The 288,358-nt window shown below is 38.7% G+C and overlaps 2 protein-coding genes, 2 non-coding genes and 1 pseudogene across 11 annotated transcripts; 2 read left to right on the top strand and 3 right to left on the bottom strand.

Annotated features, from left to right (window-relative positions):
• Window positions 1–4,021: 4,021 nt before the first annotated feature.
• Window positions 4,022–132,669, bottom strand: NFAT5 (nuclear factor of activated T cells 5). 8 transcript variants are annotated; one of them, XM_036273844.1, is made up of 17 exons: window positions 76,870–76,995; window positions 74,502–74,589; window positions 66,383–66,494; window positions 61,145–61,206; window positions 60,542–60,681; window positions 60,123–60,194; window positions 53,890–54,082; window positions 50,221–50,411; window positions 48,527–48,699; window positions 34,457–34,591; window positions 34,279–34,331; window positions 31,113–31,245; window positions 23,485–23,568; window positions 12,581–12,729; window positions 9,338–11,831; window positions 8,476–8,719; window positions 4,022–8,026 (listed from the first exon to the last, which is right to left on the bottom strand). In XM_036273844.1, exons 5-16 carry the CDS (start codon window positions 60,679–60,681, stop codon window positions 8,484–8,486), a joined length of 4,053 nt encoding a protein of 1,350 aa, XP_036129737.1. In that variant the 5' UTR covers window positions 61,145–61,206; window positions 66,383–66,494; window positions 74,502–74,589; window positions 76,870–76,995; the 3' UTR covers window positions 4,022–8,026; window positions 8,476–8,483. The 8 variants fall into 8 exon arrangements, with proteins under 8 accessions (XP_036129737.1, XP_036129741.1, XP_036129740.1 ...); XM_036273848.1 differs by lacking the exon at window positions 60,123–60,194 and having other exon boundaries at window positions 23,485–23,565; XM_036273847.1 differs by lacking the exon at window positions 60,123–60,194.
• A 42,196-nt stretch (window positions 132,670–174,865) lies between these two features.
• On the bottom strand, window positions 174,866–174,972 carry LOC118639719. The gene has a single exon (XR_004961271.1). It is a non-coding gene; the product is annotated as a U6 spliceosomal RNA (small nuclear RNA).
• A 51,707-nt stretch (window positions 174,973–226,679) lies between these two features.
• On the bottom strand, window positions 226,680–254,579 carry LOC118638693 (cytochrome b5 type B). Its single transcript, XM_036274799.1, has 5 exons — window positions 254,393–254,579; window positions 241,185–241,313; window positions 240,638–240,667; window positions 231,136–231,164; window positions 226,680–227,224 (listed from the first exon to the last, which is right to left on the bottom strand). The coding sequence occupies exons 1-5, from the start codon at window positions 254,552–254,554 to the stop codon at window positions 227,131–227,133; spliced, it is 444 nt and encodes a 147-aa protein (XP_036130692.1). The 5' UTR covers window positions 254,555–254,579; the 3' UTR covers window positions 226,680–227,130.
• Window positions 241,413–244,357, top strand: LOC118638757 (annotated as a pseudogene).
• A 10,681-nt stretch (window positions 254,580–265,260) lies between the features above and the next one.
• LOC118639716 lies at window positions 265,261–265,367 on the top strand. The gene has a single exon (XR_004961270.1). It is a non-coding gene; the product is annotated as a U6 spliceosomal RNA (small nuclear RNA).
• Window positions 265,368–288,358: the final 22,991 nt, after the last annotated feature.

Consider the following 288,358-nt stretch of genomic DNA (forward strand, 5'->3'; position numbering starts at 1 on the left):
TTGTCATATTTTATTAAAAAGACTAAGTAAAAGTTGTCAAAAAAATTAGCAACTACTTGGAGCTTATCAATTATAAGTAAGGGGAATAAAGTGAAAAGACACATTCATTAGATGAAAAAAAAATCAGCTGACTGTCATTGGAATCAATTTGTAGTCCCTAAAGTCATACACACTTCAGTGTAGGAAAGCTCTTTATTGGACACATTAGTCTGATTCCAAACCCACTCTCAAACATCAGATGGTGTGTGTGTGTGTGTGTGTGTGTGTGTGTGTGTTGTCCTGAGTTCATTAGCTAAAATAATAAGTGATCCCTATGAACTATTCAAACCAGGCAAATTACTTCTGGGGGAAAAAAAAAGAACAGGAGTGATATGAGGCTTAAACAAGGGGCTTTCAAAGGAGACATTACAAGTTAAAGTCAAACAGAATTGTGGTAGAATGCTTTGGGTACAGGAATATATTAAGCAATCAAGTGGGGAAGAGAGGAGAGGGAACAAGAAAGAAGGAATGTAGCTAGAGCATCTCCCAACAGTTTGCCTATGTATTTGCCAGCACCATAGTTTGTAGAGTAAGCCACTTACAGTTCCACTGCTAGTATTAAGCAGTGGTGATTTTTATAGAGTATATAATTATTTTTATTTTGAAATGTGCATTTTACTTTCATGAGTTAACTGGTGATTTGTAAACAGTGGGAAGAAAATTAGAACAACTACAGAGGTATTAAATTACACAGGAAGATTAAAATGAATGAATAAATTTACTTGAGGTTAGTTTATATTGACCATCATGCCAAATTATATAATGCATTACTGTCTTGTTTAATATTTATTTTAGTAACTCTTGTCTGAAGCATAAGTTCCAAGGATAGTTATATCTCTACTGCAGCAGTTCTTATACAAAGCAAGCTACTTTTAAAGAAGTTTCATGTATTAAAAAAATTAAATAAGGTGCTTTGTTGATATGACCAGCCATCTTTTTTTAATATCTCAGATACAAATATAAATATAGGAATGACAATTTTGTTCTGAGAGCTGGCCTAGCCAGACCAAATTTGTTGTCTGGTGGTAAAGAGGCAATGAAAAAAAAAAAAAAGCTTGTATTATCACTGCCCACAATGTACCCATTTAATGAATAACAGAAGAATTTAGCACCTCTCAATTATATTAGCTACTTAAATGTTATAACAATGAAAAGAAATATAGAATATTGCACCTATATCCTTAAATCAGTCACTTAATGTAAACTTTTTAGTAAGTGGTAGAAATATGCCAAACTAAGTCAACTGAATTATCAATAACTAGACTAATTGTATATATTTATATAAAATATACTATAGGCAGTATGAAGAATAAATTATCATGGCCAATAAAAGGTTATGAATAAGCAGCTTAAGCTGAATTTACATAGAGAACGATGTATAATATAGGGGAGAAAACACCTTCTAGATCTTACTGTAGTTTTCACACCAGTGGTTCTCAAACTTTATGTGTGCATCAGAATAACCTGGAGGGTGTTAAAACACAGACTGCTGAGCCTCACTCCAGAGTTTCTGATTCAGTGTGTCCAGGATAGGTCTCAAGAATTTGCATTTCTAACTAGTTCCCAGGTGATAGTGATGTTGGCTGGTAGGCTAAGGACCATATTTTGAGAACCACTGGTTTACACACACATACACACACACTATATACATATACGTGTGTGTGTGTGTGTGTATATATTACTATGTACTATAATGTTCTTATGTACATGACACAAAATATATAGGAAGAGGGCTGTAGATTAGCAACCTGATCATGTTAATGTTTCTAAAACGATTTCCTGAAGTGTAATCATACCCCCTTATAGTCAATTACTTTTCAAAGTCAAGTACTGTCTAAGTCCTACTACAGTCATTTTAGAAAATATTCACACAACACTTATACCAAGTTGCTATCCAAAATAAAATGGGACATAAATATTCTAAACAGTTAAGATGTATTTATTAAGAAGGAATCATCACTATACAGTATTCATGACTTCTTTGGAATGATTAAAGTGCATAATATCAATAGGGTATTTCGAATATTGCATAAATGTTTGCAGTTTCAGTGTCACTAACAACCACGGAAATACTCACATAGAAGAAAACTGCTCATCCCAAAGCTACTTCTATCCTGACCTGTTGTTGAGGGTCCTTTCTTCAAGCACCACTACCATGTTAAGGAGCTGGAACATAGGCAAAATTAATGAAAACCAGAGGGACACTCAATTCAACTGTATCTGGTTGAAAGGAATTATCTTAGTTCTGGAGGGACTCAAATATAACTTCATTTTCTTTTAATACTATTTTTCATAGGTAGATTACTGAGGTTCTGGTGAGCAAGAAGTGCACTATAATTAATTACTTGGCCCTGTCTAGTTAGAAAAACTGACATTACCAGGTTTTATTTAAACTATGTGTCTGTGCCCTGGCTGGTGTGGCTCAGTTGGTTGGGCATGTTACTGTGCACCAAAAAGGTTCCTGGTTCAATTCCCAGTTAGGGTACATGCCCTGGCTTTGGGCTCCATCCCCAGTAGGGGGTGTAGGAAGGCAGTTGATCAACTTTCACATCAATGTTTCTCTTTCTCTCTCCCTTTCCCTTCTTCTCTCTCTAAAAATCAATACAAATATTTAAAAAACAAATAAATTATGTGTTTGTGATTTATTTTAATTCATCTAATTAAGATTATAGAAGATGCTTTAAACACACTTATATAGATTTGTTGCATGGAGTCTCACAGGTAGTAAAATTTTCATTAGTATTCAGGTTGGTTGAGATAAAGACAAATTTAATTTATGTAACGCCTAAACAGTATTATTCTGTAATCTTTTACTTACCCTCACTCAAAGGAACAATTCTGATCATGTATCTTTTCTGTTACTTTTATGCCAAAGGGAGTTAGATACTTATGAAGTTGTTCCTATGATGATTAAGAAATAGAGCTAGAAAACCTTCCATTTTGCACAGCTCCTTGGAGTGCCTTCTAGTTGCTAGATGCGATGCTGCCTGATTCATGAATTGCTTAATAAAGCCAATTAGATCTTCAAAATGAAAAGAAAGAAATGGAGAAAAGAAATGACTAAATGGAAAAGTTGAATGTTGGGACCTAGTAAAATAATTTGTGTTTTTGGCAATAGAGAAAAAGGAAATTACAAAAAAGGGGCACTATCATGGTAAAGGCACTTTCCCATTTAATCTAAATACAAAATAGTAATTTAAAATTTTTTCCTGAAAGAGAAAGTAGAGTAAAAATACAATTTTATTACTAAGTGAGGCTAGACTGTCATGAAAATCAATGGAGAATTAAAAAATTAGAGCCCTAAGACAATTCACAAATGACACTGTAGGTATTATTTTGATATTTACTACATTATGAACATTATTCCACAATTTAGCTCTACTGATACAAATAAGCAGAGGAGAAAACCTCTTTTTATATGTTATTAGATTTTACTAAACAACTTACTAGGGAATATTCTCTGAACTATTATTCTAATAAAGCTGCTGAACTAGTTAGTCTCTCTCTTTCATTAAGTCCCTCCCTCTATCTAACCAAAGGCATGCAGCTACAACATGGTTGTCTTGGTTAGGGACAAAGCCTGGTGTCATGAAGCTGAGTCAAGCTCACAGGTCTTATATAATTTTCAATTGATTAAAAAAATAAACTAGGAAATAGATATTAGGAACAGAAAATTTCACCAGAAAGATGACAATTTCTCAAGTTACTGCTGGTGAATATTTTTAAACCATGTTAAATTTGAGACTTTGATTATTAAAACAATTAATTCTGTTCTTTAATTACTGATGCGACTAAACAGAGTTCACTTTTTCAAAACAAGCATCTGTAATGACTTAAATAGTCAAAAGTAATTATCATCTTAGTTCTAGAGCAGCAGTTCTCAACCTGTGGGTGGGGTCGCGACCCCTTTGGGGGTTGAACGACCCTTTCACAGGGGTTGCCTAAGACTTAACAGTAGCAAAATTACAGTTATGAAGTGGCAACAAAAATAATTTTATGGTTGGGGGTCACCACAACATGAAGAACTGTATTAAAGGGTCGCAGCATTAGGAAGGTTGAGAACCATTGCTCTAGAGGGACTCAGATATAACTACTTTCTCATTTCCTTGGACACTATTTACTATTTCCCCTAGAAAGATTCAATGAGGTTCTGACGGGCCAGAAATGCACTATAGTGAAATTCCCAACTATAGAATATACAGTATTACAATAAAGAAAAAAGAAAGACAGAAAGGAGGAAAAAAAGGAAGGAGGGTCTCTCATTAATACTGCTTCTATAGTAAACAAAGCCCTCTAAACTCCTATTCTAGGGAGACTGGTGAAAACAGATCTGCATTGGCCAAATAACAACATGATTCTAATTACAAAGGTAACATGATAAAGCTCAGAAGCAAAATATGACTTCTAATTATCTTATCCCATTTTGATGTGGATATATAATGGAATGACAGTAAGAAATAAAACACACACAAACACTCACACAGACACAGAGATAAGCTCCAAGAATTAATATGAGTTGCTAAAAAGCAAGAACAATTGAATGTAACAATACAAAGGAATAAAATGTGGTTTGTAACTTATTTAGGACCTTCTGCCATAAATAAATCTAATAAATTGTTGTTTCTGAGGCCTTTGCTGGCTCCCAGAGTTCTCTCCTATATGTAGCTATAACTTGTAACAGTAATCTGAAAACTGCATTATTAGCACAAGTATCAACCACTAATCTAACTCTTCAATAAGAAAATAAATACTTTTGTAACCAAATTGTATATTCAGAATGATGTACTTAACATTGACCTTTAGGGGTAAGAAATATTTAACAATGTTAAAAAAAAAATAACATCATCATTGAATAAGAATATGGTAGCATAGCACAACCCTTGTATAAATAACCACAAAATTTATGAAAATAAAAATTGGGTTTTCTGCCTCTGTTCAATCAAACCATTAGAGTTCAGGTGTATGTTCTGTTCTAAACTTAGACATTAAAAAACAGAAAATTGGTCCCTGGTGACAGCATTGGCAATCAGCATTTTACAATGATAAACCTCTTGCTAATTAACAGAACAGAAGTCAGCACACAGCCAGTCTTCTTGCCACCACTTCATCCGTTGAGCAATGTTAACATTCTAATTAGAACTTGGTGAACAAATAGACGTCCCAAGTCTCCTGTATAATCTCTTAGAACAAAATTAAAAAAACTCAGAAATAAACTTACAGTATTTTATTTCTACTTCTTAATTTTATACCTGCTGGGTAAGCTCTCTGACATTTGTCAACCCTCTGCAGTTGGAGCTTTACATTTTAAAACTGAAGCACTGGATTTGTGTGGCTGTTCTTTCTCATAACCTGAACTATATTGGGTATTTTTTCTCAATAGGGGTGGGGAGAGAAGAGATATATTGTGGAAAATGTTTTCAGTTCAGAGAATATATAAAGTAGCTCTGAATATTACAAGATGGGGAAAATGTTATTAAAATTACAAACATTTTTTTAGTGTCTTTATAAATAAAAAGCATAGAACACAGAAAGCCAATTAATAATAATAACAATAACAATAATAAAATATTAAATATATAGTGAGCAAAGGCTGAATGGCTCATTCTCGTGAAACACCATTTGACACAACTGCCTAGATGGGTTTCCATACTCGAACATTTTGCTGAGTGAAAGTTCCAGCAAACACACAGTAAGCTGCCTTTAGCCCACTAAGAACATCAAGGAATTGCCTGATGGAATGGCCACAGATGAACAGGTCATTTGTTTCATAAGATACTTAAATACTCAATAAAGACATAACAAATTCCCCCCGCCCCCCACTGTTATCAGACGCCACGTTGTGGTAGAACATCAGACAAACTCACAAATTTACCACAAAAATGTGTGGCAAAAAAAGAATAGTTTATATATATGTATATATATAAATTTCTATATTTATGCCAATGTACTCACTCAGTACAAATAGCAAAATAGTATACCATTTCCTAAATACAAAATATAGCTTTCCAAAAAAATGAAACACACATTAGATATAAACCATCCAAAACTTGAACGATTGAAAACTGTATTCAAAATTAAATGACCCGGAGTGGGTCTCTTTCTGAAAAGTTCCCTTCATATCGGCAAGAAGCCTGTACTACTGAAAACGTAATTCAATGCCTCTCAATCAGAGAGAGAAAGAAAGGTTGGGGGTAGAGGGAAGAATATATGAGAACAAGAGAAAAAACAAATCAGAAGAAGAGCACAAAGAACCAAGGAAGATCATTACAAAAAGGGGAGAAAAATCTGGCTGTATAAACAAAACCAAGACCACAATTCCACTAAGTTTAACTAAATGTATAGGATAGGGGAAAAAAAAAAACCAAGCAGAAAAAAGTAGCCTTCAACAAACAATTAACAGGCTATTTTTTGTGTACTTAAAAAAAAAACAAAACGAAACTGACAAGAATACCAAAACATCTTATCTACATATAGAAGCCACACACAATTTGGCCTTGAACTGTATTAACAGCTTTCTACATGCCAAAAGAAAAATTAGACATAAGCATGTGTCCAGACAACAGGTTGTAGTGAGAAGCAGGCATCTCATGGGTGGTGAGAACACCCAAAACTGTATAATTAATGCTATAACTGCATGTTCTGGAGTGTGTTATTTTGCTCTCTTTAAATGTAACACAAGTTAATTCTTCATTTTAAGTCAATTACATGACCCTGTAAAGCCTAAGGCTTGTGGGAACCATCAGATAAGTGACCACTTCAAACTGTAAAGCACTGAAGTGACAAGTGAATTATACTCACTGCAGCTCAGGGACAAGTGACGTTTCAAGAAATTTTACTCTGCCTTTTTAAAATTAAAAGTTACACTGTTTCCTATCAGAGGGAAATTTTTGAAGACTTCAGAACAGCACCGTTCATGGGGGAAAATGCATTGTTTCCTGTTTCTCAGGAATCAGCTCTCCTCATTCCTGAAAAGGTACTCCCCACCTGTGCTACAGGACTTGCTGGGTTACCCCAGATCAAAGTGGCCTTTTCCTTTAAGTTGCTACAGAGTCACAAAGCTAGAAATATATTACCAATTGTTTAAAATAAAGTGAAAAAGGGGGGAATGATATAGATGAATATAAAATGGGAACAACCAAACCAAGACTGGGTTAAGAAGAAAACAGACTTAAATTGCAATGTCAGTTTAAACTACTGCAGGAGGATATCAGAACATAATTTACCATAACATCATCCCCTTCATTTTTTATAGAGCAAGATAATTATTTTTTCTATGCAGTTATGGCTGAACCCTTTACCCCTTACCAGAAATAGAGATTTAACAACAATCTGAAAAATAAAATCAATAGCATTCCAGCTGTTCCCAGTTGTGTTGTCTGCCTTTGTGATAAAGAAGCCTCTTATCTGTGTAGAGCTCTTAATACAGCTTTCTTGTCAGAATGTTACCTCTCCAGTTTTTCCATAAAAACTGAAAAAGGATTCCTTCACTTTGGCCAACAGCTGTGCTTTTTATATTGAAAAATCACAGCCTTAGTTACTATTTGAATTTTCCTTTTTCAAAAGCTATTATTTGACTAAAACAATGCAGGAAAGAAAATAATGAAGAACAAAAGTAAACATGACAATATAAACTATTTTCTAATAGCAACAATAACTGAGCAGTCCAACTCTTAAATTTAAACTGTATTTTAAAAGAAATAATGCCTAGGAAAATAGCAACAATTAATTCTGTCAGCTGGAAACTCAAATATTGATTCTCAGTCATCATTGTTATTAGGAATATAAAATATGAACAGGTTAACAATGGTGGATAATCACTGCAACAGGCAGCATAGGTGTGCTCTTTTGCAGCCAGAGTAAAATCTATCCATTTACTCAATCACAGTTTTTCATATTTCATTTTGTTTTTAAAGTAACAGTTCAATAATCCTCATGGAATCATAATATCTCAGGACATCTTGGAATCAGGATTTTCTTCATGGAATTTCTAAAAAAAGAAGATATTTAAAATAATTCACTAGGGAGGGAAAGCATTTATAAAGTTCCTGTTACCCTGACTGATCCCAAAGTATATTACAGTACTAGAAATGAGACTTTACCATATTTATACCTCCACAGAGTTTTCTGACTCAATATTTATATTTCTTGAGGAAAGGAGAAACGAGACATTATTATATCTAATATGTAATACATATCAGATTTCTGTCATTCCAAGGCAAACAAGATTAGAGCCAGAGGAATGCCCAGTATTAACAATATGACCTTAAGCTATCACTTATCGAGTAACTTATTCAAAGTAAAAAAGTAACATCTTTTGAGAACAACACATTAAAAAAATTAGAATCTAACAATGTTATTTACTTAACCCAAATCTGCTGAGAAATAATAAAATTCATTGATCCTTTTCAATAAGGAAGAAGTCAAAATGCAACTTACATATCTAGTTAAAAGGAGCCAGTCAAGTTGTTCCCTTGGTTTTGCAATGAAACAAGCAAATCAATCTTTTCAATGTTTTGGTTGGTGTTTATAGAGGATGCCAGTGGAGAATTATCTGACATTTGCTGAGAAAGAAGTGTTGTCACAGGTTGCTGGCCCTCATTTTGTGGTTGGCCTGGCTGACTTATGGCCATCAACTGATCTGGCAATGCAGCTGGTCCAGAAGTTAAAAGCTGATTACAGTCTGCAAAGACATTTAAAATAGAGAAGCTACCTAATTAGTTACCTTCTGTTAAGACTCGTAAGAAGATATGTATCAGTTACTAGGGGTAAGTCATTATTGTGTTCACTCAACACAAAACTAAAAGGTTTCTAGTGAAAAGTACTGATATTCACCTTTGGTTTCCTCTAAGCAGTATACAAATACAACTTTGTCCAGTTATCATCTTAAATTCTATATAATTTCCTTGGTTCATAAACATTAAAGATGGGATTCTACCTCCTTGGCAACTACTCAATTTAATGGGCTGAGATTTTCTGTCATTCTTCATTTTCCTTTCAAGTTCATAGGTTAAAGTGGCAAACACATACAATTATATACATTACCACATTTAATCTTCCAAATACCCTTGTCAAGTATGTAATATTACCACCATTTTAGATGTGCAAACAAGTTCATGCCAGTCAATTAACTTGTCTAAGATCACACAGTCTATATATGTATTGCTGGGACTTGAACCCAGTTCTAACTACAGTGTTCTTAAAACCACACTGTGCTTTGCTTCCTTCTAATAATAATAATGCTCTGACCATTTAAACCAATAACATTTTAAGAAATGAGAAATTAGAAAGAGTTTCTTACTATTTTGAATGCCAAATAAGAACATTCCTGAAGTCTGCTGAGATGAGCCAGGAGAATTTTGTAGTTGGTTCATTGTGCCTCCCGTAGTGTTATGAAATAAAGTAGCCTGTGGCTGAGGTGAAGATGTGGCTCCCTGGATTCCAGGCATGTTGTTCTGAGGAGAATAAAGAGGAGACTGTTGCATGTCTTGTTGGTTTATACTGGTCTGCAATGCAGACATGGATGCTGGAGAGAGGAAGAGAGTTACTTGCTGCTCTTGAGAACTGGGTGACCCCTGGACCAACTGGATCTGAGGAGAGCTATGGAACAAGGAAGTCTGTGATGATTCAGACTGGGTAGGACCTGGATTCTGAAGTGAGGAAACTGTGGGCTGGTTCTGAAATTGCATGGGCTGCTGTTCTTGATTCATTGGGGCCAAATTACTTTGTTGGTGAAAAATTGACTGGTTCTGTTGTTCCTGATTAGTCATTGGATTTTGACTTGGGTTGAATATCATGTTTGGTGGTGGTTGTTTCTGAGATGTCATTGTAGCCATGGTATTCTGATTACTGAATAAAATGCTCTGTTGTTGCTGTTGCTGTTGCTGCTGCTGTTGCTGCTGTTGCTGCTGCTCCTGGGATGAAGAGTTACTCTGGATGGCAACTATTGAGTGCTGTGACTGGAAGATTGTCCCTTGTTGGTTTTGAGGCATTGGATTAGGAGGAAGGGAGCCCAGGGACACTTGAGGCTGGAAAAGACCTTGCTGGGAGGGTTGTGCCTGTTCTTGAGAAAGCATAGGGGTCTGAATGTGTGATATTGGAGACTGCTGTTGGAAAGCAGCTTGCTGCTCAGTGTTTGACGTTGACTGAAGAGGAGAAATTGAGTTCTGAGCTGCAAAAAATGAAATCTGTTCTTCTTGGGCTACTGTGTTAGTTTGAAGATTATTCATTGGACTCTGGGAAAGAAATATGTTGGCTGACTGCTGGTCTTGAGGAACATTAGAGCCCTGTAGCACAGCCATGGTACTTTGAGAGTGAAACATTGGAGGCTGCATCTGTTCAGTGGAGGTTGTAGAAGTCTGACTGTGGACAATAGGACTTGGACTGTGAAAAATAGAACCTTGAGTTTCCTGGGAAAGGTTCTGAGCATCAGCAATAGGATTCTGAGGATGAAAAAGTTGAGCCTGTGAATGAGAAGGCTGTTGCAAAAAATTCCCAGATTGGAGTGACATCATTTCATTACCTTGCTGGAATAAACCATTACCTTGTTGCTGGGTACCACTATTTTGAACACTCATCATACTTTTTGTAGATGAAAAAAGGTTAACTTGAGGTTGATTGTCCCCACTATGTTGCATTTGGACCATGGTCTGAAAGACACTGTTCTGAATCTGTTTTGCTTGTGTGCCTGCTTCTTCCCCATCTCCTGAACTTGATGTCTGAAACATGGTAGTGCCAGGTGTTGCAACTTGCTGTGTGGTGGTTGTAGTAGTTTCATTTCCAGAAACTGCAGGAGGAGAAGAAAACAATTCACACTGCATTTGTATGTCCTCATTGGTAGATAATGCACTCATCATATGAGGAGTCTGCTGGTAAACTGGAGATTGTTGAAGGTTTCCATTTGTTGAAGCAGTTGAAGGAAATAACTCTGACTGAATCTGGGCAGCTGCCTGGCAGATACTTTGTTGCATCTCCATCACCATTGCAGCTGATGATTCCATCACCTGCTGTTGCTGTTGCTGTTGCTGTTGATTAGATAAGGTGTTTTCAGTCTGTGGGTGAACACTTTCAGCTCTTCCAGCTATTAAACTATCTGGTCTGGTATGGACTGCTGGCTCTGTTGAGGAAAACATTCCAGGGCTGACACTATTCTGAATTTGATTGACTTGTTGAAAAATGTCTGCACTAAGCTGTTCTTGAACATTCTCATTACCATCTGGAGCAGAAAATAAAACTGAAGATAACTGTTGTTGTGCCTCTAAAACTTGTTGGACCAAGTCAACATTTCCACTGCTGCCACTAGCAGTACTGCCAGTAAAACTTCCTGCTTGCAACTGCTGAATCGTGTTCTGTAGCTGACTCACACTACTTGGTGACGGGAAAATACTTGATGAAATTTGCTGCTGTAGAGTCTGCGCTTGTTCTTGTAGTGGTGACTGCTGCTGTTGCTGTGATGCCTCAGTCAGGTGTGACAAATTAACCACTGTACCATCTGACTGTAACACCTCTCTAGACTGAGTTTCTCTTGTCTGAAACTGTGTAGCCTGCTGCAGTAGTGCATCACTGTTAGGCAGCTGACTAGAAGCAGAAACCGCTGGAAAGGTACCAGGCTGTGAAATGTCCTGTGTTTGGATAGTTGTCAGAGTCTCTGGGTTGTATGCCTTGGGCTGAATCTGTTGCTGCTTTTCATTTTCAGAGGATAAGTGGGAAGATGATGATGATGAAAAAGACCCATTTCCTGCTATGTTAGAGATATTTTCTAATGTTTGTTGAGTTGATCCAACTGTCTTTGTAGTCTAAAAAATAAAAATCCCCAAATAATATGTATATATATGTATGTATTAACATTAAATGAACTAATATGATACTTCAAAAATTAATATTATTCTCAAAACATATGCATATGCAGGACCAATTTTCCACTCTACATTATTATTTAAAAAACAGGTATAAGACTATGATTCTTGGTGGTAATATATCTGATTATCTAAAGAATATTTTAAAAACATGTATTATAAGCAAATATAGTTAAACAAGGAAGTAAAAGAATAATCAGTTATTGATATGCTTAGGACAGTAAGAACATTAATTCTATGGTTCATGAATTAATAGCAAATTAAAAATATGTCCATTTTTCAGTTTACTGGTAACATTATGATAGAAAAACAGTGAAAAAGAGAAAGGGAGTTACAGAAAAAGAGTGAGAAAGAAAAGGTAATTAAAATGTCTTTAATTTTGAAAATGCTAAACCAGTACTTTAATTAATACCTGCCATCCCACAGGTCTAGCTAACATATTAATTCCTCCCTTGTAAAAATGGATACTGGAAGTCACTATGCAGGCTATTTTATTGTAGTGTATATAAAAAAGCATTTACTCTGAAAAGCAAAATTCATTAAGTGCATCCAAAGACAAACATAAGAAACAAACAATAAAAGTAAAAAGCATAAACATGGGGAAAAGAAATCAAACCATTTAAAATATAAAAAGCAGTTTTTATATTTGAGGTTAAAATGTGGGGCACTAGTAAATGTAGTTGGCTTACCTTAAAAATAGGAGAAGATCTTTTTTCTGCTGTTACTTCCATCGGAGTAACATCTTCACTCTTAATCATACTGCTTGATATGAGTGGAGTGATCAGAGCATTAGGAAGAATATTTACCTTATCTAAGTTACATCCAGTAGTTTTCATTGCTGCACACACACACACACACACACACACACAAAAGAAAGAAAAGTTTAAAATTACTAAAGTCATCAACTATTTTATTCTATAGTGTGATAACTATTAGCCACGATTTAAATGTCTATTTTTTTTATGCTATGTAGTATGATATACAAAATTGGTATATCAAAATGTGCACCCCACCCCTTTTTTTGAAGTAGCATTAGCTTGAGGACTCCTGGTATGAGCCTAAGGCTGTAGTTTATATATTAACAAGCTTAAGCAGCCTTGAATTATACTTCTCAACACAATCAGGACATATTAAGGATACAACTTGGAAATCTCCATGAGGTTAAAGCTACTCAATTACAACTGTTACACTCTCCTTTTAGCACATAGCTGCCTGGCAGTATAAAGTTAAAAAAAAAAAAAACCACAAATTTTTTTCTTTATTGATTTTTTAGACAGAGAGGAAGGGAGAGGGAGAGGGAGAGAGAGATAGAAACATCAATGAAACAACATCAACTGTAAACCCCACATTGGGGATTGGACCCACACCTGAGCATGTGCCCTGACCAGGAATCAAACCAGCGACCTCTTGGTGTATGGGTCAATGCTCAACCACTGAGCCACACAGACCAGGCTAAAGTAAAAACTGTTTTAAGGCCACAGGGTTGTCTGAAAATTTCTCTCCTCAACAAAACAAGCTTCTCGAGATTTCCGGTCAAGATGGCAGCGTAGGTAAATGTGGTATCACCTCCTCCACCACCCACATCAAAATTACAACTAAACTACAGCACAACCAGCATTCATAACAGCCTCAAATAGAGCTGAATGGAAGTCTAACATCTACAAAATTAAACAAGCAGCCACATCGAGACTGGTAGGAGGGGCGGAGGTGAGGACAGACTGGCCCCACACCCACCTGTGACGGATAAAAATCAGGAGGACACCTCAGTTGGGAAGGTCCTCCCTGAGGAGTGAAGTACCCCGTCCCACACCAGGCACCCAGCTCAGGGTTCCAGTGCCAGAAAGAGAAGTCCCCATCACTTCTGGCTGAAAAAACCAGCAGGAACTGAGGCTGACAGAGGCTGAGGTTGAGGGAGCCTGAGGCTGCTGGAGCCCCAGGCAACTCCTCTTAAAGGGCCGGTGCACAAACTTACTCGGACTTGTTCCCTCTAAGCTCAGAGAGGAGGCAGCTTGAGGGGCGCCAGAGACATACAGGGAAGAACTGAACTGTTTGGCCTCGGAACGAAGGCTGGAGAGGCAGCTTTCTCCTGGACAGATGTGCTGTGGGAAGCTGATGTTCCTTTGGTGAGCCCTTCCCTGGGGCAGCAGATGGCCACCATATCTGGGACTCCAGCAACCTGGCTCACACCATTTGCTCCACCCTGGTGATTCCCTGAGGTGCCACCCTACACAACTTTTGGGCCCACCCAAGCTGTTTCCAAAGGCTTCACCATAGCATTGGCCTATCTTGGATCTTGCTTCAGAGTTTCCTAAAATCTCTCAAACAGCATCTGGTCTCAGTGAGCCCCATACTTCTCATTTAGTGGCCTCTGACCTGGCACTAGAAGCAGCCAGCCTTGGTTCACAACTTGGCTTTTCCTGGGCACCTCCAAGCCCAGCACAAGAAGCAGCCATTGGCAGATCATTTTGTAGCTTATGCCAGGTGGCCCTGGACAGAACATAGGCAGTGGCTGACCTTGCTCCAGAGCCAGGACACGTAGTGGACTACTTCAGACCACATCAAAACACCCCCACCCAACCACCTCTACAAGTGACACACTCAATGAGTGGACTCAGTGGGTACCAGAGCCCTGCTGAAGTAAGTCTTGCTCTGTGTGGCAGGCCTCTACACAGCTGATCCTGCAAGGTAGTGAGAGGGCAGTGGTCAGTGGGCACAGCCAGTCCTTGCAGCTGATCAGCCTGAGTTAATCCCTCCTATTGATGTGCCAACAACAATCAAGACTCAATTACAACAGAAGGGTGTACAGTCCACACTAGGGGTGCACCTTGAGGGCCCAGGTGGGGTGATCAGGGAGGCTGTGCCACTGAATCCTATAGGACACCTACAACAATAGGCCACCCTACAAAGCCTAGGAGACATAGCAACTCTACCTAATACATAGAAACAATCACAGGGAAGCAGCCAAAATGAGGAGACAAAGAAACACGTCCCAAATGAAAGAAAAGAACAAAACTCCAGGAAAAAAATTAAATCAAATGGAGATAAGCAATCAATCAGATGCGAGTTCAAAACACAGGTTATGCCCTGGCTGGTTTGGCTCAGTGGTTAGAGTGTCGGTCCGTGGACCAGAGAGTCTAGGGTTTGGTACCTCAGTTGCAGTTTGTCCCTGGCCCAAGTTGGAGTCGTGTGAGTGGCAACCACTCGATATGTCTCTCTCACATCGATATTTCTCTCCCTCTCTCTTTCCCTCCCTCTCTCCCTCCTGCTCTATCTGAAGAAAAATGCAAAAAATATGTCCTCGGGTGAGGATAGAAAACAAACAAATAAAAAAAACACCGGTTATTAAGGTTGCTCAAGGAACTTGGTGAGACATTCAAGGAACTTAGTGAGAACATCAACAACATAAAAAAGGACCAGTCAGAAAAATGAAGGATGTACTAACTGAAATAAAGAATGATTTACAGGGAATCAATAGTAGAGTAGGTAAAGCCAAGAAGCAAGCCATCAATTTGGAACATAAGAGAGCAAAAACACCCAATCAGAACAGCAAAAAAAAAAGAAAAAAAAAAAAAGAATCCAAAAAAATTAGGATAGTGTAAGGAGGCTCTGGGACAATTTCAAGTGTGCCAACAGCCCTGGCCGGTTTGGCTCAGCGGTTGGAGCATCGGCCTGCGGTCCAGAGAGACCCGGGTTCGGTTCCCGCTAAGGGCACGTACCTCGGTTGCAGTTTGTCCCTGGCCCTGGTTGGTCGTGAGGGTGGCAGCCACTCGATGTGTCCCTTCACATCGATGTTTCTCTCTCTCTCTCCCTCTCTCTCCCTCCCGCTCTGTCTGAACAAAAAATGGAAAAATGTCCTCGGGTGAGGATAAAAAAAAATAAAAAAAAAGCCAAAGGTTAAATACAAAGAGAGAATCTTAAAAGCAGCAAAAGAAAAGCGTTCATTACCTACAAAGGAGCTCCCATAGACTGTCAGCTGATTTCTCAAAAGAAACTTTGCAGGCCAGAAAGGAGTGGCAAGAGATATTCAAGGTGATGAAAATCAACAACCTACAACCAAAACTACTCTATCCTGCAAAGCTATCATTTAGAATTGATGGACATATCAAGAATTTCCCAGACAAGAAAAAGCTAAATTTGAAGGGTCTTCTTGAAGGAGAAGAACAAAAATATGAACAATAAAATGGCAATTAATACATATCTATCAACAATTGAATCTACAAACAAAATGAGCAAGCAGAACAGAAACAGACTCATAGATTTTTGTTGCTTGCCAGATGGGCGGGGGCTGGGTGAAATAGATGAAGGAATTAAGAAGTACAAATTGGTTGTTAAGACTGATGAACCTCAAAGGGAAGGGGGGAGGGAGGGTGGGATGAGATAAATCAAAGAACTGTTATGTATATATGCATAACAACAATGGACACTAACAATAGTGTGGGGAAGGCTGGAGGAGGGGAGATTGGGGAGTAGGGGGTCAATGGGGAAAAAAAGGGGGACATCTGTAATACATTCAACAATAAAGATGAGTTATAAAACAACAACAACAACAAACTCAAGCTTCTCATTAGAAAATGCCATTAAGTAACCAAATAAATTTTGCTTTTCTAAATTACGTAATGTCTTAGAAAACTTGAATTTGCCAAGTTGACACATGAATACATTTCTTTTAGATAAGACTTAAAATTTTGTCTTTTCAGAAATTTACGGACTATTTTAGCTTAACAATTAAATTTCCAAAACAAAACCAACAAGTGTTTTTCATTTCCTTCTCTCATTTTTAGTAGAGATTTAGATCAAAGAGAAGCAATATATAGCAGATGAGGTACATTTTATTATCTCATTATATTTACTTTTTCCCCTTGATTCTTTTTTTTTTTTTCCTACTTGAGTCCGCCGCTGGTGGACTTAGGGAAGCCGACTGATACCACTAATGACAGTCTTCTGAATTGAACACATACCCAAAATTCCGATCTAAAAATTTACCACTACTTGAAGACTCTGTGGAGAGAAATACAGATTCCCCACAGAATATACAGCTGTTAAATTTCTTAATTTGATATTAAGAAAAAAATCTTGGCTACAAAGAGGAATTTTAAATGGTATATGGTATATGAATAAGATTGCTACTTTTGTAAATATTCTGATTTAGAAATATCTGAAACTTTCTGGTCTTACTTCAACTTGTCTTATAGCCAATTGGCTAAAAAGAATTCCTGTGAAAACTGATTATATTGAGGAAGGGAAAAGTGCTAAATTTAACTTTGGATATTCTACGTTTTATTATTCTGAGAAACGTATCATTTATTCATGAGTTCTCTGGACCTATTTTCACCTAGATTCTACCAATACCAATACAATTCAACTCAAAATCTAATTTTTACTGAGCAAAAACATCAGGCATTTTAAAGTATTTGTGGCCCATCTCACAGGACAATTTGAATGATTAGTAGTATTGTCTTAAGTTGATCTGGTAATATTCAACTACTATTCTTGCTTTTGAATTATATTACAGCGTGAGCTCCACGAATGCAGAGATTTTGTTCTTGCTGCCTGCTGTGTAGTATGCAATTAATGAACATTTGTTGAATGAATGAAGAAATCAATCTTTCTTTATCTTTACCGTAGTCAGTTTAGTTTGCTGTGGATTGTTTGGTTAACTTTACAATGCAATGCTGTATAGTTTCATTAATAGTATTTCTGGTCTAAAAATTTCCAATATCGAAAGACAAATAAATGTATCACCTACAGTTACTGCTTAACAGGTCTATACATAATTTCCCCCAAAATTTACTTAGAGAAAAATCCTTATTATCATAGTTTCCCTTCTGAAAAGTGAGAATAGGTGGAATAAGTTGGGCAAGAGTCTTTTACTTATTCTAAGGAGACCACTGACAAACAGCTATGTCTACTTGTGCAGAAAAATAAGAAAAGGGCACTTTGTCTAATGCCCACACAAAGATACAAGTCTTTCTAAGGCCACTGACAATTTAGTTTTCTGAGTTCTATTCTGGTCTGCTTTCTGTTCTACCTCTATATGAACTCCAGCTGGAATCCTGCTGGTGCTGCCTGGTGTTAATAGATGGGGATGAGAAATGCTGGATCTGCAGGAGGAAAAGCATTTCTTCTGGTATATTCTCTAGTCTCTTGGTACTAATGGGCTTTCTGTTCTCTCTGCTGGTGCTGCTGGGGGTGGGGAAGGACCTGGATAGGCTGCCTTCTCTGACTGGGTAGAAGGTCAAGAATGCAGAATCTGGGTAGCCCCAGACTAGGTGGAGGTTTGGTCTGGTTTACCTTCTGCTACTCAATTGTCTTCTGTCACTGGGTGGAGGGTTGGGATACACTTGACCTAGATCTTCCTCTGCTCTTGGGTGGAGGGCCAGGGGCTACCAAGTCTGGGTCTCTATCTGCTCTTAGGGGAAGGACAGGGAGACACAGGGCCTGCTAGCACCACCAATGCAGGTGGAAGGGCATGTATGCAGCTGCCTGGTGTGGGGTTGGGTTGCTCTCCTGGGTTCTACCATTGCCATTACTGCAGTTAGCCTAGCCTGATATATGTGTGGCCCTCCTGGGTTCCACTGTTGGCAGATCTGGTCCACTGTTACTTGACAGGTATGGGGTATGGGGTGGGTTGAACCTCCCAAGTTCTGTTATTGCTACTGCAGGTATGGGTGGAGGGAGTGGGTCAGCTGCTGTCAATAGGTATGACTCAACCTAACAAGTCTCTGCTGGGCTTTCCCTTTCCTGACCTTCTGGCCAAAGAGCAGGCTTTTCATGCTTATTTATTGAATTTTTTTTTTTTTTTTGCTTATGCCAGTTCTGAGTTGCAGACCTCTCTGGTGCCCAGTTCAGATAAATGGGACATAAAAAGAAAACCCAGGAAACTTGGTGTCATTCTTCAAGATGTGAGGTCCCTAGTTAGTCTACTTTCTTCTCTTTGTATTTCAAAGTCCTTTTATGATTGTTAAATTATTTCCAAGGTATTTAGTAAATTTAGAAGGGAGGAACTAGGAAAAGTGAGTCTACACTTTCTTGTCCCAGAACCCACAACTGTATCTTAATAGACCTGTACATAATACTAAATGGCTTAATAGATGTCACCCTATCTTTTCTTCCTACATTTTCACTAGGTATTTATTGAGCCCTTTACAAAGTTCCAGGTACTGTTCTAGGTTCTGGGGATCCAGTGATGATAAAGAAGATGGATAAAACACTACTATGTAAACATCACATTTTTAGTGAAAGAAGAAAGAAAAACAAACATGTAAAATACAAACAACCTAGGGGTTGGGGAAAAAAATTTAAGCCAATTCAGAAAATGCAAAAGGTAAAGAAGATAGACATAGTCCGGCCAGTGTGGCTCAGTGATTAAACATCGACCCATGCACCAAGAGATCAATGGTTTGATTCCCAGTCGGGACACATGCCTGCCCAGGTTGTGGGCCTGATCCCCAGTGGGAGGCATGCAGGAGGCGGCCAATCGACATTCTCTCTCATCGACGTTTCTTTTTTTTTTAATCCTCACTCAAGGACATTTTCCCACTATTTGTTCAGATAGAGTGAGAAGGAGAGAGAGGAAAAGAGAGAGAAACATCGACGTGAAAGGGACACATCGAGTGGTTGCCACCCACATGACCCAACCAGGGCTATGAACCCGGGTCTCTCTGGACTGCAGGCTGACGCTCTAACCGCTGAGCCAAACCGGCCAGGGCTCATCGATGTTTCTATCGCTCCCTCTCACTTCCTCTCTCTCTAAAATCAATAAAGAAAAAAATATATATAAAAAAAGATAGACATATTTAAACAAGGAATACTGATATTGATATATTATGCTAAACAACTTTTTTTTTATTATTATTTTTTTTATCCTCACCCGAGGACATTTTCCCATTTTTTTGTTCAGGTAGAGTGGGAGGGAGAGAGAGGAACAGAGAGAGAGAAACATCGATGTGGCTGCCACCCGCACAACCGACCAGGGCCGGGGACAAACTGCAACCGAGGTACGCGCCCTTAGCGGGAACCGAACCCGGGTCTCTCAGGACCGCAGGTCAACGCTCTATCCGCTGAGCCAAATCGGCCAGGGCTATGCTAAACAACTTTTAAACAGTGTTCTCTTCCAACCATGTTAAACAATAACAACTTTTGAAACTTAGAAACATCTTTAGTAAAAGTTTTTTTTAAATCAGCAAGCAGCATTTAGGTCAAGTACAAATATGTATGGTTAAAATATGAATTAAGATTTATAGGGGAGCCCTGGCCGGTTTGGCTCAGCGGTTAAAGGGTCAGCCTGTGGTCCAGAGAGACCCAAGTTCGGTTCCCGCTAAGGGCATGTACCTTGGTTGCAGTTTGTCCCCGGCCCTGGATGGGGTACTGTATATTTTATTTTATCTTATCGGTTAATCTGTATTACTTTTGTATTAAAAATATAAACACAGTTAGGTAAAACTGAAAATGAATCAAAATGCTTTGGCACTAGACTTAATGTCTCACTGAGTAATTGTGCAGTTATCCTCCTTACTCCCCACTCTTCCAAACCTTCTCCACGAAACCAGAAACTTACTTCAGAGAGAAAGCTTTCACTATAAGACCATAACATCATATTTGGGTATCAAGTTCTAAATTTTATTGTAATTAGTGACTATTTATAAGAATGTTAACTGAAGGATTATATTGCTCAGTCTTCATCATTAAAGTATACCTCCCAGATGGTACCGTGACATTATACTAAAGCTGTGATTTCAAGGAATCATAAAAATAAGCCATTTGTCAAGGAAAATTCCTGGTTCTGAAAACTACTGTTTTTTTTTAAGTTGATCAGTAATCTCTAATTAATGATAATATCTTTATAAAAACAAAAATTTTAAACTGATAAGATAGCTGAGTATTCACAATTTAATTTTATATCTTCATAAAATTATTTTTATCTGCCCTGGTCAGTTTTGCTCAGTGGTTAGGGCGTCAGCCCACACCAGAGAGTCCCTGTTCGGTTCCCGCTAAGGGCATGTACCTCGGTTGCAGTTTGTCCCCCGCCCCGGTTAAGGCAGTGTGGGTGGCAGCCAGTCGATGTGTCTCTCTCACATCGATGTTTCTCTCTTTCTCTCTCTTGTCCTTCCTCTCTCCCTCCACCTCTACCTGAAGATAAATGTAACACTGTCCTCAGGTGAGGATAAAAAAAATATATTTTTATCATGATTTCAGTTGATAAAATTGTCAAAATAAGGAGGTCTGAATTTTGAAAAAGAATATGTGCATGTGTGTTTGTTTTATTTTTTTAGGCTTGTAAGATTTTGATCAAATGACTAAATAATTTTGTTACTAAAATTAAACGTAGCTGCCTGGCTCAGTTAGTTGAATGTTGTCAGTTTGATTCCCCGGCCAGGGCACATGCCTAGGTTTCAGGCTCAAGCTTTGGTGGGGGCAGCAAGATATTTCTCTCTTTTTGCCCCCCTCTCCCTTCCTTTCTCTTTCAAAATCAATAAAAATATATTTTAAAAAATTAAACATAGCATTTAAAGCCTTTCAACCTTTAATCCAATAATCTTGTATGAAAAATTTCACAATGGATTAGGTAAGTGTTCTATCAGCCTGATACTCTATGAAGAGAAGCATAAAGAAATTTTTGTAGAAAAGCACAAAGTTGGGAAAGGATAGACCACTAATGTTCCAGACTTACCTTAATGATGAATTAATTATGGTATTATTTATCTAATGAACATGGTTTGAATTATTTTTTCTTAGAGGTGTTACTATATATACTAAAGCTTAACCTATCTTTTTAAATCCTAGCTAAGTGACCTTGGGCACATTATTTAACCTCTCGGCATTTATTTATTTACTTATTTATTTATTTTTGCGGGAGGAGGAGAGTGTGAGACGTGGAGTGCGGGAGGAGGTGAGTGTGAGACGTGGAGTGCGGGAGGAGGAGAGTGTGAGACGTGGAGTGCGGGAGGAGGAGAGTGTGAGACGTGGAGTGCGGGAGGAGGAGAGTGTGAGACGTGGAGTGCGGGAGGAGGAGAGTGTGAGACGTGGAGTGCGGGAGGAGGAGAGTGTGAGACGTGGAGTGCGGGAGGAGGTGAGTGTGAGACGTGGAGTACGGGAGGAGGTGAGTGTGAGACGTGGAGTGCGGGAGGAGTTGAGTGTGAGATGTGGAGTGCAGGAGCAGTTGAGTGTGAGATGTGGAGTGTGGCAGGAGAGTGTGAGACATGGAGTGTGGGAGGAGGTGAGTGTGAGACGTGGAGTGTGGGAGGAAGAGAGTGTGAGACGTGGAGTGTGGGAGAGTGTCTATTTAATCTCTCTGGAACCTTGGTTTTCTCATCTATGAAACGAAAATAAATTAGCTACCTCAATAGAGTTTGGAAGATTAAATGAGATGCCAGTAAAGAGTGTAGCATATTGCCTAGAACTTAATATATGTCAAATGTATATGTTAGCTATAATTATATATAGCACAGATTTATACATTTTCTTGTAGTTGAATCAGATAATCTTGGCAGTTTACTCACCAGTGCATAATTTCTCACCAATCTACTATGAAAAATGTTCATGGTTAGAAATTATAGTAGCAAGCTACACTGAACACATATACAAGGATGCTAAATTTTACTACTGACAATAGGAAAAAAATCCACCATATTGATAAAATTAATTAAGCATATTGTTCCCTTTAAAAATGTAAGTATTTTTAATTTTATAATTTAATTTGATTTAATTCATGAATTTCACAGTAGAAAAATATAAGTAAAAGCTAGAATTATAGGAATAAATCAGTGGCTATTATGTAATTGATATCATTTATAATGGCACAAAAGTATCATAGTTGTATTAGAAATCTGCTAAGAAAAGATTCTACCCCATTATAATATCCTGAAGATATCTTCATTATCTCTTGGGACTGGCAGGGGAGTAAATAAAGATGACCGAAGAAAGAACTTAAAGCAACTTTTTCAAATGCCAATAGTTCATATTTCAGTCTCTTCAGTGTTAATGTCAAGTACTAATCTTATTAGTAGCAAAAAGGTTTATAAACTCTATTTTTTTTTTTTTTTATCCTCACCCGAGGATATTTTTCCATTTTTTGTAAAGATAGAGTGGGAGGGAGAGAGAGGAAGGGAGAGAGAGAGAGAAACATCGACGTGAAGGGACACATCAAGTGGCTGCCACCTGCATGACCAACCAGGGCCGTGCAACCGAAGTACGTGCCCTTAGCGGGAACCCAACCCGGGTCTCTCCGGACCGCAGGCCGACGCTCTAACCACTGAGCCAAACTGGCCAGGGCTATGAACTCTATTTCTGATATGTATTATTGTAGTTTAGATATACTTTCAAGTTTTTTAATATTGGGAAATGGAAAACAAAACAAAACAAATGACTCTTCCATTCCAACATGTTTAAAAAAAGTTGTTTATATGATGAATGAAGAGAAACACCACACTGGGAAAAAAGTCTCTGCATTCAGTCAAAAACAAATATTTATTCCACAGTATGGAAGATACCCTGCTAAGTGTTCCAAGTACACAAGAGAAAATAAAAGAGTAAAGTTTGCTAGAGAAAATATATAAGGTCACCTATTTGCAATTTTTGAGAATCAACTTAGTACCTTTCATGGCCTCTTCAAAAGAGCAAGGTCTTGCTGGACTAGATATTTCTTTCTTCACATTTACATTCAAAGCACCAGCTGCTGCTAGTAAAAAATGAATAAAAAAGATTAATATATTTATTTGAACATATTCATCTTAACAAAATGTGTATTTTAAAATTCTTTAATTGGACTATTTTCTCATAATGAATCATTAAATTACATGTTTATCAGGAATTCTAAGTTGAGATGAGTTTTTCTAACTACCAGTCTATGCTCTAAAATTCACCAATCTCCAACTGGGCAGAAGCATATCAAAACAACAGGAACTTAAAAAAAAAAATCCTTCATGCCCTGGCTGGTTTGGCTCAGCAGTTAGAGCGTCGGCCTGTGGTCCAGAGAGACCTGGGTTCGGTTCCCGCTAAGGGCACGTATCTCGGTTGCAGTTTGTCCCCGGCCCTGGTTGGGTGTGTGGGTGGCAGCCACTCAATGTGTCCCTTTAACATAGATGTTTCTCTCTCTCTCCCTCCCACTCTATCTGAACAAAAAAATGGAAAAAATATCCTCAGGTGAGGATTAAAAAAAAAAATCCTTCTTGCAACAGTACACACATTGATAATATCTGATGAGTAGAAGAATAATATAAGATTTTAAAAATTTATCAAATATGCTGTGTAACATTAGCATGAAAAGAATTCACCATGCACCTATATAAATTATTTATTTTTAATTTTTTTTCATTATTGATTTTAGAGAGAGAAGGAAGAGGGAGAGAGAGATAGAAACATCCATGAGAGAGAACAATGATTGGCCGCCTCCTGCACACTCACCACTAGGGATTTGGCCCACAGCCTGGGCATGTGCCCTGACTAGGAACCGAACTGGTGAGCTCTTGGTACATGGGTCGATGCTCAACCACTGAGCCACAGCGGCCAGGCAATATAAATGATTTATTAAAAAATGAATTCAGCCCTGGCCAGTGTGGCTCAGTTGACTGAGTGTCGTCCCATGCACCAAGAGGTTGCAGGTTCAATTCCCAGTAGACGACATGGGGGAACCAGCCAATCAATGTTTCTCATCCATGTTTCTCCCTCTCCCTTCCTCTTGCCTTAAAAACAGTAATGAAAAAAAAAAAAAAAAAAATATATATATATATATATATATGTATATATATGAATTCAGAAACAGTCGATTAATGTAGCTAAATTTTAAAAACCTGATAAACATACAGCATCGATAGCATTATGATTATTCTTTTTGTAAAGTGTTAAAAAAATGTTTGCTATTATTAGTGAAGAATTGCTGGGCTATTATATCTAGTCATACCAACTACATCTACTATGACAACTTTATTTATTTATATTTTTTAATCCTCACTTGAGGATATTTTTTTATTTATCTTTAGATAAGAGTGGAAGGAAAAGAGAGGGAGAGACAGGAGGGAGAAAAAAAACCACTGACATGAGAGGGGCACATCGATTGGTTGCCTCCCACACGACCCTGACGGACCCTGACCAGAGCTGGGGATGAACTCCAACCGAAGTATGTGCCCTTGGCCGGAATTGAACCCGCAACTCATTGGACTGAGGGCCGAAGCTCTACCACTGAGCCAAAGCAGCCAGGGCTACTATGACAACTTTAAATTTAATGGGCCTAAGAATAGAGATCAGTTCTGATAAAGTTAAATAAATTCCAAATAAATGGGTTCTTGCCTAAAATGACTATATAATACATTTAAATATTTAAATAGATTTTATTTTATTTTATTTTTATTCTCACCCGAGGACATTTTTCCATTTTTTGTTCAGATAGAGTGGGAGGGAGAGAGAGGAAGAGAGAGAAACATCGACGTGAAAGGGACACATTGAGTGGCTGCCACCCGCATGACCAACCAGGGCTGGGGACAAACCACAACCAAGGTACGCACCCCTAGCAGGAACCAAACCCGGGTCTCTCTGGACCGCAGGCCAATGCTCTAACCGCTGAGCCAAACTGGCCAGGGCAAAATATTTAAATAGATTTTAATTTTGAATTTTCAATGTTTTTATTACACAGTCCTTATTCAAAATGGGAATTAAATTCAGCTTATTTTCAATTTCTTATTCTTTTTTTTTTTTTAATCCTCACTTCAGGATATTTTCCCATTGGTTTTTAGACAGAGTGGAAGGGGGTGGGGGGAGAGAAAGAGGAATGGGGAAGGGGTGGGGGAGAAGAGAGAGAGAGAGAGAGAGAGAGAGAGAGAGAGAGAGAGAGAGAGATTGAGGTCAACTGGTTGCCTCCCGAATGACCCTGACCAGGGCTTGGGATAGAATCTGCAACCCAGATATGTACCCTTGACTGGAAATTCAACCCAAGACCCTTTGGTCCACAGGCTGATGCTCTAACCTGTGAGCCAAATGGGCTAGGGCTCAATTTCTTATTCTTGACATGACAGTGTGAAATGATAGTTATAAAGAGACTATAAAGTTAATGATGAATAAAGAGAAAAAATATATACATCTACTAAGAATGAAGTTAAATAATCTATCTTAGCATGCTACACAAGAGGTCCAACAAGTGATATACAGGGAATTGAATAAAAAAGAAATCTATAGACAATTTTTTTTTGGTACGTGCCCCTAGCGGGAACTAAACCCAGGACTCGCTGGTCCACAGGTCAATGCTCCAACTGCTAAGCCAAACCGGCCAGGGCCATAGACAATTTTTAAGCATGACATTAACTCTAATAATTACAGATTTAAAAATAAAAACTAATCTTTGGAAAAAATTTAAATTTCTACTTTTATATCAAGTTTTAGTTATTTTATTTTAAAGCAACAAAAATATGAGTATTATATCCCCCATTTCTTTTGTTTTTAATCCTCACCCAAGGACATTTTTCCATTTATCTTAAGACAGAATGGGAGGGAAGGGGGGGGGAGAGAAACATCAATGTGAGAGAGACACATCAACTGGTTGCCTCCCACACAACCCCGACCAGGGCTGGGAATGAACTGCAACTGAGGTACGTGCCCTTGACTGGAATCAAACCCATGACACTTTGGTCCGTGGGCCGACGCTCTAACCACTGAGCAAAACTGGCCAGGGTCATTTCTTTTTTTAAAAACATATGTTTTTATTGATTTTTTTAGAGAAAGAGGAAGGGGGGGGAGAGAGAGAGAGAGAGAGAGAGAGAGAGAGAAACATCAATGTGAGAGAGAAACATTGGATTGGCTGCCTCCTGCATGTCCTCTTCTGGGGATTGAATCCACAACCCAGGCATGTGCCCTGACTGGGAATTGAACTGGGACCTCTCAAGTCCATGGGACAATGCTCAATCCACTGAGCCATACCAGCCAGGCACCCCCCATTTCTTAAAAGTAATCACCACTGCAGAGCAACTGCAAAAAATACCTAATGTGATTTGTGTCTTAACAGACTGAAGTAAAAAAAATTAAATAAAGGTGCTTTAATGATTAAACAAAGCTGCAGTGACTAAGTGGCAATGAAACAAAGGTTTTATGACTCTGCAAAGTATCTAAATGCCTGAGAGCATGCACATGTAACTTATTTTTGGCATTATACACCCAGAGGGCTTTAGAAGGGCTTGTGAATGGCAAAGTGTACAGATCCAGTTTATGTTCACTTGAGCCCTTGCCCTGATTCTACTCTTATTTTACTTTATTTCAAAAAACATGTATTGGTTGATTTGAGAGAGAGAGAGAGAGAGAGGAAGAGGGAAGGGAGAGAGGGAGAGAGAGAAAGGGAGGAAGGGGGAGAGAATGAGGGAGAGGGGGAGAGAGAGAGGCAGGGGGGAGAGAGAGAGGCGGAGGGGAGAGAGAGAGAACAACACTCCAACCAACTGAGCCACCCAGCAGGCCCACTTCTACTTCTAGACCATGTCATGTACCCATGATCCCAAAATTTTCTTCACAACTACTCTATGTGTGTAGTCTTAAATTTACAAAATAGCCCTGGCCGGTTTGGCTCAGCGGTTAGAGTGTTAGCCTGCAGTCCTGAGAGACCCAGGTTCGGTTCCTGCTAAGGGCACATACCTCGGTTGCTGTTTGTCCCTGGCCCTGGGACAAACTGCAACCAAGTTATGTGCCCTTGGTTGGGTCGTGCGGGTGGCAACTACTCGATGTGTCCCATGTACATCGATGTTTCTCTCTCTCTCTCCCACTCTATCTGAACAAAAAATGGAAAAATGTCCTCGGGTGAAGATAAGTTAAAAAAGTTTATAGCATGGACAGAGCTTGGAAGCACTGGCTAGTGCATCAAGGCCCTCCAAGTATAGAACAGAGCCAGGAGTGGGAAAAGAAATGGGGCAGGATGAGGATCCTCTTTCCTCGTGCTGCCATATTCCAGGTTGGCATTCTAAGCAGTCTGAAAGTCTAAATTCACATCTGGTCTTCAAGATTTTTATGAAAGTAGGTTGGTCAAATTAAAGAACAAAATATATTTTACCCAATGATTTGTTAGTTTTATATATAACTAAATTATTTAGACAAATGATATAGAGGTTGCCATTTCTACTTTGCCTTGTGAATATTAGGGTGGCTGATATTAGTTTAAGCTGATATAATTGTACACTATTGAATATTTAAATGCTTAACCTTAGTCCCCAGATGAAGTACAATAGCAACTAGTTTGTCATAATGAGATAGTGAAACTTTTCTACAATCAAGTTTTTCTGAAATTATATTCTTTCTTACGTACAAGTGAAAATAAATAAATCACTTTGCAGGGCAGGGGGCTAATCCTCACCAAAGGATATATTTCTATTGAATTTTAGAGAGCATAGAAGTGAGGGAGGGAGGGAGGGAGGGACATCATTGTGAGATTGATTGGCTGCCTCCTGAATGATCCTGACCTGACTCTGAATGGGGCCAGGGATCAATCCTTCAACGCAGGTATGTGCTCTAGACCAGAATCGAACCCGAAATTTCAGTCTGCGGGCTGACACTCTAACTGCTGAGCCAAACCAGCCAGGGCAAGAAATCACATTTTATAAAATACAAAAAGTATGCTTGGCTGGTGTGGTTCAGTGGTTGAACATTGACCCATGCACCAAGAGGTCGCCAGTTTGATTCCTGGTCAGGACACATGCCCAGGTTGGTAAGGGACATGCAGGAGGTGGTCAATCTATCTTCTCCCTCATTGATGTTTCTATCTCTTTCTCTCTCCCTCTCCCTTCCTGTCTCTCTAAAAATCAATAAGGAAAAAAAAATACAAAAAGTGAAATTATGCAGATTCCTTAATTAGCTGTATCATAAAGGTAGAAACTGAACATCAGATCTCATGCAAAGGGTGCATGCTATGTATTTATTCAATTAAGAGTTTCTGAAAGTGCCCTGGCCAGTTTGGCTCAGCGGTTAGAGCGTCGGCCTGCGGTCCGGAGAGACCCGGGTTCGGTTCCCACTAAGGGCACGTACTTTGGTTGCAGTTTGTCCCCGGCCCTGGTTGGTCCTGCGGGTGGCAGCCACTCGATGTGTCCCTTCACGTCAATGTTTCTCTCTCTCTCTCTCCCTCCCACTCTATCTGTACAAAAAATGGAAAAATATCCTCGGGTGAGGATAAAAAAAAAAAAAAAGAGTTTCTGAAAGCAGTTGCTATCTATGATATATAAAATATGAGGGAGGAACATTTAAAAAGAATATATATTAATAAATGACTAAATGTGGTCAAATCTAGCCAATTAGTATAGGCTATATATATATATATATATATCTATCTCTTAATCCTCACCCGAGGACATGTTTAGAGAGAGGAAGGGGGAGGGAGGGAGGAAGAGAGGGAGAGAGAGAAACATCAATGTGAGAGGGAAACATTGATCCATTGCCTCCCATACATGCCCCACTGACGATTTGGCCCACAACCTGGGCATGTGCCCTGACCAGGAACCAAACCAGCGACCTCTTGGTGAATGGGTCGACACTCAACCACTGAGCCACACTGGCTGGGATCCCTGTGATCTTTTATTTTAAGACAAATACTAAGAGGATTTCATTAGTGCTATACTGTGTCATACTTTTGTAGCAAACTGGTGGGAAAAAATACACTGTTATGTAATTCAGGCATGATTTTAAAAAAGAAAACTGATACAGTAAGTGAAAGTAATTTATCAAGATTAGTTATAAGTATCCTAACTACTGTTTCCATCACTTTTTGTTGCCAGAGCTTTCTTTCCCTGTCACCCTATTCACTTGTACCTCACTGATTCCTGAACTGTTTGGGAATAACCTAGAGACACAGAATCAAAAAACTTACAGATACAGAAGAACCACTGATTCTGAATATATCTGAGCCTGGAATGAACTGAACCAATGGTAAGCATGGCAGAAATCATGCTTGGGACAATGGAACATGTGAAGAGCTTCTATTTCTAAAATGTTCTCCCTATTTCTGCCAGGAAAAGGTTTCTCTTCTTGCCCTGGCCGGTTTGGCTCAGCGGTTGGAGCGTTGGCCTGCGGACCAGAGAGTCCCGGGTTCAATTTCTGCTAGGGGCACGTACCAAAAAAAGGGGGGGGGGGCTTCTCTTCTTTATGGAACTAAACAAATGCAGGCAAACAACTCATAGTATACTAAAGATCCTTTAAACTTTTTATTTAATTAAAAATTATTGATTGATTGATTGATTTTATAGAGAGAGGGGAAGGAGGAGAGAGTAACATCTATTTGTTGTTCCACTTATTTTTGCATTCCTTGGCTGACTGTTGTATGTGCCCTGACTGGGGATTGAACCTGCAACCTTGACATATTGGGGCAATGCTCTAACCAACTGAGCTACCCAGCCAGGGCAGATCTTCTAAACTTTCAACATTTTGATTGCTCTTACTGCTTCAAATTACAGTTATTTATTTTTTAAATAATTTCTAACCTTTATTATTATTATTTATCCTCACCAGAGGACACTTTTCCATTTTTTTGTTCAGATAGAGTGGGGGGGGGGGGGGGGGGGGCGGGAGAGAGAGAAGAGAGAAACATTGATGTGAAAGAGACACATTGAGTGGCTGCCTCTGGCATGAACCCAACCAGGGCCCAGGACGAATCACAATCGAGGTACGTGCCCTTGACTGGAATCGAACCTGTGACTCATTGGTCCAAGGGCTGATGTTCTAACCACTGAACCAAACTGGCCAGGGCTTAAAATTATATTTAAAATATTTATTCACTGGCAGTATTATGTTTTATTACACAGATTAGAAAATGTCACAGGTATATAACTCTTTTTGTGCTTTTTTTTTATCACGTAACACTCCAAGCATATCTCTCACCTCTTCCAAAATGTATCCTACAAGCCAGTTAGACTAAACTATTAGCAGTTTCCCAAAGTTGTCACTCACTTTTCTGCACATTAGAGGTACTCAATAAATGCTAACTCTTACTAAAGAGGTAAGCTGTATGATAACACTAGAGAGTCTGACTTCAGAACATTCCTAGCTTTTCTTTTAGTAGAGCAGAAGGCAGAAATGATACCCTTAACCATAAGAGTAAAAGCAGTATTTGGTGGCCATCTTCTTAGGAAATAATGGTATCTCCAAAAAATAATAGTATCAATTCATTTTAGTATACAACCTTTTCTTTTTGGTTGGCTGGTCTTCATATCCTTACAAATTACTAGAAATTAATCATTCATTTTAGTTCAGAATTTTTTTATTTTGACATACCTGGGTCTGGAGTGTAAGTGAATGGCTGAACATCATGAGATCTTCCGGCATTGGTCACTACATATATTCCCACTGATACTGGCAAAGTTATATGTTGGTCATGATATGGGGGAACCTTCACAATAAGATGATTCTAATCAAAAGAAAATTACAATAGTCAGAAAAAAAGCAATATTTAAATAAAAATTTTGAAATAAAAAATTACAAGTAAGTACATTTCCTGTTAGCTATAAAATTCAAAAGTATAACTGGAAAAAAATGTATTTTAAAGCTCAGATTCACAGGCAGCAGGATATTAATCTTTAGACTGCCTTTAAGACAAACTCCAAATTTTTAACAATGACTTACAAGGTTCCTGCCCTGACAACTTTATCTCAATCCCATTCTCCCCAGATTGTTTATATTCTAGCCATCCTGACTTTCTCAGTCCATTCTTTTAACACACTAAATTCATTTTTACCGCAGAGCCTTTACAACTTTGCTGTTGTCTCCCACTGGAATATTCTTTCTTCACATATTCAAATGGCTAGCTCCTTACCCATTTTCAGGTGTTATTCAAATGTTACCTCCTTAAAGAAGCCTTCTCTGCCCTGGCCAGTTTGGCTCAGTGGTAGAGTGTTGGCCTGCGGTCCAGAGAGACCCGGGTTCAGTTCCCGCTAAGGGCATGTACCTCGGTTGCGGTTTGTCCCCGGCCGTGGTTGGGTCGTGCGGGTGGCAACCACTCGATGTGTCCCTTTCACGTTGATGTTTCTCTCTCTCTCTCTCCCTCCCCACTCTATCTGAACAAAGAATGAAAAAATGTCCTCAGGTGAGGATAAAAAAAAAAATTTTTTTTTAGAGAAGCCTTCTCTGACCATCCTTTGAAAAGTAGCACTTTCTCCGTCCTGAGCCCATAATTTCGTTTATTTCTAAAACCTCATGTATAACCACCTGACATTATGGTGATTATCTGCTGAATCTTTGCCTTTCTCTGACCTCAAGAATGTAAGTTTTATGAGAACATAGGATATTTTGTTCTTCATTCTATCTATCCTGTTAAGCACCTTACACAAAATACACACAAATATATTTGTTCAATAAAAGAATAAATTTTGAGGAAACAAATATGCCCACCAAGCACAGTATCAGTTACCACATGTTCTGTACAATCTTAAGTGAGATGTACTTCACAAGACAATTCTCTGTTTCCTAATCACTTAGCCAAATAGAGTCCAGTTTACTCAAACTCCAGAAATCAAAGTTATTATTTTTTGTCAGAACAGTGGCAAAAGCATCCTTATAAGAAAGGGAAAAAGTTCATAAGTGCTTCACCAGCACTTACTCAAGGGTACTACTACATCTACTACTTGGAAGATACTGTGAACCATATTAAACTTTTTCTCTTCCTCCCTGGTACAATCTAGTAATGGGAAGGAACATCAGTGAATGGTGATTATGTTTTTTTCTGAGGACATGATATACAGGAGGCAAATGATGACAGCTGAGGGTAAAGTGAATTTGATGACATATTTTACTTAGACTACCGTTGGTTGACTCAGGTGAAAAGAACATGTGACAAATAAGGCCAAGGTCAAGGTTTCAATTTCTGATCATTTAATTTGTATCTACGATTTTTCGTAAAACACAAAAGAATAAAAATAAAGACATGAAACACAAAGAAGCCCTGGCCAGTTTGGCTCAGTGGTTAGAGCGTCGACCTGTGGTCCATAGAAACCCAGGTTTGGTTCCCGCTAAGGGAATGTACCTCGGTTGCAGTTTGTCCCTGGCCCTGGTTGGGTTGTGCGGGAGGCAGCCACTAGATGTGTCCCTTTCACATCAATGTTTCTCTCTCTCTCTCTCTCTCTCCCTCCTACTCTATCTGAACAAAAAATGGAAAATGTCCTCGGGTAAGGATAAAACAAACAAACAAACAACAAAAAAACAAAAACACACACAAAGGAATTATAAACTTTTTGATAAATTGAATACAGATTCTCAATTTTTTGCTTCTTCTATCTCTCTGTTTGCTTTCATGCGCTCTATTCTATTTCCATCAGCATTTTATGCTAAATTTTAGGGTTTGAATATTTTACACATTAATATGTTCCTGCTTCTCTGTTTTCTATGGTCTACACCTAAATATACTACTGTTCTGTGTCTATCTAATCTGCATATAAATTTGTCCTTTAATTCTGCTAGTCTCAACATCTGAGTTGCTCCTATTTGCTCTACATATTAAGTTGTAAATCATTTCTTTTTTAATCCTCACCCGAGGTCATTTTTTTCCTTTTTTTGTGTGGTATGTGCCCCTAGTGGGAACCGAACCTGGGACTCTCTGGTCCACAGGCCGATGCTCAACTGCTGAGCCAAACTGGCCAGGGCTTTTTCCCCCCATGTTTTGTTCAGACAGAGTGGGAGGGAGAGAGAAGAAGAAGAAGAATAAAGAAGAAGAAAGAAGAAAGAAGAAAGAAGAAAGAAGAAAGAAGAAAGAAGAAAGAAGAAAGAAGAAAGAAGAAGAAGAAGAAGAAGAGAGAGAGAAACATCGATGTGAAAGGGACACATTGAGTGGCTGCCACCCGCATGACTAACCAGGGCTGGGGACAAAATGCAACCAAGATACATGCCCTTAGTGGAAACCGAACCTGGGTCTCTGGACCACAGACCAACGCTCTAACTGCTGAGCCAAATTGGCCAGGGTTGTAAGTCAGTTCTTTATTCTTGTTTTCAAACTCTTTTTTCTTTGTTATCTAAAAAAAAATACACAGTGAGTGCCTACAAATATACACTCTTTAATACAAGTGTAACAAATGTGCTTCTGAATGCAAAAAGGTAACTAACAAATAAAACACCAGGCACACAGTAGGTACTCAATAAATAAGTTTTCCTTTGATTTAACTAATAGTAGGTTAAGATGATCCAAATCCCCAGAGCAAATAAATACTAAGAAAGAAACGTTTCATTTATTAGCAATGGCAGTTTTCTAATGCTCTTAAAACTTTTTAAAATAGATAATTTTGGCATCAGTGGAATAGTTTTATTTCCGTTAAAGAAACTCAAGAAAGAAACTTTAAATGATTTACATCAATCCAATATAAAGAAAAATTTTAATCTGCTGATTCAGAAAATTTCAGAAGAAAACAGAATTTCTCAAAGAGTAAACAACCAAACTATAAAAAGTCAACTATACCTGATGAAATAATTCCATGTCGATTTCAGCTTCTGACTTCCATGAGTTTTCATCTGATTAAAATAAAAACAGTGACTTACTATAATTTTGAAATTTTTTTTACTTTGTGACTATGACTGTATCTTTACAACAAATTGAAACATGCAACAATCTTTAAACCAGTATTATGCCCACTTACCAGAAACATTTTCTTGGAAAATCACTTTAGTTCCTTTCAGAAAGTTCTTGCCGATTAAAAACACTTCTTCTTCTCCTTTCACTGAACAGCTATGCAAGCTTTTCTTTAAGATTTCTGGCACTCCTGCTGGCTGAGCTGTGGGTATACATAAGCATTCCATAAAAAGAACCACCAACACATTGCTCATCTAAAACCAGACCTCAATTATCCAGTTCTATAAGTTGTCTTTGTTGACCCCTAAGTTGACTTCTTTATTGTAAACTTAACCTTTACCCTAACAGAGAAAAGAAAAATTAAAAAATTCATATTAATTTTTAATAACTCTTGTAAGATTGTATAGGAATGGATTAATGTCTAAGATGAGGTGTTAATTTATTGTATGTCATCTTTGTTTTCTCATTACAGGAATAAAAAAAATGTTTTAAAATATAAACTTGGTCAAGTTTTTGTCTTTATAATATTTTTTATTTATTTCATTTTTTGTAATCTTCACCTGAGGATATTTTTCCATTTATCTTCAGATAGAGTGGGAGGGAGAGAGAGGGAGAGAGAGAGAGAAAAACATTGATATGAGAGGGACACATCCACTGGTTGCCTCCCACACGACCCTGACCAAGGCCGGGACAAACTGCAACCAAAGTACATGCTCTTGACAGGAATCGAACCTGCGACTCATTGTTCCACAGGCTGATTCTCTACCACTGGGCCTAACCAGGCAGAACTTAATAATATTGTTTAAAACTTCAAATTAAAAACGTTTGTCCCACAATCCTAACCTTAAAAATGTCAGCTATGCTATGCCATTATAAGACTTCTAAGGCAATGAGTGCCTCTGGATGGCCCTGGGGCTCCTTTAAGGATCCAGACCCAGGAATCAGAGGATCCACACCAAAATAGTACTTGAACAGAGACTGCATCCAATTCAGAATAATTCTACCAGGGAATTTCCTATGAACTGGGTGTTATACGCTGAGGTTAAAGAAGAAAATGGACTTGAATTTTCTTTTACAAAGACTGAAAAACCACTACTAAAATGAACAAAGAGGTTAACAAACACTGATGAGCCAGATCTAAAGAATAAATTATAATCAGCTTACCAACTTCCTCATGTCAGAATTTCCTTAAGAAAACTTATTAGGTATTGCTTAGCAAATCAGGTTCTGAAGTCAAGTAAATCAGAGAAATACTGGGTTAAAGAAAACTAAATAAACAAAAGGATTTCTCCAAACATTCATATCCTGATGTATATTAAATATCCAAGAAATGGGTATAGTATGACTCCAGAAACATTCTTATTGACACCTAAGGACTAGTTTTTTACCAGAATACTTTCTGGGATACTGGTGTAGGTAAGTAAACACCTTTTAAGTGCTCAAAAAAACTGTTCCCCTTAAGGGTAAGCACTTTGACAGTTACATTATTCTTTTTTATTTGTTTGTTTGTTTTTAAATCCTCACCTGAGGACACTTTTCCATTTATCTTCAGATAGAGTGGGAGGGAGAGGAGGGAAGGAGGTAGGGGGAGAGAGAGGAGAGAGAGAGAGAGAGAGAGAAACATCAAAGCGAGAGGGACACATTGACTGGTTGCCTACTGCATGACCCCGACCAGGGCCAAGAACCAAACTGCAGCCGAGGTCTGTGCCCTTGATAGGAATCAAACCTGAGACTGGTCCGTGGGCTGACGCTCTAACACCTGAGCCAAACAAGCCAGGGCTGCACTATTATTTTTTAAATTAAATTTACTGGGGTCACATTGGTTAATGAAATTATAGTTGGTTGTTTTAGTAAACCCTTATAACATATACTGCAAAAGTAAACTTACATATGGCTTGGATAAGTCATCAACTTCTAAATTAATGGGATATTCCACTAAACTTTAGGAAAAGTTTTTCTCCTTAGATACTTACATATTTAATAGTTCAGTTTAACTTTACAAGAATGTAATGTGGGAAACTATTATTGTGAAAACATTCACTCCTCCTCTTTCCCTAGTGGAAAGGTTGTAATTCTCACTCCACTCACATCAGGATTAACCAAGTGACTTGTGTGAATAACAAAATGTGAACTGAAGTAACATGCCAGTTCCAAGCAAAAGTTTTAACAGCCTAACATGGTTCGACCATCTTTTCCTCCACTACAAAAATGGCAATAGCCCTGGCCGGTCTGGCTCAGCACTTACAGGGTCGGCCATGAATCAATGAGTGGCGGATTTGATTCTGGTGAAGGGCACGTACTTCGGTTGCAGTTCATCCTGGCCCTGGTCGGGGTCCTAAGAGTCAACCAGTCGATGTGTCCCTCTCATGTTGATGATTCTCTCTCTCTCTCCTTTTCTCTCCCTCTCTCCCTCCCACTCTATCTGAAGATAAACAGAAAAACATCCTCAGGTGAGGATTAAAAAAAAAAAAGGATGGCAAAATGGCAATATTCCAGATAAGGGCAGCTTCTTCAGCCTGGATCCCAGAGTGGAACTGCTTCCAGAATGCAGCCAAAAACATCATCAAGTGAGGGAGAAGTAAAACTTAGTTGTTTTAAGCCACTGAGATTTTTTTTTGGTTGCTTGTTACTGCATCATCATTTACCTTTTTAGGTTGTATCACTTATTGATACAAACATGCAGGTATCCAATCCTTATTAAATATTTAAATGGCAAATGACATTTTCAGCAATGTCTGAGAGTTTAAAGAAATTGTGAATATATATACACACACACTGTCTAGAACTCACAGGATTAATGTATTAATAAAACGAAAACAGTTACTGGTCAGATACTGGTAATTGCATACCCTTTTAAATGAAAAATTAACTGAACTAATTTATAACTTTTTGGAGTAACTCGAATTAAATATTTGTTTTTAAGGAATATTCAAAATATGGTAAATATTTTTATCAGCAAACTATAAGAAGTGCAAAATTATATAAATATATTGTATTAACAAAATGAATGGAAAGTCTATAACCTTTCTCCCCATTTTCAAACACTATGTGGAAATTCCACTTTACTGATAATTATCAAAATTTTTTTCCTATCTCATTTTTCCTTTTATGTATTAAAGGCCTAAGATGGCAAAATTAGGCCCCTCTGAAGGTACAACATATATTTTTTGTCTCCTATATGTTTATATTTACATTACACAAGAATTAGTCTGCTACTGTTCAAGATAATTTAAACTTTTGACCTTAAAATGTTTTTTCTATTAAAGAGTTTAATGGTTACCTAACAGGACAGACTTCATACTAAACAGAATTAAAATCAGGATTATTTAAGCATTAACTATTTTAGTTTTATCTTTAAGTAATCAGTAAGCTGACTCTTGAAAGTGACTGCACTACTTAAAAAATTATAACACACAAAAAAGTAGCCACCCTTCCAGTATTATAAAAACAGTATGTTTTTAGATGTTTTCTAACTGTGGTCTAAAAAACAAAGTTGAAAAATTTAATGAATATCTAAATACTGAAAAATAATAAAGCAAATATTTCAACTTGTCACAAGAATTAGTAAGGCTTAATAATGTCTGTGAAGAGAAGTTAACTCAATGTATTTTTTTTCCCTTAAAATTGTAAGATAGACATAATGGAAGTAGAAACTTATTAAATTCAGTCAGATTTACTACAATAAGCATTATAAGATAAAATCTAACATACATAATTAAAGAAAGCTATGATTAATTTTGTTGTATTAAAAAATTACTACGATCGCTCGCGCTGTCTCCCCCCCCCCAAAAAAATAATAAAATAAAAATTAAAAAAAAAAATTTACTACAGCCCGGCTGGTGTGGCTCAGTGGTTGAGCATTGACCCATGCACCAAGGGGTTGCTGGTTCGATTCCCAGTCAGAGCACATGCCCAGGTTGTGGGCCAAATCCCCACTGGGGGGCATGCAGGAGGCGGCTAGTCAATGTTATCTCTCATAGATGTTTCTATCTCTCTCTCTAAAACCAATAAATAAATAAAAAATAGTTGAAAAAAAATTACTAGTCATTGGGCAAGGAAAACAAAAGAAAGAAAGAAACAAATGGGACTATATTAAACAAAAAAGTTTTTGCATAGCAATGAAAATCATCAACAAAATGATAAAACCTACTGGATAGAAGAAATCTGCCAATGACAAGTTTGATAAGAGATTAATATCCAAAGTTTATAAAGAATTCTTACAACTCAACATAAAAATTCAATTAAAAAGTGGGCAGAGCGCCCTGGCCGGTATGGCTCAGCAGTAAGAGTGTTGCCCACAGACCAAAGAGTCCCAGGTTCGATTCCGGCCAAGGGCACGTATCTTGGTTGCAGTTCGTCCCTGGCCCTGGTTAGAGTTGGCAACGATGTCTCTCTCTCACACTGATGTTTCTCTCTCTCGCTCTCTTCTTCCCTCTTTCCCTCCAGCTCTATCTGAAGATTAATGTAAAAAAAAAAAAAAAATCCTTGGGTGAAGATTAAAAAACAAAAAAGTGGGCAGAGGACCTGAATAAACACTTCTCTAAAGAGGACATACTGATGGTCAATACACATATGAAAGATGCTCAAAATCACTAATGATCAGAGAAATGCAAATTAAAACCACAATGAGATTATCACCTTACACCTGCCAGAATGGCTATCATTAATAAATCAACAAACAGCAAGTATTGGCGATGATATGGATTAACAGGGAACCCTCGCGCACTACTGGTGTAAATGCAGATTGGTGTAGCCACTCTGAAAAACAGTATGGAGATTCCTCAGAAAATTAAAAATGAAACTGCCTTATGACCCAGTGATTCCACTTCTGGGTATACATCTGAAAAAACCCAAAACACTAATTTATAAAAATATATGCACCGTTATGTTCAGTGCAGAGTTATTTACAATAGCCAAGATATGGAAGCAACCCAAGTGCTCATCAATAGATAAGTGGGTAAAAAAGTGGTGGTATATATATATATACACAATAAAAGGAATAAAAAGGAAATCTTTTTAAAAAAATTTTTTTAATTTTTTTATTTCTTGAGTGGGAGGGAGAGAGAGGGAAAGGGAGGGAGAGAGAAAGAGAAACATCGACGTGAAAGGGACACATCGAAGTGGCTGCCACCCACATGACCCAACCGGGGCCGGAGACAAACTGCAACCGAGGTACATGCCCTTAGCGGGAACCAAACCCGGGTCTCTCCGGACCACAGGCCAACGCTCTAACCGCTGAGCCAAACCGGTCAGGGCAAGAAAATCTTTTTTAAAAAATGTTTTTTATTGATTTTTTAGAGAGAAAAGAAGGGAGAGGGAGAGAGAGATAGAAACATCAATGAGTGAGAGAAGCATCAACAATGATCGGCTGCTTTCTGCCTTGACTGGGAATTGAACCGGTGACCTCAGTACATAGACTGATCGATGCTCAACCACTAAGCCACACCACCTGGGCAAAAGAAGAAAATCTTACCATTTGCAATGGCATGGATGGATCTAGAGGATATTATGCTAAGAGAAATAAGTCAGTCAGAGAAAAACAAATACCATATAATTTCACTTATATGTGAAATCTAAAGAATAAAATAAATGAACAAACAAAACTGAAACAGACTCATAGATACAGAGAACAGACTGATAGTTGCCAAAAGGTAGGGGGGTTAGGGGACTAAGTGAAAAAGGTGAAGGGATTAAGAAGTACAAATTGGTAATTACAAAATAGTCATGAAGGTGTAAAGTACAACACAGAGAATATAGCCAATAATATTGTAATAACTATGTATGGTGCCAGGTGGGTGCTGGAAATGTTGGAAGAAGCCTTTGTGAAATGTATGATTGTCTGACTACTGTGATGTATACCCGAAACTAATACAAAATAATACTGAATGTGAAGTGTAATAAAAAAATTACTACAGAAGGGTGAAGAACAAAAAAAGTATGCAGATTCATATTCTTAATTTGATAAAGTATAACTAAGTAATATCAACAACATATCAAAACAAAAAACATATATCTTTATTCTCTGGAGAAATCTAAAGATGTCAAGAATGTAAAAGGGGATGATTCTTCCATCCCCTTAAAAACAAACAAAAAAACAGACAACAGATCCAGTGACCACTGTAAAACCAACAAGTAGAAGCAGGTGGTCACAAGACACAAAATGAATTCTGGCATTAGGCTTTCTTTCCATTGAATATTTCTAGATGGAATATCAAGTATCTGTTTCCTCTCCTCCCTTCCACCTCTATCACCTTTTGGCCCCTCTTCCTTTTCTACCTCCCTCTCGTTTTCCTGTTTCCTTCTACCTCCCATTCCAACTGTAACCCTTCTTACTAACCTATTTCCTTTTCACCTCTCATTCTACTCCAATTACTCAAACTGGCCAAAATGATTATATTTATGGAAATAACACAAATCAGAAACCTTTAATGGAACAGACAAGAATAATTTTTTTGGGGGGGGGGTCCTTTGTTTTACATGTTTTATTTATATGTTTACTTTTCCTCTCCCCTCATACATTCCACTCCAAAGCCTAAGTTCAAGCCTCAGGCTCCCTAAAGTAGTCAGGATAAAATTAAAATTCTTTAGCTCAACATACATCTCTTTATGAAGTTCTACTGCCTAGCTCTACTAGCCTCAAATCTTACCACTTCTTCATAGGTATCTTTTTGTTCCAATCACATCAAACTCTTTAAATTCCCATAAAAGAAGTATACTCTTTCATTAAGCATATTTATATACTGTTCCTTCTATCTATTCTAAATCCCATTATATTGGGTTTACCTCTATTTGTCCTTGAAGACATGGGATAGATTTTTACCATTGCCAAGCAGTCTGGATTAGATGTTCTTCTTTTCTATGTTTCTACTGTATCTTATTCATGCCTTTATATAATTTTATAATAGGGAGTTTTCTTGTCTCTTTTCACCCTAACCTGTTAGACTTGTAAGCTCTTTAAGCTATCATGTCTTTACTTCCATAGTTGGGCACACTGTGACTATCCATTAACTATGAAATGTTCCCAAAATGTTCCTAAAACCTACTTTTGGAGATTAGGTGGTATCTCTCTCTCTCTCTCTTTTTTTAACGCAGTAAGAGGGACTTTAACAGAAAGCCAGGATTGAGAAGCACTGCATTTATACTGAATAAATGACTGGTTGAATGACAGTGAGGTACTATTTTGTTTGAACACTACTGTTTCTATTAACTGAACTGTATGTAGTTAATAAGCACAACTAATTTAAAAACAAACAAAAAAACCTTACTGGAACAATTTTACTGCCTGCCAAAATTTGCTGACTGATCCCACAAATATAAAAAATTTTAGTAATGTATCACATTTTTTGTTTTTTATTTTTTTTTCTGTGTTACTTTTTAAAGGGAGAGGGAGAGAGAGAGACAGAAACATCGATGAGAGAGAACATTGATTGGCCGCCTCCTGCATGCCCCACACTGGGAATCGCGCCCACAACTTGCCCTGACTGGGAATCGAACCAGCGACCTCTTGGTGCATGGGTTGATGCTCAACCAGTGAGCCACACCAGCTGGGCTGTATCACATTGTTTTTAAGAATAGGTCAAATAAAATGGCTGAGGAACAGAGACAAAATGTTCAAACTGAAACTGATCAAAAGAACTTCGTTCATTTCAATATTTGCAGAAAAATGATGTTAAGACAGGGAGTAAAATTACAGAAAAATGGTGATTAAAAAAACTGTTTTCTATGAGTCATAAAATGGATTTCAGAGAAATGTTGAATAAGAAATTAACTACCACACGATCCAGCAATTTTATTCCAAGGTATATACCCAAGAGAATTGAAAACAGGTCCACACAAAAATTTGTACACATATGTTCACAGCAGCATCACAACAGCCAAAAGGTAGAAAATATCCAAATGTCCATCAATCACTTAATGAATAAACAAAATGTGGTATATCCAAATTATGTAATATCAATCAGCTGTAAAAGAAATGAAGTACTGATATATGATAAATACTGATGGACCTTGAAAATACTATACTAAGCGAAAGAAGCCAGGCAAAAAGGCCACATATTATATGATTTCATTAATATGAAATGTCCAGAATAGGCAAATCTATACAGACAGAAAGTAGAATAGTGGTTGCCAAGGACTGGGGTGACAGGAGAATGGCGAGTGACTACTAATAGGTACAGGGTTTCTTTTAGAGATGGTGATAAAAAAGTTATACAATTAGATAATGGTGATAGTTGCACAAATTAGTAAATATAATAAAAACCACTTAAATTTTACACTTTAAAAGGCTGAATTATATGGCATGTAAATTATAACTCAGTAAACTATTATAAAAGAAAAAAGAAACTTCTATGGGACAGAAAGCATGAATCTGATTGTATATAAATTTAAAAAATCAATTAAATACCTATATGCCAATACCCTGCTAATAAATTATAAATAAGCTATGTAATCTAAGTAGTATATCCACTACTACGTTACAGTGGATCAAAATAAAATCTTTCCTACGTTCTGTAATAGATACTACCTCTAAACAATGAACAAATAAAATCAGATGTCTTTTTCATCAACCTTGAACAAACAAGATTTCTTCCTTTTATTGTTTCATAAAAAGTGAAACTAATCATTTCTCTTCTATTAGCATCACAATGCTTTTGTTAGGATCAAACAGGATAATGTGGAATAATTATTAGTGGGAAACTCCATTAGAGCAATGCCCACTAGAGAGGAGGAGAATGTAACTACTAAGGAATTAGAAGCTGGGCTTAGGCATGATTAGTTAGCCCACTCTTCTTTCCTCCTTCCTCTGCATCTGCCCACCTGCACAAAGGATACATTTTAGGCTACTTGCTGCCAACTGGTAAGAAGCCTGCAAATGTGGAGGGCTGCTCTGACTGGGAGATAGATTTATGAAGAAGCCAGTCTTTTTTCTGTCAGTTTTACTGGCAGTAAAGTTGGCATTTTCAGCTCAATTTCCCTATGTGTCTAATGCCAATTACATGGGGAACATTTATTAACTTCCTAAGACTTCAACACACATGAAAGTACTTTATAAAACACAGATACAATACAGAGGTAAGGTATTATTGTGAAAACATTAGTTAATACTTTTTCCTGTACATCTAGTCTAACATTTAAGCAATAATAATTTTAAAATAATAAAAATTTTAAAATATTTCATTTTGTTGCTAAATAATAAAGCAAGATTGTCTGACCAAACCACACACCTTTGGGAAACCTCTAATGATCAAATAAAATTATATTTTGAATACAGAATGATGACATTCATTAAATAGGATGATAGATCTTTAAAAAATCAAATCATTGCCCAGGCCAGTTTGGCTCAGCGGTTAGAGTGTCTGCCCACAGACCAAAGAGTCTGTGGATTCAATTCTGGTCAAGGGTACGTATCTCAATTGTAGTTCGTCCCCAGCCCTGGTCGGGGTCGTGCGGGAGGCAGTCAGTCGATGTGTCTCTCTCACATCGATGTCTGTCTGTCTCTCTCTCCCTCTCCCACTCTGTCTGAAGATAAATGGAAAGGTATCCTTGGGTGAGAAAAAAAAAAAAATCAAATCATTAGCCCATTAGGAGGATTGTGCAGATCAAGAGGCTTAGACTCTTGCCTAAATGATTAGATCCAATTGATGTTCATAGAAATTACCATTAGAAATATTTAAGCTAGTTTTACAATGCTTTAAGAAAAAAATCAGTCTGCATAACATTCTATGAAAATAGTAACATTAATAAAAAACATGAAAGCTCTTTATCATGTAAACTTATTTGTAAATTATTATTCTAACACATCCTTTTCTAAAAGATATGGGAGTATAATGCAAAAGATATCCCTTTCTTTAAAAGAAAGTACCGCCCATATTTATCTAATCCAGTTTCTCTAAGCAGATCGCAAGGGCCCAACAGTCAACTAAAGGAATAAAAATATATATCCTATATCTCCACAATAAATGACATCTACAAAATGAAATGGAAGAAATAATATAGGTATTCAAGTAAAATCCCCTAATAAAAACTTAGATCTACTTTCTAAAGTCATTAAAAAAAAATCTAAATTACACAACAAATCTCCTAAGTAGAGGAAACAGTTCTCTAACATAATTTCATACTGTAACCATAGTCCTAACCATCCAGAGGCTATATGGCGATAATGAGACGAATTGTTCAAAATTGGTTTTTCAGCACTATAATTTAAGTGATCATGGTGGCAATATCACCTAGTGGCTAAAAGCACAGGTTTAGAATTCTGCTCTTACTATTTATTTACTAGCTATGTGACCTGAGGAAGTAATTTAATCTGTCTAAGTCTCAGTTTTATCAACTGTAGATTGAAATCCATATATTATGTGATTATGAGGGTTAAGTGATATAATGCCTATAAAGTGGTTAAGAAAATTCCTGGCATACAGCCAGAGTTCAAAACATAGTAACTTTTATTATTAGCTACATATGCCTTCCTCTGTAAGATGTTGCTTCTTAGGGCTTTCATTTCTACCCCAGACACAATCTCCCAGGAACATACATTTTTTTGACAATGTGGACATATATTATCATTAATGATGACAATTAACAAATGATAATAATTATAGATGAAAAATCTTAGAAAATCATGCTTTCTGTTTCTTTCATGTTTTCTACCACACTTAGCTGAATATATTTATACTTTAATAACACCTTAATAGAAAAGGAAGAAATAAATGAACAAACAATTAAAGTTGGCAACCATCTCTTAGGCCCTGCTAAAGCAGTAGGGTCTGAATTACCTAGCATCTCCTGGCTCTGGCCTTCAGTGAATAGCTATGGTCATACTAAAGTATTAGATTATGTAAAAAAAGAACTGTATATGCCCTGCTAAAATTGGAACTCCATCCTAATAATATTCAAGTTGGGACATCTTGTGAATTACAGTAAATTCAGAATTGAAGTACCATAATTAGAAAAACTTTAGAACTCAATAAACCATCTACATATTATTAATTCTGTCCCTATCTGAATGTGAAAGAATGAACATGGAGCCTATGCTCTTTAAAAGCAGCCTATTGCCCTGGCTGGTTTGGCTCAGCAGCTAGAGCCTCAGCCTGCATACCGAAGGGTCGAGAGTTCGATTCTGGTCAAGGGCATGTACCTTGGTTGCAGGTTGTGCCAGAGGCAACGAATGTGTCTCTCTCACATTGATGTTTCTCTCTCTCTCTCCCTCCTTCCTTTCCACTCTCTTTAAAAAAATCAATGGAAAAATATCCTCAGGTAAGGATTAAAAAAAAAAGCAGCCTATTTATAACTGAACATTACCCAAAAATAGCCCAAGATAATACTAGTATCAAAACAAATTTTTCATAATAACGAAAAACAAAGAAATCCATTTGAGCTCTCTTAAGATCAGAAAGATATTTTAGTACTTTCTTTTTAAAATTAGGGTGTTTGCTAAGCTAAAGAATGGTTATAATAATTTAAGACTGAATTAAAAGGAAAGAAAAAACAAGATTCACAAAGGATAAATAATCTGAGAAAACTAAGTTACAATAAAATAACAAAGTCTCTGCAACTGTCCTAAGGGGTAGCAAGGTCAAAATACCCATAACTACCCAACAGAAAATTTAACTGAATGGAATGGGTCTCTTCTGTTCTTTTGAGTTCAGATATAAATTACATAGAAAAAATGTCAAAGAAAATTATAGTTGATAAAAATTTTCTTGAGTATTGCATAAAGAAAAAAAATTTTCTATTTATTACTTTTAATAATACTCATTAGAGGGAAACCTGAATAAATGGTGAGGTACATTCAAAAACATGATTGAATTTAAACACACACACCATTTACTTTCTATGCCAAGGTTAGCAAAATAAGAATTTCATTTCCCATTTCCTAACACTATAATACTCTTAATTTGTAATCAGAACTCCAACCATTGTATATTTACAAAGTTCTGCTTACCTTAACGTTTCTTTCTTTAAGTGTAGTTGACATAAATTATTACATTATTTTCTTTCTTTCTTTTTAATTTTTATCCTCACCTGAGGACATTTTTCTATTTTTTTTTTGTTCAGGTAGAGTGGGAGGGGGAGAGAGGAAGAGAGAGAGAAACATCGATGTGAAAGGGACACATCGAGTGGCTGCCACCCACATGACCAACCAGGGCCGGGGACAAACTGCAACCAAGGTACATGCCCTTAGTGGGAACTGAACCCGGGTCTCTCGGGACCGCAGGCCGACGCTCTAACCGCTGAGCCAAACCGGCCAGGGCTACTACATTATTTTCAAATATATAACATACTGATTTGACATTTAAATACCTTATGATATGATCACCACAGTAAGTCTGGTAACCATCTGTCACTGAACAAAGTTACGGTATTATTGTCTATATTCCCTGTGCTATATATCACATCCCTGTGACTTATTTATTTTATAATTGAAAGTTTGTATCTATTATTCCTTCACCTTTTCACCTACCCCCGCCTCTCTGGCAACCATCAATTTGTTCTCTGTATCTATGTATCTGTTTCTGTTTTGTCTGTATGTTTTAGATACCACATATAAGTAAAATCATGCAGAATTTATCTCTGTCTGACTTATTTCACTTAGCATAATACCCTCTAGGCTCATTCATGTTGCAAATGGCAAGATTTCTTTTTGTTGTTGTTGTTATGGCTGAGTAACAATATTCAACTGAGTGTATATATTAATCTTCTTTATCCATTCATCTGTTGATGGACATCCAGGTTGCTGCCATATCTTGGCTATTTAAAATAATGCTGCAATGAACATAGGAGGTGCATATATCTTTTACCTACTGTTTATTATGTTCATAACACAAAACACAGTTAGGATCATAGCAGTTTACCAACACATGATGAAGATGCTTAAAAAATCCTTTGGCTCCAACTTACTTTTGGTAAACTATTCAAACTACGTCTTTCTTTTTTATTTTTTTATTAATTAATTAATTTATTTTAGTTACAGATGTTTCTCCCCCCCCCACTGATTCCCCCTCCCCCTCACTCCCTGCCCTGTCCCCAGCTTTGTTATCCATGTCCACTGTTCATGCATACATGCATATAAGTTCTGTGGTTTATCTCTCCCCCACCACTCCCTCTTTTGGGGATTGTCAGTCTGTACCCCACTTCCACGTCTCTGGGACTACCCCATTCCTCAGACTGCTATGTTCATTATAGTCCACAAATAAGTGAGAGCATATGATACTTGTCTTTCTCTGTTTGGCTTGTTTGGCTTAGGATAATACTTTCTTTCCTTTTTTTTTTTTTTTTAAGGATAACTTTACTTATTTATTTATTTATTTTTGGTACGTGCCCCTAGCGGGAACCGAACCTGGGACTCTCTGGTCCACAGGCCGACGCTCGCTGAGCCAAACCGGCCAGGGCAGGATAATACTTTCCAGGTCCCTCCATGTAGTCTCAAAAAATAAGAGATCTTTCTTTCTTACAGCTGCGTAGTACTCCATTGTGTATATGTACCACAGCGTTTTTATCCATTCGTCTACTGATGGACACTTGGGCTGTTTCCAGATCTTAGCTATTGTAAATAGTGCTGCTACAAACATGGGGGTACATATATTCTTTCTGATTGGTGTTTCAGGCTTCTTAGGGTATATTCCTAGAAGTGGGATCACTGGGTCAAACTACTTCTTAAATCAGTGTAGGACTATACTAGAAAACTACTAAATGCTACACATCCTTCGAATTTTATTCAAAATTATCCACCTTTAGTCTAGAAAATCTGACAATAGCTTTTTTTTTTAAATCCTCACCCGAGGACATTTTTCCATTTTTTGTTCAGATAGAGTGGGAGGGAGAGAGAGAGAAACATTGACATGAAAGGGACACATCGATCAGCTGTCTCCCGCACGACCCAACCAAGGCCAGGGACAAACTGCAACCGAGGTACATGCCCTTAGCGGGAACCGAACCCAGGTCTCTCTGGACCGCAGGCCGATGCTCTAACCGCTGAGCCAAACCAGCCAGGGAGACTATAGCTTTTAATGTTTCAAATTTTGCACGATCAAAAGCTGAAGTATGTGAAACATCTGAACTTTAGAGAAGTCTGAAAGATTAATAAAAATTTTTTTGAAAAACCTTCCATATATTTAATATCTCCTATTGTTTTACTTACTACACAAAATCGGAGAAGAGGGTGTCTGCAGTGTCAAAGTGGAGCCATCTTTCCTTGTGATATTAACTCGAAAAACCAATCTGGCACGAGTGCTTTTTTTCTTGGAACCAGCAATTCCTATTCTGGCTTCAACATCAGCATTTCTCAATTTCAATATCCCTACACAGTCCACCCTAAACAAAGAAGAAAGTACATTAACTGATATTTTTTGTCATACATAGAATATAATATTTTTAATAAAACAAGTTTTTTTTTTAAAAGTTGCTTCCTTATTAATTTTTGAATATGAAATATAATTCTAAGGTTCCAATTTCAAAAGGTATAAAAGGGAAAATTCTGAATATTCCTAATTTCTGATATTTTCAGTTTTTCATTTATAATGAAAAAAAAAAAAAACCAGCAAAAGAGTAAAATCACTATTTCAAAATCTGAACATAAGTAATGATTTACAAAAGATACTTTTGCTATTGTTTTTTTTTTTTTTCATAAATAAATTTATTCTCTTTCTTTTGGCAGCTAATTCAGATATTAAAATAGAGGAAATGGGTTTTACTTTATAAAAAATATTAGTAACTGTCCCCAAAAGAATAGGACAGTACATATAAAAATGTAGTATATAGGATAATATTTAATGTTATGGGAAAGTGCTCATGGTAAGTAAAAAGCAAGTTATAAAACAGTGAGTATAATATTATCCCAACTTTATCAGAAAGAAGGATGGAAAGATACATATCAAAATAGTGATTACTGCTGGGAAGTTGGATTTTGAAGGGTATGGTTTCAGCCTTTTATGACTGTTATTTATTTATTTATTTATTTTTAATTATTCTGTATTTTCAACTTAAAATGATCAGGTACTATTTTTATAATACTATTATTCCCCTCCTTTCTTCTACTATATACTTTTAATTTTATAATTTTCCAAAAATTTAAAAATAAAATTTTACTGAGCATTTTTCAAAATATTTTTTTCCAACTAACTTCTAACCTATGTAAATGGCTTTCAAAACAAAACAAAACCAACTAGAGAAAATCTTTAGCTATCTCATACAAATAATTACAACAGAGATTTACTCCACAACAATATATTTGCTCTGGTATGGTTCAACTTCAGGATTAAAGTTCCTTAACAAAGGTTTAAAGAAAAAATTTAATTTAAATCATTAACACTTCTAATATTTTCTAGGCAATAAAAATGCTTAAAACAAAAAAATATATAGTACCAGGACATAATTATTTTGTAATATAGGAAAATAAGAACAGAAGTTGAATTTAGATTAGCAGTATGCTCTTTCACATCAACATCAGTCAAGGTACCATGAATGGTGTCTGTTAAACAGTTCCCAATAAAAATACTAAGAAAACAGAATTTAGGAAAGCAAATCAAATTGTTTGTAGCTTTTATTTTTAATGTTAATATTATTAATCCCAACAAATAAGTCTATATTATTTTCCAAAAAGCCAGCTTTCCACCTGGCTTTTATTTCCCTGCCTTCCACCACAGGAATTCTCTAGCAAAGAGTAAGAGTTAATTTTAACACATTACCATTCTTCAATAACCTATTTATAAATTTCTAATATTTAAAACATTTTAATAAAATATTGAAAATCATCTTTTATATATTAGAAACTAAAAAATTTTCCTGTCTACAATATATACATAGAAAATAAAAAAATTTTTACTAAGTACTTACGCTAGTGTCATGTTGTTGTTTGGATCAAGGCCAACTTCTATAACAGTTGTGCCTTCAATGTCCACTTCTTTGCAGGGAGTTGTATTTCGCCCAGTTACCCTGCATGCCTGATAAAATCCATGTGGCTTCACTCGACCAGAGTCGTTACCCACAAACACTTGCAACACTACTGGCTCATTATGGCCTTCCAGCTGGAGTTAGATAACATGGAGCATAAACATTAATTAGCTTTTCAAATAATCTAATTGTTAAGTCAAACATTTAATACCAAGTCTTATATTTATAACTGGATTACAATAGAGAAATAATTTAAATCCTCAAGAAAAAGAGTGGTAAAATATTTTCATAAGGGAGATCTGGTCAAGTTTCTGCAGAGAATGGTAAGTTTAAATTCTGCAATAATCACATTTGTTTTTAACCCTCATTCAAGGATATGTTTTCACTGACTTAAGAGAGGGGAAGGGAGAGAGAGATCAGTTGCTTCACGTACACACCCAAACGGGGGAATGAACCGGCAACCTAGGTGTGTGCCCTGACCAGGAATCCAACCTGCAACCTTTTGGTGTACAGGACAACGCTCCAACAGAGCCACTCAGCCAGGGCTGCAATAATCACATTTTATTTTTTATTATATGTTTTTATTGATTTTTTTTTTTTAGAGAGAGAGAAAGGAAGAAAGAGACAGAAATATTGATGTGAGCCCTGGCCAGTTTGGCTCAGCGGTTAGAGCGTCAACCTGCGGTCCAGAGAGACCCAGGTTTGGTTCCCGCTAAGGGCATGTACCTCGGTTGCAGTTTGTCCCCGGCCCTGGTTGGGTTGTGCGGGTGGCAACCACTCGATGTGTCCCTTTCACGTCGATGTTTCTCTCTCTCTCCCTCCCTCCCACTCTATCTGAACAAAAAAAAAAAAAGGAAAAATGTCCTTGGGGAGGATCAAAAAAAGAAAGAAGTATCGATGTGACGGAGAAACATCGATTGGCTGCCTCCTGCACGCCCCCCGCCCACTGGGTTATCAAGCCCACAACCAAGGCATGTGCCCTGACCGGGAATTGAACTGGGACTTCTCAGTCCATTGGGACAACACTCAATCCACTGAGCCACACTGGCAGGGCCAATAAGTATAGTTTCATTACAATTTTAGATGTTTAATGATAAAATTACCATTTATAATTAATATGTATAAGTAGATGAAAATGAATAAACAGTGTTTTAGGTATTTCTAAATTTATGGGCTGCCAAAAAATCATGTGGCTTACTCAGGATTTATCACCGCTAATGAAAAATTTACTAAACTGTGTTAGTGGTGATCATTATCATAGCGAGTACACACACTAAAATTTTTAATTGATTTTTAGAGAGAGAGAAAGGGAGAAGGCAAAAGAGAGAAACATCAATGTGAGAGAAAAACGTCAATTGGCTACCTCCTGCACACCCTCTACCAGGGATCGAGCCCAAAACTGAAGTACATGCCCTGATCGGGAACTGAACTCGTAAACTTTCAGTGCATGGGAGGACACCCAACCAACTGAGCCACACCGGCAAGGGCTAAATTTTTATTTTTATTTTTTAAATTTTTTTCCTTTATTGATTTTTTTTTAGGGAGAGAGGTAGAGGGAAAGAGATAGAAACATCAATGAGAGAGAACATGGACTGGCCGCTTTCTGCATGCCTCCCACTGGGATTTGGCCCACAACCTGGGCATGTGCCCTGACCAGGAATCAAACCAGTGACCTCTTGGTGCATGGGTCGATGCTCAACCACTGAGCCACACTGGCTGGGCTAAATTTTTATTCTTTTAAAGCTATTTGAGTAGAAAAGTGTTTGGCTCTGGCTGGTTTGGCTCAGCGGTTGGAGCGTCGCCCTGCAGACCAGAGAGTACTGGTTTCGTTCCCGCTAGGGGAATGCACCAAAAAAAAAAAAAAAAGTGTTTGAAGTATAGCTATGTAAATAATAGAAAACTGAAGCTCATTTTCATATACTAGATGCATACATACAACATCATGAAATCCTGGATCAAAACATTATGGTCTGAAAAACTGCTAGATCGAACCAGGGTCTATATGGATCATTACAGGCTTCTAGCAAACCTTCTTAAATTAAATAACTGGTATGAGGAAGAATAAATAAACATTTAAAAAGTATTTAGGAACAAATGTTTCCAATGCTGATTCTTGATAAGATTTACAGTTAAACATTGAAGATGTTAATGTAGAATGAAGAAAATCACAAAATAATTTGTATAATGTATACCAAAATGCTTGGGGAAAAAACTCACACATCTTTTCTAACCCAGTATGGCTGTATCTCTGTGAAATGATATCATAATGAGGCAAATAAGCAATCTACCCAAACTGTTAGAACCTGAAACAGTGTCTGGCACATGGGTGCAATATTTATCGAATGAATGAATCAACTTGAAGGTCAGTCAATTCACTCCTTATCACAGTTAGGCAACTATCTAACAATACTTCTGAGCAGATAAGTACTTAGATAAAGCAAAATTTAAAATCAGAGCAATTTGTTAAAAAATATTGACCAAACTATCAAAATGTCTGGTTAAATAAATATTTACAAAAAGCGTAACTTAAATTTCTCACTTGCCTAAACCTGAGTTTAGGGGACTGAGGATGGGTTGATGTGGTGACTAGTAGAGGGGTAGAAATGTTATTGTACACTTGACTATTAACCAACCTTATAAGTGGTCATGAGTAAGTTTTCTGATTCCAAGTTTCTACCATTATTTCATTCAACTATAAAACGAAAGGCAGTCCAACTAAGTATTGTTCAACTAACACATTTACACAAACTGTACTTATCAAGAATCTACCATGTGACTCATCAAAATTCCTCCCTGTTTGGTATTTTGCAAGTGGTTAGAACACTTGTTACACATCCCCCACCCACTTTTTTTAGTTTGTCTTCAAAGAGAGAGATTCTTTGTAACAAGGTATCCCAGGTGCCAAAATTTAAGCTCCCTTTTTTTCTTTAGTCTAAGTTCTGAAAAGATGAAGACTCAGTTGATACCCTAGTTCTGAAACTGAAGACTTGTTACTTATCAACCAATTATTTCCCAAATTGAATAATCCCATTTCAAAAACCTTATTCTCTAAGTCCATAATAATTTCTGAAATATTTTTTGAATTCACTTTAAAATTTCTTCTTAAATATAAAGTTTGGGAAGAATCTAATATGGATGCTACTAATGTCAAATATAAGGGGAAGATAATTCATGATTTCCATATATTTTTCTTTTCAGAACTCACTCTCACCTCTCCTTTCATTTAAACTAAAATTCACATGATATCAAAGTAGCAATATTTGGCTTATGGTTCAGTCAGACTTTTACTTTAATTTATATTCTATATAGCTAGCAAACCTATCCTTCTATTTCAGTATTTCAGACAGCATTTAAAAATATATATGTTTTTTGTTTTATTTTAGATCAATTGGCTGTCTCATGCACGTCCCCCACTGGGGATCGAGCCTGCAACCCAGGCATGTGCCCTGACCAGGAATCAAACCAGTGACCTCTTGGTGCATGGGACAACGCTCAATCCACTGAGCCACATCAGCCAGGCTATTTCAGGCAGCTTTGGCTGGTTAAAAACAAAATAACGAATAAGTAAAACTAGAGAAAATTCTTCATATATTGCTAAATTGAAAAAAGTACCTTTACTGTAGGAAAGCCTTGCTGTGTTCTATCCTTTACTGAGCCACGGCTACCCTCAGTCAGGTACCGAGCTCTATGCTGGGTCTCAGGTTGTATAAGTATCTTCAGTTCCTTTCCCTCACTTTTAACAGGATACTGTCCACACAACATAGGGCTTTTCTTTACTGTAGTTCCTTTTTGGTTTTCCAATGTTCTGAGAAGTCAAAGCACAACATGGAAAAAGCATCAAAAAGTGTTGTTGTTGTTTTTTTTACAAAAGTCATCTAAGATAAGGAAGAAACAGAATAGACAGTAACATTAAAAACAACTAATTATCTTACTGACAAAATAAAATACAGCCTAAGGGAAGATATATTCCATAACAAAGTATATTTTAAAATTCTGCAATAAAAATTTTACTAATGATGCAAAAATAAAAGAATGTTGGATAGGGAAGACAAAGAATGCATATATATGGTAGGAGGAAGGAAAACTGAATGAAATAAACTGGGAATAACAGAAAAGAATATAGCTAATGCCACTTATAACCTTTCACATTGTACTTCAGTCAAAATAAAGTTCTTAAATTACATATATATGTGTTATTTAAAGCTACAAGATTAACTACCAATATTTTCTAATCAGACTTGAAAAAAAAAAAAAGTGGTAGCAAAAAAGAAAAAAAGAAACAAAGGACCTTAAAACAAAACAAAACAAAAAACCTTTGATTTCAATCAGCTTTACTCTAAAAAAAACATCTTTCCCAGAAGTATAATTTTTCAGAGCATTTTTATTAGTGATTAGTTAAATAATTAAAACTCTTAGCACATAAACATTTTTATAATCTGGGTTTTACAGACAGGCAATCTAAGTTATTTTTTTAAATTGTGTTTTTAACATTTATTTTGTTTATCATTCATTTTCTATGTGGAATATAGATTCAAAGAAAAATATTTCAAATGCTGGTTAGGATTTCAGGTAAATGCATTTAATCTGAAGCACTGCAAATATGTGATAAAAATAACACAATATTGTTAGTTTTAAAGTAGGTTGAAATTATCCATACACATTTAAAAATAGAGTCAGGAATAAAAAAATAGAGTCAGGCCTTAAATGCTTTCTGTATGACCCTCCTCGTCCTAAGTTTACACTCACATTGATGACACAAAAGCCAAGAGATGATTGTGGACAAAACTTCCTCCAAAAACAAATAGGTCCCAGGAGGAATACTATGTCTTCAAACAGAGGAGCAATGGTGGCTAAGCAGCCTTAAAACTGGCTCTAATGTTTACCCTTCCAACTCTAACCTTAAGTCATTGCCTCAAATTATCAGTAACAAAACCACTCCTGGTTCCATTAGAAGAACAAACTATGGCTAAGAAAGGGATAGAATAATGGAGGAAAGAAGGGTTACAAAGGAATGTAGTAAGACTGACTGGATAAGAAGAAGAGTTTTGAGGGCAAGTAGTGTTCAATTATCTTTATATTCCCTGAACATTGTACAATTCCTTAAAGAGTAGGACCTGAAAAAAATTTGTTGATAAAAGTAAACAGGAAGAAGAAAGGGACAAAGAAAGGAAAGCAGAGGAAAAAAGTAGCTTCTATAGTAAGTGGCTAAGCATGCCAGTAAGTATGACATAAGTCAAAGATTACCTGAGTAAGTCACTTAGAAAGCCCTAAAAGAATAAATTATATGAACAAAAGTATCAAGTTGATGCTGGAACAATAGGTAATAAATCCTATTTTTCTTTTCATCATTCTAGGTAAAAATAGAAACATTTGCTCTGAATGCAATGTGCAGCCCCCTACTCATAAAATTCTATAATTATATTTTTTTTACTCATTTTAAAATTAAAGTAAAAATATTCACTTATTGAAACTAATGTAAAAACATCTCATATATGCACTGAAAGGGTCTAAAAGGAAACACAGCAAAATGCTAACAGCACTTGTATTGAGTGACTAGAATATGGGTTATTTTCTTCTATTTCTGCATTTTTCAAATGTCTGTAATTAATATCTATTAATTTTATAATAGAAAAGGGAACACTTTAGTTTGATATATAAGAAATATTTAGCATATCAATTAATTTGGCAAGATACAATTTTTTTTTAAATCCTCACCCGAGGACATTTTTGCATTTATCCTCAGACAGAGCAGGAGGGATGGAGGGAGGAAAAGAGAGAGAAACATCAACATGAGAGAGACACATCAACCGGCTGCCACCCACACAACCCCAACCGGGCCAGGGACAAACTGCAACCAAGGTACATGCCCCTAGTGGGAACCAAACCCAGACCACTCTGGTCCACGGGCTGACGCTCTAACCGCTGAGCCAAACCGGCCAAGGCAAGATACAGATTTTAATATATTGTTTTAATTGACTTTTTGTAGAAAGAAGGAGCAATAGAAACATCAATGTGAGAGAGATAGATTGATTGGCTGTCTCCTGCACTCACCCTACTGGGGATTAAGCCTGCAACCTAGGCATGTGTCCTGACTGGGAATTGAATGGGGACCTCTCAGTCCATGGGACAACGCTTGATCCACTGAGCCACACTGGCCGGGCAAGATACAGTTTTTTATATTCACTTATGCTAGCAAAGCTAATATTTATGAGAATACTTGATAACGAGTTTTACTATTTCATTAAAACAAAATATTTCATTTTGAACAAAGACAGTTGAGTGAGTTGAAAAACTATGCACATTAGGGCTTAAAGAGTAATCAAATGTAATCAAACAATTTATGAAATGATACTTTAAAAAGCCCTTAAAACTATCTTTATTCTCCAGGTTTAATATAAAAATAGAATATATATATGTGTGTGTATATATATATTTTCTAGACATGTATAACTATTGAAAACATCAACTAATTCTTAGTCATTCATATTACAAATATGTTTTGTTTTGTTAATCCTCACCCAAAGGTATTTTTTTCCACTGATTTTGAGAGAGAGTGGAAGGGAGGGAGGGTGAGAGAGAGAGAGAAACATCAATGTGAGAGAGACATATTGATTGGTGCCTCCTGCACACACCCTGAACCTGCAACCCAGGTATGGGCCCTTGACTGGGAATCGAACCTGCAACCCTTTGGTGCGTGGGCTGACACTATTCACTGAGCCACACTGGCCAGGACTCAAATTACTAATTTTTAATACATGATGGCTTAAGAAAAAACAACAAAGTAGCAAGTGGTTTAATTGTATGGATTTTACTTCTAAATGGCACTTAAAAAGAAAATCTACTCTCTTGGCATATTCTATTCGGAAATCTTAAATTGACATTCTAATTCCTTTGTACTGCATATCCTTCTGATTGTCTAAGCCACAAAAATAATTTTCACTATAAAATGCATATCCAGGTAACATTATATCTTAATTTCTAGGATTACCTAGAAGAAATATAGGTCTACCAAGTCTCAGGATATTTAGTTGAAGAATTTAAGAATGATATGGCTAGGAATGTTTAAATGCTGCATAGTTTTTTTGTTTTGTTTTGTTTTGAATCCTCACCCGAGGACATTTTTGCATTTATCTTCAGATCGAACGGGAGGGAGAGAGGGACAAAGACAGAGAAACATCGATGTGAGAGAGACACATGAAGTGGATGCCACCCACACAACCCCAACTTGGGGCTGGGGACAAATTGCAACCAAGGTACATGCCCTTAGTGGGAACCGAACCCGGGACTCTCTGGTCCACAATCCAACGCTCTAACCGTTGAACTAAACTGGCCAGGGCCTTTTTTTTTTTAAATAGTTTTGTTTTCTTAATAAACTCTAACTTTTATGTAACTTTTTAATCATACAAAAATGCTATTTCCATCTTAAAGATCAATAAACTGCTGTATACAACATATCTGAGAGTACATTTTCTGTAATTTAGCATTATAAAAATTGTAAGTTTATGGCGTATTAGATTTAAGGTTTTATACCTCTCTCAAAACATTTCTAAATATGTTTCTTGTTTCTAACATTTTTTCTTGTTGAAGAATTTAGGACTTTAGCTTGAGATCCTCTTAATACCTGTCTTCAAAGGCCTATTTTTCTATATATTTATATATGGTTTTATCCTTTCCTTGATATAGTTCTCAATAATTCAAAATTTAAATTTCTTCCATATGCTCAAATCAAATATTTCTCATTACCTAAAAAGCTGGACATTTCTTCTCCTGCTTGATGAGTTTCTGTTCCATGAATTAGTTCATGAGAGATTTTGTCTTGACAGATGTTATTATACTGTCCCTGAGTAACCTCAAATCATTTCTAAGATACATCTATCAATACAAAAGCAGAAGCAGAAAAGACATATATATAGATCAAAATATCTCTTTATTTTTATTTATTTATTTTTTTCATGATTAACTGGTTTTAATAAATGATTCATGAATAGGGCAGTATCCTTTCTAGCAACTAAAAGGATGCTTTAAGACATCTCTTTACTAGAAACTGCAAACCATGTGTGTTGACTAACTCTAAGTCAAATTTTTATTTGGTTTTTATTTGAAACGTAACATTTATTTCAATATAAAAATAAAAAACTCTCTTCTGAAACTTAAAAAAATATATATAACCTTTCTCCATTGAAGCCCAAATAAATACATACCTGTAATTTAATGATAGATGTACATGAGACTTTTAGTTCTGAGCTACTGTTTCAGAGCACTGTTGTATAGATAATAGTTCTACAAATATGTTCTAGAATTCTTGAATCTGCTAATGGCAATATTTAAAAAAAGGGTATACCTGTTTTCTTTTAGATAATTTCCTATTCTGGACTTTCTAAAAATAAAAAAGTTAAATGTGCACTTTCACTTAACTGTATCACCCCCAAAGGAGTTTTAGATAAGAGCAGAGAAGCAAGTAGCAAAGAATAACTATTGCTTAAATGGTAGGTATTACTTTCAAATGTACTGAGAGAATATTTAAGGACAAGTTTAATATACCTTTATACATTAAAAATACTCTCTGCACTACTCAATTAGATTTTTAACTTAAAAGATATCAATGATGTCATCAAGTAATAAACCAATCAAAAGCTTCTCCCTAACTTTTGTGACACCTTGAAATTGTAGATCCTGGGGCAACTAAAGGGCCATACCCTGCCTCTCCAAAAAATATCTCTCAAAATCCAGTGCATCAAATTTGATCAAACTATGTTGACTACACCATAAGAAACTCTAATTAAAAACTTTAGCAATGAAATATTACAATAAAAGTACTAAAGGAATTAAAAAGTTAAAAATAAGTCATAGTATTCTGTACTATATAGCAGTGAATATTCTGTAATATAGTTACAGAAATATATTTAGAGTGTTGTGAACTGGCAGAAATCAATGTAAACTCAAACACGTACCATGATCCTGTTCTATCATCTTTCAAATACATAACCCAAAAACACAGAAAAAAATTAATGATGTATTTTTTTTTTAAATCCCAAATCAGAGCTGTCTGCCTGCTCTATCTATGAGTCTATTTCTATTTTCCTTGGTAGTTCAGTTTGTTCATTAAATTCCAGACAGCCCTGATAGGGGGTTGAGGGGATTGAGCAAAAAAGGAAAAAAGCAGAGAGAGAGAACTCATGGACATGGACAACAGTGTGGTGATTGCAGGGAGTTGGGGGTGAAGGTGGAAGAGGGCATAGAGGGAATAAATGGTTTCAGAAAAAATTAAATTAAAATTAAAAATCCCAAATCAGCACAATGTATCAAAAAATTCTTAAAATACATAAATCTAAATGATAAAAATCAAGCCATCAATTTGGTTTTTTCTTATTTTTATGAAGTAAAGGAAAAATAAAGTCTAAAATCCTCACAAAAATGGAAATGGATTGAATCACTTGGAGAGACAATGTGAAAGAGATACAAACTAGCCCTTTGTAAATGTTTTGAGTTGTTTTGGCTAAAGTCATTACATGCTAGTTATTTTTATGAGTAAAAATATACTTAAGTCCTTTTAAAATATAAATCTATTTGAAATTTAAGTTATTTTGAAACGATTATTTTATTTTATACTACTTAATCATACCCATAATAAGACCTATTGCTAAAATCTTTTGATATTTTATTTTTTCTCTAGTGAAACTTGGTAATTTTAAGTTAAAATTTTTGGGTATTTCAATGATAAAATTAGATCTTTGCTTTATATGCAAACTTGAGTTGAGCAATTAATAAAAGTGGGGAATTATTTTTGTTTGTTTGTTTGTTTTGCATAATGATGATAGAACTTTAAAAAAAATGTGAATACCAACCCATTTCCTGCTTTTGAGTTGCCTTTGTTGTCCGTGGTTAGCTGAGAAAGCACATAATGAGGTGCTTTGGCACTGTCGGCATCAAATATATCCATATTAGATTCTTCACAATCTCGTCGTTTGACCCCCGGCCTCTGCTTTGGATTTCGTTTTCGTGATTTACGAGGTACCTCAGTGTTATCATTGTAGGAACTGGTGCTCATGTTACTGAAGTTGGAGGGGGAATCCTCCATCCACATACTGCAGCTCTGCTCAGATTCCAATCCACACCCCTCATCCTGGCAGGACATCCGACTGTTATCCAGCAAGTCCTCAGGTGGTGGTGAGATGTACAACACTGTGTGCCTCTTCGGTGTTGATGGATGCTGCTGAACTGTGTTACTGGTTAACTGCTTTTCACTTACCCCTCTGTTACTTACCCCCAAGGCTGAGGAGCAGCTCTCCACTTGCATAGCCTTGCTGTCGGTGACTGAGGTAGAATAAATGGTAGGGCTGGAAGAGGTGGTAAAGGAGCTGCAAGCACCGCCCATGGAGGAAGAGGAGGGAGCTGAAGAAGCATCTGCAGTGTACAATTTAAGAGTAAATACACTATACATGTTTTTACCTATGCTGGCTAGCAGTCCCATTGAAAATGCGATTTGTGAACTGATTGATTGTTTTTCCCCAAAATGAATAGTTGGAATTTGGTTAAGTTTTAGAATATAAATGCTTCAAGCATTACAAGGCCTAAGAAATGCATTTTTTAAAAATGCCCAAATAGCATTATTTTACTTGTGCTATAATTTATAATTGATAGATTTTTTTAAAAATCTAATTTAATGTTTTAAGCTGGAAAGCAAGAATAAAGCTTTTATTGCCTCAGCTGGATGTTCAGTTGAATTCTAATCACTTAAAATAATAAAGAAAACCCCAATATAAAATATATGCTTGTGGTCCACATTCAATGCCAATTAAATAATTTATTACAGAATTTGAAAAGTGGGACTGTGCTTAGCCACAAAATATTAAAATAAGTTTCTAACCTATGAAGCAGAGAACTACAGGTCATTTTTAATGCAGACACTCCCTGCTTCAGAGGCAAATCCTGGAATAAAAATATGAGAAAATAAATGAGAAAAGAGCTGCTGATTATTCCAGATATCAATTATAAAATGAGAAATAAAGAGAAAAAATATATAATCAACTGAATTGGAGGCAAAATGGAACTGGTACCGTCACTATGATTGTTGCCACTATGATCTAGAAGAATAAAAGTAAAAAAAGATTTGATTTGGAACACGCTCATTTATAGAAGATAAGCAAGTTAACCACTGAGGGTCTCCAGAAGTTGGAAGAGGTAGTTCAAAACCATGATCTCTAAAACAAATAAATCCATCCTAAAGGACAGAATGAAAAGCAGAGTGAGAACTAATTATTAGATGGATTTCTCGTACAAAGTACTTAATTACACAGTCAGCAACTGGTTACCACTGTTCATGTCCTTGCTAAATTAGGGCCTGCTTGATTTAAACTATTAAAAGAATTTCCTAAAATGAGTAAAAGTAAATTTTATTGGCTGGAATCTAACAACAAAGAATTAAGTAGGAAAAATTTCTGGAGATCACCAGAATTGGTTCCTATAAAAAAAGTTTTTTTAAAAAAAATAAATAAATAAAACCATTTATCTATTAGGCTTAGCAAAAAAGATTTAAGGAGATCTTTTCAAAATGTGTGGCAACTGGCAGTTGAAAAATAGTGCTACTTTAAGTCCTTAACAGCATAAACACAGAGGCACACTAATAATGTTAAGGTTGGACACTATCAGTCCTAAAATTTAACAAATACCATTTTATCTTGTTTAAGATATAGAAAGGTTTATTATTGTATACACAAAAAATAAAAATAGGTTACATGACAGACAACTAAAAAATATATTTATATCTAACATTAATTTCTACCTATAGCCAAGTATGCCACTGTTTTAAAGTGGTATAATGAAACTTAAAATTGTGATATGCAGTTACTGGAATTGTAACATTCCTATCAATTATAATATAAAGGGTAAAATGTAAGAATGCCAATGCTTAGATAACAAAAGCCAAGTGCCAAAAATCTATTTTTAAAATGAAACATGTACAAAAACACTTAAATCATTTGAAAGAACTAAATTCACTCATAAATTTTCATTACTTTCAAGACTAAAGAGCATAAAAATTAATATTAGCATAAATAATGTGATCTACATAATGCTGCAGGAGAGATTATTCCCAACTATCGTAAGTCAAAGAACTTAGAAAAATTAGATGATACCAGTTCCATTTTCCAGTTTGTATCCTTGTCAAATTCAGTAGCTGAAATTGGAAAATTCAGTCATTTTAAACTGCATTCCAATTTAAAGAAAAATTGATCAATTTTGTATCATGCATTAATGCAATCTTTTCTTAATAAATAAGTATTTTAAAAGATCTGTAAAAACTACAAAATCTAGATGCTAATGTCAGTGACAGTTTAGGAGCTGATTTGTAGCCACTTTGGGTTTAAATAACAAGTTTTTTCTTATTTTTGAAAAATAAAACAATTCATTTTAGAAAAAAATAGAAAAGTTATTATGTCTAACATTCCTCCATCTGTTCCAACTATTGGCAAAAATGAAACTCAATTTTTCTGTGTATAAAAGTCCATGTTTTACATTTTCAGCGAAATGCAAGTATGAAGCATGCAATATTTGCAGTGGAACACACAAAGCATGCAGCATGAATACTGTGAACTTGTATTTCTATAAACAGCTTTCCCCCACCCCCACTTTTTAAAAAATATGTTTTTATTAGACAGAGAGGAAGGGAGAGAGAGAAATATTGATGTGAGAGAGAAATATCGATCAGCTGCCTCCTGCATGCCCCCTACTGGGGATTAAGCCTGAAACCTGGGCATGCGCCCCAATGGGAATTGAACTAGGATCTCTCAGTCCAGGGGACGATGTCCCATCAGCCACACTGGCCGGGCACCCCCACCCACACTTTTTGAATCTAAGTACCACGCACATGAGAATGCAGAACATGAACAATGCAGGAATCCCTGTCCTTGACAGATGGAAAGTACAGGTGAAAAGCAATTATGAACTCCAAAGCAAGTTAAGTGGTGTTTATAAATTTAATCTGCAAGATATAACCCAGCATTGTTTTTTGGTATACTATATGAGTTTATCTCGCAAATCTTAACAAAACTAACACACTTATAAAACCCAACTGATATAATCATACATGAATGTCTTTTCCAGGACAGGTATGCCAAACTGTGATATCATACCCTACATAAAATAAAATATTCTACACATTTTCCTTGGACAACTAACACATAATTTTTATATTTCACCTGCAGTTTCCTGGATATAATTATTAAATTAAAAAGTTAACTAGCACAAAACTATGAAACTGAAAATATAAATTCTGTCAGAAGACAGTAGTGGTAAGCATCCTTTAATTTTAAAATAGTATTACTTTTTAAAGCCTAGATCAGTGTGACCCTAAATTACAAAATCCTACTCATTTTAAGACTATAACAAATAAAACTATAAAACTCTTTTTAAAAAACTTTTTTTCTTTTATTGATTTTAGAGAGAGGAAGTGAGAGGGAGAGATAGAAACATTGATGAGAGAAAACACTGACTGGTCGCCTCCTGCATGGCCCCCACTGGGGATTGGGCCCACAACCTGAGCATGTGTCCTGACAAGGAATCGAACCAGTGACTTCTTGATGCATGGGTCAATGTTCAACCACTGAGCCACACCAGCTGGACAGAACTATAAAACTCTTTATCACAGTATCATTGTTGCTCTAATGGTGATTATAATGGTGTATAAAATCTTTCACATAAAGATGTTACATTCTGGTTAGCAAGACATCACCAAAGTACATTAATAATGACAAGTGAGGTGGTAGAGGAAAAGAACTATAAGCCCCTTAAGAACATGGACAATATCTTTCTTAACTTAGACTCTCCCAATACCTAACATAGTACCTTGCATGTTATTTGTTATTAAATTAATTTATGGGAAGCCAATATTTGATATAGGTACTGAGTTACCATAAAATTAAACTGGCAAATAAATGTACCAATGTGTTTCTTTTAAAAAAGATTTATTACTCAAACTACTTAGACTATACGTTACTATAATAGCATTATCTGATAGCAGGGAAAGGTTCAGAACTTAAGAGTTTACAGGTAACTATTCGCTATTTCTACAAAGAGCACTCTAATAACTTTCTTTCTTGAAACTATATATAAGCTAAATTACCTATGTGTGTACTAACCTATACATTTACTAAGAAAAAATATCCTTAATATTATCTATCAAAATAAATGCATAAAAATATCAAGAACATATTAGATTTCTAAACACTAGTTTGTCATTTCTAAGCTTTCACAAAAAAACACTAAAAATCATGCCTGGAAATATTATAAATATAGCTTAAGGTCACTATATATCATTAAATGTCAAGAAACAACTGAATCAACATTCTATAGAATAAAAATGCTAATGCAATCCTGTTTCATCTATATATTCTTTTTCATTTATAAGTTCTATAAACAAAATATGCTAACTACCTTTCCCCACTTTTTTTTTTTGAGTCTCCATTTTTACCTATTAGGAATGGAGAGATTATGCTTAATTGTTGCATATTAAAATACAAAAACTCCAACATAAAAATGTTTTATTGACTGCTTTTATTTTCTCACTGAGCATAGTAGTTATAATGTAATTGTTTTATAACTTTATACTGTAATTTTATTTGTTCTTTAAATCTCTTACCAATCCTTCATAAAGATGGAAGTTTTTCTTAAATTTTTTTCTTATTCTTTCACCTAAGTAATGTGTGAATAAACTTTTATTGATTTTTTTCTTTTATGAAAAAGCTATCTTTGAACTTAGAAGAATTTTATTTTTCCATAGTATTATCTGTGACCACAGACAGAATAGCAAACAAACAAAAAAAAAACCAACACACCATTTCTATAATTTACCAATGTTAATTTATAATCTTGAAATAGATTAATTCTCAAATTTATAAATGAAGAAAAGTATCACATCTATAGTGTTCTAATAATTCCATTATTAAGGGTAGCCAATTACCAGATAAAATGCCAGTAATGATGGTGAACTTAAGTTGGACATATGGCTTCTTTTAAGAAGATGGAATCATTAAGGTTTACTATGAATACTCAAAGTAGTTGGGATAAAAAGAGTGGCGGATAATATCTATATGGATAACCCAGAAGATTTGCAAGTACTATTAATTTGATTACAAGGATGACAATAGATTTTTAAATGGTACCACATATAGAAACTCATGATTTTATATACTTCTTGTTTAAACTATATTTTAAATTTCAGAACTACTACTTCTAAATTTATAAACTAGAAATTATTTTAATTACTGTATCATTTTAATGCTTAAAATACCATAAAAATATACTTCATATGGAACTAATTAAAATTCTTATAGAAAGCTTTGAAATTAGTACATTCTTTAATGTCCTCAGGAGAAACAAATACCTTCTTTTACTGATTTAAAATATATGACAGAAATTAATTTAACTAAGCTTCCAAGATAAAAATGTGCTCCTTAGCATTTAAATAAGCACATACATTTTATAGCTTTTCAACATTAGTGCAAAAATCAGTCGAGTTTCCTAAGAAAGCCATAAAAATTTACAAGTGTGTTAAATGAACCAATAGTGGAACGGAGAAGGAGCAAACTACTGACTGCTCAGAAAATAATAATAAAAATCAACACAGGATGTTCAGAAATAATTTCTGGTCTAAAACATTTACTGTTCAACCTTAGTTATTGTTTTTAAGTATTTTTTTTTTATTGGTAATATCTTCAGATCTAAATATCTAGCTTGTCTGATAAAAATCACCAGATAAAAAGATATATTTTCACATCAAAGAACTTTAAAGATATTGAGAGGAAAAAAAGTTATAAGGCCAATATTTATGTTGTCAAGGGATTGAAAAATCTAGGACACACAAAGTGGCTGCAAACCTGCTATGTCAACACCTTACATGCCAAACTTCATTTTCTACTTTTCTTTTTTCTTACAGTATTACTGTAAAGCTTAAAATTTTACCAAAAATCTTAGTTTCAATCAGTATCAATCCACTATTTAGAAACAAAAAGAACCAAAAAAACAAAACAAAACAAAAACACAGGAAAAAAAAGTGAAAGGAAGGAAGAAAGAAAGAAAAAAAGACTTATGAAGAAGTCTGAAAACCGACCTATACCCTGGGTGAGATTGGATGGGTTAAGTGTCTCTGGCACTATTTGTCTTCACTATTGATAGACACTGTCACAAACCCACCACACGATGCCTGTCTCTGAATGGCGAAGCTAGAATGCAAGTTAAGTGTATTAATAGAAAAAACAGCTAGCATCCCAGCATATAAAATAAGCAATTCAGATTACTTTACAAAAACCACCCCCCTAAAAAACAAAAATTTTAGGGTCGATCATTTAATTTATATGTTTAAAACAGTTTCAATTTCCCATTTGTACTTTTCCCACCCAACATAAGCTTACATGCTACAATAAGCAATGTTTTAAAACAAACATTAAAAAATTAAATTATTCACATCCAAATAAATGAAAATGGGGAAATTTCTTACCCAGAATTCTTGTTAACTCATATTCACCAAATTGTTTAGTTTACTAATGCAATCTAATCCAGAAACCAGAATATTCTCTCACACAGGTGTTTTAGGTTGTGCCCTTACTCAAATTCACTTAAAGAGTGGAAGAGGATATACTCAAACCGTAAGAAATATTTACATTTTAGCAGCAAAAGAATATTTTCATTTCTCAGCCAACTTCCACCTACTTCTTCATCCCCCCTCAAAAATGTTACCAATTTACACTTTTAAATTAGATGTGCCACTGTGCATAACATGTCTGATTCTGGAGGTTCTATTTATTCATTTATTTTTACAATCCTTACCTGGGGACATTTTTCTATTTATCTTCAGATAGAGTGGGAGGGAGGGAGAGAGAAAGAGAGAGAAAGATCGATGTGAGATCTTTCAACCGGTTAGTTGCCTCCTGCATGACCCCAACCAGGGCTGGGAATAAACTGCAACCAAGGTACATGCCCTTGACCAGAATTGAACCCATGACTCATTGATCCGTGGTCCGATGCTCTACTGCTAAGCCAAACTGGTCAGGGCTGAAGGTTCTATTTTTAAAAAATATATATCACACTATTGCTGAAGGTGAAAAGTTTGTTACTGATTTACTGGAGACCATCTTTTTCTTCGCCAGTCAGGATTCTAATATTATACAATAATTACCTTCCCATTTTTAATCTGAATAATCCTAAAATAATTATTACTTTGTCAGTGTGCTATTAATATATTCACAGAATATTTATTTATTATTATTTTTTTTTTCTTTTTCTTTTCTTTTTTTTTTGTAGGACAAGCGAGGAGGTGGAGAAGGGAGAAGGTGGATGGTGGAAGGAGGGTGCAGGGTGGAGGGAGGAGTGTGGAGGGAGGAGCGTGGAGAGCGGAGGAAGATGGAGGGTGGCGGGTGGAGGATGGAAGGAGGGTGGAGAGTGGAAAAAGAGTGGAGGGTGGAAGGAGGGTGAAGGGAAGAGAGTGGAGGGAGAAAGGAAGGAGGGAGGAGGGGGAACCACGTAATATTTATTAAAGAGTGTTTCATGAAAAATGCTTACAAAATTTTTTAAGTGTCCTGACACTTAGAGCAATGTTTTAAATATATATTTTGTCCTATTCAACCCAAAGTATCTAAGTACAATGTAAAACATATATGAGGTGCATATTATATAATTTGGTTTTTAAATCCCTTCCAACTGGAAAAGAAAGATGCTTTCTATTATCTAGTGATTTAAATACTACAGGATAACATCACTGGTTAACACTGGGTGAAAAGACTAAGTCCCAGAAAGAATCCTCTACCTCAAATAATTCAAACACAAAAGAATGGTCAAGAATCTTTGAACAGTTTTAGACTGCTATTCTATCAAGGCAGGATTATATAAAAATGTGCTTATTCCATCAGAAACTGAGTAAATCACAATATTTATAAAAGTTAAATAAATAATTATACTAGCTGATAACTAAATTTATTATACTGTCAAAGAGTTTAGGAACTTCAAGTTTTAAAAAAAGGGACAACTTTTGTACCATTTGAAAGGTACTGTTACTTTAAGACAAAACAGATTATTACTATAGTAACTTAAAAACTGGAGAGAAAAAGTTATGAGGGATACTATTTGAAGATCACTTCAATGCTTTATCATATAATACATTTTTAAATAGTCTATAAATAATAAAGGTATTCCTGCCAATACTAGTTCCATGTTTTCACATTGCTTTTTTAAGAGGTGACCAAAAAAAAAGTATCTGTATTACTAAACCTTCTAATTTCATTAACCAATCAGGTTTTACAACTGTGTCTGGATTAGAGCGTATATTAGATCCAATTGTAGACAAAATAAATTGTCTAGGGGAAAAAAAAAAAATAGAAGTCATAAATTGCTTAGTCAACTTTACAGAATCTTCCTCTTGGGAACTGTCTGTTCTATGACTCATCTCTATCAATATTCCTTTTATATACAAGGGTTCCCACTGAGAGAGTGTCAATGTAAAAGAATAAGTCAGAAAATAAACCCCATGGTCCATGTGTACGACTATGTCTTGACTGATATGCAAAACTTCAAATTAAGATAAAAAACTGAGTGAGAATGGAAAGAAGCTAAGTAAGATTTTTAAAAATTTACATCTATAAAAATAAGATCTATTTTTAAAAACAATACTAATAAATACAATGAGAAACATATTGGAGGGAAGGTCAATGTTTATTGAATAAGCACTAATTATCAGGTAATGTTAAATATTTTATATATTTATGTTTGTAGTAACATTACAAAAAAGTTGGTATTATTGTCTAGTTTCAGGGGTAATAGTACTAGAAATTTATTTAACTTCCACAGATTGTCTATATTAAAGAAATGATATGACAACAATGAGATTCAAATTAGTTCTTTATGATTCCAAAGCTCATACTAATTTTATTTTATTTCATATGTTCAAAAAAATAAGTAGAGCCCTGGGCAGTTTGGCTCAGCGGCTGGAGTGTTGGCCGCAAACCAGAGAGTCACAGGTTGGATTCCGGCCAAGAGCACGCCTTGGTTGCGGTTCGGTCCCTGGCCCTGATTGGGGTAGTGCAGGAGACAACCAATCAATGAGTTTCTCTAACATTGATGTTTCTCTGTCTCTTTCTCTCCCCCTCCCTCCCACTCTATCTGAAGATAAATGGGAAAAAATACCCTCAGGTGAGGATTAAAAATAAAGAAAGAAATAGAAATAAAACTATAATATGTGTGTGTATGTGTTTGTTTTAATCTAGATCGTGGTCATATGGACCTTGCATGTTGTGATGTTTTCTCATTCATTTTCTGATTTAATTGACAATACCTTATTATGAAGGAATGATAGGGGAAGAATGAATTTTATGTCAGTGGACTAAAAAAACACTTTCAATGAACAAATATTTGTATTTATGTGAAAAAAATTCATTGAGTATCTAATATATGCCACACCTTTGTTACTTTTACAGGGCATAGTGCATTGGGCATTTTTACTATTTTAATCAGCTGCCAACTGGTGTTTTTTGTTTTTGATATTTTGTTCAGATAGAGTGGGAGAGAGAGAGAGAGAGAGAGAGAGAGAGAGAAACATCGACGTGAAAGGGACACATCGAGTGGCTGCCACCCTCACAACCCAACCAGGGCCGGGGACAAACTGCAACTGAGGCACATGCCCCCAGTGGGAACCGAATCCGGGTCTCTCTGGACTGCAGGCCGACGCTCCAACCACTGAGCCAAACCAGCCAGGGCCCAACCGGTATTTTTTAAGTTATGAAATATTTTCCCTTCACTCCTGTCCCAGCTGGGATGTTATTAATACAACTTTATTACTATTATTTATACAACTAATTCTTATAAAACAATTAGTTATGGTAGCAATTTTCAACTGGTATGCCACAAAAAATTTTAAAACATGCAATACCTGACAAGTCAGGGGCACTGACCTCTTTTTCCCTTAGATTGTAAAATAAAAAATGACAACAGCTAACACAATAGCTGTTGGGTATAAATGCCTTGTCTTGAACCATAAATACAGGTCATATAATAGAAATGCATATTCTTAGCCATGTCACATAATAAGGTTGTGTTTAATTGGTTAATTCTTGGTACCAGAAATCCTTACATACAAGTACAGGCACCTGATTTTTTAAAAAGTCACTTTGGAACAAAAAGGGGAAGACAATTACTATTATTATTATTAATATTTCTCTATAAATCAATCAAAATTATATCTTTTTTTGTTATATCAGCAAGAATATATTTTTTGGTGTGCTGCAGAATTTTAGTAATTATTTTATGTGTGCCATGAGATGAAAAAAAGGGTTAAAAATTGCTGAGTTATGGTAATACGTTTTTCTTCTGATATTATCAATCTTATTGGTGCTATAAAAAGTAATTACACTTCTGTGCATAATAATGCAAAATTGTACAAAACACTGAAAAATAGAAATTGTATCAACTTTATATGTATTTGGCCTATGAATGAGAATCTGTGAACAGTTTCAAAATGCTATTCTACAGACTCAGGTAATCTAAAAATGTGTTTATTCTATCAGAAACTGAGTATCTCTATCTATTTATCTACAAATACATTTTTTAATTCTCACCAAGGATATTTTTCCATTAATTTTTTTTAGATAGAGTAGGAAGCGGGGAGGTACAGAGAGAGAGGGATAGGGTGGGGAGAGAGAGAAACATCAATATGAGATACATTGATTGGTTGCCTCCCAAATGACCCCAACCAGGCCTGCAACTGAGGTACATGCCCTTGACTGGGAAATAAATCTGAGACCCTTTGGTCAGAAGGCTGATGCTTTCTTTGTTGAGCCAAGCTGGTCAGGGCTGTATTACAATATTTATAAAAGTTATTGCTAAAAATTGAGAACAATAAAAAGGGAAAATTTAAGGAATAAATCAATAATATACCATGGATACTTTCTGTCAATTAAAATTTATAATATGGATAGCCTCCTGAATTGGTAGTTATCTCTGAATTAACTGGTATAGCCTAAGTTTGCTTATGTTTTTCATTCTAATAAGGCAGATGTTAGCATAAATCTACACATATATACATACATATTTGTATATGTATAAATGTATTTAGTAATTTTAATAAGAAGACAGAATGAGGAGTAAACATAATTGCAACATATTTGTAAGTAGGATCTGACTTTCTTCTGGAAATAGTCGTTTTCTAGGAAAAGTAGAGATGGCCATATGGAATAACCAAGATCAGCTTACATTTTAGCCACAACATCAATACATAGGTTACATAGGTGGATTACCTTTCTTGTCAACAGGCTTTGGATGTAATCTTAGGAATAATATAGTACATAAATGGCCAAAATTCTGAAATACGTTAACCTAGTTAACCCAGGAAAGGAACCAAAGGCAAATTTATTCCTCAAATTTAGTCAGCTAATGAAAATCCAAATTATAAAACTGTAAGTAATTTCTAACACCAGTAAATTTGTTATAAATTCAATGGGCTATACAATTCTGTTGTTGTGAATCACTTCTATTCATAAGTAATATTCTTCTAGAAATCATATTCCCATTTTGAAGATCCTGAAACTTGCAGAGGAGAAGGGTTATAGCTTTTTCAACTCAATATCCTATGCAGTGCCTTCCAGGATCCTGTGTTTCCTTAACTGAGGTGAGAGCAGCACACAATCCTAAATTCCCTAAGATACAATGGCAAGGAGAAAAGCACTTAGACCCCAGTAAGAAAGAAGAGAAGTATATTGTGCTTGGAAGGATTGAGATATGATAATACGCAAATTGCCTGGTATAATTCCTATCACACAGTAAGAACTAAAAAATGACAACTTATATTTTTTTCAACTCAGTTTTTGTAGAGTTTTGTTGTTATGGATGGTTTAGGAATTTCTAAAATTTTAGTATAGGTGATTTATATGTCTGAAATGAATTAAAGCATAGTTGTTCTTTGATTATAGAATATTAATTTAGTTCTTTAGTGTGTTCTACAGTGTAAATAGAACTCAATTAAGTTATTTCAGTATAGAAAATACCTCTTAGGTATTTGAGATTCATTAATTTCTGGGTCATAGAATTCAAAGCACTATTTAATTAGTCTCTTCTAACAGAGAAGTTTATTATATGGATCACTTCATGTAAAGTTATTAATTTAAATTAAACCGTTAAAAATCTCCAGTGATCCAACTAGTGGAAATATTCAACAGAGATTTGTATTGCACATGCTTTATGAGTGTATATACCTATACATGTAAAAACTGCTACAAAGAATATACTACTCTGAAAAAGAGTACATATATGTAATTACTGAAATGAAAATAACAAACAAATTACTAATTAGTTATTCTTAAGATTATCTGAATTATAAAATGTATGGTTTGATTAATTCACTGTCTATTCAAAAACTAAAATAAAAAAATTTTAAAGAAACAGTCACCTTAGCAAAATCATATTTTGATATAAACTAATAAATAATAAACATCATGCCATATCTCAAATTGAAGACAAATAAAGTCTAGGATAGAATAAGAAAATAATTTAATTTATTAAAATGACCAAAGTTCCAAAGTTTAGTGCTGGCTGGTTTGGGTCAGTGGTTAGTGCACTGGCCTGCGGACCAAAGAGTCTTGGGTTTGATTCTGGTCAAGGGCATGTACCTCAGTTGTGGTTCAATCCCTGACCCTGGCTGGGGTTGTGCAGGATTCAATAGATGTGTCTCTCTTACACTGATGTTTCTCTTTCTCCCTCTACCTCCCTCTATCCCTCCTACTCTATCTGAAAACCAATGGAAAAGTATCCTTGGGTGAGGATTAAGAAAAAGAAAAAAAAAAAGATCAAAGTTTATTGTCAACTTCTGTCAAAGTCCTCCTATTTTACACAAATTCAGTAAATCTAATGATAAAATCTATAAACATGTAAGTAGATTTTAAATACACTTAATTAGTCCTGGCCGGTTTGGCTCAGCGGTTAGAGCGTCAGCCTGCAAACTAGAGTCCCGGTTCAGTTCCCGCTAAGGGCACGTATCTTGGTTGCAGTTTGTCCCCGCCCCAGTTGGGGTCATGTGGGTGGCAACCACTCGATGTGTCTCTCTCGCATCAATGTTTCTCTCTCTCTCTTCCCCCCTCTCTCCCTCCAGCTCTATCTGAAGATAAATGCAAAAATGTCCTTGGGTGAGGATAAAAAAATAAAAAAATAAAAAAATAAAAATAAAATACATTTAATTAGCTCAGCTGGTGTGGCTCAGTGGTTGAGGGTTGACCCATTCACTAAGAGGTCACCTGTTCAATTCCTGGTCAGGGCACATGCCCAGGTTGTGAGCCCAATCCCCATTGGGGGGGCATGCAGGAGGCGACCAATCGATGTCCTCTCTCATTGATGTTTCTATCTCTCTCTCCCTTCCTCTCATCCTAAAATCAATAAAGAAAAAATATTTTTAAAAAATACATTTAACTATATCTCAATCAAGCTGTTATTTTAAAAAAATATATATCTGCCATGTATCTTTTCAAAAACCCCAAATTCTGGTATAACTGCTTTATTTCTCCTAAATACATTTTAGTTCTTTAGAATCTATACTACAGGAATCACACACACAGCAAAAAGAATCCTTTCACAATTTATATTTCTTCTTGATCAACTCATTTTGCTAAAAAAACAGCACCAATTCATTTGGATAACTTTTTTGTGTTAGGAAAATGGCCTCTCTATTAACTATAATAATACTGTTCGGAAAGTCTGTATTTCTAAAACTTTTATTCATTCACATATTTAACTTCATACTCTTAACTACTCTTTCTTATGGGGCAAAAATAGAGGTCTTTAAAAAACGGAGAGGAATACAAATTTCAGACTGGTGATTCTCAACTACACCTCCCAGATTTTGACTGTTGACCCCATGGAGAGGAGAGGGGTGGTGTAGAAGTACTCTTTCCCCTACCTTCAACCCCTGGGACTTACTGGATAAAAAGATGTTATTGCTGGAAGTATGTAAAAGTAGAAATAGTATAGAGGCAGAAAAAGATTTGAGAGACACTCTTTTACCCAATATTCTGGATTGTGGATTAGGAGCAGCATGTTTATTCATTCCCTCAGTAATATGTAAAGGGAAAATATCTAGTTTGGTGAATTTGAGAAACACATTTTTAATAAGTAAGTAATAAAGAATGTACATGAACACCTACATGCCCAGCTTCTAAATTTTAAAATTTAAATTGATTTAGAAGTTGTGAAACACAAACCTTTACAGCAGAACTAGAAGTCTGTTCCCACCAGGCCCTCATAACTGATAGCAGCCAATCCGGCTCCTTCAAAACTCTGAAGAATTAACTACATCAAGAGTCATCATTTTTATGCATTTCATACTTAAACAGCAAATGCTATAGATTAAAAAAACTCACAGAAGTCTGAATTAATGTGCCTTTCCCAAGAAATCTAGTCTTTTTTCCAGAAAACACTAAGTAACTGATAATTTATTCTAAATCTCTCTCTTTGATAATTATGTCACTAAGGATATTAATAGGTCAAATAAAAAAGGCAACTATAATGACATCTACTAATTGATCTCCCTAAAATAATTATTTTCTAATTTAAACTCTCTTTACCTATAATGTTATGTGACAAAGACCTTATTCTACCAATAAGACATTAGAATCCTAGAATAAGACTATGTTGGTTACTAACACTAAATTTGTGTTTTAAAAATTATAAATGATTTGGTTTTAAATCACAGAAACTTTTTGTTCGTGAATATAAGAAAACTGTCAAGGTTACCTCCTTACTCCTCTTTACCATCATTACAAAGTCAATAACTTCTCAATCTAATAAGAATTTTTTTACTTCAGAATACTTCCTGGGTTAATTATCTTATTTTCAGGATTTTTCAACTGATAGCTTTCAATCTAATTTAACTGGAGAGGATTTTCTCAAATATATGGAGAAAGGGATAGAGGGAGGAAGAAAGGATCAATATTCCATTAGTGACCCAAGTTCAAGAACTTTCAATATTTATATATAAAAATTTCTGAAATTCAGTTTGGTATTATTTAAAAGGAAGTGTTGTTCTTTTCCCCAAACCTAGCTAACATTTTTTCAGCTTTTAAAAGGAACTGGATCTACTGTCAACAGATGTTAAAAAGCACAGAAGAAACAGACTTTTAGTTCTATACAGATTCAATATGTCTTTAAAAACAATCTCAAAAGAAATCAGTTAGTCAATTTCTATCTGTGGACTTAAAGTGAAATATTTCATTAAAAAATCTTTTTTCATCTTTCATTTTCTGGTATAAATTTTAAACTAGATTAAAACTTTAAATTCCAGAAAAAATATTTAGGAACATTTTAGAAACCCAGTGGATATAAAGTGAAACCAGGTCATCTTACCAATTTCACTACTAAAAAGTTCACAATTAAATCCACAGTATCTGTTAGAAAATGTCTGGCAACACATGAACAGTGAGCAGGGCTGATAATTTTCTTTGCCATGTTTCAAGTTTTCCTGCCCTCAACTAGCAAGGCAGCAAACGGTACTATACAGCTCAGGGAAAAGATTGCTACACAAGGTTAATGGTACATAGGTTAACACATACAAAAAAAATATATGAAGTTCTACTATAGTACCAATATCCTCATTTAAATAACAACCTTTCACTTCACTGTTCTTTTGAAACAAAAAGAATTTACTAAAAACAGTGTTCTGATGGACTTTAAATACTATTTGAAAAGGTGAGAGGTATCATATTAGACAAGAAACCTCTAATTAGTAGGACAGATAAAACTTCAGAGTATATATATATTTTTTTCCTTTTTTAAACTAAACACACTTAGTAGTCTATAAACCCAACTAAAAGAAAAACACAGTTGGGCAATCTAATTTTTTTAAAGCATTACTATTAATGTATCACTAATCAAGACTTTTTTCTGTTAGCTTGTATGTCAATCTTTTATTCTAATCCAATCAAAGTCTGAGCCAGTTTTATATAAAGTGTATGACTTGAGAGCTGAGTAAAAATAAGCTTGATAAATTTCAAAAATTAATTTCCATTTTTTAAATTGATATAAAAATGTCTTTATATAAATATTACATTCAAATCTTCCATTATTTTTCAACTGAATTTAAAATAACTATAAAGTCACATATGTTTTTAAATGTACGGAAAAGGTTATATAGTAAGATGCCACAAACAGAAAAAAGACTTGAGTGTTTGAGTCCTTTTTCAGATTATACAAAGTAAAAATTTTTTTGTTTTTCAAAGCAAATTAACTAAAATAATTTAAAAATATAATTTAACAAATATTTTCTATTCCCATGGCTTGGTATTTAACCTTCTTATATACAGTCAACCACAGAGATTTAAACTCATTCCCATGGTTGAAGGTAAGGTCCATTCTAGGAGATGGTACTAACAGATGTGCCAATGTGAAACTTTAAGACATAATAATTATATCAATAAAATTATATTGAAAAATTTTAATTTTAAGTATATATTTTAAAACCTCCTAAAACAAAGCCTCAAATCACACTCTTTTTGATATGAACTCTACCAGCACTGTTCATGTTGGCCAGATAACAGCCTAGTTTTCTTTAATAAAGTAAAATGAAATGCATACCAGCAGCAACTACAGCTGGAGGAGGCGAGCCTGCCTCACCACCACTTGTCTGACTCATTGATGCTACAGCTGTTTCTCTAGATGGAGGTAACTGTAACTCCTTTGGGAGAAGATCATAGACAGATTCTGTGGGAGGGGGTTGGGGGGAGAAAAAATTTGAAAACAGTGTAAGTCAATAACCTAATATATGAGCACAAATGTCTTTTTCATACATGAGGAGAACTATATTATTCATACACACATGCAAACTCCATAAAATTACTGTTGTAAAAAATTACTAGCAAATATTTTTCTTTTATTATATAATATTATTGAACAGAAGAATAAATTTTCCATTAATTCTGCCCCTGCTTTCTTCTTAGCATTATCCCTTATTCTTAAATTGGTTTCCAGAAAAAGTTATTAAATTATAAAACTGGATAAAACTAGACAGAATAGAAGAATGTCAAATAACCCAAGATGTTCTAATCTCTCTCTGTATAATAATGTGTAACTACCATCCTTCACATACTGAGATAGCTATATTAGATAGAATATCAGCTTTAAACTGCTTTCTCCAAGTAGACCATTAGTCTAGTCCTGCTCTTTCACACAGCACCTTTGAGCAAATACTTTAATTTGCTAACATAATGCATTTTTCCTTTCTAATGAAGCCAAAAAATGAATGTCATGGCTCAAGGAAATACTTCTTACTCTGAAAAATCTCCAAATCTATAAAGGTACAAGTATAGAATACTCTTAAATCAGAAAGTACTATTGCCTATATTAGATTATAATTACTTTTGTATTCAAGATTAAATAGTATTATTTCTTTCTTTAAAAGAAAGGTTTTTATTGCCCTGGCCAGTTTGGCTCAGCGGTTAGAGCATTGGCCTGCAGACCGGTGAGTCCCTGGTTTGGTTCCCGCTAAGGGCATGTACCTTGGTTGCGGTTTGTCCCCACCCTGGTTGGGGTCATGTGGGTGGCGGCCACTCGATGTGTCTCTCTCACATCGATGTTTCTCTCTCACTTCCTCCCTCTCCCTCTCTTGCTCTATCTAAAGATAAATGCAAAAAAAAAGTCCTCAGTTGAGGATAAAAAAACAAAGGTTTTTATTGATTTTAGAGAGAGAAAGGGAGAGGGAGAGAGAGAGAAACACTGATGAGAGAGAACCATCAATCAGTTGCCTCCTGCACGCCCCCTACTAGGGATCGAACCAGGAATCCGGGTATGTGCCCTGATGGGGAACTGAACTGGAGACCTCTGGGAGGAACTAAGCCACACTAGCCAGGGCAAGAATATTATTTCTTTAAAAATAAAAAAAAATGTTTTTATTGATTTCAGAGAGAGGAAGGGAGAGGTAGAGGGAGATAGAAACATCAATGAGAAACATCGATAGGCTGCCTCCTGCATGCACCCTACTGGGGATCTAACCTACTGCCTGGGCATGTGCTCTGACAGGGACTCCAACCGTGACCTAGTGTGTGGAATGATGCTCAACCTACTGAGCCACACCAGCAAGGCAAGAATATTATTATTTTTTTTTTTGTGGTACGTGCCCCTAGCGGGAACCAAACTCAGGACTCTCTGGTCTGCAGGCCGTTGCTCAACAGCTGAGACAAACTGGCCAGGGCAAGAATATTATTCTTTATAATGTATTTTATAATATTCTAATTTCCATAAAATTAAATTTATATCTACTGTTTAAAAATTATTATTTTTTCTTTTTTTTTATCCTCACCCGAGGACATTTTTCCATTTTTTGTTCAGATAGAGTGGGAGGGAGAGAGAGGAGGGGAGAGAGAGAGAGAGAAACATCGATGTGAAAGGAACACATGGAGTGGCTGCCACCCACACGACCAACCAGGGCCGGGGACAAACCGCAACCGAGGTACGTGCCCCTAGCGGGAACTGAACCCGGGTCTCTCTAGACCACAGGTCAACGCTCTAACCGCTGAGCCAAACCGGCCAGGGCTAAAAATTATTTTATAGTTATTATTATATGGGTTTTGGACAGAAAGAATTCTCAACATATCCTCTAAACATAGTAGAATCAGCATCTGGAAGAAACTCAAAACATCAATTCGAATCATACGCCCAGTTTCCAAAGTACCAAGGCAGAGTTTAAGGAACTTGCCTAATACGTAGTCCATGAAACCCAACATTCTAACAATTTAAGAAGATTATTTATTATTTATATGCGTGATTAAAATACCACAGGTATTTTTTTTTTTTTCTACATGCCCCTAGTGGCAACCGAACCCGGGACTCTCTGGTCCGCAGGTCGACGCTCCAACTGCTGAGCCAAACCAGCCAGGGCTACCACAAGTATTTTGCAAGAAAAAAATAAAATAAAATAAAATATCACAGGTAGCCATATAAGACATTTTAGCCTTGGTAACAAACAGTACTTTTGGTTAACTGATTACTGAATTGATAAATATTTCGATCCTCCCAGGTAACCATTAAAGTATGTATGTTAACTTTGATGTGGATAGGGGTAAGAATAAATGTGTGAAGGAAAGCTAAAATTAGAAGTTGTACTATATCATTTGCATTAAAGAATCAATTTAGCTCTGGCCGGGTGGCTCAATTGGTTCAAGTGTAGTCCCATACACCAGAAAGGTTGCGGGTTCCATTCTAAGTCAGGGCACATACTGAATATTCGAGTTCGATCCCTGGTCGAGGTGGTATGGGTAGCAACCAACGGACATGTCTCACATCAATGTTTCTGTCTCTCAAATTAATAAAAACATATCTTTGATGAAGATTTTTTAAAAAAAGTAATCAATTTAGAAGTTTCTTTTGAAGAACTATTACCTAACACTTGAAATTTACATCTCCAAAGCATTTAGCAAATTTGATGTGTCTGACTATATATAATATGCCGATTGAAAGGTTTCAGCTTGTTAAAATGTTGCTGAAAGCCTTAAATTACTTCTAGCTTTCAAATAATATAGGGAGAACTTAATTAAAACAGAAATGCCATCAGGTCATCAAATACTGATTTTAATACAATTATTTTTCTCAATCCATGTTAAAAACAAGAGTTCTTATACAAAAAAGAGAAACATATTCAAGTCTTTATTTTCTAAACAAAAAGGAAATTTGAAAATAAAAATCAGCTTAGATGAAAAGAGAATGCAATTATGTCAAGGGAAAAAAATTATCCTCATAATAGTCCCATCACTAATAGCACTTTACTGGTTGAGACTATTTCTCTACTTCTCTAATTACTAAAATAAATAAAATCAAAACAAACCCTTGTGGACTGAAACACTCTTACATTTCCCAAAGAAGGGTATAAAGTTGAGTCTACATTAGAGGTATAAAAGCAATGCTAATAAGAATACACTGGAAAGTAACTAAATACAGAACTTATATCGCAGCTCTTCCCATAGCCTGTCCCCTAAAACAAATCAAGTAACATGAAAGGTCAAATGGAAGGGGTACAAAGCATGGATGAATTCATTTATTCATCAAAGGTATTTTCTAATTAACTGACTCAAGTGTTTGGAAATTTTAAAAAGTCAGAAGTTTTATCCTATTCTATGCAAAGGAAAGCAGCAGTTAATATAGTCATTACCATCACAGGATCTGACTTCACAGTACTGGGTTGGGTCTGCTACTTTAAACAAACTAAGACATTAAATCCTCATTTAAACTCTTCTTTTACTCCAGTATCTCACATATATTCCCTCTAAGCTGTAACTGTATAACTTGACCATATATACTGAATGGCCTTACTCCTAAAATCTGCTTCTCATAAGACATAAGATTAAAGAAATATATATTATGCTGTTAATACTATTGTCATTTAGTCTTACATTCAATCCAAATTAAACACTTTCACAGTCTCCAATAGCCAATGAAAGAACTCCTGAACAAGTAGTCATAAATAAACATGGACATAGCTTCTATTTGTGAAAAGTGAAATTACGAAGAATGTCAAATTGCAAACAAATCTAATTTGCTTTTTCAGCCTCTTCTACTAGAGGATCAGAAAAAATCTATAGGCATAGTTATCCTAAATTAGTGAAATGTCTGATGAAAAGCTTTCAAAGTTCTTATGAAGAAATGTAGACTTAATAAAATAGATGACTCTAAGCACCAGCACCCAAAATGTATAGGTTCATCCTGGAGTGAGGTAGTTATTATATATTGACAATTTGAACAAAAGTATGGAATTTGTAAATGACACACGCTTCTGTATGTCATAATAATCACAGATCATAAAAGGTTAAAATATCTGCCCAAAAGAATAAAGTAGTATTTAGTAAGGATTAATGTAACAGATGGTAAAAATTGATCTTGTGCAAAGTAATTAAATGCACTTACTCTTTTTAAAATTTAGAAATGATTTTACTTTTGTTTTCTAAAAAATTCTGTCATTGGTCTGCCAGGATTGGGTAACTGCTGTCTTACATATTTTTCTATTAATGTTACTAATAATTTGTGCAATAATGTTTAATTAATTTAATGGTTCATTATGAGTTTTAGTTGACCAAAATCCCAATACAACTGCTTAAATATCCATGTAGTAGAATTAGGGCAAGTGTGCTATAATAAGTAACTGTTAACATAAATTATTAACATAAGTGTATGATAAAAGAAATTAGGCAAGAAGGGAGAACAAGTTCAGAAAAGAGAATTTGTCTAATGTTGGTACAATAGTGCAGAACCCAGGGCAATTAGGGGGAAGGAAGAAATGAAGGAATGAAGTAATTTTCAGATATTGAAAGCAAACGAATGCTTCTTAAAATTGGGTGGGAAAGTGAACAGTGTAAAAAGAGGCTGACTGGCTGGCTTGTTTGCTTAGTCATCAGTAAATTCTAATTGATCCATTTTTGTCACTGATTATTTCTGGGTCAATTTGGTCCTTTATTCTTTAACACTGGCTATGAGGGGTTGAGAGTCTCACTATACTGCATCAAACTCAAAGTTGACAGAAATTCTATCATGAAGTCACAAAGCAGTGCAAGAGAAGGAAAAAATTGGTCACTTAATAGTGCAGACTTTTCTCCCCCCTTCTCATTTGGGAAATCTGTTCCCTAACAGATGGTCGCCCAAATCCCATTCTCTACTGCTTCATTCTACATGTTGCTCAGTTCCAGGAAAAGGTGAAAAGACTTCAAACCCCCATATTCCCTCACTTTCCCCAACAAGAGTCCAGAGAGATAAAACAAAGAAAACAGCTAAGAAGAGCATGTTTTTCTGTTCTCTCTCAGCAAAGTAACAACATTAATAATATAATTACAGCCGCTGTTTATTAAGCATTTGTGGCAGGAGGCAAGTGCTATGCAAAGTTCATTACAATATATACATATTCTGACTTAATTTCAAAACATTTCTGTGATGTAGGTTTTACCAATAAAGAATCTGAGGTTGGCCCTGGCCGGTTTGGCTCAGCGGTTAGAGGGTCAGCCTGCAGTCCAGAGAGACCCGGGTTCGGTTCCTACTAAGGGCATGTACTTCAGTTGCAGTTTGTCCCCTGCCCCTGGTTGGGTCTTGCGGGTGGCAACCTTTCACGTAGGTTTCTCAATGTGTCCCTTTCACGTAGATGTTTCTCCCTCTCTCTCTCTCCCTCCCACTCTATCTGAACAAAATATCGAAAAATGTCCTCGGGTGAGGATTAAATAAACAAATAAAAAAAAAGAATCTGAGGTTGTAGTAAGTAGTAAAAAATGAAAAACACGTGATAAAACAAAAGAAGGGAATAATAAATATAAAGTTTAGGGCAATGGTTTCCTTTAATGAGGAGACAAGGAGGTAAGACAGAAGAAGCAGAAATAAATTGGCTGACAGTGGGTTCACAAATATTCTTTTTACTAAAATATCGAATCTAATCAACAAATACAATAAAATTAAAGTTATGTGTGGGTAGTATATAGCCTCACAGAGTTACTATAAGGCTTAAATAAAATAATCTGTTAAAAAGAACTCTGTAAATTATATATATTTTTGGAATTTTTATCCCCACTTCACCATTGTTGACCTGACAATATTCAATGTTCAATTGCTTTTAGGGTCAGAAAGTAAAGACCAAAATTTTGAGAGCCTACCTACTTTGTGACTTCTCAGACTATTTTATTTACTTTTAGGTAAAAAAAATCAATAAAAGTTGTACACAACTAATACAACAGACTTAACTCCATGCAGAGATGAACAATAAAAAGGGAGGATTCTATAAATAAGATGTTTCTGTTCAATTGTCAAGCAAGTAGTTACGTGGAAATATTGTGGTAAAAAGGATGATACTTTGTGTTAGGAATGCTTAAAAAATTTAACAATAAGTGAATTAATGTTCAGCACAGATGTTATTCAAATAATGAATGCTACCTATTATAAGGTGAAAACACTATAATATTGAAAAATCCATTTATAAATGTTTGCATCTTGTTTTTAAAATAGGATTTCACCTTTTTTTTTTTTTTAAACTTTAAATACAAAGCCACTTTGGCACACACAGAATTTTCAAAACAACTTTCAAAAAGTCCTTGCAAATGGTTTGGGAACTAACTGCCTTACTCTTGCATCTGTCTATTAACCCTATAAGCTGGTGAATCCGAAGGCTATGGTTTCACATTAGACATTCTAAAACAAAATGTCTGGCACCTCTACTGTGCCAACATAGTTCTGCATTGAAGAGAGACAGCATTCATTCTGTTAAAAACACTTCAGGCTTGACCGTCATCATACTTGGCATCTCCACTGGAAAAATGTACTGGCTGCAGGACTACTGGATATTTGGTTTCTAAAAGATTATGAAGTGCAAGAATAACTGGCAGGTGATGCTCTGTTTTAACACATTTTTCTAAGTTTAAGTCAATTTACTAGTTTGCTGTCACATATATACTTAGTCATATCACTTCTTCCTGGATGCATTTTGTTATTGTTTCCCTAAAACAATCTAGTGTTCTAAGGTAATTATAAATAATATACAGCAGCAAAAATTATATCAACTCGGAGAATAAGAAAACCAACTGGAACTCCACAATCATTTTAATATAGCACATCATATATTTTTTCTAGTGGGTATTACTTTTCACTTAAAAAAAAACCTCACAATTGCCCTAGCCGGTTTGGCTCAGCGGTTGGAGCGTTGGCCTACGGACCAGAGAGTCCTGGGTTTGGTTCCCGCTAGAGGCACGTACCAAAAAACAAAATAAAACAAAACAAAAAACAAACAAACAAAAACCTCACAATTATTTTCTAAGTAACTTACTAACACTTATAAAATGCAGAATTGAGTATACTGTTGAACTTATCATTCTGATTATCTACATTCTTTATTTATATTACTTTCTGAAGAAATTACTTAAGGCTGTTCAAGAAGGAAAGAGACTTTCAAAATCCTATCTATGACATAAAGTGCTGAGTAAAACATTTATGGTTTATTTATAATTTTCAAAGATCTTACAATAATGTTTTTACAATAGAGCTGTAAGAACTGTAGAGTTCAGACAGAGCCCAAGAGTATACATGATTATACTCTTGTCAAAGATGCACCATTTGAATGTAATCAAGAGGAAGCATACACTCCCACATTTAAAAACATTTCACAAAATTACTAACTCCTAATCTTTAAATGTATCAGAACCATGAAAATCCAGGAAAGAACAAGGAACTACCTGAAACTGAAGGAAACTAACATGGCATGACAATTACAAATACACATGTAATTCTAAATGGGACCCTTATACATTATTGGAACTGAAGAAAACTAAATGGGGTCTGAGGATTAGATGGACAAAATGTATTGATGTTATTTTTTTAAATTTTGGTGGTTATATTGTGATTATATTGGAGAATATCCTTGTTTGTTAGAAATATATACTAAAGTATTCAGGGGTAATGGGGCATCATGTCACCAACTTCATCTAAAATAATTTAGGAAATCTTTGCACTGTAGTTACAACTATTTTATAAGTTTGAGAATGTTCCAAAAGTACACAGAAGCACATGTACACATTTCATTAAAAAAGCAATGATTAATTACTACATAATCCAAAAATTCAGCTCTGTATCTAGTAGTTTCATATTTTTAAATTGCAATTTCCAAAGAAATGAACATATCAAGGGAAACAAGCTTATTTCATGTCTTCATATTTGGATATCTGGCATCAAAACATGATCTAGCCCTGGCCAGTTTGGCTCAGCGGTTAGTGGGTCGGCACACGAACCTAAGGGTCACGGATCCGATTTCTGGTCAAGGGCACATATATAGATTGCAGGTTCGATCCCCGACCCTGATAGGGTTCTTACAGGAAGGAACCAATTGATGTGTCTCTCTCACATTGATGTTTCTCTCTCTGTCTCTCTCCCTCCATCCCTTCTTTCCGCTCGATTTAAAATAAAAGTCAATGGAAAAATATCCTCACCAATGAACACAGACAACAGAGATGAGGATGGGGTGGCGGGGAAGGGGAGGAGGGTGTCAATGGGGGAAAAATGAGAAACAACTGTAACAAAAACAAATTAATAAAAAAAAAATCCTCAGGTGAGAATTAACCACAAACAAAAACTCTACATTGTCCTCTCTTTCACTTTTACTACTATTTCTGCCTAAAATCACTGAAACAAACAAAATCAGATACTTTGGTGGTACAGTGAGAATGGTAAATAGAATATGAATTGAAACATGTTTAGAAAACTGATGAGAGAAGTTTAGCAACTGATGATGCTAGACACACAGACTGCTTTATTTTTGTTTTATATACAAAATCTGTCTCAGCCCTGGCCGGTTTGGCTCAGCGGTTAGAGTGTCGGCCTGCAGTCCAGAGAGACCCGGGTTTGGTTCCCGCTAAGGGCGCGTACCTCAGTTATAGTTTGTCCCCGGCCCTGGTTGGTTATGTGGGTGGCGGCCACTCGATGTATCCCTTTCACGTCGATGTTTCTCTCTCTCTCTCCCTCCTACTCTATCTGAACAAAAAATGGAAAAAATGTCCTCGGGTGAGGATAAAAAAACAAAATCTGCCCCAGAACTGGAATAGAAAATTATTAAAGTACTGCTTGTTTGTTTGTTTGTTTTTTATTAATCCTCACCTGAGGATATTTTTCCATTGATTTTTAGATAGAGTGGAAGGGAGGAAGGAAGAGAAAGAGAAGAGAGAGAGAAACATTGCTGTGAGAGATACATTGACTGATTGCCTCCCGCATGAACCCTGACCAGGGCCAGGGATTGAATCTGCAACCCAGGTACATTCCTTGACAAGGAATCGAAACTGAGACCCTTTGGTTGGCAGTCTGTTGCTCTAACCGCTGAGCCTAATCAGCCAGGGCTATTGCTTGCTTTTAAAGATACAGATATGGCCCTGGTCGATTTGGCTCAGTGGTTAGAGCGTCGGCCTGTGGTCCAGAGACTGGGGTTCAGATCCCGCTAAGGGCACGTACCTCGGTTGCAGTTTGACCCTGGCCTTGATTGGGTCGTGCAGTGGCAACCACTTGATGTGTCTCTTTCACGTCAATGTTTCTCTCTCTCTCTTCCCACCCCCCATCTATCTGAACAAAAATGGAAAAATGTCCTCGGGTGAGGATAAAAAATAAATAAATAAAAATACAGATATGGATATGCATCCTGGCAGGTTTGGCTCAGGGTTAGAGCGTTGGCCCACGGACCAATAAGTGGGTTCGATTCCAACCAAGGGCATGTGCCTCGGTTTCAGTGGTTCATCCCTGGCCCTGGTCAGGGTCATGCAGGGAGGCAGCCAGTTGATGTGTCTCTCTCACCTCCCCATTCTATCTAAATATAAATGAAAAAATATCCTCCAGTAAGAACAAAAATAAAAAATAACTAAAAAATAAAACACTAGTACATTTGTTTCCTTTCCATATTTTCTATGCACATTTTTAAAAGTTTAATAATGCACATAACCTTAATATCAAACTTCATCGAACAAAATATTAATTTTTCTTAGGATGTATCTTTGACATCCTAATATTGCTATGTACCATCTTAATGTGCTGCTGCTGACTGATAATTTTGTCCAATAAACATTTATTGTATAGCTAATAAAATAAAATAAATAAAAACACACACATAAGAAGACTGAAAGGTAGAGAAAAAAAAGTAGTAAACCAGCTGGGGATGATGGGTCCGAAACAGTACAGTAGTGAGTTCCCTGAATTTTCTTTTTGCCCCATATATTCCAGACCAGGTATGAGAAAGGCCAAAACCTGAAAAATGCTGATGGACGCAGGAAAAAACCAAAAAACAAAAAAACCACAACTCATTTCTGGATTAGTTGTGATTTACTGATTTTTCTCATTTGTGTGTTGTAATTTTCTGCCTCTCTCCATGAGTGATTTTTTTTTTTATCCTCACCCGAGGACATTTTTTGTATTTATCTTCAGATAGAAGGAGGAAAAGAGAGAAACATCAACGTGAGAGAGACACATCAAGTGGTTGCCACCCACACAACCCAACCAGGGCCAGAGACAAACTGCAACCGAAGTATGTGCCCTTAACAGAAACCGAACCCAGGCCTCTCTGGTCCACAGGCCGACACTCTAACCGCTGAGCCAAACCGGCCAAGGCATGAGTGGTGATTTATGATTGGATGCCAGACACTAAGAATTTTACCTTACTGTGTGCTGGATATTTTCATGTTCCTATAAATATTCTTGAGCTTTGTTTTGGCATATTGTTAAGTTACTTGGAAATAGTTTGATCCTTTTGGTGTTGCTTTTTTTTTTTCTTTTATTTTTTTGTTAATCCTCATCCAAGGATATTTTTTCCATTAATTTTTAGAAAGAGTGGAAGGGAGGGAGAAAAGGGGGAAGACAGAAAGACACATTCTCCCAAAGAGTAGGTTCCTTTTCATTTTGATGCTGGTTTCTTTTGTTGTGCAGAAGCGTTTAAATTTTTTATTTTTTATTTTTATCCTCACCAGAGGACATTCCTGCATTTATCTTCAGATGGGAGGGGGGGGGGCGGGAAGCACACTGATGTGAGAGAGACAAACTGCAACCGAGGCACAAGCCCTTAGTGGGAACCAAACCCAGGACTCTCTTTCTGCATCACAGCCTGGAAATGTTCTCCAGGGAGTGAAACAGGACACGTAGGGTTCATCTCATTTGTTTTTTTCCTCAGGGATCTTTGTCCTTTCATTGCCTAATGTTAAATGTAAAGAGAACCATTATTTCATATATTTTATCTGGCTTTTTTAGATGTTTTAGACAGGAGGGTAAATCTGTCCTGTTACTCTATCTTTGCTCAGAAAGGACGAAGAACTAATATCACCATGTTCTACTTCACAACCTTCAATAGACTTGAAGATTTTTCAGGTTAATTAAATATTGATAAATATTATATGTGCCCTATGTAAAAGACACTGTATTAAGTCTTTTGAGGTTTAAAAAAATTAGTCAATCATGTAAAAGTACAAAAATAATCTGTATACAAAGACACACACAAAAGTGTACCCTTTGTACTATAGGCACAAAGGAAGATATAAACTAAAGACACAATAGTCTATATCCTCAAAAAACTGAAATATAGTTGGAATAAGGTAATATATATTAAATATTTAGAGAATAAGACTAGCTTATACACTATTGACAATGATTATAATTAAAGGCCAGAAACAGGAGGCTATGGTCTTGAATAATCAATAAAAGAGGCTTTGAATCTTTTGAGTCAGACCAGTATAAATTTATCAAACACTAGTCTAGAGCAATAAGCAATTATCATAGACTAAGATATCTTATGAAACCTAGTTTGTCCTTTGTTGCAGCCAATAGTGCAAACTAGGCTATTAAATTGTATAATTATGTGGCAGTAGAGCTATAAAATAACAACAGAGCACTAATTAAATATTTGCTGAATAGCCCTGGCTGGTTTGGCTCAGCGGTTAGAGTGTCGGCCTGCGGTCCAGAGAGACCCGGGTTCGGTTCCCGCTGGGGGCATGTACCTCGGTTGCAGTTTGTCCCCGGCCGACCCTGGTTGGGTTGTGCAGGAGGCAGCCACTCAATGTGTCCCTTTCACATGGATGTTTCTCTCTCTCTCTCTCTCTCTCTCTCTCTCTCTCTCTCTCTCTCCCCCCCCCCTCCCTTCCACTCTATCTGAACAAAAAATGGAAAAATATCCTCGGGTAAGGATTATATATATATGTATATATTTTTTTCTGAATATTTATGAGTGGCTATTTTATGACCCTGCAGCCTCATCCCTCTCCATTCTCCTCCTTGCTTCCACACTCTCAAGATACGATGACTTTCAACTCTTCAGCCATATATTTACTCCCTTACCTTTATTTCTTTGGAAATCTATGGTTTCTACTTGAAACACTGACCATCCCAACCCGCCCCCCCCACACTGCACTTTTGTCCCCAATTTACTTTTATTGTTTAAAGTATTACATATGTCCTTCCTTTTCCCCCCCAATGACACCCTCCTCCCCGGTCCTAGCCCTCTGCCTTCACCACACTGTTGTCTCTATACATTGGTTATGCATATATGTACATAAGTTCTTTGGTTTATCTCTCCACACTCCCCAGCCCCCTTCCCTCTGAGGTTTGTCACTCTGTTCCCTGCTTCCAAGTCTCTGGATCTATTTTGATCATCAGCTTATTTTGTTCTAATATTATATTCCATAAATGAGAACAGGTGGTACTTGTCTATTTCTGACTGGCTTATTTTGCTTAGCATAACACTCTCCAGGACCCTCCATGTTGCCACAAAGTGTACGAGATCTTTCTTTCTTACAGCTGTATAGTATTCCACTGTATAAATGTACCACAGCTTTTTTTGTCCACTCAACTACTGATGGGCACTTGGGCTGTTTCAAGATCTTAGATAAATAAACAGTGCTGCTATACATAGGGGTGGTGCTTATATTCTTTCTGATTTGTGTTTCAGGCTTCTTAGGGTATACTCCTAGAATTGGGATTACTGGGTCAAATGGCAGTTCCATTTTTAATTTTTTAAGTAAATACCATGTTGTTTTCCATAGTGGCTGCACAGTCTGCATTCCCACCAGCAGTGTACTAGAGTACCCTTTTCTCCACATCCTCGCCAGCACTTGCTGTTTGATGATTTGTTGATGGCAGCCATCTGGCGGATGTGATCTAATACCTCATAGTCGATTTAATTTGCATCTCTCTGATGATAAGTGACTTTGAGCATTTTTTCATGTCTCTTAGCCATTTGTATCTCCTGTTTGGAGAAGTGTTTACTGAGGTCCTCTGCCCATTTTTATTTGAATTTGTTTGTCTTCCTTTTGTTGAGCTGTATAAGTAATTAATAAATTATTTTTTTGTTAATCCTCACCTGAGGATATTTTTCCATTGATTTTTAGATAGAGATAGAGTAAAAGAGAGGGAGGGAGGGAAAGAGAGAGAGAGAGAGAGAGAGAGAGACAAAGAGAAACATCGATGTGAGAGAGACACATCAACTGGTTGCCTCCCTCACAACCCCAACTGGGGCCAGGGATCAAATCTGCAACCCAGGTATGTGCTCTTGACTGGGAATTGAACCTGTGACCCTTCAGTCTAGAGGCTGATACTCTAACCACTGAGCAAAACTGGCCAGGGCTATATGAGTACTTTATATATTTTGGATATTAACCCTTTATTCAATGTATACGTTCTCCCAAAGAGTAGGTTCCTTTTCATTTTGATGCTGGTTTCTTTTGTTGTGTAGAAGCGTTTAATTTTTTAATTTTTTATTTTTATCCTCACCAGAGGACATTCCTGCATTTATCTTCAGATAGAGTGGGGGGGGGGGGAGCACACTGATGTGAGAGAGACAAACTGCAACGGAGGCACAAGCCCTTAGTGGGAACCAAACCCAGGATTCTCTGGTCCGCAGGCCGACAGAAGCTTTTATTTTGATGTAATGCCATGTATTAAATTTTTCCTTTGTTTCCCTCACTCTTGCCGATGTATCAGTGAAAATTCTACTACGAATGATGTCTGAGATATTACTGCCTACATTTTCCTCCAGGATTTTTTTGGTTTCATGTCCTACATTTAAATTTTAAGTCTTTTATCCATTTTTACTTTATTCTTGTGTATGGTGTAAGTTGGTGGTCTAGTTTCATTCTTTTGCATGTACCTGTCCGATTTTCCTAACATCATTTATATTACTTATTTTAAAATCCTCACTTAAGGATATTATTTCCATTAGTTTTCAGAAAGCGTAGAAAGGAGAGAGAGACAGAGAGAGAGAGAGAAACATGATATAAGAGAGACACATTGGTTGGTAGCCCACTGCATGCACCTCGACCAGGGTGGGGAATCAAACCTGCAACCCAGGTATGTGCCCTTGACCAGGAATCAAACCTTGGGACCCTTTGGTCCACAGCCAATGCTTTAACCACTGAACCACGCCGGCCAGGGCCCCAACACAGTTTATTAAAGAGACACTTTACTCCAATGTATGCTCTTGCCTCCTTTGTCAAATATTAATTGAGCATGATGTATTTGGTTGATTTCTGGGTTCTCTGTTCCGTTCCACTGATCTATATATGCCTGTGTTTGTGCCATTATGAGAATGTTTAGATTCTAATGACTTGTAGTATAACCTGATATCTGTTATTGTGATCCCTTCAATTTTGTTCTTCTTTCAAGACTGCTGTGGCTATTTGAGGACTTTTTTGTTTTTTTAATCTTTCTTTTCTTTATTGATTTTAGAAAGAAAATGCTTTTAGTTTTTGCCCATTGAGTATAACACTGGCTGTAGGTTTTTTTTTGTTTTCTTTTTTCATATATGGCCTTTATTATGTTGAGGTATGATCCCTCTATGCCCATTTTGCTGAGAGTTTTTATCACAAATGTGTATGGGGTTTTCAAATGCTTTGTCAGCATCTACTGATATGATCATATGATTTTTATCTTTCATTTTGTTTATGTGATGTACCACATTTATTGATTTGCAAATATTGTACCATCCTTGCATCCCTGGAATAAATCTCACTTAGTCATGGTGAATAATTTTTTAAATATATTGCTGGGTTCGATTTGCTGCCATATATATATTTTTTAATCCTCACCTGAGGACATTTCTCCATTTTTTTGGTTCAGATACAGTGGGAGGGAGAGAGAGAGAGAGAAACATTAGACTACACACATCATGAAGACAGTGGCTGTATCAGCCTCATTCAATGTCTACTCAGAGATAGCACAGTGCCTAGCACAAACAGGCATTCGTTTGATGAAAGCATGAATGAGCAAGAAAACAGAACCGTGAAAATACAAAGATTGCTTAAAGACTATATAAAGAATGAAGAGGCAGAAGATCAGACAGAATGAGAAAAGAAGCCAGGAAAGAAGCTAGAGTAGAGTCAGAAGAGAGCCCAGTGGTACAGTGTCAAAAAAGAAGTCTTAGAAGTGGACTCCCAAAAGTGAAAATGCCTAATTTAGTTCAAATAAGGAAAAACTTGAAGGGATAAATTTATTTGATGTGGCAAAAGGTATCTCTTGAAACTTTTGCCACGGAAGTATCAAGGGAGTGATGGGGACAGAGCCAGAGGCACAAAGTTGAAGACCAAACGGAAGGGAGAAAGTAAGTGCAATGTAAGCAGAAATATAGTCTACTATTTCACAAAGTCCTTCCAAGGAGAAGAAACCAAATACCCAAGAAGACAGGGCCAAATAAAAAATTTATTTTATTTTATTCTGTGGAAGGAGAAATTGTGTGTACTTGACAGAATATGAAAATACTCAGTAATTAAGAAAAAAAAAAAAGCTTGAAGATCCAAGACAGAACCTAAGAATACATTTAATTAAGAAAACAATCAGCCCTGGAAAGTGTTGCTAAGTAGTTATAGCATTGGCCCGTGCACCAAAAGATCTTGGGTTCGGTTCCCAGTCAAGGGCGTGTATCTGTGTTACAGGTTCAATCCCAGGCCCTAGTCGGGGTGCATGCAGAAGGTAACCAATCAGTGTGTCTCTCACATTGATGTTCCTCTCTTCCTCTCACTCCCTCTCTCTTTCCTTCTCCTCCCACTCTCTCTAAACATCAATGGAAAAAATATCCTCAGGTGAGGATTAACAAGAAAGGAAGGAAGGAAGGAAGGAAGGAAGGAAGGAAGGAAGGAAGGAAGGAAGGAAGGAAGGAAGGAAGGAAGGAAGGAAGGAAGGAAAACATCATCAAATTGGGCAATTGTGAAATCACAACTGAACTTCCTAGAGAATACTTGCATGCTAACAAAGAGTTAAGGAACAACTGGATGGTGAAGAAATTGCAATTAGTACAGCAATAAATATAATATAATAGTTTTCTAGGGCACTGTTATAGGATTCTACTACATTATATTAATGATTCATTTTCTAACTTTCTTTTTAAAGTATGATATCTTTTGAAATGATATCATATGCAAAGGTATCTCCAAAGAAATTATAGCTAAACAGTTTGACAATTACTGCTATTTGGAAACAAAAACATGAAAGAAAATAATAAAAAAGGAGAATTAGAAAATATTTAGGCGAGGTAAGGTATGTAGTGGAATCAAGTCCAGGAGATTGAGGGTGCCTTAAAAAAGGATTGCACATTTCTTCCACTGATATGAAAGAAATAGAAAATAGAAAGTGAGAAGACACAAACACATTTTTGAGATGAAGAGGTAAAACACTGAAGGGCTTTAGTGAGATGGCTTCAAAATACTCTAGAAGAAAATTCAATTGTTTCTATTTGCCTGTGACTGTACTTTAGAAGCAGATAATTAAGAGGCAGGTAAGAAACTCTTCTATGCCGACTAATGTTTAAAGGGCCAATCATATCATACAGAAGAATTAAGGAATTAAAACTGGAATAAAAGTTCTAATACTAGAAGGTGTCAATATTACTATTATACAAAAGTACATGAATTCTCATTTGGCTTGATCAGATAGTCAAAATCAGGATGTATTATATATAGTAGATGATTCATAGGCATTTCAAATATTATTGTAATCTTTTTTTGTATGAAGGGAGATAAGGGAGGAAGGAGAGAGCCACAGTTTCCTTAGAAATGTCTCTAATGACTATACAAACAGTATGATCCTTGTGTCATGATATCAATATTGTTTACAATAAATAAGAAGTAGGTAGCATGTCAAAAAAACAAAAGTATTGAGAACTGGGAATTCATTTTAGTTCTATCACTTATTTTCTGTCTGACTTTGGGCAAGTTTCTTAACCACATTAAGCCTTCCTTGCCTGTCTCATAACATGGCAGTAATATCTGTCTACTTTGTAGACTTATGAGTACTAGCAATAAAATTTATAATACACCTAGAATGCACTGTACAGCAGAGTGTAGGCATATGCTATGATTATTATGCTGATGATTCATTCATTCACAAGTAATTTACTATGAGCCAAGGATACAAAATTAAGTAAGACAAAAACAGTCACTGTCCTTAATGAGTTTTTCTGTAATAATAGAAACAAAAAACAAGAAAATAATTTTTAAAAATTCAAAGTGGGAATGAATGCTATGAAAACAAATAGGAATTTGTAATAAAGAATAATGTGGAAACAACTTCAAGAGAAGATAGTTAGGGAAAGCCTCTCTGACAGATTCCTAAGGATAAGAAAGAACAGTAACTCAAAGAGTAGAGAAAGAAGCAAGACAATCTGAGGCAACAGTATGTGCAAAAGTTCATAGGCAGAAAAAAATATAGCATATTTCAGTAACTGAAAGGTGTGCAGTGTAGCTAAAACACAGTAATCAAGGGAGTCCCCTTGCTAGCACGAGATAAGGTTAGTAGAGAGAGCAGATCATTCAAGGCCTTGGTACCTGTGACAAGGTAAAATAATGTTTAATGAATAAATGGACAAATGAATGGATGCATGAAAGTTCATACAAAAGGATTCTGAAGAGGAATATCTAATGATGTGGCCAGCCTCTTTAAAATAACGAAAACAAGTTCTGGCCAGTTTTGCTCAGTGGTTAGAGTCTTGGGTTCGATTCTGGTCAAGGGTATGTGCCTCGGTTGCAGTTTGGTTCCCGGCCCTGGTGGGGGTCATGCAGGAGGCAGCCAGTCAATATGTCTTTCTCACATCAATGTTTCTCTCTCTTTCTCTCTCTCTCTCCTCCTCCCACTCTATCTGAAGATAAAAGGAAAAAATATCCTCGAGGGAGGATTAAAAACAATTAAGTTCTACTTATTCAAATCAGTTCACTTTTCAGGGAAAGGAAACAAAGGAAAAAATACCATAACTATTATTGTCCTAGGAAGACTAAAAATATAGATGTGAGGATAAACAAGAGCTAAGCACACATTAACAACACAGTACTGTAGCTGTTTCCCCAACCTAAAATGTGCCAAAAGTTTACATGTAAACTGGTCATAATCTGTGATTGTCTCTACCATAAACCTATAAACTCTGTTACAGATGGAGCCACATCTGCTTAAATTACAGGAATTACTGAGTTATAGAAATATTAACTGGAGTTCTTAATAAAAATAAGTCATAATTCATGCTCTCAAAAGGGTAGGTAATGAGGCGGTGTTACTGAAATATTCCATGAGCATCACTTCTTTTATTCCAAAGGCACTCAGGTGAATACCTCATGCTCATTTCAAAATGACTAACTTCAAAATACACAGCTTTTCTTTCTGTAAGTCTTGCACTTTCTACAGTACATTATTTGTACTGCAGAAGTGTTCTGTTTTAAAAAGAAACAGACTCAGACAACAGATTGACAGCCAGAGGAGAGGGGGGTTATGAGTCTGGGTGAAAAGGGTGAAGGGATTAAACAAACTAACACACACACACACACACACACACACACACCCCACAAACAAACAAACAAAACTCACAGAAATAGATAACAGTGTGGTGAATACCACAGGGAAAAAAGAGTTGGGGGAGGCAGAAAAGGGTATAGTGGTGATAAATGATGATGGAAGGAGACACACAATACAATATACAGATGATGCATTATACACCTGAAACCTATATAAGTTTATTAACCAATGCCAACCCAATAAATTCAATTTTTAAAGATGCAAATATTTGTTTTATCCTAACAGCTATTTTCAGGAAGCTTGCATCAAGTAGCAATCAAACCAATGACTTATTGTCCTAGGAATGAATATATGTTTAAGATAAATTTAAGGAAGCAAACAATATTCTTTTTATTTAGCTCTAATCAGTATAACAAAAAATGACTATGGTGTTGTAAACTGTAGACCCAAGATTTGCTAATTACAGAAAGATAAAAAATTTGTATAATAAAGACATCCAAATGAACAGGAAAAAATAAAAAAGAAGTGTTCTGCTTGGCCTGAACAGTGTTCTAAAATATTTTGAATTAGATGTCAACATTTAATAATGGGATTTTACATAAAAATCCAGATTTCTGCTTCTCTTGATGAATCACAAGATCTGGCAACATTAAGTATATATTCCCACAAGGAAAATTGAAGCTGCTTCTTTTAGTGTCCTTTCCAGTTACTACAAGTATTTCACTAATTTACATTACACTGAGTCCTTGTAGGCATCTGAGTTTCCAATTTCTACTGTAGGGGTTACAAGATTAAGGTCTTTTTTTGAAATGGGAGGTGGGGAAAACAAAATATGTATTTCATAAAAAACTCTGTAAGGGCTAAAAGACTAGAACAATGGTCTCAACTTTCTGGATCCCTCTCCAAAGGCAAATGTAGTGAGAAAGAAACTGTATACAACAATTAAAGGCTGGTAAGTACCTGATATTCCAGAGGGTAAAATAAAAGATGTAGTACCAAAACATTTTCTATTTTAAAAAAGGTATAGACATGCCCTGGCTGGTTTTGCTCAGTGGTTAGAACTTCGGCATGTGGACCAATGAGTCACAAGTTCAATTCCGGTCAAGGGCACGTACCTTGCTTGTGATTCATCCCAGCCCTGGTCGGGGTTGTGCAGGAGGCAATCTGTAGATATGTCCCTCTCAAGTCAATGTTTCTCTCTCCCTCCCTCCCACTCTATCTGAAGATAAACAGAAAAATATCCTCGTGTGAGGATTATTCAAAAAAAAAAAGTATAAACTTGCCCTGGCTGGTATGACACAATTGGTTGAGCATTGTCCCATGTACCAAAAGGTCAAAAGTTCAATTCTGGGTCAGAGCACATGCCAGGTTGCAGGCTAGATCTCCAGTAGGGGGCGGGCAGGAGGTAACAAATCTATGTTTTTCTCTCTCTCACTAAAATCGATAAAAACGTATCTCAAAAAAATAAAAAGTAAAAAGGTATAGACTTTCACAGAACTTAAAATCTGACTTTTTGGGGGGGTTTATCTAGTTTATTTCCTTATGTTATAGATATAGAAACTATATATTTCATAGATATAGGAACTATATCTATGTAGGACCAGAGATTAAAAATTGGCACAAAATCAGATACTTGACAGCAAAATCAGAATTGCAAAGCAGTTTCTCAAGAACCAATGGTTCAATTTACTATTTATTAAGTATCTAATATGTGTAAGGCTCCATGATATGGATACAAATATGTACTCTTTACAATACAGTGTTTTTTTATTTTTTTGTTAATATTTTTACAAATTTTAAAGAACCTAATAAAAGCCACTTAGAACAGAAAAACTCGCTCTGGCCGGTTTTACTCAGTGGTTAGAGCGTCAGCCAGCGGTCCAGAGAGACCTGGGTTCGGTTCCCGCTAAGGGCATGTACCTCAGTTGCAGTTTGTCCCCAGCCCTGGTTGGGTCGTGTGGGTGGCAACCACTTGATGTATCCCTTTCACGTCAATGTTTCTCTCCCTCTCTCTCTCTCTTCCTCTCGTTGTATCTGAACAAAAAATGAAAAAATGTCTTCAGGTGAGGGTAAAAAAGAAAAGAAAAACTCACTTCCTATACCCAAAAGAAATGAAAGCTGGTACTCAAATACATGTACATGCATGTTCATAGCATATGACTAGCAGCAGTATTCAGAATAGTCAAAAGGTAGAAACAACCCAAATGTCCATCAGAAAATGAATGGATAAGCAAATTGTGGTATCCACACAAAAGAACAGTATTCACCCATAAGAAGGAATAAAGTACTAACAGATGCCACAGGTGGATAAATCTTGAAAACATGCTAAGTGAAAAAAGCCAGACAAAAAAGGTCACATAATAAAAACTAAAAGTGTTTCCCTTAAAATTGGGAACACGACAGGGATGTCCCTTTCACCACTCTTATTCTATGTAGTACTAGAAATCCTAGCCACAGCAATCAGACAGGAAGAAAATATAAAAGCCATCCAAATTGGAAAGGAAGAAATAAAACCTATTTTTTGCAGATGACAAAATCACTGTATACAGAGAACACTAAAGATTCCACCAAAAAACTACTAGAACTGGTAAATGAATTCAGTAAAGTAGCAGGATACAAAATAAATATCCAGAAATCAGTTTCATTTTTTTTTTTGTTACAGATGTTTCTCCTTTTTTACCCCATTGACACCCTCCTCCCCAACCCCCCCTCCGCTCCATCCCCGGATTTGTTGTCCATGTCCATGGGTTATGCATACATGCATATAAGTTCTGTGGTTTATCTCTTCCTACCCCCCACCACCCTCTCTTCTGAGGGTTGTCAGTCTGCACCCTACTTCCGTGTTTCTGGGTCTACCCTATTCCTCAGTCTGTTATATTCATTATATTCCATATATAAGTGAGATCATGTGGTATTTGTCTTTTTTTCTGTTTGGCCTGTTTCACGTAGAATAATACTTTCCAGGTCCTACCATGTTGTCTCAAAGGATAAGAGATCTTTCATTCTTACAGCTGCATCATACTCCATTGTGTATATGTACCACAGCTTTGTTATCCACTCGTCTACTGATGGACACTTGGGCTGTTTCCAGATCTTAGCTATTGTAAATAGTGCTACTATGAACATGGGGGTACATATATTCTTTCTGATTGGTATTTCAGGCTTCTTAGGGTATATTCCTAGAAGCGGGATCACTGGGTCACATAGCAGTTCAATTTTTAATTTTTTGAGGTAACACCATATTGTTTTGCACAGTGGATGCACCAGTCTGCATTCCCACCAGCAGAGCACTAGAGTCCCCTTTTCTCCACACCCTCGTCAACACTTGTTTGAAGATTTGTTGATGGCGGCCATTCTGACAGGTGTGAGGTGATACCTCATTGTTGTTTTGATTTGCATCTCTCTGATGATTAGTGATGTTGAGCATTTCTTCATATGTCTCTTGGCCATTTGTATGTCCTGTTTGGAGAGGTGTCTATTCAGCTCCTCTGCCCATTTTTTAATTGGGATATTTGTCTTCCTTTTGTTGAGTTGTATGAGTACTCTATATATTTTTGGAAATTAACCACTTAACTGATGTATCATTGGCAATGACGTTCTCCCATACAGTGGGTTGCCTTTCCATTTTGATGGTTGTTTCTTTTGCTGTGCAGAAGCTTTTGAGTCTGATGTAGTCCCATATGTTCATTTCTTCCTTTGTTTCTGTTGCATTAGGTGATGTATCAGTGAAAATTCTGCTGCGTATGATGTCCACAATTTTGTTGCCTACATTTATTTCTGGAATTTTTATGGATTCACGGGTCACATTTAAGTCTTTCATCCATTTTGAGTTCATTTTTGTGTATGGTGTAAGTTGATGGTCTAGTTTTTATTTTTTTGCATGTAGCTGTCCAGTTTTCCCAACACCATTTATTAAAGAGGCTGTTTTTACTCCACTGTATGTTCTTGCCACCTTTGTCAAATATTAATTGAGTATATTGCCTTGGGTCCATTACTTGGTTCTCAGTTCTGTTCCACTGGTCTATATGCCTGTTCTTGTGCCAGTACCAGGCTGTTTTGATTACAGTCGCTTTGTAGTATAACCTGCTATCTAGTATTGTGATCCCACCAACTTTGTCCTTCTTTTTCAAAATTGCTGTGGCTGTTCGGGGTATTTTTTGGTTCCATGTGAACTTTTGAAGTATTTGTTCTAGTTCTGTGGAATATGTTGTTGGTATTTTGATGGGGATTGCATTGAATCTATAGATTGCTTTGGGTAGTATGGACATTTTAATGATGTTAATTCTTCCAATCCACGAACAAGGTATGTGCTTCCACTTTTTTATATCTTCCTCTATTTCTTTTCTCAATGTCCTCTAGTTTTCTGCAAATAGGTCCTTTACTTCTTTGGTTAAGTTTATTCCTAGGTATCTTAATTTTTTTGCCGTGATGGTAAATGGGATTGTTTTTTCAGTTTCTCTTTTCTGAGTTCATCATTGGTGTATAAGAATGCCGTCGATTTCTTGACGTTAATTTTGTATCCTGCTACTTTGCCAAATTCATTTATTAAGCCTAGTAGATTTTTGATGGAGTCTTTAGGGTTTTCTATGTATAATAACATGTCATCTGCAAATAATGACAGTTTCATTTCCTTCTTTCCAATTTGGATCCCTTTTATTTTTCTTCCTGTCTGATTGCTGTGGCTAAGACTTCCAGTACAATGTTAAATAAGAGTGGTGAAAGTGAACATCCCTGTCTTGTTCCTGTCCTTAAGGGAAATGTTTTTAGTTTCTGCCCATTGAGTATGATGTTGGCTGCAGGTCTTTCATATATGGCCTTTATTATGTCAAGATATGATCCCTCTATTCCCACATTGCTGAGCATTTTTATCAGAAGTGGATGCTGGATTTTGTCGAATGCTTTTTCAGCATCTATTGATATGATCATGTGGTTTTTATTCTTCATTTTGTTTATGTGGTGTATCACATTTATTGATTTGCGAATATTGTACCAGCCTTGCATCCCTGGGATAAATCCCACTTGGTCATGGTGAATAATTTTTTGATGTATTGCTGGATCCGATTTGCTAGTATTTTGTTCAGGATTTTGGCGTCTATGTTCATCAGGGATATTGGCCTGTAGTTTTCTTTCTTTGTAGTGTCTTTTTCTGGTTTTGGAATTAGATTTATGCTGGCCTCATAGAACGTGTTTGGAAGTCTTCCTTCTTCTTGAATTTTTGAAATAGTTTGAGGAGAATGGGTGTTAGTTCTTCTTTGAATGTTTGGTAAAACTCCCCCGTGAAGCCATCTGGACCTGGGCTTTTGTTTGCTGGGAGAGTCTTGATTACCTCTTCAATTTCCTTAGTTGCTATTGGTCTGTTCAAGTTTTCTATCTCTTCCTGGTCCAGTTTTGGGAGACTGTGTGTTTCTAGAAATTTGTCCATTTCGCTTAGATTGTCAAATTTGTTGCCATATAATTGTTCATAGTAGCTGTTAATGATCTTTTGTATTTCTGTGGTGTCAGTTGTTACTTCTCCTTTCATTTCTGATTTTGTGCATTTGGGTTTCTCTCTTTGTTTCTTGGTGAGTCTGGCTAAGGGTCCAACAATCTTGTTTATCTTTTCGAAAAACCAGCTCTCTGTTTCAATGATCCTTTGAATTGTTTTTTTGGTCTCTATGTCATTTACTTCTGCTCTGATCTTTACTATTTCCTTCCTTCTACTTGCTCTGGGGTTTTCTTTTTGTTTGCTTTCTAATTCTTTAAGTTCTGAAGTTAGACAGTCAATTAGAAATTTTTCTTGTTTCTTGAGGTAGGCCTGTAGTGCTATGAACTTCCCTCTCAGAACTGCTTTTGCTACATCCCATAGATTTTGTGTTGTTGTGTGTTCATTTTCATTGGTTTCCAGGAAGTTTTTAATTTCTTCTTTGATCTCCTTGGTAACCCTTTCATTGTTTAATAACATGCTATTTAGCCTCCATGTGTTCAAATGTCTTTGCATGTTTTTGTTGCAATTGATTTCTAGTTTCATGCCATTGTGTCAGTTTCATTTCTATACACCAATAATGAACTGTGAGAAAGGGAATCTAAGAAAATAATCTCATTTACAATTCCATCAAAAAAATAAAAAATAAACTGCCCTTGTCAGTTTGGCTCAGCAGTTAGAGCTTTGGCCTGCAGACCAAGAAGTCGTGGGGGTTGAATTCTGGTCAAGGGCATGTTTGATCCCTGGCTCTGGTTGGGGTTGTGCAGGAGGCAATCAATCAATGTGTCTCTCTCACATAGATGTCTATCTGTCTGTCTGTCCCCCCCCCCCCCTTCCCACTCTATCTGAAGATCAATGGAAAAATATCCTCGGTGAGGACTTAAAAACCAAATGAAAATACCTATAAATAAATTAACTAGGATGTAAAAGACCTATGCTCAGAAAAAGTGAAGAAGATACAAATAAGTGGAAGTATATTCTGTGTTCACTGATAAGAATTAACATCATTAAAATCTCCATACTACCCAAAGCAATCTGTAGATTCAATGCAATTCCTATCAAGATTCCGATGGCATGTTTTACAGAACTAGAACAAATATTCCAAAAATTTATACAGAACAAAAAAAGACCCCAAATAGCAATCTTAAGAAAGAAGAACAAAGTTGGCAGAATCACGCTACCTAATACCAAACTATACCACAAGGCCATAGCAATCAAACCGGCATGGTGCTGGCATAAAAACAGACATATAGATCAATGGGACATAACAGAGAGCCCAGAAATAAACTCAGGCCTTTACGGCCAATTAATATTTGACAAAGGAGGCAAGAACTAACAATGGTGTAAAGACGGTCTCTTCAATAAATGGTGCTGGGAAAGCTGGGCAGATACACGCAAAAAAAAAAAAAGAAAAGAAACTAGACCACCTTCTTACACCATACACAAGAATAAACTCAAAATGAATTAAAGACTTAAATGTAAGACTCAAAACCATAAAAATTCTAGAAGAAAACATAGGCAGTAAAATCTCAAGACATATCTAGTAGCAATATTTTTTTTGATGTCTCCTTGGGCAAGAGAAACAAAATTAAAAAATCAACAAATGGGATTATATGAAACTAAAAAGATTTTGTAAAGCAAAAGAAACCATCAACAGAATGAAAAGACAACTCACTAAATGGGAAAACATATTCGCCAATGATACATCTAATAAGAAGTTAATAACCAAAATTTATAAAGAACTTATACAACTAAACACACACAAAATACAATCCAATTAAAAAATGGACAAAGGATGTGAATTAGACACTTCTCCAAACAGGACATACAGATGGCCAACAGAGATATGAAAAGATACTCAACTTTACTAATCATTAGAGAGATGCAAATTTAAACCACAATGAGATATTACTTCATATCTGTCAGAATGGCTATTATTGATAAATCAACAAGTGAGTGTTGACCAGGAAGTGAAGAAAATAGAACCTTTGTGCACTATTGGTAGGAATGCAGACTGGTGCAGCCACTATGAAAAACAGTATGGATGTCCCTCAAAAAATTGAAAATGAAACTGCCTTATGACCCAGCAATTCCACTTCTAGGTATATATCCAAAGAAACCTAAAATACTAATTTAAAAGAATATTTACACACCTGTGTTCATTGCAGCAGCATTATTTACAACAGCCAAGGTATGGAAGCAATTCAAGTGTCCATTAATAGACAAGTGAATAAAAAAGTTGTGGTGTATATATATACAATGAAATATTGCCCATAAAAAAGAACAAAATCTTACCATTTACGACAGCATGCATAGACCTATATGGTATTATGCTAAGTGAAATAAGTCAATCAGAGAAAGACAAGTACCATAAGATTTCACTTATATGTGGAATCTAAAGAATAATATAAATGAATAAACAAAACAGAAACAGACTCATAAATACAGAGAACAGACTGATAGCTGCCAGAAGGGAGAGGGGGTTTGGGGAGTGGGTGAAAAAAGTAAAGGGACTGAGAAGATTGGTAGTTACTGAATAGTCACGGGGATGTCAAGTACAGCATAGAAAATAGAGTCAGTAATATTTTAATAACTATGGATGGTGCCAGGTGGGTAATGGAAATATCAGGGGGAGCACCTTGTAAAGTACATGACTGTCTAACCACTATGCTGTACAGCTGAAATTAATACAAATATTAAATGTAAACTGTAAGAGAAAAATATAAAAAATTAAATTAAAAAATGTATGTAGATGTGTATACATACATAGAAATTTGTGAAAGAATAATCACCAACATATTAACAATGGTCATATATAGATATAGCAGGCTTTCTCATGTAATTTGTTCTTGTTTTTTAATTTTCTCTATTTTTTAAATTCACGGTAGATACATATAGATATAGATATAGATATAGATACAGATTTCTTAAAAAAAATTTTTTTCCTTTATTGATTTGAGAGAGAGAGGAAGTGAGAGGGAGAGAAAGAAATATCATCAGTGAGAGAGAACATCAATTGGCCACCTCGTGCATGCTCCCCACTGGGGATCTGGCCCACAACCTGGGCATGTGTCCTGACCGGGAATTGAACCGGTGACCTCTTGGTGCATGGGTCAACACTCAACCACTGAGCCACACCAGCCGGACGATATATATATTTCTAATAAATTAAACATAAGGCAGCATTACAAGAGAAAAGTAATACAAAATGAAAAAGAAAAAGGTCAATGAAGGATAACTTCAAGGAAAAAAATAAGGTGGTGTCTTGAATTCAATTTCTTTACCCCACCCTGTTTTTCTATCATATTTACCCTGTTAATTGGGCCCAATCCTCAATGACTCTACCAGTCATCTTCCATGTTCCTGAATCATAGCTTCTAAATTTTCTTGTTTGTTTTTAATTACACTTTACATTCAATATTATTTGGTATTAGTTTCAGGTATACAACATAGTGGTTAGACAAACATATACTTTACAAAGTGTTCCCCCCAATATTTCCAGTACCTACCTGGCACCATACATAGCATTGATTCTAAGCTTTTTGTTTGTTTTATAGTTTATTAATTTTCAGAGAGAGAGGAAAGGAGAGAAAAACATCAATCGTCCCTGGCCGGTTTGGCTCAGCGGTTAAAGCGTTGACCTGCGGTCCTGCGAGACCCGGGTTCGGTTCCCGCTAAGGGCACGTACTTCGGTTGCAGTTTGTCCCCGGCCCTGGTTGGTCGTGCGGGTGGCAGCCACTCGATGTGTCCCTTCACATCGATGTTTCTCTCTCTCTCCCTTCCTCTCTCTCCCTCCCACTCTATCTGAACAAAAAATGGAAAAATATCCTCGGGTGAGGATAAAAAAAAAAAAGAAAAACATCAATCGGCTGCCCCCTGCACACTCCTTACCATGGATTGAGCCAGCAAGCCACGCATGTGCCCTTCCCTTAACTGGAATAAAACCGTCAACCTCCTGGTGCATGGGACAATGCCCAACCAAATGAGCCACATTGGCCAGGGCAGGATTCTAAGTTTTGATGGAGAAATCACACAGATGAGTACCACTGTGAATTCATGATCTTCCTCAAAGTAGCTTAGGGAAACTTTTTTTTTAAGTATTCTTCCTCAACTTCCCCCACCTCACTCCTCACAATGGTTCTCTTCAAATGACCACTATATATCTATCATTCTTGGCAAATGACTGTTTATTTCTCCAGAGAGAACATAGGCTATAGGGCATGAATTTCCCACATGTCCTTTCCCAGATACAAATTATCCTTACCTTTGACTCTTTAGGCTTAAGAAGCAACCTGTGTACTAGATAATGCAAAACTTTCTTTCCTGTCCTTTATCTTCAACTCCTCCACTCCACAAGCTTCCTATTCCCATTGTACCTTTCTAGCTTCCACCTTCCGTTCTCTTCACAACCACATTTAGTACAACAGAAGTTGTCTTTGCTAGATGCCTCCACTTTCTCTACTCACACTTATTACTCAATCAACTACTCCTTGGCTCCTATTCTACTACTCAATTAAAACCTCTCAGTTATCAATAAACTGCTAATTGACACCAGTAACTACTGCTTTCTGGAAACTCCTCTTTCTACTATCTTCTGTTTGTTTTTTTTCTTCCCTTATTGACTCCTCTGTAGTTTACTCCTTTTTGCATGCTCATTAAATATTTTGGTCTTTTCCCCCAGGAAAATTAATCCTCAATTACCCAGGCAGAAAATGGATGTGAATTTATTCTTACATCCATGCCTCTCTACCCAATTTTAAATTCCCAAGTATAAATATTACTATATTCCAAAAGTAAATTATTCCACTCAAAATTTTCAGAGGCTAACTTAAATAAACATTTTAAAGAAACCAACAACCGAATAGTGGTATTCTTAGATCAGCACAGTTACTTCAGCTTTAGCATTTACATTAATCACATACTACACTGAAATATGACACATGGTACTGCTGAGGAGATTATTAATATTTTACCACAAGTACCTCAGTCTATCTCTGAAATCGCAAATACCTAACACTGAGGCTAACAAAGAAGTGATATCACTATCACAATTACAAAATTATTGACAACTAAAAGAAAATTCACTCTTCCAATGATGTATACCCTAAAAACGCATAGAATTTCAGAAATTCCAAATAATTAAATTTTAATATCTCAATAGCTGAAGACTTTCAGATTTTATAATATCAATCAAATATATTATCTGCTTTAAAGGATATAATATCTACAGCCCTTAGTTATACAATAAACAAAGCATTAATATATTATTATTTAAAATTAACAATGTTACTAAAACAACTATGAGGTATCACCTCACACTTGTCAGAATGGCCACCATCAGCCCTGGCCAGTTTGGCTCAGCGGTTGGAGAGTCGGCCTGTGGTCCAGAGAGACCCGGGTTCGGTTTCTGCTAACGGCATGTACCTCGGTTGCAGTTTGTCCCTGGCCCTGGTTGGGTCGTGCGGGTGGCAACCACTCGGTGTGTCCCTTTCACATCGATGTTTCTCTCTGTCTCTCTTCCTCTCTCTCCCTTCCACTCTATCTAAATAAAAAAATAGAAAAATGTCCTCGGGTGAGGATAAAAAAAAAAAAAAAAGGCCACCATCAACAAATCAAATCATCAAACAACATGTGTTGGCGAGGGTGTGGAGAAAAGGGGACTCTAGTACACTGCTGGTGGGAATGCAGACTGGTGCAGCCACTGTAGAAAACACCATGGTGTTACCTCAAAAAAGTTAAAAATTGAACTGCCATTTGACAGTGATCCCACTTCTAGGAAGATACCCTAAGAAACCTGAAACATCAATAGAAAGAATATATGTACCTCTATGTTCATAGCAGCACTATTTACAATAGCTAAGATCTGGAAACAACCCAAGTGTCCACCAGTAGACGAATGGATAACAAAGCTGTGGTACATGTACACAATGAAATACTATGCAGCTCTAAGAAAAAAAGATCTCTTATCCTTTGAGATGTCATGGAAGGACCTGGAGAGTATTATGCTAAGCAAAACAAGCCAAGCAGAGAAAGACATGATCTCACTTATTTGTGGAATATAATGAACTAAACAAACTGATGAACAAAATTAACCCAGAGACATAGAAGTGGGGTACAGACTGACAAGCCTCAGAAGAGGGGGATTTGGGGGAGAAGAGATAAACCACAGAACTTACATGCATATATGCATGACCAATGAAAACAGATAACAAAGCTGGGGATAGGGCGGGGAGGGGGGAAGCGCGGGAGGGTGTCAATGGGGTAAAAATGAGAAACATTTCTAAAAAAACAAATTAATAAAAAATAAATAAAATAAAGTAAAATAAAATAAACAATGTTAAGCCCTGGCCAGGTTGGCTCAGCGGTTAGAGTGTCGGCCTGAGGACCAGTGAGTCACAGGTTCAATTCTAGTCAAGGGCATATACCTCGGCTGCAGTTCATCCCTGGCTCTGGTCGGGTTGTGCGGGAGGCAACCAGTCGATGTGGCTCTATCAGAGGGATGTATCTCTCCATCTCTCTCTCCCTCCTTCCCTCTCACTCTATCTGATGATAGATGGAAAAATATCCTCAGGTGAGAAACAAACAAACAAACAAAAAAGATATGTTTGGATAAACAATGTTATCTTTTTAACTAGAATGCATTTTTAAGAAGGATGAATTGGCCCTGGCCGGTTTGGCTCAGCGGTTGGAGCGTCCGCCTGCAGTCCGGAGAGGCCCGGGTTCGGTTCCCGCTAAGGGCATGTACCTCGGTTGCAGTTTGTCCCCGGCCCTGGTTGGTCGTGCGGGTGGCAGCCACTCGATGTTTCCCTCTCTCTCTCTTCCTCTCCCTCCCACTCTGTACAAAAAATGGAAAAATGTCCTCGGATGAGGATTAAAAAAAAAAAAAAGAAGGATGAATTGAGTAAAGTGATTAAGATCATAAAACTGTACATTTTGTAAGTATTAACATCCTTTAAACTTTAAGCTAGCCCAGCCAGTGTGGCTCAGTAGTTGAGCGTCAACCCATGCACCAAGAGGTTGCTTGCTTCATTCCTGGTCAAGAAACATGCCCAGGTTGTGGCCCAATCCCCAGTGCGGGGCATGCAGGAAGTGGCCCATCGATGTTCTCTCTCATTGATGGTTCTATCTCTCTCCCTTTCCCCCTTCCTCTTTCTCTAAAATCAATAAAAAAATATATATTTTTTTAAAAAAACAAAAAATTCATGCTAAGTAACATTATGAGAAACCAAAAGAACTCCAATTTACTTTTAATCTTGTAAAGTACATGAAAACTACTCAAGAACTGTGGATCTTTGGAGTTTACAAAATGATCAATAGTTTATGAATACTATAATAATTTTTTATAGAAAAACATCAATGACAACTAAGTAATACATATCATCCATAAGAATATAATTTTCCTTTTTAGGGAATTTTAGATAAAATAGGAGGAAAATGATTAGCAAAAGAACAGGCAATTCAAAAAGATATACAAATGACAACTCAACAAAAGGAAGACAAAGAACCCAATTAAAAAATGGGCAGAGGAGCTGAATAGACACCTCTCCAAACAGGATATACAAATGGCCAAGAGACATATGAAGATGCTCAACATCACTAATCATCAGAGATGCAAATTAAAACAACAATGAGGTATCACCTCACACCTGTCAGAATGGCCACCATCAACAAATCATCAAACAACAAGTGTTGGTGAGGGTGTGGAGAAAAGGGAACTCTAGTACACTGCTGGTGAGAATGCAGACTGGTGCATCCACTATGGAAAACAATATGGTGTTACCTCAAAAAGTTAAAAATTGAACTGCCATCTGATCCAGTGATCCCACGTCTAGGAATATACCCTAAGAAACCTGAAACACCAGTCAGAAAGAATATGTGTACCCCCATGTTCATAGCAGCACTATTTACAATAGCTAAGATATGGAAACAGCTCAAGTGTCCATTAGTAGACAAATGGATAACAAAGCTGTGGTACATATACACAATGGAATACTATGCAGCTGTAAGAAAGATCTCTTATCCTTTGAGATGACATGGAGGGACCTGGAGAATATTATGCTAAGTGAAATAAACCAATCAGAGAAAGACAAATACCACCTGATCTCACTTATTTGTGAAATATAATGAACATAACAGTCTGAGGAATGGGGTAGCCCCAGACATGTGGAAGTGAGGTACAGACTTACAATACCCAGAAGAGGAGGTGCGGGGGAGAGATAAACCACAGAACTTACGTGCATGTATGCATGAACAATGGACATGGACAACAAAGCTGGGGACAGGGTGGGGAGGAAAGGGGAGAGGGAAATCAGTGGGGGAAAAGGCGAAACATATGTAACAAACAAAAAAAAAGATATACAGCCCTGGCCAGTTTGGCTCAGCGGTCGAGTGCCAGCCTGCGGACCAGAGAGTCCCGGGTTCAGTTCCTGCTAGTGGCACGTACGTACCACAAAACAAACAAACAAACAAACAAACAAACAAACAAACAAAAAGATATACAAATGGCCAATAGATACATAAAAAAAATTCTATTATAATGATTAATTAAAAGAATAAGAGCCCTGACCCTGGTCCGTTTGGCTCAGCAGTTAGAGCGTCGGCCTGCGGTCCAGAGAGACCCGGGTTCAGTTCCCGCTAAGGACATGTACCTCTATTGCAGTTTGTCCCCAGCCCCAGTTGGGGTCGTGTGGGTGGTAACCAGTCAATGTGTCTCTCTCACATTGATATTTTTCTCTCTTCCTCCCTCTCCCCCTCCCGCTCCATCTGAAGATCAATGCAAATCCTAGGATGAGGATAAAAAAAAAAAAAGATAGCATAGAATATTAAATTGTAATAATTTTTAAAGATAATCCTTGGGTTCTGGCCGGTATGGCGCAGTGGTGGGAGTGTCAGCCCATGGACCAAAGAGTCGTGGATTCGATTCTGGTCAAGAGCACATACCTCGGTTGCAGTTCAGTCCCCGGCCCTGGTTGGGGTTGAGCAGAAGGCAACCAATCGGTGTGTCTCTCTCACATCAATGTCCCTCTCTCTCTCTCCCCCTCCCCCTCCCACTCTATCTGAAGATAAATGGAAAAATATCCTCGGGTAAAGATTAAAAATAAATAAATAAATAAAGGTAATCCTTGGTACTGATGAAAGTTTAGAAAAATTGACATTGCTAATGGATATAAACTGGTGAAAATTTTTGGAGGCAACGAAGCAATAGGTTATCAAAATTCTTTAAAATGTGTATTTGTTTTTTCCCAGCAATTATACCTTTATAACTTTAAATTATAAAACATAGTTAAGTATGCAGACACCACATATATATAAGAAGGCTGTCTACAGCATTGTTTATAAAAGCAAAACTAGAACATTCTGAATGTCATTAATAGAAAGCTGATTAAATAAATGATGGCAATGATGGCATATCCAAGTTATGAAATAAAATGTAGCCATTAAAAATAAAGACATGTGTGCCCTGGCCAGTTTGGCTCAGCGGTTAGAGCGTCAGCCTGCGGTCCTGAGAGACCCGGGTTCGGTTCCCGCTAAGGGCATGTACCTCGGTTGCAGTTTGTCCCCGGCCCTGGTTGGTTGTGCGGGTGGCAGCCACTCGATGTGTTCCTTTCACATCGATGTTTTTCTCTCTCTCTCTGTTCCTCTCTCTCCCTCCCACTCTACCTGAACAAAAAAAATGGAAAAATGTCCTCGGGTGAGGATAAAAAAATAAAAAAATAAATAAAGACATGTGTTATGGCTGGTTTGGCTCAGGGGTTAGAGTGTTGGCTGTGGACCAAAGAGTCTCGGGCTCAATTCTGGTCAAGGCACGTACCTCTGTTGCAGTTGGGTCCCTGGCCCTACTCAGGGTCATGTGGGAGGCAACCAATCAATGTGTCTCTCTCACATTGATGTTTCTTTTTCTCTCTCTCTCTCCCTCCTGCCCTCCCTCCCATTCTATCTGAAGATAAATGGAAAAATATCCTTGGGTGAGGATTATTAAAAATAAACAAATTAAGCCCTGGCCAGTTTGGCTCAGCAGTTAGAGTGTCAGCCTGTGGTCCAAAGAGACCCAGGTTTGGTTCCCGCTAAGGGCGCGTACCTCGGTTGCAGTTTGTCCCCGGCCCTGGTTGGTTGTGCGGGTGGCAGTCACTCGATGTGTCCCTTTCACGTTGATGTTTCTCTCTCTCTCAACCTCTCTCTCTCTCCCACTCTATCTGAACAAAAAATGGAAAAATGTCCTTGGGTGAGGATAAAATAAATAAATAAATAAACAAATAAATAAATAAATACAGAGACCTACTTGGATAATAGAAAGAGAATATATTGTTGAATGAAGGGAGAAGGCTATAAACAGTATAAAAATCATATAAAAATAATTCCATTTATGTAAAATATGTATGCGTAGAAATATCGTAATGGTTACCTTTGAAAGATGGGTGTTAAAATTTTACTTTATTCTTCATATTTTTAATATTTGATGTTTTCATAATAAAATAAAGCTAAGTTATTTATTAACCTAGAGTGGTGTTCAAAATACACTAAGAGAAAAAAGGTTACAAAATTCACAAGATGATCCTATTTTATTTTTTAATCCTCACCCAAGGATATTTTCTATTTATCTTCAGATAGAGTGGGAGGGAGGGAGAAAGAGGGAGAGAGAGGAACATCCATGTGAGAGGGACACATCTACTCGATGCCTTCTGCACAACCCTGACCAGGGCCAGGGACCAACTGTCCTTGATGAGAATCAGACCCAAGACTCACTGGTCCATGGGCTGACACTCTAACCACTAAGTCAAACTGGCCAGGGCAATATGATCCTATTTTAGAAAAACAAATAAATATGAAATGTCCATATATACACAGAAAAGACAAAGTACAGAATGACATACCGTATGTCAAAATGTGAACAGTGGCTATCTCTGAGTGGCAGGATTACATATTATTTTCCTTATATACTTTATACTTTTCATAATGGCCCAATTTTTTTGGTAATAAGCTTAAAAGTATAATTTTATTATATCTGAAAAAATCAAACTATCAAAATTTTTTTTAAATCCTGACCCAAAAATATTTTTCCATTTATCTTTAGATAAAGTAGGAGGGGGGGGGGGGAGAAAGAGAGAGAGAAACATCAATGTGAGAGAGACACATTGATTGGTTGCCTCCCACATGACCCTGACCAGGGCCAGACGAACTGAAACCAAGGTACGTGCCCTTGGCTGGAATTGAACTCACAACTCTTTGGTCCAAGGGCCGACACTCTAACCGCTGAGCCAATTGGAGAGGGCTAAGCTTTCAATTTTTGAATATTTTTTATTAAAAATATCTTAAACACCCCAAAAAATGACTTGTCCAGAAAAATTAACTTTCTTTCCTTCAAATATATATTTGACATTTTCTAAATTATCCAGAGCAAATTTTAAATGTACAAATGTTTAAAATAATGAAAAATATTATTTCATATAAACTTCATAATATCCATTACATAAAGAGGAAATGAGAATAAAAGGATGAAAATAGCCCTGGCCGGTTTGGCTCAGCGGTTAGAGCGTAGGCCTGCGGTCCCGAGAGACCCGGGTTCGGTTTCCACTAAGGGCATGTACCTTGGTTCAGTTTGTCCCTGGCCCTGGTTGGGTCGTGCGGTTGGCAGCCACTCGATGTATCCCTTTCACATAGATGTTTCCCTCTCTCTTCCACTCTTTCACTCCCACTCTATCTGAAGAAAAAAATGTCCTCAGGTGAGGCTAAAAATTTTTTTAAAAACGATGAAAATAAATACAACTAGTAAAATGTAAAACTGATACTTAAATGTTTTCTGACTACAACTTTCATATTTCTCCCCACCACACAGGTACCTCTAGATTAACTGAATTGCAAATAAAATACAACGGAGAGTAATCTTTCCATGTGGCCAGCCTGGAATCAACTATCTAGAGCTTTTCCCCTTCATCTTACCCATAAAAAGAAAACTGAGCCTTAATGACCTGACATCCATGCCTGTACAATCATTAGTAAAAAAGAGATGGCCACCCAGCCAGTGTGGCTCACTGGTTGAGCTTCAATCCATGTACCAAGAGGTCGCCAGTTCGATTCCCAGTCAGGGCACATGCAGGAGGCGGCCAATTGATGTTCTCGCTCTCATCAATGTTTCTATCTCTCTCCCTCTCCCTTCCTCTCTCTCTAAAATCAATAAAGAAAAAATATTTTTAAAAAAAGAGATAACCAACAGTAATAGTTGCTCTTGCACTAGCAGAAATTCTTGTTTTTAAACCCAGAAAAACTTTGGCACTGTTATTATTCCAACAATTAGACAAATAAAAAAAAAACACTCAAAGGAAAATGACCACAAAAACACAGAATGCCAAACAGACTAATCTTGATGTTTATTCTGCTTTATTTAAAATGTGATGTTTTCTACTTCTTCTTTGGCATGAATGATCTTAGAATAGAAGTATGTTTTTTTCAATCTTTAAAAAAAAAAGTGTAGAGACTATATTATAATAATAACAGCAACTAATGTCTCTTTTGCTAGGCACTATTGTAAGCACTTAACTTATATTAACTCATTTAATTCTTACAACCCTTTCATGTTAACTCTATTATCAACAGCATTTTACAGATGAGAAAACTGAGGCATGGAGAAGTCAATTAAATTCTTCAAGCTGTCACACAGCTAGTAAACAATAACCAGAACCTGAACCCAGGCAGTCTTGCTCTAAGGCCTCATGAAGTGAGATATTAAAATGTTCCTATATAGTTGGACATTAGACCTTAGAATTGGATCTGCTATAAAACAGAGAATAGGATCCCGCAACATAAAGTGATCATATTTCAACAGAGAAACTGACTGAGGCAAGAAAGAGTAATTTTATTTTACTTTTTTTTATTCCTCACTGGAGGACATTTTCCCATTTTTTGTTCACATAGAGTGGGAGGGAAAGAGAGGAAGAGACAGAAACATGAATGTGAAAGGGACACACCGAGTGGACGTCACCCGCACAACCCAACCAGGGCTGGGGATAAACTGCAACCGAGGTACGTGCCCCCAGTGGGAACCGAACCCGGGTCTCTCTGGACTGTAGGCCGATGCTCTAACCGCCGAGCCAAACCGGCCAGGGCAAGAGAAAGTAATTTTAGAAACAACTCACCTTTGAAGAGAGACTCAATGTCTTTTTATCCTTGGCCATAAGTTAGCCATTTAAAAAATGTTTAGCAAAACTGAAAAATAATTAGGTAAAATAAACTTTCCTATCCTGTCAGGTTGGGGCAGGAGAAAGGGGAGCACAGAAAAAGATAAGAACACAACCTGAAATTTATAGAATATTAAACTTAAAATATAATTTTGTGTAAACCATTTTAGAATTATTCTCCTTATAATCTTCTAACTTGAGACAAAGTAATTATCAATGACAATTTCTAAAATTTTCAAATTGAAGTTCAACTTAGTTTTATTTTCATGATACAAAGACATAGAAATAGTACTGTTCTGTATTGTACAACACCTCTCCCTGAAAAATCCTGAACTTCAACTATTAGTTATTTAAAATAAATGTTCATGTCCTGGCTGGTATGGCTCAGCAGTTAAGAGCATCGGCCCGTGGACCAGAGAGTCCCGGGTTTGGTTCCTGCTAAGGGCACTTACCCTTGGTTGCAGTTTGTCCCCGGCCCCGGTTGGGATCGTGTGGGTGGCAACCACACGATGTGACTCTCTCATATCAATGTTTCTCTTTCTCTCTTCCTCCCTCTCTCCCTCCCGCTCTATCTCAAGATAAATGCAAAATGTCCTCAGGTGAGGATAAAAAAAAATTTTTTTTTTTTTAATTTTCACCACTCTCTACTTCTGGAACAAAGATAGACCAGAGCACTGAAGAGTCCTTCTTAGTGTGTTAGACTTTCCTTTTCCTACTTCCTTTTTTTAGTAGGACTTTGTTCTCATCTACTTGTCCATTAATTGCATATTGCAGAGATCATGGATTGTAGTAAACGTAGCTCTTCATAAAGAGACTGGATGGTGGGTCCTGTAAGAAAAGGACCATGAGCCCTGGCCGGTTTGGCTCAGCAGTTAGAGCATCCGCCTGCGGTCCGGAGAGACCCGGGTTCGGTTCCCGCTAAGGGCATGTACATCGGTTGCAGTTTGTCGCCGGCCCTGGTTGGTCGTGCGGGTGGCAGCCACTCGATGTGTCCCTTCACGTCGATGTTTCCCTCTCTCTCTCTTCCTCTCTCTCCCTCCCACTCTGTCTGTACAAAAAATGGAAAAATGTCCTCGGATGAGGATAAAAAAAAAAGAAAAGGACCATGTTAGTAATCCATATGTGGATCAGCTATGCTAGGACAGATGAGCACTCCTCATTTGGATTGCTAAAATCCTTAAAAGTAAATAAAACTTCAACTCAGAAATTCAAAGGATAAAATTTGATAAAAATAAACGTAAAAAAAAAGTTTCATTGTTTGAAACAACTGGGAATAAAGTAAAAAGCAGTATCCCTAATTTTGGTATTTAACCAAGACTGAATAGAAACTTTAGATTGTAGAGTCTATACCTCAGCATAATCCAATTCACCTCTTTGAGTGTTCAGGGTCAGGCTTTTTTGAATTCCAAACATCGATGAGAGAGAGACACACCGAGTGGTTGCCACCCACATGACCCCAACCAAGGCCAGGGACAAACTGCAACCAAGGTATGTGCCCTTAGTGGGAACCAAAAACGGGACCCTCTGGACCACAGGCCAACGCTCTAACTGCTGGGCCAAACTGGCCAGGGCGAAAATTAAAATTTCTTAATGGAAGAAGTCCTAGACCTTTTCTCCACCAATTTGGCATTTCCAAATGGATGGAGTTCTCTTTTGTGGGCAATATTATAGGGTCCAACCTTAAATTATTTTTCCAAAAGAACTTCTCATAGTTGACTTTTCTGTTTCATTTTCTTTAAGGAATGCTAAATTTCATTTCTAAATCTGTTTAGTTTGGGAGATTCCAATTTACAGTTTTTTAATTTAATTTATTGGGGTGTCATTGGTTCACAAAATCATACAGGTTTCAAGTGAACAACTCAACAAAACATCATTTGCTCACTACATCACGCACCCATCACCCAAAGCAAAGTCTTTTTCCATCCTCATTGCCATACCCTTTGCCAACATCCGCCTACCCTCCACCCCCCTTTCCCTCTAACTATCAGCACACTGTTGTCTGTGTCTGTGTGTTTTATATATATATGTTTTCTTGCTTAATCTCAAAATACAATTTGCTTCTATGTTTGGTTGACAGTTGATGTTTCTGAAAAGGCCTAGCAAATTGAAGAAATACTTCCTAGTACTGGTGTATAAGAGAACAAAACACAGTTGAATATAAGAGAAAATGCACTTTTGGATTTACACACAAGTAAGCAAACAAATATGGTGAGAACACAATTACTCAATGGTTATCTTTCAGCTCTAGATTACCTTTCTATTTTTAGAATTAGCCACCATCTCCCGTCTGAAGCTTGCCACCTCAAACAGTTCATCATAATTTCACTAAATGAGTACAGGCAACCCTGATTACAGATCTAATCTTAAGTATTCTTAAGAGTAAGTTAGTTTCTATAATTAGGGGAAATATTAAGCTTATAGGCCAGTTAAGCTATCCATCAGGAAATTATTACTTGGTAAAAGCACTCGTTGTTTAACAAAAATTATTGTAAATTACTAGTGTGCCAATTTATACCTAAAACATTATTTATTCATAAAATTTACTTGTGTACAGATTAATATGCATTTTCCAATAAACAAGTACCAATTGAGATTAATCTAATTATACTAAATTGAATTATGTTCATATTCTCTCACTTAAAACTTGAGCTGTGGCAATAATCTAGGAAAACATCCTTTCATATAGAAAGTATTCTAATAGTTGAGGCCCATAATAAATCAAAGATAAATAAATTGAGTACTTTTACATTCACACAAAACAAATACTAAACTACCCAACAATGCCTTTTATATAGGCCTTTTGATTAATACAATTATACCTATATTTAGACTATCAGTTATCCAGGGTCCTCATTAACCTCTACTAATGTCTAATTAATAATACAAACACAAAGAGAATACCTTTTTGAGACTTAGTAGGGTTTATAGTTTCCATAGCTACAGAAGTCTGTCTCACTTCACTAATGCAGCTTTTCTTCTTCCTGGCTCACTGCCACAATTCTGTGACATTTATCAGAAAACTGCAATCCTCTTGCTACTATTAAATACTATAAACATTTGCTTTCCAGAAATCAACAAAATGAAGTCAACCATGAATATTAATACTAAAAAATTTTCCAATATAAACGAAGTTAATGTGTCTACTTCATGAATTTTTCACAGTCATCTGCAGTCTAGTCTGGCTCATCAAAAATTTGTTTTGATTATCCAAGATGTTGCACACTCAGTGGTATTTAAGTCATCACATATTTAAAGCTAAAGATCTTGTGTCCCTGTAGAAAGCAAGAGAAATTCACTTTATAAAAATGGAAGAAAACCATAAATGACTAAGCATAAAACTAAAATATACTGTTAAATGGAAAAATGAAAATAGTTTCCTTTCCATGTCCACCACACAATTATCTCTGTCTCATTAACTTTACAAAACACTTTGTATATCTCAGATTCTTAAAATTGTTTGTTTTTAACATATATTTTTATGGTAAAAATATACATGACATAAAATTTACCACTGTATCCACTTTTAAAGTGTACCATTAAATGGCATTAACTTCATTCACAATGTTGTATGCAACCATCACCACTATCCATTTCCAGAATTCAACATCTAAAATATAAATTCTGTACCATTAATCAATAACTCCCCAATGCCCTCTTCCCTATTTTCCTTGGTGTCCACTATTCTACTTTCTGTCTATGCTAGGTATCTAATGGAACCATGGAATCATCCAATATTTGCCCTTTTGGCCTTTTTTGGTCTGGCTTATTTCATTTAGCATATATTTTCAAGGTTCATCCATGTTGTAATATGCATCAGAATTTCATTCTTTTTTAAGGGGGAATACTTAAGTGTATACCACATTTTATTTATACATTAATCTGTTGACAGATACTTAGCTTTAGATATTCACAGAGCTGTACAACAATTACAATAATAAATTTTAGAACATCTGTATCGCCCCTCTCAAAAAAAATCCCCCAAACCCCTTAACTATTATCCCTCTACACCCCAACCCTCAACCTACCCCCAGGAACCCTAATCTAGTTTCTGCCTCTATAGATTAGCCTACATTTCATGTAAATAGAATCATACAATCAATATATGATCTTTTATGATTGGCTTCTTTCACTTAGCATGTTTTCAAGGACCATTCATCCATATTATAGCATTTATCAATAATTCATTCCTCACCCTGGCTGGTTTGGCTCAGAGGTTAGAGCATTGGCCTGTGGTCCAGAGAGACCCGGGTTCGGTTCCCACTAAGGGCATGTATCTCGGTTGCAGTTTGTCCCCGGCCCGGGTTGGGTCGTGAGGTTGGCAACCACTCGATGTGTTCTTTTCACGTCGATGTTTCTCCCCCCGCGCCCCCCCCCCCCCGTCTCCCTCCCACTCTATCTGAACAAAATATGGAAAAATGTCCTCGGGTGAGGATTAAAAAAAAAACATCATTCCTTTTTACCGCGAAATAATCTTCTATTAAATGGATATACCACATAAGGAAGTAAGTCAGGCAAAGACAAATGCTGTATGATCTCACTTCCAAAAACAAAGAACTGAACTCATGCTGGTGGTTGCCAGAAGCAGGGAGAATGGGGCAGAAGCAGGAGAGGGTGGGCAAAATGGATGAAGGTGGTCAATGGTACAAACTTCCAGTTACAACATAAGTAAGTGCTGGGAATGTATTGTACAGTATGGTGACTATACTTACCAATACTGTATTGTATATTTGAAAACTGCCAAGACAGTACATGTTAAAAGTTCTTATCACAAGAAAAATGTTGTAACTATGTGTGGTGATGGATCAATTAAAGTTATCGAAGTAATCATTCCCAATATATACATATATCAAATCATTGTTATATATCTAAAACCAATACAAGGTCAATATGTCAATTACATAACAAAAATGTTTTGATTAAAAAAAGAGCCCTAGTCGATTTGGCTCAGTGGATACAGCATCGGCCTGCAGTCCAGAGAGACCCCTGTTCAGTTCCCCCTAAGGGCATGTACCTTGGTTGCAGTTTGTCCCCCGCCCTGGATGGATCATGAGGATGGCAGCCACTCGATGTGTCCCTTTCAGGTCAATGTTTCTCTCTCTTCCTCTCTCCCCCTCCCGCTCTATCTAAATAAAAAAAAATAAAAAAATAAAGGAAAAAATGTCCTCAGGTGAGGATAAAAAAAAAAGAATACCAATCATAGAAGTAAAATAACCAAAAAACTCCAAACAAAAACCCACAACTCTTTTGGACTTAAAAATCTCCTAATTCAAGCCCCGGCCAGTTGGCTCAGTTGGTTAGAGCATCATCCCGTACACCAAAAGACTGGGTTTGATTCCCCTGCACATACCTAAGTTGCATCCTGCTCAGGCACATATGGGAGCAACTGATAGATGTCTCTCTCTCATGTTAATGTTTCTCTCTCTCTCCAAATCAAAAAACATACCTTCAGGTGAGGAATGAATGAATGAATGAATGAATAAATAAATAAATATTTTTAAATCTTACAATTCAAAGACTAATTCCCAGAAGGAAAAAAAAAACGTTTAAAATGTATTCTTAACTCTTAACATAATTATTCAAAAGTAGTGGAATAATACAAGCATGGTAGTCCCAAATCAGTGTTAAAGATGCTACACTCACTGCTCCTAGGACTCTGCAGAAATTAAAAGCTAAAAAATTTCCATGCAGTGTTTCTGCACATGAAATAGATAAAGATAATTAAAAATCTATCTATTTGTAATATTGCTAAGTCCTACTTTCCACTGACTTATGTTTTTAAAGTTTGTTCCTGGAATATGACAGTTAAAAATTACAAGATTAATTTAATAGTTGTTGTGGGTTGGGGTTTGACAGGAGTGATCCTCACATATACCCACACATACTCCACTTCACTCTGCTAAAGCCCCAGGGAAAGTATACCTCTAGTAAAAGACCTGAGATGATATTAAGCAAGTAAGTCTATTTCCAGTTTCACAATTACCTCATATTGATTATTCTGTTCTGTATGGCACAGACTTTTGAAAACCCTTTTTTAAATTAAGACCCGCCCCACCCCCACCCCCCATATCCTCCCATACATAAAGGGGAGAAAAGTCCTGTTGGGATAAATTATATTTTCTGATAAAGGCACCAGACATTATTTTTATGCTATAAAAGTAAGATCACATCTCTAACTAACTCAATTATCCATGGTGGTCCTATTATCTGTTAATTTAACTAACCATTCTAGATTTTTTTTTTTCAGTCTGTAACATGTATAAGTTCCCTTAAGAGAACTTTTGCTCTCTACATTACACTGTTTGCCCTGTTGCTTTCAGGATCCAAGAAAACTTTGAGTATCAGTGAACAAATCTACCTCTATTTTCATCTAAATTATCTAAGTCTTTGTGTTTACAGACTAAATAACTCCAATTCTTTAAAGACCTAAGTTTCCATCGATAGTCATTTTAATGCAGTTATTATTTCAATAGAAACTTTCTACATGTTGTATATAACTAGAGCACAATTCTCTCAGACCTCCAATATCATTTTTCTTCCTTCTTTTCTGGATGTGGTATTCATTCATTCAACAAATATCAAGCCCCTTTCAGATATAAAGCACTTGTGCCAGATGCTATGAAAAATCAAGGCATAGTCTCTGCCCTTGAGAAAATTACTACACATGATCTCATTTATGAAATATAATGAACAAAATAAGCTGACAATCAAAATAGATCCAGAGACATGGAAGTAGGGAACAGACTGACAAACCTCAGAGGGAAGGGGGATAGAGATGAGAGTTGGAAGAGATAAACCAAAGAACTTACATATACATATATGCATAACCAATGGACACAGACAATAGTGTGGGGAAGGCAGGATGAGAGTGGGAGTAGGGAGGAGGGGATCAATGGGGGAAAAGGGGGAGACACCTGTAATACTTAAAACAATAAAAAAAAATTACTATTCAGTATAACTTTTAAAACAAAACTGGACTTCACTAATGTTTTTTATGGTTTATTGCAGCTTTAATTCTGTGGCTGATTATAATATTTTACAGTTAGCCCTGGCCGGTTTGTCTCAGCGGTTAGAGCGTCGGCTTGCGGTCCTGAGAGACCCGGGTTCGGTTCCCGCTAAGGGCGCGTACCTCGGTTGCAGTTTGTCCCCGGCCCTGGTTGGTCGTGCGGGTGGCAGCCACTCGATGTGTCCCTTTCACATCGATGTTTCTCTCTCTCTCTCTGTTTCTCTCTCTCCCTCCCGCTCTACCTGAACAAAAAAAATGTCCTCGGGTGAGGATTAAAAAAAAAAAAAAAAAAAATTTTACAGTTAATTATCTTATCATGATTTGGGTGTCTTTTCCCAAATATATGCATAATCTAGGACTTGAATATTAAAGCTCTCCTAAATTTTGCCCTGGTTAGTTTGGTTCAGCAGGCTGAAGGGTTGTAGGATCGATTCCCGGTCAACGGCACATATGTGGGTTGCAGGTTTGATCCTTGGCCCTATTTGGAGCCGTGCAGGAGGCAACCAATCCATGAATCCATGTCTCTCTCTCATATCAATGTCTCTCTCTCTCTCTCTCTCCCTCTCTCTCTCCCCCTCCCTCTCTCCCTCCCTCCAATATCCTGGGGTGAAGGAAAAAAAAATTTTTAAGCTCTCCTAAATTTTGAGAGAACTTTCCTCAAATTATTTCCATAACTTTATTACCGCTTAAGACAATGATTAAAAAGAAAAAACTTATTTTTTTAATTAATTTATTTTTGTTACATATGTTTCTCCTTTTTCCCCCACTGACACTCTCCTCCTGATCCCTTTCCTGCCCCCCCATGGCATTGCTGTCTATGTCCATCGGTTGTGCATATAAGTTCTTTGGCTTATTTCTCCCTGTCGCCCTCTTCTGAGGTTTGTCAGTCTGTACCCTACTTCTATGTCTCTAGGTTTATTTTGTTCATCAGCTTATTTTGTTCACTGTATTCCACAAATAAGTGAGATCACGTGATATTTGCCTCTCTCTGATTGGTTTATTTAACTTAGCATAATATTCTCCAGGTCCCTCCATGTCATCTCAAAGGATAAAAGATCTTTCTTACAGCTACATAGTATTCCATTGTGTATATGTACCACAGCTTTTTCATCCACTCATCTATCGATGGTCACTTGGGCTGTTTCCAGATATTAGCAATTGTAAATAGTGCTGCTATGAACATAGAGGTACATATATTCTTTCTAATTGGCGTTTCAGGCTTCTTAGGATATATTCCAAGAAGTGGGATCACTGGGGCAAATGGCAGTTCAATTTTTAATTTTTTGAGGAAACACCGTATTGTTTTCTATAGTGGCTACACCAGTCTGCATTCCCACCAGCAGTGTACTAGAGTCCTCTTTTCTCCACACCCTCGCCAACACTTGTTGTTTGATGATTTGTTGATGGCAGCTATTCTGGTAGGTGTGAGGTGACACCTCATAGACATTTTGATACCTCATAGTCGTTTTAATTTTATACTTCTTTTTAAAATGAATATTTTAAAATAAATATATTTTTTTAAAAGTATAAAATGTATAGCCTGAAACTACAAAACACTGTTGAAAAAACTTAAAGACCTAGATAAAAGGAAGACATCTCATGATCATAGACAAGAATATTTAATACTATTAAAATGGCAATACTCCTCAAACTGACAAACCAAGTCACTATAATCCCTTTTAAAATTACAACTAATTTTTTCTTTGCAGAAATTGAGATTTTTGCAGAATTCAAATGGAAATTCAAAAGACTCTGAATAGCCAAAAAAATCTTGTAAGTGAAGAACAAAGTTGGAAGACTCTTCTTTCCCAATTTCAAAACTTATTTCAAAGCTACAATAATCAAGATAGTATGAATGAACATATAGATGAATGAAAAATAACCAAATCCAGAAATAAACCTGTATGTCTGTGGACAATTGATTTTCAACAAGGGTGCCAAATCTATTCAACAGGAAACAATAGTCTTTTCTTTCTTTCTTTTTTTAAAAAATATTTTTCTTTATTGATTTTAGAGAAAGGAAGGAAGAGGGAGAGAGAGATAGAAACATTAATGAGAAAGAACATCGTTTGGTGGACTCCTCCTACATGCCCCCTAGCTGAGGATTGGGTCCACAACCTGGGCATGTGCCCTGACTGTGAATGGAACCGGCGACCTCCTGGTGCATGGGTCGACACTCAACCACTGAGCCACACCGGCCAGGCCGAAAACAATAATCTTTTCAACAAATACTGTTAAGACAACTGAATATCCACATGGAAAATAATGAAGTTGGACCTCTACCTCACACCATATATAAAAATTAATTCAAAATGGATCAAAGACCTAAGGGTAAGAGCCAAGACTATAAAACTCTTAGAAGGAAACATACATGTAAATCTTCATGATCTTGGATTAGGCAACAGTTTTTTAAATATGATACAAAGCATGAACAACACAACAATAATAGAAAACAAAGACTTCAACAAAATTAAAAACATTTGTGCATCAAAAGACAATACCAAGAAAGTAAAAAGACAATTCACAGATTTGGAGAAAATTTCTGCAAATCATGTATCTGATAAGAGGCTTGTACATAGAATAATAAAGAACTCATACAACACAACAATAAAAAGACAAATAATTCCATTTAAAAATGGGCAAAAGCATTAAATAGACATTTGGTACAATATAGAATATAAAAATATATGAAAATAAAAAATGTTGTGTTACCTTTTGTCCTTTATAAAACAGCTTTCTTTTTTAGAAAGTTTTAGTATTTGAATAATGAAAATTGAAGAGAAGAGTGTATATACTGTATAAATCCATTTATAGGAAATTCTAAAAAAGGCAATACTAATCTATGGTAAGAGAAAACAGATCAGTAGTTGGCTGAGGGGCTGGAGTGGGCGAAATTAGCAACAAAAAAGCAAGAGGTAGCTTTACAGGGTGACTGAAATGTTCTGTATCTTGCCTGTGGTGATTATACAAATGAATATACTTGTTAAAAACTCATGGATCACTTAAAAGGAGTGTACCTCTATGAAGATGGTTTTTGTTGTTTTTTTAAAGAAGAGAAAGGGAAGATATAAGTAGTAACAGCAGAACCAACAAGCAAAATGTAGAATACGATTAGAAAATGAAGACATGGCCCTGGCCAGTTTGGCTCAGCGGTTAGAGCGTCGGCCTGCAGTCCAGAGAGACCCGGGTTCGGTTCCCGCTAAGGGCACGTATCTCGGTTGCAGTTTGTCCCCGGTCCTGGTTGGGTTGTGTGGGTGGCAGCCACTCGATGTGTACCTTTCACATTGATGTTTCTCTCTCTCTCTCTCTTCCTCTCTCTCCCTCCCACACTATGTGAACAAAAAGTAAAAAAAATGTCCTCGGATGAGGATAAAAAAAAAGAAAATGAAGACATGCAAAGAAGGGGAAGATTAAAAAAGGTGGGGGGGGCAGTGAAAAGTAAAACTAAAGCAAATTAATAAGGCCCTATGCAAAATATTGCTATTCATATAGTATTTCATAGTTTTCAAAGTCCTCTAACATTATTTTAGTTGTTCTTCCTCAAAACTCTTAAGTAAGCAAGACTGATAATGTCTTTGATGAAGAAAAGGAATGTTTACATGGTTTTCTACAAGATCTTAAGGCCAAACTAGAATTAAAATTCCTTTTTTAAAATACCTAACAAAATATTTTCAGGAAGTTCAGAAGCAAAATCCAACCATATCAAGAAATAAAACAGTAGTACTGTTTTTTAAGTTGCTCATTTCTTTTAAAACTTAGGCTCTGGAACATACCAGCAGAAATAGGGTAAAATGATTACTATGCTTCCATAAAACTACTGCCAATGAAATCAGAGCCCCATGGCATCCTCCATTTCTAAAGTAATTCTCCTTAGGTGGTGGCTTGCTTATCCTTGTCCTACTTTTCACTTCTGAGTACCATCCATCAGTCAAGACAGAGAGGGTTCAACCAGCAAAGTGCTTCAGCTAAGACATCCATCAAGCCAGGCAATGATTTGCTAATTTTAAGTGTTAAAATATTCCCCCAAACGGTCATCATCATATTCTTTACTGATTTTTATGTGTGTCTCATAGAATTTCTCTCATTATTTTACGGGAGCTATTTAGCTAAAGAATCCTATACAAAGTACTCTTTTTACACCATCTGAACAATGGTATAAACTTAATAGAGCCCAAAGTGCAAATGCCATTATAAGATGTTTGTACTATAAGAAAGTCAGGATAAGCTCAAAATTCTGGGGTAAAACTGCCAGATTTCAAATTACAGCCGCCTCCACTAGCTACATGACCTCGGGAAAACTAGTAAATCCCCTGTAGGGATACTGATACTATCTCATAAAATTTTTCTGAAAATTAAATGTGAAAAATATCTATAAAATGCTGATAAACATACCTGCTCAAAAATGTTTTCAATTATAGCAACACTGAATTTATTAGTCTTTCTTCTCTTTACCAACATTGTTTCTTTTTTTTTTTTTTTTATCCTCACCTGAGGACATTTTTGCATTTATCTTCAGATAGAGCATGAGGGAGAGAGGGATGAGGAGAGAGAGAGAGAGAGAAACATCGATGTGAGAGAGACACATCAAGTGGCTGCCACCCATACGACCCCAACCGGGGCTGGGAACAAACTGCAACCGAGGTACGTGCTCTTAGTGGAAATCGAACCTGGGACTCTCTGGTCCGCAGGCTGACGCTCTAACCGCTGAGCCAAACCGGCCAGGGCCCAACATTGTTTCTTTTAAAATGTCTACAAAGATTGCTTTAAGTAGATTTTTAAAACTAAAGCTCAATTTATAAAGAATAGTCAACAACTTAGCTCACTAATAGAAACTTTTCTGTTCTTGTCTTACCTTCAAAACCAAGTACCAAATGTGCTAAAAGACTAACCATAATGTTTCTAAACGAGAAAAGATGCAATCACATGCCCCTGTTGCTGGCTCAATGTCCAGTAGGGGGCATGCAGGAGGCAGCTGACAGACATTTCTCTGTCCCTTTCCCTCGCTCTAAAAAATAAAAACATAATTAAAAAAAATTCATGGCTGGCTATAATATAGCAGTAATAATCATCACCTATGTATCACATAAATACAGTATTCCTCCCTTATACAAGGAGGATATGTTCCAAGACCCCTAATGGATGGATGCCTGATACCTCAGATAATACCAATCCCTATATATACTGTTTTTTTTCCTAAGTTTAATTTATAAATTAGGCTCAGTAAGTAAAAAAAGTAGAACAATTATAACAATATATTGTAACAAAAGATATGTGGATGTAATCTCTCTCAAAATATCTTTTGAATTGTTTATTTTTGGAATTTTCCATTTAATTTTTCAGACTGTGGCTGACTATAGGTAACTAAACCCAGAAAGCAAAACCACAGATTAGTTGGGGCTATTGTATTAAAAAATAAAAGGGAGAAAAAAATTCTATTTTTCTACAGTTAATATAAATAAAGGTGACAGAAAAATCACATCTTCAGTTCAAATCGTCAAAAATATAGATCCTTGCCATGGCCAGTATGGTTCAATGGTTAGAGCGCCGACCCACAGACCAAAGAGTCTCGGGTTCAATTCCAATCAAGGGCACGTACCTTGGTTGCAGTTTGGTCCCCAGCCCTAGTCCAGGTCGTGCAGGAAGCAATCAATCGATGTGTCTCTCTCCCATTGATGTTTCTCTCTCTCTCCCTCCCTCCCACTCTGCCTGAAAACAAATAGAAAAATATCCTTGGGTGAGGATTAAAAAAAAAATTATTTATATAGATATATCTATCTATATAAGTAGGATATATATATATATATATATATATATCCTTCATCACATCAGGTTTTATTTATATTTGGAAGCTAAAGTCATTATCTGCAGTTAATCCATAAAGAAAATGCCTACCTTTTCATTCAAGTACTTGTTTATAATTAGTGTATTACACCTTTGTTACACCTTTTATTATACCTTTAATAACCTTGATTTTTATTAAAACAGCAAATAAAAGAAACATAAATGTCTTTTATCTAACCGGAAATAAAAATCTTAGCAACAAGAAAAGACAATAAGTTTAATAAGCAACATTTCTATTGAAGAATGCCTTTTACCTCTCTAAAGCTAACAAGACTATCTTCTGTCACTACATAATCACACATTGATAATCAAGCCCAATTGATATTTCACATTAATTTTATCTTTTATTTTTTTTCTAACCTGTTTTTATAGAAAACAATCTGATGAGTTAACTTTTTCTTTTCTTTTCTTTCTTTTTTTTAATCCTCGCCCAAGGACATTTTTCTTTGCATTTATCTTCAGACAGAGCAGGAAGGAGAGAGGAAGGAAGAGAGAGAGAAACATCGATGTGAGAGAAACACATTGAGTGGCTGCCACCCACACGACCCCAACCAGGGCTGGGGACAAACTGCAACCAAGGTATGTGACCTTAGCGGGAAGCAAACCTGGGACTCTCTGGTCCACGGGCCAATACTCTAACCACTGAGCAAAAACCGGTGTGGGTGGCAAGCACTCAATGTGTCTCTCTCACATCAGTGTTTCTCTCTCTCTCCCTCCCTCTCTCTCTCTCTTTCTCCCTTTCGCTCTGTCTGAAGATAGATGCAAAAATGTTCTTGGGTGAGGATTTAAAAAAAAAATGGCCCTGGCCAGTTTTGCTCAGGGGTTGGAGCGTCAGCCTGCGGTCCAGAGAGACTCGGGTTCAGTTTCCACTAGGGGCACATACCTCGGTTGCAGTTTGACCCCGGCCCTGGTTGGTCGTGCGGGTGGCAGCTACTCGATGTGTCCCTTTCACGTCGATGTTTCTCTCACTCTCTCTCCCTCCCACTCTATCTGAACAAAAAATAGAAAAATGTCCTCGGGTGAGGATAAAAAAAAAAAAAAGTTTTTCTGTACTACCACTTTGAAGTTTTAGGGGACTTGTTACAGTATAGTAAAGAGTTAATTAAGAGCAGGCCAAGAACCATCTGATTAAATGAATCTCTATCCTCTTACTGTAATAAACAATAGAATTCTAGTATTGAAGAAAAATCATGAAAGTGTTAAGGAATAGACACAAAAACAAATGGCAGAAAATCAGAAAGACGGATCATAGAAACAAGATGTTGGGATGAAGTTGGTATGACTTTTGTCATGTGTTTGAACTTCATTTCAATAATTATTTCCATAATGACATTTTTAGTTTACTAGGTATGGATCAATAGAGACTAATAGATACTAAACAGCCCTGGTAGATTTGGCTCAGCGGTGAAAGCGTCGGCCTGCAGGCCAATGAGTCTCGGGTTTGATTTCAGTCAAGAGCACGTACCTCGGCTGCAGTTCGTCCCGGCCCTGGTCAGGGTCCTGCGGGAGGCAACCTGTTGATGTTTCTCTCTCCCTCACTCCCTCTCTCCCTTCCTCCCACTATCTGAACAAAAATGGAAAAATATCCTCGGGTGAGGATTAAAAAAAAAAAGATACTAAACAAGAAAAGAACCCAACAGATTATTTTTAATTTTAAATATTTTCAAAAAATCCTTTCCAGTAAGATATCTTCATATATTTCATCATGCAAGAGTTAATGGCCTAACTACCTTACTAACACAGGCCCTACGAAGAGAAAATCAGGTCTAATGGTAATTCAGAAATATAATTATGCGTGATACTCTATCAAATAGGTTGATGGTAGTTAAAAAAAAAAAGTAGTTTATTTTCCCCTAATTCACTGTAATATTTCATATTTATCATACCTTAAATGTTTAATTCATACCAGGATGAATCGTATTGGTGTTTAGTTCTTACTTAACCAGTTAATTTGATCCATCATATAATCTCATGCAATTTTAAAGCATTTTTAAAATTTAATCCATTTTTTATTACTTGATTTTTCCAATTTACTTATTTTTCCTGTTTTATCTGAGTTTCTACCATCTTGTCTTACATCTCTATATCCCTAGTTAATCTTATTTGTATACGTTCACTTAGTTTTTTATCTCAGTTTTTTTATATGGCAAACAATATATGCTATAATCAATATTTTTCAATATCGAAAGTGTGTTCCTCTGTAGTTGAACTTTTTGTCTAGGCACTCCAAAGAAGAATCCTAGCCTTCAAACATGAACACTCTAACGTATTTTAAAAATATATATATATACAAACTATCTTCTTTAAAGGTAGGGAAAATGCAAAAACAGAATCAAAAAGTAAAAACTTACAGCCCTGGCCAGTTTGGCTCGGCGGTTAGAGTGTCAGCCCATGGACCAGAGAGTCCTGGGTTCGGTTTCCTCTAAGGGCATGTACCTTGGGTGCAGTTTCTCCCCGCCCCAGATGGGGTCGTGTGGGTGGCAACCAGTCCATGTGTCACTCTCACATCACATCGATGTTTCTTTCTCTCTTCCCCCCTCTCTCCCTCCCACTCTATCTGAAGATAAATGCAAAAATGTCCCCGTGTGAGGATAAAAAAAAAAAGTAAAAACTTATAGCATATACTTTTGTCCAAGATTTTTTTTTTCGGTACGTGCCCCTAGCAGGAATCGAACCCAGGACTCTCTGGTCCACAGGCAGATGCTACAACCGCTGAGCCAAACTGGCCAGGGCATGTCCAAGATTTTTTTTTGCAAATTATTTTTTAAATAATTGCAAAAGTATCTCTTTTATTTACTTGTTTTTATGTATAATTATGGGATCATCAGAAACATTTTTTAATAGCTATGTATGATTGTATTAAAGAGCTAGACCCTTCCTTGTCCCATTGTCAATCGCTACATTAAATTTAAAAAGCAGTAGCAGAACTATGTATGGTGACCTAATTAACTAGACTTATTGTGGTGATCATTTCCCAGTATGTACATCTTAAACTAATACAAATCATATGTCAATTATACCTCAATTTAAAAAAATTAATTTCCTATCTTAAAAAAAAAGGCAGTAGCAGGAAGGACCAGCATTGATATATAGGATAAATGCAAACTTAACTAAATGGTAAAGAAATTTTAAATCTATTTTTAAAGCTCAATAACACCCAACTGCAGGTTTTCCAACCTTATTTTTCTAAAGAAAGAACTTAAGTTTGGAAAAAGTATGCACTATATAGATTGGTTATCATTTAAAAATTTTCAATTTAACCAACATTTATTGAACACTTACTATATGCTAGGTTAAATGCTTTACATGAATTTGTCTCAACAATTTATGATGAAGATACCATTGTTGCCCTCATTTAAGGATGAGAAAACTGAAGCACAAAAAGATAAATAAAACGACTAAGCCAAGGGCACACACAAATGTTGGAACAAGGATCTGAACCCAAATCTGAACACATGGCCTACAATTTCAACAAAGATTAGAAAGTACATTATACACTAGAAGCAGTAACCTCCTGCTCTACCATATCTTGAAAAAAGAGCAGGGAGACACAAGAGACTTTGTTAAAATAAATTAGAAACACATTTCCTGGAATAAAAGAGAGTATTTTAAAAATTAATATAAGAAATGTCACTATAATACAGAAGTATTTATGTATAAAATGACATGATGTCTGGTATTTGTTGTAAAATAATACAACTAGGGGAAGGGGAGAGGATAACAGTAACAAGATTAGATACTGATTGATAACTGTTAAAGCTTTAAGATGGGTATATGGGGTTCATTATTCTATTATCTCTGTGTTAGTGTATTCTTTAAAATGTCCATAATAAAAGATTAAAAATAGAAAATGGTTGCATAAATACTTTCATTACAGAAGCAAACAACTTTCTTATGATACCCTGTATCATAGATATAAAAGGACATGACATACTTAATACTCAAACATCAAACATCTTATGTATCAGCTTATACATTTTATATATCATCTGTAAAAGGGTGGTCTTTAAATATTTGAGTATCCTCTCAACCAAAATGAAAAATTAATGAAAGTATTTAGGCACAAACACATAAATATACATAATAAATGGTTGTCTGCATTTCCCTCAACTTGCTAAAAATATTTAAATAATCAACACTATTTTTTTTAAATCTTTCTCCTGCCTAATAATTTCTATCACTATGACACTCTCTGATTTGTTGCCCAGAGAAAGGATGGATTTGTACACATAAATGACTCTACAACATGGTCATAAATTGAATATGAACAAAAACCAGAAATCTGATCCACTAAGAAACACTTCTAATTAATTCCTTATCTAATACTGTAGTTGATTTTCATACTAATATATATCTATGAGCTTCTTGTAAGTATAAATATAATCAATAATTTGAGAACCTTTCATATGCTCTAAATTAGTTAAAACAATTCAGCTTATACTAAAAAAAGAAATGTGTTTAGCTAGACACTATACTAAGCATTTTCATATGCCTTAGTTCACTAAATTTAAGTGGTTATATACATTTTTATAGATAGACTATTAAAGTTTAGAGAGGTAAAATCACTTGCCAAGGTCATAGAGCTAATAAGTAGCCAAACTAGTATTGAAATTTAAGCTCAATTACAAAACCCACATTTTTCTCCACTATACAAGACTACCATATAGAAAGCAAACACTTATACTTAAGTCAAACTTAAATACAAAATGTTTAAGAATCTGAGCCCCACCCACCACCCAGCACTGGTTACATATATATATTACATTGGCAGCTTGGCTTTGGGTAAAGAGCACCAACTAAAAACACAAAAGGCATTGTTTCTGCTACTGTGTGACTCCCCTCCCCCCAAGTCTCTTAATTTCAGCCTCAGGTTACTGATCTTTACAATGGGGAAATGAATATCCTTGTTGTCCAATTCTAGGATTATAAGAGTCAAAGATAATATATGTGAAATCACTTCAAAACTATAAAACAACACAAATAGAGCCTTTTCTGTCTTAAAATGCTAAAAACAACACAAAATAAAGTTTTCTGAAATAACTATCAGTTGTTTGAATTATTCTACAGTCTATTAATGTTTCCAGAAGGTTCTAAAACCCTTTTTCCTCAGCATAGCTCAATCATCATCTCTATTACTTGGATTTCCTCATCTTTAAAGATAATGTAATAGTAAGACATCAATGCTTTTGTAACAAATAATATATAATTTTGAAATGCTTAGCATATAAAAGTTGTGAATTTTCAAACTAAATATGTGTTGGTGTCACTCTTTTAGTTATATTCATGATCTTGTCTGAGCCTTTTCACATTTCATTTGGTTGTAAAAAGCTACTTATTACTATCTGGAATTCTAAAGTAGAACACCCAGCACATAATTTTTAATGATTTGGGGGGAAAGGGTTCAAGGCTTCTCAAAGCAGGTACAATAATAGCTAACAATCACATCAAACACAGCAAAAAATCCACTGAAACAGCTGCTCTAAAAGAAGGATCAGGCTCTTTAGGAGAAAACTACATTGTATGAGTTTGCAAAGTTTCACACTTTCTCATTTAAACTCCATTTCAGAGAAAGCCTTTGCATACTCACACAATATGCTTTAAAATGGCACACTGCTGACCTTCCAATAGTCCAGCTCTATGAAAATTCTGGGATGGGTGTAACTTCAGAGAATCTGAAAAACACAAAAAGCATTAAGTACTTTTTATGCTGAATGATTAAAAAAAAAAAAAAAAAGCCAAGGATAGCATACATCTCTTACATAACTGCCATGTATCTTTAAGAGCTAAAAGCCCGTATTTGTGAATATATTCTCTCTGAAAGAAGGCTGAATTGTCTCTACAATGGTCTCTATGCTAAAGTTAGATTTTCATAAGGCATTTGTTTCATGGAAAATTATCTGATGATTACTGCACAAATGGTGTTAATGTCTTAACTATTTTTAGTACTCAATTGTACCACATTTGCCCTCCTCTAAGAATCATCTCTTGATAATGTCTTCTGATACTCAAAGCTACATTTCCAAACTACTTCAGGTAACGTTGCCCAAAAAACATCTTACAGGATGGTAACTGCCAGCAGAGCTACAGACAATGGCTATAGTTACTAAGTAGGGCTCTGTGTACAAACTCAATCGTCAGCCTCATAAGTCCAGTTACCTGTACCCTCCGGAGTAAACCATTTCACTAGGATTCACTTAAACAATTTAAACACACTAATGTGAAGCGTAAGTCCCGGTCTTTGGAAGGGGTGAAATCAGAGGATGGATACATGAAACCAAAACCTGAAGAAACATTGAATTTCTCAGGAAGGAGGTTGATAAGGGCACACAATTTTTTTAATATGGTGAAATCAATAATTAATTACCAACTTATGTCTTTTTGCCCCCTCCCAGTGGTTTAAAAAGTGGTGAAGAGTGCAGTGGGAGCATTTCGATTTGATGCCCCTTGCAGAGGGAACCTGTTCTAACACATTCTTGTGGTGTCCAGTACAGGAATTCAACCCCAGTAGAAATCACCTAAAGTATTAATATTTTAGATCCTGTGAACCCCCGTTAGGCTTTAGCCAAGAGTTTTCAAATGGGAATCTCTGCCCATTGGCCCCCTCCCTGCACACCTGAACGGCAACGAAATAGAGTATTTCCAAAGGACAGCGTCTATGCCTGAGCTGGCACCCCTGGGACAAGCGAGAAATAAAACTAATATAGAGAAAGCACCCCTATTTTTGTAAAAGAGAAGGAGAAGTAAGTTATGAGAATGCCAATGAGGCAGAAAGAAAGAAAAAACAGAAAATTCGGGCCCCTTCTAGCAATAAGATGACGAGGAAAGGCAAACCGCCTGGTCGAGGGGGGCCGTCCCAACAAGGGGAGGGAGTGGACTAGGCCGGAGGGAGAGGGGGTAAAACGACGATGCACAAACAACCTGGAGGGGGAGAAAATGGTGACCCTGCACCCAGAACCAGCTCCAGGCCCCGCCGCCTGTTTGGGGGCAACTTTGCTGGGGAGGATGGTCCTGGTAAGAAGAGCCGCGGCCCCACGCATCGCGGCGGCCCCAGCGCGGGGCCCACTCCGGGGTGATCCCCGAGCAGGGGAGGCCGGTGTTGGCCGCTGGAGGAGTGTGGCGGACAAGACAGGAAGAGGGACACTCAGAGCGACTGGTGCCGCAGAGACCTGGGGGCCGACGGCATTTGGGCCCTGAGTGCCGGCGGCTCCGCGGGGGAGGGGCCGCCACTCCTCCCAGCCGCTTCCACCGTCTCCCAAACCCATCGGACTCTCCCCACCCCCCAAGTCAGGCCATCCTGGCCTGGGCTCCGCTGTCCCTCCTGATGAGGACCCCTCAGGCTCTCCCAGCCCCTGCCTCCCCACCCCCACCCCCCTGCCCTCAGCCTGACTGACCTCGCGAGTACAGGGACTTGGGCGATTCCAGGTCTAGGTCCGCGCTGAGCAATGAGATGAAGTCCGAGGGCATCGCAGCTCGACCCAGCCCGGCCCGAGGGCAGCGGGAGGGGGGGAGCGGCGGTGGCGGCGGCACCTCCTCTCGGGGACCGCGGGCACCGAACCGGGGGCGGTGAGGCGAGGGCGGTTGCCGCCGCCTCCTCCTCGAGGGCAGTGACTTCCACCGGGCCAAGGACCGAGAAAACGGCGGCAGGGTGGATGGAAAACTCCACAGGGACTAAATCCCCGTGAGCGAGGAGAGGGGTTCAGGGCGGGGAAAGGGAGGGGGAAGAGCCAACCGGTCCGTTTCGTGCTTCTCTTCGGAGAAAACTGACGGTCGCCTCCGCCGCCGCCGCCACTGCCGCTGACAGGATTCTGAGCTCCGCCCCCCCGCAGGGCACTGCGCAGGCGCGGAGGGGGCGCCCCAATGTGGGGAAGAGCCGCGGTGACCACCGGAGGGCGGGAAGGCGCGCCGTGGAACAGCATCAACAAGGGCTTCGCTTCCTGCCGTCGCGGCCAAGCTGCTGTTCCCCAGCCCGGAATAGGTCCCGCCGGCTGCGAGGGAGGAGGCTGGGAGGTGTCCGCGCCTGGTGGCAGCGAGCTTGAGGCGGCCGGTACAACACCGAGCTGAGAGTTACCGAGACAGACCTGAGGTGTCTGTGCCAAGAGGGAAAGGACCCCGGAGCTGGCGTGGCTGGGGCGGGTGGCTTGGGGTCCCACAGGCGAATGGAGTTTCGTCGCTTGGATAGCCACCAGACCTTTAGGCTGTTCATAAGTGTCTAAACTGCGTTGCCAGAGGACTGTTAAACTCATTTCTTAATTAGGAAATGGCAGACCATATTCTAAAAACCTCAAGCATTGGTTGTTTTTAATTAGAAGTACCTTTTCCCTTGCCCTTGCCCTTCCCCCACCCCACCCCGCCCAACGCCCTTTAGAGGATAACAATTTTTTTAAAATTTTTTTTTTAAAGATCTTTCTGATTGTGCTGGGGTGGCCGAGTTTATTTGGAGTGGAAGATAGAAGATAATTTAAAAATGGGATCGTATGAATCCACCTGGCTGTTCTAGAGGACAAAATGAAAAAATTAAAACAAACCTAAACACCACTCTTCCAAGCAGTTTTTTCATTTTTTACCTTTGGACTAAGCAAGGATGGAGGAAGAGCACATTTAATTGAGTTTGTGCTATTCTGTTCATGGGGCCAAAAGTTTCCATTTCAAAAACTGAAAATCCTCACCTACACCACAGATGGTTTCCTGAGTCTAATAGACTTCTGAGAAATTTTTAATCAAGCTATTAAGATATCAATTAGAGTGCAGGGTATACATGTTGGGAAATCATTTTAATCTTGTGTAGAATATTGATGTCAGCAGCCACCTGTGCAAAGTTTTTAAGATATTTGACTTGGTTTTGATTTTGTCATTTTATCTACAAAGATAGTTACAAAACATAAAAGAAAGAAAGAAAAAGAAAAACAGGCTGTTATTTTATATACATACATACATACAGAGAGAAAGGAGAGAGCCTTTCCTTTGAGAATTAAGGCATTCATCTGGACTTGGAGTGCCCCAGAAACTCTTAGCAAGCAAGGCCCCAGTGCAGGTGTCTCTGGGGTGAGGCACTTTGCAAAGCTTTACCTGCAGACCTAGAATTTAAACTTGTGTCATCACAGTCTACCTATCTTTCTATCTGATCTGATTCAGGTTGCCCATTTATCCTCACTATATTCTGTGTAGTAATCAATTAACCCTGTCAACATTTTCTTCCTCTCAGAGGTAAAAAACCTTTTTAGAGCCACCCCAAGATGGCAAAATAGAACAGAAAGCTACCTTCAAGTATCCATCCCACAGTATGCTGTTGTAGCAAATCTCAAGGGAAGTTCCTTCAAAACTGATCAGAGATCCACTCATTTGAGAGAGGAAGGTTTAAACTCCACATTGCCCAACAGGCCAAGGCCTAGGCCTAGGCCAAGGCTTTTGAATCCGAGTAGGAGTAAACACCTGTTGGAGACCTACCCCCTCCATACAATGCCCAAAAAGGAAACTGCAAGGCAGAACCCCATTACTAAAAAAAGGCGGGTGAATCACTCTGAGCATACCCCTTTTCCCCAGACCTATGTAATCATTCAACAAACTTAGGGTATAGGAAATCCCCATATACTGTCCTGACCCTAATTAAAAAGTCACAAATTGGCAAAGCCTCTTCCTTTTTCTGTTTTCTAGTACAAGTGCTTTATTGTATATGTGAATCAGATTTTCCCTAATTAGCTAAGAGCAAAGTGAAGAGGGGTCTCCCAAAGTGTGACTTGACCTGGACTGTGAATTCTCTTAGACTGTGATTCTTCTGACTTAGACCACACCTCATCAGGCCCTGAAACAAGCAGTGATTATATCTAAATGGATATTCGAAAATTTAGTGATTTTCCCCCTTCATGTCCTTTTACAGAGATAGATACATTTTTTTGAAAAACTGCCTAGATGGACAGTTTTTATGACCATGTTTTGTGACAGCATAAACACCTAGATTTTCATTTTGTCCTTAAAATTTCAATAACTAAAAACAAATTAATTAGTAAACAGTGTTTATGCAGCTCAGATCACAAAATACAATATGACTTACATGATATTCAGGGTTATAAAAAATAACTATTTGATTGTTGTATCTTTAGTAAATTATATTCTACCTCAAGTTCAAATGTAATTTCCCTCTGTAGTCACTAATGCCTGTTGCTTCCCCTTTTGATATTTGAACTAGCCTTATGTTGTATTTTTAAAACCACCCATCACCCAAACATATACCTTCATAAAAATTTCTCTGTGCATAATAAAAAGTAACACTTTAAGCCATAAAATTTGGAAATTTCTTTTCATTGGAAATTAAAATAGGATTATGAAACAAAATGTAAAGCAAATTTAGTAGCTTGTAGAATTTCTTTATAGTACTTCCCCATCATCATATCACATTCCTGAAGTTACTTGACTAAAATTTCACAAGAACCTACATTCAACTACAAGGTTGTGTAGATTACACAATAGATTGGCAGTTTTTATATTGGTGGTGTGTTCTTTAACCCCTCCTGGACCTGTTTAGGCACTTAATGAATTGTATTGCTGGATCTACTCCAAATGAAAGAGGTTCAAATATCAACCACTGAAAAGGAATTAAATAAACTCAACAGAGGAATGTGTTGTCACAAGATCTAAAGAATTGTTGTCATTGTAATACTGTTAAGGCTATTAAAATAATTTTAGTCACATGTATATTGTAAAGAACCTGCTAAACAAACACAAAATCTGAAAGGAAAATTTCCAGAAAGATTCAAGACATGGACAAAAACATTTAGACTGCAAATTATCTTTGCCCCACCTTGGGAGCCCTCAGTAATAATGGAGAATTGATAGTGGTGGGAAATAGCAGTAGCTGAATTTGTGCCAAAATTGTAATCAAAGTCTTATTTGATTGTGTGTCAATTTTTATCCTCAGAACATGTTCTAGCAAATATTTCTGAAGGAGAAATTAATTTTGATAGTTTTGCCACAGGGTTTAGAACATTCTCATTCTTTGTGTCTTTCATAGTGCCTATATCTGATAATCAGTCACCTCGTTCACTTTGATGAAACACTTTTGTACTTTATAACTTGGTCTGAGTCAGAGTTCTCATCTGAAGTCTTCTAGAGACCAATTCTGTCTCTCAGGATCTAGAATAATTGAAAATCCTGAGATAGGGTGCAATCAGCCTGAATCTGGAGGACTTAGTGAGCAGTGAGAAAGGAGGTAAATGCCAGAGAAACTCAATGGGTGGATTACAGAGGAGACATTTTAATGGGAAATTAGAAAACCCAGAACTTATTAAACCAAGAAAGAAAGGAAAATGTCTCTAGGACATCCCAACAAGTCCTTATTCACACTGGCCTTGATACTGAAGCTTTAGGTTTGTAAGATGCTTCTTCCACATCTAATCACAATATTTATTGAGTCTGGTAGCCCAATCAGCTGTGATAGTAGTTGGACCAAGAATATGAATGAAAAATTATTTTACAATTTCTTATTACCCTCTCTCTTAATTCAGGGAATTTTAACCTGACATCTGTGGGTTTGTTTCAAGGCATCTGTGATCTCCCTTAACATGTATACAAATTTTTGCAAGCTTCCACTACGTGCATCTTTTGCTTTGAAATGGAGGTCTTTAATTTTCATAAGATTTCTAGGAAAAAAAGATCCATAACCCAATTCTTTATGAAGCAAATCCATTCTTCCCTTTTTCCACAAATGGGCTCCTGGACCTATGGTAGGTGCAGGAAATATGAAGATATTACAAAGATAAATATAAGAAGTCAACTCTCAGCCTGAGGGGAGATTACTTATAAGCAAACACATGCACTGTGAAATGTGCTATGCTAGAGTTCTGTACAGGTATCTACAAATAAATTATCCTTCTGCTTTCTTAACGAGCTGATAGAGGGAAAGAGGAAGGAATGCTATTCAACACACATCACTCTTTTCTCTCCACCCACTGTCCGAAGCTCTGATATCTCTTTATTGCGACCCCAGTGTCCTACCGTGATTAAAAGAGGCTAGACAGTGGCAAGGCAAAGTCCTGACATACAAATGTTTCCATTGTGATGCATCACAGCTATTATGTGTTGATACAAATATCCCAAGAAATACCTGAGCTTCATTGCACTTTGTCAGTGGGTGGTCAAAGAAACACTGAGTGTCCTTTTTTAGCTTTGCTGAGGATTATGGCCAAATACTTAGGTTAAGGATGCAATGATAAAATAGTTGAATTGGTCATCCACAACTAAGCCCCAGAATGGAAGAGCTAAGTTGAAGTTATTAGATAAACTAGACTGATTTTAGCAATAACATATTTCTCCTGAGAAGCATTTGTTTCAGCTGAATAAGGAAATGTGGATTGCTCCAAACAGGGAAGAGACATGCAAGGGATCTGCCCACCGGTGTTAGAGTCTAATTATAAATTATGAGACTTAGAGAGAATGTTCATTTATTTATTATTCAGTTTCTCTACCTGTAGAAATCCTACTTATATCCTTCAAAGTCTAGTTCACATATTACTTCATCTGTGAATTCATCCTGAACCTTGCCCAGCAATATTAATTGTTCTCTCCTTTGGGTTTCCATAGCATTTTGTCCAAACTATTGGTAAATCAATCATCACAGTGAATTATAGTTCATAGTCTCTCTGTAATATATTGTAAACACTTGGTTGTACAGTCTCTGAGAAGGTCAAAATAAATAAAACATATCTTTACCTTAAATAACTTATAATTGATTGTGAGCACATAACATTAGCACCCAGATAGAATGAAACAAACTCTCTAAAGCCATTTGTTAATATTTTTGTTGTTGTTTGTTTTTGTTAATCCTCATCCAAGGATCTTTTCCCATTGATTTTGAGAGAGAGAGAGAGAGAGAGAGAGAGAGAGACATGTCGATGTGAAAGAGACAGATGGACCAGCTGCTTCCCGCATGACCTGACTGGGGCAGGGGATCGAACCTGCAGCCCAGGTATGTGCCCTTGACCAGAAATTGAACCCACAACCCTTCAGTCTGCAAGCTGATGCTCTAACCACTGAGGCAAAGCAGCCAGGGCTATTTGTTGATATTTTAATAGGAACTTGACATTAAGTACAGCGATTAATAGAATGAAAGAAGAAACTGGAAAAGTAAGTGTAGGAGAGAGGCAAAAGGACTCAAATATTGTGCTAAGGATTTTGTTCTTTATCCTATAGACACTAGGAGCCATTGAAGGTTTTTGAGGAGGGAACTGACTTGCCTAGAGATGTCTTTTTAAGAAAGTAACTGAGGCAATAGTGTGGAGAGTAAATTGGCAGCTGAGAGCCTGGAAAGAGGCCCTAAAGAATAGAGCTTGAAATGGAAAGGAGTTGTATATGTAAGAATTGTGGAAGTAGAATCAAAAGAACTAGAAACTGCTTAAATGTTGAGAGTGAAGGAGAGAGAAAAGTCAGAATATTCAAGAAAAGGAGATGGTGAAACAGGTTTGAAACATCCACCAAAATGTTCTTCATCCTTGGAGTCCAATAGCTTAACCTACCAAAAAATCTAACAGAAAAACAAACACCACTCAACATAAATCACCCAAGAAACTTTATACTTTATAATTTGTTACCTGGAACAGCAAAAACTCTAACCAGAAAAGATATTAGCCTATATTTACTTTTTACCAGTAGGAAATCCAAGAAACTATAACTTTCCGAAACTCAGTAAAACAGTAAAAAAAAAAAAAAAACAGATTCAAAAGAAAAGAGCATGCATTTCCAGTTTTCACTCCAAACAAACTTGAGCATTAACCTGTAAGCCTATAAATGTTCATTTTCACAGTAACTAAATATGGAAGAATTTCAAGAATGCTGAAGGCCAATAATTCTTCACAAAAAGCAAAAGTGCTGCTAGAAATAAAAAAACAGCCATAATGCCTTTAAAGAGGACCAGTTTTTGAACCTTCCATTCATGGAAGACTTAGGTAATAATGGCCCTAAGGTTTACTCTTTCAGGCCTGGATCAAAGACAAGAGCATTTAAAAACCAGGCTGATGGAACTCTGAACCTAGCCCTGATCGCCTGAACTTGAGTCATAAGAAGCAAGTAGATCATCTGCCCTTTGTAGTTATTAAATAAATACCTTTCTTTGGGTGCAAGCCTATGAAGAGTTGCTTTAGTAGGTTTCCCTACAGAGGGAAAGAGAAAAATGTAATATGTATCACTACGCATGAGGTCAATCCCAAACCCCAAATCTAACTTGGTCTTCAGTGTTGGAAGCCATTTTTAGATATGGTGCCCAGTGAATTCTAATTACTTCTAGATAGACCTTGTATTTTCTCTGTAGTATTCATATACCTCAGTGGTCAAAAGCTACCAAAGGGACATATAATCATTCATATGCTCCAAGGAAATGTTTGATAGATATTTTTCATGACTGTCACATATACTTATTTATGTTAAGTCTGTCAGAGGTTATTTGATAAAGCAGAATCTGATCTGACTTGGAACCAGGAGTCCTTAGTTCTAGTTCAAGGATGTCTACTTTTGGAATGCTCAACAGGCAGTCATATTTCTCCTGAGCACTGTGACTTCCCTCCAGGACTTAATCCTCGGTGGGGTGAAGCTGGGCTGCTGGCACATCTTGCCACACAAAGCAAACAGCTTCTCTGATGTGGAGGGAACAGAGGAAGCATTGCATAGAGATAGGGAGAGAGAAAAACCAGAATCTGGGGGGAAAAAATCTCAGTCTCTGGAGGAAGCCATGCCTGACTTCAGTTATCCAAATTGATAATTTTTTTTTCTTAAGAGGTTTGGGATTGGGTTTTCTGTCACTGCAAAGTGAGAAAGTCTTAAATTGATACAATCTTCCCAGGTTTATGGAACTTTCTTGGGCCTCTGTCTCCTCTCTGTGAAATAAGTGGGTTAGATTATTTATCAGAGAGGCATTGTGTTTGGCTGCTAGTAACAGACACCAATGGTTTACAGGTTTTATTTTTCTCATGCGAGAAGTCTAGATTAGGCAATCCAGGACAAGTCTGCAGTGCCATGATGCCAACAGGCACACAGGCTTTCCCTTCTGCCAGCTTTTCAAGTGGCCTTTGTTCTCATGCTTACAATACAGCTGTCACCTCTAGGCATCCTGTCTGCATTCTAGGCACGAGGAGGAAGGAAGGCTAAAGGGCCTAAGGCAGCGGTTCCCAATCCTTGGGTCACTACCCCTTTGGGGGTTGAATGATCCTTTCACAGAGGTTGCCTAAGACCATCAGAAAACACATATTTCCGATGGCAATTCAAAATTACAATTATGAAGTAGCAACAAAAATAATTTTATGGTTGGGGGTCACCACAACATGAGGAACTGTATTAAAGGGTCGCAGCATTAGGAAGTTTGAGAACCACTGGCCTAAGGGATTAACTCTGGTTCCTGGACGACCCACAGGGTGGCTTCTACTTATATCTCATTGACCAGGACTGTGTCACATGGTCACTCCATCTAAAAAGAAGGTTGGGAAATATGTGGGTGTTTTTAGGTGAGTACACTGATGCTCTGAACACAATTGGGGGTCAGTTGGCAAGGAAAAGGGGGAGAACAGATGTTAGGTAGACAATTCCAGTATCTGCCACAAACTACATAATAGCAAAGATAACCTCCCTCTCTGAAGTTCTATAATTCTAACCTTTTTTTCTATCTTGTTTTACCTAATCCTTTCTTAATGGAAAAGAGCTAAATATTTTGTGGAAAGGGAACACATTTTAATATCTCAAATATGGAGAAGCAGAGGTACATATCATCAATGAAGTGACAATTGGTACATGTGAGACATCAGGTTATTAGTCAAAAGATTAATTGTACCTGGCTTTTCCTTCTGATTTTCAGTCCTTCTCAAATTATTTCATATTCTCATCTTTTATCTCACCAACTAAATTATAAACTTGTGAAGAATAGAGCCCAACATTTAGCACAATGCTGGATTTGGAGTGAGCAATCGATAATGGTTGAATGAAGAATGAATGAATACTTGAAATCTGAAATTCTATTTTTTTTCTTAGAACTCTGTCCTCAATGCATGCTTGTTAACTGACTGCATCTCAGAATTATTATTAAGGCAATTTGTATCCTAGGAAGCCAGCTTTAGAAAGCCTTTCATTTTCTATCTTTAAATCCTCTCCACCATTGTACATTCAGCTCTGCCTCAGGAGTCAGCTCCCTGACCATCTCCCTTCACCTAATTGTTTCACCTAAACCCTTCCCATTTTCCAAGATTAAAGGTTTTACCTGCAGGAAATTCTTATGTCTAAATTAAATTTTGTACATGCCATTTCCTATTCCTTTGCTCTCTACTTTGAAAGAACGCAGCAGGTAACATATTTACTAATGCTTTATAAAGGCCTGAGTGGGTTTTAAAAAAATAAAACATAAGTTGTATGGAGGTTTTATACTGCAAAAGCAATAAGTGTTCATTGTAAAAACTAAAAATAATAGCTAAAAATCTAAATAAGAAGTAAAATAAAAATTATTCAAAAACTCATAAACCACCACATAGATAAGACCATTTACTGTATATCATTCTGGAATTTGTCTCTGTATATTTGCATTACATATACAAAAATTGGGTATACTGTATATACTATTATCCTGCATTCTTGATGCAACTGTGAACATTAGTACACATCAGTAAGTATTTTTGATACTGTGTGATGGCAGAGGAGTATTTCACTATGTAACATATTTTAGTTTTGATATTTAGTTTATTTCCTTTTTTGAAAACCTTTGTAAATACCACCGAGTTGAACATCCTTATAGCTAATCTGTACTTATAGACTTTCCTTAATTATTTCCTTTGGATACACCCCTCAATAAATTTTACTTTGCTTAGCAGTAAGGAGAAACAGTGTTTGCAATGGGAGAGAGTGAAGCAAGTCCATAGTAGCTCTTTACCATTATTTTGGGACCTAAAATGTGTTTGACTTACAGGTTCCAGGGCTTACTCAGCTTAATATACTGCAATGATTTAAAAATATATTCCTGTGGCACAACACCTAAAAATCCAAGCTCTCTGCAAAGCACAGTAGAAATGCTGACAGAGAAACTTAAAATCACAAAACATATAATTTCATGCTACATCAAATACTATCCTGTTCAGACAAGTATGAAGTATCCATTTAAGAAAAATGCATCAGAGAAAAATTTATAATTGAGAAAGTTTGGCTCGTTAATTATTTTTCTACTCTAAACTAGAGAAAGGCTAGCATTATCTGCTTTGGTGGAGCTCAAAAACTACTAGGACAGGTGGAAAAAGCAGAATATTTCTTTTTTTATCCTCATTCAAGGACTTTTTTTTTTTGCATTTATCTTCAGATAGAGCAGGAGGGAGAGAGGGAGGTAGAGATAGAGAGAAACATCGATGTGAAAGAGACACATCTACTGGACGCCACCTACCACATGACCCCAACTGAGGTCGGGGACAAACGGCAGCCGAGGTACATGCCCTTAGTGGGAACCAAACCCAGGACTCTCTGGTCCGTGGGCCGACGCTCTAACCACTGAACTAAACTGGCCAGGGCAGAATATTTTATTTTGAGTCTTCACTCTGTCACTTATTAAATGCATAACTCTCTTATTCACTCTGATACCTCAGTCTCCTCCTCAGCAAAATGGGTTTATAACAATACCTTTGTCATTCACAAAGTTATAGGAAGAAAATGAGCTAAATTATGAGAAAGTGCTTTATAAAGTAAAATATTATAACATAAATATTATCAGTAATTATTATTGAAATCGTTAAAGTGTGTTATCCCATGCTTGTTTTTGCAGTTTTACAACATGTATGTATCTCATTTTTTTAATTTTTAGTTTTCTATTATCAGCAACTTTGAATATCTTTTCAGATATTTATTGACCATTTAAATTCTTCTATTTGTTCCCTTTGTCCATTGGTTTCATTTTAGATGTCTTTTGTTAGCATCTTTAATATATTCTGGATACATGCCCTGGCCAGTTTGGCTCAGTGGTTAGAGAGTATGCCCTCAGACCAATGAGTTGCAGGTTCGATTCTGGTCAAGGGCATGCACCTTGGTTGCGGTTTGTCCCCAGTCCTGGTTGGAGTCGTGCAGAAGGCAATGGGTTGATGTGTCCCTCTCACATCGATGTTTCTTTCTCTCTCTCCCTCTCTATCCCTCCTTCTCACTCTACCTGAAGATAAATAGAAAAATGTCCTCAGGTGAGGATTGAAAAAAAAAAATTCTGGATACAAATCCATTGTTGGTTATATGTGTTACAACTTAGAGATATGTATTACAATTTTTTTCAGTTGATTTTTTAGATAGAGAGAAAGGGAGAGAGAGATAGAAACATTAATGTTAGAAACATGGATCGGCTGCCTCCTGCACACCCTCTACTAGCAATCCAGGCTGCAACCTGGGCATGTAGCCTGACCGGGATTCGAACCTGGACCTCTCAGTTCATGGGATGACACTCAATCCACTGAGCCACACTGGCCGGGCATAAAGGATTATTTAAAAAAAATTTTTTTTATTGATTTTAGAGAGAGAGTAAGGGAGAGGGGAGGGGAGATATGTAGTACTATTATTATGCCCATTATAATTATGAGGAAAGTGAGGCTCAAAGGGGTCAGGTACATGGCTGAAGGTCACACAAGCAGTTGGAATTGGAAGTGAAGCAGGCAGCCCATGCTGGAGGAAAATGGGAAGAAGCACATGTGTCAGGTACAGAGTTCTCAATATTCGTATAATCATTTACTCTAATTTAATCATTATATCCACTCTGTGAGGTAGGTACTGTTACTGTTACCATTTCACAGATGAGGGAACTGAGGTTTTATTCAGTCCAGGATTCCCATTCCTCAAGAAGAATGTTACGATGCAACATAATCTGTATAGTATCAGTATCAGAACAACACTATACATCACCATACATCAGGAAAAAAACCACAAATAAGAATAAATTAAATCCCACTTATATGTATTATTTTATATAAAAATATATAGCTACATATTATAGTATATATCTCTCTATGTATACACATGGATATTTATATATACATATTTTTTTCAATGAACTAAAAGGGAAAATTGCAACCTCAAGATAGGGGATGGTGGTTAAATCAGCCTTTAGTTTTATCTTCAATATTTCTTTTCTTTATCCTCACCCGAGGACATTTTTCCATTTTTTGTTCAGAAAGAGTGGGAGGGGGAGAGAGAGAGAGAAACATCGACGTGAAAGGGACACATTGAGTGGTTGCCACCCACACGACCCAACCAGGGCCGGGGACAAACTGCAACCAAAATACATGCCCTTAGCGGGAACCAAACCCCAGTCTCTCTGGACCGCAGGCTGATGCTCTAACCACTGAGACAAACTGGCCAGACTTCAATATTTCCTTTTTTTATAATAAAGAAACGAACAAAACAAAGACTGTTAGCAAATATTAAAGATGTTAATGGTTATTTCTTAGTTAATGGTGAAAATATGGGTGTGGGGTTTTTTTGTTGTTATTTTTCTTTTTACTTTCCTGTATTTTTAAAACTTCTCAAAATGTAAAAGAATTTATTTTAAAAATGGGAAGGAACTATACCAAAATAGTAATAGTGATCATTCTTTTATTCTTCCTTCTGCTTTTCTATAATTTCCAAAGCTTTTGTAATAAGCAAATCTATAATGGGAGGGAAACCACTAAATTGTTTTGTCTTGTTCTAAAGTTTCATTTTTAGAAAACTTAATCCTAAAATATGGAGGTAGTTAATGTTAGTACAGAATCAACATTAAACTATCTTATGCATTTGTACATATATTCTTATTAATATACTCCCTAGTACTGAGTATCTACAACTAAATAGGTGATGGAAAAAACTGTTTTGTCTAAACACTATTCCCCCACTCAATAAGTGAGTTATAACCCTCTCGTGAGTTTGGAATCTTATGGAAGTGAGTCATGGACAGATGTCAGTCTATTTTATCTTTAATTTTTAGGGAACAAAATGTATATTTGCCTAAATGTGGGCATATTCTGATTTCCTGCATTGTGTTTACTACCCAAATATAATAGACACATTCAAAATTAGTAGAAATGAGGCATTTACTGGGATTAGCTAGGGTTCCTCTTACAATCTGTTTGTTTTACCATTCAGTGCATGGATATCAACAGTTGGGTAAGAGCAGGTGTGAGTGGGTAAAATGACTCTAAATCACAATCACGTGGGGGGGAAGTTAGAAAAATTGCGCGTAGCATGGAAACCTTTTTACTTTTGTAGCTATCTGAGCAAGCAAAGCTTGAGTTTCCAAGTCTAGTGATAGATTTATTTTAATGTAAGTGAATAATTGGAGTTTTCCACTGTCAGAAACTTTTATCCACCTCATTACTTAGAAGATTAAAAGAAAATTTGATCTAGTGTTTTATGGCACTTTCTCTTCCCAGGGACCCAGAGAGGGAACTACTGGGAACACATGACCCTGGATATTATCTGTTTCCACTGCATCTGACTGAGCACATTATATACCAGATTACTGCTAAAAGTTTTAAGTCTGCTTCTCACCTCTATTGTCTCAATGATTGAGTTTTAGAGCTGGGGAAGGAAACTTTTGAAGTCACTGAATCCCTCTAATTAATCACACACACACACACACACACACACACATTTTATATATATATATAACTTATCTTTATTGTTGAAAGTATTACAGCTGTCCCTCCCAGCCCCCATTGTCCACCATTGATCCCCTCTACCCTGCTCTCACCCCACCTCCAGGCCTTCACCACACTATTGACTGTATCCATGGGTTATGCATATATGTGTATTAATTCTTTGGTTAATCTCTTCCAATCTCCCCTGCCCCCTTTCCTCTGAGGTTTGTCAGTCTCAGTCTGTTCTATGCTTCCATGTCTCTGGATCTATTTTGTTGGTCGGTTTGTTTTGTTTATTATATTCCACATAAGTGAGATCATGTGATACTTGTCTTCGACTGGCTTATTTCGCTTAGCATTAGGGCATGATTTGGGCCTAATGAAGTTAAATTTATGCATACAGTATGACCCAGCAATTCAACTTTTGAGAGCTACCAAGAAGAAGCCTACAAAGACACTCAAAGATGTTCATTACAGCACTGTTCCTATCAGAAAAAAAAAAAGAGAGAGAGAGAGAGAGAAAAAAGAAACAACTGCAAAGTCCATCAGTAGGAGAATGGCTAATGAAACATAAAATATTCATACCATAAAGCACGAATGAGCTAAATCTAAGTGGATAGATGTCAAAAACAGAATGAATCAAAGAACCAAGTTGCAGAAACCTGCGAAAAATATATTTACAGACCTGGCCGGTTTGGCTCAGCAGTTACAGCGTCAGCCTGTGGTTCAGAGAGACCTGGGTTTGGTTCCCGCTAAGGGCATGTACCTCAGTTGCAGTTTGTCCCCAGCCCTGGTTGGTTGTGCGGGTGGCAGCCACTCGATGTGTCGCTTTCACGTTGATGTTTCTCTCTCTCTCTCTTCCTCCCACTCTGAGCAAAAAATGGAAAAATGTCCTCGGATGAGGATAAAAAATAATAATAAAAATAAAAAATAAAAGCAAAAACAACTTCAAAAACAAAACATTAATCAAATTTTAACAAAGTATTTAAATAATGACAAGTGTGTGACTGCTATTATGGCATCGTATGGGGTGCTTTAAAGGCATTTACCAGGGCCTGGCTGATGTGGCTCAGTGGCTGAGCATTGACCTGTGCACCAAGAGGTTGCCAGTTTGATTCCTGGTCCGGGCACATGTTGGTGTTGCGAGCCAAATCCCCAGTGGGGGGCATACAGGAAGTGGCCAATCGATGTTCTCTCTCATCGATGTTTCTATCTCTCTCTTCTTCTCCCTTCCTCTCTCTCAAAAATCAATAAAGAAAAAAATGTTTTTAAATAAAAATAAAATCAACAAAGGAAAAAAAGCACTTAACAGGGACCTGACCTGATCCCTGAGGATGTGACGATATTGCTCTTTCAGCCAAACTTGGAAAGAACTTGCCTGCATGGACACAATTCTCAAAAAATAAGTCCATGACAATGGTCTGAGGAAGTCAGATGTGAAAGTATAGAGACATTAGGTTGCTCTAGAAGAAGTAATGTAGGCTGGATTTTGATGCACAAGTAGTTTCATTTCAGATCCAACTATCTGAAGCTCACTCAACTAGCACAATTTGGGCAGGCTACCATGAATTTAAGTCTAAACCAGCTAGTAAAAAATGGAGACCTGTTACAGGTCCTATCCTCTTTACCAGAGATCTGGAAGTCATAAGTAATAAACCAAAATGAGAATCAGGATTTACTATGTTTCTCATTTCTCTAAGAATTTGGACAAATTCTCCACTAGGTTCCACTTCAAGCCTTTATAACAAAAATAAATGCTAGTAGAGAAATGGAAAAGATCTGTTAGATCACCAAATACATCCATCCCTAGTACTGCAGGAGTAGGGAGTGCCCAGTTGGAAGATTTGTTTTAAAAGCTACTTTGTATGCTACTTTAACTTCCTAATTTTTCTTCCCTGAAAAGCAGTGGTTCTGGGTTGTGAGAGAGGGAGCCTAACAATCTCTTGCCCTACTCATTTATTTTATAGATGAGGAAACTAAGACCCAGAGAGGGGAAGCATCTGGCTCAAAGTTGCACAGCTATTATAGCAATATCATTGTCAATCCTCTTTTCCCTCCAATTGGGAACAACAAAAGAACATATTTATATTTACATATAGGGGAATATTATATATGTAATACATATATATGATTTAATATATATAAATTATACACACACACATATATAAAATTCAAAAATGATACATCTAAATACAATGTGGGGGTGAGATCTTGGAACACAAAAAGGACATTAGTGGAAAAGCCAGTGAAGTTCAAATAATAGTTGTAATGTACCAATATTGGTTTCTTAGTTTTGACAAACATTTCATGGTTATGTAAGATATTAACAATGGAGGAAAGTAGGAGAAGAGTATAAGGAATCTCTGTACTATTTTTGCATATCTTCTGTAAATCTTAAACAATTCTCCAATAATATTATTTTTTTTATTTTTAAATATGCTTTTATTGCCCTGGCCAGTTTTTCTCAGTGGCTAGAGCGTCGGCCCACGAACCAGAGAGTCCCGGGTTCCGTTTCCGCTAAGGGCACATACCTTGGTTGCAATTTGTCCCAGCCCGGTTGGGGTCATGTAGGTGGCGACCACTCAATGTTTCTCTCTCTCTCTTCCTCCGTCTCTCCCTCCTGCTCTATCTGAACATAAATGCAAAAATGTCCTCAAGTGAGGATAAAAAAATATATATATATTTAGATATATATATGTTTTCATTGATTTTTTAGAGAGGAAGGGAGAGATAGAAACATCAATGTGAGAGAAAAACATCGATCAGCTGGTTCCTGCACGACCCCACTGGGGACCAAGCCTGAAACCCGGGCATGTACCCTGACCAGGAATCAAACCAGGACCTCTCAGTCCATGGGATGATGCTCAATCCACTTAGCCACACCAGCCGGGCAATAATATTATTTTTTAAATGCAATAAAGGGTCAATTAAACAAGTTAGAACAAAACAGAAGTGTTTAAAGAAACAACAGCCCTGGCTGGTTTGGCTCAGAGGTTAGAGTGTAGGCCTGCAGTCCAGAGAGACCCGAGTTCGGTTTCTGCTAAGGGTACGTACCTCGGTTGCAGTTTGTCCCCGGCCCTGGTTGGTTGTGCGGGTGGCATCCACTCGATGTGTCCCTTTCATGTCGATGTTTCTCTCTCTCTCTCTCTCCCTCCCACTCTATCTGAACAAAAAATGGAAAAATGTCCTCCGGTGAGAATAAAAAAAAAATGGGCCTTGTAATTCTACCCCTAAATTTTAACCACTTTAATAGCTCAATGTGTCTCTTTCCAGACTTTTTTTATGTTTATGCAAGCATACACATATAGTTTTAAATATTCTATCTCATAACCCTTCAAACAATCATATGAAATAGGCATTACAATCAAATGAGGAAACTGAGGCTCAGAAAGGTTAAGTAATTGGCTCAGGGTCACAGCTAATAAATGTCTGGGACTATATTAAAAGTCGACTCCATCTAACTCCAAACTCCATGCTGTTCCCAGGGCTCACAAGGCTCTGCCCCACACAAGGGTGCTCAGCTCAGGAGGTAAATAGGGATCCACTCTATGCTCCCCAAGTCATATGCTCTGGCAAGGGCTGAGTCCTCTGCCTGGAGGCTGGGTCCTCTGTTACTTGGCACAAAGGTTCTATATGAATTAATACCAGCCCTCCTCTTTCCCTTTCTCCTATGCCAAGAAATGACAATGCTGGCCATGACCGTGATTGTTGTAGAAAACAGTGAGTGTAATTTTGGATGTGTTTCTTGTTGCCAGTGGTGAAGGATGGGAAGAGGGGTGTATTCTGTAAATATCAGGAAACAAAGGGGTGTGGAATTTCATATGATATAGCAAGCCCGTATTCTGCAGATGATGTTCACATATTTTGGGTCCTCTGATGTTAACCAATACCAGAGGATTCAAAACACAAAATATATTCAGTTGTCATCCCCAAAGCAATGTGCTCCTCTTGCCAGGGATGGAATTTTTACACATTTAAGGTCAGTGAAATTTCTGGGAGGGATATCAGTGAATCACAAAGCCGGTCACCACATTCAGGGGCTCTGAATAGGAGGAAATCAGAATAACAATATGCTGAATTTTTCAACACCAGCCTCTGGGCAGTTCAGGATCCTGAGCCCTGTGTGACTTTCCAACAGAAAAATCACCTTTGGTTACATTAGTAGAGCTGTATTCTGAATAATTCAATGGCAAAACAAACGGTAAGTGTTGCCCCTTAGAAAGGAGGAAATTACACAGAGCGTTCACCCTGTGCCAAGTTTAGCATTTAGTACTTTTATGTACCCTCCCTTAATCTTCACGTCTCTCTGTGAGGAATGAAATACTATCATCTCCATTTTACAGGTGAGGAAACTGAGGCCCAAAAAGGAGATAACCTGCCCAAATGTCACACATCTAAGCAACTGAGAAAGGAGTCTAACCTAGGTGCATTGACTCAAAAACGAGTGTTGCCCTGGCAGGTTTGGTTCAGCAGTCAGAGCGTCGGCCTGCGGACCAAGAGTCTCAGGTTCAATTCTGGTCAAGGGCATGTACCTTGGTTGTGGTTGGTCTCCAGCCAGGGGTTGTGCAGGAGCCAATGAGTTGATGTGTACCTCTCACATTGATGTCTCTTTCTGTCTCTCTCTCCCCCACTCCTGCCTCCCACTGTATCTGAAGATAAATAGAAAAATATCCTCGAGTGAGGATTAAAAAAAAAAAAGGAGGTGTTTGTCTAAATGTTTCAAGTTAACTTTGCAAACAAACTATATTTTTTAATTTCCTAAACTTAAAAAAGTAAGTAAATCGCTTCTACAGCATACGCTATCCCCACACTGTGGTTTATATTCAGAGACCAGATGGTAACATAAAAACCAACAATCTTTTTCTTTTCCAGCACTCACACAAGGTCTGGTGACACTTTTCTACACCCAAGGAGCAGATTCCACATTTCAAGCCTGGTAAAACATGTCCACCTTGCACCTGACTTTCTCTAAGGTTTACCCCATTTTATCGTGATGTCAACTAACGTTACATTTATGAAGTTTTGTCAACATTTTTTTTTTATCCTCATCCGAGGACATTTTTCCATTTTTTGTTCAGATAGAGTGGGAGGGAGAGAGAGAGAGAGAGAAACATCAACGTGAAAGGGACACATCAAGTGGCTGCTTCCCACACAACCCAACCAGGGCCAGGGACAAACTGCAACCGAGGTACATGCCCTTAGTGGGAACCGAACCCGGGTCTCTCTGGACCGCAGGCCAACACTCTAACCGCTGAGCCACACCGGCCAGGGCTCAACATTTTATTATGAAAACTTTCAAACATATAGACAAGTTGAAAGAATTTCACAGGGACACTCATATACCCACCACCTAGATTCTACCATTAACATTTTACTATACTTCTGTTTTCAATATGTGCCAAGAACTTTGCATGCATTATCTCACTTAACCCATGAAAAAAACTCTTTAAATTACTTCCATTTAATGGATGAAGAAATTGAAGCTCAGAGTTGGACTGACAGAAGAGTTTGTCCAAAAGTCACTACTCGAGTTATATTCACAAAGATGGAGGCCAACTTGAGCTGAATTTAGTGGAATTTTATTAGTTCAGTTAATGTTGGAGATTTGTTTTCTGAATCAGAGAAGTCATTTCCAGATGTAAAATTCAGCAAAGGAGTCTAGCAGGAAAGCATTTGTTTGGATTCCATAGATAGAATATCAATTTTCTTTTTTTTTCAAAGAAGTCTACAGCAGGGATATATACACAAAGATATTCACTGTAGTGTTATTTAAAATGAGAAAAATTGGGAACAATCTAAATCCTCCAAATTAGAAAAAGTTGATTATGGCATATAATATCATATGCTGAAAAGATGGCATATGATACAAATGCTACAAATTATCTTTCCTTCGCTTCATAGAAAGAAATATTTGTGAATCCCTGCCGACATATGTGCCCAATCCAAATGTAAAGTGATACTCAAAGAAGTAAATCTAAGATTGCATATCGTTCTCTTTGGCATAGGAAAATAAGACATTGACTATCAGAATTAAAAAGTCATAGGCCGCTAGAAAAAAAGGATCTGTATAAGGCACTGTCATATGGGACATGTATTAGGTGAATTTGGCTTAGTCTTGAAAAGCCCAATATAAAATACAAAAAAAAAAAAAAAAAGTGCCCTGGCTGGTTTGGCTCAGCATTTAGAGCATCGGCCCATGGACCAGAGAGTCCCAGGTTTGGTTCTTGCTAAGGGCACGTACCTGGGTTGCAGTTTGTCCCTGGTGCTGGTTGGGGTTGTGTGGGTGGCAACCACTTGATGTGTCTCTCTCACATATGTTTCTCTCTCTTCCTCCCTCTCTCCCTCCCCCTCAATCTGAAGATAAATGGGGAAGGGGGGAACCAGTTTCCTTTATTGTGCACACATTTCTGAGTTCTTCTTAGATACAAATACTAGAGACTCACTGGTAGCAAGAAAAGTTCCTATCTTTGTGAGGATCATAGCCTACATAGAAAGTAATAGTCATACCTTGTCTTGAGTTAACAGCAAATGGCTGGTTTAGGAAAGACCCCCTCCATCTGATAATACTTAGAGCAGTGGTTCTCAACCAGGGTTGATATTCCCCATCCCACCCCCACCCTCCGGGGACATTTTGCAATATCTGCAGACACCTGTGATTGTCACAACTAAGGGCAGGGAGAATGCTACTAGCATCTAGTTGGCAGAGGCCAAGGATGCTGCTACACAACCTATGATGCACAAAACAGAAACCTGTCTAGCCCAAATGTCAACCGTGCTGAAGATGAGAAACTGACTTAGACTCTCAGGATTCTTTCTTGGAAGTAAAAGTGAAGGAGAAACCTAGAGGGAAAGGATGTCCCACAAGAAGATGGCAGCCCTGGGGAGAATGTGTGTGCAGGGGCAAGAGGATATACTTGGGTGATTATGGAGGTTGTTAGGCAAACCTATGGGTACAGACAGCCCCAATTTACTGAGAATCCTACTCCAAAAGCTAATTTGTAAATTGCTTCTTTGGCATATCTTAGATCCCCTGCCTGCCTCTCTCCAGAAGGAGACCATATGGTGACAATGAAAGGCTCTGGGGATAAAATCAGATCTGGATTGAATCCCAACTTTGCAATAATGAAAATCACTTTACTTTTCTGAGCCTCCGTTTCCACTTTTGAGAAGCAGAGATGGAAATGCGCTCTCTCCCACTGCTAAGATGAGAACAGGTGTTTGAACACGCCTGGCTCTCTGTGGAGGCTCAAAGGTGACATTGTCACTATTATTACTGTTTGTTTTTCACAATGTATCATTAAGTAAAAAGAGGGTTTATAAAATAGAACATAGTGTATGTGTCCAATTTTTGTGCAGTATGACTATCTGCTGAGAAAATAGTCAAGAAGTAATTATATTAAATGGCTAAGACAAAGTGTCCCTGAGTGAGAAACAAAACATATATATCACCTTTGCAATTAGATAGTAAACACATGCTTTTTAAATTCTTAAAAGTTATTTTTTCAAAAAATATTTTATGATATGAGGAAAGACTTTTAATTTAAGATGAAATTTAAGCAAAAACTAAAGCCAGATAGAAATTGTATAGAGTTGTGCTATCCAATATAGCAGCCACCAGCCAGTCCCATGTGGCTATTGAATACTTGAAATGTGGCTAGTCTGAATTAAGATGTTTTATAGAGTAGAAAAAAATATTCAGAGATTGAAAAAGAATGTAAAATATATATTTTTTGTTAATACTCACCTGAGGATATTTTTCCATTGATTTTTTTTTTTTTTTTTTTTTTTAGAGAGGAAGGGGAGGAGGAGAGAGAGAGAGAGAGAAACATCGATGTGAGAGAGACACATCAATTGGTTGCCTCCCACATGACACCGACTGGGGCTGGGGATCAAACCTGCAAACCAGGTACATACCCTTGACCAGAATCAAACCCGAGACCATTTGGTCTGCAGGTTAACACTCTAACTGCTGAAACAAAATGGCCAGGGCAAGAATATAAAATACTTAATTAATTATTTTTATATTGCTATATGATGAAATCACGATATTTTAGATCTATTGGATTAAATAAAATATATTATTAAAATTAACTTCACCTGTTTTCATTGTTCTTTAATGAGGCTCCCAAAACATTTAAATACCTATGTGGCTCACATTTGTGCTTCACATATTTATTTTGAATAGTGTTTATACAAACAATATAAACTTGACTGCATAATTTTAAAATGCAGAGGAAAAATAGAATGGAAAAATCCCAAACTCATCGCTGTGAAAAAATCTAAATGATAGAATTATGGGTAATTTTTTTGAGCTTCTTTACATTTTTCTGTGCTTTCCAAATGTTCTGTGGGGTGTAGCTGTCCCTGTGATAATCCAGAAAAGGGCAATGAGTCTAGAATCTGTCCTGTATTCCAGGGCAAAAACTGTTCTTTCTTAAAAGGATTATGTCATATGGGCATGTTATTTTGTGGAGTGAAAAAATGACTTCGTAGCTAGTTGACCTTCCCTTTGGTCCTGAGTATAAAGGGGAAGGTCTGCCATTCTGCTGTCATCTTCCATGGGCCTTCCCCACAAAAAGGAAACAGACGGTATGAAGAGAGTGAGGAGCAGCTCCATGGATGCGCAGAACATCCCCGGGCAAGGAAATGAGTCACCCAGTGAGTCAGCCCCGCCGCCCTGCTTTCATTCTTGGTATTGTTCCACCTCACTGCTCCTCTGTCTGTCACCCTTTCTCCATGAACCACATGTGTAACCTTGAGATGGCCCAGGCAGATCTGGCTGAGAAGGGCTCCTGGGTGCAGGCACCTAAAGTGCCTCATTCATGGTTACCACATGATCTCCTTTCACCCTCTCAGCTACCTATTCAACACAGGGATTATTAGCATTCCCATTTTGAAAATGAGGAAATTGAATCACAGAGAAGATACTTGCTCAAGGACTCACAGCTAGGAAGAGGCTGGGGTGAGATTCAAGTTCGGGTCTGACTCCAAAGACTGCGCTCCTCAACATAGCAGGACCCCACTATTCTGTCCTTACTATGGCTCTCACCTAGGTCTACCCCCCCAAGACCCCATATTTCAGGTGCCCTGATGAAAATGGCCCAGGCACCTGGAATGTAGGTGGCCTGCTTTCTGTCTTCCAAAAGGTATCTGGGGAAAAGTCGAAAAGTCCGATAGACATTTACACTTTAGGCCTATAATTCTCCTTCAGGGAACATCTGTGGATGAAGTCCTACTCCAATTGTGGGGTGAAAGTTTAACAGGAATTTCTGCCATTGGGAGAAATATCTGCAGGAGAAAGAGGGCATTCTCATGTCTGCTCCCTCCTGAGAATAGGAGCCTTCTATTCAAGGAGCCAACTCTTGTCTTCAGCCTATTAGCAGGTGGGTGGGACCAAGGCCTAGTAAGCAGATAGATGCCCATGTGATGTGGCTGCCACAGAATGCCACCCCCTCACAGATTCCACCAGTCAAGAGTCATGACTAGGGATTAAGCATTTTCCTTTCTTTTAACCTTTTTTTGGTTTTGGTAATTTAATGTTTTATAAGTTATGCATTCACATTATATATAAATGTATATAAAATGATAAACATTTTATCATTTTTAACATACACGTACAAATTATATTGAAAAGTTTTTCTCCTGCCCTGGCCGGTTTGGCTCAGCAGTTGGAGCGTCGGCCTGTGGACCAGAGAGTCCCGGGTTTGGTTCCCGCTGGGGGCACGTACCAAAAAAAAAAAAAGAAAAGTCTTTCTCCTACCTGGTCCCCAACTGCCCAGTTCCTACCCCACCCCACAGTAACTGCTGTTATTAGTTTCTTAAGTATCTTTTCAGAGTTTCTTTAAACATATTCAAATAAATACAAGTACACATACACACATACCACCACCCTTCTTTTTCTACAAAAGTGCAAACTCTTTTTACAAAAGTGAAAATGCTGAAGAGAACACACTTTAGTGAAAAGGAGTCTAGAGCTATTTTCTTCCTGGGAACACTAAGGCCCTTTCCCTTGGTTTTCACATTTTAAAGTCAGTTTTAATGAGGCATAACATATACAAACAGGAAATTTTACCCCTTTTACTAAACAGTTCTGCGAGTTTTGATAAATGCACACAGTCATGTAGCCACTGCAGTCAACACACATAATGCTTCTATTACCCCCCAAAAGCTTCTTTCATGCCCCTTTCTAGTCACCCACTATCCTCTAGCCACCTCTCTATACTTCCATCTTCAGCTCCTAGCAACCATTAGTATTGCCTTTTCCAGACGGTCACATAAATGGAATCACACAATATGTAATCTTCTGCATCTGTCTTCTTTCACTTAGCAGAATGCCCTGGAGATGCAGCACTGTTACTGTATGTATGTTGTGTGTCTCAGTAGTTTATTCTTCGTTTTTGGTGAGTTGTATTCCATTGTACCACCATTTATTTGTTCACTCATTCATAGTTGAAGGACATTTAGGTCGTTTGCAATTTGGGCAATTATGACTAGAACTGCTATAAACATTTGCATACGGATTTTTGTGTGAACGTGCATTTTCATTTCTCCTGGGTGACTGATATAGCAGTGAGATTGCTGGGTCATATGGAGAGTGTGTATCATCTTGGTTTTAATTCTTACAATAGCTCCGTGCCCTGATCTTGTCAGCTTTATTCTCAGAGGGAAAAATTGAGGGTTCAGAGAGGTTTAGTAGTAGTCTGTCTTCCACATCATCCATCAGATAAGTGTCAGAACAGGGATTTGAACTCAGATCCAAAAGGGAATGACCTCCTCTGGTAGCCACAATGTAACTCTTTCTGCAGCTCTGTTAAAATGGGTCAGAGACACCTAAGGTGTATGGGCTAAAGGTATTAATAAAACACAAACCTCACTTTCTTTTTAATTTTGACTCCTTTACAAGAATTCGGACTTCTGGCTGAGAGAAAATCCTAGTGGGGCCCCCTCTAGGCTGGTAGTACGCTCTATTGCCTCGAGAATACCAGCTTTCCCAAAGGGAATGATTCCTGATGTTTATGAGTGGGTATGGAATGCACTCTTAAAGTTTATAATTCACTTAACATGCATCATCTCATCAGAGAACGATTTCATGAGGGGTGGACCTGCGTCTCCCTGTAACCCACCCACAGAGCCACCAACACCTGATGAGCATTGTGCAGACGGAGGCTATTTGTGACCCTTATTATTTCATTCTATTCTGAGCCGCATGCCCCTCCCTTTTCGCAATGACAACCTGGCAATTTCAAACGCCCTCCTGGCACGCCTGGATTGGCAGGGTGGTGGCCTGGAAAGGGCCTAGGCCTGGGACTCCAGTCCTCCCCTCAGGAGTTTGTTGGGCATTAGGAGGGCTACATGAATGCCCAGCATAGCATCTGGCACCTAGGAGGCAGTCAGCAAATACTGGTCCCCTTTCTTTGCCCTAATAGAGGAGATAGGTACCCAGCCAGCAAACAAGACACAGAAGGTTAGCTTCTACCACTGACGTGTTGTGCGCTTCAAACACACAACTCCCCACTCTACACCTTCAGTTTTCACATTCATAAAAGTGGACCAGGTCCAAGTTCACTATATGGAAAGTAATTATAAACGTAGCCTTCCTTTCAGCCTATAGAAGAGGGATTAAGGGAAAAACTCCTTAATCTCCTAGCTGCCCAGAGGGTTCTTCCCTCTCCAAGAAGAGATGAAATTTTACTCCCACAGAGAAACTGTTGGAAGCAGCAGGGAGAAGCCTGAAACTCATTGATCTCATAAAGCCAGGCCCACATGGGGAACTGAAGGAATCACTGGGTGATGGAATAAACAGATTCTTTGCCTCACACTCATTGTAGGAGCTTGTGAGTCTCTGTAAAGTGCAAATAGCAATGGCATGTGCCTCCTTGGGTTGTGGGGATGGGAATCTGGAAGACATGTCCACCACTGGATTATACTGCGGTGCAATAAGACTGTGTATGTGAGCCAGAGGTCTCACATGAGTTCTATTTGGCCTACACATAGAGTGACCCACTTGTCTTGGTTTGCAGTGAAAGAGCCACATCCCAGAAAACCCCCAGTCCTAGGCAAATTGGGACAGTTGGTCACACTACCTGCACACCCATTTCTTTTTTTTTTTTTTTTAATATGTTTTATTGGTTTTTTTTTAGAGAGAAAGGAAGGGAGAGATAGAAACATCAATATGAGAGAAATAGTGATTGGCTGCCTCCTCCTGCACGCCCCCTACTGGAGATTGAGCCCACAACCCGGCCATGTGCCTTGACCAGGAATCGAATCAGGACCTCTCAGTCCATGGGAGGAAGCTCAGTCCATGGAGCCATACTAGCCGGGTTACACACACATTTCTTAAAATGAAACTTGTAGCCCCCACAATGTTCAAATTTTAGAAGTTCACCTTAAACATTCCAAATGTCCAGAAACTCTTAAAAACTACAGGATCCTGGCCGGTTTGGCTCAGCGGTTAGAGCATCGGCCTGCGGTCCGGAGAGACCCGGGTTCAGTTCCCGCTGAGGGCATGTACCTCGGTTGCAGTTTGTCCCCGGCCCTGGTTGGTCGTGCGGGTGGCGGCCACTCGATGTGTCCCTTTCGCGTTGATGTCTCTCTCTCTCTCTCTCTTCCTCTCTCTCCCTCCCACTCTATCTGTGCAAAAAATGGAAAAGAATGTCCTCGGGTGAGGATAAAAAAACAAAACAAAAAACTACAGGATCTGGCAACTCTGTGCCCACATTTACACCTGGCAACAATGGGCTGGGGCTGAGGGGCAGCAGCTTCTTTTAGATGGATCAACACTTTGCTGCTCCCTCTGGCATTACACCCATCCACGCACTGCACTCATTACCTGTCTGGCGCCTGGAGCATTGAAGTTTGCAACCCTTGGTGTAAGTTTAATCTCTGAAGAACTTAAAAATTTAAGAGATGAAACTAAAAATTTACCCCTTGGTTGCTTCTTTTCAAATGATGCAGGATAGGCACACTTAAATGGCTACAAATCACCACCAATTTTCTCTCTGGTGTTCTTTATTAAAAAACAAAGCAGCCCTGGCCAGTTTGGCTCAGCGGTTAGAGTGTCGGCCTGCGGTCCGGAGAGACCCGGGTTCGGTTCCCGCTAAGGGCATGTACTTCGGTTGCGGTTTGTCCCCGGCCCTGGTTGGTCGTGCGGGTGGCAGCCACTCGATGTGTCCCTTAACATCGATGTTTCTCTCTCTCTCTCCCATCCTCTCTCTCCCTCCCATTCTATCTGTACAAAAAATGGAAAAATACCCTCGGGTGAGGATTAAAAAATTAAAAAATTAAATAAATAAAAATAAAAAACAAAGCAAACTATAAGAATCTACATTGTTTTGCCATAAAACTTAAAGGACTGTCATTTTCTAATGTAAAAGAAAATGCAAACTCAGATGTTTTCCTCCTGAATTGACCCTCAAGCACAAATTCTAGTTGCAAATAACAGAAATATAATCTAAAGCAGTTTAAGAAGGAAGAGGGAATGAGAGAGTGAGAGAGGGAGTAAAGGAGAGGAGAGAGATATTGATTTAATGGCTCCCATAATCAAACTGCAGAACAGTGGGAGTAGATGTCTGGATCCAGGGTTAACAGGATTCAGAGACTTGGTCTCTGCCCAGGTAGGACTCTGTTCTAGCTTCTCTCTACAAATTAGCTTCATTCTCTCAGGCCAGCTTCAGCACATGGAGGAGGAAGGGACCAAAGGCAGCTCTGGGCTCTCATTTTTACTATTTGAATCCCCAAAGGGCCCTGGCCAATTTGGCTTAACGGTTAGAGCATCAGTCCGCAGACCAATGAGTTGCAGGTTTGGTTCTGGTCAAAGGTACCTCGGTTGTGGTTTGTCCCGGCCCTGGTTGGGTCATGCATTGTGTCTCTCTTGCATTGATGTTTCTCTCTCTCTCTCTCTCTCTCTCTCTCTCTCTCTCTCCTTTTCTCCCACTCTATCTGGTGACAAATGGAAAAGCATACTTGGGTGAGGATTTAAAAAAAAGGGATTCCCAAAGAGATTTTAAAAGGATGGGTAGCGAGTGGTGGTGGTACTCTCTTTTCCACCAGTTGGAAGATCCAGTTAGAAATATCCTACAGAAGAATTCTGGTTGGCCTGGCTTAGTTTCTTTTTTTCTTTCTTTTTTTTCTTTATTGATTTTGGGGAGAGAGGAAGGAAGAGGGAGAGAGAGACAGAAACATCGATGAGAGGGAACAGCGATTGGCTGCCTCCTGCATGCCTCCCACTGGGGATCGGGCCCACAACCTGGGCATGTGCCCTGACCGGGAACCAAACCGGAGACCTCCTGGTGCATGGGTCGATGCTCAATCACTGAGCCATACCAGCTGGGCTGGCCTGGCTTAATTTCAATGGCTATTTCTGGACCAGTCATGGGTCTGGTCCCAGAAGAAAGGAGGGATGGGTATTAGGCAAGCCCAAATCACAGCTACCAATAGGTTTCTCTCTGTGGGTTTACATGATCTCCAGGCCCTCTAGGTTGGGAAGCTCTTCTCTGTGGTCCAGTTTTTGGTACCAATTACAGTAATCATGATTGCTTACTATGTGCCCAGCACTGTTTTAATTGCTCTGCTTATGTTCTCCCATTTAATCTTGTCATTGACTCCCTAAGGGAATTTGTTATCCCTGTTTTACAAATGAGGGAACCGTGCCCAGCCGGTGTGGCTCAGTGGTTGAGAGTCAACCCATGCACCAAGAGATCCCAGTTCTATTTACGGTCAGGGCACGTGTCCAGGTTGTGAGCCATATCCCCAGTGGGGGGCACGCAGGAGGCAGCCAATCAATGTTCTCTCTCCCTCTCCCTTCCTCTCTCTAAAAACAAATGAGGGAACTGAGACACAAAGTAGTTAAGCAGTTAAGTAACTGGCCCACGTGGTAGATGTGGGCTGTGAACCCAGGTAATCCGGCCAGAAATCATATCCCAGCCGTATCACAGCTTCTTATCTGGAGAAAGCTACATACTACTGTCCCTCAGCCCCCATTAGTGAATTCGTTTTCTGTAGTTTCAGTTACCCGTGGTCAGCCGTGGTCCAAAAATATTACATGGAAAATTCCAGAAAGAAACAATTTATAAGTTTTAAACTGTCTGCTACGTAGAGCAATGAACTCTCACGCCATCATGCTCTGTTTGGCCTGGGACATGAAACATTCCTTTGTCTGGTGTCTTCCTACTGTAGATGCTACCCACCCGTTGGTCACTTAGTCACTTGGTTATCAGATTGACTGTCATAGTATCTCAGTGCTTATGTTCAAGTCACCCTTATTTAATTAATAACGGCCCCACAGTGCAAGGGTAGTGATGCTGGCAGTTCAGATATGCTAAAGAGAATCTGTAAAGTGTATGTATGTATAGGAAAAAACATAGTTGATAGAGGGTTTGATACTATCTGTGGTTTTAGGCATTTACTGGGGGTCTTGGAATATATTCCCTGTGCACAAGTGGGAGACTACTATACTAGACTATAAAAGATTTGTCACAAATGCCTGTGTGCTGGCAGTGCTCAAAGGTGTGACCACTAATGGTGTGGCTTTCCATTTGTGAGTGTGGGTGAAGGACTGGGTGAAAGGTCCTCCAGATTCCTGCCATGCTTGCTGCCTGTGCTGGGGAAGCTGACTTTGATCTGCCGCTGAGACACTGGGCACAGCGCTTGCTATCTGTTCATCTAGCCCATAGCCGGCCAGCTTGGCCCAGACCCTCCTTCAGCTGTATTTTTGTTTTTCAACAAGTCTGCACCCAGTGACCCGAGCCCTGTATCAAGAGTCAGAAAAATCATTTTTTGATTTTTGTTTGTTTGTTTGTTTTCTGCTCCTGGCTCTATTCCTAACAGAATACAAATAGCAATATGTTCATTGTTTGTCCAGGTTTTAGGGAAATTCAATTCAGTCCAACAAAGGTATAGTGAATTTCTACTCTGAGCCTGACTATGAGGCCAGGGTTATAGCAATAAAGAGAAGCAGACTCTGCCCTAAAAGTATTTAGGCTACTTTTTTTTTTAAATCCTATCTCTAAACTGCTCCATTCCAAATCAGGCAAAAGCTTTCTTGAAGGTCTGGATCCCTTTGGTTTCTCAGCTTTTCCAGTTCCTTCTCTGGGCCAGCCTAATTGCTCTAAAATACTGTTTTTACAGCTTTTAGATACTACCTCCCCCAGGGCTAAATCAGACCTTTAAACCAAACTTTGCTGCCCTGGCCGGTTTGGCTCAGCGGTTAGAGCGTCGGCCTGCGGTCCTGAGAGACCAGGGTTCGGTTCCCGCTAAGGGCATGTACCTCGGTTGCAGTTTGTCCCTGCCCCTGGTTGGGTCGTGTGGGTGGCAACCACTCGACGTGTCCCTTTCACGTCGATGTTTCTCTCTCTCTCTCCCCCTCCCACACTCTATCTGAACAAAAAATAGAAAAAATGTCCTTGGGTGAGGATAAAAAAAAAAAAAAATCAAACTTTGCTGATGTCAATTGCCTCCTTCCTTCACCACCCCCACCAGATAAGCCCATATATGTTCCCTGCATTGTCAGCCTGCAGGAATTAGGCCTGTTAGTACCTCTGGGTCTATACCCCTTCTTTGGAATTCTTCCGCGGTTCTCAGTAGGCTTACTGAGCCATGTTTTAAAACATAATTTGTGTTGCCCTGGTGGTTTGGTTCAGTGGTTAGAGCGTTGGCCTGCAGTCCAGAGAGACCCGGGTTCAGTTCCCACAAAGGGCACATACCTTGGTTGCAGTTTGTCTCCGGCCCTCTTTGGGTCGTGTGGGTGGCAACAACCTAATGTGTTCCTTTCACATCGATGTTTCTCTCTCTCTCTCTCTCTCTCTCTCTCTCTCTCTCTCTCTCTCTCTTCCTCCCACTGTATCTGAACAAAAAATGGAAAAAAATGTTCTCGGGTGAGGATAAAAAACAAAACAAAACATGATTTGTGCCCTGGTCTGTTTGGTCCAGCAGTTAGAGCATTGGCCTGCGGTCCAGAGAGTCCCGGGTTTGGTTCCAGCTAAGGGCACGTATCTCAGTTGCAGTTTGTCTCTGGCCCTGATTGGGTCAGGTGGTGGCAACCACTTGATGTGTCCCTTTCACGTCGATGTTTCTCTCTCTCTCTTTCCCCCTCCCACTCTATCTGAACCAAACCAAAACAAAACATGATTTATTTCCCAACCACAGCTGATTGGTTCTGGGTGACTGTCTGATCCTGGGATAGCCATTCTAAGACAGCTGATATTCTAAGACTATTTCCTTGATGTTCTGACCTGAAAGCTCAGAGAGTGAATGAGGATGGCTGGCCCTGGAGAGAAAGGGTATTGTGGTGTTGAGGTGTCAAGCCTGCACCAAGTAAAAGCCTAGTAAAATCCCTGGCCGGTTGTTCAGTGGTTAGAGCGTCGCCCCGCAGACCAGAGAGCCCCGGGTTTGATTCCTGCTAAGGGCACGTAGTACGTACCTCAGTTGCAGTTTGTCCCCGGCCCCTGTTGGGGTCTTGTGGGTGGCAACCAGTCAGTATGTCTCTCACGTCGATGTTTCTCTCTCTCTTCCTCCCTCTCTTCCTCCTCCTCTATCTGAAGATAAATGCAAAAATGTCCTTGGGTGAGGATAAAAAAAAAAATCCTAGAAAGAGAGGGAGGCAGGAGAAAGGAGCGTACATGAGGAAGAAGCAGAGGTGAGAAACCATCCACGAGGCATTGCTGGGTGACCAGATCCATTTACCAAGTAAAGCCTCCCCATGTCTCTTTGGAACTCTGCTTTCTAGACTTGGATGTCTGGTATACTCTTCAATAGCTTCTCAACTAATTTGAGCAGGTTTGACATGACCTCGGTTTCTTGAGCAAACAAACTGACTGGAGCATCAAAATATTTAATCTATACCATCATTATCACGGTTTACAGTAAGGTGCAGATGTTCTGCCTATCCCCAACAGATGGTGTTGTCTTTGTATTCATTTTTATATCTTTGCCACTTTCCCTTGCCTCTGTGCCCAGCACATGGTCCACGCTCAGTAAAAGCTAGATGAAGAATGAAGGAATGTTCATCTCTAAATTTCTCTGCCTAGCTTTCCAGCCTTTCCCCATCTGGCTCCATATCTAACCTCATTTCCCACTACTCTTCACTACACACCCTTCACTGTGGTTAAACCAGTCTCACCAAGACATCCGACTCATTTCTCTGGGCCTTTCCTCATGCTGGAATGCCCTCCTCCCTCTTCTTCACCTATTTATCCTTCTAATGTCAGCTCCCTCCTTCTTCATTCATTCCTCAAATATTTATTGAATGCCCACTCTGTGTCAGGCATTATGCTAAGTGCCAGGCTATGGCACAGAACAAAACAGATAGGCTTTCTGTCACCATGCTGCATATTGTCCTATGAACTTTCTCCAAGACCCCCCCAACTCCCACTCACCTCTCTCACCTCCTGTAAGATTCATTCTTTGTACCCCACACCACTATGTGAGCAGTTTCTCTTGAGTTTGTTTTGCCCAAGAAGCCTCCTCCTGCTAACTGAATTTTATGTGCCTGGAGGGTTGGAGCCTGAATTTTGTACTTTTTCTATTAATATTTATGTGGCTCAGCACTAGTGGGCACCTAAAAAATAATTCACTGCCTGCCTGCTTGATTGAAAGTGTCTCCTGCCCTCTTGGCCTGGAAAATGGAAGGACAGAGAGGTATTTGTCTGTCTTTGCAATCCCAGGAATAAACATCAGCCTGGGTTTCAGCTGATCCCAATAACCCTGGCCATAAAGAACCATCTAAATCTAGGGTAGAGATGAACAAATAGAGGTTTTATTTGTTCTGTTTAGTGCGGCTACTCTGGGGGAGGGCTTCACAGACCTCCTCACCACAAGCCCACGCTAACAAACAAGAAGCCACTTCTCTGGGCGCCTCCTGCACAGCGTCCTTTTACCTACGAGTCAACTCCCTTGTCTCCAGCTCTTCTGAAAGACACCTTTCAGCTCCACGTCTTTACCGGGTGGAAGGGGAAAAAAATAGGGGCACTAGATTTCATTCTCTCCCCAGACATAAGCAAAGGTGGTTCATCCCAAACCCAGTCCAGCAAGTCCTCACCACAGAATTTCCCTGCATAAAGAAAGTGCTTTTTGAAACACAAAGTGACTCTTTCAACTCAGAAGGGAAAAAATAACCCACTAACCAACCCCAAAACCTGCACCTGGCCAAAATCTCGAGGTCGATGGCCCGATCGAAGTGAATAATTTCTCTTTGCTTTGATTACATCAGCGACAGGCGGCGGGGAGTTGCTTGGTCCCCAGCACAGCTCCGCGCCACTTTTGTGCCTATTTCTGATTCCTTTTCTGTCTGTAAGCTGGGCCATCTTTAACGCAGGACAGGAATTAGGTCCAACCCACGGGTGGAGTCCAGGGACTGACAGTTCTGAGACAGACGCTGTTGTGCACTCTGGAGTCAAACTCAGGACCAAGTAGCTGTTTGACGGGCTCCCCACCTCCTCTGATATGAAGTCTTAGCTCATTGGTATCCAAAGCTCTACATAATAATAACAAATAACACTTTTTGAACAAAGTCTTCCTAAGTACCCTGCCTTTGCTAAACTTTATTTATATGTTTAGTCAGCCCTCCGTATGGGTGGGTTCCGCATCCACAGATACGACCAACCACAGATAAAAAATATTAGGGAAAAAAAAGTCATATTGTTGCTGACATGTACTATGTAGTCAGGCCTAAGATGGTTGTGTTAGTATTGAACATGAACAGACTTTTTTCCTTGTCATTATTCCCTAAACAGTACAGCATAACAACTACTTATATAGCACTGACATTGCATTAAGTATTATAAGTAATCTAGAGATGATTTAAAGTATATGGGAAGGTGCGCATGGGTTACAGGCAAACGCTATACCATTTTATTTTATTTTTATTTTTTTATTTATTGATTTGAGAGAGAGAGAGAAAGGGAGAGGGAGAGAGAGATAGAAACATTGATGAAAGAGAACATCGATTGGTGGCCTTCTGCATACCCCCCACTGGAGATTTGGCTCACAACCTGGGCATGTGGCCTGACCAAAAATAAAACCGGCGACCTCTTGGTGCATGGGTCTATGCTCAAGCACTGAGCCACTGAGCCATACAGGCCGTACAACACTATACCATTTGATATAAGGGACTTGAGCATCTAGGGATTTAGGTATCCAAGGGGGATCCTAGAACCTATCCCCCTCAGATACTGAGGAACAACTTTTGTTAGATTAAAAAGAGAACAAAAAATCCTATGAGGTAGATACAATGATTATCTCTCTTTTGCAGATATAAAAACTGAGACCCAGAGAAGTTAGGTAGTTAGTTCACAGTTATTAAGTGGCCAAGTTAGGACTTGGCTCCAAGCCAACTGACTTCAAAAAGCCCATGTTCTTTATCACTATTTTAATGGTTCTCTCTTCTTACCTTTCCAAGGATTTCCCATTCTCCAAAGACTGAAGTAAATTCCATGTCCTCCCAAATATCTGCAGCCCTCTCTTGCCTTCCCTTAACTAAGTTGCTTCCTCTGATCTGTTAGCATCTCTCAGGCCATTCTGAAATAATCATTCATTCATGCAACAAATATTGAATGCCTATGTATGCTAGGCACTGTTCTAGGAGACTTGGCATTGAACAAAACAGATGAAAATCCCTGTCCTAGTGGGCTTTACATTCTAGTGGAGGGAGGCAGATACTAAAGAACACAAATATAGCCCTGGCCGGTTTGGCTCAGCGGGTACAGCATCGGCCTGCGGTCCAGAGAGAGCCGGGTTCGGTTCCCGCTAAGGGCACGTACCTCAGTTGCAGTTTGTCCCCGGCCCTGGTTGGGTCGTGTGGGAGGCAGCCACTCATGTGTCCCTTTCACGTTGATGTTTCTTTCTCTCTATCTCTCTTCCTCTCTCTCCTATCCATTCCTACCCACTCATCTGAACAAAAAATGGAAAAATGTCCTCCGAGTGAGGATAAAAAAATAAAGAACACAAATATATGACAATATATGAGTATTAGATGCAATCAATGCTAAAGAGAGAAATAGGCAGAGAAAGGAAATAGAGAATATGAGAGGAAATGTACAATTTTTGGCACGGTGGCCAGGGCAGGCCTTGAGGAGATACCAGACTTAAGATCTAATAGACTGAGAATGAGCCATGTAGGGGGAAGGGCAACGGCAAAGGCACAGAGACAAGAATGTGCCTGGTGTGTTCAAAGAATGGCGAGGAGGCCAGTGTGGCTGGAGTAGAACAAGTAAGGGATAGAGCAGTTGGAAATGAGGTGAGACAGGTACTGAGAAGAGACCAGACTGTGTGTAGAGCCTCGCAAACCGTTGTAAGGATGGAGGTGCTCATTCTGAGTGACATGGGAAGCCATTTGAGGGTTTTGAGCAGATTTGCATTTTAAGTTTTTGGGTTTTTTATCCTCACCTGAGGACATTTTTCCATTTTTTGTTCAGATAGAGTGGGAGGGAGAGAGAGGAAGAGAGAGAAACATCAACGTGAAAGGGACACATCGAGTGGCTGCCACCCACACAACCCAACCAGGGTCGGGGACAAACTGCAACTGAAGTACGCTCCCTTAGCAGGAACTGAACCCAGGCCTCTCTGGACCGCAGGCCAATGCTCTAACCGCTGAGCCAAACTGGCCAGGGCCAGATTTGCATTTTAATAGTATCACTCTGACTGTTGTGTTGCAAGCAGGCTGACAGGGGACAAGGTTGAGAAGCTATTGATCATCAAAGTGAGAAATAATGGTGGCTTGGATGGAGAGAGTGAAGGTAGTGGAAGGCAGTCAGATTCTGGATGTATTTTGAAGTTAAGTCAACAGGATTTCTCGACAGATTGGAGGTGGGAGGTGAGAGAAAAAGAAGAGTCAGGAATGACACCCAAGTTTTTGGCCTGAGCATCTAGAAGAACAGAGTTACCACTTACTAAGATAACTGTGGGAGGAACAGGTTTGGAAGAGGAATATCAGGAGCTCAGCATCGGATCTGAAAAATTTGAGATGCTTATTAGAAATCTAGGTGAGTAGGTGGTTAAATAAACACTTCTGGAATTCAGGGGAGAGATCTGGTTGGAAACACAAATGTGGATGGTATTTTTTTTATCCTCACCAGACAACATTTTTTTTGCATTTTTCTTCAAATAGAGCAGGAGGGAGAGAGAGAGAGAAACATCGACGTGAGAGAGACACATCGAGTGGTTGCCACCCACACAACCCCAACCAAGGCTGGGGACAAAATGCAACTGAGGTATGTGTCCCTAGAGAGAACCAAACCCAGGACACTCTGGTCCTCGGAGCCAGACACACCAGGGCGTGGATGGTATTTTGTAAGCCACAAAATTGAGTGGAAATCACCTAGGGAGTGAGAGTAGCTGAAGAGGCAAGATCTAAGGACCGTGCCTGGGGGCACTCCAACATTTCAAGGTCAGAATGAAGAGGAACCAGCAGGAGAAGATAAGAAGGAAGAGACAGGAAAGTAAGAAGCAACCCAGAGGAGAGTTTTAAGGAAGAAGGACTTGGACTGGTCAGGTAACAAGAGGACTGAAAATTGACCCATCAGATAAAAAGAAGAAATGCTTAATGAAACAATTTTCTTGTTTTCCTTGATGTGTATTTGTCTAGACATTTCCACCAATCGCAAGGTTGGGAAGAGCAGAAGATCATGTCACATTATTCTTCTGGACCCTCCTCCCTACCCCCACCATGCCCCTCCTCCCTTTCCCAGGATCAGCAACCGCCCCCCCCCCCCTTTGCTGGGGTCTGGGGGTTGACTTACCAGCCAAGGGAGCCTTGGTGCTGAGCTGAAACCCCAGAACAATCATTCAGACAAGTCACTGCTTCCCTCCCAGATTTAGCGAAGGGAGTAAGCTACTGCTACCACTTTAAGGAGGAGAGAATGAAAGAGATAAACTGAGGGTAGCAGAAGGAGAAGGTGAAGACACCTATCTAAAGGGAGGACATATTTTGCTTTTAAAAAATGCCTGCAGCATTTTTTTGTTATTGTCAAAAAGCAAAGGAATTTATCTTGAGGCTACATGACTCCTTGGTTTAGCTAAAGTCATTAAGGAGCCCTTTCTGGTAGGATCCATCCTGGAGCCTAGACTGGGGTAGGGATTGAGAACTAAATTCCTCTGCACTGAGTTTTCCCCTGGCAGTTGAGAGAGATAGGCATGTCAGAGCCTGGGAACTGGAGAAGAGAGATGGGAGAAAGATGGCTGGCAACGAATTCCCAGGGGTGGGGCTGGGCTGAGGAACCTGTTTGAAGAGCAGTGAGGTCTAACATTAATTTTTTTGAGCTTTTAAAATGGAAGTAATAATAGATATAGAGAGAAATGTGCACCATAGAAATGTGATGGATTTTTACAAAATGAACACTCCCATATAACCAGCACTCAGGTCAAGCACCCCAGGAACCCCACTTATATTCCTTTTCAATCATGACTCCACCCACAGGCAATCACTATCCTGACTTTGAACAGCAGGGACTAGTTTTGCTTGTTTTTGTACATTATATAAATTGGGTCATGCCTTTTAGAATCTGACTTCTTTCATTCAACGATGGATTTGTGAGGTTCCTATGGTCGTATATCTACATCTTTCCTTCTCATTGCTGTAGACTATTCCAGTGTGTGGTTATAACACAACTGATTTATCTCTTCTACTGTTGAAGGACATAGCAGTTGTTTCTATTTTTGAGCCATTAAAATAGTGCTGCTGCAAACATATTTTGGCATGTCTAGTGTTTACTCCCCCACCCCCAAATGTTGATTTTGAAGAGTTTCAAATATAAGACATTGGAATAATTGTACAGTGTTAGTATCTGTGGGATTGGTTTCAGTACCTCTGCAAATACCAAAATCCACAGATGCTCAAGTCCCTTATATAAAATGGTGTAGGCTCTGGCTTGTTTTGCTCAGTGGTTAGAGCGTCGGCCCACAGACCAGAGAGTCCTGGGTTTGGTTCCTGCTAAGGGCACGTACCTTAGTTGCAGATTGTCCCTGGCTCCGGTTGGGGCCATGTGTGTGGCAACCAGTCGATGTGTCTCTCTCACATCGATGTTTCTCTCTCTCTCTTTCTCCATCTCTCCCTCTTGCTCTATCTGCAGATAAATGCAAAAAATGTCCTTTGGTGAGGATAAAAAAAATAAAAATAAATAAAAAATAAAATGGTGTAGTATTTGCATATAACCTACACTCATCCTTCCATAATTTAAATCATCTCTAGATTACGTATAATGCCTACTACATTGTCAATGCTATACAAATAGTTGTTATACTCTATTGTTTAGGGAATAATGACAAGAAAAAGGTCTTCAATGTTTGGTATTGTTGCAACTATCATAGGCCTAACTACTAGTACATGTCAACGACAACAGAACTTCTCTTTTTTAAAATATGTTTTTATTGATATTTTTTTCTGTTCTTTTTTTTAATCCTCACCCGAGGAAATTTTTGCATTTATCTTCAGATAGAGCGGGAGGGAGAAAGGGAGGAAGAGAGAGAGAAACATCAATGTGAGAGAGACATATTGAGTGGTCGCCACCCACACGACCCCAACCGGGGCTGGGGACAAACTGCAAGGGAGATATGTGCCCTTAGCAGAAATGGAACCAGAGACTCTCTGATCTGCAAGCTGACGCTCCAACCGCTGAGCCAAACCGGCCAGGGCTGTTTTTATTGATTTTTTAGAGAAAGAGGAATGGAGAGAGATATAGAAACATTGATGTGAGGAAGAATCATCCATCAGCTGCCTCCTGCTCACCCCCTACTGGGGATTGAGCTAGGAACCCAGCATGTGCCCTGATCAGGAATCGAACCAATGACCTCTCAGTCTATGGGACGACACTCAGTCCACTGAGCCACACCAGCTGGGCAAACTTTTTTTTGGTCAAATATATATGATCCACAGTTGGTTGAATCTGCAGATGCTGAACCCATGAATACAGAGGGCCAACTGTATGGTGCACATCTATATATGAACCATTTATATACTAAATTAACATTATATTTGCTTCATCACTTATCCATCCTTCTATGCATTCATGAATCCACCCCTTTTCCTCTTTCATATGCATTTCAAAGCAAGTTGTGCACAGTAGTACAATTCACCCCAAAACATTTCAATATACATATCATTGACAAAGGTTTAATATTTATTCATAAGTTTTTCTTTGAGGGAAAATTTGCACAAAGTGAAATGCATGCATTAATAGTATTGTTCAATGAGTTTGAGAAATGCATATACCTGTGTAACCCAAAATTCTATCAAAAAATAAAACATTATTATCATTCAGAAAGTTCCCTCATGCCCCTTCCTTCCACAGCCATTGCGTTCTAATTTTTTTTTCACCATAGATTAGTTTTGCTTGCTTTAGACTTCATATAGTGCAATCATAGAGCATATGCTCTTTTGTCTAAGGCCTCTTTCACTCAGAATAATTTTTTGCAATTCACTCATGATGTTGCATGAATAAGTAGCTTGTTCCTTTCATTGCATAAATATATCACAATTTGTTTATCCATCCTCCATTGACTGACATCTGGGATGTTTCCAGTTTGGGCCTATATAAAGAAAAATGATATTACCATTCTCATACTAGTCTTTTTGTGGACATATGCTTTCATTTCTCTTGGGTAAATACCTAAAACCAAAATTGTTGGGTTCTAGGGGTATGATTAGTTTCATACGAAACTGCCAGAACTTAATTCCAAAGAGGTTGCATGACTTTACACTCCCACCAAGACAGAAAAGTTAATATTGTTCAATACCCTTGTCAACATTTGGTGTTGTCAGTCTTTGCATTTATTTACTTTTTAATATGTTTTTATTGACTTTTTAGAGAAAGAGGAAGGGAGAAGGATCGGGCCCACAACCTGGGCATGTGCCCTGACTGGGAATCGAACCGGCAACCTCTTGGTGCATGCATCGACGCTCAACCACTGTGCCACACGGGCCAGGCTCAAATGAATTTTTATATATAGTGTAAGTAAAGTTTGAGGTTTTTTTTTTTCCACAGGGATATCCAGTTCTTTCAGCTTCATATTTGGAAAGACTCCTTTCCCTGTTAGATTGCTTTGGTAACTTTGTTAAAAATTAAATGACCATATGTATGCATTTCTGAACTCTTTGTGTTCTTCTATTAACCTACCTGTTGATTGTCATGATAGGATCACAAGGTCTCAATTACTGCAGCTTTACAGCAAGTTTTGAAGTCAGGTAGTGTGATTTTTTTCTGACTTCCTTCTACTCTCCCTTTTCTTTTCTTTCAGGATTATTTGAATATTCCAGGTCTTCCATATAAATTTTAGAATCAACTTGTCTGCTAGGATTATGAAGGAGACTTTGTTGAATCTTTTTATCAATATGGGTTGAACTGACATCTTAAAAATAATGAGTCTTGTAATCCATGATGTAGTGTCTCTCTCTCCATTTATTAACTCCTCTTGGATTTTAGCAATGATTTTCAGTGGTTCTCAACCTTCCTAATGCCGCAACCCTATAATACAGTTTCTCATGTTGTGGTGACCGCCAACCATAAAATTATTATTATTATTTTTAGAGGGAGAGAGATAGAAACATGATGACAGAGAACATTGATTGGCCACCTCCTGCATGCCTCCCAGTGAGATTCAGGCCCACAACCTGGGCATGTGCCCTGACCGGGAATCAAACCGGGGACCTCTCAGTGCATGGGTCGATACTCAACCACTGAGCCACACCGGCCGGACATAAAATTATTTTCGTTGCTACTTCATAATTTTAATTTTGCTGCTGTTATGTCTTAGGTGACCCCTGTGAAAGGGTCATTCGACCCCCAAAGGGGACATGACCCACAAGTTGAGAACTGCTGATTTACAGTTTTCAATGCACAGGACTTGTCTTTTATTAAACTTATCCCTAAAAATTTTATGTTTTTTGATACTATTGTAAATAAAATCAGTTTTTCAAATTTCATTTTTTAATTGTTTGCTGCTAGTATATAAAAATACAACTGATTTTTATTTTACTTTATTTATTTATTTTTTAATCCTCACCTGAGGACATTTTTCCATTTTTTGTTCAGATAGAGTGGGAGGGAGAGAGAGGAAAAGAGAGAGAGAGAAACATCGACGTGAAAGGGACACATTGAGTGGCTGCCACCCACACAACCAACCAGGGCTGGACACAAACTGCAACCAAGGTACACGCCCTTAGCGGGAACCGAACCCGGGTCTCTCTGGACTGCAGGCTGACGCTCTAACCGCTGAGCCAAACCGTCCAGGGCCTGGTTTTTTATTTATTTATTTATTTATTTATTTATTTATTTATTATTATTTTAATATGGAACACTTCACGAATTTGCATGTCATCCTTGCACAGGAGCCATGCTAATCTTCTCTGTATTGTTCCAATTTTAGTATATGTGCTGCGGAAGCGAGCACTGATTTTTTTTTTTTTTTTAATTTTTAGAGAACTTAACTGATTTTTAAAAATAATAATTCAATTTCTTAGTTCTGTTGTAGATTCCTTAATATTTCTATATAAACTATCACATCATCTGAAAATATGTTTTACTTTTTCCTTTCCAATATTTATGTCTCTTGTTATATTGTACTGACTAGTATCTCCAATACAGTGTTGAATATGAAAGGTTAGAGTAGACATATTTGCCTTGTTCCCAATCTTAGGGGAAGAGCATTCTATTTTTCACCATTGATATGATGCTATCTCTAGATTTTTCATAGATATCTCTTTTCAGGCTGAGGGAGTTCTTTTCTAGTCCTAATTTACTGAGAGTTTTAGTCAAGAATAGATGTTGAAATTTTGTCAAATTTTTCTACTCAATATGATGTTTTTGTTTTTCTCTATAAATTACATTGATTTTCAAATGTTAGACCAGCTGTGCATTCCTGAGATAAATCCCACAGGTTATAATGTAGTATCCTTTTTATATATTGCCAGAGTTTACTTGTTAATATTTTGTTATAGATTTTTCATCTATGTTCGTGAGAGATATTGGTTGATAACTTTCTACTTTCCTTCCTCCCTCCCTCCACCTCTCCCTCTTTCTTCTTTTGTTTCTAATGTCTTTTCAAGTTTTGGTATCAGGGATACACTGGCCTCACAAAACAAACTAGAAAGCATTCCTTTCTTCTCTATTTTCTAAAAGAGTTATTGTAACATTGGTAATATTTTTTATTAAATATTTGATAGAATTCACCAATAATCCATTTGAGCCTGGAGATTCTTTTGCAGAAAGGTTTTTGATAATTAATTCAATTTGTGTACTAGCTAAAGGGACATTCAAATTTTCTATTTTATCTTATCTTAGTTTCAAGGAATTTGTCCATTTTATTTACATTGTCTAATTTATTGGCATAAAGCTATTTAAAACATTCACTTATTAGCCTTTTAATGTCATTAGTATCTGTAGTGATACCTTTCATTCCTGTTATTGGTGTTTTGTCTTCTCTCTCATTTTATTTTGTGGGGGGAAGGTGGTCTAGCTAGGAGTTATTCAATTTTGTTGATCTTTTCAAGTAACCAAATTTTTGGCTTTGTTAAATTAATTATTTATCTGCTTTCTATTTTAAAATTTCTGTCCTTTATTACTTCTTTCCTATAATTTACTTTTTGTTTACTTTGCTCTTCTTTTTCTAGCCTTTGAAAGTGAAACCTCAACCTTGTTATTATAATATTAGGTTTTAAAGCTATAAATAAATTCTAAGAACTGCTTTATTTCACCAAATTTGGTATTTTTATTTTTATAATCATTTAGTTCCAAATATTTCTTAATATTTTCTGTGATTTTTTAGACTGTTTATTATTTAGAACTCTACTGCTTAATTTTCAAGTATTTGGTTTTTTCTACATGTTATTGTTACTGATTTATAATGTGATTCTATTATAATCAGAAAATATTTTCTTATGATTGTAAATTGAGTCTTTTTATGGCTTAGCATAAGAGCTACCTTAGTGAATATAGCAGGGGCACTCGAACTTGAAAATAATGCGCATTCTGTTGGGTACATTGTTCTGTAAATATCAATTAGATCAAGGTGGATGATACTGCTGGTCAAATCTTCTGTGGCTTTACTGACTTTTTTGTCTAGTTACTTTATAATTGCTGAGAGAGGTGTGTTAAAATGCCCAACTATAATAGTGGATTTGTGTATCTCTTCCTTGAATTCTATCATTCTGTCAAGTTTTTCCTTCATGTACTTTGAAACACTGTTATGCATGATTATTATACCTTCTTGGTAATATTTATTATTACAAAATTTACCTTTTTATCTCTTTTAACAGTCTCCTTGAAGTCTACTTCATTTGATATTAATTGAACTATTTCAACTTTCTTATGGTTACTGTTTGCATAATATTATCTTTTCCCATTCACTTCCTGCCAACCTCTCTGGTATGTCTTTCATAGGCCGAGTATAGTTGGTTCATACTGTTTTATCCATTCTGACAATTTGTGCCTTTTGATTCAAGCGTCTTAGACTAGTAACCATTTTGTGTGAAATAAATTAATGTATTGATGAATGAAAACATAAACAGACCAGCTAATTACTAATCCACAAACTACTAAATTATCTTTCATTAAACAATCTAAATTAAATAATATAGATGTTTAACAAATGTTTGTTGAGCAAATGAATAATGGATAAATGCAGACAAATCCCTTATTAACCCCCAAATCTCAGAACTATAATTTTTCAATCTGAAACCTGACAAGTTTTTTTCACAAGGTGATCAGAGAAAATATTAATGCAATAGACATTTGCTTTGCAGGATTAAACTTGTGTTTCTTTAGCTTCTCACAAGAAATTTAAACCCTTCTGGTTAGACTATTAATTTTCTTTTTAATGCTCACTGAGGATATGCTTATTGATTCTAGAGAGAGGGGAAGAGGGGGGCGGGAGCATCGATTGGACATTGACTGGTTGCCTTCTGTACTTGCCCCGAGCGGGGATCAAACCTGCAGCCTATGTATGTGCTTTGACTGGAATCCAACCTATACTGTTCTGGTACACAGGATGACACTCCAGCCAACTGAGTCACACTAGCCAGGGCAGATCATTAACTTTTAATGTAATTAAAATTAATATTTTTATGTAGTTATTGATATGGTTCAATGTAGAGTTACCATTTTACTGTTCTCTATTTTTTTGTTTGGTCCCTACACTCTTGCCTTCTTTTGGGTTAAATGGATATTTTTAGAAATCTACTCTTATTTATCTGTTAGTTTTTTGTTATATACTTCTTTGCTTTTTTTTTTTAAATCCTCACTCAAGGATATTTTTACCATTGATTTTTAGAGAGAGTGGAAAAGAGGGAGGGAGGGAGAGAGAAGAAGGGGGAGAGTGAGTTGAGGAGAGAGAGACAGAAGAGAGAGCAAGAGAGAGAAACATCGATGTGAGAGAGACATTATCAACTGGTTACCTCCAACATTTGCCCTGACCTGGGCCGGGGACTGAACCTGCAACTCTGTGGTGTTTGGCTGATGCTCCTACCACTGAGCCACACCAGCCAGGGCTGCATTTTTTTTTTTTTTCTGTATTGATTTTTAGAGAGAAAAGAAGGGAGAGGGAGAAAGAGATAGAAACATCAATGAGAGAGAACATCCATTGGCAGCAGGGCTGCATTTTTAAAAAATTGGTTACTGTAGAAATTATAATACATATCCGTAACATTTCACAGTCTATTTAGACTTTATGCTTCACATAAAAAAGATATTTTGTGTGTTACATATACATAAATTATAAACCTCACAGTACAACATAAATACTTTTGCTTTAAACATTCATAAGTATATTAAAGAAATTAAGAGGAAAACTTACTTCTTATATTTACTATTCTGGTGCTCTTCATTCTTCCTAACTGGGATCTTCCTAAAGATCCCATTTTCTCTCTAGTATCACTTTCTTTCACCCTAAAAAAACTTTCCTGCCCCGGCTCGTGTGGTCAGCAGTTAGAATGTGGGCCCTGTGAACCAAAGGGTGAATCAAAGGGTTTAATTCCCAATCAAGGGCATGTACCTGGGTTGTAGGCTGTATCCCCAGCCCCACCCGGTTGGGGTGTGTGTGGGAGGCAACCAACTGATATGTCTCCCTCACATCATATCCCCCGCGCCCCTCCCACCTCCCCTTCCACTCTCTAAAAAGAAGTCAATGCAAAAAAATATCTCTAGATGAGGATTAACAAAAACAAAAACCTTTCCTTTCACATTTCTTTTTTTTTAAACTTATCTTCATTGTTGAATGGATTACAGATTTTCCTCATTTTTCCCCTATTGACCCCCTCTACCTCACTCCCACCCACCTCCTGCCTTTCCCCACACTGTTGTCTGTGTCTATTGGTTATGCATATATACATATAAGTTCTTTGGTTTATTTCTTCCCACTCCCCACCCCCCCTTCCCTTTGAGGTTTGTCAGTCTAACAACCAATTTGTACTTCTTAATCCCTTCACCCTTTTCACCCCTTCCCCCAAACCCCCTCCCATCTGGCAACCAACAAAATGTTCTCTGTATCTATGAGAATGTTTCTGTTCTGCTTGTTCATTTTGTTTGTAGATTCAATTGTCGATAGATATGTATTCATTGCCATTTTGTTTGTTCATATTTTTTATCTTTTTCTTCAAGAAGACTCTTCAGCATTTCATATAATAATGGTTTGGTGGTGATGAACTCCTTTAACTTTTTCTTGTCTGGGAAACTCTTTATATGGCCATCGATTCTAAATGACAGCTTTGCAGGATAGAGTAATCTTGGTTGTAGGTTCTTGCTTTTCATCACTCTGAATATTTCTTGCCATTCCCTTCTGGCCTGCAAAGTTTCTTTTGAGAAATCAGCTGACAGCCTTATGGGAACTCCCTTGTAGGTAACTAGCTGCCTTTCTCTTGCTGCTTTTAAGATTCTCTCTTTGTCTTGAACCTTTTGCATTTTGATGATGATGAGTCTTAGTGTGGGCCTCTTGGGGTTCATCTTGTTTGGGACTCTCTGTGCTTCCTGGACTTGTGTATCTGTGTTCTTCACCAAGTTAGGAAAGTTTTCTGCCATTATTGTTTCAAATAGGTTTCCAATTTCTTGTTCTCTTCTCCTTTTGGCACTCCCAAGATGCAAATGTTGGTACTCTTGAAGTTGTCCCAAAGGCTCTTTACACCATCTTTCTTTTCTTGGATTCTTTTTCTTTTTGCTGTTCTGATTGGGTGTTTTTTGCTTCCTTATATTCCAAATCGATGGTTTGCTTCTTGGCTTTACATACTCTGCTATTGAATCTGTGTAAATTAGTTTTTATTTCAGTTAGTGTCTCCTTTATTTCTGACTATGCATCCTTCATTTCTGACTGGTCCTTTTTTATGCTCTTGAGACCCTCACTAAGTTCATTTAAGTTCTCACTAAGTTCATTGAGCATCCTTATAAGCAATGTTTTGAACTCTACATCTGTTAGGTTGCTTATCTCCATTTCGCTTAGTTCTTTTCCTGGAGATTTTTTCCTTTCTTTCATTTGGACCTGTTTTTTTGTCTCATTTTGGCTGCCTCCCTGTGTTTGTTTTTATGTATTACTTAATGGGAGGTATGGGGCTATCTGAGACCAGATGCTGCTTGTTTGAAAGAATTTAGGAACACCTGAAGCAGGGTCCAAGACAGGCCAATCCTATGGTGAAGCAACTGGCAACAGCTTGGGTGGGCCTGAAAGTTGGGTGGGGCGGGGCCTCAGGGTGTCACCAGGGCGGGGCTACCAGTGTGAGCCAGGTTACTGGAGTCCCAGATATGGTGGCTGTCTGCCTCCCCAGGGAAGGACTCACCAAAGGAACAAAGGCCTCTGACAGCACATTTGTCCCGGAGAAAGCCCCCTCTCCAGCCCTGCTCCAGTGCCAAACAGCTCAGTTCTTCCCTGTATGTCTCTGGTGCCCCTCGAGCTGCCTCCCCTCCAAGCTTAGAGGGAGTGAGTCCGATAAGTCAGTGCGCGGGCCCTTTAAGAGGAGATGCCTGGGGCTCCAGCCGCGTCAGCTTCCCTGAGCCTCAGTTCCCCCTGGTTTTTCCAGCCAGAAGTTCCTGGCACTGGAACCCTGAGCAGGGCGTCTGGTGTGGGACGGGGACCCCTCAGTCCTCAGAGAGGATCTTCCCAACCGAGGTGTCCTCCTGATTTTTAACCGCCACACGTGGGTGTGGGACCAGACCATCGCACCTTCACCCCTTCTACCAGTCTCGATGTGGCTGCTGCTTTAATTCCGTAGTTGTAGGACTTCCATTCAGTTCGATTTCAGGCGGTTTTGAATGATGGTTGTTCTGTAGTTTAGTTGTAACTTTGATGTGGTTGTGGGAGGACGCGATACCGCGTTTACCTACTCGCCATCTTGACCGGAAGTCTGATTTTTTAAATATGTTGCATTAAAATGGCATTTATCTGGATTACCGGGTTTTCGGTAATACCTTAACTTTGCACTTGCCTCACCCTAGTACCAGCCCTGACTATTAGTAAATAAAAAGCTCTTTAAAATCTTTCTTGTCACATCCCTGTCCCATCAAAAGAAATCCCAGCATACTTTAATGATGGCAAGGCATTTTTTCATACACAAAAATGAAAAGCTTAGTAGTGACACTAATAACAACCAAATGAGGGCCTTGGGTAAGTTCTTGGCACAGTTCATTTAGCAGTTTTATAAATGAAAATTCTAATGGACTTCTGGGTCTCAGACTAAAATTCATCAATTAAATGATCCTAAATTTCTTCATATAAATATAAGAGTCTAGGAACTGAGGCAGAGAAATATACCAATTACAGTATTTTATTGTATTTGTCATAACATACATGAATGTATTTGTTATATAGTCAAGGCTTCAATTGGATGACATAATTAAATCTCAGAAACTGATACTTTGAGGTAGAGTTCGGTCAGCATGGGTGTCATTCATAACAGATTTAATCCCTTTTATTTAATCCCATTTCATGTTGGTAGAGGCAACATGGAATAATAGAACTCTAGATTGAGCATCCCAAAAATGATATGTATTACCCATATCAATTTGAAGAAGCCATTAAATGTTCTTGGATCTCACTTTTCCTATCTGTACAATGGGGCTACAATTCACCTTAAAATCCATGTCATTAAAGAAAACCGATCTTAATTACTCCCTCTTCTATTTATGCTAATTCCAGGCCTTCTTGATTGTCCTTGATCTCTAAAATTGAAAATTAAAGAATTATTTCTAAAGAACATTTTTGAAAAGGGAAACAACAATAAGTACAACCAGATTTTGTTTTAAAAATGCAATGATTACAAAACTTTGTGGAGCCCAGCATACTGGGATGCATATGCTAAATGGGAAGTAGTGACCACTTCTAATATGTGACTTCAGAGATCAGTGTAGATCTTCTGGGCTAAAATATCAGTGATCTGAGTTGATAAAAAAAAATCTGAGTTGACATCTGGGCTAAAGCTCCAGCAGGCGGAGGAGTAAGACTGCTCTTGACAATGGCTGACTGTCATTCTTACAGGGTGGAAACATCACATTCTCATCAGGACTTCGTAAGGAAGTCAGGTTCTGTTCTTAATTTCCTCCCCAAAGTCTCATCTTGTCAGGGTTACGATCCGTGAATCTGAATTTGGTAGGTTAGAATTATTATTTAATTATTTTAGCAGATCAGTCCTTTCACTCCTCACTTTCCGTTCTAGACGTTCTTTTCTACCCTGTAGCCTGGTAAATCTCTTAGGACCTTCTCCAAGCACCCAGCAACAAAGACACTAATTTCTTAACAGAAAAGAACATGAACTAAACCCCTATGAAGTACCAAGGATAGCTGGTCTCTATAATTTTTTATAACTGTTTTATTGAGATATAATTCACATACTATACAATTTATCCATTTAAAGTGTACAATTCAATGGCACTTAGTATATTTGCAGTGTTGTGCAACCATCACAATCCATTTTAGAACATTTTCATCACTACACTTTTAAAAGGAAACCCTATACCGTTTTGCAGTCACCCCTCATTCTCCCATGCCCACAGCTTTAGGCAACCACTAATCCACTTTCTATTTGCCTAGTCTGGATATTTCATATAAACAAATCATACATTATGTGGCCTTTTGTGTCTGGCTTCTTTCACTTAACCTAATATTTTCAAGGTTTATCCATATTGCAGCAGGTATCAGAATGTTATTCCTTTCTATGGCTGAATAATATTCCATTGTATGGATAGACCACATTTCATTTATCCATTCATCAGTTGGTGGACATTTGGGTTGTTTCCACTTTGTGACTATTGTGAATAATGCTGCAATGGACATAGTGTACAAGTTGTTTAGATATATGTTCTCAATTCTCTTGGGTATATATCTAGGAGTGAAATTTCTGGGTCATATGCTTCTTTATACTTTTCTATGGAAAGTATAAATGTATCAATGATCTATTCATGCCTAGAAAAGTACTCCAAAGCTTCATGTTTTAAAATAATAATTACTTATTATCTCTCACAGTTTATGAGGTCAGGAATTCAGGAGCATCATGAACAGGAGTTTCTGCCTCCAGGTCTCTCTTGAGGTTGCAGTCAGTGCTGGTCAATGTGGCAGTCATCTGAAGGCTTGGCTGGAGCTAGAAGACCCATTTCTAAGATGGCTCATTCATAGCTAGCAAGTTAGTGCTGGCTCTTGGCTGGGGGTCTCAGCTGTCCACATTGGCTTCCCAGAGGGATGCCTGAGTGTCCTTGAAGTAATTGGCTTCTTCTAAAAAAGGCCAGCTAAGAGACCAAGGTGGACGCTGCATTACCTTTTATGACTTAGCCTCAGAAGGCAGATACTATCACCTATTCTGTTGTGTACCAAGCCGGTCCTGATTCATGTGAGAGGAGACTAATGGGGGAGATACCAGGGGAGGAAAGTCTGGAGACCATGAATAGGCTGACTTCAAAGCTCCATTCTGTTGTTCCTGTAGAGATAATCCAAATTTACAGACCTCAGGCAGGAGGTTAAAAATACATGTCAGAGTTTGGAGGATCCTGACAGCATTGTGATTCCCTCTCTCACTTGGTGGACTTAACAGCTTGCAGTGGAGTTTCCTGACTCTCCTGCTGGGGAATTTGAGAAGGAGAACCTTAGTGAAGTACGTAATAGAAATACATTAATGAAGTCCAAGCCTGCCTCCTGTCCTTGGAATAATGCTCCTGGTATTGACCTCTGGAGAAGCCAATCCTTTGTTTCTCTATTTACATCAGCAAAACCTTCCTGGAATGTCACTTTCACTTGGGTTATTTAATCTGGTCATTAATCCACTTTCTCTCCTGGCAAATCAGCAAGTACTTATTAAGCATCTTCTGTGGACTCACGAGCTAATCCCGGGATCACTTGAGAGTAGTGTAGCTGGGTAGGCCAAAAATACCCCAGGGTGACCAAAATAGATTATTGTCAAACCCACCTGTCTTGAGGTTTCAAAGGCAAGGAACTGAAAAGGATTTTTTTTTTTTTTTGGAGTTAGCCTTTAAAGAAGTCACAGCTACGAGAATGCTTTCAGATTTATTTTCATTTAGAAAACTCCCAAGGACATGAAAGACAAAGACTGAGGAATAATTCTGGATTAAAGATGACTAAAGACACTTGACAACATCATGTGATACTAATTCCAGATTAGATCCTAGATGGGAGGAAATAGCTATAAAATACATTATTGAAAATCGAAACTGAAATATGAACTGTAGATTAGATAATAGTATTGGATTGATGTTAAATTGCTGAATTTTATAATTATACTATGGTTATGTAGTTAAACATATTTGTTCTTAGAAAATATACACTGAAGTATTAAGGGGTAAATGTGCCTACAACATACTTTCAAGCAGTGCAGAGATATATATACGTATGTGTACACATACACCCTCATACATATATGCATATCCAGGGTGGGGCAAAAGTAGGTTTACAGTTGTCATACAAAAAATAATACAATAATACAAGAATAAACTGTTTCACGTACTCACAACTGTAAACCTACTTTTGCCCACTGCTGTGTACACATTTACATGGAAAGAGAGAGAACAAATGCAGCAAAATGTGAACAGTGCATCTGTGTGAAGGATATTCTGGGATTTTTTTATACTATGTTTGCAGCTTTTCCATAAATTTTAAATTACTTCAAAGTAAAATTTTTTTTTAAAGAAAAGGAAACGCCTGAGGGTCTTCACAAAAAGACTGTGATGTAATCACTCCTGCAGTAAGTGTGAAATGGTCAACAGAAGGAATCGAGGTCAGATGGGTGTGGATTACCCATGTGACCAGGCTGATACTGTGTCTAAGGTGCTGGAGGTGACGAATGAGTTGACACCACATTCTGGCAGCTATTAGGAATCCCAACATTACTAAAACTTTGCGCTATCCTTGTGACCTCCCAGTTAGCCCCTGCAAGTTCCTTGTTCCACCCCTGCCCCCTGGTCTGGTGGCATCTCATTGGCTCCTCCCTGAGGCCTCAGGCTGGGCAGTGGCAACCACTTGCCCTCTTGCTTCCCAAGATTGAGTGCATCCTTCTGCCCAAATCTTAGGAAGAGTTGAGACCTGGGCCTGAAGGCAAGAACCTGCCCTGTTCCCTCCAAATCAGAGGAAGGCTGGCCAGAAAGCTATGGTGCAAAATTTCTAAGCCCCAGAATTAGCCAAAAGCCTTTGAGCTGGCCTAGAGTAAGAAACCCACTCCATGACACTGCTCAGTCTCAGATGTCGCAGTGCACATGCTGATTCCTAGCGCACTGGGCGGGTAGGAGGAGGCTGGGAGCTCTGTTGACTTAGAAAAAAGATCCACTCAAGGCCCTGATGATGCCCAAGTTAAATATGTTGGCCCTCCGGCCTTCAGAAATCACTCAATATGAACTCTACAAAATAGTTTCAATGCCAGCCAAGACTGGGTATTGCCATCTGCCTGCCAGAGCCAACCTACTGACTTCCAATTAGCTGTGAGAGGAAGTAGAAAGGCCATCAGCCCCAGGGGCTTCAAAGAGGAGGAGGTCAGGGAGATCCCTAACAAAAGAATCAATCACAGATTCCTGAATGAGAACAGCAGCAGGAGAAGGTCTTTCTAGTTCCCATGAAAGTGGTTACTAGACTCTGATGGCCCCAGGCAAGCCCACCACTTGGTCCTGGCCTCTGGCCTCCTGCTGAGGACAAAGTCCTTTCTCCTCCATCTCCAAGGACTCTCTGATGTGTGTTTGGTTAAAATCAGCCTCCTGCTGTTGCCATTCATGGAGGATATTCTCTGTGATTGCTTGAGACCAGGCAAGTGAATTACAAGTCCAGCACATAGCAAGTTCTCAAGAATAGCAAACACTATTATTGCAATTACCAAGTGCCAGGCACTGTCCTAGGCACTTTACAGGTAACAACTGTAATGCCCCCAGTAACCCTAGGAACATGGTACTATTATTATCCCCATTTAATAGACATAGAAACTGAGGCACAGAGAGGTAAAGTAACATCCCCACTGACCTAGTAAATAATAAAGCCTGGATTTGAACCTCAGTGTCTGTCTTGATTGTGTGCTTTTAACCACTTCCTTATGTGAGGTTTCCCAGCTTGCTCTATGCGCTGCTTCTAAAAAAACCCCATAAATGAGGAAATAAACACATTTCAAAACTCATATATAGACAGGAAGAGATGGATAAGGAAGTCTGCAAAGCAGGTTTACAGATGATAGGAAAAAGGAGCGAGCCTCATTGTTACCCAGTGTATGTGTAATCTGTACTATATCATTTCATTCATCCACTAATTCATTTATTCATTCATCCTTTCATATTTAGAATCAGGGCCTAGTAAGTGTTAGAGGGAGAGGAAATGAGAAGAGCACAATTTAATTAATAAAATGAAACCTGAGCACACACATAGTGAAAGAATCAGAGAAGGAAGATTTAGGCCACATGAGTGGTGCTGACCTAGGAGTGGGGTGAGATCTGGAAAGGAAATTTAGGCACGTGGATGGGCAGAGCTTCAGGAAGCATTCCCTGATCATCATCCCCCACCATATGTTGGGGGGCCTTCTTCAGTCCGCCCACATCCACCCCACACAGCATCCTTATTTTAGCATTTCCCACAATGGGCTGAAGTTTCCTGTTTGTTCCTCTATCTGCCATTAATTTTTGTATCCTCAGTGTTAGGCATGGACTCGGTGTTTGTTGAATGTTCTGAACATCAAAAGGATCTGAAGGGAAATAAGCAGGCAGGCTTCCCTGAGCAGGTGGATTAGAGCAGTGCTTTTTAAACTACACGATTCATCAGAATCACCTAGGGGTCTTATGAAAATGCAAGTCCTGATTCAATAGGTACCCTGTGCAACTGAAGAGTCTTCATTTCCAACAAGCCTGCTGGTGATGCTCCTGGTCCCTGGACTCCACTTTGAGTAGTGAGGCTCTCTTTGATCCCTGACCCCTCCTAGACCCAAGAGAGCCTCATTCTGCCCCTCTTGTCGCCTTAGCCACAGGTCTTATTTTTCTCTTCCTTCCCAAACCCAGGGTTGAATATAATTTACCAAATCCATGCAGTTCCCACAAAGTAGTGCCTAGTCCCAAGGAAGGAGGGTAAGGGGGCTCCTGTGGTCAAGGACATCTCCCAGATCATAGGTCACATCTCCCAAAACTCAGGACCACAGCACACTTTAGCATCTCTGAGGCTTTAGCAGTTCTACAGTGGCAAAGATTTGCTCAGGAGCTGAAGGGATGGCTGAGCTGCAGAGACTTCAAGCCCCGCAATCCTCATCAGCACATCCCCTAGCTCTCAAATCTAAGTGAAGGCCTGGTGTTCGCTTACACATCGGTGGTTTCCCATCATCCAGACTACGGCCCCAAATGGAAACTCCAGAGCCACCACTGGAAACAGGCCAGGTTTGTCGTTATTTACTGGGAGGGGTAACATTTCCCCAGTCATCAGTGACGCTCTTCTTTCTAACTCTTCCAGACCCTGATTCCTAGTCTCCTTTCTCTCCTCTTCTTAAAGGATCTGATGCCTTTATTTACAGTGAATTGCACATGACTGAGAAGACTCTATGCCCCCTCTGAAGGCTTAGTCTCCATTTGCTCCTCCACCCCAATCCAGGTTCCTGGGATGCTGACCCCTGAGGACCGCATCACCAGGCCCCTTCATCCTCTGGCTTCCAGTTGGGTTTGACCAGCGGGGGACCCTGCCAGGAGACCTGAGGGCAAGAAAGGGAACGTGGACATATTTCAGTCCGCTGCAGCCTCGCCCCACACGGCTGTGGCTGCATCTCTACAGCCTTTGTTCCCCTCAAGGAGGCTTCTCCAGAGCTCAGCTCTCACTGGACTCCCTTTGGCCCTGCCACCCTAGCATGCTGCTACCAGCTGCCTGCTGTCCAAGTCCCAGGGCGCCCTTCCATCCTTGCTGGTTCCTTCCATCCTGCCCACTTCACTGTAGATAGTCCTGTACTAATCGCCTTATTTTGTTTTTCAGTTAAACCCTTTTGAGTGCCCTTCTGTTTCCTGCAAGGACTCTGATGGATACACAATGTTGCATTTTTATTAGGTACAAGGTCCAGATTTGCCTTAAACCAAAGCAATGAAGCTCTAATCATAGAATTTGGGGCCAAGGAATCCAGAGAGAGGAGGCATTTCTGAGTGGAAAGTGGGCTAGTGTTTCACAGAACCTTGAAATCATCAAGGCCCGGAAGTTAGTTTAATAATAGTTTTATTCTGATCAGCAGCCATGGAGTAAGAAGCTATGTGTTCCAGACACAGTGCTCAGGATTGTGGGAACTAAGGACGATAGAGACCAGGTTCCATGTCCCAGAACCTCATACTCAGGGACACTGAGGGCAGGATGAAAGCCCTGGAATGGAATTGAAAGTGACAGGCAGCCAAGCAGGGCAAAGCCACTGAGATAAGGGCCTAATCAGAGTTTAGACAGAGAACAGTGGCAGAACAGCAGACTGAGGCTTTGTTCCAAAACTGGAGACCTGGGAGGACCTCACAGAGTGGAGGAGCAGGTCATACAGGACCCTGGGGCCCCTCAGCAGCTTCAGCCTGAAGCCAGAGCCGGCCCCTTTCTGCAGCCTCCTTGGGAAAGCCTTCTTAGCCACCCAGACAGTTTTATTTGCTTCTCCCCTGGACTAGTACTAAACATCTGCTTTCCTCCCACAGCTCCCACTGACTGATCAAATGCTTACCTTTGGCACACATTGTGCTCATCCAATCCTCCCAACTACCCTCCTGGGTGGGCATTGATCATCCCATTTTACAGTTAAGGAAACTGAGGCTCAGTCCAAGTGACTGGCCCACCACTTTATAAATAGACACTGGAGGAACCAGGGTTTGACTCCAGAGTGCCTGGCTCTGAAATGCATGCTCTCAACCACGGTATTATCTGCCTAGATTTCTAACTCTCAGAGGAAGCATTTACAACCAGTCCTAGTGGTGCTGAACACTTTATATGGGGTATCTAATTTAGTCTTCACAGCACCCGAGTGAGGTAGGTCCTAATATTACCCCTCACTTCACTGAAGAAGAAACTGTCCATTCAAGAGGTTGTGTCACTCCCTCAAGGGCCCACTGCCAGGTCATGGTGGAACCAGGGTTTGAACCCAGTTGATCAACTCAGAGTTCATGCCCCCAGCCACTACATTCCTTCAGGGTAAAGCCTAGGTTATTATTTTCTTTTTATAGACTTTATTTTGTAGAATGGTTTTAGATTTACAGAAGAATTATGAAGATAATGCAGAAGTTTTCTAATTGCTTTGGCTAGAACAATTCAATGTTATGATGAATCAAAGTGGAAAGTGTTGACTATCCTATCTTATCCCTGATCTTAGAGGAAAAGCTCTTAGTTTTTTACCATTGAGGAGGATGTTAGTTATGTCATATGTAGCCTTTATTATGTTGAGGTATACTCCTTCCACACCCACTTTGTTGAGTTTTTATCATAAATAGATGTTAAATTTTGTCGAATGCTTTTGCTGCATATATTGAGATGACCACATGACTTATCCTTCATTTTGTTAATGTGGTTTATTCTGTTGATTGATTTACATATGTTGAACCATCCTTGCATCTTTGGAATAAATCCCATTTGATCACATTGAATTTGGTTTGCTAATATCTATGTTCATCAGGGATATTGACCTATAATTTTCTTTTCTTGTGGAATCCTTGTCTGGTTTTGGTATCAGGGTAATGCCGGCCTCATAAAGTGAGTTTGGAAGCATTCCCTCCTCTTCTATTTTTTGGAAGAGTTTGAAAAAGATTGGCATTAATTTTTCTTTGCATGTTTGGAAGAATTCACCAGTGAAGCCATCTGGTCCTGGGCTTTTGTTTGTTGGGAGGTTTTTGATTACTGATTCAATCTCCTTACTAGTAATCAGTCTGTTCAGGTTTTCTATTTCTTCATTAATACGGAAAGACAAATAATGTATGATCTCACTCATAAGTAACATCTAAAAAAAGAAACAAACAAACAAAAACCAACTCATAGATACAGAGAATAGATTGGTGGCTGCCAGAAGTGGGGGGTGGGGTTGGGCAAAATGGATAATGATGGTCAAAAGGTACAATGATGAAAACAACAACAAAAAACAGAGTTCCCATTTATCCCAAGTCTAGTTTTCCCTATTAACAGCATATATTCGTGTGGTATTTTGCAACAATGAATGCACCAGTGTTAATATGTCATTATTAACTATGGTCCATAGTTTATTCAGATTTCCTTAGATTACCTAATGTCCTTTTTGTGTTCCAGGACTCCATCCAGGATATGACATTACATGTAGTCATCCTGTCTCCAGGATACAACATTACATGTAGTCATCATGTCTCCTTAGGCTCCTCTGACTATGATAGTTTCTCAGATTTTCCTTCTTTTTGATGATCTTGACAGATTTTTAAAATTGTGGTAAAATATGCATGATAAAATTTACCATCTTAATCATTTTTTAAAATGTTTTTATTGATTTTTTAGAGAGAGAGGGAGGGAGAGAGAAAACCATCAATGTGAGAGAGAAACATCAATCAGCTCCCTCCTGCACACCCTCTACTGGGGATTGAACCCACAACCTGGACATGTGCCCTGACTAGGAATTGAACTGGGACCTCTCAGTCCATGGGACGATGCTCAATCCACTGAGCCACACAAGCTGGGCCCATTTTAGTCATTTTTAAGTGTATAATCAGTAGTGCTCTAAGTACACTCACTATTGTACAACAGATCTCCAGAACATTTTCATCTTGTAAAACTGAAACTCTACACTCATTAAACAACTCATCTTTTTCCCCTCTCCCCAGTCCCTGGTAACCACTGTCCTATGTTCTGTTTCTATGAATTTGACTACTTCAGATATTTCACACAAGTAGAATCATACAGTATTTGTCTTTCTGTGACTGGCATAATGTCCTCAAGTTTCACGCATGTATGTTGTATGTATATTCCATATTTTGTTTATCCATTCATCCATTGACAGACATGACATGTGGGTTCATTCTGCCTTGGGTTATTGTGAACATAAGTACACAAATACCTCTTAGAGACTCTTCTTTCAAATGTTTTGGAAATATGCCCAGAAATGGAATGGCTGGATCATATAGTAATTGAGGAACCACCATACTGTTTTTCTCAGCAGCTGTATCATTTTATATTTCTACTAACAGTACACTAGGGTTTCAGTTTCTTTTTTTTTTTTTTTATCCTCACACGAGGACATTTTTCCATTTTTTGTTCAGGTAGAGTAGGAGGGGGAGAGAGGAACAGAGAGAGAGAGAAACATCGACGTGAAGGGACATATCGAGTGGCTGCCACCCGCACAACCGACCAGAGCCAGGGACAAACTGCAACCGAAGTACGTGCCCTTAGCGGGAACCGAACCCGGGTCTCTCGGGACCGCAGGCCGACGCTCTAACCGCTGAGCCAAACCGGCCAGGGCGGGTTCCAGTTTCTTAACATTCATGTCAACATTTGTAATTTTTAAAAAATAGTAACCATCCTAATGGGTGTGCAGTTATATCTTATTGTGGTTTTGATTTGCATTTCCCTGATGATTAGTGATGTTACCTTTCCATGTGCTTATTGGTAATTTGCATATTTTCTTTGGAGAAATTGCTATTCAAGTATTTTGTCTATATTTTAATCAGGTTTTTGTTGTTGTTGAGGCATAAGAATTCTTTATATGTTCTACATGTTAACCCCTTATCAGATATATGATTTGCATATACTCTATCCCAGTCTGTAGGTGGCCTTTTCACTCTGTTGATTGTGACTTTTGATGCCCAGCCTTGACAGTTTTGAGGGGGACTGGTCAAGTACTTTGCAGGATGCCCTCCATTGCAACTTGTCTAACATTTTTCTCGTGATGAGACTGAGGTTATGTATTGTGGGGAGAAAGATCACATAGTTCAAGTGCCATTTTCATCACATCATATCAAGGATACATACCACCAACATGACTTATGACTGTTGATATTGGCCTCAATCCTTTGGTTGAGGTAGTATCAGATTTCCCCACTATAGAGTTACTCTTTCTCCCCCCACCACCATTCCTCGCTCACATTTTCCATATTGTACTCTTTGGAAGGAAGTCATTACGTACAACCTTTGTGGTTTCTCCACACTAAATATACCTTTATAAATAGTCCCTTTATTAGAGCTCCTCAAATTATCAGCTGGACAAATAACGGGTTTGAGTTTCTGGGTTTTTTTTGTTTCATTGTGGAACATTTCAAACATACACAAAGTAAAGAGCATAACATACCCATTCTGCCATTCTTTTTTGTTGTTAATCCTCACCTGAGGATATTTTTTTCATTGATTTTTAGAGAGAGTAGAAGAGAAGGAGGGAAGGAAAGGGGGAGAGAGGGACAGAGGGACAGAGGAAGAGAAGTATCCATGTGAAAAAGATGCATAGATGTGATTGATTGGTTGCCCCCTGCATGTGCCCTGATAAAAGTAGGGATGAAATCTGAAACCTAGCTATGTGCCCTTGACTGGGAATCAAACCTGCGGCCCTTTGGTGCAAGGGCCAACACTCTAACCACTGGACACACCAGTCAGGGCAAACATTCTGCCCTTCTTGTTTCATCTATACCTCTACCCACTTCCCACTCCTATTCTATGGCATTACTATTTTCTCATGTTCCACCCCCCACCCCCCCGCCCCTTTCTTTAGGTAAAAGTAGCACATGTTAAAACCTGCACATGTTAGGCTACACAATATAACAAGCAGGTCCAGCTGTGTAACACATAGGCCTTCACAATTTAGAGCATGTCCTTCTCCCACTGTTCTTGATCCCTTCTTATCCAGTAACCTCCACTCACCTATCCAGAGGCAATGACTGTTTTGATTTTTTTCACCTTAGGTTAATTTTCTGTGTTCTAAAATGTCATATAAATGGAATCACACTGTTTGCACTCTTTTTTTTCATGGCTTATTATTTTTAAAATTATTTTTCTTTATTGATTTGAGAGAGAGAAGAAGGGAGAGGGAGAGAGAGAGAAACATTGATGGGACAACATCGATTGGCTGTCTCCTGCATGACCTCCCACTGGGGATCGGGCCCAGAACCTGGGTATGTGCCCTGACCGGGAATCAAACTGGCGACTTCTTTTTTTTTTTTTTTTATCCTCACCCGAGGGCATTTTTCCATTTTTTGTACAGATAGAGTGGGAGGGAGAGAGAGAGAGAAACATCGACGTGAAAGGGACACATCGAGTGGCTGCCACCCGCACGACCAACCAGGGCCGGGGACAAACTGCAACCGAAGTACGTGCCCTTAGCGGGAACCGAACCCGGGTCTCTCCAGACCGCAGGCCGACGCTCTAACCGCTGAACCAAACCGGCCAGGGCCAAACTGGCGACTTCCTGATGCATGGGTTGACACTCAACCACTGAGCCACACCAGCCGGGCTTCCTGGCTTCTTTTATTGAGTATAATGTATTTTAGGTTCACCCATACTGTTGTGAATATCAGTATTTCATCGTGACTTTTCATTGCTGAGTGGTAGTCCACTGAATGCCTATTCCACAGCTTGTTTGTCTGCCCACCTGTTGATGGGCATTTGGGTTGTTACCAGTTGGGACCACTGTGACTAAAGCTGCGGTCAACATTTTTGTACAAGTCTAGTCTTTTTGTGGGTATATGTTCTCATTTCTCTTGAGTAAATACTTTTTTGTACGTTTCTGTATCCATGGGTGCATAGCGTCAGTACTAAAAAAAAAAAAAATGTCATAAAATGAACGGAGTCTCGGAACTAAGAGCTATTTAGTGGCGATAAACATTTCATATAATAAAGTTCTTATGTTGAACACGAACACCAAAAGCAAGGCTGAATAAAAAGAAAGGACAACTAAGGTAGCGACTTAGGGATTCAGTTAAGAATTCTGAAAAAGAATAGGCTTTGAAGAAGAGCCAAAACATGGGGACAACCAGGAAACTTCCCCCTTCAAGGGACAGAAACTTCTGTCCCACCCATTGGCTGGACAGGGAGTCCTGGAGGGTGTCTCTGCCAGAGTCACAACTGAGGGCAATTTGGGAGAGGCAGGCCCAGCTGGAGCAAAGTTTTCAATGCCCCTAGTTTTGCTGCTGAGATTTTTCACGATGTTTTGTGTCCTGTTGAGGAACATTAATCCCCTTTGTTTTTTCCTCTCTAAATGCACTCCTGAATTGTCACACTGAGAGACTTTGTCCTGGCCAGGGATAATCCAGGACAAGAGACAATCCAGCAATCTTTTCTCCTTGGCTCTGGAAGATGTTTGTGTGTAGTTGAGAAATCTGGGTTTCTGCCATTAACCAGCCATGTGTGCCTTTGTCTCCAAAGTTCCTTCCAGCTCTGAAATAGTATGACCTAGCAACACACATGTTTCCAATGCATGTTTTTTTCTTTTTACAAAGGTATATGTGTTCACCATAGAAAGTTAGAAAATACAAACAAAGGAGCAGAGAATATAAAATCACTCATAATTTCACCGCCCACTGCTGTTATTAGATTCACTCATTCATTTAACACATATTGGTGGAGTGCCTGCCAGGTACTGAGCAATTAGAAATATAACATTTTGGACTATTTATTTTTATGTTTTAATGAAATCTTCCTGGTTTGTAACCTGGCTTTTACTTAAGAGACAGTTGTGAATGTATTCCCATGTCGGTAAATATTTTCCTGCAATGTTCCAGTTTTTCATATTAATAAACACTCTCAGAGCTAGATTTTGAGCAAATTCATAACTGTTTCTTTAGGATAATTCCTGAAAGTAGAATTCCCAGGCTGATTAGTAATCACACTTATGAGGCATTTGGCAGGCAATACCGAAATGGCCTGCATCCCCAGCCTCTCTTCATCCCTCCACGTGTATATGTGCACCGAGAAGGGGCTGGAGCTGCCTTGTCCACTACAGGAGGTACCAGACACACATGGCTGTCTATATTTAAGTTAAAATTAAAATAAAAGAAACAATTCAGGTCCTCAATTGCACTTGCCACGTTTCAAGCACTCAATAGACATATGTAGATAGTGGTTATTGTAATAGCACAGAAATCACATTTCCATTACTGCAGAAAGTTCTCTTGGCCATCACTGGTCCAGAATAATGTTCAATTAATGTTAATTGTTGTTATTCTGGGCTGGAAAGATTTGGGTGATTTTTCTTTTTATTGCATTTTGGCTTCTATATAATGAGCATTATCAATTACTGGTTTACATATATGATATTTAAAAGTCCTCCCCACTTTGGAAGTCTGTAGCTCATGCCCATTAGTCACCTACTGATGTGTTTGACCATGGGAAATCTTCAGAGCCTTTATGTCTAATCATTGAGTATGAGCTAGAGCTCAAAAAAGTTGAATTAAGAATCTCTATACAGCCCTGGCCGGTTGTGCTCAGCGGTTAGAGCGTCGGCCTGCAGTCTAGAGAGAGCCGGGTTCGGTTCCTGCTAGGGGCACGTACCTCGGTTGCAGTTTGTCCCCGGCCCTGGTCGTGTGGGTGGCGGCCACTCGAGGTGTCCCTTTCACGTCGATGTTTCTCTCTCTCTCTCATCCTCTCTCTCCCTCCCATTCTACCTGAACAAAAGATGAAAAAATGTCCTCGGGTGAAAATAAAAAAAAAAAAAAGAAAGAATCTCTATATAAATCCATTTAGATATGCATAAATTCTGGAGGAATACATACGAAATTAGGAACATTACTTACCTATAGCATGGGGAGTAAGTGTCTCTGCAGATGATGAGGACAAAAATGGGAGGGAAATTTTTCCATGTGAATGTATCACCTATTTTAAAATGGATTTAAAATAAATTTAAAATACACCTTTTTAAATTATACAAATTGCATACAGTTGTTAAAAAAAAAAAAAAATCTAACAGCAGACAGTGAGATTCCTTTCCCTGAAGGTTATTATTGGCAGGTTAGTGAGAATCCTCCCAGACTTAGATTTGTTATGGACAATCGCATGTAATACTGCATATAAACAGGGGCGCAGGAGCCTATGCTCTGCAGTCTGCTTTCACACATGTCTAGACACTTTATCCTATCAGTGACATCGTCATTCCTTTCTGTTGATAAGAGCTAGAAAAAAAGGCTCCTAAAGCTCCAGGATTTTTCCCCCTTGCCTCTCCAGGAGGCCTCTGACAACGCCTCCCTGCAATAAATGCACCCATTTTAATGTAGAGTTCAATGATTTTGACAAAGACCCTCAGGCTACACCACCCTAATCAAAACACAGACCCTGCTCATCACCCCCATAAGTTCCCTACAGCATTAAAAAAAAAAAAAAGAGTTCAGCATATATACTAAGAGTATTATTTCATAAAACTTGCATTTCAGTTATATTTAAAAGTACACATATGCAGCCCTGACCGGTTTTGCTCAGTGGTTATAGCATCGGTCTGCGGTCCAGAGAGACCCAGGTTCGGTTCCCGCTAAGGGCACGTGCCTCGGTTGAGGTTTGTCCCCAGCCCTGGTTGGGTTGTGTGGGTGGCAACCACTTGATGTATCTCTCTCATGTCGACGTTTCTCTCTCTTCTCTCCTTCCCACTCTATCTGAACAAAAAATGGAAAAATGTCCTCGGGTGAGGATAAAAAAATAAAAAATAAAAGTACACATATGCATACACATTATTGGGTGATAATGTGGGTCACAGTAAAAAAAAGAAATTGAGTCCTCGTTGAAACACCAAGCACCTCGCAGGGCACTGGGGTGGCTGCAGGAGTGTTGTGTACTCGCTCTGAGGGTTGCTACGTGCTGGGCTCTCTGCTAAGCAACTAAATTCATCACCTCATTGACTCCTACAGCCAGCTGCCTGCTACAAGGTGCCTCATCATCTCCTTTTACAGTGGAGGAAACCCAGGCTTCACTCTCTCCTCTGGAATTTAGATCCATCTGATTCCAAAATATACTGTTTGTTGTTGTTGTTGTTTTTTAATTTCCTTATATATTTACAAGGGATAAAATGTTTTTGTTTTTTGTCCATAAGTATTTTTTTTTAATCTTTATTGTTGAATGTAGAATGTATTACAGATGTTCCTTATTTTTCCCCCATTAACCCCCTCGTCCCCTGTCCCGCCGCCCCTCCTGCATTTTCCCACACTATTGTCTGTGTCCATTGGTTATGCATATAAGTTCTTTGGTTTATTTCTTTCCACCCCCCCAACCCCCTTTCCCTTTGAGGTTTGTCAGTCTAGCAATGAATTTGTACTTCTTAATCCCTTCACCTTTTTCACCCCTTCCCCCAAACCCCCTCCCATCTGGCAACCAACAAAATGTTCTCTGTATCTATGAGAATGTTTCTGTTCTACCTGTTCATTTTGTTTGTAGATTCCATTTTCGATAGATATGTATTCATTGCCATTTTGTTTGATCACATATTTTATCTTTTTTCTTCAAAAAGACCCTTCATCATTTCATATAATAATGGTTTGGTGGTGATGAACTCCTTTAACTTTTTCTTGTCTGGGAAACTCTTTATATGGCCATCGATTCTAAATGACAGCTTTGCAGGATAGAGTAATCTTGGTTGTAGGTTCTTGCTTTCCATCACTCTGAATATTTCTTGCCACTCCCTTCTGGCCTGCAAAGTTTCTTTTGAGAAATCAGCTGACAGCCTTATGGGAACTCCCTTGTAGGTAACTAGCTGCCTTTCTCTTGCTGCTTTTAAGATTCTCTCTTTGTCTTGAACCTTTTGCATTTTGATGATGATGTGTCTTGGTGTGGGCCTCTTGGGGTTCATCTTGTTTGGGACTCTCTGTGCTTCCTGGACTTGTATGTCTGTTTCCTTCACCAAGTTAGGAAAGTTTTCTGCCATTATTGTTTCAAACAGGTTTTCGATTTCTTGTTCTCGCTCTTCTCCTTTTGGCACCCCCAAGATGCGAATGTTGGCATGCTTGAAGTTGTCCCAGAGGCTCCTTACACTATTCTCATTTTTTTGGATTCTTTTTTCTTTTTGCTGTTCTGATTGGGTCTTTTTTGCTTCCTTATATTCCAAATCGATGGTTTGCTTCTTGGATTTACGTACTCTACTATTGAATCTGTGTAAATTATTCTTTATTTCAGTTAATGCCTCCTTCAATTCTGACTTGTCCTTTTTTATGCTCTTGAGGCCCTCACTAAGTTCACTGAGGTTCTCACTGAGTTCACTGAGCATCCTTATAAGCAGTATTTTGAACTCAGCATCTGTTAAGTTGCGTATCTCCATTTCGCTTAGTTCTTTTCTTGGGGTTTTGTTCTGTTCTTTCATTTGGGACCTGTTTCTTTGTCTCCTCATTTTGGCTGCCTCCCTGTGTTTGTTTCTGTGTATTACTTAACGAGCGGTATAGGGCTATCTGAGACCAAATGCTGCTCGTTTGAAAGAATTTAGGAAAAACCTGAAGCAGGGTCCAAGACAGGCCAATCCTATGGTGAAGCAAGTGCCAACAGCTTGGGTGGGCCTGAAAGTTGGGTGGGGAGGGGCCTCAGGGAGTCACCAGGGCGGGGCTACCAGTGTGAGCCAGGTTGCTGGAGTCCCAGATATGGAGACTGTCTGCCGCCCCCGTGAAGGGCTCACCAAAGGAACAAAGGCCTCTGACAGCACATTTGTCCCGGAGAAAGTCCCCCTCCAGCCCTTGCTCCAGTGCCAAACAGCTCAGTTCTTCCCTCTATGTCTCTGGTGCCCCTCGAGCTGCCTCCCCTCCAAGCTTAGAGGGAGAGAGTCTGATAAGTGTGCGCGCGGGCCCTTTAAGGAGCTGCCTGGGGCTCCAGCCGCTTCAGCTTCCCTGAGCCTCAGTTCCCGCTGGTTTTTCCAGCCAGAAGTTATGGGAACTTCTCTGCCTGGCACTGGAACCCTGAGCGGGGCACCTGGTGTGGGACAGGGATCCCTCAGTCCTCAGGAAGAACCTTCCCAGCCGAGGTGTCCTCCTGATTTTTATCTGCCACACATGGGTGTGGGACCAGCCCCTCTAGCCACCGGCCCTCGCGCCTCCACCCCTCCTACCAGTCTGGATGTGGCTGCTGCTTTAATTCCGTAGTTGTAGGACTTCCATTCAGCTTGATTTCAGGCGGGTTTTTTTTGTTTTTGTTTTTTATCCTCACTCGAGGATATTTTTTCCATTTTTTGTACAGATAGAGTGGGAGGGAGAGAGAGGAACAGAGAGAGAGAGAAACATCGACGTGAAGGGACACATCGAGTGGCTGCCACCCGCACGACCAACCAGGACCAACCAGGGCCGGGGACAAACTGCAACCGAGGTACGCGCCCTTAGCGGGAACTGAACCCGGGTCTCTCCGGACTGCAGGCCGATGCTCTAACCGCTGAGCAAAACCGGCCAGGGCGATTTCAGGCGTTTTTGAATGATGGTTGTTCTGTAGTTTAGTTGTAACTTTGATGTGGTTGTGGGAGGATGCGATATCGCGTTTACCTACGCAGCCGTCTTGACCGGAAGTCCAAAATACACTGTTCTTGATGCCTTGGTTTCCTCTGGATGGGCTTATCACACCATCTGAAATGCCAAGTCCTGGAGGACACGGGCAGTGTCTATAAGTCCACCTCAGTTAATTTAAGCACAGCAAACATGATAATGAGGGGGGAAAAAAGACAGTCCTTCCTGCATGGAGCTTGCAATCCAAAAGAAACACAATATCAGGCTCCTTGTTGTAATACTGGGTGTCACCCTGGGTGTGACAGGTTGCTTTTCCTACGTGCACTCATGGGGAATGTTGCTGAGATAGTCTCGGGCAGTCAGGACAGGTGGCACCCGCAAGGCCTACTCCCTTCTGGGTTGCTCTGAAAGACCTGAGACTCAGAGGAGTCCTGGGTGACATACAGTTCTGCAGCTGCTGGAGGGACAGGCCAGAGGTTTAGCTGGAAATAGAGGGAGCCCTCCTACCAAGCAACTGACCACAGAGCAGCAAGGGCAGAATTTCTGGCACAGAATTTCTTTGTTGTCAGGGTCTTTGTGCACCTCCATGACACATTGGTAAACACCATCAGCCTCTCAGCTCAAAAGAGTCAAACAGATGGCAAAGATTCTGCCTTCCAGTTATCCTGATGGCTTTCACCCTGATTTCCACTAATGAGCCTGTTTATCTCAAGACGCAGACTCCTTTCTCCATTAGATTCTCTGGGATCATTAAATCTTCTGGCCATTAAGTAATGTCTTAAATCATTATTCTTTTTTTTTTATCCTCGCCCAAGGACATTTTTTTTTCTTTTTGCATTTATCTTCAGATAGAGGAGGGAGAGAGGGAGGAAGAGAGAGAGAGAAACATCGATGTGAGAGAGACACATCAAGTGGTTTGGGCCAGGGACAAACTGCAACCGAGGCACATGCCCTTAGCAGGAACCGAACCTGGGACTCTCTGGTCTGCGGGCCGATGCTCTAATTGCTGAGCCAAACCTGCCAGGGATCTTAACTAAGATTTTACTTGGTGCAGGCTTGACACCTCAACACCACAATACCCTCCCTCTCCAGGGCCAGCCATCCTCATTCACTCTCTGAGTTTCAGGTCAGAACATCACTGCCCTCAACATAACCCACCCCTGCCCCCTGCTACCATGGTCTGGAAAAGTCAATGGACCCCCCAATGGAGACCATTTTCATCCAAGGAGAAGCTAAAACCTTGGGAGCCTCGGGAGCCTTGGGGTCCTTAAGGCCTCCTCAATGTGCTCACCTGGTTTCACCAGTCAGGGATGATGTAGTAAGAATTGTAATCAGAATTGAGTTTGGATCCCAGATCTGTCACTTGCTAACTATGTGACCTTGAGCAATTTACCTAACCTCTCTGAACTTCAGTTTCCTCATTTCAAAAGAAAAAAAGACTAAGAGCATTAACATGAGCTATACAGGGTTATTGAGATCAAGGTATGCAGTTGGCACTTAATACATACCAGCCCTTCCTCCCTCCTTTTGCCTGCCAAGGAGATTAACGTCCTACGGAGATAAGAACAGCCAAGCAGCTTTCTCTTAGAAGGATTTGTATCTTTGTTATTGTTTTTTTCCTGGAAGGGCACAAACAGGAACAGTGGGACTGGCAGGAACACTGTAACTCTGGCTCTTACAAAATGTAGTAAAGTTTCCACTGGGTCTTAACCTCAGTGCATTCTAACATATTTTGCACCAGATGGTCCCTGTCTCTCCATCTGTACCACCACCCAAGAGGTCCCAGCCACCATCACCCACTCACCTGGACCACTGCTCAAGCTGGCCCCAGCGCCAACTTCTGCTCGTGGTCTCCCAGAGGCCCTTCTCTCCACAGAGGCCAGCTCTAAAAATGCAAATCAGATCCCATCATACACCTGCTCTATTTACACCCTCCATTCTTTCCTGCAACGCCCAACGTGACCTCTCCCATCTCACCTCCTACCTCCCCCATCCCTGACTCTGTGCCAGCCACACGTGCTTTTCTTTTCCTTAAACAGGCCAATATGTTCCAGTCTCGGGGCCTTTGCAGCTGTTCCCTCCCCCTGGAGCTCTCCTCCCTCAAAAGGATGCTTCCTTTTCAATGTTCGTGTTTCAGCTCCAATGTCACCTTCTCAGAGATACCTTCTCTGATCAAGTCCCTACCACCATTACATCTCTCACTTCACCTAATTTCATTTTCATCCTTGCATTTGTCTCTGTGTAGAATTCTCTGCTGCTTTGTCTGTCTTATTCGCCATGGACCCCAGGACCTAGAACACTGCCCAGCCCCTCGCAGGCACACAATATATGTTTGTTAAATAAATAAACTTTTGTGTCACCATTTAAGCATAACTCAATGGTCTTTAGGATGGTCTCTCTTCGTTGTAGAGCTTCTAATATGTAAGTGTCTAGACAGTCCTTTTATTTTTGGCATTTTTGGCAAAGTGACTTGCTTCTGGAATTGAACAAAACCAGACGCCTGTCTCCCTAGTCTCATCCAAAGCTGCGCCACCTCTTCTAGAATCTGCCGAGAGTCTCGCAGCACAGCCCCTTCGTGATAAGGAGGCACAGATCACACCAAGGTTTTACAAATCCCACTGGGATATTCTGCGGCTCAAAAAACTGGAGCACCACTGGACTAGAGCCTTTAAAACAGAGGCAATCCGAATCCAGTGAGGGCTCCTGCTCCTCAGCGTCTGGACACATGGGATTAATTCAGGCAGGAGCCAAGCAAGAAATGCTGGCCCCTGAGAAGTGCTAAAGAAAGGGAGTTTTAAAATTCAGACAGAAAAGAAAGCAGGGAGGACAAAGGGGGTGAAAGGGTAGGAAGGACTCAACCTACTTAACCTAGGGGATCTTAATAGGATTAATAGTAAATGTTAAATGTGTGTGTGTGTGTGTGTGTGTGTGTGTGTGTGAGTCTGTGTGTGTGTCTGTGTGTGTGTGTTTAGGGAGAGGGTCTGTAGTTTTTATCAGGATTGCAATAGGATTTGTGCCCCAAAAGGTTAAGTACTACGGAGCTGGAAGGCATGCAATTAGGTTAGCGAATCATCTCCATCCTAAACATGACCTGAACTGAAACAATCACGAGAAAGGAAAAGTGCTTTGTGCTCCAAAGAAAACAAAAGCCATTTCCAACAGGAATTGGCTGTCACATTCTCTGCACTTGGAAAAAAAATCAACAGAGCATCCGCCCAGCCTGCCCAGGGCCCATCCCTTAAGCCCAGGTCTCCAGGGAAGGCAGTGAGCCTTTGTTTTCCAGTCTGTGGGCAACTGGCTGGGCAGGGAGCCAGAGGGGAGAGACCTCTGTGGAAGAAAATATTGAGAAGTGCCAAGTTGTGCAGGCTAGAAGCGCCCGGAGGTGGGCTCTGGCTGATGCCACAAGACCCACCAGGTGAGGAGGAATGTGCTGGTCATAGACTCAGTGCCCTTTCAGGCTTTCTTGATTTGTCACCAGCCAGGCTGTTGGGCCTGCTTCTCCCTCTGGGTGCTTCAGGGCCTGGGTGCTTTTCTAAGTAGATTTTGGACTCTTCATGGTTGGCAAGCCCACGTCCCTCTTTGTGGCCACCCCAGCTATTAGATGGGAGCTCTTGCCTATTTAAGGCCATGTGTCACATCTGGTGTTCAAAAGGACACTCCCTTCCTCTGGCCCTTCTTGCCTTTGTAAGGGGAGGACTTGGGACGTGGCAGAAGTCCCAATAAGCGCTGGAAGGAGACGCGTGAGCAGGCGGGCAGGCCCGGAGCCAATGTGTTGTGCCAGCACTTGGTATAGCCTCCAGGGAGGGTGCAGTCCACACATGTCCGGCTTCCGAGTGGCAGGCCTGGGTGTCAGCCCACAGCCATCGCCTGCCCGTGAGCCCCATGGCTTCTCACTCAGCCTTGAGTTGTTTCTTTTCAATGTCTGTATGTGTTCTATCCTTACCATATCCCAGAGGGGGTTCTTGATTTCCTCTCTCAGGGCTGATTCTCCTCCAGGCTTCCCCTTCTCCATAAATGGCACCTTCACCACCAGGCGGCTAATCCTTCAGGACCCAGCTAAACAGTACCTTCTCCTTGGAAAGACCTTCCCAGGCACCAAATCTGAACTGTTCTTCGCCGTCACTCACACATCTTCCATCTCAGCCTGTTTATCATGTTTTGAAATTAGTTTGTCTGTTTCTCTGCATGTAAAGTCCATGAGGATAGATAATCTCCATTTGCATCTCCAAAGTCACTCTCCAGCCTTCTCCCCCCTCCTCTAGGCCTAAGGAGGCTCACACATGGGCTCTGTGTTGCTCAAGCTCCCAAACCCCAAGCAGGACCCGGGAGAGTGGATGGTGGGGTAGGGACTCCCTCACTGCGGCACTCCAGTGCACCAGCCTGGGTTCTGGTAACTACCTTCTCTCCTTGCCCTCCGAGGCTTGGAGGGAATGGCTGCCACCTGTTGCCAACCCGGAAGTGCCTCACTACCCTTTCACCAGAGATCTCTTTACCCTGCCCACACTTCTGCAGTCTCTCCATTCAACTCTCCTCAATAACCCCTCTTGAATGTGTTACTTGTTACCTGACAGTGGTTCTAATTCGCTGACCACTCTTTCCTCGACAATGTATTAAGGAATGACTGACATGTCTTAGGTGCTTAATGCATGTGTTTTGAATAAATGAATGAATGAATGATAAGGAAACTGTGTTTTAATTTACATCTTTATAAATATGTATGTAATTCACATACCATAAAATTCACTCATATAAGGTATGAGTATATTCACAAACTTATGAGATCATCATCATTACCTAATTCCAGAACATTTTCATCACTTCAAAAAGGAACCCTGTAGAAGGCTGTGGGGAGGATGAAGAGGGTAAAGGGTATCAAATGTATGGTAAGAGGAGGAGACTGGACTTTAGGTAGTGAGCAGCACAGAATGCAGTGTACAGATGATGTATTAGAAAATTGTACAGCTGAAACTTATATAATATTATTAATCAATGTTACCCCAATAAATTTAATTTTTAAAAAAAGTAATTGTGCGCCCTGGCCGGTTTGGCTCAGTGGTTAGAGCGTCGGCCTGCGGTACAGAGAAACCCGGGTTCGGTTCCCGCTAAGGGCATGTAGCTCGGTTGCAGTTTGTCCCCGGCCCTGGTTGGTCGTGCGGGTGGCAACCACTCGATGTGTCCCTTCACATCGATGTTTCTCTCTCTCTCTCTTCCTCTCTCTCCCTCCCGCTCTGTCTGAACAAAAAATGCAAAAATGTCCTCGGGTGAGGATTAAAAAAAAAAAAAAAAAGTAATTGTGGAGTAAGGTTATTGTATTTTTAAAAAAGTGACCTGGTAGAGATTTAATATTGTTACAGATTTAATGTAATCCCCACCCAAATTCCAATGGTATTTTTCACAGAAATAGAACAAAAAAATTTCTCAGATTTGTACGGAACCACAAAAGACCCCCAACAGCCAAAGCAATCCTGAGAAAAAAGAACAAAGCCAAAGGTACCACACCCCCTGACTTCAAATTATACTACAAAGCTACAATAATCAAAACAGCATGGTATTGGCAGAAAAACAGACATATAGACCAATGGAACAGAATTGAGAGCCCAGAAATAAACCCACACATATATGAGTAACAATTTTTCAAGAAAAGAGCCAAAAATATACAATGGAGAAAGAAAATCTTCTTCAATAAATGGTGTTGAGAACACTAAAAAGCCACATGCAAAAAAATTAAACTAGACTACCCTCACCAGTTTGGCTTAGTGATTAGAGCATTGGCTTGCGCTCTGAAGGGTTGTAGGTTTGATTCCCAGTCAAGGACACATACCTAGGTTGCAGTTTCAACCCCCTGTCCCAGTTGGAGGTAACCAATCGATGTGTCTCTCTCATGTTGATGTTTTTCTCCTCCCCCCCTTCCCCTCTGTCTAAAAACCAATGGAAAAACAGCCTCAAGTGAGGATTAACAACAACAAAAAAATTAAACTAGACTGCTATCTGACACCATACACAAAAATTAACTCAAAACTGACTAAAGACTTAACTATAAGACCTGAAACAATAAAGAAAACATAGGTACTAAACTTATGGACCCTGGTCTCAGACCAGTTCTTGTGAAGTTGACCCCAAAGACAAGGGAAATAAAAGCAAAAATAAATGAACAGAACTACATCAAACTAAAAAGCTTCTGCACAACAAACAAAACAACAACAGAAAAACCACTATCAACAAAACAGAAGGGCAATCAACTGAATGGGAGAAGATATTTGCAGATGATACCTCCAATAAGGGGCTAATCTAGAATACATAAAGAACTCACACAACTCAACAATGACAACAAAAAAATAATCTAATTTGAAAATGGGCAGAGGACCCAAACAGACACGTTTCCCAAGAAGACATACAAATAACCAACAGATATATGAAAAGATGCTCAAGTTGACTAGTTATAAGGGAAATGTAAATCAAAACCACAATGAAATACCACCTCACACTTGTTAGAAAGGATATTATCAATAAGACAAGAAATAACAAGTGTTGGAGAGGTTGTGGAGAAAAAGGAATCCCCATTCACTGCTGGTGGGAATGTAAACTGATGCAGCCTCTATGGAAAACAGTACGGAAGTTCCTTAAAATATTAAGACTAGAGCTATCATATAATCCAGCAATCCCTCTTCTGGATACCTACCCCAAAATGTAAGAACACTTATTCATAAAGATGTATGTGCTCTTATGTTTGTTGCAGCATTATTCACAATAATCAAACATGGAAACAACCTTTAATAGATGACTGGATAAAAATGTGAGATTATGTATATATATATATATATATATATATATATATATATATAAATACATACTACCCAGCCATAAAACGCTGAAATACTACCTTTTGCTACAACATGGATGGACCTTGAAAGTATCATACTAAGTGAAATAAATCAGATGGAAAAGGACAAGAGCCATATTATTTTACTCATATATGGGATATAAAACAAAAAGCAACAAATAAGCCCAGCCTGTGTGGCTCAGTGGATTGAGCATCGTCCCATGGACTGAAAGGTCCCCATTCGATTTCCAGTCAGGGCGCATGCCCAGGTTTCAGGCTCAATCCCCAGTAGGAGGCGTGAAGGAGGCAGTCAATCCATGTTTCTCTCTCACATCAATGTTTCTAGCTCTCTCTCCCTTCCTCTCACTCTAAAAGAATCAATAAAAAAATTTTTAAATCTTCTTTAAAAAATTAGTAAATATCCTTTTTTAAAAAAAGCAACAAATGAACAAACAAAATAAACTAACTCATAAACACAGATAACAGTATGGTGGTTATCAGAGGGGTAATGAAGTTGGGGAAGGATAAAGAGGGTAAAGGGGGTCAAATACATAGTGACAGAAGAAGACTAGACTTTGGGTAATGCGCACACAATGGACTATACAGATGTTGTATTATAAAGTTGTACACCTGAAATTTATATAATGTTATTAACCAGTGTTACCCCAATCAATTTAATTTAAAAAGGACACTTGTACCCATTAGAGTCACTCCCAGCCTGACAATCATGGATCTACTTTCTGTCTCTATGAATTTGCCTATTACAGACATTTCATATAAGTGGAATTACATAAGATGTGTCTAACTTCTGTCACTTAGCATAATGTTGTAGCATGTATCAGTGTTTCATTCCTTTTTATTCTAAATAATACCTCATTATTTGGATACACTACATTTTGCTTATCCATTCATCAGTTGATGAACATTTGGGCTGTTTGCACCTTTTGGTTAAATGCATGTACAAGTTTTTGTGTGAACATAAGTTTTCATTTCTCTTGAGTAGATACCCAGGAGTGGAACTGCTTGTCCCATGGTAACTCTGTTTAACTATTTGATGAAGGATATTGTGTTTTAAACCACCATGTGCCCCATAGAACTACACAGTACTTTCTTTATCCAAAGCCTCAGGCATCTGCATGGAAAAGAACCCAAAATGACAAGGATGTAGGGCAGAGGAGTTCTCAGATGCTGCTGGTCCACTCCTATGTATACACCCAGGAGTCATTCTTGCACATATGCACCAGGATGTACAAACAAAGATGCTCATAGTAATATTGTTGGCCAAAAATCTGAAATAACCTAATGCCCATTATCGGTATTTGGATAAATTGTAATGCTATACATAACAGCATGGACAAACCTCACAAATATGGTATAGAAAGAAACAAATCACAAAATAACATGTATAGTACAATTTCATTTATATAAAATTCCAAAACAGTAAAACTAAATCATGTGGTTTAGGTATGCATACGTAGATGGGAAAACTATTTTTGAAAAAACCAGGACATTAGTTTCCTCTGGCAGGGAGAGTGGGAGACATGTCAGGAAGGGGCACAGGAAGGTCTTCTGAGCTGAAGCCAGTTGTCTAGTTCTTGTCCTGGGTGATGGATAAATCAAGATTCACTTTAAATTATTTGTTTTTTAAAATATGTTTTTATGGCCCTGGCCGGTTTGGCTCAGTGGTTAGAGCGTTGGCCTGCGGTCCAGAGAGACCCAGGTTCGGTTCCCGCTAAGGGCGCGTACCTCGGTTGCAGTTTGTCCCCGGCCCTGGTTGGGTTGTGCGTTAGGCAGCCACTAGATGTGTCCCTTTCACGTTGATGTTTCTCTCTCTCTCTCTCCCTCCCACTTTACAAAAAAATGAAAATATGTCCTCGGTGAGGATAAAAATATATATATGTTTTTTATGGATTTTTAGAGAGAGAAGAAGGAAGAGGGAAGGAGAGATAGAAATCCATTGGCTGCTTCCTGCACACCTTCTAATGGGGATCGGGCTCGCAACCTGGGCATGTGCCCTGACCAGGAATAGAACCAGCAACTTCTTGGTGCATGGGTCGACACTCAACCACTGAGCTACACCAACCAGGTGTAGCTTTTAATTGTCATAGGTACTTATCTACTCATGCACTATTCCAAACGTTTTATTTCAATTTCAAACTATAAACAGAACAGAACTCAGGTCTAGGTGACAGGAGGCCTGGACTCCAGACTGGATTTACCACTAAAGAGCTGTGTAACATAAGACAAATTATTTAATCTCTCTGCCTCAACTTTTTTATCTCTAATATGAGGGGTGATAGTAACAACTGTCACTCATCCCGGGCTTACTATTCCAAGGCACCATGCTAAGCACTCTTACATATCAGTAGTCTTTATGTGTTTGTTGGACACAAGAAACACATAAATGAAGGCAGCTTAAGCAAAGAGTTCTTACAAGGATTCAGAAATGGCCTATAGAACCCCAGGGCAGAGCGCAGCCTGGGAACAGACACTGAGGACTCTGTCTCTTTGCTTTTACTTCCTTAAATGTTACTTTCTTCTCTTTTGCTATAAGCTGATTGTCTTTGCACCCTGTCCACATATGAGAAATTGACCACTGACAACTCTCAGGTTTGTATCTTCTTCATTCACGATACCAAGCCCGACTGAGCCTGGAATTCATCAACACAAATTAGAAAGTTCTCTGGGAAAAAAATTCTATTTTTTTAAATCCTTACCCGAGGATATTTTCCCATTTATTTTCAGACAGAGTGGGAGGGAGAAAGAGAGAGAGAAAAACATCAGTGTGAGAGAGACACATCGATTGGTTGCCTCCTGCACGACCCTGACCAGGGCCGGGGACGAACCGCAATCAAGGTATGTGCCCTTGACCAGGATCGAACCTGGGACTCATTGATCTGCAGGCCGACGCTCCAACCGCTGAGCCAAACTGGCCAGGGCAAAAAGAATTCTTACTGCTTTAGTTAGGATCCAGTGTGCACCCCTGATCCACTCAACTGTGGCAAACAGACAGAATTACACCACGCAAAATGAGTGCTAGAGAAAAACATCGTGAAACTCAGTGGGGACTGTGGATGGTTGGCAGTCAGCCCATGGAAATCTAGTTCTGGAGAGATATACAGTCCTAAGAGGGCAGCTCCTAGAACAGAGAGTAGAACAGACAACCCACTGCCAACTGTTATTTAATCTATTCCTTATAATAGCCTGGTGAGGTAATATCAATATCCCCATTTTATAGATGAAGAGACTGAGAATCAGATAGGGCCCACAAATTCTCAACAGCAGCACCATTGACATTTTCTTTTAAATTTTTTTTTTAATCCTCACCCGAGGACATTTTTCCATTTTTTGTTCAGATAGAGCTGGAGGGAGAGAGAGGAAGAGAGAGAGAGAGAGAAACATCAATGTGAAGGGACACATCGAGTGGCTGCCACCCGCACGACCAACCAGGGCCGGGGACAAACTGCAACCGAGGTACATGCCCCTAGCGGGAACCGAACCCGGGTCTCTGTGTACCGCAGGCCGACGCTCCAACCGCTGAGCCAAACCGGCCAGGGCTTTTTTGTTTGTTTATTGATTTTAGAGAGAGAGGAAGAGAGAGGAGAGAGAGTTAGAAACATCATGAGCGAGAACACCGACTGGCCGCCTCCTGCATGTCTCTCACTGGGGATCAGGCCCACAACCTGGGCATGTGCCCTGACCGGGAATTGAACTGGCGACCTCTTGGTGCATGGGTCGATGCTCAACCACTGAGCCACACCGGCCAGGCCTTGTTGAAATCTTGAGCTGAATAATTCTTTGTGGTGGAGGGCTTTCTGTGCATTGTGGGATGCTTTGCAGCATCCCTGGCTTCTACCCACTAGATATTAATGGCACTTTTTCAGTTGTGACAATCAAAAATATCTCCATATGTTGTGCAATGTCCTCACACAGGCTAAGTAAATGACACAATACCACTCTATTAGTAAGACAGCCAGTATTCAAGTCCAGGTCTGACCCTAAAACCTGTCTCTCATGATCATATCTAACTTACCAACTTCACAAGGTTGTAATGAGGACATAATGAACGTGAAAGCATCTTGAAGAGTCAGGTGGAACATAAATATGTCTCCACATTCTTCCTAGGAGCTTCCAGTTCTGTGGACCAACGTGGCTACTCAAACAGGACAGGAGTCTACATCTCTAATAAATTTTCATTCCATGGGTCTGACCACCAACCAACCATATTAACCATTTAGTTTCAGGATGTGATTCCTCTCTGAATCCTCTCCCTCATGAAGATTGATATTTCCAAGGTCTTGCTGCCACATGTTCAATTCCACTCACCAACCTGATTTATGGTAACTTTCCTTAGCTGGTTTTCTTCTGGAGCCAAGTCTTTCTCCTGATAATTTGGTCCCCAAAGCTCATATATTATTCTCCCACAAACTGACTAAACATATTACATCTCTTCCTCCATGAACTAGAGATCTCAATAACTTAGGCTACATGAGGTTCATGGTGACATTCTTCCAAACCTAGTGGTTCCCCTGGAGTGAGTGGACCCTCACTTAAGTAAAACACACCTCTGAGAGTGTTGCTTGACAAAGCCCTACCTGGACAGACTCGAATCTGTTAGTTTTTGTTCTGGTTTTTAATATCCATTGTGACTGAATTCTAAAAGTGATGTCCTTCATTAGCAAGTCTTTGAGACCCTCCCATTCAAACCATAAGAAGAAATATTTTGGCTGAGATTAGAGAGGGTTGACCGTACACTAGTGACAAGAGATCTTGACAATGAGCTTCTGGGATGTTCTAAAAGAAAGCATATCCTTACAGTTTAATTTGGCTGCCTAGTAAAATGACCATGAGATGTCATTCATATCCTTTCAGTCAAGATATAAACAGCTTGTTTGGATACAGCCTGGTTACAATATAATATTTTTCTTTTTTTAATCCTCACCCGAGGATATTTTTTCCATTTTTTTGTACAGCTAGAGTGGGAGGGAGAGAGAGGAAGGGAGAGAGAGAGAGAAACATCGACGTGAAGGGACACATCGAGTGGCTGCCACCCGTACGACCAACCAAGGCCGGGGACAAACTGCAACCGAAGCACGTGCCCTTAGCGGGAACCGAACCCGGGTCTCTCCAGACCGCAGGCCAACGCTCTAACCGCTGAGCCAAACTGGCCAGGGCACAATATAATATTTTTCAATAAACTTTTTTTATTTTATTTTTTTTTTTTAATCCTCACCGAAGGACATTTTTCCATTTTTTGTTCAGGTAGAGTGGGAGGGAGAGAGAGGAACCGAGAGAGAGAGAGAAACATCGATGCGAAAGGAACACATCGAGTGGCTGCCACCCGCACAACCGACCAGGGCCGGGGACAAACTGCAACCGAGGTACGCGCCCTTAGCGGGAACCGAACCCGGGTCTCTCAGGACCGCAGGCCGACGCTCTAACCGCTGAGCCAAACCGGCCAGGGCTCAATAAACTTTTTTTAAATTGAAGTATAAATTACATACAGAAAAGTACACAAATCATAAGTATACAGCTCAATGAATTTATCCCCAAGTAAACACACCCATATAACCGCCACCCAGATCAAGAAATTACAAGCATTCCAGAAGCCCCTCTCAGGCCCCCTCCCAGTCACTATCCCCACCCTCTCCCTAAATGTAACCATTATAATTCTAATCTCATGACCTCCCTATTTTTTATGTATCTGATGGCCCAGATAATTATCTCTGGAGGCCAGAGTTAATCAGGAGCTGGGAGGATTGTTTTTCCCATGAGTCATTTCTCTTAGGAATAGCTTATCAGTGAGGATGCTTCCAGCTGCAAGTAATAGAAACCCCAATTTGGATGGCTTAAACAATAAGAAAATTTACGATCTCCACAAAAATGGAAGTCCTGCTGTACAGCGTGCTTCAGGGTTAATTGAGTCAGCAGCTTGAGTCAACAAAGTCCCGAGGTCTTTCATTTCTCCACTCAGTCATCTTGGTGTTTGCTTCATTGTTAGGCTGGTAGCAGGGTGGCCACAGCAGTTCTTCCTGTGACTCTTTGGAGAGGAAACTCCTTTCAGAAGTCTCAACACCGGTGAGAATTGGGTCACTTGTGCAAACCAATCAGTACAGGGGATGGGATTGCCCCAAATGTCTTAGTTTTATCATCTGGGGGTGGAGTGGGATGGATGTTGAGAGGTCCACTCCAATGCTCCCTACAGAAAGCCACATAATAAGAATGGGAGCCCTAGCCCATTTGGCTCAGCCATTAGAGTGTTGGTCTGAGAACCAACGGGTCGCAGGTTCGATTCCAGTCAAGGGCACGGATGTTGATTGAGGTTGGACCCCTGGCCCTGGTTGGGGTTGTGTGGGAGGCAACCAATTGATGTGTCTGTCTCTCTCACATTGATGTTTCTCTCTCTCTCTCCCTCCCTCCCTCTCACTCTATCTGAAAATCAGTGGAAAAGTATCCTCAGGTGAGGATTAAAAAAAAAAAAAGAATGAGAAATTACTAGCTCAACCCATTTATAAAAATGCTTCATATTGACAAATGGTAACGAGAGTTATAAATAGTGAAGATCTGTGGCTGAACATACTGTTGGAGATTCAAGGTTAGAGGTAAGTAACTCTGTGAGGAAAGAATAAATTGGCCATGACAAAATAAACACAGCAGCTCTTGCCCTCTCTCTCCTCTGAATGCCAATGATCCTTCCTCTCTGAATTGCCTGTTTGGGCACTGAGTCATAAACATATTTTTTAAAGTTATTGGGATAGTGTCTGTTCCCAGTATGTTAAGCACAGGATATAACATTTCAGTATACACTTAGGACAAATCTTACCCTTTTACAAATCATGTGATGGCAGGCAGTGCACATGGGGCAGCCATTTAAATGCTACGAGGTGTGTGCGCCATGGCTCCTCAACGAACCCCAATTCCTTCAGTTACCTTGCAGTCCCCCTAGATGTTTGACTGTTCTCTACATTAAAACCCCAAATTTAAAAAAAATATAAATGAGAGTCATAAATATACACATATATATATATTAATATTTATTTGCTTAAGGTAGTTGGGAATGTAACATGTTTACATGTTCCTTTTATCAATGTGCTAGTCACATATTACTAGAACACTGGTGAAGACCTGTTGGAGGAATCTATCATCAAAGAATATCTGGATAGGTAAGGTATACTCATCAGTGAGAAACAATTATAATAATGATAGATAAAATGGTGATATTTTTGTGTTAAATGGTAAAATGTACATGTCTGTAGGTGATAGGACAAATAGTAAATAGGTTTTAAAGGTATTACATTGTATATGTATGTAAAATTTACATATATATGTGTACCACCAACTATATTTTTATAACAAGAATGAAAATAGATCTTTAAATAATTATCCATGCTGGATAAATATATAACTAATACTATTCTCAGTATCACCAAGAAAAGATAACTACAAGGGCAATCCCAATTGAAGAGTAAAAGTATTCAACATATTCTTCAGAAAATGAGTTATCATAAAGCTAACATTTCTGAGGAAATTCTTTTCTCATGACTGTTTCTAATTTTAATTGCTATTATATTTATATGGCAACTATTAGCACAAATATTACATGTAAAATGTATGGCTCTAATATGAGAAAATACATCAATAACCCACCTGATCTCAATAAGTCCCAACTCCTCAAGTTTCAAAAAATATATTTATTCTTTTTAGCTAAAGTGAAAATATAATATCCTGTGATCATCAATCATTTTAGTAGCATTTTCTATATCCAACAGCCATCCAATATCCTCTGGATATTTGAATGTTTGTTCTTGCTTGAATCCCAGTTTTTTCTCAAAAATAACATGTGAATCATATACATTTTACTATACATTATTTTGTCAACCCAGAATGTATCTTTTAATTATAATCCAATACTATCCCCACTCTGCTTTTTTGTATAAGTTAGGCGTTTTTGAAATAAGTTAGATATTTCACAATGCCAAGAAGCAATCTAGGTAAGAATTTTCTAATTACACTCTAAATGTCATGAAGAAGCCTCTGTTAATTTGCTCTATAAAGGTCGCATGGAGGTTGTAGAGATTTTAAGACAAATGCTCTTTTCTGCCATACCAGTAGAGGGCACATTTTCCACTTCACTGTAACCACTCCAACCTATAAAATCCCACAGGTCATATTGGGTCAAATCATAGAGGAAACTGAAAACTAGGCATTATTTAAAAAAATTTTTTTTTAATTTATTGATTTAAGAGAGAGTGTGTATGTAAGTGGGAGAGAGAAAGAGAGATTTGTTGTTTCTCTTATTTATCTATTCATTGGTTGAGTCTTGTATGTGCCCTGACCGTGGATCAAACCTGCAACCTTGGAGTATCAGGATGATCCTCTAACCAATTAAGCTACCGGGCTAGGGTGGCGGTTCTAGAATAAAGAATGTTAAAAAAAAGGTAGTGTGGAAGAAATATGCATAGCAAATACAGAGAGTGACTGGGTGCCTCCACTTTTTAAAAATCTCATTTAGAAAAAAGCCCAAACCTCCTCTGAATAGACTTAAGGGTGACAATTCTTATTTCTTCAGAATATATTTCTTAAGTATCCTGAATTATAGTTTAATGACATTTTCCTTCAGAAGACATTGTTCCACTGAGTTCTTGTTTACAGCACTGCTGTTGAGAAATTTTGATACCTGTTTCCTGATTCTTTGTAAGTGAACTATTTTTTTCTCTTTGGAAGCTTTTAGGACAGTGGTTCTCAACCCTCACCATGCATCATATTCCCCTGAAATAGAGATTCTGTTTCAACTGATGTGTGGCAGGGACAAATATTGGTATTTGTTTAATGTTCCAAGGTAATTTCAAGGTGATTCAAAGTATGGCCTTGTTGGATTTTCTTCTTATCTCTTCTGTTCTGAAATTCTACAATGATAGGATTTGGTGTAAGTTATTTTTCATTATTGTGCTGAGCATTCAGGGATCCTTTCAACCTCAAAAAAAATCGTAATTCTTAGCTCTGGGACGTTTTCTTGTATTATTTCTACAATTATTTCTTCTTTTTCATTTCTAGATCTGCTATTAATTGAGACAGGGTAACTCTTGGTATGAACCTCTCATTTTCCATCTTTTTTTTTTCTACCTCGTGGGAGAGTTCCTTATTTTAATTTTCCATACCTTCTCTTGCTTTTATTTTTATTTCTGCTATTTTTAAAACCTTTATTTTGAAATAACTTTAGGCTTACAAAAACTTGCCAAGAGTCCTGGATTTGGTTCCCACTAAGGGCATGTACCTTGGTTGCGGTTTGTCCCTGGCCCCAGTTGGTGTCGTATGGGTGGCAACCACTTGATGTGTCTCTCTCACATCGATGTTTCTCTCTCTCTCTTCCCCCCTCTCTCCCTCTGGCTCTATCTGAAGATAAATGCAAAAATGTCCTCGGGTGAGGATTTAAAAAAAAATGTTCAAGAAACTGTCACAGTCAAGAGGGGCCTAAGAAAACATGATGACTAAACATAACATGTGATACAGGAACAGAAAAAAAGACATTAGGCAAGTCCGGCTCAGTAGTTAGAGTGTTAACCTGTGGATCGAAGGATCTCAGGTTTGATTCCTGGTTAAGAGCATGTACCTGGATTGCAGGTTGGATCCCCAGCCCTAGTTGAGGTTGTGCTGGAGGCAACCACTTGATGTGTCTCTCTCACATCAATGTTTTTCTTTCTCTCCCTCCCTTCCTCTCTCCTTCCCTTCAACTCTCTCTAAAATCAATGGAAAAATAGCCTCAGGTGAGGATTAACAAAAAACAAAAACAAAAATAAAAACAAACAACTTGCAAAGATAGTGGAGTTCCTATATATTCTGCACTCAACTTTCCCTGATATTAACATCTTACATAATCAAAGTACAATGATCAAAACTAAGATGCCATTAACTACAGACTTTATTTGAATATCCCAGTTTTTCCACTAATGTCCTTTTTCTGTTCCAAGATCCAGTTCAGGCTCCCACATTGCATTTAATTGGCATGTCTCTTCAGTCTCCTCCCATCTGTGACAGTTTTTCAGTCGTACTCTGCCTTCTGTGACCTGATACTTTTGAATACTGGTCAGTGATTTTGTGGAATGCCTATCAATTTGGGTCTGTCTGATGTTTTCTCATGACTAGATTGAGGTTATGAATTTTGAGGAATACAATAGAAGTGATGTGACCTTCTCAATGTATGAAGGGTACATGATATTGATATGTTATTACTGGTGATGTTAAACTCGATCATTTGGCTAAGGTGATATTTGCCAGCTTTCTGTACTATTATAAAAGTACTGCTTTTCTCTTTGTAATTAATAAATGCTTTAGGGGAGATATTTTGAACCTATGTAAATATCCTATTTCTCCTTAAGCTTTTGCCCACTAATTTTAGCATTCATTGGTAGTTTCAAATTTGTAATTCCTAGAGTTTTTATTATCTGAATGTTCCTTTTAAAATACCATACTGTTTGTATTCATGAATACAGTATCATCTCTCAGAAGTTATCAGGGTTTGTTTCGTCCCCCCCCCCTTTTTTTTCTTTTCTTCTACATTATCTCTTCCTCTGACTTCCTTTTTCCTATTTGTTTTGGTCACTATCTTTCATGTTAAGGCTTTCCAAAAAATGGTTAATAGTCCTGGTCTACTAAAAGCCTTTTTGGATACTCTGCATCAGCAGAGCTTACTGAAGGATTTCACTGCAGGGTGACCATGTGGAAGTTGCCAAATGTCAATATCTGTAGATCTTTTCTCTTGGACTGGTGAGTTTCTCCAGAGAGGAATCTTTCTATCCCCTGCCTGGGGTTAGAATCTTGGCTGTTGGGATTCTTGGGTGGAGATGGGAGGGTGTCAGCAATTAGTATGAACTTCCTCTTCATCCCCCTCTCAGCTCCTTACTCACCAATGCCCTCAACCCTGCTGTAATCTCATATCAAGATCCTCTCAGGTTCTGGCCAGGAATCAAACTGGCAAACTTTTGGTACACAGGACAACTCTCAATCAACTGAGCCACTCCAGCTGGGTCAGCCTCTTCTACCTTTAGTTATTTAAAAACATTTTTTCCATTATTGATTTTAGAGAGAGAGGTAGGGAGAGAGAGATAGAAATATCAATGAGAGAGAACATTGATTGGCCGCCTCCTGCATGCCCCCCACTGGGGATCAGGTCCACAACCTGGGCATGTGCCCTGACAGAAAATCGAACCAGCGACCCCTTGGTGTATTGGTTGACACTCAACCACTGAGTCACACTGGCTGGACGCCTCTTCTACCTTTATTGGCCTTCCATCTTCCAAAATTTTTTTGAGATCTTTCAACAACTGAGGTGTACTCTCTCATTCACTTTGTCTTTTTGAATTTTTATCTTTATTTATTCCTTACTCTCATCATTTATGTGGCTTTTGGAAGGGTGCAGAGATAAACAAGTTTGTTCAAACTACTATGTTCAGTCAGAAACCCTGTACTGTTATTTTTTGGGTAGTCAAAAAACAACCTAAATGTTAATCAAGTACAAAATTCTGTGACTCAATATCCTATGAAGAATTCCAAATAATTCATGTAGCTACTCCGACCTCAAGGAGGTAGAGCATAGCTCCTTACTCCTTACGTGTGGACGGCCCATAGTCACTTCCTTCCAATATGGAACAGTATGGAAAGTTCCTTCTGAAGAATAGCTTTCTAGGAGAGAAACATAATAAACACTACCTCAGCACGGTGATCAAGGTCAACATCAAGTCATAGATTATACTGACAGCATATACCTGTGATACGATGTGATAAAAATGGCAACTTCTCTATAACTTTAGTAACCTCCTCCCAAAGCTATATAATAACCTCAGTCTAATCATATGGAAAATACCAAATTCCAATACAGGGCATCCTACTATGTACCTGACCAATACTCCTCAAAACTGTCAAGATGATCAAAAGCAAAAGTTCAAGAAACTGCCCTGGCCAGTTTTGCATAGTGGTTAGAGCATTGACCCACGGACCAGAGAGTCCTGGGTTTGGTTCCCACTAAGGGCACATACCTTGGTTGCGGTTTGTCCCTGGCCCCAGTTGGTGTCGTATGGGTGGCAACCACTTGATGTGTCTCTCTCACATCGATGTTTCTCTCTCTCTCTTCCCCCCTCTCTCCCTCTGGCTCTATCTGAAGATAAATGCAAAAATGTCCTCGGGTGAGGATTAAAAAAAAAATGTTCAAGAAACTGTCACAGTCAAGAGGGGCCTAAGAAAACATGATGACTAAACATAACATGTGATACAGGAACAGAAAAAAAGACATTAGGCAAAAACTAAGGAAATAGAAATATTGTATAGACTTTAATCTTTTTTGGACTTTAATAATAATGTGTGAATATTGGTTCATTAATTGTAACAAATGTAACATACTAATGTAAGATGTTAATAGGGGAAACTGGGTGCCAAGTTTATAGAAACTCTACACTATCTTCACAAGACTTCTGTAAATTTAAAACTGTTCTAAAAAATAAAGTTTATTTAAAATATTTTTATGAAACCAATGAATGCTGGCAGCTGAATCTGTTTACAGAGAAAACAGAACTGGTTTGTAGGTATGCAGGCGTGAATGGGGTTTGGGGTTGTTAGTGATGTGGGTAACATTGGGATTCATCTCAAAATTCTACTTGGGAGTCCTAGATAGTTATTCAGCAAAATTGGCTACAGTTCAGACACAGCACAATAAACCATCCTGAGTCACTCAGCCTTCCCTGTGGTCCAGTATAATATAAGACACCCTGAAGGATGCAGAAGACCCTTCCTTCAGAGGGCATATAGTCCATTAATGAAGACTCTTAAATCACACACACACACACACACACACACACACACATACACACACACACACACACACACACACAGAGTTTGTGATTATAGTATCTGCCTTCAGTTTAAATCTTAAAAAAGTTTCTGTATCTTATTTTATAGCAACAATAATTAATCTGAGTATGTATATCTTTTTTAAAGTGAGGAATATTTCTTCTTTCCAAAGACACCAGACTTGGCACAATAAAAAAATAAGTTTCTGGCCCTGGATGGTTTGGCTCAGTGGTTAGAGCGTCAGACTGAGGTCCCAAGAAACCAAGGTTTAGTTCCCGCTAAGGGCATGTCCTTGGTTGAAGTTTGTCCCTGGCCCTGGTTGGTCATGTGGGTGGCAGCCACTTGATGTGTCCCTTTCACGTCGATGTTTCTCTCTCTCTCCCTTCCACTCTATCTGAATAAAAAATGGAAAAATGTCCTCGGTTGAGGATTAAAAAAAAAAGTTTCTGCTTACGTATACTTAAAGAGGCAGAACCCTTATTAAGACATCACCAAGGCAGGCATTTTAAGGTCAGATACATTGCAGAGGTCATAGTAGTCAGGATATGTGTGTCTCAGACACCCAGTTTGAACTAGTTTACACAAAAAGCAATGTTATTGACTCATACATGGAAAGTTCAGATGTAGAATTTAGCCTTAAACAAAGGTCAATAGAGATGTTCAAACAGAACTGCACTAGTTTATGAAAATGGTCCAAATTCTAAACAAATCAGCTTTATTTCTTCCAAATGTTCTCTAGGAGACTATCGGGTACATTTTTGTACCACAGCACTTAATAATGAAGAGAAGCCCTGGCCGGTTTGGTTCAGCACTTAGACCGTCAGCCTGCGGTCCAGAGAGACCCGGGTTCAATTCCTGGTAAGGGCATGTACCTCAGTTGCAGTTTGTCCCCAGCCCTGGTTGGTTTTGTGGTTGGCAGCCACTCAATGTGTACCCTTCATGTCGATGTTTCTCTCCCCCCCACCCCCCCCACCCCCGTCTGAACAAAAAGTGGGAAAATGTCCTCAGGTGAGGATAAAAAAAAGAAAATGAAGAGAAGCATAGCCGAGGTGCTCCCTTTTCATTTATTGGGTAAAATATGAGGCAAAGTAGTACAAAGTAAAACATAAAACAAAGGGTCAAGGTAGTGATTAGGATGGGAGGTAAGAGAAAAAAAATTTTTTTATTTAAAAAGCATATAGAGGAAAAGGGGTCAGATTGGGAGTCTTGGAAAGCTCAATTTCCTGTGCTGCTCCTGGTTTAGCTTCTCCCAACTTCTATCTCTATTTGCTCCTGATTAGATTTCTTGGGTAAATCAAAGTGGGCAGATTTGGAATATTTATTTTTATTGGGGACATCATCCCATTGTTCTATAAGGTAATGCCACACCCACTTCTGAAAAACCTAGAAGAAACTAGAAAAAAAAATCCCCAAAGTACGTTATTAAGGAAAAATGAAATTTAAGCACCCGGGTTACTGTGTTTCACTTTTCAGGTCCATGTGGTTCTCAAGCTAACATTGTTTCCTTCGCGGAGATTAAGAGGAGGAGGAACAACAGGAAACTGCTTTGAAACTGGCACTGAGGGATCAAAGATGCCATTTGTCACACTTGTAAATAATGGCATTTGTATTTGCATTATGTTGTGCTTTCTCCAATGAACCTGAAAGTTTTCAAGATGCAGTATAACAATTTTGAAAGCTGGAAATGACAAGTTTCCAAATCTTTGGCCACATGCTCAGAGTAGATTTCCATGATTCAGAGATGGGTCCAGAAGAGGCTAAGGTCAAGCCAACCAATGAACAATTACTTCTCGTTAAAAAACAATATACATATGTATGTTCAGGTTAAATCTTAATCCAGGATCCCAGATTGGGTGATAGGATGGGCAAAGTTATGCAGGGCAAAGTCATCTGTGTTCCTCCATAGTCATCAACTCTCTATCCTGTACAGGCTTCCCTTTATCCAAAGTTATTTCTAATAACATAGTTCAAATCCAAATTCTCGTTAACTGGCTTCAGGAAACCGTTTTGCAAGGGATATGATTGTCATTTTAAATAAGTTGTTTCTACTGAATCAATATGATTCTCTTCAACAACTAAGACCTCTAAGACACTATTTTTTAGTATCTACTATTTAAGAAAATGATTACATTATTGGTTACATTTTATTAATCACAGAAACATCTATAAGGGAATCATTAGATCTACTAGGCATATTATTTATTTTGGCACAGTTTGAGCTTAGTTTTTTGTTTTTGTTTTTGAATTTGTTTTTCTTTATTGATTTTTTAGAGAGAGAGGAAGGGAGAGGGAGCAAGATCAAAACATCAATGAGAGAGAACATCGATTTGCTGCCTCCTGCATGCCCCCCACTGGGGATTTGGCCCACAACCTGGGCATGTGCCCTGACCAGGAATGGAGCTGGTGACTTCTTGGTGCATTGGTTGATGCTCAACCACTGAGCCACACCGGCTGGGCTAAGCTTAGTTTTTCTATGGAACTACCAACAGCAGAAACCAAGTTTTAGAGCTAGATTTGGGTTTAAACTGTAGCTCTCGCCCTGGCCAGTTTGGCTCAGCAGTTAGAGCATCATCCTGCAGACCAAAGCGTCCTGGGTTTGATTCTGGCCAATGGCACGTAACTCGGTTGTGGTTTGTCCTTGGTCCCAGTTGGGGTCACGCAGATGGCAACCAGTTGATGTGTCTCTCTCACATCAAAGTTTCTCTCTGTCTCTCTCTCTCTCCCCCTCCCTCCTACTCTGTCTGAAGATAAATGTGAAAATATCCTCAGGTGAGGATTAAAACAAAACAAAACAAACAAACAGAAAAACACTAGCTCTCTAGTTAGCTGTGTGGCCTCGGGCAAGTCAAGTGGCTCTCTGAGCCACTGGTAAGATTTGGGTTACCCCTCTTCCCCATCTACCATGTAAGGATCCTATAGGGAAGGAGCAGAAATGTTTGTAAACTATTGAAGACACTGCGTGGCACATGGTAGATGTAATATAAATGATAGTGTTACAACTGCATCCTCATGTTTCTTTTTTTTAATATTTTCTCTTTATTGATTTTAGAGAGGAAGGGAGAGATAGAAACATCGATGAGAGAGAACACTGATTGACCGCCTCCTGAATGCCCCCACTGGGGGTTTGGCCCAAAACCTGGGCATGTGCCCTGACCAGGAATTGAACTGGTGACCTATTGGTGCATGGGTCGGTGCTCTACCAGTGAGCCACCCCAGCCTGGGCATCGTCATGTTTCATTGGAAAGCAACTCTAGTCTCTCCATAATGCTTCATAAAAGAATTGTTTTTAAAATGCTGGTAATATGCAGTTAAGCTGAGTGGGCCTTGAAACATGTAGTTTAGACTTCTATTCAGCTAATTAAAGTTAGTTTCCCTACATGACCTACAATTACCGAAAATTTAGTAAACCGTATTTCATACATTTAAATTTACATAACTGGAATCACACTCTTCTACCTCAGGTTTTTGTAATCAGCCAGGATTTGTCAAGCACCTGCCAAATACTCAGGATCAGGAAGAATGCAGTAATATGCATTATTATGGCTGAAGATTACATATTAGATTCAAAAGTTAGTAATAAGAATGGACAATGCTTTCCTGTTAGCAATCCTCAATTCATGTGATAGTGAAGAGACAAAGCCCGCAGGAACTGTGTCATTGGTGATGTTAGAAGACTATCAGTAGGTTTTAGAAGCAATGAGAAAAATGGTTTATTTCCCTTGTTTTATTAAACAATCATTAGAACTTCAATCTCAGTGTTTAATTTTCCCCAACAGTTTAGCTATTTCCAAGAAAAACAATAATTTTGAAGACTGGCATTGCAGATAACAAAATATTATTACCTTGTACTGGCTTTTTTTGCAGATGGTTTCAGTAAAAACAGCAACGTGTCTACCTGGAGACCACTTCACATCCATCAATACAGCAAGTAATGATTTTTGCCTCTGATGATTATCAAACAAGCCATTCACTCCAAGGAAAGAGCTGCAGTAAGAACCTGCACCACAGAACTCCCCACCAGCCACACTAAGCAGTGTTAGCACAGAAACATGCTTCTCAAATTATTTTCTTCTAAGACACCTGAAGATCACAAAGCCAACACTCCTACTTTAAAAAAAGAGGTGTGTGTGTGTGTGTGTGTGTGTGTGTGTGTGTGTTTTAATAACTGTAGTCAGGGCAAGAAAAGGCGAACAGTATCTTTATTGTGTGTAGTTCTAACAAACATTCACTGTGTGCACATTCCAGCAGAAAGAGACAAAGATCTTTGTTCAAAACATGTTGAAATAAAATAGGTAAACAAACTCCATTATTGAATACACAAAAGGAATGTTAATATTACTCATTCATAGTCGAGGGTTAAGTAAAAAGAAAGTCAAATAATCAGAATAATGCTTTGTCAAAATAGCAAATGTACAATATAGATACAGGCAAAGAGCAGTTCCTAAAACTCAGGAGTTAAGAGGTTAGATGTAGGGTGGTTAACTTAAATACCACTCTGCTTCTTAGAACCTCCGTGATCACCCCCAATTTCAAACCGGGCTCTTTCAGAGCACAATAGCCCAATGTAACCAAATTCCCCATAACTTTTGTGATATTTGGCAACTGAGTGAGGTGGTTTAAAAAGAATCAATTTCTTGTTGAGACAAGACATGTCTGAATCCATTTCTCCTGGGGAAGGAAGTAATAAACATTAACATTCTGCATTTTAATCTCCTAAAATGGAATTTAACCAGATAGCTATCACTTGAGATTTTAAGCACGAGATACCATGGGTAATGATATACCTGGCCTGCAAAATAGCATTTTTCCTTGCTCCACATCAGAACTAAATGACTATAAACTCAACAATGCTCTTATTTCACAACATATGCATTTATGACGACTGCTCAGAGAACTTTATAGACTCAAATTATAGGTTCTAATGGGTTTTTGTTTCTGTTTAAGCAGTCACATAAGAACTAAACACAGTATTTCTTGTCTTTACAAATGTAGAAGTTATGTGGAAACAAACCAATTCTTAAAGAGACAGGGGCCAGGAAATTTTGGAGACCTGGCACATCCCTATTTCAGTGGCAAAAAATTTCCCTTATCTGCTCGTTTTGTGATCCCAGCCATATGTGTGCAGTATGGTATGCAGTAGCAGCTAATCGTCCTTGGGAATAAACAATCAAACACCCTGAGACCAATCCCAGGGGGCACGGTCAGCCAACAGGGGCAGGCCCTTCTTGTTCCAGAGGGGTTTTCATGACCTACCAATGTTGAGACTGTTTCGAGAATTCCAGTCTACCTCTTAAAACAAAAGTCCTTTATGATGGATTTGGCTAACATGCTGTATTACTTTATTGTTTAGAAAGAGCTCTGCAAATTCTCACACAGCTCTACCTTTCACCTGGCTGTTTATGTAGGCAGCAGAATAATAATAAATGGACCCAAAAGTGGTTTTTTTATAATATAAAGTGACATCACATTAGCAGATCAAAAGAAACCCTGGGTATTGGATGGATTTCATAGATGGTAGAGACAAAGTCTGAAAATCTTTTTCTTTGGCTCTAAGTCCAGATATAAACAGGAAAAGACAACCAATATGAAACAGAAAAACATACTTTTGCATTGGTGTTTACCCTAAAAATGTCAAAAACACCAATTTTACTTAAGACTATCATTCTTTAATGTTTCTTATAAGCCAGATGTTTTTCATTCAATTTTGAAGACTGCCAACACACTTTTGATTGATCCAAGTTATCTTCCGGCTTAGTTTTAGCTTGAATGTTCCCATTCCAGTTCCTCAATAGTTCTTTGTTCTTTACTTCTACCCCTATGTGGTCCCATATAAACATGCAACTTATAGCAATTATATACCAATTCTTATTCAAGGCAACCGTTCCTTGCATTCAAATAAAGGATCATTTGTAGTCACACCACTTCTGCTACATAATAACCAAAGGTTATTTTTTTCTTTTTAAAAACCTATTTTCTTTTCTTTCTTTTTTTTCCCCCTTTATTGATTTTAGAGAGAGGAAGTGAAAGGGAGAGATGGAAACACCGATGAGAGAGAACATCAATTGGCCACCTCTCGCATGCCCCTCTCTGGGGATCAAGCCCATAACCTGGGCATGTGTCCTTGGCCAGGAATCGAACCAGCGATCTCTTGGTTCATGGGTAGACACTCAAACACGGAGCCACACCAGCCTGACGGTTATTTTATTCAATAAAGTATCTTAAAGTGGCATCTTATAACACATACAAAACACTTTCTAATGATAGAAGTTTGACTACACCATATTCCTGATATACAAAAGTCAGCCAGAAATCCCAAAACATTGCTCCACAGTGCAAAAATGGGTATTATTTTGATGAATTCTGAATTCAGTTGACTGCTAAATCACAGGATACAAGACCTGGGCTGAACTTTTTCTTAAACAGTTTGCATGGGCCAACACTGGTTTGCTGGGCAGTTTCCTGTCTTGTCAAGTTCCTGGCAAGCAAGAAGCGGGAGGAGGTACTAAGCAGTGCCCACGGTCCTTCTTGAACCCTGCTGTTCCCTGCTGCGTATGACAATGGCTCAAAAGCAGATGGGTAATCCTCAAAGGATGGGCAGAAAACAGCCAGTGTGCCGTCTCCTCGGGTGCTTTCACAGGGAAAAATAGTAAAGGCAAATATACCAAAGAAATTCCCGAACCAAGAGGAAAGAGTAACATAATTCTAAGTAATAACCTACCCTTCAATGAAGCACTCATCCAAGAAAAAAAAACTACCAGTTTTTAAATTCTCAAAGGAAAAACAACAAAACCACAAATTGGAGCCATGGGGGTAAAATACAGATGAAATAGAAAACATTCTTTTGTTACCATCTCCCCCTTTCAAATGCCACTTGACTATGGAATTTATTTCACTGGGCAAACAGAAGATCAAATATTGTGTCTTTGATCAATATGGAGTCTCTTCCTTTCATTAGAACAGGGAATAAAAATTTTGCTAATCAATAAACAAAAAAGCAACAAAAATTTCTGGTAAAGCTCTACAGACATAATTACAAATTTATATTTTACCAATAAAAATGGTTGAGGGAAAGGAAAAAGAAAGATGGCTAGAAACTGGTGCCAAACTGGTGCTTTCTCTAAACTCCTGTCCTAGAGTAGTGTTTCTCAGTATTTTTCAGAAGAAAGATTGCTATGAATTTTCCCTATCACTCCAATTCATCTCTCCCTTTTCCTGTTTCTCTCCACTCCAAGAAATGAAAGAGAACAACAGTTCTGTCCAGGACCACATAGTGAACAAGGGGGTGGCAAGAGCTACCTGCTACACTAGCTCGGGAGGGAGTGGATGATCACATGGCTCTTTCTAGTTTTAACAAATATAAACAAGGAACAAGATCAGTTGGCAGTTGTGTTTTAAGTTATAGGTGTACAACTTGCTTCATGCACTAAATCCCTTATGACAAACTATAAAATTGAATCAGAATTTTATTTAATTTTTATCCTCACCCAAGGACATTTTTTGATATTTTTGTTCAGATAGAGTGGGAGGGAGAGAGAGAGGAACATCAACGTGAAAGGGACACATCAGGTGGCTGCCACCCACATGACCCAACCAGGGCCAGGGACAAACTGCAATCGAGGTACGTGCCCTCAGCGGGAACCGAATCCGGGTCTCTCCAGACACAGGCCAATGCTCCAACTGCTAAGCCAAACTGGCCAGGGCAGAATTTTAAAATAATATTTACTTAAAAGAAAAATGGAAAAAGAAAAGCTTCAAAAACCAGAGTATGCTGCTGTGTTAAGAATGTCTAATGTGCATTCAAAGTATTGGAAAGCAGGCATTTTTACCAAAGGGCAATGTTACTAGGGCATATGGATTGCAGTCATTAACAGAAAATTTTGTAATATGAAGGTGCTTGTGAAAACTAGGGAAGACAGGAAACACTGGCAAGGACATCGAACAATGAGCAGGTTCTGAGAAAGGACATTGTCCTCAGGTCTGAGGTGGATGCGCAGCCAACCGTCTAGGCTCCAAGCGGGAAGAACACAACTGGAAGGATTTGAGAACAGGGCACTGCTGCAGCCTCCAAACAAGTCTGTAGTTTTCACTCCCAAGTGGATAGGCTTTCCAGGCTTCAACAAGGCCTCCTCAGGAGGATTTGCTTTCCGACATGTAGTAGGAACGGTACAGGAAACCTAAGAGAATAGCGCCTATGATGGGGAAAATCCAACATGACCAGCAACTAGAAGTTGGAGGGAAAAAGCAATAAAGTCATGAATGTTTTATACCAAATGTTCACCATCTTCCAACAATCACATTTTAATATTTTTTAAATTTACTTTGGGAATTTTAACTGCTTTTATCACACAGTAGTTGGAGAAGAACAAATATTTGGACTGGAGTAACAATATTAAATGATAATTTTAAAAAGATTAAAAATAATGTCTAGTATCCTACAAAAAAAGATAAAAAAGATATATGTACACACCTTCATACGTTTTTTTTTTACAAAGTCATATAATGGTTCTTTCTGGGTTATGAGATTACAGCTAGTTCTTCATGTTTTGTTTTTCACATATTCTACAATGAACATTTTTAAACAGAAAAAAACCACTATTTTATATATAATTATAAATTTAGAAGAATTAACAACATCTAATACAACTATTGGCAATAACGGCCTCACATGTATTTTTACATTTTAATCCTCACAACAATACAAAATAGATTCTACTATTATTCTCATTTTTTACATAAGAATACAAGCTTTGCACCCAAAATCACAAAGTGAAGTCAGTCAAGCAGGCTGATTCCAAATCCATCCTTGTAATCTCTAGTTAAGTTTGGACACTAATAAGTATGAACACACACACACACAGAACATGTTAATAGTTCTAATAAAGCTAGATAAATGGCAGTTGGTTTAAAAACTCCTATAAGAGATTTTCCTTAGGAGTTTCAGAATAGTCATCATTCACCTTAAAATAATTCTTCTAATAGAGCTCAATAGCACTGCTAGATTGAAGGTGTAAATTACATGATCCAAATGACCTGGCTGCCCGTCTACTTATGACATATGCAGTTTTGGTATTAAAGTTTTGAAGCCAATAAAACCAGCTTAGGCTCAATAATAAAAATGATTCTCTTTGCCTAAACATGCCTAGCACTTTGTACATTTAAATACGGCAAAAGCTCACATTAGAACTACTGATTTTCAATTACAGGTGAATCTAACTTGATTGATTTATGCTACTCTGGCATAACATGGTAAGTGGGGGAAAGGTGTGTTCGTTGTTACTTGCCTCTGGATAGGCACTGCACATGAACATGAGTTTAGATTTACTTCCAGTTTAAAGGATTAGCTAGTAGTTCGATAATGGTGTAATTTAGAGACTATGCTAGCCCGTATTTGCTCTGAATATTTCTCCCTTTGTAAGTCTGTCATCCTTTGGTTGTCAGGGTACTTGTGGTCCTTTTGTTTTTAGAGGTTTGCTATTCCACAGTCACTGTATAAATATAAAAACTTGTCTGCACTTCTAACAGGTTCACCATGTGTCCTAATGAGTAAAAGGGATTTTGTTATACCGGCCAAGGGAAAGCTCCTTTAGAAACTCAGCTGCACTGCAGTGCAGATTCAACTCATTAGCTACTCTTTGCGATATGGTTATACATTTTTAATTCTTTCAGTGCTGGAATGAGGCCCGTTCATCTTTGCATTTTTAACTGCACCTATTACAACAAACAACTACAGTTGATTTCTACTAGGAATAGTGGTACTTGTGGCAACCATTTCTAGAGTACTCAGTAAATGTTTACCTTTAGACCCATAGTTGGTGAAACAAAATTTCCCTAACATTTCTACCAAATGGCAGAGGAAGGTTTGTTTTTTTGTTGTGTTAATTTTTTTTTTAGAGAGAGAGGAAGGGAGAGGGAGATAGAGATAGAAACATAGATCGGCTCCTGGAGATCCAGCCTCCTGGAGATCCAGCCTGCAACCCAGGCATGTGCCCTGACTAGGAATCAAACCGGTGACTTCTTGGTGCATGGGATGACACTCAATCCACTGAGCCACACTGGCTGGGCAGGTTTTTTGTTTCTTAACATGTGTTGCTTAATCATGATATTTCATTATTTCTTGGAACTCATTTTTTGAAAAGTAAAATAAAAAGAATACTATTACTCAAAAAAAAAAAAAAGTATGGCAAAAGCTGCTCTGGGCCATGGCCGGTTTGGCTTAGCAGTTAGAGTGTCGGCCCACAGCCTAATGAGTCTCGGGTTCGATTCCGGTCAAGGGCATGTACCTTGGTTGCAGTTTGACCCTGGCCCTGGTCAGAGTTGTGTGGGAGGCAACCAGTTGATGTGTCTCTCTCACATTGATGTTTCTCTCTCTCTCCTTCTCTCTTCCTCTCTCTCCTTCCCTCCCACTCTATCTGAAGATAAATGGAAAAATATCCTCGGGTGAGGATTTAAAAAAAAACCAAGCTGCTCTGGGCCAAGTTTAGTTTAGCAGTCAGGTAGCTTTGTTTAAAAAAAAAAAAAAATGTTTTTTAAAGCAAGATTGTTGAGAAAATAATGAAGAGAAATTCCTCAGTACAAAAGACCGAAGATGGTTGACCACCAATCCTCACATAATCCTTGGTAATACTTAACTGCCACTGAGACTAGAACCAGAAAAAATGCATTTATACTGCACCAAGGAGATTTAGATTCAACAATAACTTCCTGGCAATAACACAGAACTCTCTTCTTGGCAATTCATTCAGGTTATTGCATGTAGTTGTGATTCATTTATTTTTATCGCTTTGTAGCATTTCACTGTATGAATATACCAGAATTAATTCATTCACTTTGATAATGAATGGTCATTTGGGTTATTTCCCATATTTTAAGTTCTTGAATAATGCTGTTATGAATATTCCTGTATGTGTTTCCTGGTATACTTGTGTACACAATTTCTTGAGCACAACCCTAGAAATGGAATCACTGGGTCAAAAGTTATTGTCAAATTTAAAAGATAATGCCAAATTGTTTTCCAAAGTGATTGTGCCCATTTATATTCCCTAAGAGGGCCTAAGGATCTTGGAGATCTACTTACTAAACAACTCTGATTTCTAAAATTTAAAATTTTTGCCCATCTGGTAAGTGTGAAATATACCCAATTATTTTAATGAGCACCTCTCTGATGACAAACAAAATTAAAACTTTCTTTCATATGCTTATATTTGTCTTTCCTCTTCTGTAAGGTGCTTAAGTCTTTTCCTCGTATTCTAAAATTTTTTAAATGATTTGTAGGAATTCTTTATGTATTCTACATAATAGTTCTTATTCAGTTTTATCTGTAGCATAAGTCTATTGCAAGTTTATGGCTTATATTTTCAATTGTTTATTAAGCCTAAGTCCTTAATATTAAGGAAGCTGATTTACTGTTTCCTTTCAGTTAGCACTTTTCTAATACTCTGTCCACCACCTCAAATAAAAAAGACATGATACTTTTATGAGGAGAAAAGATACATTTTCTCCCTTTCTCTGAAATGCTTTAAGTGGGAACCTCAGAAAGATAAAACAGATAGCTCTATATAATCTCTATAAAAGTTTTTTACAAGCCAAGGATTCACAGTCATGTCAAGTAGAAGCACTTAAGGAATGGCAAATTTATATTTTTCAGAGCTATATTACTGATATTACTGCAAAGTAAGTAAGCTTTTGAGAAAACCCAAATTCCTGAATATGACTGCAATACATAATTTTTTGCTTCTATTAAATGAATAATAGTACCTACCTTACAGAGTGATTGTGAGAATTAAATGACATTAAGTTTTAAGAGGCAGTTGCATGGCTGAGCTGAGCTGCAGAGACTGGGCTTGAGTCAATAGCAGTTACTTGTCCACACATACCAGCCTCTTACTGAGTGTGATTCCAATTTGATTTAAAAATTACTCAAGGCATGAACTTTCCAGATTACTCAAAATGATTAAAACTGTAAAAATTAATTTTGCTAATGCTAAGGAACTTCTGAATTTTCAATAATTTTGGCCAAAAATGAATTAGCTGTCAAACTGTACTCTTAAGTTACACCATACATGTAGATTTATGGAAGAACCTCTTGCCAGACATTATGTTGAGCATAATGAAGTGCATTAAGGAGATACTAACCTTTTGCATGTGTTATTTTTCAAAGGATCCTGAAGAAGATGCATATTCAAAAATGACAAACAAAAAGAAAGAAGATTAACACAGAGTATAAACATCTCCTTGAACAACTATATAAATTCTGTAGCTAATAACAGAACTTCATCTTTCATGCAGTTTGATGTCTACAAATCTATATGTGATGGGAGTACCAGGGATTCTATTTCTGATAATATACTGGTATTCCCTAGTGAAGAACCATTAATGAAAGCATAAAGAAATGACCTAAACATTTTTTTAGGTATAAAAAAATGCTACTGATACAAACTATATTGAAATGGACCAATTTGCAGTCACAGTGATATGCCTGGTTCAGCAGGGCTTGCCACTGGCAGTAGCTAAGCTCACATATTCTGAAAATATATTTTAAAATAAAGTCTTGTCTTATAATATATAGATTAACTATATAAAATGCTCGTCTAGAACATGGAGATGATTGTTTTGTGGCTTACAGAAATGAACTGGCTTACTCTCTGAAATCGTAATAATTATGATCAGAGACCTTAGGGCTTATTTCACAATGAAAAGAGGAAGAATGGAGTTTAAAAAAATACCGAAATAACCTTAAAAACAAAATTTTGGCAATAAAAAGAAATGAAGTACTAATATGTGCTACAGTACAGATGAACCTTGAAAACATGCTAAGTGAAAGAAGCCAGATACAAAGACCACATATTATATAAGTCCATTTGTATGAAATGTTCAAAATAAACAAATTTAGAGGCAGAAAGCAGATCACTGGTTCCTAGGACTCCAGGGAAGAAGAGTTGGAGAAAAACTGAAAATGACTGCTAATGGTTTCAAGTTTCTTTTTGGAATGATGAAAATGTTCCAAAATAGACCGTGATTATGGTTCCATACCTAAAGCTGTTACTAAACTTTTAAAATTCAATTTAAGTAAATATCAAATGAAGTTATTGCTTCTATTAATTAACTGTATAGTACAAAAGACCTGCTAACTTACTGCCAGAGAACAATAACCCAGTAGTATAGGTTACTGCTGCCCAAAATATCATCTTTGCCAATATGTAGAAATACTCCAAGATGTGAACGCAGAATATTAACTCCTTTTAACCATCATTTCAGTAATCTCTTAGAAATTTCAAAAACCCTACATACTGGCCAAATACTTTAGAGCAGACCATGAAATGAATTTTAATTTCATATATGCAAAACACTGTCATGCAAATGAACACATGCCCAAAACCTGAAAGAAATTAGCCTATAGGCAAGTAAAACTTCTAATAAAAAATTTTACATAAACCACATTAACATACTATTACACTTCATTGAGATCTTAATGATTACTGTTATCTGGGTCATATCTACTAGAATAGCACAACTTGGGCTAATTAAACATGCTGCAGGTCCATCTTTGACAAATATATAAATGTCTAACAGATTTGGAAGGTGGTAGCAGTGATGGTGTGTGCATCAAATTAATTTATAATGTTGACTTTTAAAATATTCCACTATAGTAGCCAAGGAATAATTGAATTCCATCAAGAAAATGTCCATGGTCTTTTATGCTTTATCCACATATATACCAATGATTTATAAAACATAAAATGTGAAGTTACTATTTATTTTACTGGGATGATTTGAAAAGTTTACATGACAGCACTATGGAGTAATATATGGGTTATGATGTTTAATCTGCATCACATTAAAAGCCACATATATTATATATAGTTCATATAAATGGATTCTCTAGATTTCAAAGCTTTTAGCCTCTTTTATAACCAAAAGCCCTGGATATGTGCTAATTAGAGTGAGCCTTAGACAACATAGTGAATAAAACGAGAGAAGAAAGAGCGAAAGAGAGAGACTACAGAGAACCAAACCATAAAATGCTAAAATTGAAAACGTTTCTAATAAGCAAAATATAAAAATAAAAATATTAAAAAATATATATTTTTTAACTACATACTTCAATGCCTGTTCTAAGATCAATCCATCCCTAGCGTCAAAAACAGCAAGTGCCCTAACATTGGAGGAAAGAGAAGAAAGGGAACATATCTTCTCTTTAAAACACTAACAGCCCGCCCTGGCCAGTGTGGCTCAGTGGTTAGAGTGTCAGCCTGCGGACCAAGGAGTCCTGGGTTTGATTCTAGCACATACCTTGGTTGCAGTCTGTCTCTGTGAGGGAGGCAACTAGTCGATGTGTCCCTCTCATGTCGATGTTTTTCTCTTTCTCGCTCCCTCCCTCCCACTGTGTCTGAAGATAAATGTAAAAATATCCTTGGTTGAGGATTAAAAAATAAATATATAAAATATATTTTTTTTTAAAAAGACACTAACAGCCCAGTAAATGCCAAACTACAGTGACTCCACTTTTAATCAACTATAATGAAAGAGTTACTTAAGACACTACTCTTAGTAGCCAAGTACCTCAGCCAAGTTTGGAAAGAAGCCAAATAAGTTATTTTTGAATTTACAAAACTAAAAAGAAAAAGGTTCTATTAACACAAAACCTTCCTTCACTCCCACCCTTCTGCCTTCTCAATACAGTTTCCCAATTCTAATTTCCACTCCAAAGCTCTGTGCTGAATCTAATGGATATTTAACTAAAATTCCTAGTTTATGATTGACTTTAACTTATCCCTTTGAGTGTTCAGGCATATCTGGCTGGTTATGTTCTTGCCCACATTTTAATTTACATGCAAGATTTTTGGTCAAGAAAACAGTGACTGCTCCCGATCTCTGGCATAAAAAGTAGTAACTGCAGTACTATTCATGATTTTAGTTACAAGAGAGCAGATCAAATCCAGAGTTCTAGCAGAAGCCTTACCAAGTACTTGATATGCATGTTTCTTTATTCTCCAAGGAGTTTGGAATACACCTCCAAACAACAAACTGCTTTAAGTCTACTCTGATTTTAGTTTAAAATGCACAGAATACTGACTGTTTAACTATACTGGTTCCTAAAGTTCAAGGCTCATTAAGGCTTTAATTCCCTCATAAAATAAACATACATATTAATATATATATAAAAACCAAACCAAATCTGAACTTTGCAAAATAAAAGGAAATATTTCATAATATCTGAGTAACCTTTTTATAAAGCTGCTCATAACTAAAATTATGTCTAAGATCGTCAAGCTCAATACTAAATTAACCTCCTCACTTATAAAATTGAAGGCTCAGACCAGATGAACTTGAATTCTTCAATGAACTCAACACAGTTTTCTGATCCATGGGCATTTTAGCAAAACCTACAAAAGCAGCTTTCTGAGGTTAGAAGAGAAGGAAACACCATTCCCCCGTGTCTAAGAAGACTGAAGGAACACTACTACACGTAGATTTTTCTATCTTACACCAGGTATACAAAGGTGTGTTCTTCTAGATACTCTTCCAAGAGGCACCATTAAGTTCTGATTCTCTTTGATACTGTTAAAAGAATAATAAACAAATGTCATAATTGACAAATATATGAGAAGGAACTTGGGGGTCAGTAGAGATGGTTTCACTATGGAGCCCTGTTAGAAGAACATAAGCTTAAAAATGGTGTGCTCAGTCACTGGGACATAAACGTAGGAAACAATATGCCATAATTATGATTATAATGCATTAAAATAAACAAAAAGGGCATTATAAGTGTCCCTTCAGCCTAAATAGTTTATATTTAGACTTTAACAGTTTAAATAAAAAAGAAATATATTATAAGGTGTATAAGGAACTTATGTTTTAATTCCTCAATTGGGTGTTTGCTATTCCGAGAGGATTCTAAGTATTTAAAATTAGAAGTGGATTTTAAGCCACAGGACACCTTCAGCAAATTTAATGAGTATCTGGGTGGTCTGGTAGTTTTTATAGCTTTTTATTTAGAACTTGTTGGTATCTATGTGGCCAGTACTTATGAAAAACAAGTCAGGAACTTTTGGCTTCAAACCCTACTAGAGAGGATATCCCCCCTATAGTACAATGGACTTTGGCATGAGCTATCACTCTATGCATTTTAGTATTAGGTTCATCTTACAATCTAAATAGTTTAAGTACTGAAAGTACATGATTTCAACATTTTATAGTCCCAATGATGACACAGCCATGTGGTATAAATCTTAAGGACAGCCTTCTCATGAAGGCTCCAATGTACTAAAATTTCTTTCTGGATGAGAATACTGTTTAACAATTACTGTCTTGCAAAGCATATTTCTCTAGAGTCAGCCCAGTCACAGAAAAAAATATTTCCTTGTGGATAAGGGCAAAATTCAAGGATGAAAAACATCCTCTAAAACAAATGTCTACACAACTCTCACAAGAACTTATTGTGATACAATATATAAGACATTCACTGAAGAAAAAAATTAAAACACCCATAGAATGATTCCTACAGGGGCCTAAGAAATAAAAAAATTTGTTGTAACATTGGAGGGCTGATTTAAAATGGATGTTACCTTGTCTTCTGACACCTTGTTTTGCAAAACTATATATAATTTCTAAATAGAACATTACAAGGAGAAGACATTAATCCTTGAGATCCCTCAGCAAAGAGTATTTTGTCTTTCAACAACGACTTTGCCATTACATTCTACGCTTTATTTCAAAAAATTATGTTACAAAATACAAATGTTAGACAAAAACAGGAAACAAAGTAACCTGACAAAATTCTGTGGTAAATGGCAATTACTACTCATCTAAAGGGCATCTACCTCTCCATTCCAAACTTTAATAAGGTTGTAAGTATGATAGGAATATTAAAGAAAAGGCAATTTTTAGTATAATGCAACCAACTAACTCCATTATATGAACAATGTATTCTTTTTGGTTATCTCTCCCATATGAGAAGGTAAACTGAATGTTATGTATGGATAATATGCTATATATGTACAATTGAAAACTGTATTATAACAAAAGTAAGTAGCATCTGGGAGAAAAAAATGTATCTGACTTTAAATGCAATGTATGGATTGTTTCTAATATTATGTGAAATCTACTAGATCTCAAAAGTTAAACTTAAGTTAAAAAATGAATTTTAAAAATGTTTAAGCCTTTATAGAGACAACCTTAGTTTGTTGTTTTTCTTTTTAATGTTTTTGATTTTTTTTTTAGAAAGAAAAGGAGGGATAGAAACATCGATGTGAGAGAGAAACATCAATCAGCTGCCTCCTGCTCACCTCCTACTGGGGATTGAGCCCAAAACCCGGGCACATACCCTGACCAGGATTCGAACCAGGGACCTCCTGGTGCATAGGTCAATGCTCAACCCCTGAGCCACACCAGCCAGGCCAGATCTGTTTTCTAAGCTTTTCAGTTTTAGTATTGTCAGGGCCTTAAACCTCAGGCATTCTCAATCTCAAAAGAAAACAATGGTGACCATTAATTATTTACCTGTGTCATACATAGCAAAGGCATTATGAAAGGTAATTTCAAAAAAACTGGGGAAAGGTTCCTGATTCATTCACTGGAATGGCAATGTTTGGGTGTTTTGTTGTTGTTGTCTTTTATTATTAGGGAGAGGGGAGAAATTTCAGGCAGGGAAGAGATATGAAGCTGAGGGAGAAGTGGAGAAATAAAGGAAGGGAAAAGAAGGAGAAGGAAAATGAAAACTGTCCCATAAGGCAGGCTTAAAAAAAAATCACTTATTCATAGAGGTTCAGAAACCCTTAACCAAAAGAAGGTATTAATAAAATTAACATTACATCCAATTCTTCAAGGTGAATATTTAAACTAGAACAGAAAAAATTTTTAAAGAGACACCTACATCCTAGACACAGAAGTACCTATTTAAAACCTCTGTAAGAAATAAATCTGAGGGACCAAGAATTTCTTCCTGGACCTGAAATCTAGTTAAACTGCAGCCCCATGACAACCTATGTAGGTGGTCTTGAAATTTTTCCAAAAGGCTTTGCTTGCCTGATCTGCCTGAGTATAACAGCGCGGCTGGAAACACTCAAGTGCCAGACTCTCTACTTAATGGAGACTGTCCTTTGGGTACAACATTCACGAGGAAAACAGATACTTGAAAACACTGCCTTTAATCATTGTTTAACTCAGGCAGGAGCCAAACTATATTTGGAGACTTCTAAATTATTACGGAATTAGGTGAGCTGAAAGGGTTTCTTTTTCTGTATTTATTACAAAAAGTCAAAGGCTCAACAGTTTTAATTTAACTGAGACATCTCTAATAATTCTTGGCCTATAGAAAGCAGATAGTGCTTTTCCAAAAGAGAATGGAAGATCCCTGTTTCCAAATGAAAGATCAACATACCATTCAGCAAAAAGTCTGATGCTTGGCTACCTGGGTTAATTTATTATTATTTTTTTTATCCTCACCTGAGGACATTTTCCCATTTTTTGTTCAGATAGAGTGGGTGGGTGGGGGGGGGGAGAGAGAGAGAGAGAAAGAAACATCGACGTGAAAGGGATACATCTAGTGGCTGCCACCCACACAACCCAACCAGGGCCGGGAACAAACTGCAACCTAGGTATGTGCCCTTAACAGAAACCGAACCCGGGTCTCTCTGAACCGCAGGCCAACGCTCTAACTGCTGAGCAAAACCAGCCAGGGCTACCTGGGTTACTTTATTTATTTATTTATTTTTATCCTCACCCAAGGACATTTTTCCATTTTTTTGTACAGATAGAGTGGGAGGGAGAGAGAGAGGAAGACAGAGAGAGAAACATCGACGTGAAAGGGACACATCGAGTGGCTGCCACCCGCACGACCAACCAGGGCCAGGGACAAACTGCAACTGAGGTACATGCCCTTAGCGGGAACCGAACCCGGGTCTCTCCAGACCGCAGGCCGATGCTCTAACCGCTGAGCAAAACTGGCCAGGGCTTTTTAAAAAAATTTTTTTTTTTATCCTACCTGGGTTACTTTAAATGCAAATTCCCAAGTCCTACCTCCAGAGATGATGAATCAGTAATAATGGAAGCTCAGCAAATACACATTTCAGAAAACATGCCAAAGGATTCCAACAGAGGTGGCACAAGGAGCAGAATTTGAAAATCACCACTCTCCATTCCTAGGAATGGTCTTAACTACATACTGTACTACCAAAGAAGAAAACAACAACAGACTTCTACACATTATAATTCCCAATATATATATATTTTTTATCCTTACCTGAGGACATTTTTTGATATTTTGTTCAGATAGAGTGGGAGGGGGAGAGAGAGAGAGAAACATCGATGTGAAAGGGACACATCGAGTAGCTGCCACCCGCACAACCCACCAGGGCAGGGGACAAACTTCAACTGAGGAACGTGCCCTTAGCAGGAACTGAACCCAGGTCTCTCGGGACCGCAGACCGACGCTCTAACCACTGAGCAAAACCAGCCAGGGCCCAAAATATTTTTTATTGTGTTTTTTTTAATTGATTGATTTTAGAGAGGAAGCAAGGGGGAGAGAAAGAGAGAGAGAGAGAGAAACATCAATTTGTTGCTCTACTTATTTTTGCATTCATTGGTTGATTCTTATATGTGCACTAACCGGGGATAGAACCTACAACCTTGGCATATTGATGCTCTAACCAACTGAGCTACCAGGCCAGGGCCTCTATTGTTTTCATATAAAGGGTGCTCTCATGGTTGCTATGCAGAAGTGAATTATGGCTCCCAGATACAAGGTGCATCTCTTATACAAATGGGACTATCCCTTGAATCAAATGTTGACCTCTGAGAGCAATGTTTTCTGGACATGTTCAATAAACAAGACCAGACTAAGTTGAAATTTTCTCTCTCTCATTTTTTTTTTTTTTAAATAACCAAGGATTTTTTTTTCTTTATTGATTTGAGAGGGAGAGGAAAGGAGGAGATGGAAACATCAATGAGAGAGAACATCAATAGGCCGCCTCCTGCATGCCTCCCACTAGGGATTTGGCCCACATCCTGGGCATGTGCCCTGACCGGGAACTGAACTGGCGACCTCTTGGTGCATGGGTCGATGCTGAGCCACACTGGCCGGGCTACTATCCATTCTTGAATCCTCGTTTGTGTAATTAAAAGAATATTTGGCCCTGGCCCGTGGCTCAGTTGGTTAGAGCATTGTTCCATATGAAAGGTTGTGCGTTTGGTTCTTGGTCAGGGCACATACCCAGGTTGCAGGTTCCATCAATGCTCAGGGCACATGTGGGAGGCAACCGACAGATTGATATTTTTCTCTTTCTCCCTTCCTCTCTCTAAAATCAATAAAAACATATCCTTGGGTGAGGATTAAAAGAGAGCGAGCGAGATGCCCTGACCAGTTTGGCTCAGCGGTTAGAGCGTTGGCCTGTGGACCTGAGACCTGGGTTTGGTTCCCGCTAAGGGCATGTACCTTGGTTGAGGTTTGTCCCCAGCCCTGGTTGGGGTTGTGTGAGTGGCAGCCACTCGATGTGTCTCTGTCATATCGATGTTCTCTCTCATCAATGTTTCTCTCTCTCCCTCTCCCTTCCTCTCTCTCTAGAAATCAATAAAGAAAAGAAAAAAAAAGAATGGATAGTATATGTGTTAGGAGGGGTGGACAAACCAACCAACAGTGCTCACAAAGCATTTAAAGAACCATTTCATCCCCCTTCATAAACAATTCAACAGTTCAGAGTAGTAGAGTGTAGTAAGACTAAGAGTTAATTTACACACTCTGGACCGCAGGGCAACAGATGGCAGACACTGTCAAGCAACCTCGCGTTGAAAGAATTCTTGTGTCTAGGCCAACTGTAATTGTTGTGCCAAATGTGTTCAATAATTCCAGCTCAATGAGGAAAGGGAAGAAGCTAGAAGGAGGAAAAGGGGAAGGAGCATCACTTCCATGATATACTAGGCAGCTATTAAACTGTTGTCCCTTTAAATCAGAGGGTAGTGTAATAGTTATTTGATGGACAGAAATCAAGGAAAACTGAGGGAATAAAGGAAAACTGAGATGAACCACTCAGCTTGTAGGAAGCATAAAAAGGCTTTCATATTTTCTTCCTGGTACATTATGCAGTGCATATTAAGGTTTCAAATGTTTAATCATTTTTTTTGCTGTATCACTGAGTAAATGGAAAGGGTTAGGTCCATTTGTGCCTACATGATAAAAGGATTAAATTTGGGAAATAGGAAAAGAAAGGCCTGTTCTATTCAGTTACTTTAGTCTACAACTTCTAAGACTTCTGAGAGAAAAATAAACTTTCCAATTCTTTTTCCAATACAGAAGCAATTATTATCACCTGTACTATTTAATGTAAGAATAATAAATACCTTTCTACAACTGAACCCATAAACTAATTTCTTTCAAAACCATATAGGGCATGGCTTTAGGGTTTCAATTTTTTTTAAAAAAAGTAAACAGAAACATGAACAAATATTTCCTACTGTTCAAGACTCAGCTATTCTTTTTTCCTGAGGTGGTACTGTGTCCAAATTCCTGAAAAATCGGATTTTTGCTTGGGGAAAAAGTAAACACTTCTCTTGTTAAGATGATTTTTAAAAAAGCAATTCTACATGAGTAAATAGAAATAGAAACACTTGAAACACATAAGAGAAACAAATGACTTCTTACCTTGTTACCACTTTCAGGTTTAAGGTCATTCTGTTTAAAAATAGAAACAAATAATATGTTAAGATATATCCAAATGAATGCTCCCTAGGTGCTTGTTTCTAACCTTGGAACACAAGACTACATTCTGATAGAAATTAATTTCCTGAGAGACATCAGGATCTGCAGAAGGGTATTTTCCCCTCACTCCATACCCGACTTTGAGCATAAGGTCTCTTGTTAGAATGGTATGGTTTAAAAAGTCCACAGTTACCACTTCAGAAAGGAATTTGCAACAGTAACCAAACCACTATTTTAAGTGGAGATGCTGTTAACTGCATTACAAAAATCAACCAATCAATTAACAAAAAATATCCAAAATCAGTTTCCTTAGCTTTCCAGAGATACTACATGGCTGTTTTACAAACAAGATGCTATATCGTAGCACAATAAGGCCAGCTGATTTTGGAGAAAATTTAGCCTGATGGCTGGGTGGAATGAATTCCCATTGCTCTGTGGCCGTTCGGGAGCTTTCCTCTCCATAGGCACTCCTAGCTCAGTTGGTTCTTACCGGATGCACATCACCAATATAGTACTGCTTTAGCATTTCTCTGGCATCAGAGGAGTGGCCTACATCTTCAAAGCTTTCACTCGCATCTGCACCAGCTTGTTCCAGCAAAACCTCTTCTCCACCAGGATGCTACGAGGGAAAGATATTTACTGAACAGAGGGCTCTCTGCAAAGCAAACCAACAGAAGTCACTTTCCCCTCCCACTCTTCTCTCCCGTTAATAGGAGTAATGGAACCATTCAACAATGTATGCTACCTGATAGGATGCAATGGGAAGAACACAACAAAACTTCTGTGATATTTTTGCCAAAAATGCACAATATGGGTATACTTGTGAGGAAACCTAGGACAATAACCAATTGATAGTCTAACAAAATGACAGACCTTTGATCTCCAAATATATCAAGGTCATGAAAGCTAAGGAAAGACTGAATAACTGTTCCAGACTGAAGGAGCTAGAGAGACAAAACAAGTGGGAACATATAGCTATAGAAACTCGAAAGGAGACTGGGCAACGAATACATAAAATCCTTTATTCTATTTCTTGCAACTTTTCTGTAAGTTTGAAATGGTTTCAAAACAAAAGGTAAATAAATAAATAAGTAGTACCTACATAACTACCTCTATACCTAGGAAGTAGATTCTATCAATAACTTACAAGGTATATCACTACCCAGGACAAATTAAGAAATTTAGATACCTTTGTTTCTTTATTTCTAAAATGAAAATAATGAGTACCTATCTAAATTACTATTGTATTAAATTTGATAAGCATATGAAATACTTGGTACTCAAGAAGAGAGGTGCAGTTTGTATACAGTCACGGTTCATCAGTTCCAGACTCTACTGTGATCAATGAATTTCCGCAAAGTAGGATTCTTTATTTATATACACTCGTCCCTCGCCACTTCGTGCTTCGACTTTCACAGCTTCACCCTCTCGCGGTTTTTTTTAAGTATAGTATAGTGTTTGAAAAAACCACGACAGAGTGAAGCCGCGAAAGTCGAAGTGCGAAGTGGTGAGGGATGACTGTAATATGCTATCATCTGTGATTTTATTTTATTTTATTTTTAATCCTCACCCCAGGATTTTTTTTTTTCCTTTTATTCTTCAGATAGAGTGGGAGGGGGAGAGAGAAACATCGACATGAGAGAGACACTTCAACTGGCTGCCTTCCACATGACCCTGACCAAGGCTGGGGGCGGCAACTGAGGTGCCCTTGACTGGAATCAAACCCGAGACACTGGTCCTTGGGCCAACACTCTAACCACTGAGCAAAACAGCCAGGGCAGTCATCTGTGGTTTTAAAAAGCAGATAAATATATATGTGTGTATATGCATAAAATCTCCCTGGAAACTGATAAAAACGTGGTAGATGGGAAACAGGGTGGGAGAAAGACTGTAAACTACACATCCTTTTGAAATTGTTTTACCAAGTATTATCTACTCAGAAAATAAGTAATCTTTAAGTTACATTCGCCACAACCCCTGACCTAAATACGCATAAACATTTACTTACAACTAGCAAATTTAAAATTTCGATTATTTGACATATCTAAATTTGTATGTTTGAACTATCCAGTAATACTTCTAAGTAGTTCCTTTTTTTTTAAATCCTCACCCGAGGACATTTTTCTCATTTTTTTGTTCAGACAGAGCAGGAGGGAGAGAGAGGAAGAGAGAGAGAAGGTGAAAGGGACACATCGAGTGGCTGTCACCCACATGACCCAACCAGGGCCGGGGACAAACTGCAACTGAGGTACACTTAGTGGGAACCGAACCCTGGTCTCTCTGGACTGCAGGCCAACGCTCTAACCACTGAGCAAAACTGGCCAGGGCTGTATGTATGTTTTAGTCTATTTTTTTTTTTTCACTGAGGCAAGGAGGTCATAGTAGTCTCAAAAAAAAACCCTACATTTAAAACCCCTACACTCCAAAATGTGGTCTTAATATAGATGGTTTGGAACATGCAAAGATTTCAAGGAAACTTTGGTTTCTGTTTTAGAATTCTAAACTTCAGATGCACTTGTTTGCGATGAAAATGGCATTCCAGCTTGAGGAAGTGCACTAGGCTCGAGCCCAGGCCTATCCTGGGCCAAGATAATGCCCAGGCTGAGGGGTAGAAGGCCCTGAGAAGAAAAGAAGCCCAGCTCACCAGGGAGAAGAAGCCCTAGGGCCCTGGCCTAGCTGGCTCTCAGTGAGAATTGTGGGCGGGAGCTGCTCCTCTACTCCAGCATCGGTCTCTGGGTGGTCCTGTCCATCTTTATGATCACCTTTGTGGGAATGATCCACCACTATGTGTTCATACTGCTGCTGAGAGACAAGAAGCTCACCCAGAAGCAGGTATCTAACAGTTAAGTCCTGATTAGAAGTACAAGCAGGTAAAATGGAAATTATATTCCCAACCAGTACTTCTTCACATGAAAATTACTTCAACAACCCAGGGTAGGTTTTTCAAAAAATTAAAAATAAAGGAGAAATAGCACCTCCCTCTTCTATGAGTGATCCCATTATGCCCACTGACATAATGAAAGGGAATTAACAAATGTCCTCCCCATGATTCTCATTGGTGCATGGATCAACATGACACTCTCAAGCTTTGTCACAACCAAAGTTGTATTTCCAATGACCCTATTTTTTTAAATATGTTTTTTATTGATTTTTAGAGAGGATGGGAGAGGGAGAGAAACACTGACCAGCTGCCTCCTGCACACCCTATACTGGGGATCAAGCCCGCAACCCGGGCATGTGTCCTGACAAGACCTCTTGGTGCACAGGACGATGCTCAACCAACTGAGCCACACCAGTCAGGGCATCCACTGACCCTGTTTTAAGCTTATACTTAGAGCAAGGAACCAAACTACTCACATTAACCCCATCCTGGTAATTCTGCTGTGTATTTGGACATTTACTCTCTCTGATTCTGGGCCAAGATGCCAATGGCCAATCAGAAAAGATGCAAAAGCAATGACTGGAGCAGCCATGATGCCTACAGACACCACCAAAGCTTTCAAGACAAAGTGATAAATTATGGAGCTAATGGATCACCAGTGGGCACTCAATTATGTCAAAGAGAAGCTCATGGTCAAAGACCTCCACTTCAAAAGAATGTTCAAAAAGGAATTACAGATCTCTATTTTTTTTTTTTTTTTTGTAAGACCAAGCAGGGAGTAGCTCTGCTGGGAACTTGTAATTTTTGTTGGAGCTTGAGCCTCTCAAAACAACAACAAAAAAGAATGCATGAGCCGGTGGGCATGCAGCAAGGATCCTTCTTATCTGAGCCTGACTCCCCTTTATGTTTGAAACGAGAGGAAATGAGGATTGTGTGCTGGGTGGCATATAGGGAAAGGGCTATTCTTTTAATGCTTTAACATTTCTTTACGGTGAGTGTAGAAATGAAAGGCAGAGAAAGAGGAGAACTCAAGTTAATGGTAATCTATAAAAACTTGGCAAAAATGCAATCTTTGGAAGAAACATGTTCAATTATAACTAATGACCATGTGCAATCAGCCCGAGTTCTAACTGCAGTAAACTCGTTTTCTTGGAATGCAAACCCCCCGTAAAATGTATGTAGCTGGTATTTGTATAAGTTCCTCTACAAAAGTAATTTTCATTAATGAAAATTTACTTGTTTTTTTGTTTTGTTTTGTTTTGTTCAGTTAGAGTGAGAGGGAGAGAGAGACAGAGAGAGAAACATCGACATGAAAGGGACACATCAAGTGGCTGCCACCCGCACGACCAGCCAGGGCCGGGGACAAACTGCAACCGAGGTACATGCCCTTAGCGGGAACCGAACCCGGGTCTCTCAGGACCGCAGGCCGACGCTCTAACCGCTGAGCCAAACCGGCCAGGGCTCATTAATGAAAATTTAGCAACTATGGGTGAGCAAAACAAATCTCCCTGTATTGTTCATTTTGAGACTACAGAATGACATGAACAAATGTGTCAAAATTTTATTCAAATAAACTATTTCTCAGAGTGACTACTCAGGGACAGGGCAGACTCTGCAAACCTTCTATATCTCTTAATACTGTCCAGGGAAAATTGGTGACCCTGATATACTACTGGGTTCTCAAGTACTTTCAAGATGACTGAAGATGGCTTAAACAATGAGAGGTTCTTGATATGGAGTTCAGAATATATCAAATACACTGAGCCCGGCTGGTGTGGCTCAGTGGTTGAGCATCGACCAATATACCAAGAGGTCGCCAGTTCGAATACCAGTCAGGGCACATGCCCAGGTTGTGGGCCCAGTTCCCAGTGAGGGGCATGCAGGAGGCAGCCAGTCGATGTTCTCTTTCATCGATATTTCTATCTCCCTCTCCCTTCCTCTCTCTCTAAAATCAATAAAAGCAAAAAAACAATTTTTTTTAATACACTGAAAAAAAAATCAATGGTTCTATACTGTATATGGCCACTCAATTGAACTAAAGACCTAGTTATTCTGGATAAGAGAGTTTATGTATCATTATAACAAGGGAGAAAGGGCAATTGATGGTAGATATATAGATAAGGGTTGCCCAGAAGTAATTCTGTCTGGATTAAATAAATGTTCCAGGGAAGTGGCAGGGTGCCATTTCTGTGCAAGAGGTAGATGTAATTTGCATATTGAGAACCATAATAAAAAACAAATGACTCTAGACTCTACAAATTAAACCATCTCTTTTTTGTTTTTTATCCTCACCCGAGAACATTTTTCCATTTTTTTTGTTCAGATACATTGGAAGGGAGAGAGAGGAAGAGAGAGAGAAACATCGACGTGAAAGGGACACATCGAGTGGCTGCCACTCGCATGACCAACCAGGGCCGGGGACAAACTGCAACCGAGGTACACGCCCTTAGCGGGAACCGAACCCGGGTCTCTCTGGACCGCAGGCCGATTCTCTAACCGCTGGGCCAAACCGGCCAGGGCTAAACCATCTCTTTAAAAGACAAAGCAAATGTAAAAAGTAAAACTGGGACATAAGAATAAGATCTATGGATTTTTTAAAAAAGATTATATCAATGTCAATATCCTTGTTGTGATATTGTACTAATTTTGCAAAATATCACCACTGGGGAAAACAGGTAAAAAGTACAATGGCTGGCCCTGGCCGGTTTGGCTCAGCTGTTAGAGCATCGGCCTGCGGTCCAGAGAGACTCGGCTTCGGTTCCCGCTAGGGGCGCATGACTCGGTTGTAGTTTGTCCCCAGCCCTGGTTGGGTTGTGCGGGAGAGAGTCACTCGATGTGTCCCTTTCACTTTGATGATTCTCTCTCTCCCTCCCATTCTATCTGAACAAAAGGATGGAAAAATGTCCTTGGGCGAGGGAAAAAAAAAAAGGACAATGGATTTCTCTATTATTTCTTACAACTGATGTGAATCTACAATTACCTTAATAAATTTTGAATTAAAAAAAAAAAAATCAAAGGAATTTCTAAGTATATACCCAAGAGAAATGTGTACAGATATATGTACTTATACACACATGCGCACGCGGGCACACACAAACACACACACAAATGATCATAGCAACATTATTCATTATGACCCTAAACTTGAAATAACCCAATGTCTATAAGCAGAGTATGAATAAATTGAGAGGCAATGAGGAGTTAGTGTTTAATGGGTACAGAGTTCCAGTTTGGGAAGATGAAAAGTTCTGGAGATGGATGGTGGTGATGGTCGCACAACAATGTAAAGGTACTTGTTGTAATGCCACTGAACTATACACAAAAATGGTTAAAACAGTAAAATTTATGTTATTTATATTTTACAAAAAAAGACTTTAAACAAACACATTATGCTAAGTGAAAAAAAGCCAGACACAAAAAGACAAATATTGTATGATTCCGCTTAAATGAGTTACCTAGAATAGACAAATTCATAAACACACGAAGTAGATCAGAGGTTATCAGGGGGTTTGGGGAAAACAAGGAAGGGGGAGTTATTACTTAGTAGATACAGACTCTTCTGTTTGGGATGATGAAGTTTCAGAACTAGATAGTGGTGTTGATTATACAACATTGTGAATGTAATTAATGCCACTGAATTGTACAGTTAACAGTAGTTAAATGGCAAATTTTACATTATAAATATAAAAGAATAAAGCTAGGTTTACATGCCTATAATGAGTATAAGCTAAAAATGTGCTTTTGTCTGAATCACAGTAAAACAAAACAAATAAGACCGAAGGAATTTGGGGTTATCCTCAGTAATCTAGATTGGTTGCCTATACTATTCAAATCTACTAGACAATAATAAATTCCTCCTTATTTTTAATAAATAAACCTAATATAAGGCAGAACATATTTCCCATTTTTCTCTAGGACCTGCTTTGCTTTTAATGAATATAATTCATTATGAATTTGCAAAAAATATGCTTTTGACCTGAATAGCGTTTGTTTTGAGACCAATGGATCTTGCCTCAGTTTATATAATGTAAGCTATTATACAATACTACAAATAAAAAATGTTCCAAATAAATGATATTGCAACAAAGACCATAACCTGTCAGAAAAGATGAAACAATGACTGTGATTAATTCATTGCTATCTCAGCCAAGCAATAATCAAGTGAAATACTTAACAAACACAAAGGAAATTGTGTAATATCCTCTTGTGAAGGATTCTAGTTAGTTAAACTGTCCAAAGAATATGTGATATGGAGCAGGGGAAGCATTTTGGCATTTTCCTTTTCATTTACTGTACTAAGTATTACTGAAAAGAGGACCGAAAACTTATGTTTTAATATAGAAAAGAAAGAGGACAGATTACTAACAGAAAATAACACTTCATTATTAATTCTACAGAAAGGATAGGGGATAGATGGACAGAAAAGAGGAGAAGGTGAAGAATGACAAACAGTTGCTGAAAAAAAATCTCGTTGGAAAAAAATTCTCTGTGGGTGGAAATGCCATACTGATGTAATAAAAATGTGACAACAGGAATAAACTAAAGACCACCTGACTCGGAAAATGCAATCTAGAAACATTAAGTAAGATTACGGAGGCTGCAAAATTAGGCCAGGTGACGACGAAAAGAAGGACCTTTGGCCAGATTAGCAGAATACCTCATCAAAATAAGATATAGAGGTTAAAATTTTGGAGAGGACAAAAACCACTTCCTAAAAAAGTCTGACAGGGCAGAGAAAGATGATAAACCTTGGTGGGGAACAGGAAGAAATGGTGCAGGTTCATAGGTATTTGCCTTTGGATTAGAAAGTCTAGTTAGGGGTGTCACCTACACAAAGTCACCACTGCCCAAGGTCTGAAGTTCACATCTGCAAGTCCAAACATAACTTGACACCTTTAACCCCACCAGATCAGGTCCCTCTGCTATAGATTTTCATAATTCTTTTTTTTTTGTACAGATAGAGTTGGAGGGAGGGAGAGAAAGGGAGAGAGAGAGAGAAACATCGACGTGAAGGGACACATCGAGTGGCTGCCACCCGCACGACCAACCAGGGCCGGGGACAAACTTACAACCGAAGTACACGCCTTTAGCGGGAACCGAACCCGGGTCTCTCCGGACGTCAGGTTGACGCCTCTAACCACTGAGCCAAACTGGCCAGGGCGATTTTCATAATTCTTTACACACCATCATGGTATTTATTTATCACAATTACAATTATTGATTTAATGTCTTTCTTCCCCCACTAGACTCCATAAAAACAGAGACCACAGTTGTCTTATTAATGGCTGTACTCCAGAATGTAGAGTGGCACCTGAAACACAGTGAGATCAAGGGAGCACTCTGCCCACTTTCCCTCCCTCCTTCCCTCTCTCCCTCTCTGGTACATGTTCATCCATGTCCACATACAAAATTAATAAATAAGTAAAACTCAACTTGTTGATCAGGGCTTCTCACCTGGACAGTGCTGGAGGTTAAATTTCACCTCATCTTATTCCTAGCCTTCCCTAGGACTGACCACTTGGGCCTGCTCAAGGAAAGACAGCATTCTTTCTACAGGTTTGCTAGTTTCACACAATAGGTAAAAGTGCACTTTCTTCTGACCAGCCTTGGAGAAATCCAGTAAGAATTGTTATTAGTCAAACTCTGAAGCTTTCAGGAGTTATTCTAGGGTTGCATCAAAAAGAACCTGCATTTTCAGTCTTACTGAAGGCAAGCCCATGTTCTACCTTGCACAACAACTACTTGTGCACAGACCTCATCCTCCCTGCAAGTCCAAGGCAGCTAATTCACCTTTAAATCTTCACAGCATCTGCTACTTAGTAAGCACTCAAAAGATGCTGCAAGAAAACATAGTGTATTATTAATAAAAAATAACCACTAATGCCCTGGCCGGTTTGGTTCAGTGGTTAGAGCGTCGACCTGTGGTCCAGAGACCTGGGTTCGGTTCCCGCTAAGGGCGTGTACCTTGGTTGCAGTTTGTCCCCAGCCCTGGTTGGTCGTGCGGGTGGCAGCCACTCAATGTGTCCCTTTCACATTGATGTTTCTCTTTCTCTCTCTCTGTTTCTTTCTCTCCCTCCCACTCTATCTGAACAAAAAATGCAAAAATGTCCTCGGGTGAGGATAAAAATAAATAAATAACCACTAACACTTACTGAGCTCTTTATACCAAGTACCATGATAAGTCTTTATATGCATTATCTAAATTAACTGTCCCAAAACAACCCTGTGGACTAGGTACTATTATCTCCCTTTTACAGAGGGGAGAGGCATTCATAGAGCTTATTTGCCCAAGGTCACACAACTATTAAGTGGTAAAGTAGGAAAATGAACCAGACATAAACCCCAAAGTCAGCAACCAGCCTTTAGAATTCTATTTCATATATACATTCGCCAAAATTTTCTTCGAAAGACACTTTTGAAAATGGAAAAGACAAAATACAGACTGGGATAATATATTCACAATACATATTCTGAAAGGACTTATATCTAGAATATATAAAGAACACTTTCAATTCAATAAGAAAACAAACAACACAATTAAAAAATGGGCAAGAGTGGACACCTTACAAGAAGACATACAAATGGTCATTCAGCCCTTAACATCATTAGTCATCAGTGAAATGCAATTAAAACCATAATTATATGCCAGTAAACACCCACCGGCATCACCAGAATGACTAAAAGTAAAATGACAAATACCACGTGTTAATTATGATGTGGAGAAACTGGAAAATTCATAAATTGCTGGTGTGAGTGTAAAATTATGTAGCCATTTTGGGGAAAGACCTGATAGTTGCTTAAAAAGTTAAAAAACAAAACAAAAAGCAACCAAAACATATGACCCAGCAATCTCACTTTAGATATTTACCCAAGAGGAATGAAAACATGTCCACACAAAGATTTGTACATGAAAGTTCATAGCAGCTTTATTCAGAATTGCCAAAAAAATGGAAACGACCCAAATGTCAATCAACAGGTCAATAAACAAACTTTAGAATATCATACAATGAAATAAAAAGCAATAAGTAGAAACAAATTGCTGATACATAGAAAAAACACAAATGAATCTCACAGATCTATTAAACAAAAGACACTAGACACAAAAGAGTGCATAGTTTTCTAGTATTTGAAGTCAAATCAATGGTTATATGAGGGCAAAGATTGTAGAAATGTTCTATGCATTGACTGTGATGGTGATTACACAGGCAAGATTTCTGTCAAAACTCAGTGAACTTTACATATAAAATCTGTACATTTTATTGTACATACATTGGCTCTCAATAGAGTTCACTTGGGGGGCAGAAAAACCTACATAACAAAATATTACTAACAACCTAAATGTTTATCAATAGGAGACTGCTTAAATAAATTATGATCCATACAACAAGTTCTATGAAGAATCAGAAGTATTCCAGGTATCGATGTGGAAAGATTCCTGATATGTACAGTTAAGTACACAAGCAAGGCACAGACCAGTGTGTACAGTGTGTACCACCTTCTGTGTAAAAAAAAAGAAAAGAAAGAAGTAGGAGGGGTTATGTTCACTTGTGCTTACACATGCAAAACAAAACCCTGGAAGGATATACAAACAATAGTTCTAGAAAAAAGATACCTGTTCTAATCTCCCTACATCACATTCCCAATCCTTCCAAATTATATTTAAAATGTGAAAGAAGTTGGCTGTAAAACAGACCTAACTCCTTAAGTCTTCCCCATCTCATCTAATAGAAACCTTATTCTTCCAGACCTTTAGGCCAAAATCTTTGGTGTCATCCTTGATTCTTTTTTTCTCTCACTCCTTAAATCCAATGCATTATTATTACTTTTAAAATATGTTTGTATTGATTTTTTTGGAGAGAGAAACATGGATCAGCTGCCACCTGCACACCCCCTACTGGGGATCGAGCCTGCAACCTAGGCTTGAACCAGGGAATCGAACCAGGACCTCCCAGGCCATGGGACGATGCTCAATCAACCGAGCCACACTGGCCGAGCTCCAATGTGTTATTAAATCCTACTGGGTCTATCATCACAACACATCCAAAATCTGACACATCTCACCACCCTGGACCATCTCTTGCCCAGCCTCCTTACTAAACTGGGCTCCTCAATCCCACCCTTGTCCTCCTTCAGTCTCTTTTCAACAGTATAGTCAGAGTGATACTATTAAACCATTAAGTCACATCATGTCACTCCTCTACTCCACTGTGGATTCCCTCCTCAAAACAAGTCAAAATCCTTTCTAAAACCTGCAAAGTTTGTTTTAGAATTTGATCTGCTAACCCCTGACCATGATGACCTCATCTATTCTATCCAGCCACTATGACCTTCCACACTGTTACTCAAACACACCACACATATTCTTACCACAAGGCCTTTGAACTTGCTCTCTGCCAGGAATGCTCCTCCTGCAGATATCCACATGGCTAGCTCTTTTAACTTCTCCTGGCCTTTACTCAAGTCATCTTACTAAAGCCATCTCTGGCCAGCATACCTAAAATTTCAACCATCATCCTCATCCCCTCATCCCAATACACACCCATAGCCCTCTTCTCTGCTTTATTTTTCTTCTTAGCACTTCTTATCTAACATGGCATGTATTTGAGTTATTTACTCTGATTATTGTCCACTTCCCACAGATTTTAATCTCCACTAGGGCATGTGTTTAATTATCCACTGCTGTATCTTCAGCACCTAGAACAGTATCTGACACATAGCACACACTTGATAAATATGTGAATGAGTAAGTGAATGAATGAATAGGCTTGGGATGAACAAGAAAACAGGGGTAGAGACTACAGAACAGGTAAGTAAAATGGCTAACTGCAGGTAAAGATCTGCAGCTCAAGTTTTAAGGGAAGCCTTGGCATACTTGTGATGTCTCTGGCTCCACCAGCGTGTAGTAAACCAGGTTAGCAACTACTACTGTAGACTGAATTAATGTCCCCTACAAGAATTCAGTATTCCTCAGGAATAGAGTATTCCTGAGAAATTTGGGAAAAATAAAACCACAAATGAAAAACATTGTTACCTACCCATTATGAAGTATGCTTTAACATGCTGCCAACCCACAAGTGAAACGTATTAGAAGGCGTACACCAAAGGACATAGCTAAGGCTAGAATTTTGAAATAATACCAGGCAGACAAGAGAAATCTAAATCTGAAGAAATCCATGTAGACATGATCTATCTAAACCAGACTTTGCCACCAATCACCTGTATGACCAAAATCTTTCTGAACCTGTTTCTTGTACCCGTTTTAAAAAAAAGGATCACTACTATCCAAGGCACTCTCAACTAGTTATTTTGAGGATGAAATAATGGGAAAGTACTTTTAAAAGCATAAAATGCATATACCATACAAATGCAAGGAGTTAATAAACTTTATGATGTTAACTTATTGACCACTAGGAAGATTTATTAAAACAACATCCTGCCTTGGCCAGTTTGCCTCAGCGGTTAGAGCATCAGCCCTCAGAACAAAGGGTCGCAGGTTCGATTCCCAGTCAAGGGCACGTACCTGGGTTACAGGTTGGATTCTTGGCCCTGGTTGTGGCACATTTGGGAGGCAACCAATCTATGTGTCTCTCCCCCTACCCCCAATCCTTTTACCCTATCTAAAAATCAATGAAAAAATATCCTCGGGTGAGGGTTAACAAAACAACGTGCTTCTGGGGAAATTATACGTTTTTAAAGTTTTTATGAATCAGGATGTAGAGATTTTCCCCCTAGGCCCCAAATTAATAGAAAAAAATTTTTTACTATGTATTTGCTTCAGAGAAAGAACTATTAGAAAGGAACTTTTTTCTCAATTGCAATCAAGTTATATTATGCAAGAATTTCCAAGGAGTTAATCAAAAGATTATTAATTACTCAAAATAAAATGGTATACACCAATATATAATATATAATAAATACTTATAAAAAACATGTCAAAGCTTCAGGGAGTGGGGATAGGGAGAATGGCTGCTACAAATGAGCAAGAGGGAACTTGTTGGAGTGGCGGAAATGCGTAACTGAGATTGTGATCACGTGGGTGAATATATTGTCAAAACTCATCAAACTGTACGTTAAGTGGGCACACTTCATTGAATGCAAATTACACCTCAATAAAGTTAGTTTAAACAAATTAAATGCCTCTCCTGTTCCCTTAAATTGAGAAGAAAAAAAAATCACTCAGTTGTACCCTGGTCTCAAAGAGAACTTGAGTAATATCTAACAGAACAACTTGAAGATTTAAAAGAATAACAGAACCTGAGTCAATGGCCAAAAAAGGTCAAGTGTTGACCCTCTGGCCTCAAGAACTCAAATTAGAAAAAAATAAACACAACATACTGGAGGAGGGAATGAATCTCAGCTTTTTATCAAGAAAAGGAAAAACAAAAATGGTATCACTTCAGAAGGCAGACTGGAAACAGCAGAGGTTTGGAGCTTTTCAAAACCAGGTTCAAGTGGCTCTCGGATGTTAAGTGTGTAACCTGGAGAGTTCTCAGTCTGCGACTCGGTGGTCCTATCCGTAAAATGGGGATCCTAATGACTTAGAAGTTAGCCTAGCACAGAGTAAGTGCTCGATACATGATAAGTAATGCACGATATTACTTAAGGCACCAGAATTTAGTGCCGGCTGGAAATGCATGCATATATAATCCCTCCACGCCGCCCCGTTGCCCTCTAGGAGTGTTGCGGCTCCTTTCGTTCGCGTTCTCGCCCTCAGATAGATGTCATTTCCCTTCTACACACAGCCCCAGCAGCCTTTCCGGGCCTGACCACCCCTCGGCCCAGCAGCTTCAAGGGGCCGCCCACCTCCCGAGCCCCACCTCGTTAAGGAAGCGGGTGATATCGTAGATTCGTCCGTGGATCACGAGCCACATCTCCTTCAAGGTGTTGCGCTTCGCTACCTCCTCCAAACGGTAATAGGTGACGGGGGTTTCCACCCCTTGCCCTTTCCCATCGCTGCTGCTTGCTTCCACAGTCGCCATTAGGCCTGAAATGCCTCTTCTGCACTGCTACCCGATCCTCGCTTACTAACTTCCTTGGGGTAAATCTTGCGCTCAGCCCTCCCCGGCTTCCGTAACCAAGACCCATACGGCTGTCGGAAGGGTCCTGGCAACAGCCAATCACGCTTCCGAATAGTTTCTGATTCGTTTTCTTTTTACCAATGAAAGCAAGGATTCGGTTTCAAGTCCCACCCACTGCTCATCTGTTCCTCAGGGGGGAATTAGGGTCGAGGTCCACCTAGCCAATCAGAATCGCCCATACCCTTCGCTCTCGCTAACCCAGTACCGTGATTCTGGAAAGGCGCCTAGTGAAGACGTGTTGACAAGTGTCACGCTGGAGAGGTTTCCTGTTCACTCGGCGTACAAGCCTTCAGAGTCCTGAAAGAGGGGACCGCGTCTCTATTTTCCCATTTCCCTTCCCTTCGACGTGGGTCCCGCTTGAGTCGCGCTAAGCTCGTTTTTCTCACCGACTGAGCGGCCTGTGTTCCCAGCCCCCAGGTTTATATCTTTGCTTTGCATGAGACCTGGCGAATCCCGATTAAATAAGAGAGTGTATCTGCAGAGCTATTGGCACATACTAATCAATACATAAATGAAAAGGCGGTGTTAGAAAAGGCGATGTGGTTGGCCAGAAGCCTTGGGACAGCGAGAAGGGGTAGGGTGTGATTTAACCCAAGTTTGTGCCTCTACTAAGAATCTGATTTTGTTATATGTCAATTATATCTCAATAAACCTGAAAGGCGGGTTGATTTTCAAAGGAATTTTTTGGAGATCAGAACATAACTACGCTATTTTCGTTTCTATGTGTTCTAAAATAGAGATCGCTTCAACTGTCAAGGGCTAAAAGTCCCCGGCATTTTGTAATTTCAAGTTTGGTTAACGTACAACGTTGTGAGCTAATCATTTTTAACTGCCATTGTGGTGAGATATTTTAATTAAATCACTCTCCCAGGCTTTCCACAATCCATCCCAAGTTCTTTGACTAATATTTTGCACCATTCCCTTTTATAAGCCTTATGCATCAGCCACTGACTCCTGAACCTGCTGGTAATAACTTCACATCTGTGGTCATACCAGGCCCATCCACTTAGATACTCTCTTCAAGCTCCTCCTCAAATTCTTCCATTTTCACAAATTCTCCTACCATTCTGCGCTTTAGTAGTTGGAGTACCTAAGCATATTACTATTTCAGGAAGCCCCTGTATCTAAAATCTTAACTTTCTACATTTACCTCCCTAATTAGAATGAAACTATGAGAGCAAGCCCAAATTATTCTTAGGATATTCCACAAACTCTAGATTCAAATATTCACATTCATTTCAGAGATATTTATTGAACATTTACTGGGTCACAAGTACTGTGATAAGCTCTAGGGATAGAAAGGTGACCAAAAAACCCCTCTGAGATAAACAAAGACATTTACATTATACAGTATATAAGTTTAAGTACTAGAAATAGAGATTTGTACCAAATGCAATGGGAAACAGCTCTGAACACATATTTGTTAAACAGCACTTACCTCAGGTGGGTATGAGTCAACCTAAAGAGACTATGTTAAAAGGGCAGATTCTCTCTCATCCAGACATGGAGTCTCTCTCACCTTGAATCTTGGCTTGCCTTGTTACTTTGACCAATGCACTGTGGTATGAATGGTGCAGTGAAAGTTATGAACGAAGTCTAGACTGCAAGAGGCCTTGAAGTTTCCATCTCGACCATCTTAGAACACTATCCAAGATCATGATGCTGTAAAAAAGCCTGGGATTAAAGACCAGCCATTTAAGTGCTGTCTCAGCCCGGCCAGTGTGGCTCAGTGGACTGAGTGCCATCCCATGGACTGAGACATACTCGTTGGATTTCCAGTCAGGGCACGTGCCTGGGTTGTGGACTTGATCCCCAGTGGGGGCGTGCAGATGGTGGCGGATTAATGTTTCTCTTTCACATCGATGTTTCCATCTCTCTCTCCCTCTCTCTCCAAAAAAATCAATAAAAACATTTAAAAAATAAAAAATAAATGCTATCTCAGCTGAACCCACCCCTTAATCAATGTGTCAGCTGAATGCAAACACATGAGTTAAAGCCACATCAGCAGAACTGCTCAGTCAGCCCACAGAATGATGAGAAATACTCAAACACTGTTTTAAGACACTGAAAAGAAAAATTAGATTCCCAGCACCACCTCCAGAGGTTCAGGTCCCGTGGGTCTGGATATAGAATCAGGAATCAACTTTTTTTTTTAATCCTCACCCAAGAATATTTTTCCATTGATTTTTAGATAGATTGGGGGAGGGGGGTAGACATTGATGTGAGAGAGACACGTCGATTGGTGTGAGGGATCAAACCTGCAACTGAGGTAGGTGCCCTTGACCGGGAATTGACCTGTGACTCTTCGGTCCTTGGGCTGACGCTCTAACTGCTAGCCAAATCGGCCAGAGCAGAAATCAACATTTTTACCACATATTTTGAATGACTCTGAGGTTAGTGATCTGTAGATAATATTGGGAAATACTGAACTTTTTTTTGACATATATTAGATATGTCTTTATCTGTCATACAATGAACTAGTAAAATTACACAGCACTTCCTTTTCAACCTCTACCTCTAGGAAGCTGAGTCCAATAGTGTTTTTAAAAACCCAAAGAGGATAGCCTGGAAGAATCTCTCAGCAAATGAAGGGGTTGAAAATATATATTTGGAGTAACACAAAAGCAAAATCGGGCTTTTTAAGAAAAAAGTGGGTGGGATTCCTCCAGTAGTAGTGATGCCACAAGTTTCCTCAAAGGGACCTGGGCAGGTGACAGGGCCATGGAGGGGAAGGGCTACATGGTGCATGCAGAGAGATCAGGGCTACCAAGTAGCAGACACTTGAGCCCTAGTGTGGAGGCTGTCAGCTCTGCAATAGATCTTTCAGTGACCAATGCGGACTGAAAGCTAGAAGGGGAGAAGAACACCCCATAGATGACTGAGACTGAATTTGTCAACATCATGGCAAGTGGAATTAGGATCAAATCAAAGTGTTTGTTTAAACACTTTGTTTTAAAGTGTTTGTTTGTTTAATATTTAAATTTTTTTTAATTTTTATTTATTTTTTTGTTACAGATATTTTACCTTTTTTACCCCATTGGCACCCCCCTCCCTACCCCACCCCCGCCCCATCCCCGGCTTCGTTGTCCATGTCCATTGGTCATGCATACATGCATATAAGTTCTGTGGTTTATCTCTTCCCACCCACCCCCACACCCTCTTCTGAGGGATATCAGTCTGTGCCCTACTTCCATGTTTCTGGGTCTATTGTATTCCTCAGACTGTTATGTTCATTATTTTCCGTATATAAGTGAGATCATGTGGCATTTGTCTTTTTCTGCTTGGCTTATTTCACTTAGGATAATACTTTCCAGGTCCCTCCATGTCGTCTCAAAGGATAAGAGATCTTTCTTTCTTACCGCTGCATAGTATTCCATTGTGTATATGTACCACAGCTTTTTTATCCATTCATCTACTGATGGACACATGGGCTGTTTCCAGATCTTAGCTATTGTAAATAGTGCTGCTATGAACATGGGGGTACATATATTCTTCCTGATTGGTGTTTCAGGCTTCTTAGGGTATATTCCTAGAAGTGGGATCACTGGGTCAAATGGAAGTTCAATTTTTAATTTTTTGAGGTAACACCATATTGTTTTCCATAGTGGCTGCACCAGTCTGCATTCCCACCAGCAGTGTATTAGAGTCCCCTTTTCTCCACACCCTCGCCAACACTTGTTGTTTGATGATTTGTTGATGGCAGCCATTCTGACAGGTGTGAGGTGATACCTCATTGTTGTTTTAATTTGCATCTCTCTGATGATTAGTGATGTTGAGCATTTCTTCATATGTCTCTTGGCCATTTGTATGTCCTGTTTGGAGAGGTGTCTATTCAGCTCCTCTGCCCATTTTTTAATTGGGTTCTTTGTCTTCCTTTTCTTGAGTTGTATGAGCACTCTATATATATTGGAAATTAACCCCTTATCTGATACATCATTGGCAATAATGTTCTCCCATACAGTGGGTTGCCTTTCCATTTTGATGATTGTTTCTTTTGCTGTGCAGAAGCTTTTTAGTTTGATGTAGTCCCATGTGTTCATTTTTTCCTTTGTTTTTGTTGCCTTAGGTGATGTATCAGTGAAAATTCTGCTCCGTATGATGTCCGAAATTTTTTTGCCTACATTTTCTTCTAGAATTTTAAAGGATTCACGGGTCACATTTAAGTCTTTTATCCATTTTGAGTTTATTTTTGTGTATGGTGTAAGTTGATGGTCTAGTTTCATTTTTTTGCATGTAGCTGTCCAATTTTCCCAACACCATTTATTAAAGAGGCTGTCTTGCCCTGGCCGGTTTGGCTCAGCGGTTAGAGCGTCGGCCTGCGGTCTGTAGAGACCCGGGTTCGGTTCCCGCTAAGGGCATGTACCTCGGTTGCAGTTTGTCCCTGGCCCTGGTTGGTCGTGCGGGTGGCAGCCACTCGATGTGTCCCTTTCACATCGATGTTTCCCTCTCTCTCTCTTCCTCTCTCTCCCTCCCTCTCTGTCTGTGCAAAAAATGGAAAAATGTCCTCGGGTGAGGATAAAAAAAATAAAAAATAAAAAAATAAAAAAAAAAAAAGAGGCTGTCTTTACTCCACTGTATGCTCTTGCCACCTTTGTCAAATATTAATTGAGCGTATTGCTTTGGGTCCATTTCTGGATTTTCAGTTCTGTTCCACTGGTCTATATGCCTGTTCTTGTGCCAGTACCAGGCTGTTTTGATTACAGTCGCTTTGTAGTATAACCTGATATCTGGTATTGTGATCCCACCTACTTTGTTCTTCCTTTTCAAGATTGCTGTGGCTATTCGGGGTCTTTTTTGGTTCCATATGAAATTTTGAAGTATTTGTTCTAGTTCTATGAAATATGTCGTTGGTATTTTGATGGGGATTGCATTGAATCTATAGATTGCTTTGGGTAGTATGGACATTTTAATGATGTTAATTCTTCCAATCCATGAACAGGGTATGTGCTTCCACTTTTTTATATCTTCCTCTATTTCTTTTTTCAATGACCTGTAGTTTTCTGCAAATAGGTCCTTTACTTCTTTGGTTAAGTTTATTCCTAGGTATCTTAATTTTTTTTGGCGCGATGGTAAATGGGATTGTTTTTTCAGTTTCTCTTTCTGTGAGTTCATCATTGGTGTACAAGAATGCCGTCGATTTCTTGACGTTAATTTTGTATCCTGCTACTTTGCCAAATTCATTTATTAAGTCTAGTAAATTTTTAATGGAGTCTTTAGGGTTTTCTATGTATAATATCATGTCATCTGCAAATAATGACAGTTTCACTTCCTCCTTTCTAATTTGGATCCCTTTTATTTTTTCCTCATGTCTGATTGCTGTGGCTAAGACTTCCAGTACAATGTTAAATAAGAGTGGCAAAAGTGGACATCCCTGTCTTGTTCCTGTTATTAATGGAAATGTTTTTAGTTTCTGTCCATTGAGTATGATGTTGGCTGTAGGTCTTTCATATATGGCCTTTATTATGTCGAGGTATGATCCCTCTATTCCCACATTGCTGAGCGTTTTTATCAGAAATGGATGCTGGATTTTGTCGAATGCTTTTTCAGCATCTATTGATATGATCATGTGGTTTTTATTCTTCATTTTGTTTATGTGGTGTATCACATTTATTGATTTGCGAATATTGTACCAGCCTTGCATCCCTGGAATGAATCCCACTTGGTCATGGTGAATAATTTTTTTGATGTATTTCTGGATCCGATTTGCTAATATTTTGTTCAGGATTTTGGCGTCTATGTTTATCAGGGATATTGGCCTGTAGTTTTCTTTCTTCGTAGTGTCTTTTTCTGGTTTTGGAATTAGATTTATGCTGGCCTCATAGAACGTGTTTGGAAGTCTTCCTTCTTCTTGAATCTTTTGAAATAGTTTGAGGAGAATGGGTGTTAGTTCTTTTTTGAATGTTCGGTAAAACTCCCCCGTGAAGCCATCTGGGCCTGGGCTTTTGTTTGCTGGTAGAGTCTTGATTACCTCTTCAATTTCCTTAGTTGTTATTGGTCTGTTCAAGTTTTCTATCTCGTCCGGGTCCAGTTTTGGGAGTCTGTGTGTTTCTAGAAATTTGTCCATTTTGCTTAGATTTTCGAATTTGTTGCCATATAGTTATTCATAGTAGTTGTTAACGATCTTTTGTATTTCCGTGGTGTTGGTTGTTACTTCTCCTCTTTCATTTCTGATTTTGTGTATTTGGGTTCTCTCTCTTTGTTTCTTGGTGAGTCTAGCTAAGGGTCCATCAATCTTGTTTATCTTTTCGAAAAACCAGCTCTTTGTTTCATTGATCCTTTGAATTGTTTTTTTGGTCTCTATGTCATTTATTTCTGCTCTGATCTTTACTATTTCCTTCCTTCTACTTGCTCTGGGTTTTTTTGTTTGTTTGCTTTCTAATTCTTTAAGTTGTGAGGTTAGACAGTCAATTAGAAATTTTTCTTGTTTTTTGAGGTAGGCCTGTAGTGCTATGAACTTCCCTCTCAGAACTGCTTTCGCTGCATCCCATAGATTTTGTGTTGTTGTGTGTTCATTTTCATTGGTTTCCAAGAAGTTTTTAATTTCTTCCTTGATCTCGTCGGTGACCCATTCATTGTTTAATAACATGCTATTTAGCCTCCATGTGTTGAAATGTCTTTGCATGTTCTTGTTGCAATTGATTTCTAGTTTCATGCCATTGTGATCTGAGAAGATGCTTGATATGATTTCAACCTTCTTGAACTTGTGGAGATTTAGTTTGTGTCCTATCATGTGGTCTATCTTTGAGAATGTCCCATGTGCACTTGAGAAGAATGTGTATTCTGTAGTTTTGGGGTGTAATTCTCTGTAGATATCTATGAAATCCATTTGGTCTAGTGCTTCATTTAGAGTATCTGTTTCCTTGCTAATTTTTTGCCTAGAGGATCTATCCAGTGCTGTCAACGGGGTGTTGAAATCCCCTGCTATGATTGTATTGTTGTCGATTTCTCCTTGGAAGTCCTCCAGAAGATTTTTAATATATTTTGGTGCTCCTATATTGGGTGCATATATGTTTATCAAGGTTATATCTTCCTGTTGGATAGATCCTTTCAATATTATGTAGTGGCCTTCTTTGTCTCTAGTTATGGTCTTCATTTTGAAATCTATTTTATCAGATATGAGAATTGCTACCCCAGCTTTTTTTTTGCTTTCCATTTGCTTGGAAAAATTTTTTCCATCCCTTCAGTTTCAACCTATGTGAGTCTTTTGTTCTGAGGTGGGTTTCTTGTAAACAACATATAGATGAGTCATGCTTTCTTATCCAATCAGCTACTCTGTGTCTTTTTATGGGAGCATTCAATCCATTTACATTTAAGGTGATTATTGATATGTACTTATTTATTGCCATTTTTGTTTAGTGTGGTTCTATTTTTCTTCCCATTTCTACTGTTAATTACAGCAGTCCTTTTAACATTTCTTGCAGTGCTGGTTTGGTGCTAATGTATTCCCTTAGCCTTTTTTTTTTGCCTGGGAAGCTCTTTATTTAACCTTCTATGTTGAATGATAGCCTTGCTGGGTAGAGTAGTCTTGGATTCAGATTCTTGTTTTTCATGACTTTGATTACTTCATGCCATTCCCTTCTGGCCTGTAGTGTTTCTTGTGAGAAGTCAGCTGAGAGCCTTATGGGGTTTCCTTTGTAGGTAACCTGTTGCTTATCTCTTGCTCTTTTAGGATTCTCTCTTTGTCTTTAATTTGTGGCATTTTAATTACTATGTGTCTTGGTGTGGGCCTGTTTGGGTTCTTCTTACTTGGGACTCTCTGTGCTTCTTGAACTTGAATGCCTTCTTCCTTCACCAAATTAGGGAAGTTTTCTGTCACTATTTTTTTGACTATATTCTCTATCCCTTGCTCATTTTCTTCTTCTTCGGGAACTCCTATGATGCGAATATTATTATGTTTCCAGTTGTCCCACAGTTCTCTTAAGCTGTCTTCCTGTTTTTTAATAGTTTTTTCCTTTTGTTTTTCTGATTGGTTGATTTTTTCTACCCTGTCTTCTAATTCACTGACCCGGTCCTCAGCTTCCTCTACTCTGCTTTTTAAACCTTCCAATGTGTTTTTCATTTCTGATATGTCATTTTTTATCTCTTCTTGATGGTTTTTAATTTCCAATTGGCTTATTTTCAGTGTCTCTATGTTCTTACTCATGCTGTTCAGCTTCCTCAAGATCATGGCTCTGAATTCTAGCTCTGTTAACATGCCTAATTGCTCCACATTGATCTCATCTTCAGTGGAGGTCTCTTGCTCTTTTATGCTTCTGTTTCACCATTTTGGCTCTCACCGTGGGCTTTGGAGCCTGTCAAGTTTTCCCTGTGGGTGTTGGTGTTCTGCTGTTTGTGGCTCCCTCTCCTGTGTTTAGATGAGTGAGGGAGGACCCATGTTAAACACCACTGTCAAGTCTTACTTTCCTGGTTAAAGTTGCCAGCCCAGGAAAGGTACTGTTATCCTCTAGCTTTTTGCCTGGAGGCTAGCAGTCAAGGTTACTTGATGAGTTTTGGGTTGTCAGTTGATTGAAAAACTCCCTCAGGTGCTCAGCACAAGGGGCTTTCACGAGGGTGGGGCAGATGCTGGTTGTTAATGAGCCTCAATTAGCACTTCAGTGGCCCTCAGGGTGGGGTTGGATCTCCGAGGGAGGGGCTGCTGCCTCTCCCCAGAGCCCTGGGAAGGAGCAATGTGGCCACCGTCCTGTGTGGCTGGCACTCAGCAAACGCTCTGGGTGCCCTACAAATCCCGAGTGTCCCGACACAGTTCCAGTCCAGTCTGCCCTCCCTCTGCCAGAGCCCAAGGTGAGTGGCTGTGGCTTTTTTAGCCTCTGTCCCGGCTCTGTGCTGTGGAGCTGCCTGGGAGTGTAACCCAAGGGCGCGGCTCCCAGCTAAGGCCGCTGCTGAGCTGCTGCAGACCATGGGCTCCCAGCCCCCATCTTGCGCCTTCGCAATCCTACTGGGGTCGAGTCTGTGTCCCTAGTTATATGGTCCTCCAAGCTGCTTTTCTGTTGCTTTTTCCCATCAATTTGTCTGTGTTATAGTTGTAATTCCAGTTTGGTTCTGGGAGACGGTCTGTGTAGCTTCCGTTCACTCCGCCGCCATTTTTCGATCTCTTCTAAATTAATATTTAAATTTTTGTTTTAGAATTTCAAACAGGTAAGTGGAACGAATAATACAACTAACTCCCATACACTTCTAATTTAGATTCACCAATTGTTAACACTTGTCCATATTTGGTTTCTTTGATATATATTTACTGTTAATGTTAATAATGTTAAGCCATTTCAGAATAAGTTGCAGACATCATGACCCTTTACCTCCAAATAATTCTGTATCTTCTAAGAATAAGAAAATACTCTTACATAACCCCAGTATGATTTTTAAATTCAGGGAATTTAACATTCATACAAAACTATTATCTAACATGCTGTCCATATCATTTTCCAATTGTTATAATAATATATTTGCGGAATTTTGATGTGTCTATGTGATCCAGGATCCAATCCAGAATCATGCAATGCATTTATTTATGTGTCCTTACTCTCCTTTAATCAGGTACATTTCATCAGCCTTTCTTTTTCTTTTATGACATTAACATTTTTGAAAAGTATGACCATAAATTGAATTGAGTCAGAAAAATATTGTGGCCTATATGTATTGATTATAAATTTATATTCACAATTTATAACACGTGTTAGCCAGAAAGTCTAGCTTAGAATCCTGTCTGTACCACTCATAAACTTGGTAATGTTAGGCAGCTTTCTCAATCTATTTTTCTAAGTGGATACCCACTTGTTCCAACACCATTTGATGAAAACACAATTCCCCACTGAATTGTTTTTATATATTTCTTTAATATTGATTGACCAGCCCTGGCCGGTTTGGCTCAGGGGTTAGAGCGTCGGCCCATGGACCAACGAGTTGCGGATTCAATTCCGGTCAAGGTCACATACCTCGGTTGTGGTTCGTCCCCAACTCTGGTTGGGGTCCTGCGGAAGGCAGCCACTCAATGTGTCCCTTTCACATTGATGTTTCTCTCTCTCTCCTCTTCTTCCTCCCTCCCGCTCTATCTGAACAAAAATGGAAAAATGTTCTCAGGTGAGGATTAATAATAATAATAATAATAATAATTGATTGACCAGCCTAGCTGGTGTGGCTCAGTGGTTGAGCATCAACCTATGCACCAAGAGATCACTGGTTCAATTCCCAGTCAGGGCACATGCCCAGGTTGTGGGCATGATCCCCAGTAGGGGATGTGCAGGAAGAGGCCAATTGATGTTGATAATTCTCTCTCTCATTGATGCTCCTATCTCTCTCTCCTTCTCCTTTCTTCTCTCTCTCTCTCTCTCTAAAAAAAACAAAACAAAACAAAAAACAATTAAAATAAAATAAAATAGAATAAAATTGATTGACCATATAAATGTGGGACTTTTCTCAACTTTCTATTCTGCTCCAGTGATATTTTTGTCTATCCTATGACAATTTCACAGTCTTGATTTCTATAGCTTTGTAGTAAAGCTTGAAGTGAGGTAATGTAAATCCGTCAGCTTTGCTCTTACTTTTCAAAATTGTTTCTGCTATACTAGGTCCTTTGTATTTCCACATAAATTTTTAAATCAGTTTGTTAAGTACTCACTTCAGTAGCACATATACTAAAATTGGAATAATACAGAGAAGATTAGCATGACCCCTGCACAAGGATGACACGCAAAGCTGTGAAGCATTGCATATTTTTTGCAGTGCCCCAGTGGGCATCCTCACACCCTTGATCAGCGTATATGAAACAATATGAGTCAAAGCACAACGTGTGACCTTAATAGCAAAATTGTGACTTTTCATTATTTTTAAAAAACCAGCTTGTTGATGGTGTTGGGAAAATTGGACAGCTACATGCAAAAAAAAAAAAAAAATGAAAGTAGACCATCAACTTACACCATACACAAGAATAAACTCAAAATGAATAAAAGACTTAAATGTGACCCGTGAATCCATAAAAATACTACAAGAAAATGTAGGCAACAAAATTTTGGACTTCATACACAGCAGAATTTTCACTGATACATCACCTAAGGCAACAGAAACAAAGAAAAAAATGAACACATGGGACTACATCAAACTAAAAAGCATCTGCACAGCAAAAGAAACAACCATCAAAATGGAAAGGCAGCCTTGGCCGGTTTGACTCAGCGGTTAGAGCGTCAGCCTGCGGTCCAGAGAGACCCGGGTTCGGTTCCTGCTAAGGCCATGTACCCCGATTGCAGTTTGTCCCTGGCCCTGATTGGGTAGTGCGGGTGGCAGCCACTCGATGTGTCCCTTTCACGTCAATGTTTCTCTCTCTCTCTCTTCCTCTCTCTCCTTCCCGCTCTATCTGAACAAAAAATGGAAAAATATCCTCAGGTGAGGATAAAAAAAAAAAAGGAAAGGAAGATCTCTTATCCTTTGAGATGACATGGAGGGACCTGGAAAGTATTATCCTAAGATAAACAAGCCAAGCAGAAAAAGACAAATATCACATGATCTCACTTATTTGTGGAATATAATGAACATAACAGTATGAGGAATAGGGTAGACCCAGAGAAATGGAAGTAGGGTACAGACTGACAACCCTCAGAAGAGAAGGTGGTGGGGGGAAGGAAGAGATAAACCACAGAACTTATATGAATGTACGAATAACCGATGGACACGGACAACAAAGCCAGGAACAGGGTGGGGTGGGGTGGGGAGGGTGTCAATGGAGAAAAAAAGGAGAAACATCTGTAACAAAGATAAATTAATTTTTAAAAAAGTGAAAAATAAAATCAGCTTGTTGAACCAAGTGATCAAGTTACATCACTAGAGATAAATCATGTTGATAACCTTATACCCCTTAGTATATGAGGAGGAGGATACTTCACCTCTATGGCTTTCTTCCCCCCAAAATCCATAATCCCTGTCTAAGCTTGAGGAAAACCAAAACTGAGGGACATTCTACAAAACACCTGAGCAGTATCACTCAAAACAGTCAAATTCATTTCAAACAAACAAGGAAACATTGAAAAATGATCAATTGTCACAGCTTCAAGTAGACTAAGGAAACAAAACTAAATGTAGTGTGGTATCCTGGATTGGATCCAGATAAAGTAACAGTAATGTACCAGTGCTCATTTCTTAGTTTTGACAAATGTTTGATAGTATATGTAAGATGTTAACTTATGGGAAGCTGAATGAGAGGTATACAAGAACTCTGTACTATTTTTGCAATTTTTCTGTAAGTCTAAAATTATCACTAGATAATAAGGCTAGTTTTTAAAAATCAGCTTTTTAATTTCTGTAAAAGCTTATAGATGAATTTTTAGAGTATGAGCATCATAACAACCTTAACTTTTACAATCCACAAACATGGTATACTGCTCTATTTATTTGAATCTTTTTTAATTTGTAGCTTTCAGCATAGAGGTCTTCTACATCTTTTGTTAAATATATTTCTAAATATTTTGTGATTTTTGCCCAGCCGGTGTGGTTCAGTGGTTGAGCATCGAACCATGCACCAAGAGGTCACTAGTTCAATTCCCGGTCAGGACACATGCCCAGATTGTAGGCCAAATCCCCAGTAGGAGGCATGCATGCAGGAGGCAGCCAATCAATGTTCTTTCTCATCGATGTTTCTATCTCTCTCTCCCTCTCCCTTCTTCTCTCTCTAGAATCAATAAAGAAAAAAGTTTTAGTAATAAATATTTTGTGATTTTTAATGCTATTATAAGTGGAATTATTTCATTTTCCAGTTGTTTGCTGCTGTAATAGAGAAATACATTTGACTTTGTACATTGACTTAGTATCCTCTGACCTTGGTAAATTCACTTATAATTCTAGTGGTTTTTTTAGATTTCTTAGAATAAACTTAAAAGTAGCAATCATGTCATCTGCTAATAGAAACAGTTTTACTTCTTCCTTTCCAATCTGTGTGTATTTTTTTTCTTGCCTTATTTCACTAGCTAGGACTTCTAATACAACATTAAATTAAAATGGTGAAATGAGCACCCTTGCATTGTACCATATTAGGAAGAGGAAGAAGCCATTTAGTCTTTCATGGTTAAATATTATGCTGTCTGTAGATTTTCAGGATATGCCCTCTGTCAGATAGAGGACAGAATTTCCCTATATTCCTAATTTTCTGAGTTAATTTTTAATCATGAAAGGATATTGAATTAAATTTAAATTTCTTTTCTGCATTTATTACAATGATCATATGATTTTTCTCTTTTATTCTGTTAATATGGTGAATTACTGTGAATGGTTTTCAAACATTTAACCATCTTTGCATTCCTGGGATAAACCCCACTTGGTTATGATGTTGGCCTTTTTTATATATTGTTCAATTTGGTACTATTTCTTAAGTATCTTTGCATCTATATTCATGAGAAATAATAGTCTGTAATTTTTTTCTTCTTGAATGTCTGAAAGGGTTAATAACGTTTTAAAGGGTAAAGGCAAAAGCTTGCAAAAGGCTGAAACTGTGAGAAATGCGTTGCTTATATGACCTTTGCTCAGCCTTCTGTTGAGTAAGGATTATCAGATTATCCGCAAGACAATGAACCACCCAGCAGATGCAGGTTGTGATACCAGACAGTCCAACTGCAAAGTGGACAATGGGCCAGGCAGAGTATGTCAGCAGGAACTACTGGAAGCTAGAAGTAGGGTATATAACCTGACCCCAACTGTTATTCAAGCCTGACCTCTTTTCAGGCTCAGCCTACCTGCATGCAGGCACATGTAATAAAATCGTTTTGCTCTGCATTGGCCTTGCGTTATGGATGTGATCTACCGTTGGCTCAGACCTTTTAATGTTTGGGGTTTTTTTTCATGCTCTTTGATAAATATTTACTGAGTAATTATAGCTAAATACACTGTCAACATGAGTACTAAACAAAACTAAGCTACTTTTTTTACATATTAAAAAATCTTCTCCCTGCTGCTGTCCAGGTGTGTGCTCTGAAATTTACCCCAGATAAAAGCAGGATCAGTGTGTGAGGTGCTGTTCCGGGGAGTTGTTGTTTACCTTGCGAGTTCATTTTACTGCTTTTGAATAAATCTTGTATTCATTCTCACACTCTTTTTATGGGGGGGGAGAGGGTGTTCCCCTTTTTCATTCCAGGAATAGAATACAATGAGGTGGCCCTAAAATGTGTTCTTTTTTTTAATCTTTATTGTTGAATGTAGAATGTATTACAGATGTTCCACATTTTTTCCCCCATTGACTCCCTCCTCCCCACTCCCGCCTCCCTCCCGCCTTTTCCCACACTATTGTCTGTGTCCATTGGTTATGCATATAAGTTCTTTGGTTTATTTCTTCCCACCCCCCCAGCCCCTCAGCCCCTTTCCCTTTGAGGTTTGTCAGTTTAGCAACCAATTTGTACTTCTTTTCTTTTTTATCCTCACCGGAGGACATTTTTCCATTTTTTGTTCAGGTAGAGTGGGAGGGAGAGAGAGGAACAAGAGAGAGAGAGAGAAACATCGATGTGAAAGGAACACATCGAGTGGCTGCCACCCGCACAACCGACCAGGGCCGGGGACAAACTGCAACCGAGGTACGCGCCCTTAGCGGGAACTGAACCCGGGTCTCTCGGGACCGCAGGCCAACACTCTAACCGCTGAGCCAAACCGGCCAGGGCACGTACTCCATTATTGAAGCTGTGTAAATTATTCTTTATTTCAGTTAAAGCCTCCTTCGTTTCTAACTGTGCATCGATCATTTCTGAGTGGTCCTTTATCATGCTCTTGAGGTCCTCACTGAGTTCATTGAGTATCCTTATAAGCAGTATTTTGAACTCAGCATCTGTTAGGTTGCTTATCTCCATTTCGCTTAGTTCTTTTCTTGGGGTTTTGTTCTGTTCTTTCATTTGGGACCTGTTTCTTTGTCTCCTCATTTTGGCTGCCTCCCTCTGTTTGTTTCTGTGTATTACTTAATGAGCGGTATGGGGCTATCTGAGACCAGATGCTGCTCATTTGAAAAAATTTAGGAAAACCTGAAGCAGGATCCAAGTCAGGCCAATCCTATGGTTAAGCTAGTGGCAACAGCTTGGGTGGGCCTGAAAGTTGGATGGGGTGGGGCGGGGCCTCAGGGAGTCAGAAGGGCAGGGCTACCAGTGTGAGCCAGGTTGCTGGAGTCCCAGATATGGCGACTATCTGCCGCCCCAGGGAAGGGCTCACCAAAGGAACAAAGGCCTCTGACAGCACGTTTGTCCCGGAGAAAGCCCCCCCTCCAGCCCTCGCTCCAGTGCCAAACAGCTCTTCCCTGTATGTCTCTGGTGCCCCTTGAGCTACCTCCCCTCCAAGCTTAGAGGAAGAGAGTCCGATAAGTCCGTGCGGGCCCTTTAAGGAGCTGCCTGGGGCTCCAGCCACCTGGGGCTCCAATCGCCTCAGCCTCCCTGAGCCTCATTTCCTGCTGGTTTTTCCAGCCACAATTTATGGGGACTTCTCTTCCTGGCACTGGAACCCTGAGCAGGGCACCTGGTGTGGGACGGGGACCCCTCAGTCCTCAGGGAGGACCTTCCCCGCCGAGGTGTCATCCTGATTTTTATCGCCACACGTGGGTGTGGGACCAGTCCGTCGCGCCGCCGCCCCTCCTACCAGTCTCAATGCAGCTTCTTTAATTCCGTAGTTGTAGGACTTCCATTCAGCTTGATTTCAGGCGGTTTTGAATGGTGGCTGTTCTGTAGTTTTCTTGTAACTTGGATGTGGTTGTGGGTGGACACGATACTGTGTTTACCTATGCCGCCATCTTGACCGGAAGTCCTCAAATGTGTTCTTGTTCTTCTCAAAGTAGTATGTCCCCTAGCAACCTAATCTCTCTTCCCCTGCCAGAGGGAAGACAAATTCTTTTTTTTTTTAATTCACATTTATTACGAGTTGTAGGGTTGGGTTTTTTTGTCTTGTTTTGTTTTGTTTTTTTGTTACAGATGTTTCTCCTTTTTCCCCCATTGCCACCCTCCTCCCCCTCCCTCCCTGCCCAGGCCCCAGCTTTTTTGTCTATGTCCATTGGTTATGCATATATGCATGTAAGTTCTGTGGTTTACCTCTTCCCCTCCACCCCCTCTTCTGGGGATAGTCAGTCTGTACCCTACTTCCACGTCTCTGGGACTACCCTGTTCCTCAGACTGTTATGTTCATTATATTCCACAAATAAGTGAGAACATGTGGTATTTGTCTTTCTCTGTTTGGCTTGTTTCGCTTAGGATAATACTTTCCAGGTCCTTCCATGTTGTCTCAAAGGATAAGAGATCTTTCTTTCTTACAGCTGCATAGGACTCCATTGTGTACATGAACCACAAGACAAATTCTTTTTTTTTTTGGTACATGCCCCTAGCAGGAACCGAACCTGGGACTCTCTGGTCCACAAGCCAATGCTCCAACTGCTGAGCCAAACTGGCCAGGGCCAGGGAAGACAAATTCTTAAAGCCACCACAGTTCAACACTCTTCTTCCCTTCCCAGAGCCAAGCCTGGGCCTTCCAGTGTCTTCAGGAAGTCAGTGCAAAGTTAGGAGCCCATATCCTCCAATGTATAGCCTCAGGGAGAATTTGGCTGCAAGCATCCTAGAGCTGTTCCAATCCCTGGGTCAGCCAGATATCCCCAGCCTGTTCAGTGGCCTGTTCTGGAACTTCTCCCCAGGCTATTTTGTTGAGTCTTATGCCAGTGGAGCCCAACCCCCACCAGCCCAGCCCAGTTTCTAGAAGAAAAAGGTATTATAGCTATGCAAACAGCCATGGACAAAGACACTTTCTACCCTGGGCTGGTTTTTCTAGATTCAAAACACTCACTTTTCTTCCAGTTTTTACATTCACATGTTTTGAAATATGTGTGTATAAATGTGTGTAGATAGATAGATAGATAGATAGATATTCATTCCCACCAAATAACCACCACATAACTTTTATTTTCTTATTTATCCTCTTCACACTCCCTTTTTATATAAAGTGTAGCTTATTGCACACACTTTGTGCATGTTGCTTTATTTACTTAACTATTTCTCAAGATCATTCCACATCAGTTTAGTGAGAAGTTCTTCATTCTTCCTTACAGCCACATGGTATTTCATTTATAGTAATGCCACAGTTTATTATTTTTTAAATCTTCACCTGAGAATATTTTTCTATTGATTTTCAGATAGAGTGGGAGGGAACAAGAGAGAGAGAGAGAGAGAGAGAGAGAAACATTGATGTGAGAGAGACACTTTGATTGGTTGCCTCCCACATGACCTCAACCAGAGCCAGGAATCGAACCACAACTGAGGTACATGCCCTTGACCAGAATTGAACCCGTGACTCTTTGGTCCACAGGCTGATGCTCCAACCATTGAGCCAAACTGGCCAGGGCATACCACAGTTTATTTTATATACTAATATATATTTGGCCCCGGCTGGTTTCATTCAGCCATTAGAGCATGGGTTCGATTCCCAGTCAAGGACATGTACCTCAGTTTCGGGTTCAATCCCCATTCCTGGTTGGGGTCATGCAGGAGGCAACCAATGAATGTGTCTCTCTCGCATTGATGTTTCTCTCTCTCTCTCTCTCCCCTCCCCTTCTTCCCTCCCACTCTATCTAAAAAAAATCAATGGAAAAATATCCTCAGGTGAGGATTAAAAATATATATATATTTGGATTGTTTCCAGTCTTTTGTCATTATCCTCAATGCTTCAATTAATGTATATTTGTCATTTTTTCATGTGCAATTTGTTAAAAAATATGTTTTTTTATTGATTTTAGAGAAAGAGGAAGGGAAAGGGAGAGAGAGAAATATCAATGTAAGAGTGAAACATCAATCAGCTGCCTCCTGCACACCCCCTACAGGTGGTCAAGCCCACAACCCCAGGCACATGCCCTGACTGGGAATTGAACTGGCAACCTTTTGTTGCATGAGACGACACTCAACCAACTGCGCCACACCAGCCAGGACTGTGCAGTTTTATCTATAGGATATATTCCCAGAAGAGGGAATAACTGGATCAAAGAGGATGTGCTTTTGTAATTGTAGTAGATATTAGCAAATTACCCTTCATTCAGGATGTATTGATTTACAAACCCACCCACAATGTGTGAGGATGCCTACTCTCATAAAATCTTACCAACAGTGTGTGATCAATAGATAGAGCGATGGAAAAAAACAAAGTCATAAAATACACAATCAAGAATAGAAGATGTGGTAAAAATGTTATTTCAAATCAGTGAGGAAAAGGGAGCCTTTTATAGTTGAAACAAAATCATAATAATTAAATCTTTTCTAGAAATTTTTTCTGGAAAGAAATAATTTTGAATCCATATACCAAGAGAAACCCCAGCTTGATCAAATATTTAAACATAATAAATGAAAAAAATAAAGAGTATTATTCTACCTTATCAAAGTTCAAAAACAGATAAAACATTACACACAACAAAAACACAAGTGACAAAAGAATAAGAAAAACTGGACTTGATCAAAATTTAAAAGTTTTGTGCTACAAACAATATTATTAAAGACTAAAATGATAATCTGCAGGATGGGAGAAAATATTTCCAAATCACATACAAGCGTACCTTGGAGATATTGTGGGTTTGGATCCAGTCCACTGCAATAAAGGTGAATACTGAAATAAAGAGAGTTGTAATCTTTTTACTGATGGAGGGTTTTGCCTTCAATTTGTATAAAAATACAACACCTGTGAAGCACAATAAAATGAGGCACAATAGAAGGTGGTATGCCTGTATCTCATAAGGGACTTGAATCCAGAATGTATGAAGAACCCTTACAACAATAAAAAGACAACCCAATTTAAAAATGCACAAGCGATTTAAGTACACATCTCACCAAAGAAGCTGTACAAATGACCAATAAGCATATGAAAAGATTCTCAACATCATTTGCTGTCAAGAAAATGCAACTCAAAACCATAATGAGATTCCCCTTCACAACCACTAGGATGGTCACAATAAAAAAGACAGATGAGCCCTGGCCGGTTTGGCTCAGCGGTTAGAGCGTCGGCCTGCGGTCCTGAGAGACCCGGGTTCGGTTCCCGCTAAGGGCATGTACCTCGGTTGCAGTTTGTCCCCGGCCCTGGTCGGTTGTGCGGATGGCAACCACTCGATGTGTTCCTTTTACGTCGATGTTTCTCTCTCTCTCTCTGTTCCTCTCTCTCCCTCCCACTCTACCTGAACAAAAAATGGAAAAATGTCCTCGGTGAGGATAAAAAAAAAAAAAAGAAGACAGATGATAACAAGGGTTGGCAAGAATTCAGAGAAACTAGTGTGAATGTAAAATAGAGAATCCACTGTGCAAAACATACTGGCAGTTTCTCACAAAGTTAAACACAGAGTCACCATATGGCTTGGCAATTACACGGCTAGGTGTACCCCTAAGAAAAATGAAAACGTGTCCATACAAAAACCTGTTCACAAATGTTCATAGCAGCATTATTCATAATAGCCAAAAAGTGGAAACAACTTAAATGTCCCTTGACTGTTGAATGAATGAATGTGGTGTATCCTTACAAAAAAAATATTCTGCAGTAAAAATAACATACTAAAACATGCATGTACCTTGTTTCGTTTGTTTTGTTTTTTGTTTTAGTTTTTTATCCTCACTCGAGGACATTTTTGCATTTATCTTCAGATAGAGCAGAAGGCAGAGAGGGAGAAAGAGAGAGAGAAACATGATGTGAGAGAGACACACCAAGTGGTTGCCACCCACATGACCCCAACTGGGGCCGGGGACAAACTACAACCGAGGTACGTGCCCTTAGCGGGAACCGAACCCGGGACTCTCTGGTCTGTGGGCCAACGCTCTAACCGCTGAGCAAAACCGGCCAGGGCATGAGTGTACCTTGAAAACATCAAGCTAAGTGAGAGAAGCTTGTCATGACAGACCACACACTGTATGATTTAGTTTATGTGAAATTTACAGAAGAGACATATCTATAGAGACTGTGGGTTTGTTTTTTTTAATCCTCACCCAAGGATATTTTTCTATTGATTTTCAAATAGAGTGGGAGGGAGGGAGGGAAGGAGAGAGAGAAACATCTATGTGAGAGAGACACATCGATTGGTTGCCTCCTGCACAACGCCAACCAGGGCCAGGGATCGAACTGCAACCGAGGTACTTGCCCTTGACCAGAATCAAACCCGCGACTCTTTGGTCCACCAGCCGACACTCTAACCGCTAAGCCAAACCAGCCACAGTGAGACAGTAGATTTATTTAGTGCTTGCACAGGGCTTGAAAGTTTGAGGGGAATGGGTTGAAGATGAGCAGCAAGGCATAGAAAGCCCCTTTGTGATTCGATTAACCTCTAATGTATTTTTAAAATAAGTTTTAGTAGTCCAGCCCGTGTGGCTCAGTGGTTGGGCATTGACCCAAGCACCACGAGGTCACTGGTTCAATTCCTGGACAGGGCACATGTCCAGGATGTGGGCCTGATCCCCAGTGGGGGGCATGCAGGAGGCGGCCAATTGATGTTCTCTCTCATTGATGTTTCTCTCTCTCTCTCCCTCTCACTTCCTCTCCCTCTAAAAAATCAATAAAGAAAAAATTTAATAAAATAAGCTTTAGTAGATATAATTTACTTGAACTAATGTACTTTTTATTAATCGTCATTTATTTAAGTAGAAACTTTCTCGGGTATGGCTGGAGGAGTAAACAATGGCTATGGGTTAAGTGATAAGTTAATAAATTAAGGTAAGAGGTAGTAGAATGGATAATTTTTTAATTTAATTTTTTGAGTCTTTAATACATTCACATTGTTCAAAACTAAAAAAACAAAAACAAACAAACAAAAAAACTTAAACAGCTCAATAAAAAATTTCTTGCAAACATTTTCCATCCACTTTCTATCTCCTTTCACTCACCTATCCCAGATAATCACTTAATACTTTTTTGTGTGTCATTCCTGAGTTTGTCTATGCAAATGTAACTAAATATAAATATTTATTCTTAATGTTATTCACTTTTTTTTTTAATCCTCACCTGAGGACATTTTTGCATTTTATCTTGAGATATAGAGTGGGAGGGAAAGAGGGAGGAAGAGAGAGAGAGAAACACCAATGTGAGAGAGACACATCGAGTGGTTGCCACCCACACGACCCCAATGGGGACCGGGGACAAACTGCAACCGAGGTATGTGCCCTTAGCGGGAACCGAACCCAGGCCTCTCTGGTCCCCGGGCTGATGCTCTAACCGCTGAGCCAAACTGGCCAGGGCAATGTTATTCACTTTTAATAAAGGTAGCAAACAATGAACAGTTCTGCATCTTGGCTTTTTTTTTAACTTAATGACATCTTAGAAATGTAGATAGTAAGACATAGAGAGTTCCCCCCTCATTTATTTTTACAGCCGCTGTTTTCAGTAGTTTAGTATTCAGTTGGTATGGACATATTATAATTTCACTAGCCTCAACCTTTTGGAATTACAAACAAAGCTGTCATTAATAACCTTGATCTTACGTCTTTATACACAAGGACAAGAAGAAATGAGATTCCAAGGTCAAAATCACAGGCATTTGTAGTGTTAGAAACCATACCAATTTATATTCTCACTGGTGATGCATGTGAATGCTGGTTTTCTCATAGACCCCAAAATAGCGTGTGTTATGAAAGTTTTTGAGTTATACCAATCTGAAAGTTTCAATAATTGTATCACACTGTAGTTTTGATTTACATTTCTCTTATATGTGAGGTCAAATGTTGATTTCTATAGTTAAGAGTAATAAAGGAATGATCAACCTTCTATTCAGATCAATTCCTGAAAAAGAATCCTAATAGTCAAGAATTTCTTTTGAGTTGAGAGGCTTTATTTCTATATGCCAAACTTAAGCCTACCTTAGGGGATAGATAGTCCTTCTGCTGGAATGGTCCCCCACCCCACCTTTACATTCAGATTTTATCATTCTCGTCTCACATTAAATGTCACTCCCTTGGTGAGACCTAGCGAGCCACCTCGGAAGCTTACCCAGTGTCTCTGACACATCATTCTGTTTTCTTTCTCCCCATAGAACTCATGGCTACATGATATTTTTCTAATTTATGTTTGATTAATCTGTATGCACACCATTGTATCCCCAGTATCTGACATGGTACTTGGCACACAGTGGTGTTTTATAACTATCTGTTGAATAGATAAATGCCCAACTCCTGGAATGAGGAAAAGGGGTTAAGTTTCTAAACAGTTTCTAAACAGGGTTTTTTAAAACTGGAGTGTGGGAAAGGAATTTGGCCTTGCCCTTGGGCTGAGAATGCATACAGGCAGCCCCTTAAAGCATTTTAACGTCATGCTAACTTTGAGCCGTGGACGTGAGACCCACCCTCAGTTAAGTTCAGGTTAGGTTTGGGACTCTGAGATATTTTCTTTCATCCACAATCACTGGATCAAGGCCTATAAATCAAATAGTTAAAACACAAAACACAAACAAGGTCGTAATTTGTTTCTTCCTGCTCTTCGTTTTTCTTGGCAAGGAAAAACTCAAGTTTTTCCTGACTGGGGATGGGTAATGACACTGGGGGGTGATTCATTAAAAGTGGCCTGAGTAACTGGCCTTTTATTTCTTTTCATTCTTTCCCCTTATTGTCCCAACTCATGTAAGGAAACACATTGAATAAAATAATTCTCCTGCTGATAAAGAACTTTCCTCTGACTCTTTGTTCACTTGCAGCTATATGTTCCCAGAATCAAAATCTTGGAGTCCGGAGGCCATTGTGGCTAAAGATGACGTGATGGGCATTTCTGATAGAGAAGAAAGGCCAAAAACCCTGGCTAATGAGGGCCACTTCTTTTACCCCATTTTCTCAACAAAGCTGTCTATTTTGTTAGGAAATTGTTCCTGCCCTCAGGGACCCTGGTGGGAGTTGGGTGTGCCTGTGGTAAGTCTGAGAACCTCAGTTCCCCATCTCTAAAATGGGTGTCATAATAACAGTATTTCTTCTTAAATGTGGGACATGAATGTCAACCATTCTTTGTTTTTTGTTTGTTTGTTTTTTTGGTATATGCCCCTAGTGGGAACCGAACCTGGGACTCTCTGGTCCGCAGGCCAATGCTCCAACCGCTGAGCCAAACCGGCCAGGGCATGAATGTCAACCATTCTTAAGGCCTGGAGAGAGAAAAGGAAGTCGTAACAATAAAAAATATTCAATTTAATAATACACATAGCTCATAAAGTTAAGAGAAGCAGCGGAATATACTATTTTCATCTTTTACACTATATACTGCTATTTTATTTGAAATATTTTAATAATTTTTTAAAAGAAATAAATAATAAAATTTTAAAAATGTATAGAAAACACTAATGACTATCTCGGCTAAGGGCTTGGAGTTGAGTTTTGTTTTCATCTTTATAGTTTTGTGTATCTTTTTATTTTCACAGATTGTGTATTACTATTGTAATTTTAAAGAATAATAATAAAATGTTATTATATTTAAGTAGGTTTATGGGCCCCAACCTCCTGTACCTTTCTGTGGAAATGGAACAATTTATTTTCCAAGAGGTGGATATAGAAGGACACAAGTGAGATGGGAGAGGTAGGGGACAGATATGACTATGATCCGGGTTAGGGTAAGGCTGTGGAAAAATACCAGTGCTGCCACACCCTCAGCATGGTTCTGGTGAAGGCCACTATTGAATCACCCTGTCCTTGTTTTTGTTCCCCCCTCCATGTGAAATAGTGAAATAACCCCAGTGCCTCTCACCTGCTGTTGTAAATCTAGCTTCCTTGCTTTTCTTCATTTTTGTTACCTCCCTCTAAGCCTGCTGTTAGGGCACTCCACCACCTCTTTGGATTCCCAAAGTGACCAGTTATTCCCACAGGGGACCCAGCCAGGAAGGGGAGAGTGAGAGGATAAATCTGTGGGTCCCCCCATATTCCAAATTGGTGGTTCTTGTTGGCTTTTGAGACGGGGTTTAATAAATAGCATGCCTCCTCCCTGCTCAGGCTCTGAATTAATTGTGGGTCTGGGTAGTCAGGAAATGGATTCTCTTCTGATAAGGGTACAGATTGGAGAATGTGGCTGAGTGAATGTGCCCAGTAGTCTTCCTTCTACCCTAATTAAACAGACTTTCCTGCCAGTCCTAGGCAGCAGTGGACCAGGTGTACTAGCATGTTTATAACCCCATAATTGATGATTGGAGCATTATTGTGCTGCTCCATAATCGATGATTGGGAAAGTCACTGTGTGCCCTCCAGCTGAACCTGTTTAGTCGAAATAACCTCAGTAAATTGGAGTACTCCCTGAACCAAAAAATTGTTGGGAGCCGGCTCCGTATCTGACAGAGTCCACGGAGCCTAGAGGTCTTGAGTCAGAGACTCGACCTCCCCCACAATCTCAAGGCTTGCATTGTGTTTGTGCAGCTTGGGGCTAAGTGTGATCCAATGTACATTAAAATACCTGAAATATCTGGGTGTTCCTGAGTGTTCCTGGGTGCACCTGGGTGTGCCTGGGTGTTCCTGTTATCTGTAAGGCAAACTAATTCTATACAGCATTGCTGTGGCCCTGGGCATTATATCAAGAAGATCCTATTTTCTGTAAGGTATAAAAGGCATATAATAGCTCTGGCCGGTTTGGCTCAGCGGTTAGAGCGTCGACCTGCAGTCCAGAGAGACCCGGGTTTGGTTTCCGCCAAGGGCATGTACCTCGGTTGCAGTTTGTCCCCGGCCCTGGTTGGTCGTGCGGGTGGCAGCCACTCGATGTGTCCCTTTCACGTTGATATTTCTCTCTCTTTCTCTCTCTCTTCCTCTCTCTCCCTCCACTCTATCTGTACAAAAAAATGGAAAAATGTCCTCGGGTGAGGATAAAAAAAAAAAAGGGCATATAATAAAGCATATTGGGGCTGATCTCCGAAGACTCTGTCACAGGGGTGTTCGGAATCAGACACCAGTCAGCTAATAAATGGCTCTTATTTGAACTTCAATTCTCTAGTGGTCTTTCTTTGACTCTGTGGCGCCACAATAATTAGAGGCCCCAGGGCTGGTCTTCGAGATCTTGAGATCAGTCGCCAGTCGAATTTGCTCTCTATTTGGCTTTAATTTGGCTCTGGTGGTCTCTCGGTTCTCTCGCGCCACAACATAGGGTGCCCTCCCGTTTGGAGGGAGAGAACTGTGCTCCCTCCCAGGATCTTGATTCTAAGAGACCAGAAAGAGGAAGACACTGGGCAACTCATGCCCAGTTTCTTCTAATGCTCTCCTTTCCCTAAATGCAAAAGGTAAAAGGGATGAAGAGGAGCCTGGAGCCTTAATTAATTGATGACCCACCCAAAACTTTTCCTCTCCGAAAGTTCTTACAATTTCTTGGATTACAGAACACTTTAAGAATATAAAGCAAGTTAAAAACCACCACTCAGAAAAGTGCACATAAATGCTGCACTTTAGTATTAATGGTTTATATCTGCCTGCCTTTCCCTTTCTTCTGGTCTCAGTACCCCCATCTTCCTCAGAGGAACTGCTTCTTTTCCAGTCTATGTAAGCTAGTGGGGCCGCCAATCAATATGCTCGCCTCCCTTTGCTTGAAGGTGGGCTATGTGATACAATCTGTCCAATCAGAGAAGCTCATTTCTCTGGCCCCATTGTTTCAGAAATGGGCACTGGATTTAAAGCAGCCAATCAGGGAAAGAGAACTAAGGTGGGGGGAGTACTTTATTTGAAGAATACTAAACCAGAAAAAGTAAAGCCTGGGGCTCTCCACAGATGTTTTGTCTGCCAGATAGAAAGAGTCTAAAGAAAGGAGCCCAACAAAGCAGAAAGATGCCCTGGGGACACTGTTGAACCCTTGAAGTTAGTCATAATGAAATTTAGATTTGTTACACGAGCCACTAAATTTACCTTTCTTTTTCTCACGTTTGTGCGAGGTAGGTTTCTGTTCCTTGCAACATATCTGCACACACAAGTTGCCTCCACTTTCAGGGGTGTTCAGACTATGAAGCCCAAACCTCCACTGGATGTTCAGAGGCCCTTCTGTCAGCGGTGCCCATTATAAATTTGAAAACTGATTAAGTATTCTAAAAGATTCAGATAGAACTGGACACTGCATTTGTGGCAGTAAGACTTGCTTCTTCATGTTGGCGCCATTTCTTCTTGGCGGCAACTTGGAAATCATATTGAAAGCATAGGCTGGAGGGCACATAACTTAGAGAAAATAAGAAACGTGGGTGTGTTTGAATGCAGGAAATGCTAGGAGAAAGTGACTAGTCCTCTTTTTCTTTATATATCTCCTGAATGTGAGTTGGAGGTGGAAAAGAGAGAAAGAGAATCCCACCCAAGCCAGAGGATGTATGGGCAAGTTAACCTGCAAAGGCACCAGGAAATTGATGCAGGGTGGTGTAGAAAAAGCTATGGAATGATAATAGCTAACATTTTAAGCATTTACTTTAGGCTAGACACTGAACACTACATGTATTATAACAATTCTAGGTGGTGGGTACTATTGTTATTCCCATTTTACAGATGGTAAAACTGAGACGGAGAGGGGCTAGGAACTTGGTGAGAGGGTCCTACAGCTCACAGAGCCAGGATTCCACAATTAGAGCAACTTGATTCCTGCGATTCCTAACAGCCATGTCCTTCCTCTCTGTCTAAAGATCCGGGTTGGAATCTAGCTTCTGTCACTTGCTGGTTGAGTGATCTAGAGCAAATTGGCTTTTCTGAGCTTGTTGCCTCATTTGGAAAATTCAGATATTATACTAGGTAACTTAAAAAAAAAAATCTCTTTCAACTCAAAAATCCTCCCACCCCACCCCACAAAAAATTTTTCCAAAATTTAAATCCTCAACTCACCAAACTAGGATTTGTACTCTGAGCTCTCCCCCTCAAGACCATATAGATTGGTTTTCCCATGGATTTAGGATCAAAGGGTTCCTTCGGGTTATGTGTTCCTTTGAAATGGATTCAAAGGCATGGTTTTCAAAGTGCAGGAGGGCCTGGAAGGCCTTCATCCTTGCAGAGTGAATCAGCATCCCGGAGCACAGGTGATGAGTCCTGACCCATCCCTTCACTGTCTGATAAGCCCAAAGGTCACAGCTCTAAACGACCTCACTTTTCCTTCTTCCTGGCCCTTTTGTGGGTTTTCTGATAAGGTGCCCTAAGTCAGCTGTGACAGTTTTTTTCTCTCTGCAAACACAGTCCCCAGGGCATGCACTCCGCCTGTGAGCTCCCCAGCTGCTTCCAGCTCTCCCTCTGCTCACAGCTCTTTGCTGCATTCCAACAAATTAGCCATGTGACAGAAGATTATTTTTAACTTCAATAGAGCAGCTCCTTCTCTTTTAATATATCATGCTTGGCCCACATTCCCTCGGTGAAAAGGGCACCATCGGCTACTTCTGAGAACTTTTAATTACTCTGATTGTTTGCAAAACTCTTAGAAGTTTGGAAAAAAATGCACTTCTTTCCCCTTTCCCAGTTTTCCCATTTGCTATTTAATAGAAGCTGAGGCTGAGTCTAACCTGGGGATTTACCAGCTTTAATGGTGCTCCCAGGTCCCTTCTAGACCTCTCCCACCTCTCCTTCTCCCACCTATTCTCGACAGGAGGGTTTTTTTAAAGTGCAAATGCACTGGGAGAATAAAGACAGGGCAAGTTCCAGAGTGACAGAGATTCCCACTCCAACCCCACACAGAGCCCAGACGGTGACAGAATGGGGGTGGCTGGTGGCCCCAAAAACACTGAGCACTAAGCACCTCTTAGGTCTGAGAACCCTCCAAGAAAGTTCTGAAGACTGAGCTTAACATTGAGTGTGAGCCTTTCACCTTCTAGTAAACTACACAGAACAGTGAGCATCTCAGTGACACCGTTTGACAAAGGCCCATCTTCAATTTTTCCGAATTTCCTAAACTCCAGATATTTCTCTAATCTCAGGGGGCCAAGTGGGCAGGGTGACCAGAAATGACTGCTATTGTTATCACCCCCACCACCTAGAAAGATAGAATTGTATTTAAGTTTGAGTCTCCCAAAATGGCGAAATGTACAATTTCTTATATCTGAGTTTTAACAGTATGTGTATCGTGCCAGCCATTTTGTACGTGATATGTAGTTTGATGAACAGTGAATTATAAAAAGATAGTATATGTGTATGTGTGTGTATGGGTGAATGGATGTGCCTGTGTGTTAGTAAGGGGGAAGAAAGGGTATTCTAAGAGTATTCATCTTATTTATTCTTGTTTTACCAGCATATAAGTGGAACAACACAGTGTGCATTTTTGTGTGTGTACTTCTTTCTTTCTATGTTATGTGTTTGAGATTCATCTATGTTGTTCCAACCTGTATAGTGTTTTCCTGTTGGATTTGCAGGAATAACTAGGAGGTAGTAAATTCAGGCCGAACCAGAACAATCTCATTAATGATAGATTTCCCTAGAATGGGCTTAAGGCAACCGCCATAGACTGCAGTAATGCTATTTAGACACAGCAAGGTGTTCTTTTTTTATATTTTAAAATTAATTTCTGGAGGGAGAGAGAAACATTGATTTGTTGTTCCACTTATTTAGGCATTTGTCAGTTGCTTCTTATATGTGTCCTGACCAGAGATTGAACCCGAAAACTTGGTGTATCTGGATGATGCTGTAACCAACTGAGCTACACGATCAGGACACAGCAAGGAGGTTTTGATTAAAAAGAAGTTGGCAAGTCCGGCCAGTGTGGCTCAGTGGATTGAGCATCATCCCATGGACTGAGAGGTTCCGTTTCAATTCCCAGGCAGGGCACATGCCCAGGTTTTGAGCTCGATTCCCAGTAGGGGGCGTGCAGGAGGCAGCCAATCGATCTTTCTCACATTGATGTTTCTCTCTCTCTCTCCCTTACTCTTTCTAAAAATAAATCAATAAAAACATATTTTTTAAAAAGGAGTTGGCAAAATATATCTCATACCTCACTCTTTGACCCAGTTATTCTGCATTTAATAGTTTCTCATAAAGACAGATATGCTCACATATGTGTGACATGTTTATACAAGAATACAAATGGCAGAATTATTTTTCATAGCTAAGGATTAGAAACAAACTAATATCCATCAGCAGGGATCAGATTAAATAAACCATAATGAATCTAGACAATGAAACCCAATACAGTCACGAAAAATGGGGAGGTTTCTTATTACTGAATGAGATGATCTCCAAAGTGAAGAAAGCAAGATACAGAACAGTGTGTGTTCATTAACTCATTCTACAGATACTTATAGAGCAACTACAATGTATGCCAGGCCCCACTCTTCATACTGAGACTACAACATTATACAAAATAAAATAGGTTCCCTTTTGGAGCTCCCATTCTAGTGAGAGGAGTGAGAGAGAAAACAAATGAAAAATATGTTTGTATAGTGTGCTATCATTACTGTAGAATAAAAGGGGATAAGTTACTATAAATGTGTTCTTTTAAATATGCATAAAATGCTCTGGCTAGGTAGCTTAGTTGGTTAGAGTGTCATTCCGATATGCCAAGGTTGTGGGTTTGATCCCTGGTCAAGGCACATACAAAAATCAACCAATAAATGCATAAATAAGTGAAACAACAAATCAATGTTTTTCTCTCTCTCACTTCCTCTCTCTCTTTCTCTAAACTCAATAAATTAAAATAAATAAATATGGCCCTGGCTAGTTCGGTTCAGCGGTTGGAGTGTCGGCCTTCAGACCAAAGAGTTGCAGGTTTGATTCCTGATCAAGAGCATTTTTTGTTTTTTTTTATTTTTTTCCCTTTTTTCTTTATTGATTTTACAGAAAGAGGAAGTGAGAAGGAGAGAGAGAGATAGAGAAACATCGATGATGCCCCCCACTGGGGATCAGGCCCACAACCTGGGCATGTGTCCTGACCAGGAATCAAACTGGTGACCTCGTGGTGCATGGGTTGATGCTGAACCACTGAGCCACACTGGCTGGGCAAGGGCATGTATCTTGGTTGGGGGTTTGATCCCTGGCCCTGGTCAGGGTCATGTGGGAGGCAACAAATTGATGTGTCTCTCTCACATTGATGTTTCTCTCTCCTTTCTTCCCTTCCTCCACTCTATCTGAAAAATCAATGGAAAAATATCCTTGGGTGATAATTAAAAAAATAATAAATAAATAAATATAAAAATAAACAAATATGCATAAAATATATATCTCAGAGAAGATATACTAGAAACTGCTAGCACTGGGAAAAGGAACTGGGAAGTTGGGGGACATGGGTAGAGGAAAAAATGTTACTTCATGCTCTCTGTATCTTCTGAATTTTAAAATTATTTAAATGTGTTACCTAATCCAGAATTAACAGATATAATTACAATATATTTTTTTAAGTTGGAAAAAGTATTTGGCAGTGTTTCCAAACACCTGGGCCCTCGAGTTGTGGGAAACACCCTACCATTTTTTAATCAGGGCAGGAGGAAAGGGCTAACTACCAGCTGTCACTCACTGTATTAACCAAAGTCATAGCATCACTCTGGTAAGATAAAAGAGGTACTGAGAGAACAGAAGGAAACAAAATCAGTCTTGAGTGACATATGTTTCACCGGTATTTATAAAAGACTTAGGCAGCTTCTTCCTAAATTTTAATTAATGTCAAGAGAAAATCATTTCAGGAAATGTGAGTTCATGTCCTCAAACTTTTTGGGACCATACCATTCTGGTATGAATCACATAGAGCCAAGTTCATTCACAGGGAACATCTGTGTGTGGAGAGGTGGAGGGATGGGAAACATAATAAAGAAGGCATCTGACACTAACTTGGACATCTCTTGTCTTTTTTCCCCCAACTTCCCCGGGATGTCCATTTGTTTGGTTGTAGGAGAGGGAAGGTCTAAAAACATTAATGGTTTATCATTTGGGTTTATTCACAGAACACGTGAAAGTGGCAACATGGCCCTGGCCAGTGTGGCTCAGCTGGTTGGCTCATGGTCCCGTATACCAAGAGGGTACAGATTCGATTCCTGGTCAAGGCACATACTTAGGTTGTGGGTTCAATGCCCAGTCAGGGCACACACAGAAGGCAACCAATCAATGTATCTCTTTCACATTGATATTTCTCTCTCTCTCTCTCAAATCAATAAGCCCATCTTCAGGTGAGGATTCAAAAAAAAAAAGTGGCAATATAGAAAAGGAGCCTGACTGAAATCGGCACTCTGTGAATGTTTGTATTCCAGAAACTTCCCAGAGTTGTTGGATGATGGTTCTATGATTACTAGAAGTCTCCCTGTGGCCACTAGTCAAGTAAAATGGGAAAAGAAAAAAAAAAAGAGTTTGATTTTGAATAACAAGTTTATAATTATTTATCTTATCTCAAAATAAATTACCTCTTTTGAAATCCTACCATTCTTTTTATTAACTTTTAATTACTAGTTAATATAGGAAAACATTCTTCTTTTTTGAAAAAATTAATGTTGCAGATAAAATTTTGGTTCCCTTTAATCATTTCCCACAATGCTAGTTTAATTGGGCTGAAGTGTGGCTGACAATAAATTACTTTATTATAGCAATTTTAACATGTAGTAAAGTGTGAGAACTATTTGTCTGATATAGGACCTCAATATTTTTTGGAAGCGCAATACCTAGAAATGATGGAAAAAATATATTTTTCAATACAAAAAAAAGTGATTTTCTTTTTCTAAATGAAGGGTGAGAGTTGCCTTTTGAGACAGATTGCATTTCAGCAAAACACTTCAGTGAACTGTGCAAACAAAAAGCCAGTATAGAATCCTAGAAAAACTTTAGAGACAATGAAACCCTGAACTTATCATATAAAAGTTGTCATTATTGTGGCCATGTTCCACTTATGTAGATTAAAATGTGGCCTGAGACTAGAGACTGAGGAAAAACTGACTGAAGAAGTTTCTTGCCCAGAGAGAGAGATGGCTGTGAAAGACCCTTGTGGAAGGAAAAGGCTCAGACACTCGAGGACTGTCCTGTCCAACACAGTAGCACCAACTCTATGTGATTATTTAATTTTAAATTTAAGTGAATTAAAATTAAATTGAATTAAAAATTAACTTCCTCATAGTAGCCACATTTCAGGTGCTCAACAGCCACATATTATGAGTGGCTACCATATAGGGTGCAAATATAGAACATTTCCATCATTAAAGACAGCTCTATGGTATGGGACAGTGCTACTCTAGAAATTATTATCTAGTAGCTAGTTTTTTTTTGTTTGTTTTTTTTATCCTCACCTGAGGACATGTTTTGCATTTATCTTCAGATAGAGCAGGAGGGAGAAAGGGAGGAAGAGGGAGAGAGAAATATTCATGTGAGGGAGACACATCGAGTGGTTGCCACCTACACGACCCCAACCAGGCCGGGGACAAACTGCAACCCAGGTACGTGCCCTTAGCGGGAACAGAACCCGGGACTCTGGTCCGTGGGCCGACGCTCTAACTGCTGAACCAAACCGGCCAGGCCTTTTTCTTCTTTTTTTTTCAGTAGTAGCTAGTTTAAAATGTTCTTTCCTGAAATGTAATAACTTGCTTTATTACTAAGCCTTTGACAAAGTTTTAAAAGAATAATAACAGCTCACATTTACTCATCACTTACGTATTAGTTTTCTGGGTTGCACGTAACAGATTCCTCTCTTGCTAACTTAGGCACAAAGGGACTTATTAAAGGGTATGGATTAGTTACAGAATCATTAGGAAAGTTAAGGAATCGAGTCTAGGTTAAACATCCAAGAGTGAAATCCCACTGTGGAACTGGTGACAAGCAGTTTCTGCCACCATCCAGAAACGTCTGAACTGCTACTCGGCCACCGCAGCCGCCGGCTCCGGATTCGCGCTGCCTTTGCCATAATCAGCACCAGTAAAATGGATGCTTCACACCTGCTTCTCCCTCCACATTATAACTCATAGTTCTGAAGTCTCACACAGTGCAGTCTAAATCACAAACAGAACCACAGCTGCAAAGGAGTTTGAGAAATGTAGTATTTAGTTTTCCAGCCTCTGCGGTCCAGGAAGCAAGCTAGAAAGGGGTTGGAATGGATTTTGAACGAATCATCTGAAAATCTGCCACGACTTACTGAATGCCAAGAAACATGCCTGGTCTCCTGTTTCATTCGGACAAGAATTCGGTTAGAAAGGGCCTGTAATTATCCCCACTTGACAGATGAGGACGCTACAATAAGTGGTGGGGCACACAGGAGGGTCAGCTATGATTTGAGAAGTTCAAGAAGGGACCTCTGTCCACCCTGGGAGAGAAGTAAAGCGAAGTAGGGAAGGGACAGCGGCCTGGAAAGGCCCGGATGGAAGAGGACAACCCATGAGAATAAAGCAGCAGTCCCAAGGTGACAAAGGACAGCCAGATGAATTTGAGAACTCACAAGTGGTGAGACTGTATGAATTCATGCCAGATTCTAGGGTCCCTGCTCTCTCCACAAATCCTTGCTGCCCCCGGTGGGAAGAACCAGAACTTACACCCACATAACAAATATGCACGAACACTTACTTCCCTAGTTACGTTCCAACAACCCCAGTTGCCATCTGTGGCAGAGAACAGAGTGTAAAAGTAAAAAACTCAGCAAGGAAGGCTTCCAGAAGGAGGTGAGTTTTCAGCTGGTTTTGAGGAGAGGCAAAGTGTGAGCTTATGTATGGTTCTCAGAGGGCAGAGGGCTTCAGATGAAAGATCTCACAAGCCCTCATGCCAAGACTCCGAAGTTGAAGCGGGCAGCCACTGTAGCATATCAAAGCCACGTCCTTGACTGAGGATGAAAGAGGTGAGTCAGTGTTTGGGGGAAAACAATAAATAAGCTGGTTGGGAAGGGAACTGATTGTAGGATCAAATCATGTGAAACCCTTCCTAT

Source organism: Molossus molossus, unplaced genomic scaffold (assembly GCF_014108415.1).
Source record: "Molossus molossus isolate mMolMol1 unplaced genomic scaffold, mMolMol1.p scaffold_m16_p_21, whole genome shotgun sequence".
In the NCBI taxonomy this organism is placed as follows: Eukaryota; Metazoa; Chordata; class Mammalia; order Chiroptera; family Molossidae; genus Molossus; species Molossus molossus.

Excerpts from the sequence above, each read along its gene's own strand:
- NFAT5 (XM_036273840.1), bottom strand. The coding sequence starts at position 76,927 with ATGAGTCAGACAAGTGGTGGTGAGGCAGGCTCGCCTCCTCCAGCTGTA. Across the intron at positions 54,083-60,122 it reads AACTCAAAAGCAGGAAATGG|AACATTGGAAAACCAAAAAG; the intron begins GTTGGTATTCAC and ends TTGACTTCTCAG. Across the intron at positions 50,412-53,889 it reads AAGGCTTTCCTACAGTAAAG|CTGGAAGGCCATAATGAGCC; the intron begins GTACTTTTTTCA and ends ATCTAACTCCAG.
- LOC118638693 (XM_036274799.1), bottom strand. The coding sequence starts at position 254,554 with ATGGCGACTGTGGAAGCAAGCAGCAGCGATGGGAAAGGGCAAGGGGTG. Across the intron at positions 231,165-240,637 it reads AACCTGAAAGTGGTAACAAG|GATCCTTTGAAAAATAACAC; the intron begins GTAAGAAGTCAT and ends CATCTTCTTCAG. Across the intron at positions 227,225-231,135 it reads AAAAATAACACATGCAAAAG|TTGCTGGTCATGTTGGATTT; the intron begins GTTAGTATCTCC and ends TCCAACTTCTAG.